We start from the raw sequence: 288,358 nt of genomic DNA, 5'->3' as shown, positions 1-288,358 counted from the left end.
ATTTTATGCTGCTGCTTCTCTGCTGACAACACAATACTCCCCGCCTCCTGTTACATTAGGGGATTCGGCTTCGTGGCATCCACTGGTCAGTTTCGCTTTATGTAATGGTGTCCGAATACTTTAGATCTGATGACTGTATACAGCGCCAGAGGATTTTGACTAGAATTACACACCAGAGGTTAGGTCCCTAGGTAAGAGGCATTCACTTACCGGCGTGACATAGTTCCTTGTAGTCAGTAAATCAGGAGAAACTGTTATGTATAGAGCCATTATCCAATGTAACTAGGAGGAGGACTGCGAAATCGGCGGCCAGCGGAAGCTGCTCGCGTGCGAAACGCTATGCAGATGGGAAGCCCGCCCTATCGGCTCTCCATCACATTTGTCCCGTTTCTGTCAGTTGGTGCAACTGCTATCAGACTCAGAAATCGAAGGAAGGCAGCTACTGTCTGGCTGTCTGGGAGCAGAAGGGCGACCTGAGGCGCGGGCCGGTGCCTTTCCACACTTCCGGTCGGAACAATGGCAGCCAGCGTTACAGAACAATGCGTGTCGCCCCACTCCGCCTCATCGCTCTAGCGTCCTGTCAGTCTCTGCCTCTACGATTTATTATGACGTCGCTACGAGAGAGAGCCTCAGCAGTCGAGAAAGTCCATAACAAACTGTGATACAAAGGAAAATTTGTGAAGAAAACGTTTCTGTAAACTAGTTTCACCGGCCGGAGTGGCCGAGCGGTTCTAGGCGCTTCAGTCCGGAAACGCGCTGCTGCTACGTTCGCAGGTTCGAATCATGCCTCGGGCATGGATGTGTGTGATGTCCTTAGGTTAGTTACGTGTAAGTAGTTCTAAGTTCTAGGGGACTGATGACCTCAGATGTTAAGTCCCATAGTGCTCAGAGCCATTTGAACCATTTTAAACTAGTCTCCTCGTGTCAGATATAAGGTAATAGACCCGGTGCGCCACGTAACTTTGGCGTCTGCAACAACTATCTTAATTTTCATGTACTAAAAAAAGATTCAGGCAAAGATTTGTTGATCCAGAATCCTTATTTGCTTATGCTACACTAAATCACTTGAACAACGTATTCCTGCAAAACACTATCCTCACTAGCGTTTTTTTTTTTTTTTTTTTTTTGCAGGAAATGTGGTTTTACTTCACTAGAACAGCAGATCCATATGAGACTAATTCAGTTCTCCCATTTGTTAATCTGGCAAGAAATCACACATTTAAAATACAGGGCTAGTCATAAGTACCTCTGGGGTTCCAGAAGGCGTAGATAAAAATGGCATGTCAGTGAACAGAACATCTCTAAAAGTTTCAATGCGTAATCTGTCCGCCCCCGGTAGCTGACAGCAATTCTAATGGCCCGGGTTCAATTCCTGGCTGGGTCGAAGATTTTGTCCGCTCAGGGACTGGGTGTAGTGTTGTCCTAATCATCATCATTTCATCCCCATCGACGCGCAAGTCGCCGAAGTGGCGTCAAGTCGAAAGGACTTGCATCCGGCGAACTGTCTACCCTAATCACACGAATGCGTAATCTGCCGTAGCGTAGTTGCAGTGCGCACCAATAGGGGTAGGCATGTCAGAACATATGGACATACGATCCACTTCGTATATTGCATCGAAATACACTCCTGGAAATTGAAATAAGAACACCGTGAATTCATTGTCCCAGGAAGGGGAAACTTTATTGACACATTCCTGGGGTCAGATACATCACATGATCACACTGACAGAACCACAGGCACATAGACACAGGCAACAGAGCACGCACAATGTCGGCACTAGTACAGTGTATATCCACCTTTCGCAGGCTGCTATTCTCCCATGGAGACGATCGTAGAGATGCTGGATGTAGTCCTGTGGAACGGCTTGCCATGCCATTTCCACCTGGCGCCTCAGTTGGACCAGCGTTCGTGCTGGACGTGCAGACCGCGTGAGACGACGCTTCATCCAGTCCCAAATATGCTCAATGGGGGACAGATCCGGAGATCTTGCTGGCCAGGGTAGTTGACTTACACCTTCTAGAGCACGTTGGGTGGCACGGGATACATGCGGACGTGCATTGTCCTGTTGGAACAGCAAGTTCCCTTGCCGGTCTAGGAATGGTAGAACGATGGGTTCGATGACGGTTTGGATGTACCGTGCACTATTCAGTGTCCCCTCGACGATCACCAGTGGTGTACGGCCAGTGTAGGAGATCGCTCCCCACACCATGATGCCGGGTGTTGGCCCTGTGTGCCTCGGTCGTATGCAGTCCTGATTGTGGCGCTCACCTGCACGGCGCCAAACACGCATACGACCATCATTGGCACCAAGGCAGAAGCGACTCTCATCGCTGAAGACGACACGTCTCCATTCGTCCCTCCATTCACGCCTGCCGCGACACCACTGGAGGCGGGCTGCACGATGTTGGGGCGTGAGCGGAAGACGGCCTAACGGTGTGCGGGACCGTAGCCCAGCTTCATGGAGACGGTTGCGAATGGTCCTCGCCGATACCCCAGGAGCAACAGTGTCCCTAATTTGCTGGGAAGTGGCGGTGCGGTCCCCTATGGCACTGCGTAGGATCCTACGGTCTTGGCGTGCATCCGTGCGTCGCTGCGGTCCGGTCCCAGGTCGACGGGCACGTGCACCTTCCGCCGACCACTGGCGACAACATCGATGTACTGTGGAGACCTCACGCCCCACGTGTTGAGCAATTCGGCGGTACGTCCACCCGCCCTCCCGCATGCCCACTATACGCCCTCGCTCAAAGTCCGGCAACTGCACATACGGTTCACGTCCACGCTGTCGCGGCATGCTACCAGTGTTAAAGACTGCGATGGAGCTCCGTATGCCACGGCAAACTGGCTGACACTGACGGCGGCGGTGCACAAATGCTGCGCAGCTAGCGCCATTCGACGGCCAACACCGCGGTTCCTGGTGTGTCCGCTGTGCCGTGCGTGTGATCATTGCTTGTACAGCCCTCTCGCAGTGTCCGGAGCAAGTATGGTGGGTCTGACACACCGGTGTCAATGTGTTCTTTTTTCCATTTCCAGGAGTGTAGTTCGCGCCTACAGGTAGGCAATCCAATGAACAGATTTGCAAAGCGGGCTGCCGCCGCGCCTTTGCATTCAGCCGCAGCCGCCGCTTCAATTAATTACTCGCATGTATTGACGTTTCCTGTGTCACAAACGGACTCCTTACTGTAATACGAGTTAAAAGCTTAGAGAGATGGTCTACCCACTGCTCTCTGTATATTTTTCTGTGTCTTTTGGTTTTCACGCAGTTATTTTCTGAAATCCTGGGGGTAAATATGAGTGATCCTGTATATTGCATATAGTGATTGCTGTGCTGCTGTTGTGGGTGTCTGAATGTTGCCCCGCCCGAAAATGGAGGCCACTCTGTAAAGAAAGCATTGCCACTGATGTAACCGCAAAAATTTCCGTTTTCATTGTGTATTTGCTAGGTAATTCCTTTCAGATTTACAAATAAGTTGTATGAAAAAAAAAGAGTGTGAAATCTTATGGGACTTAACTGCTAAGGTCAGCAGTCCCTAAATTATCCAAAGGACAAACACACACACCCATGCCCGAGGGAGGACTCGAACCTCCGCCGGGACCAGCCGCACAGTCCATGAGTTGTATGACAGAATTTGTCTCCTACATATCGGCTATTCTGGTGCAAAAAATATCATGTCCCATTTTTAAAAAATGCTAAGACGATTGTATTCATTTAGAATACACCATTAAAAAAAATGGTTCAAATGGCTCTGAGCACTATGGGACTTAACATCTGTGGTCATCAGTCCCCTAGAACTTAGAACTACTTAAACCTAACTAACCTAAGGACAACACACACATCCATGCCCGAGGCAGGATTCGAACCTGTGACCGTAGCAGTCGCGCGGTTGCGGACTGCGCGCCTAGAACCGCTAGACCACCGCGGCCGGCTATACACCATTCAAGTGATTTTCAGTAGTGTGCGTAAACTGAGGTTTTTGAATCAAATAACCTTTACCATAAAAATTTAGTTGTCACATCAAAATACTGCAGATGCCAGAGTTAGGAGATACATCATCTTTGTTGTAAGTCAGGACGTTTATGACACACTCCGAAGGAATACTACAGTTCGTTCATAGCTTTCTTCCTATGAGTAATTTTGATTTTATGGATCTCTTAAGCGTATCATACAGAGTAGTTTCATGTCATAGTGTTTCTTTACATTGTGTTGCCCTCTCTAGATATCATGAGCTAACTTTATTGTGAAGATATTTGCCACTTTTGAACAAGTTCAGTATGACCCTCAGCTGTTCGAAGCTCAGTTGCCGAAAATGTGTTAAAACTTGTAATGATCGTAATCAGGACTAAAGTCTGAAGTCTCTCAATGAATAAGCGTCTGACTTTCGACACATTTTATTTACTGCCGCTGCCATATTTGTACTACGATTCAGTAAAGGTATAAGTGTTTGGCGCCATGTGACTGATGCCGCAGTGAGTTGAAATTTACACTTGTGGCAATCTGCGCATAAAACCTAGTGATTTCAGGATTTATATTGAAGGTGTTGAATGCTATTAGTACCACTGAGTCATGCGAAGAAGTCTTACGCATCTGCCACGTACATTATCTAGTTATTTAAACTCAAAAATGCTTTTACTTTATGGAGGGGTCTCTCGCTCTGAATTTGAATCTCGCTGTGAGTGAGATAAAGGAAACTTAATTTAGTACGAGTTTTCATATTTGTCTACTTGTAATCTGTTAATAAAACATAATAAATGACTTAAGCAATGTGACCTAGTAGGATCGAGAGTAATCGAATATATATGAAGTGTTTAACTATAAAAATACATACTGAAGCAAAAGTAGCTGGTCTCTATATGGAAATATGACTGATAAGCGACATGAGTCCATCAACAACTGTTCAAAGATTTAACACGACTAAAAATTTCAGCCTTATTTTGACCACAATAGATGATGATGAAATGGTAACGCTTACTTAAAAAAGCCACGTAATTATGCAACTAAAACTTCCAATGCTTCATCTACTGCAAACAGAATAATGACGGCTGTCAGCGACGATGTCAATATTTGGAGGTTTTACTTACGTAATGACAGTGTCACACGTGCAAAATACTGTTATTAAAACAAAGTCACGAGAACTATAACAAATACTTTAATCATAGACACAGCACTGCTGCCTCCGTAATATCAGCTATGCTTCGAACTCGCAAAAAAAAACTTGATAATCATTGCACAAACAACATTGTCTATGACCATGAAACGAGACTGAACTTGCACCAAGAAAGTATAAACACAAAAGTAAACTTGGAACAAAACTGTACAATATATTTTCTAAGGCCAGTAAAGAGGTTACTAAAATAAAGGACGGTTTATAAGTACCTGTTACATAATACATTCTCTACAGAGAAGGATTACTTTCATAATACAGAGTAGGTGTTTGATAGAAAGTAATACAAGTAAATAACAGCAAAATAACTTTGTCATTTCACAACGTACTTCCGCACTGTTTGTTCATCTGGGAACCCTTACAGCAAACCTCTTCAATGTGAATACCAGCATCTCCCTTCTGAGCTGAACGTCTCATTCATTACTGAGGAGACGCTGACTCAATTTTTCAGATAAGCTTATGGGAACAAGTAACACACAAAATGGAAGCAATAAACCTACGTGTTCATGATATTATCTGACAGTCTGTATATAGCGTGTCTGTAATGAGTGGTATTGCGGAATGGACGAACAGCGTAGCACTGTCTTTTATGTTATAAAATGACACATTTGCAAGAATGTTTAAGCAAAACATTGTTGTAAACTAGATATAAACAGAATGATGCTGCGTTGTCTTTAACAGACTGAACTTTTATTCTGGAGGTTAAAGCCTCTAATCTCTAACTGACCATCGCGGTTGAAGTTCTCCTTGGTTTCCAACAATTGCTTCAGAAAATGTCGTGATGGTTCCTACCATAGCACCGTTGTACAATCCTCGTCGAGCTAGACCTCTAAGTATGTAAATACCTTTATTTGTGAATAATGGTTTTGTTGTAAAACTGTCATAATGGTAGGCATTAACGGATAAATAAAACTACACCACTATTTCATTTCCACGTTCTGCTAAAAAAATGGTTCAAATGGCTCTAAGCACTATGGGACTTAACATCTGAGGTCAACCGAGCGAGGTGGCGCAGTGGCAGCACACTGGACTCGCACTCGGGAGGACGACGGTTCAATCCCGCGTCCGGCCATCCTCATTTAGGTTTTCCGTGACTTCCCTAAATTGCTCCAGGCAAATGCTGGGATGGTTCCTTTGAAAGGGCACGGCCAACTTCCTTCCCTAAGCCGATGAGACCGATGACCTCGACGTTTGGTCTCTTCCCCCAAACAATCCAATCCAAACCATCTGAGGTCATCAGTCCCCTAGACTTAGAACTACTTAAGCCTAACTAACCTAAGGACATCACACACATCCATGCCCGAGGTAGGATTCGAACCTGCGACCGTAGCCGCCGCGTGATTCCGGAGTGGAGCGCCTAGAACCGCTCGGCCACAGCGGCCGGCTCCACGTTCTGCGAAGAGGCTTGGTTCTCAAGATACTGCTCTCATATGTGGAAAGAGTGGAGTAAAAATCAAAATGAAGCCACATTCATAAGGATTTTCTTGGATTTCCTTTATCTATTCGGGCCAGTGATACGACGATAACTGCAAAAATACTACAGGTAATCTTCTTCGTCATCCTTGCCCATCTTACTGGACAATCTCTAGGGACATCAGTGCCTACAAGACGTTAAATTTCCATCCTTTTTTCTTCCTTTCTTTCTTCTCCCCTCCTTAGAACAGCTCACGCTCACGAAGGTTCCATAAATTTTGCACCAGTGTGGGATTACCCATCACTAGTACTATGTGGGCCATAAAGGTGGTAGGAAAATAAAGTGCTTCTGTTCATAAGATGATATACTAAAGTTACGAAGCCCCCGTGAATCCGTTGATAACGGTAGCGATAGTGTCGAGAATGATTGACATCGGTTTGAAAGTTCAATGTTAGTTGCCAGTGCTAATAAGAACAACAACAAAAAATTGGCACTTCCAGGGAACATCAAGCTAATATGACCCTAGTTGGGGATGGGACAGAGTCCGTAAGTTATTTAGGTACGCTGTCTACCTCAAACCATACTTTGGTCACTGGATCCCGTAGAGCTAGTAAACTGCCGGTATGTTGAATGCTACGTATCACTCGCTATTCCAAATAGTTCAGATATTTTCTGTGGGAATAAAGTCGGATGATTTAGCGGGCCAGTCGAGGTACAAGAAGAGTGCGTGAGTATTCGTCAATCCAGGAGCGCATGCGTGCGATTCTGTGAATCCATCTGTTGTCATTTGGAGTGTGGGAGAACCCACACCACACTCGTTATGACGCAATAGAAGAAAGCGTTCACATATTCACTGCGAACGTTAAGCTATAAAACCTGATTCATCAAAATTCCTGGCAGATTAAAACTGTGTGCTGGACCGTCACTCTAACCTCAGACTTCTGCATTTCGTGGCCAAGTGCTGTATCGACTGAGCTTTCAAAGCACATCTGACGACCCGCCCCCACAGTCTGACTTCCGCCAGTAGCTCATCACCAATTTTACAAACTTCACAGAAGCTTTCCCTGCCTAATTTGCGGAACTAGGACATCTGCAACAAAGGATATCGCAGAGAAGTGGCTTAAAAGGTGGCCGCGCCTACTTGTCACTACCGATTTCGTTCGAATTTGTAATATATACAGGGCTCGGCCAGTAATGAAAGTGACAAAAGTGGAAACTCCAGATGGCCAAGAGTTTAGAAAAATAGCATTTTTGGTGCGGGTCGAGCAAGGCAAGGGCCATTTGTTTTAGCATAGTTTCTAGATAGCGACTGGCGCAGCGGAAAGAATGAACAACGGTAATACGAAGGTCGTGGGATCGAGTCCCTAACCGGAAGCTTCTTTTATTTTCAATTTTTACGTTACATACGCCAAAAATTAACCTAGATAATGCTCAATATGCTGTGTTTGATTGATAAAACCCGGTGTATGGGTGAACAAACTTCTTCTGTTAACTGAATCGTGGGGAGGACTAACAGATCCACAACTGTACGACGTGATTTTTCAAGATGAAGAAGGATTGCTGTATTAAAGTTATTCCCCCTCCCCCCCCCCCCGCAAAAAAATGTACTCAAATTTGATCAAAAGATTCAAAACTGCTCTTATCTCGTACAGGAAGGAAAATAAATCACATCCCGAGAAGGCTGCATCAAAATACGTTCCATGTACATCATCTGGTATCCTCGCAAACATCTGGTGGAATGGTGTGTTACGTGTGGCTTGCTGCGAAACTGTGAGTATCTTTTATGAATATAAACCACGTTTGTTTTTCTGAAGAAGCTTTGAAACAATCATTTAACTATAAAAATGCAGTCTCTACAGCGTGTGCAAGATGCTGAGAAAATTACTGCATCCCCTATTTCTACCGCGAATATTACCCACGCACGTGTAAATAATCAACTGTAAGATAATAAAACCATTAAATTTCATGTACGAAATTCTCGTGTACGCCTTACAATCCTTTCCTGGAAATTTGTTTGCAACTCCAAATTTTTCTTTTTCTTTACATTTCTTGCCTTTTATGGAATATTAATAAATACAGTATACGGAGTACTATTTAGTTTATTTGCAGCGTAAGTAACGTGGAAACTGAAAATAAAAGAATTTCCACCTCGGTACTCGAAACCACGACCTTCACATTATCGTGCTGTACTCTTTCCGCTGCACCAAAGACTAACTGCAAAGTAACACCAATGGTTCGTGCTTTGGTCTACTCCCGCCAGAAATACTATTTTTGTGCAAACTCTTGCCTGTCTGGAGCTCCCACTTCTCTCTCTCTCATTTTTGGTCAACATTTGGATATTTGGATATACAATCTTCACGCCTGACAGGGATATTAGCAGAAGTCAGTCTGGTCGCGGCCCTAGCTGGCCAACCGAGAGAGGTGGCGCAGTGGTAGGACACTGGGCTCGCATTCGGGTGGACGACGGTTCAATCCCGCGTCCGGCCATCCTGATTTAGGTTTTCCGTGATTTCCCTAGACCACTCCAGGCAAATACCGGGATGGTTCTTTTGAAAGGGCACGGCCGACTTCCTTCCCCATCGTTCCCTAATCCGAGCTTGTGCTCCGTCTCTAATGATCTCGTTGTCGACGGGACGTTAAACACCAATATCCTCGTCCTCCTCCTCCTCCTAGCTGGCCACCCAGGTCTCCTGATGTGTCAGAGTGCGATTACTTTGTGTGGGGAGCCCTAAAGTCTAAGGCATATCGCGACAAGCCTCACAGTCCTCGAGAACTACAGCAGAACATTTCGGATGAGACTGCCGCAATTCCAGCAGGCCATCTTCAATCCGCCTTCAGCAACTTGCTGACCAGGGTTCAAAAGTGCCAAGAGATGAATGGCGGTCACTTTTCACATCTGCTATAAGAAAGTTAGTACTGTATTGCCTTTCCTCTGCTTTGTTTCTTTGGAACTCTGTTCTCCAGGCCACTTTTATTTGCCCACTCTGTACAGTACACTCGGGGATGCAAGGAGGGAGCATCCGTCGACCTACAGGTATCATAATATAGTGAGTAGCTTTTTCAGATTATAATTGTTAATATACTGATAAATTTCTTTGTCGCTCGTCGTACAGGGTGCGACGAGAAGGTCACCCGTATTTCTAATGGTAGCTACAAACAAGTAAAGGAAGGTACAGGGAAAATTATTTTGTTTGTGAACTGCAAATACTGTGCCATTTTACATCAGTTGGTTTTAAAATTATGTTCGGTAAATGGCATCTAGAGTCATTTGCGGTGCAATGACAGCCACTTCCTGGGCGATTGCCTCCTAGCGTGCTTGCAGGGCTGTGAAGAGGAAAGACGTACAGGAGACAACTCTTTCAAAATTTCTAGAGAATGCCGAGAGGCCACGCATTGTCGAAAACAGACTTATCCCTCGTTATGGTCCCCAACACCCTGGTTTAACTTAAGTCTCAATCATGTGACAGTAACAATTTGAATTAACCGTTGCCGTTACGTCATCTTTTTCGAAAAAACACGGCACGCATACACCTAATTCAGCAATGGCGCACCAAACTGGCGCACGATATCTGTGAAATGGTCGTTGTGGTTGTTGGTGAAGTTCCTGAGGGTTTTCTGCTGCTCAGTACCGAAAATTTTGCTTATTTGCAGTATTTGACAAGTGGAAGTGGGCCTCATCAGAAGAAATTGCCGCGCGGGATTAGCCGAGCGGTGTAGGGCGCTGCAGTCATGGACTGTACCGCTGGTCCCGGCGGAGGTTCGAGTCCTCCCTCTGGCATGGGTGTGTGTGTTTGTCCTTAGGATAATCTAGGTTAAGTAGTGTGTAAGCTTAGGGACTGATGACCTTGGCAGTTAAGTCCCATAAGATTTCACACACACATTTAGAAGAAATCAAAACAGCGCATTGGAGGAGGAGGGGGGGGGGGGGGTGACGTTATGCGTTATGAAGAATTTCCTCAAACACAGCTCTCCGAGCTTCAAAATCTCTCTTACTTCATTCTTGGGTAACCATCATTTTGTAGGGGTGTATGTGAAGATAGTCCCATCAGCCAACCCCAAGGCAGCCGTGTGTTTGCTGTGATTAGCCTGAACCTTATGACTATCGATATAAACCCGTCCAGGCGATAGCAGCGTCACCTGGCGAGGACTGACTTATAATGAGACACACGCACGGTGCATGTAATATCAGTGAGCATGCTATCCGTGTGAAGAAAGGGGAAGGCGCGCAAGCTATCTGAGTTTGACGAGGGCAGATTGTGATAGCCCGGAGGTTCGGCACGAGCATTTCGGAAACTGCACGGCTTGTCGTGTGTTCGAGGAGTGTTGTGGTGAGTGTCTTCAGCTCGTGGCGAAATCAAGGTGAAACCACGTCCAGAAGTAGTGGGGTTGGCCGGCCACCCCTCATTACAAATGTTGTACGTCGTAGGTTGGGCAGACTGGCAAAACAGGACAGACGGTGAACTGTGGCGAGACTAACACCAAACTTTAGTGTTGAGCAGAGTACAAATGTGTCTCAACACACAGTGCACCGAACACTCCTAACGATGGCCTCCACAGTCGACGACATATGTATGTGCCAGTGTTAACAAAACAGTATCGGCAACTATTAATTGAAATGGACACGTGACCAACGTGATTGGACGTCGGCGCAGTGGCAGAGCGTTTCACGGTCTGATGAATCCTGGCATCTTCATCATACCGATGGGAGGGCGCAAATCTGTCGTCTTCCAAGAGAACAACTCATTGACACCTGTACTGCTGGACGGACACGAGCTGGTGGCGGCTCCATTATGCTCTGGGGAATGTCCCATGTTAACACCACGATATAGGCAACTATTAATCGAAACGGACAGTTGACCATCAGGATTGGACGTTGGCGCAGTGGCAGAGCATTGCACGGTCTGATGAATCCCGACACCTTCGTTATCATGCCGATGGGAGGGCGAGGTACCAGGACGACCAAGTAATATCGTACACTTGTTGCAGACCACGTACACCCCGTCATGACGATCATGTTTCCCGAGGAAGTGGCATTTTTCAACAAGATAATGCACCATATCACAAGGCCAGGACTATGGTGGATTAGTTCGAGGACCACAGTGGCGAGTTCAAATTGCTGTGCTGGTCCCCCAACTCTCCAGATATGAACCCAATCCAACACATCTGGGATTTGACTGAACGTGGCGTCAGAGCTCATCGCCCCCCCCCCCCCCCCCTCCCATCCCGGAATTTACGGGGACTACGTGACTTCTGTGCGCAGGTGTGGTGTTGACTCCCGACAGCGGGCAACCAAGGCCTCATCGCTTCCATGGCACGACGAGACGCCGCTGTTATCCGTGCTAAAGGTGGACATACCGGCTATTAGATAGGTGGTCATAATGTTCTCGCTGATCAGTGCTAATGCTGAACGCTTTGGAGATTTCTGTAACGACGCTGTCGCACGAGCCAGAATTTGCCGCATCGTTATAGTCCGAGTTCGTCCAGTAGATTTTCTTTTCAGTGCAGACACTATGTTCTAGAGCTCAAGCCCAAGTTTGAATAGTTTTTCTATCAGGAACAGAATCATGTCGGCCAGTTTCGAACTGATTGCGAAATGCTCGCTGAACAGTAATCACAGAACTCCCATTACGAATACACTCCTCCACAACCAACGCACAATGTTCACCTAGCCAAATCATTGAAAATGGTACGAACACCGCTGTCGATCGGTGCCTCCTCCACTCCAGTGAACCCATCACAAATCATACAGCAGCCTCTCCAAACGCGGGAGGTCTTTCTGCCGGATCATGTAGAAAGTGAGTAGTATCGACCAGCCTCAGACTGCTGTAAGCCATATTCGGCACTGGAGCCTGCCCGCCTGAATGTCAATAACAGTCACATGCCTCACAGATTGCAGAGCGCTGACAAAGCGACCAGTGATTAAAATACTGTTTGGTGAGCATATCCAGATACCGAGTGATTTGTGGTACCGCTCGTAACACTAGCTGTGCCCTCGAGAATTGTTATTGCCTTGGACGGGCAGTGTTAGTTGTTAGTGGTGACACCGCTAAGTGGAGCTAGCGAGAGACTAGTGGTGGTTAGCAGTGGTGGCAGTACCTGAGTCTGCGGCTGTGGGCTGGGGCTTTCGCCACTGCGACCGCACAATGTACGCCACATGTTGAAACGCGGGCCTACCAGCTAAAGAGCCAGCGGCGGCGGAGGCGGCGGCGGCAGCGACCGCAGGGCGGAGTCGCTGTGGGCGTGCCCCCGGAAGCACGCTTCCCCTCGCCTCTCCGCCCCCACGGTGCTGCTCCGTTTCGAAACCAGATCACTGGCTACGCCTGTCTTCATAGCGGCAGGCTGCTCTTCGTCAAATAGTGAATGCCAAAGGCCAAATCTGCTGATACAAAATGATGGCTTCCATTCATTCCAGAAGCGCATCAGAACCTCTCTGCTCCTCTGTTTCACCCAAAACGCGAAAGAAAGATTCTCCTCACGCGAGAAGCGAAATTTACACTATTCCGTCAGCCTTGACTGGAGTAGAATTAGTTATCAAATTTTTGGGAAGTAAGTCATTCTCCCACTAATCGTTATACAAGTTCACAGGCTAATGTGGCTCATTATGGGAACCAGTTGACTGATTTTAAGTTAAGTAAGGAGGGTTGCAGGTCATAGGTGCACAGACAGAATTAATACTAACTGAAATTTTGTCAACTACTTTGCTGCAAAGTAGTAGGTTGAATCTAGATATGGCGCAGGAAGATGAAGGTAATCAGGTGGGGAATTAGCGGTCCCATGTGCTAAGATGGAACACTGGGGTAAACAGTTTGCTTGATTACGTCAGCCTCTGTTAGGCATGATGAAAGGTAGTTTCCCATATATTCAATTCCAGAAACAATGCTATTCTTGAACTGTGTGGTATCACTGAATGAGCAGAAGTAAATGTTCAGATTTGGAGACACATAAATTCAGCAAATCTTTTAGCGGCCTACGCTTTCGCCAGAGGTCGTTGTTTTCGAATTATTAAGGAAATGCGTTCGAAAGTGACCTTAAAACGCACCCCCACTCCGATATTCAGCCCCAACCGTTCAGGATTTCTAGTATGTTGTTCATGGCACTCCTTCCCACCACTGTGTAAAAATTTGTCACTTCACGATTTATGTCCTACATTCAACCTTTTTTTGTGTTCATTGGCTGGCTTTATTACGCCACCAGCTTAGTCGAACACTTACAAATTGTAAAATTTTAAATTTTCACAACATAAAATACACAATTACATCGTTGTATTCGTCAGGCCGTCTCACTATGAAGGTACTGTGCTTGTAAAGAGTAACGTTTGGATCGAATTATCCACGTAATTGGTTTTAGCCTAAATTCGTTTCTCTTTCATTACACTCACAGGCAGGTTTACATTAATAATGATAAAAAAAACCATCCGACTATGGTGGGGGCGTAATAGCCCCATCAAGAGAGACCAAAAAAGGTCGAATATCGGGAATAGTTCCTATAGTCGGAAATTTTTGTACAGTGGTAGAAGGGAGTGGCACGTACTAAAAGTCCTGACTGGTGACGAATGAAGTGTGGCGGTGGAGATGTGTTTGCAGGTCACTTTTGCAGGTTTTTCTTGGATAACTAGAATTCCATAGCCTCTGGCGAAAATGTATTCCAGTACAAAATTTAACTACATTAAATTTCCTGCAAAAGGATCCTGTTCGTCTTTTTTGTAGGTTCAATAATTGACGTGTGGGTCGCATAAGCGACATCGGTAGGGGCAGCTCAGTCACGATGTATACAGAGAAAGGGGCTGTAACGAACAGTAGAACGGTCGCGTATAATATTTGGTCAACAGACCCAAACTTTCGGAACTATAGAAGAAATGGCCTCCAAAATCGAATGCATTATGTTCATAAAGATGGGAAGGGGGGGTGTTGGACATGAACTGGGAAGGCTAGTGATCATAAAGGAAACGGATGGTAGTCTCAGGAGCTGAGGCCAAATGGTTGTTTCCTTTGCGGTGAGCCAGGGCATTTTAGGTGACATTTTCCACAGAAAAATGGAGATGGATGTACGTCTAGATGACAGTTTCTCGAGGGTGTGGCATGAGGTGTTAGTTCACTCACTGCCTTAGGCGGTGCTGAGAATGGAGGCAACAGAAGAGTGCCAGGCCCATTGTCCCACTTAAGCTGACACGTTTTATTTCGTGTCTTGGAGACAGGGAAGGATGTTATTTATTGATGTGTTCGTTACAGCGATCAGACGGAACATTGTGACCACCGACCTAATATCGATATAAGCGTCCCCAGGTGATAGCAGCGTCACCTGGCGCGGAATGACTGCTAGTCAGACAAGCACGGAGCATGTAGTATCAGTGAGAGTGCTGTTCGTATGTAGAACGGGGAAGGCGCGCGATCTACCTGAGTTTGACCGAGGACAGGTTGTGATGGCCCAGAGGCTAGGCACGGACATGTTGAAAACTGCGCGACTTGTCGGGTGTTCGAGGAGTGCTGTAGTGAGTGTCTTCAACACGTGGCGAAACCGAGGTGAAACCACGTCCAGACACCGTGGGGTTGGGCGGCCACCCCTCATTACAGACGTCGAATGTCGTAGGCTTGGCAGGTTAATAAAAGAGAACAGGCGGTGAACTGTGATGGAACTAATATCAGACTTTAATGCCTCGCAGAGTACAAGTGTGTCTGAACACACAGTGAACCGAACACTCCTAATGAGAGGCCTCCACAGCCGACGACCCACGCATGTGCCAATGTTAACAGCACGACATCGGCAACTACAACTGAAATGAGCACGTGACCATCGGCACTGGACTTGCGCGCAGTGGCAGAGTGTTGCATGGTCTGATAAATGCTGGTCGGAGACAAGCTGGTGGTGGCTCCATTATCCTCTGGAGAACATTCTCGTGGGTATCCATCGGTCCATCGGCCAAGGAAGATCGCACACTGGTTGCAGACCACATATATTCCTTCATGACGATCATGTTTCTCGACAGCAGTGGTATTTTTTAGCAAGATAAACGGCCATGTCACAGATCCATGAGTGTGATTAAGTGGTTTGAGGAATACAGTGCCGTGTTCCAATTGATGTGATGGCTTCCAAACTCGCTGTATCTGAACCCGATCGAACACATCTGAGATGTTATTGAACGTGGCGTCAGGGATTATCGCCTCTAATCACAGAATTTACGGGACTTGCCACCTAATGTCTTGTATTGCTGAATCAGTACCTGGGTTTGATCAGTCCAGGAAGATCTGGTCAACTCTGAACCGACTAAGAACTGGGCGTGGAAGATGTGCTGACTCACTCTTCAAATGGGGACTGCTGTCTTCGCCAGCATGACTGCGGCGCTCCTAAGCAGACCATCCAAAACATCAGAGAAGAATGCAGTGCTAGAGCGTTCAATGGGGACTTTGAAGAATTCCTCGTGGCGTCCCAGAAATCCATTAAATATATACAGAACTAGATGTTTGTCCGTGAATATATGTAATGTTATGTAAAGTAGAATAACGTGATCCAATACTGAAATATACTTAAATGCCATACGCTAAATAAATAAATAAACGGGATTTACAAAACTTCTGCGTGCAGATGTGGTGCCAACTCCGTCTAGCGACCTACCAAGGCCTCTTTGCTTCCGTGACACGGCACATCACCGCTGTTATCGGTGGCAAAAGTGGACATACCAGCAATTAGGTAGGTAGGCATAATTTTCAGACTGATCAGTGTATGTGTGTATTGTATTTTAATTGTAGTGGCAATACTTTGGTTTTCACTCTCTCCTGTGCCATAGGGGATGGCAATCAGTTTGCAGGGCAGAGTTTGTGTCGTGTATCGCAAATTCGGGGCACAGTTGATTTCATTCCCACCTATGGTTGAGTCGGCTTGTATTGAACCCTGACATGTGGCAATGGTGGCACTACAAAGCACAAACGGTTGGAGGCGAAAACAATATAAAATGGTCGAAGATGATCGAAATTCTGAGAAAAATAGAGGTAAGCTGTAGGGAGAGACGAGTAATATACAAGAAGTACAAGAGTCAAGAGGGAATAATAAGAATGGACAACCAAGAACGAAGTGCTCTGATTAAAAAAGGTTTAAGACAAGGATGTAGTCTTTCGCCCCTACTGTTCAATCTGTACATCGAAAAAGCAGTGATGGAAATAAAAGAAAGTTTCAGGAGTGGAATTAAAATCATATGATTCGCAGGTGACATTGCTGTCCTGAGTGAAAGTGAAGAAGAATTACACGATCTGCTGAATGAAATGAACAATATAATGAGTACAGAATATGGACTGAGAGTAAATCGAAGGAAGACCGAAGTAATGAGGAGAAATGAGAAGAACGAGAAACTTAACATCAGGATCGATGGTCACGAAGTAGATGAAGGAATTCTACTACCTAGGCAGCAAATTACCTGTGACGCACGGAGTAAGGGGGATATCAGACTAGCACTGGCGAAAAGGGCATTCCTTGCCAAAAGAAGTCTACTAGTATCAAACATAGACCTTAATTTGAGGAAGAAATTTCCGAGAATGTACGTTTGGAGCACAGCATGGTATGGTAGTAAAACATGGACTTGGGAAAACCGGAACAAAAGGGAATCAAAATATTTGAGATGTGATGCTACGCACAGATGTTGAAAGTTAGGCGGACTGATAAGGTAAGGAATGAGGAGGCTCTGCACAGAATCGGAGTGGAAAGGAATATGTGGAAAACACTGACAATGAGGAGGGACAGGATATCTGTTAAGACAGCAGCGAATGGCTTTCACATTACTATAGGGGGCTGTAAAGGGTAAAAACTGTAGAGGAAGACAGAGATTGGAATACATTCAGCAAATAATTGAGGACGTAGGCTGCAAGTGCTACAGGAGAGGAATTCGTGGCGGGCCGCATCAAACCAGATAAAAAAAAGTAATGTTTCCACATGGATGGAACATTGCACCCACTTGTGCAGGAAGCAAATCGTGCACAGACTAGGGCCCTCAGCCACATGCTGTTCACATGACGCTGTTTTGATCTGAACATCTGCCTCAAGTTTAATATTTAACACATCATTTACTGTAACGATCGTATTTTTAATTCGACAGGTAGTATCCACAAAGTAAGTGCCCTTCACATGAATAAGAAACATACATCTGAAGAACCACCGAGCGTGTGCTATCCACGGATGATCTTTTTCATGCTATTGCTTCAATCCACCACCGCAATGAGAACACACGGTTTCATCACCATTACAGATACTAATGTAGGCTCCTGAGTGCTGGATTTAGGCCACATTGTTCCTGGCACGGTTTCAACTGAACTGTCTTGATGGGTTGATTCTGGATGGTTACATGATCATTATCAAATCAAATGGTTCAAATAGCTCTAAGCACTATGGGACTTAACACCTAAGTTCATCAGTCCCCTAGACTTAGACCTACTTAAACCTAACTAACCTAGGGACATCACACACATCCATACCCGAGACAGGATTCAAACCTGTGACCGTAGCAGCAGCGCCGTTCCGGACTGAAGCGCCTAGAACCGATCGGCCACAGCGGCCGGCCACGACCATTATCGATCTGCAGCTGCTGTTCTCTGGAATCACAATGCACACTACCGCGCCATAAGCAGCTCCAGTGGAATTGCAGTACTGACGACTCTACTCAGCCCTGCCATGCCCCTGGTGCAACTGGAGAGACAGTTGCCTGTTGAGGCCTACTGGTGCAGCCACAGAACAGGCAGGTCTCCCACTTAGCAGAAATGTTGTGCTGTGTCTGATGAAGACTCGAAGGTCAGGATGCGAGTTCACGTTCCGGACCCTGGGTGCACATCAATTTACGTATTGGACAACTGATATTTTACCGTATACAGAGAGGTTCCCAAAAGGCCCTGGATTCAAGTAGCAATCGACCATTGCCACTTTGATCGTCGTATTGACGATGTCCCAACATTATTTCGCCTAGTCTTCAGAAGCCAGTAAGGGAGGATGTGGAAAATAGGAAGTGAATAAATAAATACAAATTTCTGTTTACGAAAAAATTAGTCGTGGACTACATGATGATATTTTGCAAAAGCAACCAGTCTAGTATATACGCTCACGCCACAGCTGACCACGCCCGTTTTCGCGCCCTCAGCTCTCACTCTAAGCATAGTACATAGAACGCCTAACGCCCGATGCCTGACGCCCGACGTCAGATGCCTGACGTCGGACGTCTGACGTTTGACGCCAGCTGCCTGTCACCTGACGCCTACTGCCAAATACAATAGTTAAACATTAGAACCGTAAGGTGCAGATAAATGTTTGTTGGCCGATAGATGTTATATAATAGTTTGTAAGACTTGAGATATGGATGCAGGCATCAAACTGTAACATATTTGTTATATCGCGATACTCAAGAAGTCTGTGGTTTTTTTAGCAAGGATCTGCTATAGACAAGGCACGTATGTTTTCAATATTTATCCATTTTTCCGTATTCCATGTTCAAATATTCAAGTATACACATGATTTTATTGCTTACATAAGCACCATTGTTAGAACGTGTTGTACCTGTATGCCAGGATGAGATGTTGCCTTCCTAACTTCTACTAATAGAATGCAACCGTTTCACTTCCAGCCATTTATGTTCAGAATACTATACCGAACAAGTAGCAGCTTTGTGTAGACGACTATCGCCCTGGATTATTTGCGGTGCAATGCACCGCAAATATTGCGGAAGTGAAAAGTGCTATTGATGTGGTGCGGAACATACACCTTTTTAAATGGAACAATGCCTGTTGACATAAACAAAATAAACATTCGGTAAATTAGAATGTCAATGGTGTTTGTAGCGAGATTCTAGTGCGAGTTGTTTGCGAGATATCGTATTTTGAAAATTTCCGCAATATTTGCGGTACAAGTTTTAGGTGATTCACCTTGCATATACAAAACCTTGTCTGTGCTCCAAATTTATGTAGGTACAAATAAGAAAGAACAGTTTTCCTGTTTAATAGAAAGAAAATAGCAGCCCACTGATGACACTGAAACTTCAGTAAAACGTGTCAGGGAAATAAAAGAAGAGATATAATTGTGTTTTGCTCAAGGCGGACCCCCTCCAAAAACAAATCTATTTGCAAGAAAACACGAACAGTGGAGCTTCAACTTCATATTAGTGATACTTGTTGTCTAATAATTATGTAATAGCATATTTGTGTATTTATCATTATTTACCCTGAAGTCCTACATAATAATTTTTTCAGCAAATTTTGCTGACGAAATCTTTCTCGGTCATCGGTTGAGTAACAGCTTCGCCATTCAGAGAAATTTCGGTAACTTATTCAAAATTGCGGCAACCGTTAAACTTCTTCTCCACCTCTTGGGAGCGCAGAGATACAAGGACAACTGAATTTCGACGGTTGGAAGTGAGGCAGAATGGGGAAACCTCTGTCTGCAGAAGACGTAGTAGTCTTTGACCTACGTTCCTCCCTGTGGTTAGCAATGGACCTATTTTGTGGGATCGGAAGCCCATTAAGGCAGTCACCGACCTCTATCTCTCAGTCGTTATCATACATCCGGATCGTTTCACGATAGGCGCATACGTGCTTTACTCCAAACATTGCCGCCCTCCTGGTGTTCCAGTATTCGTGCTCATCACTCCGATGTCATCCGCGCTCAGGTGTCAACGATTTTACTCTGCATGAGTGACTACGGCATGATCGAATACCGTCAGCGCCAGCCATGTGATAAGAAATCACCACAACCACTCTCTTTGTCGCCCTGAAGTCGATCTCAGCGCTTCAGTACTACCTCTCTGGCAGGGTATAAACAATTCATGGGCACTCTCTCTGGCCGAGTACTAGCGTTCCGTACGTTTGCTTGTAACGCCGGAAATGCATATCCTCCTATTTCCATCTATTGTACTATTATTTTTTTCCTTGTTTTGCTACCGCAAGATATGACATTTCTGTCTCTTTATATATTGTAATTGCTTTACTGTTTGGATATATATATATTTATGCACTTATGTCGATCTATAATTGGTTTGTTTCGTAAATATTATTTGTATTTTTACGCTGGGTCTTGCCTAGGGAAATCTGCTATCGAACGATTACGTCGATAGGTCGTGTGAAGAATCAAAGTGTGTAGGATCTTTGGTAGTGTCAACTCTGCCGCGTGGAGCGCGGACAGTGAGAGTCTGGCTGGGGAGTAGCGAGTGGAGCAGGTGTGTTGTGTGACGCTCCCGCGAGTTGCCGCGCTTTCGGGGTTTGGCAGCATGTAATTGCGCTCGACTTGCGATGATAGTTTCTGACATGGTGTCGCGGACGGGAAACATTAACTAGCGCACATCAAGAGCCCGTTTCGTCTGGTGACCGTGTCGAGAAGAAGGCGCGCCAACATCCAGCTTCTGCAACAGCGACGGCCGACAATGAGTGACTGTCGCCACCTCCTCGACCGACGGCTTCAAACCTTCAATCAACCGACAAGGAAGACTGGACGCACGTAAAGTTTTAGAGCTGTATGGCAGACCTCAGCTTTTAATCTTGTTCCATTTTCGTAACTATAATTACAGCAACTTAGCATGAACGTTTGTTGCTCATTGTCCCAATTGCATCACCAAGCAGAGTCCCTTCCTTTTCCGAAATGAACCCGAGTGTCGTTGAAATTCAAACGCCAGCATTAAAGTAATATAGCTAACTCGTTTTCACTGCTTTAATTTCAAAGTTCAATTATGGCATTAATAGCTGGCTACAATATTCAGATTACACAAGCACGAATTAAGAGTGCGAGCTTTGTTACCGTATTTTAGCTTACCTGTGACTGCAGCTCAGCTTGGTACGTACTAAATTTTACTATTGTTGATTGTTCAGAATCATTTAATTCAAGTTCAAAGTTAAATCTCTTCTTTCTAAATTGCGTAGATTCAAGTAGCTTTTGAAATGATTGTTGAGGTAGTCCAAGACTAACCGTATTTTACTGAATTTCGATGTGCTTCAGAAAGAAAGCTCACTATTAACTTCAGTCACTAAATTAACTTTCGATTTTCCGGTTTTAGTAATTCTTTTGCTAAATTAAGTCAGAGTGTAACGAAATTTATTACTTCTGACAAACTTTCAGTTTTCACACTACACGTGTCAACCTTCAGTTGCCACGCTTCTAGTGCTAATTATATGTGTAATAACCTTTCTTTTTCAGTTACTATAGTAATTGTCCTTAGGACTGGCGACCGTAATTTCCCCCAAATCTCAAATACCTAATTACCGATAGTTAATTGTTAACGTAACGGCTGCACATTTACTTTCCTTATTAACTTTACCCCTTTTCAAAATTAATTTCCACCAGTTTCATTAGCACATTTCCTTTCATTTAGATGTAACCCTTTCCTCCCTCTTTACCGACAGGTTAACTTCGGTGACGATTGCTTTTCCAAAACTCCCATTAGGTACACGCGGTTTCATTTTTCACTGTCATTAAGGTCGGTAAGTGAGGGGGAGGTTACACGTGGCGACCTGGTGACAGGACAATCTTCAATTTTGCGGTTGTTCTGGACACGAAGTTTGCATTGTGCAAATATCGTAACAAAGTACTGGTTACGTACAGGCCGTTACGTCAGCGAGAATAAGTAGTGGGAGTAATCCTAATTATATTTGAGATTTGTCATTTATATTGAAAATTATTAAAATGAGTGAAGGCAACAATTACCAAAATTTGGTAGACTTGGATACGGAACAATCGGTCGAACAGTGGGAAACGCGCACGGCGGTTCCCATTGTTCAGGGGCAGGCGGCTAGCATGAAAGACGCGACCGCCGAAACGCAACAAAGAGCAGAAATGGAATTCCAAACTTTAGAAAATGTTTCGGAATCGGAAGCGAAAATCAAATCTGTACCCCTTGATGATGAATACGGGGGAACATATATAGAGGAACCAGCTACGGAAGTAAAACCGGTAGTCTCCGGGAATTTAACTGATTTATTGAATGTTTTGATTAATGAAATCAAGAGTCAATCGGTAGAAATTATAGCTCTGTCTGCCAAGCAAGAAGCTCAGTCTGAAAAAATTGAACGAAAGCTAGACAATCAGAACAAAGCTATTAATGTTGTTAACAACAATGTTGGAGTTGTTAATACAAAAGTTGATAAAATCAAAGAAGATATTGTTGTAATTAATACCGAAATCGGTAATCTTAAACAGGAAATGATAGGCGTTCAGGCGGAAATTGCGAGCATAAATACTCGTTTTGATTCCGAAATTAGCAGAATCGAGAAAAGTGTAGGAGAATCAGTTGCTCCGATCATCGAGAATAAGGTGACGGAACAAATTCAATTAGTGAAAAAAGAGGATCAAAAGAAGGTGGAAACTTTAAAGGCTTTAGTATCCGAAGTAGATACCAAAGTGACGAAGCAGGCTAATACCTGCGAAGAGAAAAAGAGGGAAGTGGAAACGCTTGCGACAACCACTTGCCAAGTAATTATGAGAGTGTCGGAATTAGAAAAGAAACTTGATGAAAAACAGAGCTATGTGCCAATCTGTGCACATAGTTCGGAATTGTTGACGAAAGAGGAGCGGTTCGACCCCTTGAAAAAAGGCGGTATACACGCGACGGATTTCATTAAGAATTGTGAAAGAGTTTTACCCAGATCATGGACTAATGAGAGAAAAATTAATGCGGTTATTGATGTGCTGGCTGGTGATGCCAAGCGTTGGGGCTTAAACCTCAACATTACGAACCTGACTTTTGACGAGTTTAAAAATTTGTTTCTGGCTGAATACTGGTCAGAGCAAAAACAGCAAAGTGTCTGGCGCGAATTTGTCGTATCGAGGCCTTTCGATGCGAATTCGCGCGGTTCGATGAGGGAGTTTTGTGAAGGCTGGATCCGCAAGTTGGAATATTTGCGTGATCGCCGCACGGAATCCGAAATAGTCTGGGAACTCTACAAAAAGCTTCCAGATGATACAAAACGCTATGTAGGAAGCAATTACAGGACAATCAATGATTTCCTGGAAAGAGTTGAGGACGAGGACAATTGGCGCAATAATCGCGACAGTGGTGGAGGCCGTGGTAACAACAACAGGAATCACAACAACGATAACCATGGGAATAATGCATACCGCAGCAATGACAATAATGGTTCGGACCGTAATAACAATCGGTACAATGCAAATAATAACAGGAATAACGGAAACCAGTATCATACTAGCGTGATACGGGCTTCGCGCAATAGTAATACCGTCAGAGGGTGTGATCAGCCGCCTCAGCAGTATCCGGGGAGCGTATCTGCTGGGACGAGACAGGGAAACCATTAGCCGCGCCGGTGAGGGGCCGACCGGGCGTGGAGAAATTTTGGCGGCCCAATAACAGGAGAAAACCCAGGTGTCGTCGTTATGAAAATTCCGTATGGAATAATCAACGGCGGGAGAGTGTGCCAGTGTTGGGAGAAAGGAGTGCGCCCACAAGTAGTAGATCAGCTGTAGACACGGCAGTAGGAAGTACATTCACTGTCAGTGAGAACAATTTAAGTAGTGTTCCGGAAATCGATTATAAAGTGGCAGCTGTAATACCCACAGCGGAACTGGAGATTGAGTTTAAGAATGATTCGCAAGTGTTGAAAGAAGATCAGATATCGGATAAAACGTCCGTCATCGAGCGAGGAGATGCAGAGAGGGATGAGGTCTGGTTAAGGCAGTTCGGTCGCTTATACGACGAACTAAGAGATTATAGGGGCCTGTACGGGAGAAGTGTTTATCGGGAGCGCGGGCAGGATTTGCCGCGTCTCGTCCCGCAGGAAGATAGTGATTGTGGAGTGATAGAAAGTTCTGGCCCTAACCGGCAGACTTTACTAGAAATAGTTGATGTTAATGGGGAGCACGAGCAAGATGCGTCGTGTTTCGTCCCGCAGGAGTTAGATGTTGAAGTAGTAATGGAAAGTTCTGGCCCTAACCGGCAGACTTTACCGAAAGTTATAGTGATAGAAGTAGCCGACCCATCCGACGCAAACCTCCAGTTTAAACGTTGCGAGAGTATTAAGGAGAAAGATTACGAAAATTTTAGTGATAGCCGGACACGATTGGTAGAAAAGCACATAGATTACAGCGTGTATGAGGTTAGAGCTGACATTATACAGTCAGACGATAGCAGTGCGGGTTGCGCAGATCCAGAGGAAGTAATTTCAGATGCTACTGGGCACATTTCTCCAGGTAGATTGGCAGATGAGATCAATCTGACTAAAGAGGAATCAACGAAGGTGACAATTAGTGAATTGATAGCAATTCAACACTCACTAGTTGACGAGTTACAGGAAAAGGTTTCGGTATTGGAGGCGAAGCTACAGACTAAGCCTCAGGACAGACGTGTTGAAATTAAAACTGTATGTGAACAGAGGCTGAAAAAGCCGCCAGATAAACCGGATTTAGGATCAAAGCCGGATGGTTTTTTCTGGAATGACCTGGATATAGACGAGGATTTACTGTGGGAAAATAAAGAAACCGTCGAGGACAAGTGTAGACAGATAGTAGTGTCTGTTAATATGCACGACCTACAACTTAACGTGTTGATTGACACCGGTGCAGAATTGAGTGCTGTATCTGGGAAAATATTTGAGTTACTGAAAGACAGACCTGGCATCGTAGTTATGCCAGTAACAGGAGTGAAAATTATCGGTGCTACTGGGAAGGCTAGTAAACCGGTCACAAAACAGATTTTTGTCAACTTCGAGATATGTGGGGCACGATTTGAACAAGAGTTTGTCGTCGTGCCAGACTTAACTACGGAAGTAATTATCGGGTTAGATTGGCTATTAAAGTACCGTGCAGTGATTAACTGCGAAAGCAAAACTTTGACATGTGTGTCACTAGATAAAACAATGGTAGTTGGTTTTGACGAGGCAGGAGACGGTGTGCATAGGCAATACCAGCCTATACACATTGTTAACTGGCCGAATGACATTGACGTAGGAAAGGGTTTGAACTGCCGTAACATGAGGAATTTCGGCATTGACAAAAGTGTAGAAAGTGAATTGGAAGAGATAATCAAATTCCCTCCACGAATTAACATTAGTATTGGTGTGAAAAAAGATCTTTTGCGAGAAGTAATGAAGCTTAAAGCCGATGCTCGCATACGTCGTCATGACGCTAAAGCGCGTTTTGCTAAGTTTGCAATCGGAGACTTAGTACTTGTAAAAGCTCATGAGAAATCGAGCGAGTTAGAAGATTTAAGGATGTGCCATGTTGCGATGCTTTTGCCTGACCTAGAGATCATTAAAGAACTTGTAATTAACAAGTAATTAATTTTGATTAGACGTTTAACCAACTGAAAAATCCAAGCTGCTAGTTTAAGTTTTCAGCTGAGTCACAGTAGATTAAGGAATGTAAATATGCTTTTGTAAATAGCTGTAATATTTCATAAATATGTGATTTACTAGTCACTGCCGATGTACTTAGACGCTGTTTTAAGTTTCGGGCTAGTACATGCGTGTGATGATGGACAGTGTTGAGTTATCCACTGTGATAGTGTTTATGGACTCCTTGAGATTACTCGGGAGTGAGTTTTTCCGAAAGAATTCAATGAAACGGACGTTCTGGAAACGCCGTCACACAGGGCGAGTGAGATCAAGCGTGCCGCACACGCGGGCGCAACAATACTGGCGAGGCGAGCCGCTGTCGGCTCTTGTGCCGCTGTTGGCTCTTGGGCCGCTGTCGGCATTCTTTGTACTTGCGAGTACGGAAGGCGGAATTGTTTTTCTTCCTGGACAGCTGAAAGAATTCTACTGTCAATATTTATGTTTTTTTCGATCTGATGTGTGTTATTTTCTTGTTTAGCGTTTAATGGACTCCCATGACGAGAATATTAATTATGAAAGGGTTATGTAAAAATGTGTATTCTATGTAATTAATTATTAATTTGCGTATTTTGATCTTCCTGTTTTTATGACCATGTACTCTGATTAATTTTGTAAATAGTATTCCATTTCTTGATACTGTTAGGAATTTTGACAATTTTAGAATAGCTAAACCATTTTCTATGTTTTCTATGAATTTTAATATGTTGTAAACCTGTTTTATTTTGTGCAAGATGACAGAGTGGAATAAGATTAGGAGTGTCTCCACTCAATTATTATGGTCTAAAAATTGATTTATGCTTAGTTAGACGAATGCTAAATTTTGTTGATGTTTTGAGCATATGCATTTCCGCTGTTTCTTTTTTGGGACATTTTCTGAGTCTGTTTACGTTACACGAACATCCTCAGACAATGTGGGGCACGTGTAACGCCGGAAATGCATATCCTCCTATTTCCATCTATTGTACTATTATTTTTTTCCTTGTTTTGCTACCGCAAGATATGACATTTCTGTCTCTTTATATATTGCAATTGCTTTACTGTTTGGATATATATATATTTATGCACTTATGTCGATCTATAATTGGTTTGTTTCGTAAATATTATTTGTATTTTTACGCTGGGTCTTGCCTAGGGAAATCTGCTATCGAACGATTACGTCGATAGGTCGTGTGAAGAATCAAAGTGTGTAGGATCTTTGGTAGTGTCAACTCTGCCGCGTGGAGCGCGGACAGTGAGAGTCTGGCTGGGGAGTAGCGAGTGGAGCAGGTGTGTTGTGTGACGCTCCCGCGAGTTGCCGCGCTTTCGGGGTTTGGCAGCATGTAATTGCGCTCGACTTGCGATGATAGTTTCTGACATGGTGTCGCGGACGGGAAACATTAACTAGCGCACATCAAGAGCCCGTTTCGTCTGGTGACCGTGTCGAGAAGAAGGCGCGCCAACATCCAGCTTCTGCAACAGCGACGGCCGACAATGAGTGACTGTCGCCACCTCCTCGACCGACGGCTTCAAACCTTCAATCAACCGACAAGGAAGACTGGACGCACGTAAAGTTTTAGAGCTGTATGGCAGACCTCAGCTTTTAATCTTGTTCCATTTTCGTAACTATAATTACAGCAACTTAGCATGAACGTTTGTTGCTCATTGTCCCAATTGCATCACCAAGCAGAGTCCCTTCCTTTTCCGAAATGAACCCGAGTGTCGTTGAAATTCAAACGCCAGCATTAAAGTAATATAGCTAACTCGTTTTCACTGCTTTAATTTCAAAGTTCAATTATGGCATTAATAGCTGGCTACAATATTCAGGTTACACAAGCACGAATTAAGAGTGCGAGCTTTGTTACCGTATTTTAGCTTACCTGTGACTGCAGCTCAGCTTGGTACGTACTAAATTTTACTATTGTTAATTGTTCAGAATCATTTAATTCAAGTTCAAAGTTAAATCTCTTCTTTCTAAATTGCGTAGATTCAAATAGCTTTTGAAATGATTGTTGAGGTAGTCCAAGACTAACCGTATTTTACTGAATTTCGATGTGCTTCAGAAAGAAAGCTCACTATTAACTTCAGTCACTAAATTAACTTTCGATTTTCCGGTTTTAGTAATTCTTTTGCTAAATTAAGTCAGAGTGTAACGAAATTTATTACTTCTGACAAACTTTCAGTTTTCACACTACACGTGTCAACCTTCAGTTGCCACGCTTCTAGTGCTAATTATATGTGTAATAACCTTTCTTTTTCAGTTACTATAGTAATTGTCCTTAGGACTGGCGACCGTAATTTCCCCCAAATCTCAAATACCTAATTACCGATAGTTAATTGTTAACGTAACGGGTGCACATTTACTTTCCTTATTAACTTTACCCCTTTTCAAAATTAATTTCCACCAGTTTCATTAGCACATTTCCTTTCATTTAGATGTAACCCTTTCCTCCCTCTTTACCGACAGGTTAACTTCGGTGACGATTGCTTTTCCAAAACTCCCATTAGGTACACGCGGTTTCATTTTTCACTGTCATTAAGGTCGGTAAGTGAGGGGGAGGTTACATGCTTTAGACCTCCTCTGTGTGTTTTTATGTAGATATTATCACTCTCTGGTTCACCTCCCTATTGATGCACCTTGTAGATGTTATCTATCCCTGGTTCACAAGGCTGCTCTCGGTTCATGTTTGTAACTCCATTCTCACAATAAATCCCGTCATTGTTCTTTTCCTCTATCCAACACCTTCAGCGTCCACCCTGCAAGTACGTAAGGATCCGATGCTATACACGGTCTGTACCTAGAAAGTTGTCAGGTTAAATCCCAGTGGCGTGAAAATGTTACCTGTCCGGCATGTCAGGGCAAGCTCTGTAGAAACTGTCGATAGGGATAACCGCTAATAACAGAATATTACTACATGGACTCCTCCAGTGCTTTGATATATTTCATATTTAAGATATAAAAACTTTTCTTCGGCTCATTGAGCGATCATCAGACAGCAGATGAGTAGCGCCCACAAGTACATAAGAAACCAAACCTCGATACAGTAGAAATTAAGAACACTACTGAACATGAATGAAAACACTCATAGGCTATTTCTCAGTTCTAATACCCACATTTTACGCAGTGTAAAGTTCTGCTGAGACTTTTTATCTTAAATGATTGAACATTGATGTTTGAATTTGCTGAGATTTTTTGGTTCAGAAATTATACCACTTCTATGTTGTTATCTTTAGTCGCAATTCCTGCAGTTACTTATTGCAAAAAATATTTTATACTCCAAGCTATCATTATGCTGAGAACTTTATTCTTAAAAATTTGATTTCTACTGTATAGGCTTACCTTGAAAAGCAGCCCTGTTGCTGCCTACATGAGATAAATAATATATAATCCACGTTTTTGTTGTTGGGACAAAGTATAGGGAAAAAAAACCTTGGGTCACACCTATGTACACGCGCAACCCTCCATAGCAGAGTATTACTTACACCTATTTATAGTAATTGTTATGAATTCAAACTCTGTTCGAGGAAACGACAGATTTATACTTGTGTTTTCTTAACTTGTCAATAATACCTCCAACAGTGAAGTGCTGGTTTTAAGTGCTTTGGTGTATGTTATTTTTACCATGTTATTTTGTGTTCACTTAACGCTGTGTCCGTTTTATTTGCTTCTACGGCACCACGTGGTTCATATTTGTGTTTGTTGTTCCTTACTTGATGGCAGTCTACCTGTGTGGATCTCATTATAGCATGAAGTCAATCATTAATTGTATTTCACTATAACTGGTACTTAACTTGTATTTCCAGTGTAAAGATAGTTATATCCTTATTATCATATTATTATATTTTTGTGACTTTCAGTGCCATATTTTATAAAAAAAGTAGTTTGCATACAGGTAGACTTGCTATATCATCGTTTTAGAGTATGTACCAACCCCTTGCGTCCATAATATTATTACCTACATTATGACATTGCGATTATCCCACATGTCTCCCAGTGTAAAGATCTGCTGTGACTTTTTGTCTTAAATGGTTGTACTTTATGTTTCTTTTTTTTTAATGTCTGAGACTTTTTGCACAAAAGTGAAGGTACTTCTACGTTGGATCTTTAGTTGCACTCCTGCAGAAATAATTTGCACTATAAGCTGCCAATTTGCTGAGACTTTTATTCTTAGAAATATTTTTCATCCTGAATAATCTAACCTTAAAAAGCAGTCCTGTTACCGTCTGTATAACATAAATAATATTGACTGCACAAATTTATTGTGGTCGGTCACATACTCCTATTTATGTGCAATTACTATGTCATACATATCTATACATTTTTCTATCTTGTAGTACAAGTTGGTTCACACCACGTACACATAGTGCTCCGTAGCAGACAGAGTATGACCTGAAACTATACACATCAAGTTTTATGAGGTAAAACTCTGTCCAACTAAAGGACAGTTCTATACTTGTCAAGTCTGAGATGCACTTTTTTTTTAGTCTCATAAGACTCACCACGTAATATTTGCATTCTACGCTATTATACATAGCTGTTATGAATAATTATACCTCAAGGCTTTAATAATCTACAAGGAAGATTCGTAAACATTTTGTAGTTTGATGGCATCTACAGAACCTATACATTGCAAGTTCTACTTTGCCATTGTACAGGGTACATGTTGTCAATCCCTACCCCCTCGCCTGCTGTGGTGGCCGAGCGATGTGTGTGATGTCCTTAGGTTAGTTAAGTTTAAGTAGTTCTAAGTTTTAGGGGACTGATGACCTTAGAAGTTAAGTCCAATAGTGCTCAGAGCCATTTGAACCAATTTTTTTGAACCTACCCCCTGCCCTCCCCTTCGCCATACTGCAATGCCTTATCACCTCTAAGATTGGACTCTGTGTGGATTTTGGTGGGTGCTGCTGTTTGGGGCCCACGAACCATGTGCGACTGCAGCAGGAAAAGGGGAAAGGGATACTGGTACATAAAGTACCCTCCGCCACACACCGAAAGTTCACTTGACAAGTATACATGGTGAAAATTATTTAAACCGCCGAACTAAGGGAGGTTGCACGGGACACCAAAACAAACATTTTTCTCTAATGTCATAATTACCCGTTCGCAATTTTTAAATCCGATAGAGGTGTCCCGAAAGACCTTACAGTTTAAGTTAGTCCGACAGGAATCGTCGACCCTTCAAGGCCTTTTTGGAGGGACCGAAGCACTCATACAATTGCGCACAACATGGGTACGAACCAGACGAATGTAAGAAACGTCCTTCATGAGGAGCTGTTGATCCATTTCACTTTCAGCGTGTGCATAAAATTCAGAGCACAGTTTTCGCAGTAGTACCTGAAACAGTGTCAGAAGCATCCTACATTTTTGTCCTCTTTGTTGCTTACAGGTGAAGCAACATTCGGGTACAATGCGGTCTTCAACATCTACAATTCGCATGCTTTGAGTGAAGTTAATCCACATGCCACGTTTACTTGCGCTCATTTATTGCAGTTCTACCTGAATGTGTTGGCAGGTGCTGTTTGTGACTGCTTAATTAGGCCACATCTCCTACCCGGGCCATTAAATAACATCCATTATTACATCTTTCTTCCCAGACCATTGCCAGTTTTGCTGGATGTCGTGCCATTCGCTACAAGACAGCGCGTGTGGTTGCAGCATGTCGGGGCACCGGCACATTTCGGTCATCTTTACAGAACCCCTGTTGAATCAGAAGAGGATGTGGTTGCCCGGATAGTGGCAGCAGCAGTAAGCTCAAATGGCTCTAAGCACTATGGGACTTAAGCAGCAATAAGAATTTAGGACATTTCTGCAGTCTTTCACCTGTGTAAGACAGAACATGACGCAACGGTGTAACCTCCGTTTACAAGTCAATGGAGGAATTCTTGAACCTCTACTACAACTAAAGTAATTGTATTCTGTTAATTTTATTGCCTCTTGGTAATGCAGAATTAAAACTTTTTGTCTTATTGTTTCTTCTCACAGCAAAACACATTAGAAAAAGGGTTTCCTTTGTGCCACAAACCTCTCAGAATTTGATTGATTAATTAATTGTCATCCAGAAAAAACTGCCTCTAAAAATGGTTCATATGTCTCTAAGCACTATGGGACTTAACATCTGAGGTCATCAGTCCCCTAGACTTAGAACTACTTAAACCTAACTAACCTAAGGACATCACAAACATCCATGCCCGGGGCAGGATTCGAACCTGCGACCACAGCAGCAGTGCGGTACCGGGCTGAAGCTCCTAGAACCGCTCGGTCACATCCGCCGGCAAAATTGCCTCTATCGATTTAAGAAATCCTCACAGTAAAATAAGGATTAGAGAAAAATATCTGTTTCGGTGTGCCGAGAGACGTAACAGTTTAAGTTAGTCCGACAGGAATCGTCGACCCTTGAAGGCCTTTTTCAAGGGACCGAAGCCGTCATAATCGCATAGAGACAGACGAAGACTATTGGGCGGGTGCTCGAACGTCTCCCGCTTGAGTTGGCGTAACTTCTGCATTACAACATTTGCGATATGGGGACGTGCGTTGTCATGAAGAACGACAGCCCTTGTCTTGTGCCATTCCACAACGGTGGTCTTTGACAGACATGTTGCACTGTGCACATTCTTCATTACCCGTTAGATATCTAGCGATGTTTGTCCTTCGGCAGCCAAGAAAATAATAGCAGCACGTTGGTCCTATTTCGACGCATTTGGTCATAACGTTGCCACAGTTCACGTTTCCGCAGTTACCGCACGGACGTCGGAAAGAATGGAACCACACTAAACCCTCGCCTACATGTCGGTGCTTATACACCCGTATCGGAGTACGCTCTACGTTGCATATGCGCTACAGCAACGCCCTCAAACGGAAATTTTCTTATCGCCCCTTATGTGTTAAGCAACGTAGATTCCAAACACGAACCTTGTGGTTCTCTGGCGCTTGTAGCTTCGACACCAGAACAGCATCACTTACCAATACACTTAAAGTTCGTCCTTTAACATACGAACTAACTGCATACTGAAGGAATTTTACTTTTATTACTTGTACAGTCAACTTAACCCTCATGCACCATGGACCTTGCCGCTGGTGGGGAAGCCTGCGTGCCTCAGCGATCAGATAGGCGTACCGTAGGTGCAACCACAACGGAGGGGTATCTGTTGAGAGGCCAGACAAACGTGTGGTTCCTGAAGAGTGCCGGTAGCCTTTTCAGTAGTTGTGTGGCAGATCAGACATTTTAGCATCAACCAAAACGGACTTACTGGGATGGTACTGCGAACGGTTGAAAGCAATGGGAAACTAAAGCCGTAATTTTTCCCGTTGGGTAATCTATTCCGGAGGTAAGATAGTCCCCCTTAAGAATTTCCGGACGAGGACTACTCAGGAGGATGTCATCAAGAGAAACGAAACTGGCGTTCTACGGATCGGAAAGTGGAATGTTAGATCCCTTAATCGGGCAGGTAGGTTAGAAAACTTACAAAAGGAAATGGATAGGTTAAACAGATAAAAAACAGATAAAAAGGCCAAGTGGAAATCCTTTGATAGCACAGGAGATATGGAATTTAACTGATGAAGGGAGAAAATATAAAAGTGCAGTTAATGAAGCAAGCGAAAATGAATATAAACATCTAAAAAATGAGAGTGACAGGAAGTACAAAATGGCTAAGCAGGCACGGCTAGAGGACAAACGTAAGGTAGATATTGCCTACAAGAAAATTAAAGAGACCTTTGGAGAAAAGAGAAGCAGCTTCATGAATATCAAGAGCTCAGAAGGAAACCCAGTCCTAAACAAAGAAGGAAGAGCTGAGATCTGAAGAAGTATATAGAGGTTTCATACAAGGGAGATGTACTTAAGGGCAATATTATAGAAAAGGAAGAGGAAGTAGGTGAAGATGAAATGGGAGATATGATACTGTGTGAAGAATTTGACAGAGCACTTAAAGGCCTAAATTGAAACAAGGCCCCAGGGTTGGATAACATTCCATCAGACCTGCTGATAGCCTTGGGACAGCCAGCCATGATAAAACTATTCCATTTTGTGTGCAAGATGTATGAGACAGGCGAAATATTGTCATACTTCAAGATGCGTTTAATAATTCCAATTGCAAAGAAATCAGGTGCTGACAGTTATGAATATTATCGAACTAGCAGTTTACTAAGTCATAGTTGCAAAATACTAATACGAATTCCTTACAGACGAATGGAAAAACTGGTAGAAGCAGACATCGAGGAAGATCAGTTTGGATTCCCAAGAAATGTGAGGCAATACAGACCCTACGACTAATCTTAGAAGATAGGTAACAAAAAGGCAAAATAACATTTATAGACTCAGAGAAAATTTTTGACAATGTTTACTGGAACATCCTCTTTGAAATTCTTAAGGTGTCAGGGATAAAATACAGGGAGTGAAAGGCTATTTACAACTTGCAGAGAAACCAGACCGTAGTTATAAGAGTCGAGGGATATGAAAGGGAAGCAGTGGTTGAGAAAGGAGTGAGACAGGAGTGTAGCCTCTCCTCAGTATTATTCAATCTGTACATTGAACAAGAAGTAAAGGAAATCAAAGCAAAATTTTGGGTAGGAATTAAAATTCAGGGAGAAGAAATAAAACTGTGGTGCTTGCCGATGGCATGGTAATCCTGTCAGAGACAGCAAAGTACTTGGCAGAGCAGGTGAACGGAAGACAGAGTGTCTTAAAATGTGGATATAAGATGAACAGCATCAAACCGAAACAAGGATAATGGCACATAGTCGAGTTAAATCAGGTGATGATGAAGGGATCAGATTAGAAAACGAGACACGTAATTGTTATTTCGGCACCAAAATAACTGAATGGCTGAAATAGAGAGGATATAAAATGTAAACTGGCAATGGCAAGAAAAGCGCATCTGAAGAAAATAAAATTTTTAACATGGATATAGATTTAAGAGTAAGGCAGAGTCTTCTGAAAGTATTTGGATGGAGTGTAGCCATGTGTGGAAGTGAAACAAGGACGACTAACAGGTTAGACAAGAAGATAATAGAAGATTTTGAAATGTGGTGCTTTAGTAGACTGCTGAAGATTAGATGGGTAGATCACGTAACTAATGAGGAAGTACTGAACAGAATTAGGGAGAAAAGAAATTTATAGCACGACCTGACTAGACGAAGGGATCTGCTGATAGGAGACATTCTGTGACATCAAGGAAGTGCTAATTTAGTTCTAGAGGGAAGAGCAGGGGGTTAATCGTAGAGGGAGACCAAGAGATGAATACAGTCATCAGATTCAGAAGGCTGTAGGTTGCAGTAGTTATTAGGAACTGAAGAGGCTTGCACAGAGAAGAGTAGCATGGTGTGCTACATCAAACCAGTCTTCGGACAACGGTAAACGGCTGTGGCACATTCCGTCCAGATACACTACTGGCCATTAAAATTGGTACACCAAGAAGAAATGCAGATGATAAACGGGTATTCATTGGTCAAATATACTATACTAGTACGGACATGTGATTACATTTTAACGCAGTTTGGGTGCATAGATCCTGAGAAATCATTACCCAGAACAACCACCTCTGGCCGTAATAACGGCCTTGATACGCCTGGGCATTGAGTCAAACAGAGCTTGGATGGCGTATACAGGTACAGCTGCCCATGCAATTTCAACACGATACCACAGTTCAACAAGAGTAGTGACTGGCGTATTGTGATGAGCCAGATGCTCGGCCACCATTGACCAGACGTTTTCAGTTGGTGAGAGATCTGGAGAATGTGCTGGCCAGGGCAGCAGTCGAACATTTTCTGTATCCAGAAGGGCACGTACAGGACCTGCAACACGCGGTCGTGCATCATCCTGCTGAAATGTAGGGTTTCGCAGGGATCGAATGAAAGGTAGAACCACAGGTCGTAACACATCTGGAATGTAACGAACAATCTTCAAAGTGCTGTCAATGCGAACTAGAGGTGACTGAGACGTGTAACCAATGGCACCCCATACCACCACGCCGGGTGATACACCAGTATGGCGATGACGAATTCACGCTTCCAATGTGCGTTCACCGAGATATCGCCAAACACGGATGCGACCATCATGATGATGTAAACAGAACCTGAATTCATCCGAAAAAATGACGTTTTGCCATTCGTGCAACCAGGATCGTCGTTGAGTACAACATCGCAGGCGCTCCTGCCTGTGATGCAGTGTCAAGGGTAACTGCAGCCATGGTCTCCGAGCTGATAGTCCATGCTGCTGCTAACGTCGTCGAACTGTTCGTGCAGACGGTTGTTGTCTTGTAAACGTCCCCATCTGTTGACTCAGGGATTGATACGTGGCTGTACGATCCGTTACAGCCATGTGGATAAGATGCCTGTCATCCCGACTGCTAGTGAGACGAGGCCATTGGGATCCAGCACGGCGTTCCGTATTACCCTCCTGGACCCACCGATTACATATTCTGCTAACAGTCATTGGATCTCGACCAACGCGAGCGGCAATGTCGCAATGCGATAAACCGATAGGCTAGAATCCGACCTCTATCAAAGTCGGAAACGTGATGGTACGCATTTCTCCTCCTTACACGAGGCATCACAACAACGTTTCACCAGGCAACGCCGGTCAACTGCTGTTTGAGTATGAGAAATCGGTTGGAAACTTTCCTAATGTCAGCACGTTGTAGGTGTCGCCACCGGCGCCAACCTTGTGTGAATGCTTTGAAAAGCTAATCATTTGCGTGTCACAGCATCTTCTTGCTTTCGGTTAAATTTCGCGTTTGTAGCATGTCATCTTTGTGGTGTAGCAATTTTAATGGCCAGTAGTGTATATGACTGCTGTGGATTTACCACCATGGCACCCTATGACTGCTTCTAATAGCCGAAACAACTGCAGTGGAGCTGAAAGTTTTGTAGGAATTTCGAACTGGGTATTTGGTAGAAATTTTGCTGAAGAATTTTACCTTCAGGTAGCAGTAAATATCGTAAATTTCACTGCTAAATTAAATCTGACGACGTACGAATTCACTCTGACGGTGGTCACGGGTGCCACCGAGACAGATTTCGTGCTCTACGTAAAAGCTAGCCAGCAGCGACTTGAGGGCTCCATCAGACGAGTGGCAGTGCCGTATTGCGGCCCACCTTCGACATATCGGAGCGTACGGAAGCGGCGACACCACACGCGGAAGGGAGCGCAGTACGGGGCAGAGGAGCGGGCTGCTGGCGTTTTGTTCGCGGGAGGTGGCGCGTGAAGATGCCCTGCGCGCCGCCCAAGGTGACCCGGCCACGTGCGAAGCCGCGCCGTCGATTTGCGCAACGTGTGGCCTCTGCTCTGCCTGTGCCTCTGCCGCCGCCGATGGCGTCGTGTCGCGTCGCGTCGCCCCACACCGCACAGTGCCGGGCTGATCGCCGTCCGGGCGACACGTACTGCAGTTGCTCAGGCCGCCACACGCGAACCCGACCGCCATCAAGGTAGGCCCACCGGCGGACTCTTAGAGAACAGAAAACGGTGCGAGCACGAATCTAATGTGGAGGGTTGCATACATCACAGGCGCTAAACTTGTTTCTGAGGTTGCATACCTTAGAATCAAGGCGCCGCTGTTACGAAAGTGCTATACTGTCTTTCTTCCTTCCCGCTGTAGTTCCAAGAATATGACGTGTCTGAGGATGATAGTGCTGCAGTTGATTCTCACTGATAAACTCTTTCTCTCTTACTGAAGCGTGCAAGAGTTTAAGGCTAGTCGCGACATAGTACGGTAGTTGAGTGCACGATCTTGCTGTTGTAAAGTAGCACTGACAGAATAAAATGACCGATAATCTGGATCAGATGGCCTCTAACAAAGCTCTGTTTTGGACTTGGAGGGTGTAAGACGAAAATTAAGTGATGCAAATACGCTTCATTAGAGGAGGTGTGATGCATTGTAAGTTTGATGCTACAGTGCACACTTCAGATGACGAACAAACCTATTTCGTTTAGTGTAAACAAAGAGGTTGAGTTCTTGTTTATTGCACCACCACCATGAGAGAACATAATTTTATGTGCTCCGTCGAACGAAAAATGGGCACAGAGCAACGACAATGTTAGGTCCCTGGGACCAAAAAGTGCGTTACATATGTATTCCTTCGATTATGGGCTAATAGCGAGTTGTGTAACTTTTTCGAAGTTTTCTGTAAATTTATTGTAATAATTTATCACCATTAAAACAGTACTCTTCATTCTCGTGTCCTGATTTCTTGTGCTATTAAACATTGAAATAAATTTACAGTAACGATACTTCCTGGCAGATTAAACCTACTTGTCAAACCGAGATTCGAAATCGGTACCTTTGCCTTGGTAGAGTACTTGCCTGAGAAAGGCAAAGGTCTCCTGTTCAAGTCTCGGTTCGGCACTGAAGTATATCGACTCCACGAATGTCTTTCTTCAGGGCTCCAAAAATATGGAAATCGCACGGAGATAGATATGAAGGATGTGTGAGGGCTTCCCAGCGAAATTTCTGCAGTATAGTCGAAACAGCATTCGCAACATGGGGGCGAGCATTATCTTGCAACAGAATGATGCCATGCGTCAGTCAGCTGTTTTTCTGTTTTTTGACTTTCTGGAACATGGCGCCACAATTACGTGGACGCTTTACAAAAATTGAAGCACGCCAACGAGCCCACAACGTTCAGGATTGTTGATGGATGGCATCAGTCTGTTATAGGATAACGCCCGTCCAGATGTTGCCAAAATTGTTTCTGCTACGGTCCAGAAGTTTCGCTGGGAAGGCCTCACACGTCCTCCATGCACGCCCGATCTCTCCCCACGTGATTTCTATGACTTTGGTGGTGCGCGACTTGCTTCTCACGATGAGGTGTACCCCTGGGTATTGCTTAAGCAATAGCAAACAGTTTTCCATAAATGTATTAACTATGGTAATTACTTTTGAAGTAATGAAGAGTTTACTTTCATTTACTACAGCCGTCTCGGATTAGCCGTGCGGTCTAAGACGGTGCAGTCATGGTCTGCGCGGGTGGTCCCAGCGGAGGTTCGAGTCCTCCCTCGGGCATGGGTGTGTGTGTTTGTCCTTAGGGTAATTTAGGTTAAGTAGTATGTAAGCTTAGGGACTGATGACCTTAGCAGCTAAGACCCATAAGATTTCACACACATTTGAACAGCCGTCTCGTTTCCATTTGCTGCCCCTTATATTTTGTTTGTAACTCTTGTTTCCTTTACTTTTTGAGAGTATTTACCGAACTTATCAAACGCGCCTTTGTATATATGTACAAACATATACAAATACATCTATATACATGTATATATAAACAGAACACTACTCAATGCTAACCGATCGGTCTTTGTACTGGTACAGAAAAAAGCGCCATGCCCAATGGTTGCGCATGTAGCGGCAATGCAGCGAGTCCTCGGTTCTCCTTGCAAACTCGTGTACTCTCTCTCTCCTTTCTACGCTAGTTTAGGTCGCTTGTACCCGACAATAGACTCAAGTGACGAGTTTTCAGTGACGTTAGTCGCCGAGCGTACGGAGACGGCGAATTAGGTGATAACACCATAGGGCTCGCTGGCGAGTTTAAATCGAGAAGACACATCTCATTTCTGATCTCTACGGCAGATTCGCCTTCACTCACGCTCCATGCTGAAACCGGTCACGAATTATCTATCTGCTCGTCACTAAAAAGTCACATATTAATAGACATAGCTTCTAGTTGTATATAACATGCAAACCATTCAGCAATTACCTGTTCATCTTCGTGTCACTTCACGTATATCCACACTCTACAGTTTCTAAGACGCAGTATTCGAGCTCTGTCCTCATCTCCAGTGCAAGACCCGTAAATATCCGTAATTTTATACTAGGTTAACTTCAGGTGAAGCAGCGTAGTGCCCTGTATATTGATGATACAGCGACTCCGTGTTCCCATACCTTCGATTCCAGATGCCACGAAGCGAGATGGCGCAGACGGACTCGCATTCAGGAGATTGTCTGTTCAGATCCCCTCCGGCAATGTAGATTTAGACTTTCCATGCTTTCCTTAAACTGCTTAATCCCAATGTCAGGATGTTCCCTCCGAAAATGACACGGCCGATTTCCTTCCCAGTCCTTCACAAATCCGTGCTCGTTCCCGAACACTGATGATCTCGTCATCGATGGGGCGTTAAACCCCAATGTTTCTTCCTTTCTAGCTGCTATCACAGAAAAATTGCAGACCAGTTAGTCATGCCGTTTATTCAGCACACTCTCAGTACTACACTCCTCCCACACAACTCCTGACCACTTCTTTCTTCGAAGCAAATACTTCTTCCGAAGCCTAAGAGGTAGTGACCTAATCTCTGACTGAACACGTATGCAGGATTCAGATAAAAACCTGTTAATGAGATCGTATCTTGGTAATCGAAGTCAAACCACAGTCGGATATGAGCCATTTGGAGCTACGGCCGCAAAACGTCAGCTAATCAGCGATAAGTGCATGGAAGCCAACACTCGTTTTCCGCGGCCAGGATAAGTGGCTCAAGTGGCTCTGAGCACTATTGGATTTAACATCTGAGGTCGTCAGTCCCCCAGAGTTAGAACTACTCAAACCTAACTAATCTAAGGACATCACGCGCATCCATGCCCGAGGCAGGATTCGAACCTGCGACCGTAGCAGGAGCGCGGTTCCGGATTGAAGCGCCTAGAACCGCTCGGCCACAGCCGCCGGCGTGGCCAGAATATTTTGAGAGGTTGAGCCTTCGAAGTTGTCAGTTTTGTACCAGCGCTGCAGGAAGAAATTTTGAGAATTCTCTGTAACAATAGTGTCTGAGATAATTAAAGTGTTTAATACTTAACTTCTGTTTTCTTTTTCGTCGTTGTCCAAGCTTACACCTACTGTTCTGCATGCTGGAATAAAAGATCATTCGTGATCTCTGTACTACATTTGCAGACATTAAAACAAGCGTCCTTCGAGTCGCTTCATTAAAAACATTACACCTTACAATCTCGCATATGGATTACCTCACTGTAGCTTTGCTTCTGTAGTGCAGACCATTATTTTAACATATACGGTACTATTAGCGTAACTGGTTCAGCAGTCGCACTTTAGTCAGCAAACACCATAGGAAAGCAGCGTCTGAAGAAACTACTAACGGATGGGAAGATAAAATTTGCTTCAGTTCATAAGTACAACTTGAACATTTAACTTAAGCTAATTTAAGTATTAACTGCGCTCTGCAGCGTGACAGGCATTAGTTGGCGTTAATTTTCGAGCTCGTCGGTGATTTGTTGTCGTTTAACGGTCCAAGCTTCGCAATGGTGCATTTCCGATCTGCGATTATCTGGTTGTTGGTTGATTTGGAGGAAGGGACCAAACAGCAACGTCATCGGTCTCATCGGATTAGGGAGGGATGCGGGAGGAAGTCGGCCGTGCCCTTTCAAAGGAAACATCCCGGCGTTTGCCTGAAGCGATTTAGGGAAGTCACGGAAGACCTAAATCGTCATGGCCGGACGCGGATTTGAATTTTCATCCTCCGGGATGCGAGTCCAGTATGCTAACCACTGCGCCACCTCGCTCAGTGGATCATCTGGAAAGTTCGTTCCATCTCACTTCTCGAGCACCCGCTTAATTTATTGAGCTTTTTGTGTACCTAGTATAATGTGATAAACTGACTACATAATGAAGGAAGTAATTTTAAGAAAAATATACTGACAAAGATATATTTAATATGTATTGATTTAAAAAAAGGCTGAGATACTCTTTTACGTAGAAAATTTCGAAGACCGAGCTACTCATCCTCCTCAGATGCTCTGAACGACGTGTTTGCTATCTCCACACACAGTATGGTTAGCATTTAGGAAGTGCCGGACAAGGAACCAAGATGTTTAATCGAGACAGCTTGCCAAGAATACACGCAAAATGGTTTAGTCGCCACGAAATACACAGAGTGTAAACGATAACTGTATACAAAGTACTACAATGGTGTAACTGAAGGCGAGACGAACGTTTTGACGTCTATAAAGCCGATAAATAGCCTCAAATTGGATTAAGAAGCCATTTAAGCTAGAGCGCATGTACGCCGCTCGAGATTTTGGCTAAACCCGTTCTTGAGTTTTAAAAAACCTCTTGCTCGTGCACTTAAAAAAGGTAAAGTTGACCGTTACGTAAATTTTACCACAATACGGGGTTAACTCAATTATTATCCGCAAAGTAGCTATAAAATTTTATTGTAATCAAATAGGAAACTTACAAGAACATCATTTTTCGCCATAGTCTCCCTGCGTTTCAACGCACTTGGTCTATCGTTGTACAAGCTTCCTGATGCCTTCATAAAAGAAGGTTCTCGGTTGAGCTGCGAGCCAGGAATGCACCGCTTCTTTCACTGCTTCGTCCGAGGCAAATCCACGGTACCTTAATGCCAGTTTGAGTGGACCAAACACGTGATAGTCAGAAGGGGCAAGCTCGGGACTACATGGAGGATGATCCAGTACTTCAAATTTGAGTTTCTGGAGCGTTTCAGCAGTGTGGGCAGCAGTATGCGGACGGGCATTGTCGCGCAACAACACAACACCTTTTGACAGCAATCCTCGACGTTTGCTTCGAATTGCAGATTTTAGCCTGGCAGTAAGCATCTCACTGTAACGTACACTGTTTATTGTCGTGCTCCTTTCACCATAATGTTCCAGTACTCGACCTTGTGCGTCCCAAAAAACCGTAAGCATCAGTTTTCCTGCGGACGGTTCGGTCTTGAACTTTTTCTTGCACTGCGAATTTGGATGCTTCCATTCCATACTCTGCCGTTTACTCTCCCGCTCGTAATGATGGATCCATGTATCGTCACCAGTAATGATCCTGTCTAAGAAGTTGTCCCCTTCGTTACCATAGCGAGCCAAATGTTTTTTGCAGATGTCCAAGCGCGATGCTCTTCTTTGGTGCAAATAGACAGCGGAGCAGCCATGATTAACAGCACGGCAGCGGTAATGAAACTAACCCAGCAGCTTGAAAATTGCAAAGATATAACAACAAATAAACAAAGCATGCGTCATCAACGTAACACGACAGTACTACCAAAATAAACAAAACCGTAACTAAATTGCGAATAATAATTGACTTACCCTCGTATACTGTGAATTTTAACAGCATAAAAATAACAATTAGGTTGTTTTGTTTCTGTGGCCTCGGTACTACGAAACTACTTAGATTGAATTGTAAACGTAATTAGTTTTTGCATAAAGTTTACAAAAGATTTTTTCTTTCATTCCTCACGGAAAAGCTTAAATTAATAATGTTAAGAAACAGCCGATGAGCCGTTCGTAACCGAAATAAATATAACGAAACTTTTCCTGGCTCACTGCGGATTTTTGCTGTGATAATTTCGCAACTCTTAGAATACCGTGATACTTAACAGCATAAAAAATTATATTTTGTACATACGCATTAGACTGAAGTTTGAGGAAAGCTCTCCTCAGCCTAACAGCTTTCCGACACTTACCTGAGTGAATGTACGGTAATTTAACATTAATACAAGCAATACTTATTGTGCCTAGTCTAAACGTACTTCTAAACTCACCAAACTATCATTGGATGGATGCTTTATGTACCAGCAGCGTAACTCTCTTTACGTATTCCACTCGCAATTGGGGCTCAGGAAAATGACTGTAGGCAGATCTCTGTACGAGTTCTGATTGCTCTGATTTTACTATCATAATCATTTCGAGAGATTTGTGTTGAAGTAATGTGTAGCTTGAAATTTATAGAGCATACGCTCCCGGACTGTTAACACAGATCACTGCTTCATAATTCTTTGCTTCCTTATTGTGTAATTTGAAAAAGTAAGCGAAGTCATATTTAATTATGACAAGTAACAGTGTAATATATGATTTAACAATGGCTGAGTAGCGCATCTGTTTAAAAACTGCTCATTTCAAATTTATTTCTCTGTGTATGTCATTGTATCCCATCAGTCCAAGAAGTTTCGAGACTAGATTGATAAAAATAGAAAAAAATGGTTCAAATGGCTCTGAGCACTATGGGACTTAACATCTATGGCCATCAGTCCCCTAGAACTTAGAACTACTTAAACTTAACTAACCTAAGGACACCACACAACACCCAGTCATCAGGAGGCAGAGAAAATCTCTGACCCCGCCGGGAATCGAACCCGGGAACCCGGGCGCGAGAAGCGAGAACGCTACCGCACGACCACGAGCTGCGAACCTTAATGTTGTGTTGCTCAATTCGCGTATCACAGTGTATTAGATGTCAGTAGTTAGTTACATGCTCCACAGATCATTTGAACGACTCTTTTATCGAAATGATGTTGAAAGTGTCAGCTTTCAGGACACGTGTACATAATTAGTGTTAACATCAGTAAACACATGTTTCAGTCCTACTCATGAAAATACAATTAAAAACATTTTTTATATTGTCAAAGTGTTGACCTCTCCTGTAAATACCCGCACTTTATCGTTTTTGTGGACGGTTCATACTGATAACACCAAGTCTCGTCATCTGGAACGATTTTTTCCAGAAATGAACTGTCCGCGATTTGCGTTTCAATCAAGTCGTGGCAGGAATCCAGGCGTTGTCGTTTTTGTTCGGGAGTCGAGTGCACAGGGCAAACTTTGCACACACTCTTGTCTTTTTCAAATCATTCTGGATATTTTTTTTTTTAGCAACTGATTTAGAGATGTTGCTCCATTGCGATTTGTGACACAACACTACGGCCGAATACGCCACTTTACACTGCCTACTCATAATTGACTGGTTGAATGCAGATCTGTTATTTACAAGTGTTAGTCCAAGCTACCACCGTAGTTACCGCTCCGACGTCGCTTATACGCCAGGAGTAAAATCATTCTCGTAACAGTTTGGGAGGACTCTGTATACAGCTCAGCTGTATCAGCGTAGGGTGTGCCCACAGTGAAAAGATGATTCGGCTGCCCTGGTAACAGCAGTTGCATCACCGACAGTGAACTCTGAGTACAATTGCTCATCTATTCACGGAACTCGACACCCGGAAGCGAACGAATAGACTCGCCCTGTTGAATGCCTATGACGCCACTGCGTTCGCTAGCAACGTTCCCACCAGCCGCGCAACGCCTTCTCTGAATACTTCACGAGAGTATGATTTTTTAATTATTTCACTGAGTATGAATCACTATACTTTAATCCTTATCGACTGAATATCAAACAAATACAAACAATTACGCCATAATTACTCTTGGCTCCCTTTAGTTGCATTTCCTCCTGTTTAAATGTAATTGACAAAGATTTCATGTGGTTTTCCCCTTGTACTATATTCCATCAGCTGGTGCTGTAGGTTTTACTGAAAGATTATGATGACCCTTTATTTTTCGCACCTACGCAGCTTAAGGAAGTACTAGACATACATGGAAAACTCTTCCTCCTAATGAAATTTTCTGTATGTGAGCAGCTACAATTGCGTGCCCGATTAGAGTCTAGACTACCCTTCTGAGATATGTGGTATACCAGTTAGACCTCTCTGACTGAATCAGTGCTTCGTACTGTTTATAGCTCCAGAATTATGTATCAGTTAAACTCTGTTACATCGATGTTGTTGAAGATGCTAGCTCCACCGTATTGTGAGACATTCTATGTGGAATTTAAAATGAGCGAAGAACATTCACAGGTAAGTTTAAGCGTTGAGGCAGTCAACGAACGGTTTCCATGACGATCAACTAACAGCAGACTGCTCTCGAAAACTAGGTGTCCAGCTTCGAGTTCTGGTACGGCGAATACCTACTAGCCACAAGCAGACTGTTCATTTCTTTATCCTTTTTGATACAACTTCTCCTTCTGAGTATTTACCCAGCAGTGTTGGATCAGCGTTTCTGCGTTGTACCTCCATTTTTGTACGTTCCATTTCATCGAAATACAGGAAATAAGATAGAGTTACAAGTACCGTCAATGTCAAGGCCATTACAGATGGAGCCAAAACTCTATTTGGATAGTGATGGGGAAAATCCATTCCGGAAAACTTATGTTCGGGGAAGTCAACCTTAAATCTGAATGACCGGTCAGTGAGTTGAATCCCACTCCTTCTAAACCCGACCCTGTGTCTTAACCAGTGAGCCGTGTCACCTGATTTCACCGCGTTTGTAAGTTGAACTTCCAAGAGTTTCGTGCCTTTCTCCGCGCTCACTAGAAAGTGTTACTGCGGTCGACTTCGACGTCGCTTACCGGAGTAGGTGGGATTAAATACCCGCTTCATGGTTCCTTATCAGCTGCGTCCTAAACTCGATACCAGCTCTCCTCGCTCATTATTTCCTACATTATGGCGATTCGGCTGTGTTTCTTATTGTTTCGTTGGTGACACGGTCTTCGTGACGTATACTAGGCCTGCGTTATCCGTATGCGTCTCCACAGTATGTGAAGTCCGAAGTTACCTGTAACATTTATCATCTTCCTTTTTCCCATGTTTTCCGCACCCGGAACTTGCGAGCAATTTTGCTACCACATTATGTGCCCACTAGTCGATATCTTTGGTGCAAGCAGTCATTTATCAGTTGTGATGGATATTCTTTACGGCGTTCTTTTGGGAGTGGTGCGGCTCTAAATCGACGCGGGGCCAGTCGAACAGGGAACAAAGGTTCCCTTCTACTCTGTTTTGTGGTGTCTTCGGTGTAAGATGGAGAGTTATGGCTGGTCTGATGTATTTGTAGAGTGAGCGATAGGCAGCCGGTTGCAACTTCGGTTTCCATGTAAAACTTAACAGAGAGAATTGCGTCCTGCATTCTCTGTTCGTGAGCGACGAGTAGTAAGGTAACATTGTAATGCACAGCTTGGCGTGCCATATTGCTACGAAGTATTCACATCTGTACTGGGCCACTGTTGATACTATTACGCATGATATGTACTGTGTGGTGTCCATCTCGATTAATGTGGGCCAGAATTCATTTTCGTTATTGTATGCATTAGAATTGTAAGCGAACTACACTCACGCTCGTAAATTAAGGATAATTACAGAACGTGGTACGACACAACGTGGCACTACACAAAACTGGCGCTAATAGCATAGGCACACACGACACAGATCTGTAAGTCCACGGTATCGGTGACAAGTTGAGAAAACCGTCCAGAACGCCACTGTTTACTGCACATGTACCCTGACATCAGTATGGGATATGATCACCATGCACACGCACGCAGGCCGCATAACGGGTTGGCATACTCTGGATCCGGTGGTCGAGCAGCTGCTGGGGTATAGCCTCCCATTTTTGCACCAGTGCCTGTCGGAGTTCTTCAAGTGTCCTAGGGGTTTGAAGACTTGCAGTGATACGTCGACCGAGAGCATTCCAGACGTGCTCGATGGGGTTTAGGTCTGGAGAACAGGCAGGCCACTCCATTCGCCTGATATCTTCTGTTTCAAGGTACTCCTCCACGATGGCAGCTCGGTGGGGCGATGCGTTATCATCCATCAGGAGGAAGGTGGGACCAACTGCACTCCTGAAAAGGCGGACATACTGGTGCATCATGACGTCCCGATACACCTGACCTGTTACAGTTCCTCTGTCAAAGACATGCAGGGGTGTACGTGCACTAATCACAATCCTACTCCACACCATCAAACCACGACCTCCATACAGGTCCTTTTCAAGGACGTTAAGAGATTCGTATCTGGTTCCTGGTTCATGCCAGATGAAAACCCGGCGAGAATCACTATACCTGGACTCGTCCGTGAACATAACCTGGGACCACTGTTCCAATGACCATGTACTTTGTTCTTGACACCAGGCTTTACGGGCTCTCCTGTGACCAGGGGTCAGTGGAATGCACCTTGCAGGTCTCCGGGCGAATAAACCGTGTCTGTTCAGTCGTCTGTAGACTGTGTGTCTGGAAACAGCTGTTCTAGTGGCTGCAGTAAGCTCCCGAGCAAGGCTACCTGGAGTACTCCGTGGCCGTCTGCGGGCATTGATGGTGAGATATCGGTCTTCTTGTGGTGTTGTACACTGTGAACGTCCCGTACTGTAGCGCCTGGACACGTTTTCTTTCTGCTGGAATCGTTACCATAATCTTGAGATCACACTTTGTGGCACACCGGAGGGCCCGTGCTGTGTTTGACCAGCCTCCAGTCGCCCTAGTATTCTACCCTTCACAACGTCATCAATATGTGTTCTTTGAACTATTTCAAGACGCTGTCACCATTAGCACGTCTGGAAACGTCTGCACACGTACTCGCTGCACCAACACACCTCTGTGTATGTGGACTGCTGCCAGCGCCACCGTGCGACGACCGCAGGTCAGATGTACCGCATGGTCATACCCCGAGGTGATTTAAACCCGCAAACCGCCCACCAGAGCGTTGTATCACCATGTATCAGCTTTATCCTTAATTTATGAGCATGAGTGTATATAAATCCGTTTTTCATTCTTCTGACGAAACCCAGCATTTAATTAGTTTCATGAGTACTTTGTGGTTGGTTGGTTGTTTTTGGGGAAGGAGACCAGACAGCGAGGTCATCGGTCTCATCGGATTAGGGAAGGACGGGGAAGGAAGTCGGCCATGCCCTTTGAAAGGAACCATCCCGGCATTTGCCTGGAGCGATTTAGGGAAATCACGGAAAACCTAAATCTGGATGGCCGGACGCGGGATTGAGCCGTCGTCCTCCCGAATGCGAGTCCAGTGTCTAACCACTGCGCCACCTCGCTCGGTAGTACTTTGTGAATTAAGTCTTTGTCGTCCAGTGGTATAGATACCATGCGTTTCATGTAACTTCAACCACGTTCTTCCATGTAAAATGAGATACGTTTTGAATTGAAATGATCAATAACTGGTAAGCAAACGTTCTGGAAGCATTCATCCTCCTCACTGCTGCGTACGAGCTGTACCCACAACAGACTGGCAACCCTTCTAACAGAAATTGTATACCAGTGGTCTAACCTCCAACGGATTTCATCAACAGACGACAGAGGTCGGATCACGCACGCTGCCTCGGCCAGCAGGTGGCAGCGCGAGCATCGCCACAGATCGCTGTACCTGCTTGCGTCCACTGTCCACGTGATCGCACTTTGCTCCTCTAGTATCTCTACACTGCCTGGGTATTTAGAGCAGCGCAAAGACGATCCGAGGCACCTTCCGTCGAGCTCTGGCCCACGTGCCAACTGCACCCGTAGTTACGTAGTCAAAGTCTCGATCGGAACCTCTGCTACATACGACGCCTTGTCGCGCCATCCACTGCTGTCCGAGGGAGCAGCCAGTGTGTACCTTCACCATCACCAGAACTTCGCATCCACATTGTAGAGGACCAGGAACTCGATATCAGCCGTCGACTTTCATAACATTATTTTCTTCTACTTCGCAGTAAGTATTAACCTCGACTGTTCAGTCATTACAGCCTTCAAAGTTCCGACTTGTGTAAACTCAGTGCTAATCCCAAACTTTTACAAACTGTTGTAGTGATAAGCTTCTCCAGCTTAGTATTTTGGTTTATGTACTATTCAATAAATCCGTTCTACACTGTTCATAAGGACTGCAATTTCATTGCGTCTCAACTGGCGAAAAACTTAGCAAGTGGTGATGTGGAATTTCTCTGTGAACCAACATTTTCACACGTGTTTTATGCCCTCGGTAGAGAGTGCCAGTGTGCGTGTGACTCCTACGTCACGAATACCTTGATCGTGAATTTTTGCTCCACCATGCCTAACCCTTCGGATGTTACTACCCAAGTGTCATTGCTACCCCGAAACATGCAACAGGCCTTGCACACGGTGGTGGACAAGATGCTACTACCATCACCACATCCAACCCCGAGCCGTCCAACCGGCTGTCTCGCATCGATCCACTGGTGAAATTATTCAGAGGAGCGCCGTTCCAGATGTTTGACCAGTAGATAGAGACCTTGGCGAACGACGTAGCCACGATAGGGCAACGTTTCCTGGCCCATGGTATCGCAGGTGGCATGCAGCAGCGCGCATTCTTCTTGGCCTTTAAAGGCTCGGAAATTTATCATTTACTGCAGCAACTTCACAAGGAAATGGAGCCCCAGGCCCTAGCTAAAGGACCGCTTAAAGGCTTGAATACTAGAAAATTTCGACTCTCAAGTGCACGTTGCGAGTTTTCTGGCACCTTTAACTAACCAGAACGTATCGGCTAAGGAAGTTAACCCCGAGATCTGGTCTTCCTAGAAAGGCGGTTGAGCAGATGTCTGGTAACCAACTCTCGGAAAACACGCACTACTCCTAGTACCTCGGAAAAAGGGTAGTCTCAAAGGTTAATGACGAAGCCCCGAAAAATGACGAACAAAAATGTGATATCACAGTAGCAACCTGGAAAGCACAGCAATTTCCAAAAAAGAGATAGAACTATAAAATATACTAAAAGACATGAATATTGACGCTCAAAATGAGAGGCAATAAATATGTAGGCGATTACATTATGCTTTATAGTGCAGCGGAACAAAACGAAAAGCAAGCAAAGGTGTGGCGTTACTCCTGCAAAAATTGCACATACATAAGCGAAAGATCTCTCACAGTCAGACTGAAACTCAGAAGAGGCAACGCCAGCTTTAATAACATTTATGCACCAGAAGAAGGGAGAAAATGGTGAGTCTAGAACCTTCTAAGGAGAACTGCAGAAGACTCTGAATAAATACAGTGCTACTGATCAGATTATCATAATGGATGATCTCAATGACAGAAGAGGAAGTATCGCAGTAACGAATGTTACAGGGCCGTTCGGAGAACCGATATGTAAAGAAATGGTAAAATAGTTAGAGATTTTGCCGTTTACAATATTCCAAAAATAACAATCTGACTTTTTAAGAAAACAGATATAATTAAACATACTTGGGCCAGTAGAGGTCTTACATCAATGATTGACTACATTTTAGTAAATGATAAGCTAGCGGGTCAAATAAGGGATGCAAGAATTTATAGAGGACAAGATATGCGATCAGATTATTTTATAGTAATCTCCAGAATAGATCATTTTGCGAAATGAAAGAAAATGACAAAACAAATACGCAACCAAAAAGATCAAAGCATTTTTATTTAAAAATTCTTGAAGAAGAAACCATCAACCATCTTTACCAAATCAGATTAAATAAAGTGCTAGCAAACTTGCAAACTAGAGATAATATAGGCGAAAAATCGCAAAATCTAAAGAATGTGATATGTAAAGCAAGCAGAAGAAACTTTCGGTAAAAAAAAAAAGGTAAGGAATATAAATGGCCTAAAAATTTGGAATGGAAATATAAGAACAGCTGTCAAGGAACACAGGATACAAACATAAAATATTTAAGCAACCACACAGCTGAAAAAATGCAACTGTGTAAGGAGAGAAAAAGTATTGGAAAATGTGTAGTACGAAAAGCACATCAATAAAATTGGAATAGATTTATTTCTAATGCCGAGAATGACATCCACGAGTGTCAGCAAATGGCCTATAAGGTTCTAAAAGCTTTAAACAAAACAGAAAAACAGAAGACGCAAATAAACAGTACTAAAGAAGAACAATGGGTAAATTATTACAAAGGATTCTGTTATGACGTTACAGAACAATAAACTGAAATTGAAACAATAGATGACAAGGGATTGCATGAAATACAGTCTCACAGGATAACATCTGCCTTAGCATCACTTAAGGACAGAAAAGTGACAGGAAGAAATGGTATTAATGCTTAATTGCTAAATTATGGATTAATGACGCTACATCTACGACGGCTGCATCTCTTAAACGAATGTTGGAAGAGCAAGAGTATCCCAAAAACTGGAAGTTTGCTAGAGTGGTACCAGTTTATAAAAAAGTACACAAAAGCCCATGCAGCAGCTGCAGAGGAATGAGTTTACTTGACTCGGTATACAAGATACATACTACGATTTTAAACACAGGACTTAAAAACATAAAGGAAGTAGCACCGCATGAGACACAAAAGGGTTTTAGGAAAGAACGCTCTATGATACACGCAGTCTTTATTTTACAATACGTAATACAAAAACGCAGAGAATATAATAAATGAAAACACATTGCTTTTACCGATTTTAAGAAAAGATTTTGACAGTCTCAGTAGACGGATAATTTGGAAGATAATGACGAATCGCGAATTTCTGAAACATGTAATAAATGTGATAAGAAGTTTGTATAAGAACACGTCTATCACTCTAGATCTCAAAAGGAAAATGACTAATGATATACCAACTGACAAAGGAATACAACAAGGCTGCTATATCTCACCAACTTTGTTTAAGATTTACATACATGAAATAATGCTTATACGGAAAGCAGAATTTCTGGAAAATATATACCTAGGTAGGAGGACCTTCACGAAAGGAATTTATTTGCATGAGATGGAGATCTACATCTACATCTACACTCCTGGAAATTGAAATAAGAACACCGTGAATTCATTGTCCCAGGAAGGGGAAACTTTATTGACACATTCCTGGGGTCAGATACATCACATGATCACACTGACAGAACCACTGGCACATAGACACAGGCAACAGAGCATGCACAATGTCGGCACTAGTACAGTGTATATCCACCTTTCGCAGCAATGCAGGCTGCTATTCTCCCATGGTGACGATCGTAGAGATGCTGGATGTAGTCCTGTGGAACGGCTTGCCATGCCATTTCCACCTGGCGCCTCAGTTGGACCAGCGTTCGTGCTGGACGTGCAGACCGCGTGAGACGACGCTTCATCCAGTCCCAAACATGCTCAATGGGGGACAGATCCGGAGATGTTGCTGGCCAGGGTAGTTGACTTACACCTTCTAGAGCACGTTGGGTGGCACGGGATACATGCGGACGTGCATTGTCCTGTTGGAACAGCAAGTTCCCTTGCCGGTCTAGGAATGGTAGAACGATGGGTTCGATGACGGTTTGGATGTACCGTGCACTATTCAGTGTCCCTTCGACGATCACCAGTGGTGTACGGCCAGTGTAGGAGATCGCTCCCCACACCATGATGCCGGGTGTTGGCCCTGTGTGCCTCGGTCGTATGCAGTCCTGATTGTGGCGCTCACCTGCACGGCGCCAAACACGTATACGACCATCATTGGCACCAAGGCAGAAGCGACTCTCATCGCTGAAGACGACACGTCTCCATTCGTCCCTCCATTCACGCCTGCCGCGACACCACTGGAGGCGGGCTGCACGATGTTGGGGCGTGAGCGGAAGACGGCCTAACGGTGTGCGGGACCGTAGCCCAGCTTCATGGAGACGGTTGCGAATGGTCCTCGCCGATACCCCAGGAGCAACAGTGTCCCTAATTTGCTGGGAAGTGGCGGTGCGGTCCCCTACGGCACTGCGTAGGATCCTACGGTCTTGGCGTGCATCCGTGCGTCGCTGCGGTCCGGTCCCAGGTCGACGGGCACGTGCACCTTCCGCCGACCACTGGCGACAACAACGATGTACTGTGGAGACCTCACGCCCCACGTGTTGAGAAATTCGGCGGTACGTCCACCCGCCCTCCCGCATGCCCACTATACGCCCTCGCTCAAAGTCCGGCAACTGCACATACGGTTCACGTCCACGCTGTCGCGGCATGCTACCAGTGTTAAAGACTGCGATGGAGCTCCGTATGCCACGGCAAACTGGCTGACACTGACGGCGGCGGTGCACAAATGCTGCGCAGCTAGCGCCATTCGACGGCCAACACCGCGGTTCCTGGTGTGTCCGCTGTGCCGTGCGTGTGATCATTGCTTGTACAGCCCTCTCGCAGTGTCCGGAGCAAGTATGGTGGATCTGACATACCGGTGTCAATGTGTTCTTTTTTCCATTTCCAGGAGTGTACATCTACATGGATACTCTGCAAATCAGATTTAAGTGCCTGGCAGAGGGTTCATCGACCCACCTTCACAATTCTCTATTATTCCAATCTCGTATAGCGCGCGGAAAGAATGGACAACTGTATCTTTCCGTACGAGCTTTGATTTCCCTTATTTTATCGTGGCGATCGTTCCTCTCTATGTAGGTCGGTGTCAACAAAATATTTTCGCATTCGGAGGAGAAAGTTGATGATTGTAATTTCGTGAGAATATTCCGTCGCAACGATAAACGCCTTTCTTTTAATCAATCAGCAGAAAAACTAATACAATGGCCTTCATGCAGAAAGAACACATTAGAACCAAAATAGTGATAGATCAGAAGATTTTAGAGCAGCTAAACCACTTCAGTTACCTAGGATGTGATATCATATGGCTGCAGCAAAGACATAGAAATTAGACTTGGTAAATTCATTAGGGTATGTGAAACATTTGGCAGAAACATCAAAAACAAATGCAGGGAAGATACTCAAATTAAATTCTACAAAACAGTTGCAGTCCCCAAACTGTTCTACGGAAGTGAGACCTGGGCGATTAGTAAAAAGCAAGAAAGCCGTATTCAGTCTCAAGAAATAAAATTCCGGAAACGATTTAACTGTTGCACAATAGAAGGCATACCAAGGGATCAAGATATATTAGAGAAGGACTAAAAACGTTTTGTCTAAATGGTAAAATTCTAGGTTATAGAAGAAAATGGAACGAGCACCTAGAAGAATAGGTAGCGAGAGACTGCCCTTAGAGACTAAAAATTATAAGTGCCAAGGACGAAGAGATAGAGAAAGATCCTGACAACGGAGGCTACCGTAAAAGAGAAGAAGAAGAAGAAGAAGAAGTGCACGTTGCTGTCGCTAGAACCGCTGCAAACTATCTATCCTACGAGAACGCCGTCTCCCCAACAGCAGTTTTGATGACATCGTTATTCCGTCAAAGATGACTCGGGCGTTATTTTTTCCACAAATGGCCTTCAGTAGTTTCTGGTAGTGGACACCCATTTACTGGGACAGGCCACGATGACAGTACGACTACACAAAGTCTCCAGTTGTCTCAAGCGTCTCTACTAGGTGCGCCCTCGGTTTCTGAATGAGACAGCCCCCCTTCTGGGACTTTGCACACACTATACAACAACCACAACAGCCTCAGGGTTCACATCCTCCGACCTCTGGCAAGAACAACCTGTCGTCAATCCAGACACCGTCTACGATGGACATCGACCTCAGTCCCTCAGGGTCACCAGTTCCACTGGCGGCCAACAAAGAGGCCCCAGGTTCCTTGGACATTTAGATGTGTCACCCCCACTCACCCTTCGTGGGAAGGGGAGGGAGGGGGAGGATAGGGCTGCTGTTTACAGGCTGCTACAGCTGGCAACCCCACTAACAGCAATGCTGTACCAGCGGTATAACCTCAAAGGGGCTACATCAGATGACAACTTCAATCATGCACACTGTCTTGATCGGAACCTTTGCTACGTACGACGCCATGTCGCGCCAGCCATTTCCGTCCGAGGGAGCCGTCAGACTGCCTCCACCACCACCAGGGCTTGGCCTCTGCATTGGAGACAACCAAGAAATTGCTATCGGCCTTCGACATTCACATTATTTTGCTCTCCTTCCTAATCAATATTAACTTTGTTAAGTCATTACAGCCTCCAGTCTTAGTTCCGACTAGTGTAAATTCAGTGTTAATCCAGAATTTTCACAAACTATTGCAGTGCTTAACTTTTCTCCAACGAAGATATATTCTGGTTTGTGTACTTTTCAACAAAACTGTTCTACATTGTTTACCTGGGTTGTGTTCTCATTGCGCCTCAAAAGGCCCAAGACTTATCACTCACCAGTATCAGATTGAAAGCATTTATATTATTCTTTTCCATGAACTATGTGGTCTTGGATTATAAATTTTCTGCAAGATTATCTGTCAAAAGAAATTTGTTTTGCACAGACTGTACTCATTCACTCAGCATAATATTACTAGCGCATTTTCGTACGGTTCCTTGGAGCTCTGGAAGCTAAATCTTCGTCGAGATTGTAAGAGCAACAAATATTACAGCAAGCTCCGCTCAGCGTCTTTTGTTATTCAATATTTTCATTCTTTTTGCAGAAAAGTGTTCAAATTACAATTGTGAGCCAAGCATGTTCGGAGCACGTGCTCCGTCTTTGGGGTGAAGCATTTGAAACTTTTCATAATCAAGTGATGGACTCATTGACAGGAAATCGGATAATTTCAGTGTGTTTTAACATTTTAAGCCCATTAATTAAGCAGTGCAAAAAGTATATGATACCTGTTTAACTTAATTTGAAAAGAAGTCAGATCGCATTTCAATAATACTTTCATGGGTCAGTGTTCGTAGACGCAGAGTGGCATTTTAATTAGGGAAATTTTCTTATGCAGACTCGAGTTTAAACAACACACAGATCGCTTACAAAGTCTTTTCGTGGAGTGTTATTGACTTACACGACTCCAACTCTTGCAATGAAATCAGTGTTTTATGTGTATCTGAGTCCAAATACGATTTTATTGTCTCGCACTAATAGGTGATTTGCGACCCTTCTATCAACACCAATTTGGGAACGTGTGAGGTGATCCCGAGTAACCATTGACAACGATTATTAGTACCCCAACAAATACTGTGCCACTGATACGAATACCTTCGTACAGGATATCGAGTCATCTTCGCGACTGGATCAAAAACTTCGTGACAAGCAGGCTGCAGAAGAGTCATCTACAGACAGTGAAGTAAATCTAGTGCGCCTCACGGGACTGTGAATTTTTCGTTGCTGTTCATATTAAACAGTAATGATTCGGCGGAAAGTGTTAGTTAACAATCTCAGGCTGCTCTCAGGTACTGCAGATGTCAAAGAGAAAATTCTATGTGGTAAGTTCCAGTTAAGTCACCCTGCAGGTATAGATGCTGCGGAAGTCAGAGCTGTGCCTAGAATGCATCTTGAGAACAGAATGTCAACGGAAAGGGTGCGTATAGCAAATTATTAATGGTAGAAATGCTGTTGCTATATTTATTGTCAACCACGCGAATGGAGCAAGAAGCTTTGATAGTGCAAGGAGCATAAAACTTGGACCGGAAAAACAATAAAGCCGTGTACTGTCATCCAGGGGTTAATATTACTGTGTTCTGTACTGTTTCACGTGTTTACTTACGAATAACACCAAACGATGCGGCTAATCCAGACTATCTTCTTCCAACTGAAATAAAATGTAACTTTTGTTTTTGATAGTGTGCAGTAAAATGCAGGTACTGATCCTAGCATGGAATTTAATCTTCCGCGATAATAGTTCCACACATGCAATGCTAAAAATATGCTAGATTGGTTTCTTGAACACGTTAATGAAGAAACAAAAATACTTCCGTACCATACACCCATTCTGAATTTGCAATTTTGTCATATGATAACATGATGGAGACTGTGGCTGTTGTTTGAAGACGAATGTTGATGGTGTTAGGACAGCAACCAGCCACAAATTTACTTTCAGTTCCTTTATTCAATGGGCACCGTTACCGGTTTCGAATCGTTGTGATTCATCCTCAGACGGCTTTCACGCTTTCTTTATGACATGTTGTGTGTTTTTTACAGATTAATTTTCGTGAAACGTCGGTTTGGAGTGTTTGTTTCCATAACATTCGTCCAACAGATGTAAATGCATTCCCACTGCATTCTTATTGTTGCACATGCAAATTGTTCTCACTAAACACTTTAAATTTGTCACTGAGAAGATTTCTACCACGCACCACATGTTTTGATATATACAAAGAGCTTACAAATTGTAATCTGTTTACGCATATACATCACATCTACCGATTTCGTCCTATTCGGGTCATTCTTTCGTGGTGCGTCTTTTTTTCGTTCTTAGAGTGTGCTTGGTGATTTTGAATTCCACTGATAAAATTCTTCAGGTTGTTCAATTTCCTGAGATCTTGATCTGAGAGGACCGTGGTCTCCATAGGTTGATTAGAGTGATTTTTTTTTTCGTTGATTTTTACCCCCTCTCCCCATATATGTAAGTATTTCTGTTATATTGATGACGATATGCAAATGTCGACGATATACGCTGTGTGTTTTGTTTGCAAGCAAACTTTTTGCACTCGTTCACGTACTTACTGTTGACAACAGTAATGTCCATTCAAGGTTATCATCATTTATGGCGTGAATTTATATCACGAAACGGCAAAAATAGGTTGTGCATAAGAATGATATAATTATTGAATAGCAAGGAAGAAAGGAAGATTGGAGAAGATTTGGTAATGAAATCGGCAGAATCATTTTTGAAGAGACTATTGTAGCATCTGCTTTCACTGTTTAGGGAATCTGGTTTATGGGCTGGGATCTGAAACACTGCCATACCGAATGCAATACCAGTGCGTTAATCACAGAGACACCTCGCTAATACAATGCCGTAAAAAAATTAGTGTGGTATCGATAGCTACGATGCCACGGCGTAGGTGCAAGTTCGTAGGTTGGCACTACGACACCAACACAGACGACAGCGCCCTCTAGCCGGCGCTGTGCAGCTCTACGAGCGCCGCTCCAGATTCTACCCATTTGATGCCGAGCAGACGACCAAGCAACATTGTTTGTATTTCATAGTGGGCGAGCCACTACAGGTTTGACTGTGTAAATTTTGTTAGCGTTGATACCTGTACGGCTTCGCACCTACGTGCTCATCTTCAGTGCAAAGTTACGTATGTCATTGACTAATATTCGCTATTAAATGTTATGTTAAGTTAAACGCAGTACCGAAGCATTTCACCTTTTCCTGCTCCTACCCATTTCCTACATTCGGCCTACCCTCCAGTTTTCCGGAGCAGATCCAGGCACCGCCATCCAGGAGGGATACAAAAATTAGTATACCTGGAAAGACGACTTCGATTTTGGTCAGATGACGGCATACGCCATATTCGGGATAGTAGACTTACTGATAATGGTTTCAACGTCATCTGCCAACGGATAGTGTAGTGGCATTGCTATCAAAGCGCCATCTGTGTCTACCCTTTAATAGAGAATACTCACAGCCACAAGGGACTGTGTGGTGCAAACGTGTGAAGCTTGCAGGCAATCATGTCACGGAGACGCACTCGTGCTACATTCAGCCAACTGGGCGAGTCTGAAAGGAGTCAACCTGAGGGCTTCCAAGTAGCGGGATGGTCCTTTCGGAGAACTGTCCAACAATGTAAACGTGCTGCATCAACTGTGCAACGATGCTGGTATCAGTGGTCACGTGAACACTTTCATAACCGTAGACGAGGTTCTGGACGTCCATGCAGCACAGACGCCCGCCAGAATCGTCATCTTGTAAGGGCAGCAGTGGAAGATTGTACAGTGACCACACCACAGATAAAAAGACTGTTGAGTCCCGACGCGTCAACACGAAGTGTTGCAAACCGGTTATTAGCAGTGGAACTACGGACACACCTCTAGCCCGCCTTCCAGTAACGCCACAGCAACGACGTGCACACCGCGGTCCTCAACGATGAAAGCAGATCCTGCCAGCACGTAACTGACGATCAACGTTGACCTGGTTAGCGCTATCTCGTAGAGTGCATTCGACCAAGACACACTGGCCACATCGCAGATCTTGTGGTTTGGTGTGTGACAAGCCATAAATCTCGTACTATCCAGTGCTCGGCACGTGCAGAATGATGTTAGACCCGTTCTTCTGCAGCTCCTGCAAGAGGTTCAAATGGCTCTGAGCACTACGGGACTTAACTTCTGAGGTCATCAGTCTCCTAGAACTGAGAACTACTTAAACCTAACTAACCTAAGGACATCACACACATCCATGCCCGAGGCAGGATTCGAATCTGCGACCGTAGCGGTCGCGCGGTTCCAGAGTGTAGCGCCTAGAACCGCTCGGCCTCTCCGGCCGGCCTTGCAACAGGAAGGTGAAGTATTGTTCCAACAGGATAATGCTCCTCCACATATTACCCGTGACACTCAACCTCCTCTGTAAGACGGCAGAAACTTTCCTAGCCAGCACTATCTCCGGACTTGTTCCCAGTCGAACACGTGTGAGATATAATGGGACGAGAAACGACTCGTGCGACCCTTCAACCACAACTCTTACAGAACTACGTGGACAGGTTGAGCAAGTGTGACACGACGTATCCTAGGACAGTATTCGCCATCTGTACGATCGACTGAATGCCAGAGATAGCACCTGCATTGCCGCCCATGGAGTCTACTCTATGTACTAGTATAGGGATTTCAGCATGGTACCTCAGAACTGTTTGTGCTATTGATCTGTAAGTGTAATCATTTCGTATACTCTACATGCACCGTTGCAACAATAAATTGCTAGTGAATTGGAAACCTCTAAATGGGTGTACTAATTTTTTTCTGGTGGCGTATTTGATAATGAAAACCACCTGTAAGCGTCACACAGCACGCAAAGGCTGTGTAATCTTCCCTGACCCATTAGCCCTTTAAATGCTAGCGACATGTATATCTGTCGCTAACTTAAGCACGCTCTGAGCTAACGACGTATATAGGGTTTCAAGAGCGATTGCATGAAAACAACAAGACATTCAGAACATTCATGTCAGCGGATGAAACATCCCTTCAAGTTTCTAACTGACATTACAAGTACTCAGTAGGGCACAGTTTGTAATGCCGTGAACGTCAATACGTGCTTCAGTTCAGTGAAGTCGATGACATGAATTGCCCCAGAAAGGGGCGACAGCAGTGCACTTCGTACGTCTGTTTATTGGATTACCTATCTGCAGGCGCGCAAAACAACATGGGACTGACGATACAGGGGTTGGGAAAAAATATGGAAAAACCGCGAGAAACGCGTGCTTGAATATAAATGCAGACTATAGCCAAGGCTACAGGTAGAGTGTTGTATTTCACCACGAAGGCACCAGTGCAATGTGCTCAATACGTTGCAAGTGTAGTGGTGTAAACTGCCTGGGCGTTTACGAGTTGGTGCAAATGTCCGGAATAAATTCTTGGACAAATGCCCCAAATTCATCAATGCCCGGGCATTTGTGCATTTTAAAGCTTAACTGATAAGTGGCGCTTATACAAAACTTCACGCTGATATTTTGTTTTGAACAGCCTACTTGTCTAGTGGTTGGATAATCAAAGGGAGTCAGGGGAGAATAATTAGGGGAAATAAATTGGACTGTAAACACAACTTTTTATGTATATAATGGGGTCAATTTTATTTTCACGGCACTGCAGTCATATGGAAGCAGATAAAGAAAGGAGCAGAACAGGAAACTGTGATCTGACTCAAATGTCGCTGCATCTGACACTAAAGCTGTTTTTTTTACTGAAAACAGTTAAACACGTAAGAACACATTTATCATCAAGAAACATATGCCAGATGTTTAATACACTCTGTAGTAATTTTGTTATTAATAATCATTCTTCAGTAATATTCAGAGATTTGGCACGGACTATAAAGTGTGTTACATTACAAAGCGATGACGTAAGGGCAATGTTTACCTACGTCAAGTTGGAATTCTAGTTTTATGAAATCTGCTCTCTTCTTTCTTTTCCTTCTTAGTATAAAGACAATGAATGAATTACGTAGGTATAAGTGTAAACATTTACTAATTTTCGATATTAGGTGTATCATCCCATCCCTTATTTTAACTGATAAATTATACAATGAAGAGCCATAGAAACTGGTGCACCTGCCTAATATCGTGCAGGGCCTCCGTGAGCACGCAGAAGTGTTGCAACACGACGTGGCATGGATTCAATTAATGTCTGAAGTAGTGCTGGAAGGAATTCACACCGTGAATCCTGCAGGGCGGTCCACAAATCCGAAAGATTAAGAGGGGAGGATATCTCTTCTGAACAGTACGTTGTAAGGCATCCCAGATATGCTCAATAGCGTTCATGTCTTGGTATTTTGGCGGACAGTGGAAATGTTCCTGGAGCCATTCTGGACGTGTGAGGTGTCTCATTGTCCTGCTGTAATTGCCCAAGTCCGTCGGAATGCACACTGGACATGAATGGACGCAGGTGATCAGACAGGATGCTTACATAGGTGTCACCTTCAGAGTCGTATCTAAACGTATCAGGGGTCCCATATCACTCCAAGTGCACATGCCTCACTCCATTACAGAGCCTGCAACAGCTTGAACAGTCCTCTGCTGGCATGCAGGGTCCATGGATTTGTGAGGTTGCCTCCATACCCGTACACGTCCATCCGCTCGATAGAATTTTAAAGGAGACTCGTCCGACCAGGCAACATGTTTACAGTCATCAACAGCCTAATGTTGGTGTTGACGGGCCCACGTGAGGCGTAAAGCTTTGTGTCGCGCAGTTTTCAAGGGTAAACGAGCACCGCCGTCTCCAAAAGCCCATATCAATGATGTTTCGTTGACTAGTTCGCATCCTGATACTTGTTGATGGCCCAGCATTGAAATTTGCAGCAATTTGCGGAAGGGTTGCACTTCTGTCACGTTGAACGATTCTCTTCAGTCGTCGTTGGTCCCGTTCTTGCAGGATCTTTTTCCAGCTGCAGCGATGTCGGAGATTTCATGTTTTACCGGATTCCTGATATTCACGGTACATTCGTGAAATGGTCGTACGGAAAAATCCCCACTCCATCGCTACCTCCGAGACGCTGTGTCCCATCACTCTTGAGCCGACTATAACACCACTTTCAAACTCACTTAACCGATCTAACGACTGCGCCAGACATTTGTCTTACATGCGCATTGCTGACCGCAGCGCCGTATTCTGCCTGTTTACATATCTCGGTATTTGAATACGCCTGTCTATAGCTGTTTCTTTTGCGCTTCACTGTACATTCTAGCATTAAAAGACCTGAAAAGTACTTTTTTTATAAATGTCCAGATTTTGGGCATTTAAGACTGCTTTGGGAGAATTACTGGGCAAATTCCCCATTTGATAAGTGTCAGTAATTGTTGGTGCTGTTGGTGCTTGTATGGTGGATGCTTATTTCCGAAAGTAGACGAAGTGTTTGGAGTCTCAAGAGGCATCATATCGAAGATTTATACTGCATACAGGGAAAGCGGGTGAACATCATCCGATAAGTCACAACGCGGACGAAAGTGTGTGTCAAGTGGTCGTGACAACCGTCATTGAAGAGGACTGTGAGGAAAGTAAGAGAACATCAGCTGTAAAAGTCACTGCCGAAGTGAATGTCGCACTCGCGACCCGTGTCAGTACCAAACTAACGAGAAGGGAGCCCCATAAGCAGGAACCTGCAAGGCGAGCTGGAATCACAAAGCTACTCATCAGCGATGGAAAATCCCATAACACGAGAAAATGGTGACGGAAACTTGGACTGTGGAGCTATAGAACACAGTCATTTGGTCGGATGAGTCTTGGTGCACACTGTTTACAACTTCTGGCCGAGTTTACTTCCTAAGAGTGAAACAGGGCGAGCTTTCGGTGATGAACTGGAAGCCATATAGTGGTATTCCATGGGCCTCATTGGTTCTTTGAGAGGTCGTATAACTTCCGAGAGTCATGTGACCGTTTTGGTTGGTCAGGTTCGTCCCGTGGTACAATATTTGTTCCCCAATGGTTATGCTGTGTTGTAAGACGACAGAGCCCCCTCTTCACACATCTATCATCGCCCAGGACTGGTTAAGTGAGCAAGAGGATGAGTTGTCGCATCTCCACTAAAGGTGTCACCAGTTTTCAATATTATTAAGCCCTTGTGATGTACTTTGAAGAAAAGGGTTCATGACCGCTATGGACTTTCGTCATCGTTACCTGAACTTGGCCCTGTTTTGTAGGAAGAATGGTATGCGTTTCTTTTCGAAAACCATACAGGACCTGTATTTACCCATTCCGAGACGACTGGAAGTTGTATTGAATGCCAGCGGCTTTCTTACACCGTATTAGACATGGAAATGTGTTGTGTTTTTGATGTTTCCATACTTTTGTCCACCCCTTTAATGCCTACACGTTCTGAGACGACCCGCCAGTGCAACTACGTACTGGCGCGTACTGCAGATCGAAACTTGGAGTAATGCTCTGTCCACTGGCATGTGTCATTTTTAGTCGGCCGTTGTGGCCGAGCGTTTCTAGGCGCGTCAGTCTGGAACCGCGCTGCTGCTACGGTCGCAGGTTCGAATCCTGCCTCGGCCATGGATGTGTGTGCTGTCCTTAGGTTAGTTAGGTTTAAGTACTTCTAAGTCTAGGAGACTGATGACCTCAGATGTTAACTCCCATAGTGCTCAGAGCCATTTGAACCATTCGTGTCATTCTTCTGTATGTCTTACAGTTTTCGTCCAGTCATCCTCTGAAACCTTGGAGGTACTTATGAATGACAATTTATATGTTACAAGAGTCAATAGCTCCAGAAGAGCAATTGTCTAATACATATGTATCGATGTTTTAAGGTAACATAAACACACAAAATGACCCACAGCGCTTCACTGAGATATTAATCATACTAATAATAACATTAACAGTTTATTAGTTACATGTTTCATACATCATTTGACCGATTCTTTTATTGAAATGCTTTGGAACGATTCAGTTTCCAGGGTATGTATACATGATTAGTGTGAACATTAATGAATTCGAAGGGGATGTCCAATCCCTTGACCAACGCGCTCCCCTGACCTTGCTCCTCTTCACTTTTTCCGTTGTGTAGTCAGCGGCAGTAAGAATAGTACCTGAGCTTCTTCTGCGCATCTTTAAAGTGTTTGATACGACTGTGCAATCTTACAGAGATGGCAGCAGACCGTATTATTCGTTTCGGACCTCTTGATAAGTATGGAAGTGTGATTACGCATGTCAATCACATCGCGATTACGGGCAGCACGGGGTTCACGCCTGAGCCTCAGGACGTGCGCTAGCAGCGCATGTCGGGTGTTTCAAGCGTCAACTTCGCGTCTCAATATCTCGGGATATAATGGGAATATTGCGATGCAATCAACGCCATTGTGTATGTGCTTTGTCATGCTATGGATTGCAGAAGAAAAAATGTAGGAGGTCCATTTAAAAAAACATATGTTTGTGTTAAAAGACACATATGCTTTCGTTTTAGAATGTTTCCAAATATGTACATTCATGGGCCCCAGCCATACATTGATACCGGTGAAAGTCGATTTCCAATAGCTGTTATTGTTCCAGAGATATTTTGGGTGGACAAGATAGCTGGGACACCCTGTATAATGAAGTAGATGGTTGTCATATTGAATATTTACTCTACAGTAGTGTAGCTTAAATTATTAAATTGCACTCTACTGTTAATAAAAGTTTTTCAAACTACAGCATTCTGGTGTCTCATTTAGTCTACTAAATGCGTAGAATGGGCATAGTTCTGTTTAAACTTAACACACATTTCTGACCATAAGTTTCTTACATCCAAACTGTATTCGGAACAGATTCTACAGACAGTAGTTACATATACTTCTGAATGCATCAGAAAAATTACATCATTGCACGGCAAATAATTCAAGAGGTATAAAGTAATCAACACTGAAATTCTTGAAAATTTGCCACATCATTTATGACGTTCAAATTTATTACTTGTTTGCCACTAACTCTATTCGCAACACGCTTTGCGGATAGTATGCATATACGTCTCTCAATGTACCTACAAAAATATGTCATTGTACGACACACAGTTCCGGAGATATGATATCAAATACTGAGATGCGTGAAAAGTTGCCACATGATGCATAAAATTTAAATACCTCACTTCTTTAGAACTAACACTTTTCAAAACGAATTTCACAGACAGTAGCCACCAGTAGATATACCTGCAGAATTATATCATTGTACGACCCATAGTTCAGGAGGTATGACATCATAAATGTAGAGCTGCGAGAAAATGAAACTGCAGCGCGGAATTCACTAGAGAGACATGTCAAATCTGTGTACCAATATACATGAAATAAGTTAAATACATGTGAAATATGTGCGTGAGCCGGCAAAGCCATGGGTGGAAAGCTCATCCTAAACCCCTGGAATGATTTCAACCAAATTTGGTACACATATTAGTTACAATCTGGAAACAAATACTGCGGTGTAACAAGCACCAAACTCCTGTTGGGGTGGGGTGATAACGTTGAGAGAGAAGGGCGATGAGGAGATGGACAGAGATAGGCACAGCTAGGAGGAGGAGGAGGAGGTAGAGATAGGGGAGGGAGAAATAGATGAGAGAGAAGGAGATGGACAGAGAAAGGAAACAGGAGAAGATGGACAAAGTCAGGGTTAGGAATAGATAGAGAGGTGGGAGAGAGGAGATGAACAGAGAAACAGAAGAGGAGGAGATGGACAGAGAGAGGAGAAGGTAGCAGATGGACACAGAAAGGAATGTGGAAGAGATGAACGGGGAGACTGGGAGAAGGAGATGTACAGAGGGGGAAGTAGCAGATGGACAATGGGGAGGAGCAGATTGACAGAGAGAGAGAGAGAGGAGAGGAGCAGATGGACAGAGAGGTGGGAGAAGGTTATGGACAGAGAGTGTGGGTGGAGGAGGTGGACAGAGAGAGGGGAGTGGGAAATGGGCAGAGAGAGGGGTATGGAGGAGATGGACAAAGAAAGGAAAGAGGAGGAAATGCACAGAGATTGGGGGGGGGGAGGAAGAGATTAGGCACAGAGATATGGAAGAGATGAACAGACAGAAGGGGTGGGGGGATAGAAAATGGACAGAGAAGGGGGAGAGGAGAAGATGGACAGAAAGGGGGGGAGGAGGAAAGGGCACAGATATGAAAGTGGAGTAGATGAATAGGGAGAGGAAATGGACAGAGATAGGGGGAGGAAGAGATTAGGCACAAAGATACGGGAGGAGGAAATGAACAGACAGAAGGGGTTATAGGAAATAGACAGAGAAGGGGGAGAGGAGAAGATGGACAGAAAGAGGGGAGGAAAGGGCACAGATATGAAAGTGGAGGAGATGAGTAGGGAGAGGAAATGGACAGAGAGGCGTGGGAAAATGGACGAAGAGAGGTGGAGGAGGTGATTGACAGAGAGGGTGGAGGAGATTGACAGAGACAGAGGAGGGGATGGTATTAAAGGAGTGAGAAAAGAGATGGACAAAAGGGGAGGAGCAAATTGACATAGAGGGGGGGGGGGGGAGGGAGAGGAGTAGATGGACTAACAGGAGAATAGGATAAATACATACCAGCGCAACGGCAGGTAGTCGGCTAGTTGCTTTATAAGTAACTGTTTAACCGCGGGTAACACCGTGGGCGCACCTAGTTCCGCGATCTTCTTTTGTCTTGCGTTCTGAGTGTCCTATTCACAGTTCGAGTCGCTAACCTCTACGCTACCCCTTCCAGTCCGTCACGTCGTCGAAGCTGAGGTAGAAGTAATGTCGTCGACCGCAGAAGGACTTGTCCCGTTGTCCTCCCTCCACAAGGCGTCACATACGCAGAGACCCGGAGAAAGAGCTCGAATATTCCAGCAGTGCGCTACTGGTTGCGCTGCGCAGTAGCCTCGCGTGTCTCGGCGTGGCCGGGGCGGATGCGCGGATGGTCCAGCAAAACAACAGCAGGCAAGAGAGCAGGCAGAGCGCGAAAGGCGGTCAGTTACATAAGGACGGTGCGGCGCCGTGGCGCGTGACGGTCGGCCCGCGCGCGGCGAGGCCCACAGACCCAGTCAGTCGGCTCCTGGCCAGCCATGCCGCTGCAGACGCGCTGGCCCGAGGGCGCCGAAGAGGAGGAGGAGGGGCCGGCGCCGCTGGAGCACAAGGGGCTGTGCGTGGCCGCCGGCGCGCGCCCGCGCAGCCTCTACCTGCCGGGGGACGGCTCGCTCGAGGATATATTAGCCTCCGGGCAGTGCGCGCGCCAGTCGCTCGACGACTACACCGGCGTCCGGGCCGTGATGGAGGAACTGTACAGCTACCCCAGGAACCACCACCCATACCACCGCGCAGAGGCGACGACCGGCAGCGTGAGCAGCGACAGCGACTCGCCACCCGGCGTCGAGGACTCCGATCACCGGAAACTCGGCACCGTGGACGGCTTCTCCACCTGCTTCGCCGTCGGCAGTCTGTCAGACCCGACAGTGCGCGAGGTCTACCGCGCTGCTGCTCACCCCGGAAGAATCGCAGATGTGTCCGAATACACTCGACCAGCTACTGCCGACTACCGAGAGGCCTACGGCTACAACCTGTACGAGTCGCTGCAGTTTATAGACAAGGACCAGTCGTGGAAAGAAGCTCACGCGTACCCGGCTATAGCCGACGGCCGACGTGGGCCTCACTGCTACCTGGACGCGGCCGTGCAGACTTCCGACGAAGAGGGTTCCGTGCCGTCGGATGACTCGCGCAACCGATCGGACCAATCTTCTTCGAACGGGTCGAACCAGTCACTGGAGTTCCCGGAAAACGATCACTCCGGCGACGGTGCTCCTCACACGCTACGTCCGTGGTTTCACGACAACCCGATGATGAGCATAATACACGAGGAAGAGGGCGAGTCCAACGAAAATCTCAGTTCAGATTCGAGTCACAGGTCGCACAGTTCTGTCGAAGTACCGGTGGGCGATAAGCGGGAGACGGTGAAGCAAGAGTCCGCTGCGCTGTACGAAGAAGTGAAAAGTCCTCGAGTTTACGAGAACAACGTGCAATCTGAAACTCCAAACGACGAGAAGAAGTACCCACTACCGCTGGATAGGCTCACATCAACAGGAGATGAGGAAGCTGTCTCCAAAGGCCGATACTTCTGCCTGGTGTCCACGCCACCTCCACAGGAACCAGGTAAGGAGTGTCACTCATGTTCCATCAAGAAATTACGCGCTGTACTTCGAAACATTTTTGAGTGTGTTTTGCCGAGAGCCCAGTAAATGGCGAACTGAAAAACCAAAAGAGTTACGGAATTTCATAGTTTTGTTATCTTCGACGATCATTACAGACATGGCAGTGTTAGTTCTATTTGAAGTATTGACTATTTTCTCTGCATTGTTGTGCTATCCTAAACTAGCGACTTTTTAAAAAAAGAGACAATTACGACGGCGTGATGGAAAGCAATCCTTGTCTCGGTATTTTTAAAGGTCAAACTCTTAAAGCTTTTTGAATAAAACAATCGTTATTAACACTCTACATCTTTATTCTTCACGTCTACACATTCGTTTCACAACATAGTCACCATGGCAACGAACGTATTTCTCCTAACGCGAGAGCAGCTTGTTGATTTCTTTGACGGAGCGACAACCTGCTCGCACCGCTTCACCACTATCAAAGTGAACTCCACGAAGATGTTCTTTAAGTTTTGGGAACAAATGAAAATCAGATGGGGAAAAGTCGGCACTTTACGGAGGATGATCGATGACAGTGAATCAAAGGTGTCGGCTCGTTGCAGATGTTGCAGCGCTCGTGTGTGGTCTGGCATTATCATGCTGAGAACAGGATGGTCCATGCATGGACGAACGTTTTCTGTGGTTAGAAACTCAATTGCAGCACGCTGTTTCTCAAGCGCCGACATAGTTATGCTACACACCATCATGTTACACGCTACGATTCGGAGCCATGTAGCGGTAGAGGACTGCTGTAGAAGATTAATAACGCTTGTTTTATTTAAAGAGTTTTTATGTAAAAGATTCGATGGCGTTACTTTTCAGCGTACCCTCGTGCGTTGTCACACAAAAGACGGGCTAATACGTTCAGCTACATATATTGACACTGGTTACGACGCCATGCTATAGTCTCTTTTTCTTTGTTACGATCATCTTAAGTTTCGTGCGTCCTCGGTTTCGAAAAAGAAGGAACGTGACTATGGTTTTATTCAAATGATCAAGCGTTCAGTTATTAAAAAGTTAAACCATGTTTCTCCTATATCAGAAATTCATATTTTCAGATTTCGTCGATACAACTAACAGTGGTGTTTTACCTTGTGTGATGCATATTAGTCTGTACACACATCTTCAGTACCGTACAAATATCATATTAGTCTGCGAGCTTTCTTTGTTGTTGGTTTATCTAAAGCAGTTAGTTTTCCTTTTTTAGATTCTTTAGATTTTGTTTCGTTTCGATTTTGTTAAGCTTTTCTCACCTGTTGGTTATATATAGCTGGCAATGTCATCTGTTTACTCATACTTTCCCCGTCACCACTATAATTCTACGTGACTCTTTTGCCATTCCTTCCTTGCAAGGAAGAAAAGATAGGTTACCTCCTCAGAGTTATCTAGGCGGCTACACGAAAGCGACGGAGGAGGAATCACCCTCACTAAATTTTCAACGGCGTAAGGAAATTATGCGCAACCTAAACGACAGTGGTCGAACAGTATTTGAAACAAATTTCAACGGAATACGAATTTACTGTTTCAACCGTTATTATTTGTGCTGTCAAGTAGCACCAAACATTTTGCGGGTTGTTAGCAGACATAGTTCAAGCACAAGATCAATCAAAAGAAGAGGCCGGTGGGTTGAAAGAATTATCAAACCAGCAATAAACCTACGAAAGTATAAGAGATTTTATTTGTCAGTCCGGGATCGCTAGTTTCGTATTCATAATATTCTTGTTGGATGTGTTACTTAGTAGAAAGATTAGGCTTCTAGATGGACTTTTAGAAGTCGGAAAGAGATGGGTAATCCCAAAGCGGTAAATACAAACAGTTTTTGACATAGTGGTCGCGGTTCTCCTTCCGACATAAAATGTGTAACTTTTGTAGAAAGTACAAAAAGAGAGACAAGTTGATGAGAGAGAAACACTCCTTGGTAAAAAAAAAAAGACTACCAAGTGTTCCCAAGTTTTTGACGAAATACATAGCAATGAAAATTCTGACAAACAGATTATTTTACGAAAGAAACAGTTTGGATTTCTAAGCAAACAACAAAATGGTAAAATTCTTAGGTCTGGAAAATTTTAGTCCAATGACACGGGACTTTTATGGTAACAAGGAACAACTGTTGATAGTTGAATCGACAGAAATTGGACAACTAAAATAATGGAAAGCAAAATGCGGATAGAAATCGAACTGTAGGCCATCACAATCCCTTAGACTGCGTGCTGTCTCACTAACCATGCCCTGGATTTCGTATCGCAGAGGCACATTAGTAAACACTGTATCATCTTGCGGTGAAATTTCACTCTCATTGCCGCAGTATTTCATTTATAGAACGACAACATATTTTTCCCTACCGAATCGAAGTCGCTTACCTGACTTTCGAATATTTTAGCAAACTTTTATCTCTAATGCGCTGTAAGTTAAATGAATGAAACAAAAACTTCCAGTCTGTCAATTCCGTTTCTAGTAATAACAGTGAGTTGCATTTCCTTGTGTGGAAATATTTCATTAAGGGTTGATGTTACTTCTTGCTTCATTACAGAGGATATTGGAGCTCAGATGATAGCATTTCTCCGTGGCTAGATCTACGAGTTCACTTTGGAATATTCTTATCACTCAGATGGACCGTTGTCCTTTTCAAATTTGCTACTTCTAAGGTTACACGTCATTCTAAATCTGGCATTATATTGTGTCTGCTGTTCTATTATGGATGTACAAGAGTATTTCTCTGTTTTGTGCGTAGACACAGTTTCATAATATACTAACTTACTACTTCTAAGGCAGTGACTAAGCATTTCTAAAAGCCCGAAATATCATTTTTATCATCTATCACGCAAGCAAGATAGTGTGAAGTTTTTTTCTGTTTATACTTCAAGATAACTTTCTCTGCGAGGTTACACTATTCACCTAAGGTAACAAAAGACCAGCGTACTGAAACATTGCTGTCATAAGCCAATGTATCTGCGTGACGTCAAGAGAGAAGTTAATATCCTTCGTAGGCACACTTTTGTCTCGTGTTCGACATTCTCTGACCTAGGACGAACATTTCCTGTGCGCAAAGCTCTGAAATGATTCTTCGTAGCATATTAAATGCTGCAGAAGCCGATGCATGCGTCGGTTCTGCATCAAAGAATTTGAGTAGCCTCCCTCGTTCATCAGGACTTCACGAACTTAGCCGACACTCTGACACTCTGTGCCCTTCTTACAACTTGAGTGCAAGTAGCACTGAGATATTATGGGTGAAATGTACCGCACCTTCATAAGTTTGAATCACACACTTATCCGAAGAATGGAGTACTCATTTCCGGGGGCGCAATGATTAGTGCGCAGAACTTCTATTTTACAGAACACCTGTTCAATTCTCCGTCTAATCATGTAGAATTGGGGTTACCGTGCTTGTCCTAGATCGCTGAAGGCAACTTCCGGAATGGTTCCTTTGAAATGGATGTCCTTCCTCATCTTTATTCTATCACAACTAATGCTCCGTTTCTAACGGTCACGTTGTCTGCATGGTGTTAAACTCTAATCTTCGATAGTTTCCTACTAGCAGCAAAACTCTTGTTTGTGGAGAAATCTTGACGATTATTAACCATGGTTGCTCACATTTTTAAACATTACCCCTTTCCAGAGCAGTCTTGGCTTGATTAAAAATAGGACCCACGCTGGAATTGTGCTGAAACTGTCGCAAAGAGGCGTTCCACCCACATTCGAATTGGACGAGAGCCACGCACCCGGTGGTGATTTGTGGGAAGCACACGTGGATCTACTGTATTTAGGTGAAACACACAGGTGTTTGCGTATTGCAGAATACCATTTACATTTGTGAGCAAGATTTACTACCACAATGATTAAAATGCCCAAAACCAAAACGATAAACGACTGTTGCTTACTCAAGTAAGTTACTTAGGGACTTCAGAAAGTAAGTTACACCTGCTCTCCCAGGCTAAGACCCTTTTGCAAAGAGAATGTCGTAAGGCCAGAAGAGAATAGGCCTACATGTTCTGTGTTTCGTGCAGACACAGTTGTGCTGCGTTATGAATAATGAATAACAAATGGTTTACAGTACGGGAGTGAAATGGCATGGCAAATGGAAGCGTACTCCAAAGATGAAGTACGCGGGACAGTACGATTTTTCCGAGCAAAATGTCTGAATTGCGCACAGATTCACTTTGTAGTGGTGCGTGGACCAAATACAGTGTCGGCCTAACCCGTAGTGAATGGTCATTTGAGCAAGGTAGCATAGAAGTGAGCGATGCTAATCGGGAGGGAAGGCCATTGTCACCGACCGCAGACGGCAATGTCCAGAAAACCAGCAAGCTGAAAGAAAATCGTGGGGGGGGGGGGGGGGGCGTTTAAGAGATTTTCAGATGCTGAGAACGTTCACATAGCGGTTGTCGAATGGGACTGTAACCAATGAGTGGATTTCTATCGTCGAGGTACATGGTTCCGACCGCAGATTACAGAGACTTGGCGACTATGATGAAAAAAGTGTGATGTATCTGCGTCACTTCGTAGTGTAATGCAGTGTTCAAAAAAAGTTGGTTGGCTTGCCATAATACAGTAATGTGTAACTTACCTTATGAAGTCCGCTCATATATGTTGAGCAACAGTAATTTTCAAAGAATTTTCTTATTAAAAAGAAGTGAAATAAAAATGTTTCAAATGGAGGGTAATATCAAATACTTGGCCAGTATTTAATAGTCGGTTAAAAAATAATAAATAAACTACATTTGGTAAAAAAAGATTTAATGAGGCTTAGACAATACACTACTCATAGTACCATATAATTTTGGTGTTTAGTAAGCCAACCCTGTCTCTTTCATCTGCAAATAGCAAAAATATAGTCTTCCTTCATTGTGCCAGTAAAATCGGAATGGGCCTACAGAGAGCAAGCCAAACAGAGCACACAGATATCTCGCCGTTCGAAAAATTCTCCGTCGCAGAAGAGATATTCGGCATAGTTGTCTCACAGTGCAATAGACGATACGATGTGCAAACATCAGAATGGAATGACTCATCATCACCTCTTCAGTCATCCCCCGAAATAAATTGTAATTTCTTCGTTTGTTAAGAGGTTTCTGATTTCTTCCGTTTTAGATTGTAGCCGTTAGAATCCTTGTTGCCTTCGGGTTACTTAGCCCTTAGCCCGATTTCTAATTTGACTCTTCATGGACAACAGATCGGCATAGATGACGTCCCACCTGGACAGCTTCTTTTTCAGTGACAGTTATTGAAAGTGGGATCAAAGTTTTCAGTGGATAAGGAGCGGGCGCATAAGAACAATTAGAAGAAAGAAGAACAGTTGCCTCAGATCTCTTAGATGTTCCATGTAACCCAACATGCTAACTTGGAAAAATGTAATTTCTGTTGATAAAGAGAAAGTTCCTAGCTAAAAAGTGGCCTCTGCATAATAAAATAATACTCTCTGAATGCGCATTGCACTTAATTATGGGATATAGGTTCCACCTTGTATGCAAAACATTGTTTCTTCTTGTTACCCAAACATATTTCAGTACCTCTGTGCCATCCTCAGTGGGTTTTGTTTATTGGACAACTGTAAAAATGAACAGATTTTAGGTTGTAACTGATCCAACAGAATGATGACTAAGGACAGTTTTTGTTCGTTTTTATTCTTACCTTGAATTACATTATATGGTTTTGCAGGACTATCTGTATGAGTCCTGCACTAACAGCTTATCATCTACAAATCAAAAGATGTAAATGTGAATTTTATCAGTGAGTTAACCTAAGCCTTGATATTTTAAAAAACGTGATTTCGGTGTGGCAACATGTTTTATGTACTTGTCTGTTATTACTCAAATTTTTTGTGGCTGATCCTTCTTCTTTCTCGTTCCGAGGGCACTGCACACTCATATTACACGTACTTTACGTATTTTCAGTTTTGCAATCGTTTTTCCACTTCGCAAAACACTGTGTACACGATGTTGTTGTGTGTCCTAGCCCTGCCAGCGTTCATTTGTACCAATCTTTTATAAAAGATCAGTAATTAAGAATTTGTATTTGTAGTTTAAACAGGAATTATTTGTGTGATATGTAATTATAAATAAGAAGTCAGTGTGTTTCATGAAAAGGGCAATTGCACATGTGTTAATTATGATATATTTGATGAATTTTACAGTAGGTGTAACGGATATAAGCGAAGATATTTTTATGTATGGTACCTTAATATGTACAAATATCAGTGTGTCGGTATTCCTCTGCATCGAACAGTCTTCTCAGAAACACATCATAAACTTTATGACATGATGTTTTCTGCATGGCGATAACTGCACCACTAAGTAGACCATGCCTATCAGTATGGAGTAATGGTTTTACTTCCAAGTGTCCACACTTCAGCATCTGACTTGCTGCCTAGGGAAAAATAAGCGTTAATGTCATGCTCTTGCCACATGTGTTTGGAGATATTAAATAAACTAAAAAGTATGACTTTCAATATCTATAATTACTAGTTTGCAAATGACATAGATACTGATGTATGTTGTGTAGTGCACTGTCCTCATTCACCAATAAAAATATCGGCACTTACACCTGTCACACCCTGTACTTAAATGACATGGGTTTTCGAACTGAAGGAAAAGTCAATCCAGCGACTACCAGTCTCGAGCGCTACTGATTTTTTTTTGTTTTTTGTGTATTATGTATCATGAAAATACTAGTATAACATCGACCTTTGTTCAAAAATTTGCATTTGCCAGGAATAGAACCCAGACCCTCTACATGGCAGCCGATCACTTTACCACCTTTCTTTCTCTCTCTCTCTCTTTCATTTTGTTCGTTGTTGATCGTTGTGTTTGGTCGTTGCAGACGTCACATGACATGCGTTCGAGTTCGTTTGTTGATCGTTTCACTCAGTTTTTTTATTACAGAGGCCAACCAGGTCTCTAGCCGAACACGCTGAGCTACCGTGCCGACGTACCGCCCAGTCACGCTACCTGTCGAAATATCAAACTTACCATTGGGCGTTTAAGTCGCCCTAAAAACTTCAAAGTCGATTTTCTCGAGGATTTTTGAGAGGTTCGTCGAACTACTTTGTGATATTGATATTTGAGTTCTGATCTTCACATACCGTAAATACACTGTGTAACGGATATGAGTGCAGATATTTCTACTGGTGACTGAAGACTGTGCACTGAACAATATTACATCAGCATTTACGTCATCTGAGACTAATAATTATAACTTTACAAGTCGTATGTTTTTAGGTTGGTTAGTAGCTTCAAGTAAATATGGCAACGACAACCCATCAACGCTTATTCTCCCCTGGTCATCAGGTCAGGTGTTGAAGTGTGCACACGTTGACGCAAATCGATTAGTCTATACTGACAGATGTAGTCCATTTTGTGGTGCAGTTACGACTGTGCAGAAAACATCGGGTAGCAAACTGAGACTTGTATGGGGAAGACTGTTCTACTCAGATGAGTATGCATATTAAGGTACGACGTATAAAAATATATACACTTATACCCGTTACAACCTGTATAAAAATATTACAAAAATCCGATTTGGACTCCTTGTGAGTGCCAATCTCGATGCCCACTTTGATCTTTGATGTTATTTTGTTTTTCAGAGCTCGTACTGATCTTCTCTGAAACGCACATTCTCTTAGCGGGCTGCTTGTGAGTGCCAATCTCGATGCCCACTTTGTCTTTTGATGTTCTTTTTTTTTCAGAGCTCGAACTGATCTCTGAAACGCACATTCTCTTAGCGTTTACTAGCTATAGCGGCTGTGGTGGCCAGCGACGTTTTAGAGCGCCGGTTCAAACTGTTTCAAACTGAAACCTAAATTCCAATTTATTAGATTTTTCGAAAATTTATTTCGATATACTCCGTAACTACGCTGTCCAAGAAACTTAGCATTTGCACCATAGCGGTGTCCCCCTATTTTTTTGTGGATTGTAGCGTCTACAAATGTCCGATTCACATGCTAGCTCGCTTGTAAAAAGTTCGTTTTGACGTGCGCCCGCGCAGAGGCGTCACGTCTCATGTTGTACTTCGTCCCTAAAACCGGCATTCTGTTGTCTGTAAAAGCGGTAGATAATTTTCTAAAACCAGCAATCTGGTGTCTGTACAAGCTGTAGATAATTAACTTTCTGTTATTTGTATTTTACCCTTGCTACCTTCAGAATTTCACCGTATTTTCCAGTCAAAATTGTCAAACACTTTCTCTACATCTATAAATGCAATAAACGTAAGGTTACCTTTCTTCAGTCTACTAAGTTATGTCGAAGGGTCAGTATGACATGGCGTGTTCCTACATTTCTCCGGGTTCTCCGGAACGCAAACGGATTTTTCTGCAAATAATTCATATCAGTATTTTGCAGTAATGACTTATTAAACTAACGGTTCGGTAATACTCACACCTGACAGCACCTGTCTTGTTTATAGGACTTACTACATTCTTCTTGAAATTCGGGGGTATTTGGTCCGTCTGATGTATCTTGCGTAAAAGCTGGAATAGTTTTACCATGGCTGGCTCTATCAAGGGTCTCAATAATTCTGAGGTAATATCGTCTACTTCAAAGAACTTGTTTCCACTCAGATCTTTTGGAGCTCTGCAGTATCGTATCTCCCGTCTCATCTTCATTTACTTCCCTTCTCCTTGTCTAATATTATCTTCAATTTGTATCCCTTATACAGACTATCTATACAGACTACCTAAGTATACGGACCACCACACATCTATTCATTCTTTCGTTAATACTGTTTTGCCATTTGAGATCTTAATATACGCAGATGCTTCTCTTTCCTCCAAAAGTCTCACTGATTTCCCTGAACTTTGCGTCTGTCTTTTCCCTAATCATGCACGTTTCTACATCCTTGCATTTCTCTTTTCGTCAGTCCTTGGTTTGTCACGTTGCAGTTCCTGTAATTCTGATTTTTAGGCTCTGTATCCCTTTTTGCCTGCTTCATTTGCTGGGATTTTATATTGTCTCGTTTCATCTATTAGACTCAATATCTCTTGCTTTATCCAAGGAATTCTCCTTATCTTTTGGCTATTTCAGCTTCTGCTGCCTTCACTATCGCATCTTTCAAGGCTTCCCATTCATCTTATATTGTGTTCCTTACCCCTGTTTCAGTCAATCGGTGCCTAATACTCCGTTAGAAATTCCAACAACCTCAACGTATTCGGGTCCAGTCTTCTTAATTTTCTAATTTTCTGCAGTTTCTTCAGTTTTAGTCTGTAGCTCATAGCCAATAAGTAATAGCCAGAGTCCACGTCTGACCCTGGAAATGTTTTGAAGTTTAAATTCTGGTTCTGAAATCTTTGTCTTACTATTATGTAAAATATTTAAAATCTTCCTCTGCCTCCAAGTCTCTTTCACGTATACCACATTCTTTCATGAGACTTAAACCAGAAATGATTAAATTGTGCTCGTTGCAAAATTCGACCAGGCGACTTCACTTCTCATTCCTTTCTGCCAGTCGGTGTCTTCCCACTATTTTTCCTTCTCATCATTTTCTTCTTACTGGGTTCCAGAGGGTGCCCTCGTCATGAAACCATACAATGGTGCTGCATGTCCCCGGAAAAAATAACGTCTGTAGCTTTCCCTTTTTTTCACTCGTTTGCAAGGCCATGTTGGCTAATATAAGTTACAAGGCCAGAATAATCAATCATCCAGACATGTGCCCCTGTAGTAACTGGGAAGGATGTGACCCCTCCTCGACAGTCTACTCCGACTTCTAGAATGTTATTCTTTGTTGGTTGTTCTATCTTTTTCTCGTTGTCACTTCTTGGCTGTCCTTTGCCACACATTCGACCGGGGTATTACTTCAGAATATTTTGCTGATGGTGAAATCGTTATGGCACGTTTTTAAACAGTTGGCCACCTGTCCTTGGATATACATTACAGGCGTTGAATGCAAAGGTTTCTATTGATTTCTCCTCATTCCGTTGATCACTGCTTATTCTGCCGCCTTTTAGGGGTAGTTTCCTACCCCAAGGACATGGGGGTGTCCCGCACCTTCGTCTGCTCCTCCACCTTTTTTGAAAAGGCCGTTAACAGAGCGAAGGTGACACATTACACCAAAAGTCTGCTGCTGCCATTGCCGATGACTTTATTCACAAATTAAGCAATGGCTGATATCGAACCCAGGACCCAAACAGTTTTTATTACGAGTGAAAGACGCTACCCTTAGACCCTAGAGAAGATATTGGCTGCAAATGAGAGAATCCATTGAGATAAGCGACTTTGACAAAGGGTAGATTATTATTACGCAGAGCCTGTGAGCGAGTGTTTCGAAAACGATGAAGCTGGTCGAATGTTCACGTCGCTACGAGAATAGGGAGAATGACAGTGAAACTACCATTAGGCGTCCACGATTCTTTACAGAATGTGGTGTCCGGAGGCTTGCCTGCTTTGTAAAGTGGAATGTTGATTTGCTGCATCTCTGCCGAGACAGCGCAATGCTGGTACACGCCCAAGTGTTTCGGAGCCCACCGTTCATCGTACATTGTTGAGCGTGGAGCTCTGCAGTAGACTACCCCTATGTGTTCGCAAATTGAACCAACGACATCGTCGATTACGACTGCAGTGGGCTCGGGACCAATAGGATTCGACCGTCGATCAATGGAAACATGTCGGCTCTTCGGGTGAACCATATTTTTGTTACACTAGATCGATGGTCGCCCCATAAACGCCATCATTGAGATGAACGGCGGCTCGAAACGTGCAGCGCAGCGCGCCACGGACGAAAGCCGATGGGAGCAGTATTATGCTGCGGGAGACATTCTCCTGCGCTTGCATGTCTTCCCCGACGGTGATGTCATCTTTCAGCAGTATAACTGCTCCTGTCTTGGAGCCAGAAGCGTGTTACAGTGGTTTGAGAAGCATTACAGTGAACTCATGTTGGTGTCCCGGCGACCAAATTCGAATGATGTAAATCCCATGGAACCCATCTGGGTCGTTATCAGGCGCCACCGCAGCGCACTCACAACAGCGGTCGGTTATTTAAGCGACTTACATAACCTGTGTGTAGCTATCTAATGCCACATACCTCCAGAAACCTACCGACAAACTGTCGGATCCCTGATACGCGGAACAGTGATGTATTTCTTTCCAAAGACGGTCAAACATGCTATTAAGCAGGCTCGTCAGTGTATGTATATAGACAATGACAATAATTTCGTTTGGCTCAATGACCTGATGCACTTCAGCGACTTGCGAGTCGCTAACTTATCCCAGTTAACCAACCGGGGAACGGGGGCCTACAGTTTAACGTGGAATCCGAAACAGGTATTGTATCTGGAGACTCATCACATCGTTGAGAGGTGAAAGCTAGATTGAAACGAAGATTGAAAAACCCATGGCCCGACTGAGATTCAATCCCACGCTCTATCGGATGCCAGGCACACGCTTTACCCCTGGACCATTAGGCCCGAAATATATATACACAGTTCACCTGTAACAGGGATGCGCAGACAGCGGCCAACCCCTTTAGCCTTCGTTCTCGTAAAGTGCAAAAATTAACCCAAACGTCACAGCGATTGTAAAGTAAGTGAAGTGTCATGTCTCAAATTAATTGTATAAATAATGTTTCCGTAAAATACATTTTTGTAACTGCATTTGTTAAATAAACTGAATATTTGTGAAACAAATAATGTGAACTATTTCTTTCTTTCTTCCTTTCTTGGTTTCTTGCGGCCGTTACATAGCCACAGTGAGGGGGTTGCGGCCTTCAGCACTAGAAAGTCTGTACACCCTGACCTATAGGTTCTGATGAGTGAGTTTGCAAGTACCAAAATATGTGACTTACATGGCCGTAAATTTTGATTGCATTGGCTTAGAAGCTGAAATTATTTACGCCGCCAAGGAACAATCGACCTCGGAGTTTGACATAAATTTCAAGTTCACACCTCTACCCCTTCCTGGAAAAAGTGTTCTTAACAGTCGGACAAAATGACAAACAGACATCCGGACAACAAAGTGTTCCTAGACGGTTCAGTCACCTAAGTGTGACCACCGCGTATGTTCGACGTCAACGTGCAGTTACCACTCACAGACGGGAGGTGACAACGCTATGGTTTTAGGGCTTTAGGGCGGCAGGTGACAGCGTTAGCAGTTCAGGGTATACAGGGTATAACAAAAACGTGCAGCGAAAATTACAGGAAACATTCCTCACACGTAAACGAAGAAATTATGTTATGTGAACATGGGTTTGGGAACGCTTTGTTTCCACGTTACATCTCATTTTCTACTACTCCTTAAACATAGGAAATTATCATAACATGTAAGCTTTCACGGCCGGCGTCTTCATTAATTAAAACTTCCGGGCTGAACTGCCGTGGGCCATATATAAATCTTCTTCTCCTTCCTGACGACTCACCTCAGAGAATGTTGCCCGCAGTAGGCAACGAAACGTCAGGAAGGAGAAGGAGTTTTATATATGGACCACGGCAATTCAGCCCGGAAGTTTTAATTAATGATAGGAAATTATGCTCGTAAATTTTCACAATCGGCATTTATAGGAAGACGTCAATAGTAACGCAACTGTTGAAGCAAGTCATCAACAAAAATTATCAGTCAATGCTTGGGCCGGCATTGTTGGTGACTGTCTGGTAGGGTCTCACTTATTTACTTCCAGACTCAACGGACAAAGTTATCATAATTTCGTAGAGAATGTTCTACCTGGGCTGTTAGCAGCTGTGCCTTTAGCTGTGCGACAAAACATGTACTTCATGCGCGATGGAGCATCTCCTCATTTTAGTGCTAATATCCGTCGGCTTCTAAATATAAGACTCGGTGAAAGATAGATAGGTAGTCATGGACCAATTGCCTCTCCTCCACGCTCTCCTTAGCTAAACCCACTGGACTTTTACTTCTGGGGGCATTTGGAAGCTCTTGTGTATGGAATCTCAGTACAAGACTCCAGGAAGTTTCAAGTCTCAGTACAAGATGTTAGATGTTCAGAGTCTCCGTGACCGTATCATGGATGGCTGCGAAACCATACGCAATACTCCAGGCATATATCCGCACGTCCTGGATTGACGATGACGGCAGGGTGATGCATGTGCCAATGCCCCCGGAGGGCGTATTCAACATCTCCTGTGAAAAAGAGGTGCGTGTGGTAGGCTGATGCGTTTTTATTTTTATTTATTTATTTATTGTTCCGTGGGACCAAATTAAGGAGAAGTCTCCATGGTCATCGAACGAGTCAATACATGAAATTATAACACGATAGTAGAAACAGATAAAATGAAGTACAAGAAACGTATTCAGGCGACAATTCGTAAGTTTAAATAAAGAAAATCAACAATGTAATACTGGAATTTGCTTAATTTTTCAGATCTTCCAGGAGCTCATCGACAGAATAGAAGGAGTGAGCCATGAGGAAACTCTTCAGTTTAGACTTAAAAGCGTTTGGGCAACTGCTAAGATTTTTGGGCTCTTGTGGTAGCTTATTGAAAATGGATGCTGCAGAATAGTGCACTCCTTTCTGCACAAGAGTCAAGGAAGTGCATTCCACATGCAGATTTGATTTCTGCCTAGTAATAACTGAGTGAAAGCTACTAACTCTTGGTAATAAGCTAATATTGGTAACAACAAACGACATTAAAGAACATATATTCTGTGAGGGCAATGTCAGAATTCCCAGACTATTGAATAGGGGTCGACAAGCGGTTCTCGAACTTACACTACATATTGCTCGAACAGCCTGTTTTTGAGCCAAAAATACCCTTTTAGAATAAAAATAATAATACCATATGACATAAGCGTATGAAAATATGCGAAGTAGACTACTTTTCGTGTTGAACTGTCACTTATTTCAGATACTGTTCTAATGGTAAATAAAGCAGCATTTAGTTTCTGAAAAAGATCCTGAACATGGGCTTTTCCACAACAGCTTACTATCTGTCCGAACGCCTAGGAACTTGAACTGTTCCGTCTCGCTTATAATATGCCCATTCTGTCTGATCAAAATATCAGTTCTTGTTGAATTGTGAGTTAGAAACTGTAAAAACTGAGTCTTACTGTGATTTAGCATCAAATTACTTTCCACAAGCCACGAACGTATTTCATGAACTACCTTATTTGATAATTTTTCAATATTACACACAAGATCCTTCACTACCAAGCTTGTGTCATCACCAAACAGAAATATTTTTGAATCACCTGTAATACTAGAAGGCATATCATTTATATAAATAAGAAACAGCAGTGACCCCAGCACCGACCCTTGGGGAACGCCCCACTTAACAGTGCCCCATTGGGACTGAACATCACTACCACTCTCAATATTGCGTGGAATTACCTTCTGCTTTCTGTTGTTAAAGTAAGAGGCGAACCAATTGTAAGCTACTCCCCTTACTCCATAATGGTCCAGCTTCTGCAGTAATGTCTTGTGGTCAACACAGTCAAAAGCCTTCGTTAAATCAAAGAAAACACCTAGCGTTCGCAACCTTTTATTTAATCCCTCCAAAACCTCACAGAGAAAAGATAATATAGCATTTTCAGTTGTTAAACCATTTCTTAAACCAAACTGTACATTTGACAGCAAATTATGTGAATTTAATTGCTCCAGTAACCTTGTATATACAACCTTCTCGATAACTTTAGCAAACACCGTTCTGTTCGTGTGTGTTCCCCAAAATTACGGAATTGGAGCAAATGAATTGTCACATGGAATCAAAGCGTTTCCAGACCCATATTCGTATAACATAAGTTGTTCGTCTGCGTTTGAGGAACGTGTCGTGCAGTTTGTGCCTTATATTTCTGTTCCACCTTGTATAAACCGTGTCGGGGGACGCGGAAAACAGCGCAGGCTTTGACTTAATACAGAAGCGGAGCGATTTATCTGAGGTCTAAAAGGGCATGCTCATTGACTTTCCGGCGAAGGGTAGAGGCACTTCCGAAACGTGTTTGTAAACTGTTCGTGTGCCGACGTTTTTAAAGTACACTGTGTATGGCAAAATGGCGCTATCCAAAACCGGCACCTTGGCAACTGTGGTGCACCAAGGGGAACAGATAACGGATGAACGACGGCTGCGAATGTTGTAGGGGCGAATAACGTGCAACTGTTGAGCAATTGACGGCCCACATGGATCAACAGGCTACCGACAGTGTCTCCTCAACGTCCGTTCAGCGAACGTTGCTGCGTATGGGCCTCCACAATAGGAGCCTAGTTCATGCATCCATACTGAGTGCTGTTCGTCGCCGACGAAGGCTGGAATTAGCACAGCAATACAACTGTACGTCCATTGAAGGCAACAAATGGCCTTTCCGTATGAATCACACTTCAGAAGATGACCGTTGGTGTGTACGTTGTGGTATACGAGCTTACGGAGTATCGGAGCAGACCTGTGATTGGGTTCAAGACTTTCTTGCAGGTAGAGCTCAACACGTCGCTCTTAACGGAACTAAATCGGCAGATATAAAGGTAATATCCAGAGTACCACGGGGAAGTGTGATAGGACCGTTGCTGTTTGTAATATACAATGTATTTCAAAATGAATATAAGGGTTTTAAGGCTTTGTAGAACATGTTACAAGAAATGGTTCAAATGGCTCTGAGCACTATGGGACTTAACTTCTGAGGTCATCAGTCCCCTAGAACTTAGAACTACTTAAACCTAACTAACCTAAGGACACACATCCATGCCCGAGCAGAATTCGAACCTGCGACCGTAGCGGTCGCGCAGTTCCGGACTGTAGCGCCTAGAACCGCTCGGCCACCCCAGCAGGCAGAACATGTTACATTCACCTTAAAATTAAAAATCATATATCAAATAAAAGAGAAACACAAACAGTTTTTCTTACAATTATTCAGTGTGAACACCGCTCACACATCGAGTCGATAGACGAGTTGTTCCGAAACCTTGAGCAATTGTCAGGAGTAACTGTTGCAATAACGCTGTTTCTTAAGTCCGATAGATCAGCTGGTATCGGAGGCACATACACATGATCGCGTCAGATCGTGTGTCAGCGTGGAGGTCATCCATAAAATGCTGTGTCAACCGGTCCCTTGCGCCCAATCCACCGGTCGGGTAGAACGTCGTTTAACCAGTTGCGTACTGAGTTACGTCAGTGAGGCGGCGTACCATCCTGCTCCCAAATAAAGATGTGTTGTTCAGCTAATTCCCATTGAGGCACGGGCCATAGCTGTAGCATGCCAAGATAAGAAACATCAGTTGCAGTTGATTCACCGAAAAAGAAAGGACCATAAACTTTCCGCGGGGATATTTCTTGGGGCTAAGCGTGAAAGACTCGCACTCTTTCAACACGTTTTTCAGTCACTCTTTGTCATTCTATACTCTTCCCATTGCACACAGGTAAATAAACAAAACTGTTTGAGTTGATCTTTCATTTGGTGTATTATTGAAAATTGTAAGTTGAAAGTAATAAATGCTACAACGCCTTAAAACCGGTATGTTCATTTTGAAACACCCAGTATATAAATGATGTAGTAGAAAGCGTCGGATGCTCTTTAAGACGATTCGCAGATGATGTAGTTGTCTATACCAAAGTAGCAACGTCAGATGGTAGGAAGAATATGCAGCACGATCTCCAGAGAACCTATGAATGATGCAGACTCTGGCAGTTGACCCTGAACGTAAATAAATGTAACATATTGCTCATACATTGGAAAATAAATCCAATACTGTACAGCTACAGTATTCATGACAAACAGCTGGAGACAGCGTTTGCCGTAAAATATCTAGGTATAACTATCTAGAGCGAACTTACGTGGAATGACCATATAAAACAGATTGTGGGAAAAGCAGACACCAGACTCAGATTCATCGGAAGAATCTTAAGGAAATTTAACTCAACCACGAAACAAGTAGCTTATAAGGCGCTTGTTCACCCGATTCTTGAGTGTTGTTCGTCTATCTGGGATTCTTATCAGGTAGGACTGATAGAGGAGATAGAGAAGATCCAACGAAGAGCGGCGCGTTTCGTCACGGGATCGTTTAGCTGGCGAGAGAGCGTTACGGAGTTGCTAAACAAACTTCACTGGCAGACGTTAAAAGAGAGGCGTTGAACATCACGGACAGATTTACTATTGAAATTTCGGGACAGCACTTCTCCGGAGGAATCGGACAACATATTGCTTCCCCCTCACATACATCTCGAGTATTGACCACGAGGAGAAAATTCGAGAAATTAGACCCAATACAGAAGCTTACCGACAATCATTCTTCTCGTACACTATTCGCGAGTGGAACAGAGTTGGAAGCATCAGGTATCGAAAGTACCCTCCGCCACACACCATTAGGTGGCTTGCGGAGTATGATGTACACTCATGCTCATAAATGAAGGATAATGCTGATACATGGAGAAATGACGCTCTGGTGGGCAGTTTGCTGGTTTAAATCACCCCGACATATGACCATGCGGTGCATTTGACCTGCGGTCGTCGCACGGTGGCGCTGGCAGCAGTCCACATAAACAGAGGTGTGTTGGTGCATGTCAGAGTACGGTGCAGCGAGTAAGTGTGCAGACGTTTTCAGACGCGCTAATGATGACTGTGTGTTGAAAATGTCTCAAACAACACATATTGATGACGTTAGTGGGGTAGAATACTAGGGCGACTGGAGGCTGGTCAAACACAGCAGGTCGTAGCACGGGCCCTCCGTGTGCTACAAAGTGTAATCTCAAGATTATGGCAACCATTCCAGCAGACAGGAAACGTGTCCAGGAGCTACAATGCGGGACGTCCACAGTGTACAACACATCAAAAAGAGCGATATCCCACCATCAGGTCCGCAGACGGCCACGGAGTGCTGCAGGTAGCCTTGCTCGGGACCTTACTGCAGCCACTGGAACAGTTTTCTGCAGACACACAGCCTACAGAAGAATGAACAGACATGGTTTATTCGCACGGAGACCTGTAAGGTGCATTGCACTGACCCCTGGTCACAGGAGATCCCGTAAAGCCTGGTGTCAAGAACACAGTACATGGTCACTGGAACAGTGGTCCCAGATTATGTTCACGGACGAGTCCAGGTATAGTCTGAACAGTGATTCTCGCCGGGTTTTCATCTGGCGTGAACCAGGAACCAGATACCAATCCCTTAATGTTCTTGGAAGGGACCTGTATGGAGGTCGTGGTTTGATGGTGTGGGATGGGATTATGATTAGTGCACGTACACCTCTGCGTGTCTTTGACAGAGGAACTTTAACAGGTCAGGTGTTTCAGGACGTCATTTTGCACCAGTATGTCCGCCTTTTCAGGGGTACAGTGGGTCTCACCTTCATCCTGATGGATGATAACACACGGCCCCATCGAGCTGCCATCGCGGAGGAATACCTTGAAACAGAAGATATCAGGCGAATGGACTGACCTGCCTGTTCTCCAGACCTAAACCTCATCGAGCACGTCTCGGTCGACTTGTCGCTGCACGTCTTCAAACCCCTACGACACTTCAGGAGCTCCGACAGGCACTGAAGCAAGAATGAGAGGCTATACCCCAGCAGCTGCTCGACCACCTGATCCAGAATATGCCAACCCGTTGTGCGGCCTGTGTACGTGTGCATGGTGAACATATTCCATATTGATGTCGGGGTACATGCGCAGGAAACAGTGGCGTTTTGAAGCACATGTGCTTCGGGACGGTTTTCTCAACTTATCACCAATACCGTGGACTTACAGATCTGTGTCGTGTGTGTTCCCTATGTGCCTATGCTATTAGCGCCAGTTTTGTGTAGTGCCACGTCGTGTGGCACCACATTCTGCAATTATCCTTAATTTATGAGCATGAGTGTAGATTATGTAGATGTAGATGAAACGTCTGATAGCAAACACCCTGCAAGAATCGTCTACATCTACATCTACATCCATACTCCGCAAGCCACCTGACGGTGTGTGGCGGAGGGTACCCTGAGTACCTCTATCGGTTCTCCCTTCTATTCCAGTCTCGTATTGTTCGTGGAAAGAAGGATTGTCGGTATGCTTCTGTGTGGGCTCTAATCTCTCTGATTTTATCCTCATGGTCTCTTCGCGAGATATACGTAGGAGGGAGTAATATGTTCTCGAAACTTTAACAAAAGCCCGTACCGAGCTACTGAGCGTCTCTCCTGCAGAGTCTTCCACTGGACTTTATGTATCATCTCCGTAACGCTTTCGCGATTACTAAATGATCCTGTAACGAAGCGCGCTGCTCTCCGTTGGATCTTCTCTATCTCTTCTATCAACCCTATCTGGTACGGATCCCACACTGCTGAGCAGTATTCAAGCAGTGGGCGAACAAGCGTACTGTAACTTACTTGCTTTGTTCTCGGATTGCATTTCCTTAGGATTCTTCCAATGAATCTCAGTCTGGCATCTGCTTTACCGACGATCAACTTTATATGATCATTCCATTTTAAATCACTCCTAATGCGTACTCCCAGATAATTTATGGAATTAACTGCTTCCAGTTGCTGACCTGCTATTTTGCAGCTAAATGATAAGGGATCTATCTTTCTATGTATTCGCAGCACATTACACTTGTCTACATTGAGATTCAATTGCCATTCCCTGCACCATGCGTCAATTCGCTGCAGATCCTCCTGCATTTCAGTACAATTTTCCTTTGTTAAAACCTCTCGATACACCACAGCATCACCTGCAAAAAGCCTTAGTGAACTTCCGATGTCATCCACAAGGTCATTTATGTATATTGTGAATAGCAACGGTCCTATGACACTCCCCTGCGGCACACCTGAAATCACTCTTACTTCGGAGGACTTCTCTCCATTGAGAATGACATGGTGCGTTCTGTTATCTAGGAACTCTTCAATCCAATCACACAATTGGTCTGATAGTCCATATGCTCTTACTTTGTTCATTAAACGACTGTGGGGAACCGTATCGAACGCCTTGCGGAAGTCAAGAAATACGGCATCTACCTGGGAACCCGTGTCTATGGCCCTCTGAGTCTCGTGGACGAATAGCGGGAGCTGGGTTTCACACCGCCGTCTTTTTCGAAACCCATGCTGATTCCTACAGAGTAGATTTCTAGTCTCCAGAAAAGTCATTATACTCGAACATAATAGGTGTTCCAAAATTCTACAACTGATCGACGTTAGAGTTATAGGTCTATAGTTCTGCACATCTGTTCTACGTCCCTTCTTGAAAACGGGGATGACCTGTGCCCTTTTCCAATCCTTTGGAACGCTACGCTCTTCTAGAGACCTACGGTACACCGCTGTGTAAAATTGAACTGGTATCCCATTAGGTCCAGCGGCCTTTCCTCTTTTGAGCGATTTTAATTGTTTCTCTATCCCTCTGTCGTCTATTTCGATATCTACCATTTTGTCATCCGTGTGACAATCTAGAGAAGGAAGTACAGTGCAGTCTTCCTCTGTGAAACAGCTTTGGAAAAAGGATTTTCTGCCAAGTCAGTACATAGAACTTTACTTTCGAATTCATTGAAAGCCTCTCGCATAGCCCTCCTCACACTACATTTCGCTTCGCGTGATTTTTGTATGTCTGCAAGGCTTTGGCTATGTTTATGTTTGCTGTGAAGTTCCTTTTGCCTCCGCAGCAGTTTCCCTGAGTGATCTCATCATTCTGAAAAGCACAGTGGATCAACACAAGTATGCATCTATCCTTGTAGACCACATCGCCTCCTACATTCAGTTCGTTTTTACTCGGCACGATGGCATCCACCAGCAGGACAATGCAAACTCACAGTGTACCTGCTTGTTTCGAAGAGCACCAGGATGAGTTTACCGTATTCCTTCGGCGACCAAACTCCCCGGGTTTAAACCCATTCGACAAACTGTTGGACCATCTTGATCGGGCTGAGCGCGCCATGTATCCTCAACCGAGAAACCTCGCACACCTGGCCGCGGCACTGGGGTCGCCATGGCCCCACATCCCTCTCAGTACCTTCCTGCACGTCTGGGGCAGCGGTCTGCGCTGCAGAAGGTGGTTACTCAGGCTTTTGCTAAGTGTCCACATTAATATGACTGGACGGTGTGCAAGAGTTCCGTTTGTACCGACTGGGGCAAGAAACCATGAAAACAGCCCTCGTATCTTGGCGTAGACAGAGGCAGCTCCCGGCTGGAGAACAAAGGTGTCCCGTTTGCAGCCATCCAGCGTAGTGGTTGCTGAGAAGGAGCGGAGGCGCCCCAGAGCGGAGCAAAGTGTTGCAACCGGCATTGAGTGCCGCGCCGCGCCGCGCACCGACCGCACTTCCTGCCCGCGTCCTGTCCTGACACTCTCACCTAGCAGAGCTAACGCTTCCCGTCGGCGCATGTTATTCTGGCACGGCTGGAGGAAAAATGTGGTTCCCGACACAGGCAGTACGAGAGCTACCGCGTGTGCGTCTCGAAACGTAGCATAGTGCAAACTTACGACAGTGGAAAATGAGATACACTACTGGCAATTAAAATTACTACACCAAGAAGTTATGCAGATGATAAATGTGTATTCATTGGACAAATATATTATACTAGAACTGACATGTGATTACATTTTCACCCAATTTGGGTGCATAGATCCTAAGAAATCAGTACCCAGAACAACCACCTCTGACCCTAATAACGGCCTTGATACGCCTGCGCATTCAGTAAAACAGAGCTTGGATGGCGTGTACAGGTACAGCTGCCCATGCAGCTTCAACACGATACCACAGTTCATCAAGAGCAGTGACCGGCATATTGTGACGAGCCAGTTGCTCGGCCACTATTGACCAGCCGTTTTCAATTGATGAGAGATCTGGAGAATGTGCTGGCCAGGGCAGCAGTCGAACATTTTCTGTATCCAGAAAGGCCCGTACAAGACCTGCAACATGCGGTCGTGCATTATCCTGCCGAAATGTAGGATTTCGCAGGGATTGAATGAAGAGTAGAGCCACGGGTCGTAACACATCTGAAATGTAACGTCCACTGTTCAAAGTGCCGTCAATGCGAACAAGAGGTGACCGAAATGTGCAACCAATGGCACACCATACCATCACGCCGGGTGATACGCCAATATGGCGATGACGAATACACGCTTCCAATGTGCGTTGACCGCGATGTCGCCAAACACGGATGCGACCATCATGATGCTGTAAACAGAACCTGGATTCATCCGAAAAAATGACGTTTTGCCATTCGTGCACCTAAGTTCGTCGTTGAGTACACCATCGCAGGGGCTGTGATGCAGCGTCAAGGGTAACCACAGCCATGGTCTCCGAGCTGATAGTCCATGCTGCTGGAAACGTCGTCTATCTGTTCGTGCAGATGTTGTTGTCTTGCAAACGTCCCCATCTGCTGACTCAGGGTTCGAGACGTGGCTGCACGATCCGTTACAGCCATGCAGATAAGATGCCTGTCATATCGACTGCTAGTGATACGAGGCCGTTGGGATCCAGCGTATTACCCTCCAGAACCCACCGATTCCATATTCTGCTAACGGTCACTGGATATCGACCAACGCGAGCAGCCATGTAGCGATATGATTAACCGCAATTGCGATAGGTTACAATCCGATCTTTATCAAAGTCGGAAATGTGATGGTACGCATTTCTCCTCCTTACACGAGGCATTACAACAACGTTTCACCAGGCAACGCCGGTCAACTGCTGTTTGTGTATGCGAAATCGGTTGGAAACTTTCCTCATGTTGTAGGTGTCGCCACCGGCGCCAAGCTTGTGTGAATGCTCTGAAAAGCTAATCATTTGCATATCACGGCATCTTCTTCCTGTCGGTTAAATTTCGCATCTGTGGCACGTCATCTTCGTGGTGTAGCAATTTTAATGTCCAGTAGTGTATAAACACAGTATACCAATGTTCCCACACAAATGAAGTTTTATTCGCTACTTGACCTTGTGGAATTACTTATTCGTCCGCAGGAAGCCATGGGAATATTACCTCTTGCACCTTTAGTTCGTCTTTAATTTCCTACAAATTCTACTAGTTTCTACAACTTTTCCGATGATTACAAAGTTCTGGTCGTTCTGTCCCGAAGACCATACATAACATAGACTGCTTATGACGTCATTTTACTGAAACCAACATCTAAGTCGCCTGACACGGGGCACGAAGCCGAGCATGTCATTACGCTTTTATAGTGCACAATTTATGCCATTTTTGTTACAGTTCAAATGTTATGCTTTTTACTAGATGCAGAAGTAAATACCTTCACGTATGCTCAGATTAGTCTTGTTTTGCATCCTACAGATTCGGTAATGTGACGAAAATCTCAGTTGTGTAAGTGAATTACTTTACTTTAAAATACTTGCAGAGGTATTTCCATAAGTTGAAAGTCAGGATGGATGTTGGTCCTTGGATGTAAAACTTGGTGAACGACTAAGATTTTGACGCGAAATATCGTTAACATCTAGCTCACTAACCAGAATAATCAACATTTTGTTATATGTTAAGCTTCCTATCTTGATATTAGCCTCGGTGTCTGTAATGAATTAAGCAAAATTCAGAAAATATAGATGCTAATTTTGTGTAATTACCTAACATTATGCTCATAAACGAACTCCTTTCTTACAAAACCTTACTAGAGCATTTCCCATATATTCTTGTGGGACCGTTAGAAAACTAATGCTGCGTTCGAAATCGTTGTTTTGTTTTCTACTTCTGTGGAAGCGGTGAACTACAGGAATACACAGTGAAAAAAAAGCAAATATTCACAAAAGAACAGTCGTTCTGTTGCTTGTTGCTTGTTAAAAGAATTGTCAATACGTTTCAACTTGACCACATGTAAAACCAACAACCACTGCTTATTATCAGGAATTTCAGAGAAGCTGCGTTAAATGCATACTAGTAGTACTACAGTTTGGTGAATTGTCAAAATTAGTGCTTGATTTCAGCTATAAATGAGAGACACTGCAACTGTCAGTGCTTAATGACAGGAACTCGGCTTTCTACCCCGAATCACGTGACTTAGATGTTCGTTTGAAGCGTTTACATGGCAGAGATAGGGACATGCGCGGTCTATGTTATATAGTGTAAAGAAAAATTGGGTCACGAAATTTTAACCCTTTATAGCTGATGACAGTAGGAACCAAAATTACTAATGTTGCGTAGGTCGACAACACACCATTTTTAAACTACGGAAACTTGGCGCCACGCGCTCCAATTGGCCGTGGGATTGCCCTGTTGCCGTTCGTCAGTTGACGGACAGCGCTATGGTTGTCGCTTCACACATACAAACGTCCCTCTCCCCGTCACTGCCCCAATGTCATACGCTCACGTGTCGAAGAGGCCTTGCTGTTTGTCTCGACCCCATGTCAGAGGCATTCACATGTAAGCTCCGCTTCGGAGCGCTCACACTTTACCTGTGATTTAGTCATACAGTAAGCATGGCGGCACAGTATTCGTTTGAAGAACAACGAGATATAGTTTTTGTTTATGGACTATCCGACGGTAATGCGTATGAAGCTCGACGGTTGAATGAGGAACTGTACCCAGCAAGATGCCACCCACGCCCGCAACGTTTACTGCAATTCACTGTCGACTTGGCGAAACGGGGTCGTTAGGGGTATATCATGGCGACGCTGGAAAACCTCGAACACGACGGGATAGTGCATTTGAAAAGACTGTTCTCGAGCACTCCGAGGAAGCACCTACGATAAGTACTCAAGCGGTTGGACACGACATGGGGCTAACTCAGCGGTTAGTCGTGGAGGTGTTGAGGAATGACGGCCAACACTCATTTAGTTTTCAGCCTGTCCAAGACCTAAATCCTGTGGTGGACTATGAACACAGGCTATGGTTTTGCCGGTGGTTTCTGCGACGTGTTGCTCGAGATCCTGACTTCCCCGCCATTGTCTTGTTTACCGACGAGTGCACCTTCTATCGGGAAGGCCTTCACAACACTCGAAACGTACATTACTGGGCAAGGGGAAATCCTCACGTCACGTACGTCCACCGGACACCAGGAACGATTTTCGCTCAACATTTGGACAGGCATTGTGGGTGACCATCTGACTGGACCGTTCTGTCTACCTCCTCGACTTACCGGGGCAAATTACCTTCACTTTTTGCAAGAGACTTTACCCGGCCTGCTGGAAGATCTTCCCCTGAGCATACGGCTACACATGTGGTTGCAGGATGATGGGGAGCGCATAGCAGTCGTACTGTGCGCGGATATTTAAATGAACTCTTCGACGGCCGCGTAATTGGCAGAGGTGCTCGTAGGACATGGCCCCCGCGATCACCAGACCTCACGCTACCAGACTTTTTCCTGTGGAGATTCTTCAAGATTCTAGTTCACCCACCCGGACGCGAATCACCTAGAAACGAAGAGGAATTAATGGATCACATTCAGCATGCCGCCAATCACATCACGGCAATGCCAGGAATCTTTGAAAGAGTCCGACAAAACACCATTCGACGTTACCAAACGTATGTCGCGTCAGAGGTCGCCAGTTCGAGCACCTGCTTTAAGTAAACAATGTCCTAGCTACAAAAAAAGGCCCTTTTCAGGGCCGACACAATTTGTAAAAGACTTTCTGTGCGCGAACTAACAGCTGTTGACCGGTTTGTTCTCGGTACGTCTTATCAAGAAACTACAATGGATGTGTCGGGACCCTGTCCCCAGACCCCCAGAGTGGAAGGCTGGCGCGCTACCACCGAGCGTGCTGGCCGCCTTGGATACATTGCGATATCCGGCAGGCAAAGCATCCGCGGCCATTCGTTGTCCAGAGCATCTGGCAACAGGGCAATCCCGCGACCAATCGGAATGCGTGGCGCCAAGTATCCATAGTTTAAAAGTTGTGCGTTGTCGACCTACACAACATTCGTAATTTTGGTTCCTACTACCAAGAGCTATCCAGGGTTAAAATTTCGTGACACAATTTTTCTCCACCCTGTATATGGCCTATGTTCTCTCCGATTAACAGTGAACATAAATGTGATCTTGACCGATACCAATGATTCTAGTGATTCTAGGAACTAGGGTTTCATCATGTGTATTTCTTCCTTTCGATACTTTTTGTTTATTTTAATTTTTTATTTTTTTATGACAACGCAGGTTACCACTTCTTCTGTACATGCTCTCAGTCATAACTGGAAAATTATAATATTTTATTTATTCCGAAGACGATTTTTCTCCCTCTTCAGAAGCATCTTTGAACGTACCGATTGCCTTATTAGCTACGGTTGTCTACTTCGAGCTCTCTGACTTTCTATCTTTGCATTGAGGGTCTGCAAGGAGTTAACACAGTAATTACCGCAAATGTGACGTCATTTTGACGCCACGCGGCAATATCGACAACCGCATGATCGGTTATCGACCCTCGTTAGCATTCGATACGGGCCTCTTACAAGATTTCATGCGCGCATCCTGGAGATTATTCAAAATTTGTCATTCTTGGAATAATTTGTTGTAACTATTGCAGTGATAAAATGTCACGTAGTGATTTATCGACGATTAAGGCCTTCATATAAGAGAGCTCTCTTAGGACTGAGTCATTATCGTCAATAATTTACAAATTAACAATAAACATACATGTTTTATAATTTGCAGTATGCCGCTTCAATGTAATGGAGCATTGAAAATTTATCACAAACGCAAAACCGTTATCATTAAATGTCACTTAATAATACATCAACGATACAAGCCTTCAAGATAGCATACGATAACCAAGACCAGAGTCAAACATCGCATGGTTAATGAAGTCCTGGTTTCTGGAGTCGAAAGTTGTTCGTTCGCATCCCGTTACACGCAATTATTTTCTTTCATATTAACGTCGTTAACATGTTCTGTTACTTTCTTATGAATGTAATAAGAGCATATGCTGCAATGTTAGCGGTTATTTACATTCAATCTGATCTGAGAACGAAGTATGAAATAAATATTTACCGATTTAGGAGTGCGTAGTTAGGCAGGAACCTAAGAGGACAGCTTAAATTTGTGCGACTGAAAAGAGCAACAATAAAATTCATATTCTTCTTTCTGACAAATACTTGAGTCTTTACTTCCAAATATGTGCCACCTTTCGATTGTGTGGCTAGGCAGGAACCTAAGAGGACAGTTTAAATTGCTGCAGGTGAAATGAGGAACATTAACGTTCATATTCTTCTTCTCGCAAACATTTCTCTGTTTATGTAGGAATGTGTGATGTTTTCGAGGCTATGGTTAGACAGGAACCTAAGGGTACAGCTTTAAACATTGCGAATAAAACGAGCTGCAATAAAATTTGTATTTTTTCTTCACGCAGATATTCGTATCTTTATTTCCGAATATTTAGCGACTTCCGAGTGTATGGTTAGGCAGCAACCTAAGAGGGCAGCTTAAATTGCTCCGAGTGAATCGAGGAGCAATAATATTCATATTATTTCTTATCACAAAATCGATAGCCGATCATGCCATAATCGATACTGCACGTGACGTCAAAATGACGTCAGATTTGCGGGAATTGTTGCGAAACGACCATTACCCTCTGCAAGATCCACCCAAAGATTCTCTTTACCCACATAGATCAGCTAGGACTAATCAATCAGACTGCCGTAAGCTGAACTCGAATCGAGTGGTTTGTAACATCAGGACCGCTGAGAGAGGAAACCGTGGACTCTTGCTGCACATAACTCCAGCTACCACCAGCAATGAGCCTTCTTTGTGGGGACCCTATGGGCTATTGCAAAGAAAAGAGGCATGCAACACGGGAGAATCGGAGAGCATAAACTAAATAACCAAAGGCAAGGAGATCTTCACTCAAGCTGATGGATATGGAAATGCCGTTTGGCTAGAGCCTCCCGTCGGGTAGACCGTTCGCCTGGTGGAAGCCTTTCGAGTTGACGCCACTTCGGCGATTTGCGTGTCGATGGGGATGAAATGATGATGATAAGGACAAAACTACACCCAGTCCCTGAGCGGAGAAAATCTCCGACCCAGCCAGGAACCGAACCCGGGCTGTTAGGTATGACATTCCGTCGCGCTGACCACTCAGCTACCAGGGGCGGACAGTTAAGCTAATGTTACGTTCAAAGATGCTACTGGACGAGAAGAATTGTTGGTAGAACAAAATACTATTATAATTTTAATTTCTCGCGTGACCATGAGGGTGTATGGACAAAATGAACAACTTTAACACCTCATTTTCACTCCTGTTCCCAATCCTAGCGAGGAAACTTAGTTTTAACTCTCACCAGTTACTGTAGCGACCTGACAACTATGGATTAGACACGCCGGTCTCTCTCGATTATCTATACTAATCTAGTTCATATCCATTCTCTAATGAAATGTTTCGTGACTGTCACCAATTACTCTCAGTATCCCGAAAACTAAGAGATGCTTATGTCAGTCCTTTTCGAAAGCATTTTGACATACTATGCTTCCTTTTCCACTCCCTACTACCAATCCCGAGAATATCAGGGCTATTCAATCTCTACAGTAATTTATCCTCAAATAGTGAGATCTATGTGCATCAAGTTTATATATTCCTAAATTATTAGAGGTTACCACTTCTCTCTCGCACCTCCGGTCCAAGGAATACTGACAGCATATTACGAAACCTGCTTAGTATTTTTTCGCGGTTAGTAAATCACAACGTAACACTTGCCTTTCCACTTGAAGTAAGGGGACTTCAGACAGTGCCGCACTAGATGTCACGTGACCGGCGGAACACGTCCCTATAAAATATTCACCGTGCCCTGTACTGGTACGTTGGTAGACAAGCATTTGACATAAAGACCATCATTAAGTCTTTGAGAAAGTTCGGTGGACACCTTAAGCGTTCAACGAAGCGTCCAGAATCCCAAACATACGACGCTGTATGGTCTACCGGATGTCTTATCTTATTTGCCAAGTACTTCGCTACGCTTATATCAAATTTGCTCTCATCACTAAACAAAACTTCGTACCGTCCATTGCGTCTGTCTCTATACGATCACAGGTGGTTTGCACGCTGATGTGTGAGTAAGCTCACCATGCGACACAGTTGCTCGAAGCAAAGCTTCCAATAATTGTTTCCTCATGGCCACAGCTCACACTAAGGTTACGGTACCGCCATAATCTGAGCTTTGGTCTCCTTGCGATCACCAAATGCTGCTCCTCTATGCGGCGGTCCGGCTCCGAGTTGTATGCTGCCTGCATACGAAAACAGGAAGACCAGCATGTGAACCTGACTTCCACTGGCGACAACAACACTGAGATACCTCATGTCGGATGATCTTGGCATTCTTTCAGAACGATCGTACAATCTTGACAAAACCAAACGAATTGTGCTCTTCGATGTCATCTTGACGTGCGTACAACGATTCTAAAGCAGTCCATCTCCGCTCAATTCGTCTGTTTAACTTCCCCACCCACCTCCACTTCGATTTCATTATTATTATTATTATTATTATTATTATTATTATTATTACAAACTCAGTTATTATTATACACTCACTTATTACACTAAAGAGACAAAAAACTGGTACACCTGCATAATATCGAGTAGGGCTCCCGCGAGCATGCAGAAGTGCCGCAACACGACGTGCCATGGACTCGACTAATGTCTGAAGTAATTCTGAAGGAAATTGACATCATGAATTCTGCAGGGCTGTCCGTAAATCCATAAGAAAACAAGGGGGTGGAGATCTATCCTGAACAGCACGTTGCAATGCATTCCAGACGTGCTCGATAATGTTCATGACTCGTGAGTTGGGTGACTAGCTGAAGAGTTTAAAATCAGAAGAGTGTTTCCAGGAGCCACGATATGTCAATTTCGGACGTATGGGGTGTCGCATTGTCCTGCTGGAATTGCCCAAGTGCGTCGGAATGCACAATGAACATGATTGGATGCAGGTGATCAGATAGGATGCTTACATATGTGTCACCCGTCAGAGTCGTATCTAGTATCAGGGATCTCATATCACTCCAAATGAAGACGCCATATACCATTACAGAGCCTCCACCCACTTGAACAGCCCCCTGCTGACATGCCAGGTCCATGGATTCATGAGGTTGTCTCCATACCCGTACACGTCCATCCACTCGATACAATTTGAAACGAGATTCATCCAACTAGGCAACCTGTTTCCAGTCATCAACAGTCCAACGTCGGTGTTGACGGTTCCAGGCGAATCGTAAAGCTTTGCGTCTTGCAGTCATCAAGGGTACACGAGTGGATCTTCGGCTCCGAAAGCCCATATCGAAGATGTTTCGTTGAAGGGTTCGCGCTGACACTTGTTGACGGCCCAAAATTGAAATCTGCAGCAGTTTGCGGTAGGGCTGTACTTCTCTCACTTTGAACGATTCTCTTCAATTTTCGTTATTCCGGTTCTTGCAGGATGTTTCTCCGAACGCATCGATGTCGGAGATTTGAAGTTTTACCGGATTTCTGACATTCACGGTACATTCGTGCAATGGTCGTACGGGAAAGTTCCCACTTCATCGCTACCTCGGAGATCATGAGTCCCGTCGCTCGTGTGTCGACTATAACACCACGTTCAAACTCACTTGATATTGATAACCCGCCATCGTAACAAGCAGTTTTATATGTGCAACTATAGAAGAATGTAAAACAATAAATGGCCAGAAAAAAATAAGTGGGATGAGAAGTGTATCAAAATCTTCCAAATAGAAGAAAATATTGGAGTAAAATGAGTCAAGGCATCGAGGTAATAAGGACTAGGGACTGGCAGAAGCAGCGAATGGGAAAAGTTGTAGAGCAAGACTTTGTTCAAATATATCAAATTTTCAAAGACGCATAACATGTTTTTGTTGTTGTGCTCTTCTTTGCGAAGAATGGTTTAATGCAGCTCTTCAAACTATTCTATCCTAGTCAGATTTCTTCATCTTTGCATAACTATTGCAGTCCACATTCACTTGAGCCTGCTCACTGCAGTCACGCCTTTGTAACTCTATACAGTTTTACATCCCCACCCTTTCCTCTATTACCACATTGACTATTCCTTGATATCTCAGGATGTGGCCCGTCAACTAATTCCTTCTTTTAGTCGTGTCGTAAATATCTTTTCTTCCCAGTTCGATTCGATTACGCACCACTTGATTTGTTATTCGATCTATCCATCTGATCTTCAGCATTCTTCCGTAGGACCACATTTCAATAGCTTCTATTCTCTTCTTGTCCGAACTATTTACCGTTGCTTCAGGCAAATGCCAGAATAGTTCCTTTGAAAGAGCACGGTCCACTACCTTCCCCATCCTTCCTGAACCCGATGGGACCGATGACCTCGTTTTTTTGGTCCCGTCCCCCAAATCTACTAACCAACCAACTATTTATCGTCAACATTTCACTTTCATCCAAAGACATACTTCATATATATACCTTCGCAAAAGACTTCGTAACACTTAAATTTATACCAAGCGTGAAAAATTTATCTTTTTCAGAAACTGAGGAGGAGGAGATTAGCGTTTAACGTCCCGTCGACAACGAGGTCATTAGAGACGGAGCACAAGCTCGGATTAGGGGAGAATGGGGAAGGAAATCGGCTGTGCCCTTTCACAGGAACCATCCCAGCATTTGCCTGAAGCGATTTAAGGAAATCAGGGAAAACCTAAATCAAGATGGTCGGATGCGTGTTTGAACCGTCGTCCTCCGAATGCGTGTCCAGTGTGCTAACCACTGCGCCACCTAACTCGGTTGCAGAAATGGTGTTCTTACTATTGTCAATCTGCTTTTTATATCCTCTCTGTTTGATACATTGTTAGTTATTTTGCTCCCCAGATAACGAAATTCGTCTCCTACTTTTAGTGTCTCATTTCCTAATCTAATTCCCTCAGCACCGCTCGATTTAATTCAACCACGCTCCATTGCCCTTCTTTCACTTTCTTTGATGTCCCTCTTATAAAGTTTTTCAATACACCGTCCATACAGTTCAACTACTATTCCATGTTCTTTGACGTCTTCGGTAAATTTATAATATTCTCCCTGAACATTGGTTCGCTTTAATACTTGCCCAAAGTGGATGACGAGTAACATGCGAGATAGGCTACGGTCCTGTCTCACTACCTTATTAAGTGCTACCTCCCATTATGTCCGCAGGTTCCAGCAACTGCGATCTGGTTCCTGTACAAGTTTTAAATAGCCTTTATCTCCCTTACTCTTATCCCTAAGGCCTTCACAATTTCAAAAAGTGTAATCCAATGAACATTATCAAAAGCTTTTACCAAAATTTATAAATGCTGTAAATTTACGTTGCCTCTCTTCAATCTGTCTTCAGATTTACGGCAAGTGTTTCTACTAGTCTCCGGTATCCAAACTGATCTCCCCAAAGTTCAGCCTCTATCAGTCTTTCCGTTCTTCTGAAAATAAGAGATGTTTTGTGTATGCGGTGCTAGACAGTTTTGATAAAGGTTAAAAATTGCGACGTAGAATACACAGCTGTACTTCATTATTTTTATTGAAGACTATAGATTTCAGGCATGAATCTGACCATCTAGGGATCACAAAAAGTTATTCAGCTATGCACTGCACAACTGAAATGCCCAATGAAACTCTTAAAATATTCCATTCTTAATATAGCAGCCCATGTGTAACAGTTATGTCATGTAAACATTAAACAAGCTTGTGCAGCACTATTTTGTTCAAGAGATCCTTATTTGGTTCAAGGTGCGTGAAAAAGAGCTGGCACAAGCATGTTCAGTGTTTACGTGTCATGGTACACGGATGCAGCTACATTAAGAGTGGAATATTTTTATTGTACAATGCTTAGCTACATACGTTTTTGCTGCATACCTTTTTGTGACCCAAGGACGGTCAGATTCGTGACCTAAATCGATGGTCTTTAATAGAAGTAAAAAAGTGCAGCTGTGTATAATACGGTGCAATTTTTAACCTTCAGAAAATAATTCGCGTTAGACAGTCAGTTATTCACAGACGTCTTAATCGCATTTGGTGGGTTTATGACAGTTAATCGGTATGGACTCTAAAGAGTCGGGAAAGTAGCACGTCGTCATCTAGCGCTCACCGTCCTCGCTTAACATCAACTGATTAGTGACGAAAATGAGCGCAAGACGAGAACATGTTACTTTCGTAATAAGATACTGTTTCTGAGGATGACTTATTAGAATCAAAACCAGTCAACTGCCATAAAACTACCAAACACGGTCATTAAAAGGGTGTATTTCAAATAGATCACGTACTCTAGTTTTATGATGTCAAATTTCTTCGGATTCGTGTTAAAGTTTTGCAACCATGACCTACTAAATTGGTGTGTAAAAGGTATACAAGACTCATGAATAACGAAAAGCACCTCAGCTGTATTATTAATGAGTAATAAGTAATGAATATTAACACTCTGTTAAAGTTGTTTCTATTAATCGTTAACATTAGTGACAGCTGAAGTGCTCAACGTGGTAGAGGTATAAGAGGGCTATTGTTCTCTCTCTCTCTCTCTCTCTCTCTCTCTCTCTCTCTCTCTTTTTCCAAGCTCCGATCGGTCGCAAATTTAAGACCACAGTGACAATCCCGTGAAGCTTTGCACAGTAGCGTTGCGCAGTATCTCTACTATGCCCATCTATCGCATCACGTCTCACTTTTCAACTCTGAGCGCACAGTGAGCTTGTAAAGATTCCTAGAAAATAGTGTCTCCCGACGAAGTGTGAAGTCCTGCTGAAGGATTTCGCCTAATTGCCTGCACCCCACATAACGTAACTGCCATGCGTTTCTTTCTTCATGACATTTCTCGGCTGCATAGTGCAGGGGCAACAAAGACGCTCCTGCACCGTTTTCGGTGGCAGCTGTTTCATCACCCACCATACGGCTCATGCTTGGCGCTCTCTGACTTTCATTTCTTTGTTCACATGAACCACAGGCTGTGAGGACAGCATTTTTACGCAGACAACAAGCTGCAGACCAGCGTAGGGAATTGGCGAAAATCACAGGTGGCTGTCTTCTGTTGAAAAGATGTTGAAAAGTGGGTACCACGCTACAACAGATGCCTAAGACGGAGCGGCGACTATGTAGGAAAGTAGCTGGAAGGTGTAGCTAAATGTTATAAATAAAACATTTTTGATTTTAGCTGTGGTTTCCATTTCGCTACCGGTCGAAGGTTGAAAATGAAAATAAAAAGCCCTCGTATAATGATAAAAGCCTATCACTAAACGAACAAAAGATGGAAAAACGCATCAAATTTCCCGGAAGATTTGTGGCTATGTGTAAGATGGAGTGAGATAATTGCAGCCAACAAACGACAGTGGATTCTAAAAATAAGTTCCTAGGTCAGACATACATTAATCATTACCAAGGAGTGCTATTAGGTGCGTAATGGCCCACCTAGACTCCGATAAGCAGCACCAGATACGAGAAATGAACACAGACCTCTATGTGGGAGTGGTGACGAGGGGCCACCAGTCGTAACCGCTGCATCGCATGTCGCGAGCGCGCCGCGCGACCTTTGCGCCTGCAGCCGCGTGGGTCGATTGCCCCGCATCGCACGCTACAACTCCTACCTGCTGGTTCGACCTCGGTACTGCGCGAGGCACGCCAGCTCGCAGATACACACAGACAGCCAGATAAGACCTGGCGCTGCCCATGCTTGTATCTGACCCATCGCTAACAACGTGGTGTAGGTTCCAAAAACACGTAATACAACGAAAGTTCGTTAGCTTCACGTCTGTATGGTTCTTATAGGCGTCGGATGAATTTAGAAACGCGCGACCATTGCTCAGTTCTTCTTGGCAGGAGAGAAATGCAGCCTGCAGTGCTTTACATTTACGTATAGAGTCCGAAAAGAATTTATCAACTTGCCGATTAAATAAAAGGATGAAAGCTCACCGGAAAAAAAAATTTATTCAGCCCATGAATGAGCACACTGGTTGCTTTGGAGATCTGTAGCTGGTGTTGTCCTGGTACCAGGTGATCTTCCACTGGCAATAAAAGTCATAGCAATGAAGCAGTGGTGTGAGAGGGCCAGTCGGCTGTATGGCACCAATGCAGTAAGATGAAGCAACATGGCGAGGTGACAACATGCCAGAAACATATATCGTATTCGGATGTGCCCATGACCACAGCGTAAATAAAGTCGCTCGGCTTGTTGACATATCAACGTGTACATTCTAACGTGACTACAAGAAATGGTGTACCACTCGCAACCACGCCATATGGAGTAAGAACGATGAGTCCTGTCCTGACAGGATAGAGGGAAGACAGGGGGTTTGAGATCAGTCTTCAATTTCCGAACGGTGAGGAACAAATGCTGGAAGATAAACTCCCAGTGAAGGCAGGCTGATGACTTGGATCAGCGCCAAACACTTTCAGAGGCATCTACGAGAGGCGCGGATTCTGGGACTCGACAGCATATTTTCAATAGGAGACTCATGGAATTCAGGGGTCTGATTAACACTACTTATTTGCGATGAAACTAACTTCTACGCTGAAAGCTAATTCTAAACATTAGAAAAAGCAAAGGAGCCGACTGGTTGCCACAGCAAAGTCAGTGTCTGAAGCCAGGGGGGTTGTTGCTAACAGAAGTAGCGAACAGTAGCAGCACGTTCAGTACGAACTTGAGAGCATCACTCCAAGTGAGAAAAACAGACATGTCGGAGCTTACGGAGCGACACGGAGTCGGCGCCCCAGAGATCTGTCTGAGAACTCTCTCTTAACACAAAAACGTGGGTTTTTAAAGAACCGTGGAGGTGCACTATTTCTCCCTACCTGTAGTCGACCCACCAATCCACCGGCACTTAACAACCTTCGGCCAATCTGGTGAGTCACTCGGCACCTCAACGTTTCCTCTGGCCGACCAAATTTGAATTCCTCCCCTTCTCCTACTCGGTAGGTAGAGATTCTTCTGGATTTCGCATTAACAAATTTCAACTTTGCTATCATCAGCGTTCAGCTGGAAACCTATTATGGCCAGCAACAGAAGTATTTTACGTCACTCGGCCCCGTCCTCCGTCCCTTTGTGAGTGGAGCCTACCGTAGAGCACTCTAACTTGTGTAAACCCAGTGATGTTGCTGTTTTTAGGAGCAAGTATCATGCTTGCTGCCTCTGCTAAGATGTGATTTCCCTAAATCATTCCAGGAAAATGCCGGGACGGTTCCTCTGAAAGGGCACGGCCGACTTCCTTCCCTAATCCGATGAGACCGATGACCACGCTGTCTGGTCTCCTTCCCCAAAACAACCAACCAACCTCTGCTAAGATGTCCCTTTTCTTGGCCGTCTTCTACTGTGATGCCTTACAGCAGCGTTTAGGCGGTGGATGGAGTTACCAGTTAATTCTCTGAAATGAAACTTCTCTCCTGGGGCAGCTGCCTAGAGCGTCTGCAATTTCTAGGGCTCTAATGTTACCATTTAGCTCCGATAACCTAAAAGCTAAAACTTTTGCAGGTCTCTGCATTGTGTCACTGATTTCCTATCGTGAAGCGCCCTTGATGGCTCCCAACAGCCTTAAGCATAACAACTTCAAGAAATTAAGTCGTCAACATTTGACAGGTGGTCGTAAAAAGAACCTACGCGACTGTGACTGGAAACGAGTGTCATGCATTGTCTACGACAGTCGGTGTCAATGAATGTAGGTCCCTCTTAACCAGTCTCCGAGTGAACATTACGAATGAAACTGCTTGCAATGGATATCTCGCAACAGGCCCTATCTCACAGCGGTACAGAAAACTGCTCGTCTGCAAACTACACAGAAATTGGCCAGTAGTTGACTGCACGTTTATAGTGCAATCCGATGAGTCTCGATTTTTGCTTCTTTTCAAATCATACAAGCCGCTGAGTGCACCCATTGAGGAGTTCAACCCTCTGAGCACACGTGGTTTTTGCCTCAAACCACCATCTTATTATTTCTACTTTGAAGTAGAAGTGTTTTTTCCATGAAACCATCGCTACTGTTGTGAGACAGACACATCTAGAGGTAAACTGTGGTACTTCTACGAATGTAGTGCATTGTATCAGTCACTTAGCAGCGTTCAAAGCAACAATCGGCGCGGAGATGGTGCTACATGACTGTAGAATGAGGGTTTCTTTTTTTATAGTGAACAGTTTGAGGAGATCATTGGTAGTGAAAGTAAGTACATCTAAAGTTATTATAATGCAAATCTGAATTTATACTACTGCTTTTATGAGAAGTTTCGAAATGGAACTACTTGGGCAGTATGTAAAACGGGTTGTCAAAAAGTTTCCGTTTCAGGGTGTTGCTGTAGCGTATATGCAACGTTGCATAACTCCGATGCTGGTATATAAGCACCGACATGTAGGCAAGAGATTAGTTTGGCACTTATGTCTTTCCGATAGGTATGCAGTAAATGTGAAAATGTGAATTATGGCAACGTTATTACCAAATGCGTCCAAACAAAACTAACGTGCAATCATCCTTTCCTTTGGTGCCGAAGACAAACACTGGTAGACATCCATTGCAGCATTAAGAAGGTGTATCGAGCAACATGTTATCATTGCTGAGAATAGTGCGTCAAGGTCCGTGATAGCGTACGTCCCCGTATTGCAAATGTCGTAACGCAAAAGTTAACGCCAACTCAACTGGGAGACTCTCTAGCACCCTTCCTATAGACCTGATAGCTTCCCATACGACTATCACGCCTCTGGTCTCTTCAAAAAGGGCCTTGATGGGTCGGTGATTCCTGTCATACGAGAATGTGCAGCAGGTAGTTACGGACTTATTCGCGAAACAGAACACAGTGTTTTATCAAACGGTTTATCTTCAGCGGGGTTCGGCGGTGGAATGACTTTCTCAACGCTCACGGCGATTTTGTCTGACTGGCATACCGAGTCTGGGCTGAAGGGCCTTCGAACAGAAATTTTTTATCGTCCGTTACATTTTTTATATAAATTATTAAATTTTAGAACCACTTTTGTTTGTTGTTTAGGGTTATAATTTACTTTAGGCATTATGAGTTCATGGTAGTTCTGCAATGTAGGATTTAGTCTAGGAAAAATGGAAAATATATCATATGAAATCATGGCTAGTTGAAAACTGTGTGTCCCAGTACTTCCAAAGTAAAACCACCTCCACAAAGCCCACTCGGTAGCTGCTGGGTCAGTGCGGCAGTTCACTAACTGGAGGGGTTGAAGTTCGATTCAAAGTCGGGCAAACATTTTCTCTGCTTGGGGAGTGGGTGTTGTGTTGTCTTCATCATCAGTGACATGCAAGTCGCCTATATTGCTTCGAATAAAAAGACTTGCATCCATCAGCGAGGCCAGCACACGACAGAGAGAGAAAGAGAGAGAGAGAGAGAGAGAGAGAGAGAGAGAGAGCGACTCCCTTCCTATAACAACTGATTGTTTACTTTCTATAACCTTCGTCTTGTAATAGTTGCTTACTATGACAATAAAGGTTAATTTTGTGAAAAATTTTTAAATTATATTCCAAATTGAAAACACCTCCTTAAAACAATTGTTTACTTTTTGGCGAATTCTTCTTGTATTCGTTGTTTACTGTGATGTAAAGCTTAATCTTGTGAAAAATCTTAAAATTGTATTTTTTTCGTATTGTTGGCTCTCAACGGGTTAACCAGCAAAGTATAAGGCGAATACTTCAGGGTGTTTCAGTACCACGACCCAGTACCAGTCGTTCAGCCGGCCGGGGTGGCCGAGCGGTTTTAGGCGCTACTGTCTGCAACCGCGCGACCGCTACTGTCGCGGGTTCGAATCCTGCCTCGGGCATGGACGTGTGTGATGTCCTTAGGTTAGTTAGGTTTAAGTAGTTCTAAGTTCTAGGGGACTAATTACCTCAGAAGTTAAGTTCCACAGTGCTCAGAGCCATTTGAACCATTTTGAACCCACTCGTTCAGTTTACCGTGGAGGTGAATCATGGTGTTTATTTTTACACTCTCGTTGACCATCTGTTGCCCTTTCTACTGCGTCGTCACGATGGGAATACTGTCACAGCTGCCGCCTATCAAGGTGACAACAGCGGTGTTCAAGGGGATGCACACTTGCGTCCTTAACTTGACGAACGAATAGGCACCTTACACGCTTGTACCGAAACGTCTCAGGCTGTTTGTAACAGCTAAGCAGCATAGCAGTCAACATCCACGCAGTAAGTTAGCTCTCCTGGATATAATCATCAATAAGTGTGTTCACCTGGATGTGGTATACCTGAATGAAGTTATGGACTCTCTTCCTTGCTGAGTTGAAGCCATTATCAAGGCTGCAGGGGGTGTTGCACCATATTAGCGTGATATCTGCTGGGACGATTAATTTTGTTCAGTGTGCTTGTAATATGTGTGAAAGAACACGCTGTGGTCGATCTGATGCACCAATTGAAAACTGTGACTTTTTTTTCTTTTTTCTCTCAGCCTTTATATGTGCAACTCTTGCAGGACGTGCAACATGTAATATTTCTTTCATATTTTCTCGAGGAGTTTTCGTCAACTGCGGCGGTGTTGAGATCTACTTACAGTTTCACTGAAATGGTAGGGAGCTAGGATCTGGGATTGGTAAAGTGCTAAGCATAAAGAAAATAATCTTTAAACATTTTTATTTATTTACCACAGAAGCCAAATTTTAAATTACAAAGACAACCAACGTTTATTCGCCAATGAGACGAACCATAAGCTCAGAGGAATGCTCCACATCAGTGAGCAAAACTTTAAACAACAGTTTCTATAACAGAACACAATTCCTTTTAAATCAAAACCAGGCGAATTCTTTAAACTCTATAAGCACTATAAAATAGTCCCAGAGGCATTTACTGAATTAAACAATAGTTTCACAATATGAAAGAAAGATCAATGGCCACGAGATAATCGAGTATGTGACGTCTAAAGTTCGAAAGAGTTCAAAGACAAATCATCATGTGTTACCAATTAAGTATAGAACAAAAAAATGCAAGGCAATAAAGGTGTTGAAGCATATGAATTAGGCCCAACACGGTAATCGTCTCGAACTCGGCCAACGCCCCAGGCAGTCACCCGTTTGTTTCAGGTTCTACACCGAAAAAGCCACCAAATTTACATCACGTGAATGGGAAATAGCCAGCGGGCCCCAAACATAACAGAAGAAATGAGAGGAGACAACTGAGCCTCTTTTACCTGCAAATACTTGTGGTTAAAAAAAAGCAGAATTTCCAGAACATCATAAAAACACCAGAGACGTGGTTTTTTGAACCTTAATTGGCAATGAAAAATATTAAGAAAAACTTAAACCCGAAAACTGTACACGCCCGCAGTGCACGCATACATCAAAGATCTTGCAAACAGAACACGATAAAATGCAAGCTCACTTGCAATCTAACACCGGTACGCCCTTATTTCCGGGATGCCAAAAAAAGAAAAAAAAAAAAAAAAAAAAAAAAAAAAAAAAAAAAAAAAAAAAAAAGAAAAAAATGGCTCTGAGCACTATGGGACTCAACTGCTGAGGTCATAAGTCCCCTAGAACTTAGAACTACTTAAACCTAACTAACCTAAGGACAACACACACATCCATGCCCGAGGCAGGATTCGAACCTACGACCGTAGCGGTCGCGCGGTTCCAGACTGTAGCGCCAGAACCGCTCGGCCACCAGCGGCCGGCTACCGGGATGCAGATCCGTATTAAGAGCTCCTACGAAACGAGGGTAAACTGTGAAAGCCAAGTCAACTTACGGCAAGAACATAAAACGAAATTCGGTAGCAAAGCACAGGGGTTTTCACGAACTGCGAGAGAACATTTAACTGCATAGTGCTCTTCTTGCATCGGGTCCAGAAGAACAAAGCAACAAGAAACAGGACTGATCGAACTCCAGCGTATGGCTCGGCGCCGCACGGACGGAATGGAGCACCGACTCTCCAGTAGACGTAAAAAAATGGTTCAAATGGCTCTGAGCACTATGGGACTTAACATCTGTGGTCATCAGTCCCCTAGAACTTAGAACTACTTAAACCTAACTAACCTAAGGACATCACACACACACCCATGCCCGAGGCAGGATTCGAACCTGCGACCGTAGCGATCGCGCGGTTGCAGACTGTAGCGCCTAGAGCCGCTTGGCCACCCCGACCGGCAGTAGACGTACGCAAGCAGTCCAAAGAAAACGTGCATGAAGCATACCCAGTGAGTGGATGTCCGCGACTAACAAGCCCGGGCCGTGGTCCGGCCAGATCCTTCCATATTACTCAACCCCCAGCAGACAGACTAATGATAGAGTTGCGCGCGCGCTTAAATGCCACTCAAGGCGACGCAAAGGCGCCATTTCAGGAGCCACCAGAGAAATTGTAGCCAAGCAACGAACTCCCAAAGAGGTTCTGCATGCGTAGGTGCCGATTACGCTCGCCCAGTTGCTTTAAATGACATTAAATCGGGCACCAGCTGATAACATAGATTGCCAAACTCGACTTCCTTGGATGTACTTATCTTCTTGTCCAGGACTGCAGGTCCGTGGCTTTATAAGTACTTTTGTGGCTTTATATGTATATTTGAGGTGGTCTTTTAACTTTATGAATGACAAAGATAAACTTGGAATAATCTCGGTTTATTATTGTTCTGAACATAAACAATGCAATAGACGCACTGAAATATCTTTTTTCCCGAGTCATTGTTGCCATAAGAAAATGCTGTGCGGTGCAACCTTGGAAACATAGGCACGTATGTCACCTGCTAAAGCGTCTGCCAAGACCCTCACGACAATAACCGTCTCATCGAGTAAAACAGAAGTAATATCCGGCGTTCCCCAAGGAAGTATTATAGGCTCTCTATTGTTCCTGATCTATATTAACGACATAGGAGACAATCTGAGTAGCCGTCTTAGATTGTTTACAAATGATTCTGTCATTTACCATCTTGTAAAATCATCAGATGATCAAAACGACTTGCAAAATGATTTATATAAGATATCTGCATGGTGCGAAAAGTGGTAATTGACCGTGAATAAGGAAAAGCGTGAAGTTATTCACATGAGTATTAAAAGAAATCAGCTAAATTTCGATTATGCGGTAAGTCACACAGTTCTGAAGGCTGTAAATTCAACTAAATACTTAGGAATTACAATTACAAATAACCTAAATTGGAACGATGTCATAGATAATTTTGTGGGTAGAGCAAACCAAAGACTGCGATTCATTGGCAGATCGCTTAGAAGGTGCAACAGGTCTACTAAAGAGGCTGCTTACACCACGCTTGTCCGCCCTATTCTGGAGTACTGCTGTGCGGTGTGGGATCCGCATCAGGTGGGACTGACGGATGACATCGAACAAGTACAAAGAAGGGCAGCTCCTTTCGTATGATGGCGAAATAGGGGAGACAGTGTCACAGACATGCTACGCGAATTGGAGTGGCAATCATTAAAACAAAGGCGTTTTTCATTGCGACAGGATCTTCTTCTGAAATTTCAATCGCCAGTTTTCTCCTCCGATTGCGAAAACATTCTATTGGCACCCACCTACATAGGGAGAAATGATCATCACGATAAAATAAGAGAAATCAGGGCTCGCGCAGAAAAATTTAAGTACTCGTTTTACCCGCGTGGCGTTCGAGAGTGGAACGGTAGAGATACAGCTTGAAAGTGGTTCATTGAACCCTCTGCCAGGCACTTTATTGTGAATAGCAGGGTAATCACGTAGATGTAGATGTAGAGACCACATAAGTGCTTCTGCCAAAAAGTGCCCAATTTTAGTCGAGGTTGTAGTTTTTATTCTAGTTGATACTGACGTAATTCCCATGGCGGCAGATACGCCCTACGTCAGAAGTACGACTTGGGTAGTGATTCAAATGAAGCATTGTATAAACTTAAGTTATATTGAGAGCTAACTACACAGATTGTTCAGCGTATCCAGGTCACATTGGGAGTCCCTTACAAATTGTTGGTTCTGATAATATGCAAATTGAGTTTATAAATAGCTCATTGAGCTGTTTTGAAACGCATGAAAATGGCTAAAAACGTACAAAGCAAAAATCACTACAAAAATTACTAATTAAAAATCAAAATCTTATCTTGATGTGCGTTAAACGGTTCCGTTTGATCAGAGAATTACAAAGCTGTAATCGAATTTCATGTAGGCAAGTTACTGCCATGTCTTCGTCGATTTTTTAATTCAGTAAAAATGATTAAAACATCGTGTTTTAAGTGACACTAGATGTCGGAATTGAGGTATTTTGACCTCCCCGCGCCACGGTACCGTACCACGTCGCTAGAGGAGCGAAAACAATTTCGCACTGATCATTGATAAAGCGGAATATCATGCAGTAATTCTAATCCAAATGACTTCTTTAGTCATGCTTTTGTTTTCTCTCCACGAGCCATCAAAAACCTAAAGAGGTCGGACATAGCCATTAGACACTCGTGTTGTCTGCTAAGTCTGAAAAGGACCAGTCCACAGGAACATTGCCGGCCGGAGTGGCCGAACGGTTCTAGGCGCTACAGTCTGGAACCAAGCGACCGCTACGGTCGCAGGTTCGAATCCTGCCTCGGGCATGGATGTGTGTGATGTCCTTAGGTTAGTTAGGTTTAAGTAGTTCTAAGTTCTAGGGAACTGATGACCTCAGAAGTTAAGTCCCATAGTGCTCAGAGTCACAGGAACAATGGACTGTGACGTCTTTCAGAGGAATACTGCCAGCATCTCGTTTGACGCTTCAACTCCCAGACAGTTACAGTCTTGACAGCAAGCGGAGGAAAGACTAATCTCATCGACAAAATGGCCTGTGCACTGCAATGGATCCTCAAAGGGTTCGGAATACATGTAGACTAACAAGCCCTGTAAGCACAGGGAAACAATTAGCGGCTATGTCTTTAAGACACACATTTTATAGTGATGTTTCTGTGTTAGAAAATCTTTAGCCTCCGCCGGAACGTTATCTGAGTGGAAAGCAGCTAAAGGAGGTGTACATATCTGCGTTAACGACACTCATCAAAGCTCACTTGTCCCAACTTGCAAGCAGCCTCTGCAATAGCAGACGTAGCAGATAGGGTAAATATGCACACCTTTCCCATAATGGCACTATAGATAAAACTGTTTCTCCATCCTCTTCTGAAGGAATTTTAATGGTAACGAGCTATTAATTTCCTTTACGTCTGCGCCACGGGTCGATCTGTCGAGGGCCTTGTAAAGCTCTAGGTTGAATTTTTCATTCTGCAGCGGAGTGTGCGCTGGTATGAAAGCTCCTAGTAGATTAAAACTATGTGACGAACCGAGAATCGAACTAGGGACCTTTGCCTATCTTTGGAAGGTATGAGATGAAGTACTGGCAGAAGTAAAGCTGTCAAGACGGTCTTCGTCGTGCTGGGATAGGATGGAATGTTATTAAAAGTGAAACAGGGGAACCAAGAGCACAGGAAGACTGTATTACCGTCAAACTGAATGAAAAGTTTGTTACCAATGAGACCGAGGTTGAAAATAATTTCAATAATCATTTTTGAAGGTGGAGGAAATAGGATCAAGCTGTTCATTACAAGAGGCAAAGCTATTTATGGAAGAGGCAACGCGATTTGATAAAGTTGAAAATCTACCCACCTCTCCTTCTGAAGTTAGGAAAATAATAAACTCAGTCAAAAGTAAAAGCTCGCGTAGAACTGATGGAATCTACATCTACAGCTACATAGATGCTCCGCAAGCCATTGACGATGTTTGGCGGTTTGGGTCTCCTTTACCACTACTTGCCATTTCCCCTCCTGTTCCACTCGCAAATGGAGCGAGGGAAAAAACGACTGTCTGTACGTCCTTGTGAGCCCTAATTTCTCGTATCTTATTTTCGTAGTCCTTACGCGCGATGTATGTTGCCGGCAGTAGAATCTTTCGACAGTCAGCTTCAAATGCCGGCTCTCTAAATTTCCTCAATGGTATTTCTTGAAAAGAACGCCGACTTCCCTCCAGTTCCCGAAGCATCTCCGCAACATTTACTGTTGTTCGAACATACCGGTAGCAAATCTAACAGTCTGTCTTTCAATTGCTTCAATGGAAACTCCAACAAAGTTCTAAAAATTTGTTCCCAACGAATAAATAGGGTTATCAGCTACATATGTAATATCTCACCGAAACAGGACATTTTTCCCGATAGAGTGAAATATACTATTGTTAAACCATTGTATAAAAAGGGAGATAGTCGAATGCCAACAGCTGCCACCTACTTCTGACAGCTTTATCCAAAATTCATGAAAAAGTAATATATTCAAGAGTAGCTTCATATATTTGTAAAAATAAAGTACTAACAAAATGCTGATTTGGTTTTCAGAAAGGCTTTTCAACATAAAATGCTATCTAGATAAGCTTAAGTATGGTTGTATGAGCGAGACAGTGCACAAATGGCTTAATTCATATTTAACTAGGAGATTACAGAAGGTTGAAATAAACAGTTTACATAATGCGAAAAAATTCAGCAGATTCCTCAGACTAGGGAGGTATCAAGAAAGAGTTCCCACAAGGTTTATGTTAGGTCTAAATATATATTAATGACTTGCCACTCTACAGTATATTCACAATTTGCTGGTGGCACAAATGCAGTAATTATACCCAACAAGCAAGAATTAGCTGAGGAAATTGTAATTAATGCTTTTCAGAATATTATTAAATGGTTCTCTGCAAATGGACTCTCATTAAATTTCGACAAAACACAGTATATACAGCTTGTGCAGTAATAGGCACAACACCATTAATAAATATAGAGTTTGAACAGAAGTCTGTAGCTAAGGCAAAGTATTACAGATTTTTAGGCATGTGCATAGATGAGAGATTGAATTGGAAGGAACACATTGATAATCTGCTGAAAAGTTAGAGTTCAGCTATTTATGCTATAATGGTTATTGCAAATTTCGACAGTAAACATAGAATTAAATTACCTTACTATGCCTGTTTTCATTCACTGCTTTCGTATGGCATCATAGTTCGAGGTAATTCCTCTTTAAGGAAAAAAGTACCCATTGGACAAAAGTGTGCAATCAGAATAATAGCTGGAACCCAACGGACATTTATTTATGGAACTAGGGATATTCACAGTAGCTTCGAAATGCATACATTCACTTATGAAATTTGTTATTAATAACCTCAAAAGTCTGACAGAGAGCCAATCAGCATTTAAAAACAATTTAAAAGAATTTCTGAATAACAGCTCCTCCTACTCAATAGATGACGTTTTAGATACAAGTTAGTAATCTTATAACTTTAAAAAGGTAGGATACCAGTGTCAGGTGTGTCGTGCATTTCGTTATGGATAATATTAGTGTCCTATTTTCCAGCTGAGCTATATAGGTCAGCTGAAGTGCAGGATACTAATGCTACACATGTCGTTTTCTACACGCTAGGTAATATATATGTCAATTGAAAAAAAGGATGCCAATTTTAGTGGTGTTGTTTTCTCTGCAATAGGAAATATCCGTGTCAACTGAAGTACAGGAGACCAATGTAAGAATTGCAGTTTTTTCGCGACAGGTAATCACAGATCTACAGAAAAACAGATACCTGTATTAGGTATGTTGTTTTCTTTTATGTAAGTAAAACTAGTATCCTGCTTTTCAGTTCACCTACACTCCTGGAAATGGAAAAAAGAACACATTGACACCGGTGTGTCAGACCCACCATACTTGCTCCGGACACTGCGAGAGGGCTGTACAAGCAATGATCACACGCACGGCACAGCGGACACACCAGGAACCGCGGTGTTGGCCGTCGAATGGCGCTAGCTGCGCAGCATTTGTGCACCGCCGCCGTCAGTGTCAGCCAGTTTGCCGTGGCATACGGAGCTCCATCGCAGTCTTTAACACTGGTAGCATGCCGTGACAGCGTGGACGTGAACCGTATGTGCAGTTGACGGACTTTGGGCGAGGGCGCATAGTGGGCATGCGGGAGGCCGGGTGGACGTACCGCCGAATTGCTCAACACGTGGGGCGTGAGGTCTCCACAGTACTTCGATGTTGTCGCCAGTGGTCGGCGGAAGGTGCACGTGCCCGTCGACCTGGGACCGGACCGCAGCGACGCACGGATGCACGCCAAGACCGTAGGATCCTACGCAGTGCCGTAGGGGACCGCACCGCCACTTCCCAGCAAATTAGGGACACTGTTGCTCCTGGGGTATCGGCGAGGACCATTCGCAACCGTCTCCATGATGCTGGGCTACGGTCCCGCACACCATTAGGCCGTCTTCCGCTCACGCCCCAACATCGTGCAGCCCGCCTCCAGTGGTGTCGCGACAGGCGTGAATGGAGGGACGAATGGAGACGTGTCGTCTTCAGCGATGAGAGTCGCTTCTGCCTTGGTGCCAATGATGGTCGTATGCGTGTTTGGCGCCGTGCAGGTGAGCGCCACAATCAGGACTGCATACGACCGAGGCACAAAGGGCCAACACCCGGCATCATGGTGTGGGGAGCGATCTCCTACACTGGCCGTACACCACTGGTGATCGTCGAGGGGACACTGAATAGTGCACGGTACATCCAAACCGTCATCGAACCCATCGTTCTACCATTCCTAGACCGGCAAGGGAACTTGCTGTTCCAACAGGACAATGCACGTCCACATGTATCCCGTGCCACCCAACGTGCTCTAGAAGGTGTAAGTCAAATACCCTGGCCAGATCTCTGGATCTGTCCCCCATTGAGCATGTTTGGGGCTGGATGAAGCGTCGTCTCACGCGGTCTGCACGTCCAGCACGAACGCTGGTCCAACTGAGGCGCCAGGTGGAAATGGCATGGCAAGCCGTTCCACAGGACTACACCCAGCATCTCTACGATCGTCTCCATGGGAGAATAGCAGCCTGCATTGCTGCGAAAGGCTGATATACACTGTACTAGTGCCGACATTGTGCATGCTCTGTTGCCTGTGTCTATGTGCCTGTGGTTCTGTCAGTATGATCATGTGATGTATCTGACCCCAGGAATGTGTCAATAAAGTTTCCCCTTCCTGGGACAATGAATTCACGGTGTTCTTATTTCAATTTGCAGGAGTGTATATAGCTCTCAATTGAAGACATAAAGACTCAAAATGAGTCCGTGACCGTGTTGTGGCACTTTATTTCAAAGGTCCATCTTGATCTCACAAACTTTTACACTTCACTATTACCGGTTTCAATTACTGCCTGTATAGGTCAACTGTGTACAGGATACTAATGTTAAATTAGGCGTATGTTATTCATTTCACTGTTGGTAATATAGTATCCCATTCAGTTGATTTATGTAGGTCATCTGAAGAAGACGATACCGATGTTAGGTATGCTGTTCTTTTCACCGTTGGTGATGCCAATGTTTGGTCGGTTGCTTTTTCCCTCGTGGGTAACACTGGCATTCTCTTCCTCATTTTCATGTACTGCATTATGTTTTCTTGGTACTTTCATTAGGTTTTTTTTTGTGTTCACGTTTGTGGTTCTGTTTTTAGGTTGAGCCCCCCCTGAAACCTCCTCATTCCCAGGTCTGTCTAATTAATTTCGTTTATTTTTTGGAGTTCAATAAATCGAGTTTCCTTATTTTTCCTTTGCATAAGTTCCCTTTACAATTACACTGGCCAACTTTATGAGTCAATTCTTACTAATTTTGGGTAGAGAAAAACAAATATGACAATGAAAAATTTTTCTTGCTTTAGTTTCTGTGAGACACACTAGGTGTAAATATTTCATATTAATGGATTAAGTGGAAAAGAAACATATTAATTACATATGCTAACAACATTGAAAGTATATTTGAATTTTTCTAAATGATGGTTTACGTTTCAAGAGCTCTAAATTGCTGGAAGAATACCTTGCTGAGGGTTGGGTCTGAAGAGAATTATGTGATGGCTGCATGAGAACGTCATATTTTAGCTTGCCTCTTGCAACGGAGTTGTGAAGCATTCCTAAACAAAGACCAACAGCAATCCGAAAGCATTGCTTAATTCCAATGGCCCTGATGTCTTTCTTACATAACAGAAATGTCCTGATGGAATTTTTTTCCATTTTCATCAGTGACAGCTCCACAACTAGGAGGGAAAAAGTCCAGGTGGGTAGTGGGGAAAATGAATTTCAAGGGACATGTTGCAGGAGCACTGCCACCAACTGAGTGTAGTTATCATCTCTTTTGTTGCCTAAACATTCATGAACAACTCCCTGGAAGGCTTCCCAAGCGTCCTTTCTCTTTACCTCCAAAACTTGGTCAGATGCAAGATCCTTTACAAGTTCTCAAATTGTGGTCCGATAAAACACCTTCCTTAACTTTTGCATCACTTAATTTCGGAAATTTCTCTCTTATGTACTTAATGGCCCGTCATTCTTGGTTCATACCTTCGACAAAATTTTTCATCAAACCCAGGTTGATATGCAGGGGTGGAAGAAGAATGTCTTTTGGGTCCACGAGAGGCTTGGCAATGACATTTTTCTCGCTAGGTTTAAGATTTCTTGCAGGTTTGTCTGCTTTAATATAATGAGATTTCCTATCCCTACTGTCCCACATACATAAGATGCAGCAATGTTTTGTGTACTCCAGTTCCATTCCTAAGAGTATGGCAATGACTTTTAAATCACCACAGATTTTCTGTTTGTATGCATCATATTTGATTGAGTCCGAGAGGGTTGTCGTATCTGCATTGTCTCATTCATGTGAAAAGCATGACCAACAGGAGTAGAAGGAAAACCATTGCCATTGTGAAGCAACACAGCTTTCAAACGATTTATCATTCAGTTGGATCATGGTTCAGAAACAAAGATTTCATCAAGCCATTATGCCGCAGCAAACAACAAGATTGTTTTCCTTCTCTAAAAAGGGAAGCAATTCCATGTGAAGTTTTCTGTACTGTGAGACTGTGACATCACTTTCGAGGAGATTCCATTGCCTTAGTCGAGGCCCAAAAATTTCTGCCTTCTTTGGAAAGTCAAGGTCTCTAATGAGACCACTCAATTCCGCTCGACTCAGTGTATGCAGTTTATCATCTTTTCCCTAAAAATCAGAATCACGGGTTGCGGAAGGCTTGTTTGGTTTTTCTTCTGCTTCTTTTTCTTGTTGCACTCTGTCCTCATTTTCTACTTCAAACACAAAATTTTTGGGTGGTGTAGGAACTGGTAAACTATCTGAATTCAGAATGGGTCGATTAGCAGATCGAAGACTCAAGCTAAAATAGCTGAAATAGCAGTCATCTGTATGGTTTGTAGGCTCCCGTCAAACCACAGGCACAGCAAAAGCCATAGGTCGTTTGTTATTTTTCAGACATTCTCGCAGTGTAACTGGAAATGTGTTGCAACATACACTGAAGAGCCAAAGAAACAGGTGCACCAGCTTAATATTGTGTAGTTCCGCTGCGAGCACACAGAAGTGATGCAACACAACATGGCATGGACTCGACTAATGTCTGAAGTAGTGCTACACCATGAATCCTGCAGAGCTATCCATAAATCCATATGAGTACGATGGGGTGGAGATCTCTCCTGAACAGTGTGTTGCAAGGCATTCCAGGTATTGTGGGGACCTTGAAACAATGCAAGGGTTTCATCCTCGCTGTAGCCTGAGTGGTACACAACCCCACAACAAGCTACAGCAGTCCACTCACCCCTCCGCCGCCCCACACTGAACCCAGAGTTATTTTGCAGTTTGGCCCACATGTAGCTCCCTCCCCCTCTCCTCCCCCCCCCCCTCCCAAAAAAAGTCTCACATGTAACCCCAATGTTTGCATGATAGGGTAATTATGGTGTACACATATGTGGAGAAAGTAGGCAATCGATATGTAGGCATGGCTTTAAACATGCTCAGAGCTATGAAGGCTCACTTTCTATATAAGTCCCACAGGTGCCAGTAATTATCAAAAATCCTTCTTCTTTCCTCTTCGGTAAGTTTTTCCCTATGGTTCAGTCTACATTTGTCAGGGCAAGCCTCTTTTAATTCACTGTCCCTTACTTCTTTCTTAGTTCTGTGGGAAATGTATAGCTTACCAGTATTTGTAAGCTTCTTGGTAGAATGACTTAACCAATTGTTCACATTTTTTGTTTTCTTTTTCTCCCTACTTTCATTGCAGTTGATGTTTCAGTGCTGTTACCATTCCTGTGCCTGAGATCATTATCAGATTCTGATGAATTTTCATTAGTGCTCCTGTTCTTGTAGTTGGTGCCAGTGTCAGTATCATCTGAATTAAATACTAATTCATAATGTTCCTCATTTGCCAAGTGTTTATGTGGGTTGCTTGCCTTGTTTACTTCTACCTTATTTACTCCCACATCCATTGGCCCAACTAAAAATGAAATAAACAATGTTAAAACTATTGTCACTTTGTGTAAAATTCAAATAGTTGTTAACAAAATTGATATGAGGAAAAAATTATCTTCTGGCATATCATAATTACATAATTTTATCCTTAACTGTTTAGATAAATTACACTTACCTGCCAGATTGTTCTCACAAACATTTTTCCAGGCTTCGTTGATATTTGCATTGTCATCTGGTACATTTGCACTGGAGACTTTGCAAAGGATTAATATTAATGGGGTTCTCGCTTGGGAAGACTACATGCTTTCACTATCAAAATATAAAAAAAAGAAAAATAGTAAATGATTTAAGGTCAAATTAATTGGTTATATATAGGTACAACTCGAAAATGATCCTAACAAAACTTTCATTTAATCATTGGTAGAGGCGCATTTCAAAATAACATTTTATTAATGATAAAATATGATATAAGAAATGATAGAACTTACCATGAACATCAGTGCAACTTGAAATGTCTTGTTTTCAAAGAAACAAATATAATGCAGACTCGTTCTTAAAATAATTGCCATATTCTAATGGCACATGTGCCATCTAGTGGCAAACCACGAACAACAGAAATATGATGGCTGACGTGATAAATCTTTGGTATGGAAGTACTTTTTTCCTCTTTTTTATTTTTTTATTTTTACAGAAAACACACAAACGAGTTTTTTTAAGTTGTGCCACTATCAAAGCAAAGCAGTGAAATGTTGTCTAGCTTTCTGGGACATACTTACTTCATTTTTGTATTTGAATTATACAAAAACAAACTGAAATGGCTGCTATGTTTTTTTTTACTTGTAAATTAGTTTATTTTATTTCAATGTCTGACATGGGATGTAGTCAATAGGAATTCTGAGTTGCTTCTCAGCTATTTATTTTATTTATTTATTTTATTTATCCATCTGTTGACAATAAATATTGTATGGATGTTGTCAAGCCATTTCAAAGAAATGGACACAAACAATATGTACGTAAAAAAATACAAAACAAAATAATACAATGAGGTTAATAATAATACAATGTAAGTAATATAGCCTATGTACATCCCTGCTTGTTATTTTAAATGCATAGTCTGTTTTTCATAAGGCTTTAGTTTTGTCCTCCCTAAACGGCAAGTCCTTATATACACCACACTGCTTAAGTATATATTTACATCACACAACAGCTGTCCTTTAAGTATGTAATGTAATGAATGATTAGGTAATGAATGATTAAGTAGGGCCTACATATTGAGTATTTTCCATTTTGCCTTTATAAATATCATCAGAAAATATTTATTGAGCTACATAGTCATTTACACAATAAAAACATTGTTCTACTAGAAATTTTTTAAATTCTGTTTTAAATTTGTCATCATCTTCTAACTTCCTGATGTTGACTGGCAGTACGTTGTACAGTTTCGCACCGATATGGCTCACATGCCTTTGTGTATTCGTTCTTTTTGTTCGCTGAGTATGGAGTGCTGCGCTATTACGGGTATTGTAGTTATGAAAGTCGGCATTTGTCTGAAAATCTGCAATGTGGGTCCTGACATACAATACACATTTGTATATGTATAATGATGGTATAGTAAGTATTCTAAGCTTTTTGGTATGGGTTTGCAGTGTGTCTGTGGATGACTGTGAGTTATTATTCGGATGGCCCTCTTCTGCAACAAAACAATTTGTTTTAGGCGCCCTGTTGTGGAACCCCAAAATATTATTCCGTAGGTAGCAAGAGATTGAAAATAGCCGAAATATGCCATTCTGGCACCCTCTGAGGTACAAACATTTGCAACTATTCTGAGAGCAAAATAGGCTGAATTAAGTTTCTGTGCAAGTTTTATTACGTGGTGATTAAAATTTAAGTTTTCATCCACATGAATCCCCAGCAATTTTGTGGATGTCACTCTGTCTAAGGCTTTGTCACCCCACACCAGATCAAGATTTACATTTTGACATCTTTTCCCAAACTGCATATAATTTGTTTTATTTACATTCAATGTCAACCTGTTTGCATTGAGCCAAGAGTGGATGTGATTTAGTACTTTATCAGCAGTTGTTGGTAGCAACTGCTTTGGTGCACTTATTACCACACTAGTATCATCTGCAAATATTATTGCTTTGGCTGCATCATCTGAGGTGTGAAAATCATTTATATAGACAAGAAACAATATGGGCCCTAAGATACTGCCTTGTGGTACTCCTATTTCTACATTTTTTGCCTCTGATACTGAATTTATTTTGTGGTTGGAGTAAGTTGATGTCAGTCCTACAACCTGTGTTCTGTTTTTTAGGTATGATTCAAACCATTTTTTTCCTATCCCATGTATACCCAACGATTCCAATTTTTCTAAGAGAATGTCCTGGTTCACCGTGTCAAAAGCTTTGGAGAGGTCTAAATTTACTCCTACTACACTATAATCTTTTTCCAGATTTTTGATTATTTGTTCAGTGTAGCACATTACTGCTGTTTCGGTATTTTTACGTGCTTGGAAGCTTAAATAAAGCTGAAGATGGCTCACGTACAGAAGTTGTTGGTTGTGACAAAAAATAACTATCATCATGTACACTCCTGGAAATTGAAATAAGAACACCGTGAATTCATTGTCCCAGGAAGGGGAAACTTTGTTGACACATTCCTGGGGTCAGATACATCACATGATCACACTGACAAAACCACAGGCACATAGACACAGGCAACAGAGCATGCACAATGTCGGCACTAGTACAGTGTATATCCACCTTTCGCAGCAATGCAGGCTGCTTTTCTCCCATGGAGACGATCGTAGAGATGCTGGATGTAGTCCTGTGGAATGGCTTGCCGTGCCATTTCCACCTGGCACCTCAGTTGGACCAGCGTTCGTGCTGGATGTGCAGACCGCGTGAGACGACGCTTCATCCAGTCCCAAACATGCTCAATGGGGGACAGATCCGGAGATCTTGCTGGCCAGGGTAGTTGACTTACACCTTCTAGAGCACGTTGGGTGGCACGGGATACATGCGGACGTGCATTGTCCTGTTGGAACAGCAAGTTCCCTTGCCGGTCTAGGAATGGTAGAACGATGGGTTCGATGACGGTTTGGATGTACCGTGCACTATTCAGTGTCCCCTCGATGATCACCAGTGGTGTACGGCCAGTGTAGGAGATCGCTCCCCACACCATGATGCCGGGTGTTGGCCCTGTGTGCCTCGGTCGTATGCGGTCCTGATTGTGGCGCTCACCTGCACGGCGCCAAACACGCATACGACCATCATTGGCACCAAGGCAGAAGCGACTCTCATCGCTAAAGACGACACGTCTCCATTCGTCCCTCCATTCACGCCTGTCGCGACACCACTGGAGGCGGGCTGCACGATGTTGGGGCGTGAGCGGAAGACGGCCTAACGGTGTGCGGGACCGTAGCCCAGCTTCATGGAGACGGTTGCGAATGGTCCTCGCCAATACCCCAGGAGCAACAGTGTCCCTAATTTCCTGGGAAGTGGCGGTGCGGTCCCCTACGGCACTGCGTAGGATCCTACGGTCTTGGCGTGCATCCGTCCATCGCTGCGGTCTGGTCCCAGGTCGACGGGCACGTGCACCTTCCGCCGACCACTGGCGACAACATCGATGTACTGTGGAGACCTCACGCCCCACGTGTTGAGCAATTCGGCGGTACGTCCACCCGGCCTCCCGCATGCCCACTATACGCCCTCGCTCAAAGTCCATCAACTGCACATACGGTTCACGTCCACGCTGTCACGGCATGCTACCAGTGTTAAAGACTGCGATGGAGGTCCGTATGCCACGGCAAACCGGCTGACACTGACGGCGGCGGTGCACAAATGCTGCGCAGCTAGCGCCATTCGACGGCCAACACCGCGGTTCCTGGTGTGTCCGCTGTGCCGTGCGTGTGATCATTTCTTGTACAGCCCTCTCGCAGTGTCCGGAGCAAGTATGGTGGGTCTGACACACCGGTGTCAATGTGTTCTTTTTTCCATTTCCAGGAGTGTATTAGGCTCTTGCCACTCTTTGGTCTACACTTAAACAAGCAGTCTCTGACAGCCAGTTCAAAATGAAATTTTATTAAATTCTGATTATTTTTTTCCTAACTATACCTTTTGGCTGCTCTTCATGTACTTCTACATGTATAATTATTATGTAAATGTGGTGATTAGTGCAGTATAACAGCTATGTGATGACTAAAAGTGCCTTATCAGTGGCACTGTTTGATAAGAAGATCTCCATTGTGTGAAACAGTGAGTCACTTGCTACAGGAATGTTGAAGCGAAACAATTGCAAAATCTGTTAAATATGTCACTGACTGAAAAATAAGTCCTGTAGAAATGTACATAGAAAATATTCCAACTGAAATGAAACTGAACAGTGTTCAAACAATAAATTTGGAGGAAAAAGACAGGATTCTCTTGGAATTAAAGTAACAAACAATTAACAGAAAAGGTGGCACAGAACCAAAAGAAAGTTATGACAGACGTGTGAAGGTGGGGGAGGTGGCTGCAGTGGAGGGAGGGGAGGGGTTAACATAAGTAAAATACTCAAATGGTGATCATCAGAGCTTAAATCAAGAGCTTCCCATAATTTCACAGTAGGGTGTGTGAGTCAATGTGGAAAAGTTTCTGTGAAGTGGATTGGGGGAAGGCTGGAGAGGGATAGGTTGGTTATTTAGTTTCATGATCCAAAGATCATTTGCCCCCCCCATGAACCATGGACCTTGCCGTTGGTGGGGAGGCTTGCGTGCCTCAGCGATACAGATAGCCGTACCGTAGGTGCAACCACAACGGAGGGGTATCTGTTGAGAGGCCAGACAAACGTGTGGTTCCTGAAGAGGGGCAGCAGCCTTTTCAGTAGTTGCAAGGGCAACAGTCTGGATGATTGACTGATCTGGCCTTGTAACAATAACCAAAACGGCCTTGCTGTGCTGGTACTGCGAACGGCTGAAAGCAAGGGGAAACTACAGCCGTAATTTTTCCCGAGGGCATGCAGCTTTACTGTATGATTACATGATGATGGCGTCCTCTTGGGTAAAATATTCCGGAGGTAAAATAGTCCCCCATTCAGATCTCCGGGTGGGGACTACTCAAGAGGATGTCGTTATCAGGAGAAAGAAAACTGGTGTTCTACGGATCGGAGCGTGGAATGTCAGATCCCTTAATCGGGCAGGTAGGTTAGAAAATTTAAAAAGGGAAATGGATAGGTTGAAGTTAGATATAGTGGGAATTAGTGAAGTTCGGTGGCAGGAGGAACAAGACTTCTGGTCAGGTGACTACAGGGTTATAAACACAAAATCAAATAGGGCTAACGCAGGAGTAGGTTTAATAATGAATAGGAAAATAGGAATGCGGGTAAGCTACTACAAACAGCATAGTGAACGCATTATTGTGGCCAAGATAGATACGAAGCCCACGCCTACTACAGTAGTACAAGTTTATATGCCAACTAGCTCTGCAGATGACGAAGAAATTGAAGAAATGTATGATGAAATAAAAGAAATTATTCAGATTGTGAAGGGAGACGAAAATTTAATAGTCATGGGTGACTGGAATTTGAGTGTAGGAAAAGGGAGAGAAGGAAACGTAGTAGGTGAATATGGATTGGGGGACAGAAATGAAAGAGGAAGCCGCCTGGTCGAATTTTGCACAGAGCACAACATAATCACAACTAACACTTGGTTTAAGAATCATGAAAGAAGGTTGTATACATGGAAGAACCCTGGAGATACTAAAAGGTATCAGATAGATTATATAATGGTAAGACAGAGATTTAGGAACCAGGTTTTAAATTGTAAGACATTTCCAGGGGCAGATGTGGACTCTGACCACAATCTATTGGTTATGACCTGTAGATTAAAACTGAAGAAACTGCAAAAAGGTGGGAATTTAAGGAGATGGGACCTGGATAAACTAAAAGAACCAGAGGTTGTACAGAGATTCAGGGAGAGCATAAGGGAGCAATTGACAGGAATGGGGGAAATAAATACAGTAGAAGAAGAATGGGTAGCTTTGAGGGATGAAGTAGTGAAGGCAGCAGAGGATCAAGTAGGTAAAAAGACGAGGGCTAGTAGAAATCCTTGGGTAACAGAAGAAATATTGAATTTAATTGATGAAAGGAGAAAATATAAAAATGCAGTAAGTGAAACAGGCAAAAAGGAATACAAACGTCTCAAAAATGAGATCAACAGGAAGTGCAAAATGGCTAAGCAGGGATGGCTAGAGAACAAATGTAAGGATGTAGAGGCCTATCTCACTAGGGGTAAGATAGATACCGCCTACAGGAAAATTAAAGAGGCCTTTGGAGATAAGAGAACGACTTGTATGAATATCAAGAGCTCAGATGGAAACCCAGTTCTAAGCAAAGAAGGGAAAGCAGAAAGGTGGAAGGAGTATATAGAGGGTCTATACAAGGGCGATGTACTTGAGGACAATATTATGGAAATGGAAGAGGATGTAGATGAAGATGAAATGGGAGATATGATACTGCGTGAAGAGTTTGACAGAGCACTGAAAGACCTGAGTCGAAACAAGGCCCCCGGAGTAGACAATATTCCATTGGAACTACTGACGGCCGTGGGAGAGCCAGTCCTGACAAAACTCTACCATCTGGTGAGCAAGATGTATGAAACAGGTGAAATACCCTCAGACTTCAAGAAGAATATAATAATTCCAATCCCAAAGAAAGCAGGTGTTGACAGATGTGAAAATTACCGAACTATCAGCTTAATAAGTCACAGCTGCAAAATACTAACACGAATTCTTTACAGACGAATGGAAAAACTAGTAGAAGCCAACCTCGGGGAAGATCAGTTTGGATTCCGTAGAAACACTGGAACACGTGAGGCAATACTGACCTTACGACTTATCTTAGAAGAAAGATTAAGGAAAGGCAAACCTACGTTTCTAGCATTTGTAGACTTAGAGAAAGCTTTTGACAATGTTGACTGGAATACTCTCTTTCAAATTCTAAAGGTGGCAGGGGTAAAATACAGGGAGCGAAAGGCTATTTACAATTTGTACAGAAACCAGATGGCAGTTATAAGAGTCGAGGGACATGAAAGGGAAGCAGTGGTTGGGAAGGGAGTAAGACAGGGTTGTAGCCTCTCCCCAATGTTGTTCAATCTGTATATTGAGCAAGCAGTAAAGGAAACAAAAGAAAAATTCGGAGTAGGTATTAAAATTCATGGAGAAGAAATAAAAACTTTGAGGTTCGCCGATGACATTGTAATTCTGTCAGAGACAGCAAAGGACTTGGAAGAGCATTTGAATGGAATGGACAGTGTCTTGAAAGGAGGATATAAGATGAACATCAACAAAAGCAAAACAAGGATAATGGAATGTAGTCTAATTAAGTCGGGTGATGCTGAGGGAATTAGATTAGGAAATGAGGCACTTAAAGTAGTAAAAGAGTTTTGCTATTTGGGGAGCAAAATAACTGATGATGGTCGAAGTAGAGAGGATATAAAATGTAGGCTGGAAATGGCAAGGAAAGCGTTTCTGAAGAAGAGAAATTTGTTAACATTGAGTATAGATTTAAGTGTCAGGAAGTCATTTCTGAAAGTATTTGTATGGAGTGTAGCCATGTATGGAAGTGAAACATGGACGATAAATAGTTTGGACAAGAAGAGAATAGAAGCTTTCGAAATGTGGTGCTACAGAAGAATGCTGAAGTATTTGTATGGAGTGTAGCCATGTATGGAAGTGAAACATGGACGATAAATAGTTTGGACAAGAAGAGAATAGAAGCTTTCGAAATGTGGTGCTACAGAAGAATGCTGAAGATTAGATGGGTAGATCACATAACTAATGAGGAAGTGTTGAATAGGATTGGGGAGAAGAGAAGTTTGTGGCACAACTTGACCAGAAGAAGGGATCGGTTGGTAGGACATATTCTGAGGCATGAAGGGATCACCAATTTAGTATTGGAGGGCAGTGTGGAGGGTAAAAATCGTAGAGGGAGACCAAGAGATGAATACACTAAGCAGATTCAGAAGGATGTAGGTTGCAGTAGGTACTGGGAGATGAAAAAGCTTGCACAGGATAGAGTAGCATAGAGAGCTGCATCAAACCAGTCTCAGGACTGAAGACCACAACAACACAACAGATCATTTGCATGATAAATGATGTGTTACAAATCATTTTATATTCACATTGTAAATTAATTTGTAAATATGGCTCTAAAAGCACAACAAAGAACAAAACAGGTAAGAAGAGAGAAGGCAATAGAAACATAAAGGGTATCCCAGAAATGATGGTCAGTATTTATGGATATACTCATTTGAAGCAAAAATCTTCATCTAGACATATGCTCTGTTCTGAATGGTTTCCCAGGTAGAACACATTTAATGTCACTTTTGCGCATTTTTCTTGAGTAACTTAAAAACTGCCTCTACTGAAAATGTCATATTACAAAATTAACCTACATTAAATTTTCTGTGAGAAGGGTCTTATTCATTTTTTCTAGTATTTATAGTTTGGATGAATAGAGTGAGAGAATATTGAAAATCAAACAATGGAAAATCCAGAATCTAATAATTGTGATATTATGTAAAGGACAGTTGCTACTCACCATATAGTGGAGATGCTGAGTTGCAGATAGGCACAACAAAAAGATTGACAAACAAAGCTTTTGACTAAACAGGCCTTCATCAAAATTAGACAACATACACTCACACTGACATAAATGCAACTCCCACACTCATGGCAGCAGTTGCTGGCTGCAAAGGCTAGACTCAGCCATTCCAATGAATGCCTTTTTGGCCGAAAGCTTACTTGTTTGACCACCTTTTTGTTATACCTACCTGTGACTCAGCATCTCCACTGTATAGTGAGTAGCAACTATCCATATCATAATATTGTCAGAAAGTTGAAAATCTTGTGTGAGATGCAAGCAATGTAGCTTAGGTAGTTTTTGTAGGCCAGTTTGATGTAGTTTTCTGACTTAATATAACACAAATCTCCTGTATCCACGTCTCCACCTACATCAAATTGTTTGTCTCAACTTCCACTACACTAATGTGGTGTCTTGTAAAGAATGACAGTGTATTGAATAATAGAGAAAATAAATGACAATGTACATTAAATGTGTTCCATCTCTGAAACCATTGAGAATAGGGCATATGTACATGAAGATTTTCCCTTCAAATGATGATTCCTGTCATACTTCTGAATACTGACTATTCATTCTGTGACAACCTCTCGAAAAAAACAACCACTAATCATAGTGACTAAACTCATTCTTATCTGTCTGAACTATTATGCATTTTTATTTATTTATTCATCCTTTAATCACTGTTCAGAGCAATACTGGGTACATCAGCATACATTTGCAATTACAGTTACAGGATAAATTACAATTTTAGCACATATATTATTATTTTACTATAGGTATACACATATATGTATAGTAATTAATGAAAACATTGGCAAAACAAAACTTTTTATGCTAATTTAATCTACTAGATGCAGGTGTCCAAATTTAATTTCTGCTGTGATGAAACACAAGAAAATTTTCATGTTTACTTTTCATACTTACAGCACAGTTCTCAGGATATTGCTTTATTACTGCAAATTCTTTCTAATTCTTTTGGAGTAGTATCTGTGTATTATGGTTTATTTTTCATTTTTCTAGCAGTTACTCCATTGCAATCTCAAAATTCATTTACCATTTTTATGTGAGCTTTAACATTCTTCATGACAAATCTTCCAGAAAGATCAAACTTTTAAAGTGTTTAGCTGGAATTGAAAAGTTGTTAGAATTCATATTTACCTCCTCAGAAGAAAAATCACTCTTACAGGGTGTGATAAACAGTTAGATACTCTGTAATAATATTCAATAAATTATGTAGGAAAACAGAACATAATTTGCTCATGGGCTTATGAAAATCACTAATATTTAAGAGAAATCGCTGAAAGTGAAGACATAACTTTGTTTCAGCCTGTGGTCCAGAAGACAGCTGTGCAGATGAAGTTTGCACATGTACAGATGAGTCTTTGGATTCAGGTGTTCAAGAAGACCTAACTCCTGTGAGGTAAGAACAATACTTTTAAATTATTTATATGGTGCAAAATGTAACTATTGTTTGGAAAAATTACAGGTTTTCATCATTAGAAGGTTAATTCCATTTACTGCAATCATGTGGAAGCATTTTAAAATCCATGTGTATTTTCAGCAAATTGCTAAATTCTGACCCAAAATTACTAAATTACTTTTACTCAAATAGTTGATAACAACAATTTGTAGAATAGGCCATAACTAATGATAAATCTGGGTATCAGAAAAGAGTAGTTACAGCAAGTAATGATTGACAGGGCAGACCAGGACTCACTTTTAAAGTGAAGTGCTGTGTGTCAAACAGGTAAAATAATATCACAGCTGCTAAGCTTCTCTTTCTGCTGCATGCTACAGCTGCAAAGGTGAGGCTCATACTTCTGATTCCATCACTGACACAAGTGATTACATAAGCAGTATGAGTTACTGGAAGACAGCAGAAGATTGTATAAAACAAGGGAGGAGGTGTATCAGGACAAGGAGATGAGACTTCCGTGACAGCTCACAGATAAAAATGAAGACACATGAGTATTTTCTGACTGAATTTTTCCATTTTGATTTCCAATAGTTGTGTACCTCACACTTTCAGCTGTCACCAGTTCCTCAGTTCACATCCCCAAGCATTTAAATTTGTGATATACTAACTAACTAACCTGATAGTTTCAAACTTTGTAAGCCTCACTTGTATCTATCATCATTTGCTGCTATCCATTTTATTGCTGTTTTTTCTTTATAATTGGGACAATAATGATCATAATAATAACAATTACTAACAGTAATATTGTACACAAGGAATTACTGGTTACTATTTCCTCAATTCCCCCTTTTCTCCATGTTTCTTACTCCTAAATCACATCATTTATTTTCTTTTTTTTCTTCACGGGACACAGTTGCAATGTGATTGTGCTTCTAGAAGACTCAGGTGGCTTCTTGTTCCTTTTAACTCTTTCTGGGCAGATGCGCTATCTTGGCCCTAAATCCAATGCCATATACTTTCCTAAAATCTTTCCTCATTGTTTATGATGTAGGATTATTAGAAAAATTCACATGCCATGTATAAATCTCTCCTTTGATAATAAACTAATTATTCTGATTCCAAAAATCCAGAATTACTGTTAATTATATCCTGCAACTTATATGTGAAGACTGATGATTTCTCTGCATGTCTTACACTCTGTATACGTTATGCAAGCTTCTACCCCTCTTTTCCCATTGTTCACAATTCCTCTCATCTACATCTCCTCATTCTAGATCACTGGCAAAAACCAGTAATGCAGTGTTATTATAAGTGTGAGTACTGTAAACTTCCTCTTCTGAAGAGGCATGAAAGATTGGAGGAATGACGATTACCCTTATTTTTTATGCACCTATTGACCAAACACTACTTTGCCTTGAAAGTATTTGGTGATCTGGCTTTCCAATTATTATTTGCATTGTATTGAGAAGTTTCCATTTTTGGAGCAGTTATGAAAAACATTCAGTCTAATTTGTATATGTATTGTGTACTTATTGCAATATTTGAGTCTATGGCAGTAACAAACCTATTATTATTGTTATTTTTATCATATTTGTACCCTTCATGTATTGACAGTGAAAATCAAATAAGTTACTCTTAAGGACATGGTGTTTTTAATGACTTGATTAAGTATTTTATCCCCCAAAATAATTTGACTGATAACTGGATAATCTTTCTTTGAAATGACTCTGTTTTCTAAATCTTTGAACACTATTTTCACAATTGTCTTGATAGTTATATAAATAAAAAACACCAAAATGCTCCTTGATTTCAGTGATACATACAACAGGAAGTTGTTGCTGTACTCACTATTTAGCACACCTATAGAAAACAATGGGAAACTTGTTCCATTTGATCTTTTTTTTTTAATTGAGTTAATTCAGATAATACAAATACAAGAAAGATTAACTCAGAGGATTGACAGAAATATGAGCAGCCATGAACCAGAAACAACTGCTGGCCTTGGGATTTTTTAAAAGAGAACACTTACTGTGAAACTTGAAGTGAAATAATTTGCTGATAGCCAAAGGCTGCTGTGAGGACCATAGTGATTCACCAGGTATAATCCTATTGTGTGTGTAAAACACTAATTTTCATAATCAGAAATGGCACCTTGTTAAGATATTCTAGGATGTTATGCTGTGATTAAATTATTTTCTTACAGGAGTATACAGTTTTGTCCTCATCTGCAGAGGACATTTTCAGTGGCAGTTGTAGCATCTGTGAATGTGAGACAAACATCCTAACTCACTATCAACTTAGTTTTCTTCATGCTCCCATGCATTAACATGATGAAACATGTTTTCAAAACTGTAGAGCAATTGCTGTTGTTGGTTGCTGTCATCCACTATTGCTATTGTTCCCCATCTGAATATTGGTACACATCTACACTCCCTGACAAGAAAAGTGAAGCATTCAGAAGACATGGTCGAATGTCAATGTAACTTTGTACACATACACACCAGAGTGCACTAGTGTTGCTCATGTTTTGCGTTGTTACTAGACCTGGTAGGGTATATAAGGGAAATGAATACTGTCAGATACTGAGTGATCACTGTGAAGGATGGGAAGAGGCTGTTTTCTACTGTGAAACAGTGTTATCAGCTTCTGACAGCATTTCAAAGGGGCCTCATTGGTGTGTGCAGTTGGCTACATGGTCAAATTATGCAGTATCCAGATTTGCAGGGCATTCAGATGTGACAGTGGCCTGATGTTGGACTGTGTAGGAACATGAAGTCAGACACACTTGTCAATGTTCCGGTCGATCATGAATGAGCAACACAGGAGAGGACTGCCATATTGTACACCAAGCACCTATTAAGCTCTTTCCATTGGCACCTGCCATCCAAGAATGAGTAGTGGACTCCCTGGAACATTTTGTGTCATCCCACATCACTGGTCAGAGACTAGCAGTAGCCAGACTAAGGAATTATTTGCCCAGGCATAGGCTACTACAGTAAAAATGGCTGCATTTGGAGTTATACCATATCTGGGGAGAATGTTTTGCTGAAGAATGGCATTGCATTTTGTTCAACAATAAATCACAGTTCTGTACTGCCCTGTATGACCCAGAGAGAGATCTCATTTTACCAAGGTTTTGCAGGAGCACAATGTTGTTGCTCCTGGCATCATAGTGTGGGGAGCCATTTAGTATGACTTCAGGTTACAGGTGATAGAAATTGAGGGAACTCTGACAGCACAACAATATGTCACAGACATCCTGCTCCCCTATGTATTACAACTCATACAGCAATATCTTGGTACCATTTATGAACAGGACAATGTTTATTCCCATGTCACGTGTCTCTATGGACTGTCTGTGTGATGTTGAGGTACTCCTGTGGCCAGCAAGATCCCCAAATCTGTCCCCAACAAGACGTTTCCAAACAGATTGAACATCAACCCCATCCCAGTGCCAGTATCCTGGAAATCAAGAGGTAGTTGCAACAGCTGTAGACTAACTTGCTTCAGGAGAGGATAACAAGGCTTTATGACATCCTTATTAACCAAATCAATGCTTGCATCCAAGCTAGAGAGGATGCAACATTATACTGATAAATTCTTTGCTAAATTCTTTGCAAATTTAATTCAATTTTGTTAGCACTTAAGTAGTGTCACACACCCTCTGAACCTGTGAAGCTTAATTTCGTTTCTTCCTCCTCTTATGTATCTTTGCCCTTTTTTTACAGGCAGTGTATTTCAACACTGGACTCCTGATACCATTCAGTTGTTTTACACCCACTTCCATTCATGGTAGCCAGGACTTGAGTTTTATCTAATCAAATGTGATGGTCTCCAGGCTGCAAAGCATGTTTCATAATACCTAATCTATCTCTTTTTCCCCTTCTGCAGTCTTCTGTACATTCTCTGGGCATTTTTGAGTGTTCTTTATGTCATTTTGCCGATCTCCCAATTCAGATGATACAGTTGCTGAAAGGTTCAAAGAAAACTTGAGTTTGATTTCAAACACATACCTGACTCATACAATTATAGTTGGTGGTAACTTTAATTTACCCTCGATATGTTGGCAAAAATACATGTTTAATTCCAGAGGTAGGCATAAAACATCATCCAAAATTGTGCTAAATGCATTCACTGAAAATCATTTCGAGCAGTTAGTTCATGAGCCCACACGAATAATGAAAACACACTTGACTTCTTAGCAAAAAATAATCCTGAGTTAATAATGAGCATCGAAATGTATACAGGGATTTGTGAACATGGGATTGTCATAGTGAGATTGGATATTGTAACCCCCAAATCATCCAAAAATAAATGAAAAATTTACCTATTCAAAAAAGCAGATAAAAATTCACTTGACGCCTTCCTAAGAGACAATCTCCACTCCTTCCAAACTAATAATGCAAGTGTAGACCAGATGTGGCTTGAATTCAAAGAAATAGTATTGGCATCAATTGAGAGGTTTATACCAAATAAATTATCAAACAATGGAGCCGATCCTCCTTGGTACACAAAACGGGTCAGAGCACTGTTGCAAAAACAATGAAACCAACAAACCAGACTTAAACAGAAGCAAAATCCCCAAGATTGGCAATCTTTAACAGAAGCTCGAAATTTAGCATGGACTTCATTGTGAGATGCTTAAAACAGTTTCCACAACAAAACTTTGTCTCGAAACCTGGCAGAAAATCCAAAGAGATTCTGGTAGTATGTGAAGTATGTTATGGCAAGACACAATCAATGCCTTCTCTGCACAACAGCAATGGAGATACTATCAAAGACAGTGTTGCCAAAGCAGAATTACTAATCATAGCCTTCTGAAATGCCTTCACAAAAGAAGATGAAGTAAATATTCCTGAATTCGAATCAAGAACAGCTGCCAACATGAGTACCATAGAAGTAAATATCCTCAGAGTAGCAAAGCAACTTAAATCACTTTGTAAAAGCAAGTCTTCTGGTCCAGACTGTATACCAATGAGGTTCCTTTCAGAGTATGCTGATGCATTAGCTCCATACTTAACAATCACATATAATAATTCATTCAATGAAAGATCTGTACCCAAAGACTGGAAAGTTGCACAGATCTCACCAACATTCAAGAAAGGTAGTAGGTGTAATCCACATAATTATAGGCCCATATCACTAATGTCAATATGCAGCAGGATTTTGTAACATATATTGTGTTTGAACATTATGAATTACCTCAAAGAAAATTGTCTATTGACACACAGTCAAAATGGGTTTAGAAAACATCATTCTTGTGAAACACAACTGGCTCTTATTCACCTGAAGTTTTGCATGCTATTGTCAAGGGATTTCAGATCGAGTACATACTTCTGGATTTCCGGAATGCTTGACACTGTACCACACAAGCAGCTTGTAGTGAAATTGCATGCTTATGGAATACTGTGTCAGTTATGTGACTGGATTTGTAATTTCCTATCAGAGAGGTCACAGGTCATAGTAATTGATGGAAAGTCATCGAGTAAAACAGAAGTGATTTCTGGCATTCCCCAAGGTAGTGTTATAGGCCTTTTTCTGTTCCTTATCTATATAAATGATTTGAGAGACAATCTGAGCAGCCGTCTTAGGTTGTTTGCAGATGATGCTGTCATTTATTGGCTAATAAAGTCATTAGAAGATCAAAACAAATTGCAAAATGATTTAGAAAAGGTATCTGACTGGTGCAAAAAATTGGCAGTTGACCCTAAATAACAAAAAGTGTGACGTCATCCACATGAGTGCTGAAAGGAAATGTTATTTACAAATGGTTACATGATAAATCAGTCAAATCTAAAGGCTGTAAATTCAACTAAACGCATAGGAATTACAATTAGAAAAACTTAAATTGGAAGTAACACATAGAAAATGTTGTGGGGAAGGCTAACCAAAGACTAAGTTTTATTGGCAGGACACTTAGAAAATGTAACAGATCTACTAAGGAGACTGCCTACACTACACTTGTCCGGCCTCTTTTAGAAGACTGCTGGGTGGTGTGGGATCCTTACCAGATAGGACTAACAGAGTACATCGAAAAGTTCAAAGAAGGGCAGCACATTTTGTATTGTCACGAAATATGGGAGAGAGTGTCACTGAAATGATACAGGATTTGGTCTGGACATCATTAAAAGAAAGGCATTTTTCTTTGTGACAGGATCTCCTCACGAAATTCCAATCACCATCTTTCTCCTCTGAACGCAAAAATATTTTCTTGACACCAACCTACACAGGGAGAAATGAGCACCATTATAAAATAAGCGAAATCAGAGCTCACACGGAAAGATATAGGTGTTTGTTCTTTCTGCACACTATACGAGACTGGAATAATAGAGAATTGTGAAGGTGGTTTGATGAACCCTCTGCCAGGCACTTAAATGTGATTTGCAGAGTATCCAAGTAGATGTAGCTGTAGATGTAGATGTGGAAACAGCAGCAAAAAAAAAAACGGAAATTTGGCGCTCTCCTATACAATCAAAATCATCTATTTCAAATCATTTTTCACTTTCATAACTTTAATTATTTGTATTTGGTTCTATATATAACAGCTTAGAAACTACAATGAAATACATTGGAATCACCATTTTCATGTTTTTTAATAGGAAAGGGTTTATAAATGTTATTTACAAATGTTCGTAATGTTTTTTTTTTTCTTTCAAAAATATCAGTGTCAGTGTGCAACTACACTGCCAGACAAAAAGAGTGAAACATCTGGAAGGAAAGGGGAAACAAAATGAAACTTCATGGGTTGGGAAGAAATGTGGTGTTATTTCAGTAATTGCAAACTTGAGTCAAATTTACAAGGAACTTGACAGTATGAGCCCACTTATAAGTATGGAGTTTCACACCACTGGCCTGGATACCTGTACTGATTTTGTTGGAAAGAGTCTCATAAAACCATTGTATCCATCTCTGAAGGAAGCTGGTCCACAACTGTTGTAATTGGTCCTTGATATCAAAGATACTGTCAGTGAGACAGGCATGATGTCAGAGCTGGTGCTGCACGTGTTTTGTTGGGGACAGATCTGGTGATCTTTGTGTTACAGAAGTACCTCAACATCATGCAGATAGTTCATAGAGACACATGCCATTTGTGGTCAAGCATTGTCATGTTGAAAAATGGCACCATAATACTGTTATGTGAGAGGCAACACATGAGGATGCAGGATGTCTGTAATGTACCAGTGTGCCATCAGCCCATTACAGTCCCCTCAATCACTGCCAGCCATTAGCTGAAGTCATACTGATTGGCTCCCCACACCTAGATGTGAGATGTAATAATGCTGTGCCTCTCCAAAACATTGGAAGAATGGTCTCTCTGCCCTCGTCACCCCATTCTCATCAATGATGGGCATCTAGGGTAGTGCAGAATTGTGATTCATCACTGAACACAATTGAGTGCCATTCAGTATAGTCAATGTTTCCCATTCAAGGCACCACTGTAAATGCAGCCATTTGTGTTGTGGTGTTAATGGCAGCCTATGCATGGGATGGTAATTCATTAGTCTAGCTGCTACTAGTCTCTGACCAATCTGGTGGGTTGACACAGAATGTTCTTGGATGGCAGATGCAGACGTGAAGGGGTATGGTGTGCTTCATGCACAGTGTGGTGATCCTCCCTTATGACAGTCAGATTCAGTCAACCAGAACCTTGACAATGAGTATGCCTGACCTCATGTTCTCAGGCAATCCAACATCAGGTCACTGTCACACCTAAGTGCACCACAAATCTGGGTATTGCATGATTTAATCACTCGTAATGTGACCCGTTTCAAACTATATCAGTTGCAGATAACACTATCTCGCATGAGCATGTGGCATCTCCATGTCCTTCAAAATGATCACTCAATATCTGACGCTGTCCGCCCCCTTTGTATGCCATACCCTGCCTGGTAACAACACTAAATACAAACAAAAGTACTGCACACTGGTGGCTATTCTACCTGTCACAGAGAATTGAAACTGTAATCTTTTACATACCTGCTGCTGGTGTGCAGTTAGTTAGCTTCATGTTCCATGGATCGTTTTGCATGATAAATCATAATGATGTGGAATGAATCATAAATGTATGAAGTTACATTGACATCCTACCACGTCTTTTGGGTGCTTCACTTTCTGTGTCTGGCTGTGTATTAATGTGAAATGCATATTAACAGCAGCTATTAAATATAACTTATGAATTAACAGCTTTTCTTCTTCAAACTAGCAGTATTTTTAACTAATTGACAATGTGGGTTGTAAACAATGGTAAGAGACAAGTTGGTTGTTTTGAGGAGTTGTGCAGTAAAGTTTCAATAAAATCTCCTGAAAAAGTTACATCAAGTACATCCATTGTGATTTTTTTATTCAGGTAAGTTTTTGTTTCTAATTATTCCTAGAGCAATGACATATTTTAAAATCATAAATTCTGTTCAAAATTTTACTCTCAAAAATACATCAAAAGGATAGCTCATATTATTTTACTTGCAAACTGAGTGCACTTAACTTGGGTTAGCACTGGCTTACCACTGTTTACTTGCTTGGAAAGTTAATGAAATATTACCATAAAGACTCTATCATTTTAATATTTGCTTTGCTAATTTTTGTGATAGTAAAGCATGGCAGTCTCAAAAATTAATCTATGATATACCACAATATAAAATTAATTTTACTGTCACCTTTCTATAATATATAAATGTTAAGGCAATAACATATTTGCCATTACACTGTCACATAATTTGATGTAAATCTTGGTAAGGAACACAGTTTAACAATGTTTACTTACTCAAATAATTATTCACATATATTTGATTAGCAACAATTTTTGAAACACATTTATGTTTCATGATCTTTATCCGAGTCATAGTTATCTAAATCATCCTTGGATATGTTCACTAATATTCCCTGAAAAGTATTTACCTAGCATAACAGTGCACATGTTATTAATATTGAAACCATGTTTTTGGCAGTTACCACTGTTTACATGCACACATAATGACAGAGTTGCTATTGGTGAGAATATACCAGAATAGACCTGCCATTTTTCAGTTTATTGTTGAACTATCATCTAATATGAATAAAGCACACCACATATCACATTTTACATGTGATAACTTCATTTCTCATTGACTGCCCCTTCATATTGTTTACACAGGAGGTCTTCAGTTTTGGTATTTTAATCTTAGCATGGGTAAGCTCAATCAGTATAGAGCTGTGTAAAGACAGTCTACCATTAGCGCAGTGAGTAGATCTTGTTTCTATCAGTTTCTTCTCATTTTATAAGGTATATCTTGAATTGTTCTACATTCCTGCAGGTTTTCATCCTGGATGTGATCTATGAAACATGGTGAATGAATGAATAAATCTCATTATTTAATGAATTTTCATTATGTTATTAGGAAAAGCCCACATATGGTGCTCTCATCTGGCTCCTTCAGACAGGAAGATGGACCTGAGGCTTTCAACCATGTTGAAGAGATGCTTATATCAGAAGGATGCTGCATGAGATTAGATTCTTGCCATGTACAAGTTATTATTGCTGTTGACTTGGGCACTGCATACAGTGGATATGCATTTAGCTTCAGGTCAGATCCCACCAAACGAATCCACATCATGCGACGTCCACAAGGTAAGTCTGATTTACAGCTGTCCATTATCATGAAAAATGATATATACAGAACCTGTATTGTCAGAGTGTTATACATCATGTAGAATGTTCAGAATATTGTATGTTACTGTGGCAAAGTGAAGTGTTATGGAATGTCATTATTTAATTTTTCTAGTTTCTTTCATAGCTCCCTTTCCTGTTTGTATTATTATTGTCACATGTTCTCATTTATGGCATTTTATTAAAGATTTTCCAAAAATATAAAATTTTATCTAAATAAATGGAACTTACTGACATGAATATAAGCCGCACCTAAATAGGTACTAAATATAAGCTGTACCCTTGACTTTGTTGAGGGGAGGGGGATGGGAGGGAGGGGGGACTGAGTGGATAAATTGTTCATGATAAACATTTAAAAAACTGTTCACAGTATGGTCTCTCTTAATCCATGTTTTATGTTATAATGCAGATAAATAATACAGAAGTGTCAGCCTTCTGATCACAGTCTTCGTGTATATCACTGTTAACTTAGCCACCACTAATGTTTTCATCACTATCAGTGTTTTAGTCACTCTCTTCCCAAAGTGTGTTTTCCTTGATACCAGCCAGAGCACTGTACACACAAACTTCTGGATGACTTTGGTGATAGAATATGGTGATACTGTAGCTGCGAAGAAAGAATCTGCATGACACCTAAGGTTGGCTGATACTTTTTTAGTCGTGCCATATGGAGTGAATGCATCATCATCCCTTCAAAACCCCAATCAGAAAACTGTTTTTGGATACCATTCTTAAATCAATAGCTGCAGTTTTGAAGTACTATCTCCAGATCAGTCTCCAGTACAGGAACTTCATTCTTACTTCAGGTCTGAGACAGCACTTGAAGGTGTCCAATACTTGCATAGATCTCTTACTGAACAACAATATAGGGAAAGATAGATTGCAACTTACCATAAACAAGATATGTCAAACAGCAGACAAGCACAATTAAAAGACATTCATATACAGATTTCGGCCACAACCTTCATCAGTAAAGACACACTCACATGCACACACACACACACACACACACACACACACACACACACACACACACACACACACACACACACACACACACACACACATCAGCAAGTACAACTCATGTTCACACAACTTCCAACTCCAGCATCTCAGGCCAGAATGCAACATCACATGGGATGCAAGCAGCTGTCTGGAGGGGGAGGGGAAGGGCAAATGGAGTAGTGTACAGATGGGGAGAGAGATGAATGCTGTCTGATGGAGCGTGCAGGGACTGACTGCTGACAGATGTAGTGTTAAGAGGTTGTGGGGCAGGGATGTGATGAAAAAAGGAACGAAAAAGAAGAGAAGCAGGGAAAGACAGGCAGATGCATTGGCAGAGGGCTGCAAATAAATAGGGTTGAAGACAAGAATGGAGAGGAGATGATAGGACAGAGGGGGTGGAAACTGCTGGAGGTTATTGGGACAGTATGTTACTGTAGGTTGAGGCCGGGATAATTATGGGACTGGAGAATGTGTTGTAAGGATAACTCCCATCTGCCCATTTCAGAAAAGCTGGTGGTGAAGGGATGGATCCAGATGGCTTGGCAGCAAAGCAGCCATTTGCATGTTGTGCCACAGGATGATCTACTTTGCTCTTGGCCACAGTTTGGGGATGGCTATTCATCCTGGTGGACAGCTGGTTGGTAGTCATAGCAATATAAAAAACTGTGCAATGATCTCAGCAGAGTTGGTAAATGACATGATTGCTTTTACAGGTGGCCCGGCTCCTAATGGGGTAGGATTAACCTGTGACAGGACTTGAATAGGAAGGGCTGTATGGGAGGATTGGGCAGGTTTTGTACCTGGGTCTCCCAGAGGGCTCTGACCCTTGTGGCAAGGGGTTGGGATTGGTAATGGCATAGGGATGCACTAGGATGTTGTTGAGGTTGATTGGATGATGGAACACCACTTAGGGAGGGGTGGGAAGTATCTCAGGTAGAATGTCTCTCATTTCAGGAAATGATGATAGGTAATCAAAGCTCTAGTGAAGGATGTTGTTCCAGTCTGTGGTGGTACTGGGTGACAAAGGGGATGCTCCTTTGTGGCTGGTTCCCGGGGGTTTGTGAGAGGATTGGGGTTGAGGGGAAATGGCATGGGAGATCTATTTGCTGACTAGGTCAGGGGGATAGTGCCTGTCTGTGAAGCCCTAGGTGAGACCCACAGAACACTGAGCAAGGGAGGTTTTTTCACTGCAAATATGCCATCCCCAGATAGCCAGGCTATATGGGAAGGATTTTTTGGTGGTTGGTGAGTTTAATGTGGACAGAGGCATTTTGGATGGAGCCGTCAGAGATGAGGAGGTCATCCCATCTCTCATCAGAAAGGAGTTCATCTCATCCAGGAATGTGTCACACTGGGTTGAGAAGGACAATGTGAAGCAGATGGGAGAGGTGTCGAAGTTGTGAAGGAATGAAAATAGGGTCTTTTGGCCCTGGGTCCAGATCTTGAAGATATCACCAGTGAACCTGAACCAGACTAGGGCTTGGTGTTTTGGGAGGCTAGGAAGGTCTCCTCTAGATGGCCCATAAAAAGGTTGGCATAGGAAGGTACCATGTGAGTGTCAATGGCTGTGCCGTGGATTTGTTTATATACATTCCCTTCAAATAAGAAGTAGTTGTGGCTTAGGATAAAGTTTGTAACGTGTATGAGGAATGAAGTAATGGGTTTGGAGTCTGAAGGACATTGGATAGGTAGTGTTCAATAGTGGTAAGACCATGGGCATGAAGGATGTTGGTATCTAGTGAGGTGGCAGGGACAGTGACAAGTAGGGATCCAGAAAGATAGTTGAGAGTCAGTAAAGGAAGTGATTGGTGTCTTTGACATGGGAGGCTAGATTACAGGGAGTTGGGTGGAGGTGTTGGGCAATTAGTGCAGCAATTCTTTCAGTGGGGACACAATAATCAACTACAATGGATCATCCATGATTGTTGGGTTTGTGGATTTTGGGGAGCATGAAGAAGGTGGGTGTGCAGAGTGTCATAGGTGTGAGGAGGGAAATGGATTCAGTGGAAATGTCCTTCACTCCCAGGTTCAGGCAGTGTTGCCTTCGGTCACACAGCTTGAGGCTGTTGCCAATGGGCATCACTGTGGGGGGTCCGGACGGGAGTTTGTCAGGGACGACCAGCTCGTCACACACATCCCCCGATCGGACTTGGGCTCTGGCTGCCCGGGATATTGCTCACATTGAGGCTGACCCCTCACCCATGGTAGAGTGGGAGGTCATCACGAGGTGTGGCAGGGGGCGAAAGACATTCTAGAGGGCTGAATGGAAGGCCTCTCCAGTTTGTCTGATGAACCGGTTTCAGGTTCTGTCTCTGACTGATACTGATCTTCAGCCGGACATGGCTGCTTGTCCTGTTCCAGAGGTTGCCCCTCAGTCTGCAAGATCCGTTTGGTCACAGAGGGTGGGCTTACTGGTAGTTGGGAGCTCCAACGCCAGGCGCATAATGGGGCCCCTTAGGGATATGGCTGCAAGGGAGGGGAAGAAAACCAATGTGCACTCTGAGTGCATACCAGAGGGTGGTCATTCCAAATGAGGAAAGGGTCCTTCCGGATCCTATGAAGGGTACAGGGTGCACCCATCTGCAGGTGGTCACTCATGTTGGCACCAATGATGTATGTCACTATGGATCGGAGGAAATCCTCTCTGGCTTCTGGTGGCTATCTGATTTGGTGAAGACTGCAGTCTCGTTAGTGGGATGAAAGCAGAGCTCACCTTTGGTACAGAGCCGAGTAGAGGGTCTGAAACAGAGGCTGAGATGGTTCTGCGATCGTGTGGGCTGCAGATTCCTCGACTTGCACCATAAGGTATGGGGTTTTGGGTTCCACTGGATAGGTCAGGAGTCCACTACACCCAACAGGTGGGTACACAGGTAGCAGGAGTTGTGTGGCATGGACTGGGCGATTTTTTAGGTTAGATAGCCTCGGGCAAGTACAGAAAGGGCAACAGTCTCAAAGGGTGCGGGGCAAAGTCCAAGCAGCAGTCAGTATTGTAATTGTAAACTGTCGAAGCTGCATTGGTAAAGTACCGGAACTTCAAGTGCTGATAGAAAGCACTGAAGCTGAAATTGTTATAGGTATGGAAAGCTGGCTGCAGCCGGAGATAAATTATGCCAAAATTTTTACAAAGGCACAGACAGTGTTTAGAAAGGCTAGATTGCATGCAACCGGTGGTGGCATGTTTGTTGCTGTTAGTAGTAGTTTATCCTGTAGTGAAATAGAATTGGATAGTTCCTGTAAATTATTATGGGTGGAGGCTATACTCAACAACTGAGCTAGGTTAATAAATGGCTCCTTTTGCCTACCTCCTGACTCAGCAGCATTAGTGGCAGAACAACTGAGAGAAAATCTGGAACACATTTCACATAAATTTCCTCAGCATGTTATAGTCTTAGGTGGAGATTTCAATTTACCAGATATAGACTGGGACACTCAGATGTTTAGGATGGGTGGTAGGGACAGAGCATCGAGTGACATTATAGTGAGTGCACTATCCGAAAATTACCTCGAGCAATTAAACAGAGAACTGACTTGTGGAGATAACATCTTGGACCTACTGATAACAAACAGACCCAAACTTTTTGACTCTGTAAGTGCAGAACAGGGAATCAGTGATCATAAGGCCTTTGCAGCATCCCTGAATATGGAAGTAAATAGTATTATTAAAAAAAGGGAGGAAGGTTTATCTGTTTAGCAAGAGTAATAGGAGGCAGATTTCAGACTACCTAACAAATCAAAACAAAAATTTCTGTTCCAACATTGAAAATGTTGAGTGTTTATGGAAAAAGTTCAAGGCAGTCATAAAATGTATTTTAGGCAGGTACGTGCCAAGTAAAACTGTGAGGGATGGGAAAAACCCACCGTGGTTCAACAACAAAGATAGGAAACTAGTGAAAAAGCAAAGAGAGCTTCACTGCAAGTTTAAATGCAGCCAAAACCTCTCAGACAAACAGAAGCTAAATGATGTCAAAGTTAGCATAAGGAGGGCTATGCGTGAAGCGTTCAGTGAATTCGAAAGTAAAATTCTATGTACCGACTTGACAGAAAATCCTAGGAAGTTCTGGTCTTACGTTAAATCAGGAAGTGGATCGAAACAGCATATCCAGACACTCTGGGATGGTGATGGCATTGAAACAGAGGATGACACACGTAAAGCTGAAATACTAAATACCTTTATCCAAAGCTGTTTCACAGAGGAAGACTGCACTGCAGTTCCTTCTCTAAATCACCGCATGAACGAAAAAATGGCTGACATCGAAATAAGTGTCCAAGGAACTGAAATCACTCAACAGAGGAAAGTCCACTGGACCTGACAAGATACCAATTCGATTGTACACAGAGTACATGAAAGAACTTGCCCCCCTTCTAATAGCCATGTACCACAAGTCTCTAGAGAAACGGAAGGTTCCGAATGACTGGAAAAGAGCCCAGATAGTCCCAGTTTTCAAGAAGAGTCATTGAGCAGATGCACAAAACTATAGGCCTATATCTCTGACATCGATCTGTTGTACAATTTTAGAACATGTTTTTTGCTCGCGTATCATGTCATTTCTGGAATCCCAGAATCTACTCTGTAGGAATCAACATGGATTCTGGAAACAGCAATCGTGTGAGACCCAACTCGCTTTATTTGTTCATGAGACCCAGAAAATATTAGATACAGGCTCCCAGGTAGATGCCATTTTCCTTGACTTCCGGAAGGCATTCGATACAGTTCTGCACTGTCGCCTGATAAACAAAGTAAGAGCCTATGGAATATCAGACCAGCTGTGTGGCTGGCTTGAAGAGTTTTTAGCAAACAGAACACAGCATGTTGTTCTCAACGGAGAGACGTCTATAGATGTTAAAGTAACCTCTGGCGTGCCACAGGGGAGTGTTATGGGACCATTGCTTTTCACAATGTATATAAATGACCTAGTAGATAGTGTCGGAAGTTCCATGCAGCTTTTCGCAGATGATGCTGTAGTATATAGAGAAGTTGCACCATTAGAAAATTGCAGCAAAATACAGGAAGATCTGCAGTGGATAGGCACTTGGTGCAGGGAGTGGCAACTGACCATTAACATAGACAAATGTAATGTATTGCAAATACACAGAAAGAAGGATCCTTTATTGTATGATTATATGATAGTGGAACAAACACTGGTAGCAGTTACTTCTGTAAAATATCTGGGAGTATGCATGTGGAATGATTTGAAGTGGAATGATCATATAAAATTAATTGTTGGTAAGGTGGGTGCCAGATTGTGATTCATTGGGAGAGTTCTTAGAAAATGTAGTCCATCAACAAAGGAGGTGGCTTACAAAACACTCGTTCCACCTATACTGAGTATTGCTCATCAGTGTGGGATCCATACCAGATCGGGTTGACAGAGTAGATAGAGAAGATCCAAAGAAGAGTGGCGTGTTTCATCACAGGGTTATTTGGTAAGCGAGATAGCATTACAGAGATGTTTAGGAAACTCAAGTGGCAGACTCTGCTAGAGAGGCGCTCTGCATCTCGTTGTAGCTTGCTGTCCAGGATTTGAGAGGGTGTGTTTCTGGATGAGGTATCGAATATATTGCTTCCCCCTACTTATACCTCCCGAGGAGATCAAAAATGTAAAATTAGAGAGATTTGAGTGTGCATGGAGGCTTTCCGGCAGTTGTTCTTCCCGTGAACCATATGTGACTGGAACAGGAAAGGGAGGTAATGACAGTGGCACATAGTGCCCTCTGCCACACACCATTGGGTGGCTTGTGGAGTGAAAATGTAGATGTAGATGTAGAAACTTGCTATAAGAGTCTACCACAATCAGCCAACGAATGTTCCAAAAAGGACCACAGAGTCTATGTGCCGATGCTGTCTTGGTGATTTTGACTTAAGCCAAGCAGAGAATTTTTGTGGCGGAGTGGACTGATTTTCCACATATGCATGACACTTTGTTGCCATCTGTTCTCTTTGGGTGTTCATACGCTGCCAAGGACAGTGTTTATGTGCTAACTGTTCTGTAAGAACAATCCCCCAGGGTCCTTGGTGAAGTAACTGTAACACTTCTTTTTGCAAAGCTTTGGGGATCAATTCAATACATGGGACTGTCCACTGTCATTTTGAACAAGAATCACACATTGCTGTATAGTGAGGCTATGCTGATGTGCGAAGTATTCTTTATGCTGCACAGTGAGCAAAGCCAAGATGTGAGACTGTATTTTAGGAAAATCTTCAAATTTGAATCAGCTTCCATGGTCTGTGGAATTTTCCTATAGTTTAGAGGAAAGGATTAAAGCAATTCAGAATCGTGACCATCAATGTGACAACAAGATACAGAAGAAGCATCACAGTCTGTATCAGAGCCAATTGGAAGATGTGAAAATCAGTCCGCATTACGATGTTGAGCTGTCAGACCGTACACAATATCATACTGGTATTGAGACAACAAAAAAGCCCATATGCAATTTTTGTGTGATTCATACAGGAGCCAGCTTCATCAGATGAAACAAAGACTGCAATGGTTTGTGATGCATTACTAAGTTGAATCTTTTGCCATACAAATAGTGGTGGACTTTGGTGACACCATACACAATAGCCAATGCCTCTTTCTCTATTAGATCTTATAATTAAATTTTCCCTGAGATAAGATCCTTTCTCTATCTGTGAATTGTTACACCCTGCTTTGGACAACACTTCTGATGTGAAAACAATAGGCCTGCTTTATCACCAAATCTGTGTGAAAGCATTGCACCGATTCCATAAGAGTAAGCGTCAACTTGCAACACAACTGGTTTGTCAGGATCACAGTCAACCAAGTATCAATCACTGAGCAATGCATCTTCGAGTTTTTGAAAAGCTTCTTGGCACTCATCTCTCCAAACAAAGGGGATGTTCTTGTGATGCAAGCAATGCAATGGAGCTGTGATTTGTGTAGCATTCAGTATGAGCTAAATATAATAGTTCATTTTCCCTAAGGCTGACTGCAATTCTGTGGCACTGCGAGGAACTGAGAGGTCACATACAGCTAATAAATGTGACTGCACAGGATGTACACCTTGACTGTTTAGTTGAAAAAAATCACACTTGTCCAGTCTACACTTCAGTCCTGCATCAGGTAACACACAAAACGAAGCTCATAAATTTGCAATGTGTTCCTCAGGTGTACGACCTGCTATGACAGTATCATCCAAATAGTTTTAACAGTTTGGTACTTGAGCAGTCAGCTGTTCCAAATACCACTGAAAAATGGTGGGTGTGGAAGCACTGCCAAAAGGCAAATGCAAATATTTAAATAAGCCCCAATGAGTGTTCACAACACACATGGTTTGAGATTCTTAAGATACTTCAAATGGTTCTGAGCACTATGGGACTTAACATCTGAGGTCATCAGTCTCCTAGAACTTAGAACTACTTAAACCTAACTAACCTAAGGACATCACACACATCCATGCCCGAGGCAGGATTTGAACCTGCGACCGTAGCGGTCGCGCGGTTCCAGACTGAAGCACCTAGAACAGCGGCCAGCTTGAGATTCTTCATCTAGTGGTATTTGAAGATATGCACTGTGCAAATCAATTTTTTGAAAAGTAGCAACCAGCAGCTAATCTGCCCATGAGATCCTTTGGGCACGGCAATGGATAAGTATCAGTAACAGTTAACGGATTGACTGTAGACTTAAAGTCAACACAGAGGTGAATGCGACCTGAAGGTATGGTGAGCCACTGGACTTGCCCACTGACTGGCTTTTATGGGTACAATAGCTCTGCTGTCTTGCAATTTTTTTTAAGTTCATACCTTCAGAAAAGAGTTCAGGGAATTTTTTCACACTGTCTTTGGCATTGAATGCGGTTACTGACAGCACATTGTCCTGAATTTGAAGCCCAAACAAATCAAATGAATCAAGGCCAAATATATACTCACAATTGTGTAGGCAAAGTACATTTTCTGAGAATGAGAATGTCTTGTTCATTATAAGCCGTCAGCTGCATGCTGGTTTTAGACAGGCATGGCGAGCCTAATAGCTTGCATGTGTTATGTATGATTCAGCAATGTAAAGACGCACCCATGTCCAAATGAAACTTCACATGCTCTCCACTAAGATGCAATTGAACAAAAGATTTGTTGGGCTGGTGTAACACCAAACAAACTGTTTGCTTTTTAGTTTTGCTAATTTCTGCAGCAGGCTTTGAATATATTGCATTGATTTCATGGGCCTTGTGACTAGATTTTTGTGAGTGGGTGGAATTCTTATGTTTGTTCCATATCAAACATGCATATTGTACATGACCTTTCTTCCCACAAGTGTAACACTGTGCTTGGCTTAATGGGAAATCTTGGCATTTGCGCCATGAATAGCACTGTGAGCATGACTTAATTCTTTTCACTGATGTAGCTGCCTGTTTAGAGAACTGTTTACATGACTTGATGCATGCGTGCTGTTGCTGCCTACTGGGCTGGTTGTGAGCAAGATATGACTCAACCTGACAAATTGGTGGTTGCTCAAATTTATTGGCCGCTATGGCACCTGAATCTTAGAAGTATAGAATTTGCACTATGTGATGAAATGATGGATCTGACTGTTTCAAAATCTGTTCTTTAAGGTTGACATCAGTTAAACTGTACACAATCACATCATACAACATAACATCTGAATATAAATCACCACAAACACATTTGAATTTGCATTTCCTCATCATACCACACAAATCTGTTACCTGCTTGTAATAAGTTTGTTCTGACCATTTCTTGAAATGAAAGAATTGGTACCTAGCTGCCACCACATTCACTTGTTGGTCATAATAGCTACTTATAGAACCTTCAACCTGACCACAGGAAAATTCACTCAAAGTGTCATTAGGAAACAATTTCTGAATGAGGCGAAAGATTGCGCTTCCTACCATTGACAAAAAGTAATGTAGCTTCACAGTACCTAATACTTTGTGAGCAATGATGTGGGCCTCATACAGTTGCAACCATGCAAGCTGTTCCTCTTCTTTCTTGTTAAACTGGTGAAAAGGCATTATGGCACTCGGAACTACAGTTTTGGCATGTTGGTCAGTTAAGCGCATGGTGTTGGTCACTTGGTTGGTGAGTAACTGCTGTACCATGTTTAGAAGGGTTGCAATATGCTACATATGAAACTGAAACATCTGTGTTAGCTGCATTGCATCTATCACTTACAGCTGATTTTCCTGAACAGGGGGTGGGAGAGGTGGATTACTCATTTTGAAAGAGGCAAATGTAATAAACAGACAATGCAAGCAAGAAAAATAAGCACACAAGCAAAGAAAATTTCTGTAGTGCCCACCTGAAAGTTCTGAAGTGAAAAAACACTATTAGAGACACTGTTAAACATGCAAACACACCCCTGCAAAGAAAAGACAAGGTAGAATTAAGGCACCAGCAAAACACAAATGCCCACGACAAAACAAAATGGAGGCAATCTGTGGCAGCTGTTGACTCAGTGTTTGAACATTAACAGGTTGTCATTTGGACATCTTTGTCACCATTTTGTTCATTCACCTTGTTGCCATCTTGCTACGTCTACGAATCCTGTGTACTCGGTTTGCAAGACAAACAATCAAATAACTTGTATTAATGAGTTTTATTACAGCAAGCCAATTACAATACTTAACTTTGATATATGTGTCACAAGAAAAGGCAACATACAAAAAATCTGACTTTTTCAGAATAGACAAACACAAGTCTGTGCTACATAGAGAATACTAATGAAGCAGCTATGATGCATTGACTAATGAAGTGGTTAACATTGAAGCTGCTATCAGTGTGGGCTGCCACCAGTCTGGCGTCGTGCTTATATCCTCTTCACCTAAGGGCTGCTGCTGTCGCATTGTCATCCTGGAGGGAGGTCGGTCAGTGTGCAATTGGCTGACCTCTTCTCACAGCCTCCTCTTCTCTGTTGTTCCTGATTGGTGTGCCGGCACAGACTCTACGCCATAACATGATCCAGCAGTAGACATTAGATTTGTCTGCACCATACTTTTTGCCAGGCTCTCTATTAGATGTACTTTTTGTGTAATAAATAACTATGAGTTTCAAATTTGCATCATAACTGCATCAAATTCTGAAGTTTGGTGACAGTTTTCTTTCAGTGTTACCACTCATTGGTCAAGACTAAATTTGACTCTTTACTTAGAGAAAACGGTGTCTTTCCTGTTGTGCAAAATAACAGAACTGTAAGCACAATATTAGTCACAATCTAAATGATTCAATATAATGGAAGGAAACATTCCACGTGGGAAAAATTATATGTAAAAACAATCTAAATGAAATCTCAACAAGACAATTACATTGTTAGCCTATATACAACTATTAATTTCCAAACATTAACAATATTTTTGCTTCATTTTGAGCTAAAGGGACGATCACTATGGTAGACGTTCCTGTGGTATGGAACAGTACTGGAATTTGTAGGGTCTCATAGATGCTGCACCTTATTTTTGTGATTGAATTTTAGGGATAAGTGATTTGTATTTGGGCCAGTAGGCCTACAGCAGTTATAAATTGGAAGATAGATGCAGAAAGTCAATTTCTGGTCATCTTTAGAGATAATGCATTACAATTCTCATTTTGTAGGTGGTGATGCAGGAATTAGTAACCATAAGATACCAACAACACTTCTCCTTACTCCTAAAGAAGAATTTCATTCATTTGGTTTCATGGCAAGAGACTTCTTTCATGACCTAGATGCACAGGAAGCAAAAAGATGGTTATATTTTGATAAATTCAAGATGGTCCTTCACAACAATCAGGTAACATATTTGCAAAAACAGAAGCTCTACATACATTAATTAAATCATATTGTCAGATTTAGACTATGTGAGATCTTAAAATATACCAAAATTTTTAGTGTCAAAATGTTGAGAAATTTGATCAGTTCATTGCAGTAACATGATGTGGACAAATAATGAAAGTTGTGCCTTGGTGAAAAGTGATTTACAAAAGAAAGCCTGAAACAATTCATTACGATAAATGGAGAATTTTTTAAACTGTGAAGTAGAATAATGTAGGAACAGCCAGATTTAGATTTAAATTAAATGAAGAAAACCAAATGTTTGTCAACAATTCAATTCCCATTTGCTTTACATGCATTGTTGGGACGTTTATGTGTGGATGAATGAATAATTTACTTTTAGAGTTATCTCAATCACTTAATGGTTATGTTGAGCAATTGATCCATTGTGAAATATGTCTACTACCAGTAATCTCGTATTGATATGTACATTTGTTTTAATTTCTGGCCATAATAGAGGTAAAGAAAGGACGGTCTTTCATGTTAAATTATAATTCTTATAAACAGTATCAAAAGGAAAATTAACTTAAAAAAAGCAATAAAACCATGAAAGAGAATTGCTGGTCAGTATCAACCTTAGGTAAGAAAGATATTTAGTACTGCTGATATATGAGGGGCATTCAAATGACACCCAGTCACTAATGTAAAGTAATGGTAATGATTTTATTAACTACAAAATGAGATTATACACAATACGCATACTCAAAGATAGTCACCAAAACTGTTGGCACATTTATTCCATTGTGACATTAGCCAGTAGATTCCATCCTTGAATAAGCTAATAGGTTACTGTTGGATCCATGCCTGGACCCAGTCACACACCTTGTTGTTCACTGAGAATTGATGTCTGTGAATAGCTTGTTTTAGAGGTCCAAACACATGAAAGTCACGTGGTGAAAGCTCAGGACTGTACGGTGGATGTTCTAGCATTTCCCTCCAAAACTGCTGCAGTGCCACCTTCACTGCGTTGGCCATGTGTGGGCAGGCATTATCATGCAGGAGGATAATGCCATTGGACAACACTCGAATGACTCAGGCTGTACTCACCACACGCAGCCTTCATCCAGCAATACATTTCAAGGCCTCTGACTTCCTCTGCCACCAACAATTGAATCACTCCTCATTGTTTCTGCTTACTCTCCTGCAGTTCAGTAGTGGACAATAATTTGTGTGACCACCTTCTGTTTGGCATGAAACCACACTGGCGCTATGCAACATCAAATGGTGCACACGCATCACTCTCTCTACCAATAAATGGCACCACGATACCCACCATTATGTGGTGCCATCTTACATGTAAGACAAAGGTAGATGCACTGACCAGGTTTCATTTGAATGAACCTCATACACATATAACAGTGCACAACACTGTCCTAGCTTTTAGAACTATTAGTTCCTCCCTTAGGACAGAGAAAAAGATAGGTTTTGAAATGTGGTGCTAGAGACAAATTCTGAAGTTTTGATGGGTACATTGGCTAATTAATGAAGAGGTATTGAGTCAAACCAGGAAGGAACAAAATTTCTGGTACAGCGTGGCTAATTTCTAGGATACATCCCCCTGAGGCATAAATGAATAAATTTAGTAATGGGCGGAAATGTGAAGGGCAAAAATTATAGGAGGCCTAGGCCTGAGTAAAGCAAACAGGTTTAAGCGGGTGGAGGGTACAGCAGTTACAGAGAGATAAAGAAACTAGCTCAGGTTAGACTAGCATGGGGCAGCTGCATCAACCCAGTCTTTTAACTGAAGATAACAACAACAACAACAGCATTAACAACTGAATACTAACACAAAGCACAGATTATGACACATATTTGTTCCACCTTGTTCTGTACCATTAACCCCAGTGAACTACTGCCATTTTGACTGTGTGTTTGATATATTTTGGTGTCACAGTTATTTTCCAATTTATGGCATAAGTGACTAGAATATTCCTTATAGTACATTTTACTTAGTGATACGAAATAACTGTTTGATACTGCAAATTTCTTTCTACAGAAAATAGATCGCTCCACTATGGTGAAAGCTGCTAATGGAAGGTATGTATCCGCTCTGACTGTCTTATCACATGCCTTGCGTTATCTTGGAGGTGAGGCCCTGAGGGAGGTTGAACGACAGCAGCCAGGCATTGAAATGTCGCAACAGTCAGTTCGCTGGGTTCTCACAGTTCCTGCACTTTGGCAACCACCCGCAAGGCAGCTCCTCAGGGAAGCTGCTGGTCTGGTATGTCATTTCTGTGAATTGCACTTGTTGCTACAAGTTATTTAAGCAAAATTTTCAAGAAAATATATATAATCCTGACAGATGACAAATATTCCCAGCCACCAATATACATTGATAGCATGTGGACTGTAACCATATAAGCAACAACATGGTTAACTGCTAATACCCAAGAAATAAACAGACTAAAAATACAGAAATTCTGAAGTGAAGGAGATTAATTTGCTATGAGATGTTGTAAGGGTAAAATACCACCATATTTGTGCCATTTGTTTATTTAAATTAGATAGCCAACTGACTCAAGGAAGTTGTAAATCTCTATTAAAAGATGCTATACTCTAATATTCTATGAGCTGTAATGAACCAACAATGAATTATTGAGTACTCTTCCATCATGACAAACTGTACATGAATATCATCTGCATTAATAGAGATGTATAGTCATCACATTAAACACTAGCTGTCAACAATTTCTTTGCTGATCTGCAACAGCCACTGCATCACTGATAGATTAGTAATACAGAAATTGCTAAATCAGCACTCTACACTCAATCAGATAATGATACTTGTTTAAAGTTGAAATCAGTACATGTAGGAAAGGGTCCAGAGCATACAGGATAAGGTGGTGCAGGCTCATCCTATGTGGTGTTGGGTCCTACATTTGACAAATTCTGCCTATGCAGATTGTACTAGTGAGAATAGGTACTCCATGTGTAAAAGTGGTATCGGTGATACCACTGTGCTCCCACATCCTGGATCAGAGTGCAATTTTATGTTAAACTCATCCAGATGGGTTTAGAGTTGCACAAGTTTTCAGAACAACTTCAAATAAAAATGTTTAATAACAGCACAAAACTCAACTCATTTGTCCCCATCTTACATCTACATAATCTGCATCTACATCTTTACTCTGCATGCCATATTGTGGTGAGCACAACTGTTACCCTCCCCCACTCACACCTCCCCCCCCCCCCCCACCCCCCCACCCCCACCCGCCCTCTATTACTGCTTAATTCTTCTGCTCCACTCGTGAACAATGTGCAACAAGAACAACTTCTGGTAAGGCTCTACACAACCTCAGATATCTCTAATTTTATGTTTATGGTCTTTTCACAAGATATATGTAGGAGTACAGTAGTGTGCATCTGTCTGTCATCACTTATTCAAAGTGAAATGACCTGTGCATTTTCCAATTTCTTCGGATGCTTCATTCATCCAGTGACCGATGATAGACTGCTGTGAGATGAAGAGTGAGTTCTTTCACATACTCTATGTAAAACTATGTAGATATCCCATCAGGTCCAGCTTTCTTTCATGTGGTGAAAAATTTTAGCTGATTTTCTATCCTGATATTTAGTTGTGTGTTAGTGCAGTAAGTGAAAGGGGGAACCATAACACTTCTTCCTCAGTGAAACATTTTCGGAAAATGGAATTCAGTGTTTAGCTCTATCTCTGTCATCTTCTGTTTTGGTGTCAGTTTCATCACTGAGTGACTGAATAGATGGGGTGGGCCCATTTACTATTTTAATGTAACACTTACATTTCTTAAGATTTTGTGTTGGTTAGAAAGATAGAAATTCGTTTTTGAATATTTTGGCTCACATTATTCTCATTTTGGTTCTGTTCAGCTTTTGTTTGTCAACAAGCCTTTGGTTCCAGTGAAGTTCTCTTTGCTTTTGAAGCAACTTTATAACATAGTTGTTAAACCATGGCAAGTGTTTCCACCCCTTACAACTTTGTTCAGTGTGTAGCTGCCAAAATTGTGATGTTAAACACTTTTGCATTTTTTTCATTTACACTAAAAACATTTTTAGTCTGAGAGGTGAATGACATTCAATGCTCAGATAATTTAAATACTGTTTGTTGTTGCACTTATTAACCGGAAATATTTTCCTTCCTTTATTAACTTTCCCACTTACACTCTTAGTCAGGGATGCTATAGCAGCACTATGATAACCAGTTTTCCACTGTAGGTTACCTGAACCAAAAGTCAGTCCCATTTGTAACCAGGGGATCCAAGCCATTACCCTTATGAGTCAGCTCTCTGATTAATTGGGCAAGGTAATTTTTGGATAAGGCATTTAGAACATTATCACATAAGCCCCTTATTATTCCACACACCTTAATCAATTGAGTCTGTCAGTCTACAACTGGAAAGTTGAAATCCCCTCCTAACACTATAACATGATCAGGAAATTTATCTGTGATGTTTTCCAAATTTGCCCTGTAGTGCTCCACTACAGCAGATGCTGAGATACCCATTTACTATGTTTCATTCATCTTTAAAAGTGTACCTTCATCCAAATTATTTTGCAATTGGATTTTGTACTAACTTACTAGAAATTATTGTATATTTTCAATTTATAAATACCCCTCTACTATTGGCAACCAGCCTATATTTGCAATATACACTCCAGTCAGAATTTAAATTCTCATTGCTCTTCATTTCTGGTTATAGCCAGCTTTATGTCCCTAGTACTAAGTGGACATTATAAATGTTCATAAGTGAAACTAGTTCTGGGACCTTTCCATTGATGTTCTTGCAGCTAATACTGTAGCAACATTTTCTTTATCTGATCTGCAATTATAACTGCTGCTACATGGAATTAGTGGGGACAATATTGTTCCCTCTCCAAATCCAATACATAATTTATTAGACCTATGGAAGAGTTAAAAACCCATACCTGCACATCATACATTAAGAAGCCCTACAGTTCTCCACTTGATAGTGGAGGTCAAGAAAACAACATCCGAGATCATCACAACATTGTCTGCACCTCTTGATTAAGCCCTCCAATCAGCTCCAAATCAGAGGACGCTGTTTGGTTTTGGGAATGACGCGGTGAAACACCCAGCTTCCACCCCATGTGTGAGACTTGCTGGTTTCATGAGTTCTGCCAGTTGCCTGTAGGAGGTGAGGATGGCCTGTGAACACAGGTGGCAAGCATCATTTATGCAGGCATGATCTGCAGTTTACAGCCACCCGCAGCAGGTGCACTTAGTAGCCCACTCCACATCTCAGAAACATGAAAGAAAGAAACTAAACACGACTTTCAGATTAGGCACTAACATTTGCAAAATACACAAACTCTTATGCAAAACTCACAGTGAAGTCTTCAGATGATGGCAAACCAACAAGTGTACATCAAATTGATTCTGTCAATCAAATTTAATCAAGCTCTCCTTTCATTTTTGTCATCCACACTGTAATCACCATAGCATTTAGCTAATGAGTCATTTTAATTATTAATGACAAAGTAAAAACAATTAATATGTACTATGTTGTTAAAAGTTAAATTATTTTACTTGCAGGCAAATATCTATGACAAAGAACATCCAGAGAGTCTTATCATTGCACTAGAACCAGAAGCAGCATCTATATATTGCAGGACACAGAAACTGCATCATGTTGAAATATCCTCAGATCTGCCTCTTTTTGAAGAACTTGAGGATTCAGGTTGGATTCATTATTTAATGGCTTAGTAAATGTAATATAATATAAATAATTTTCAACAGCATCCCTTATTGAGAATGGTGATGGGCGAAGCACGTTTAAAAAAAGTACTCTATATTATGTTAGCTTATATCAAAACTAGAAAAAAGGTTGTGTGAACATGGTTTGTGGCATAACTGTGTTGAGATTGGGATTATTTTGTATATGGAGAGTATTCAGTACTCAGTGGTATGGGCTGTGGTATGCTGTTGAGGTTCAGTGGTCATTTTGCATTGGTTGTGTTCCTCAATGTACTTAGTCCACTAACTGTTGTCACTTCAGTTACAGCTGTCTCTTTTATCATCCATCTTATGCATGCTGTATCAATGTTGTGCTAGTAAGTAACATAAAAAGATTACTCATTCATGCAATGTGAACTGCGTAAACACTGAAATGGAGCCCTATTATTCCACTCATATTCTACTAAGGCTTAGTTAATGGTATTAATCAAAAGGCAGTTGTCATGTACACTGATGATATATATGTAATTGTAAGCATGAATACACTGAAATATCTAGAAAAGGATGCTTTTGAGTGCATCAAAGGATGGAAATGTACTTCAATGAAAATAAAACAAGTTATACTAAATTTCAAACAAGAAAACAACACTGAAAAATTATTATTAATATTAAGAACAAAGGCTCATTTATCCAAACATATTGTACCATATACCAATATGGTACACAGTAGTTCACATGGACATTCAATGAAATTTAAAATTACAAATTACAAAAGATGCATAAGGAAATGTACCATAGAAGTCTGTCAAAATAAAATTGAAGAACTCAAAGTATTAGTGGCACTTACATTGTACATAAGCCTCTTTCTTACTATAAAATGTACAGCTCTGTTAAACAAAGACTTTCATTCAGCAAAAGTTACAATTGTAGTAAAAGCCTTAAAGGATCTGAAAGGACCTGATAAAGATAAGACGGATATGTTATAACAAACTCCCATCCAGCACAAACAGTTTAAAATGCTAACAATTTTGAAAAGTACATTTTAAAATCTGTCCCATATCTACATAATGGCATTGTGAGAATGTATATTTACATTAAATTCATGGGCTAAAAGTAAATTTAAAGGTGTAGGGAGGGGGGAGGTGAATTAAGCACTTCCAAGTCATGTCTGCTCTTAAAAGACAGGTGTCTGGAAGGAAAATTAGCTGAAACTTCTCACATACAAATCCTGCATGAAATGGACATACTTGCACTCATATAAGAAGTTGTAATAGCTGAAACCAGTATCATTCAAAAAATGAGAAAATCTGTATCCTTTCTTCAAGGAGTTTTGTTTAGTACCATCAACTGAAAGTGAATTTGATCATAACTAGTTTTTAAATGTAACAGTGCTTAACTTATTATTTTAAGGCACCCGTTACATGGTGGTGGATTGTGGAGGGGGTACTGTGGACATCACTGTACATGAACTGTCTTCAAGTCGAGGGACTTTGCGTGAGCTGCACAGAGCTACTGGTGGTCCATGGGGATCCATAGGTAAGCAAGATCATTTCCATAAACAGAAAGATGTTGTTTATCTTAGCTTCCATAATGACAGGTGTATTATTTATGAAATGAAATGAATGTCTACGGGGATGAAATCACCAGTGATGGAACAAGATAACATGATGTCAGTGCAAAGCATTCAGATGTATTTGATGTTCAACCTGCAGTGTAAGGGATATGTACTGTCAGTTCTCATTACATTACATGATTTCAAGTTATTTCTTGTGTAAAATAAAACAAAGTGACAGACCTATCACTAATGAATTAAAACTACTGTCCATGCTTGTGAGTTATATGAGCTACAAAGTTTCTTGTAATACAATATTTTATTCCATAAAATTGTTTCCATAAGTTTATTTATTCGTATTATTAACATGACCCACAAATTTTAATTCAGTTCAGTTCCTTTTCAGGAACAGAATTTTGTTTGCTTACTATTTTAGTTGTGAAAGCTGTAGAGCTACCCAACTCTTTAGACTGCAGAATGATGTTAAAATAATTATTTCAGTAAAAACTTTTAATATAACATGTTTTTAAGATGAACTAAAGAATGTAAAATAATTTCTCCTGGGAACATACAGATTCCTAATCCCATACAGATACTACCAGAAATATTTGCTTGTGAATGTCTAACAACTATGACTATACTTGTAAAATTTAAAATGAAAAATTTAGGGTGCATCTAATAGATAATTACTTCATGAATAGTTCACCTAAGTCAATAAAAGTTTTATTATACTTTAAATGATATTTTCATGTAGAATAAGGTGTAATTAGATGAATGCCAAACACTAACTTCACTTAACGAAGGTTTATTCAGCATGTGCACATACAAGAGTGCGGAGCAAACAGCCTCCGGCCAGAACAAATACAGTATATATACAGCTACAGAACACTCCAGTACAACATTCTTGACATTTGAGGGTACTTCTAGAATGTACTTGAAGTGAATATAGAAATTAAAATGGTACAGTCCAGGTGAGTTTTGAACACACAACCCTCCTTTTCTCAGTTTAATGTCATAACCACTACACCACAGTACTACTCAGCTTCTTCTGTGACAATATTAGCTGCTGTGTGATTTTTCTTAATGACAGCTACACTCTACAATCCTTACTATCATCTAATACATGCACTCCACATTTTCATTTTAAATTTTACAGGTGTTGTCATAACTTTTAGAAGTTTACTGTCACAAATTTTCAGGACTATTTGTATGGTGTTAGGAATCTGTGTTGGATTAGGAGAAATTACTTTATACTCTTTAGCCTGTTTTAAAAATGTGTTATATTAAAAAGTTGTTTATTTAAATAATTATATTCTGTTTTTTAGTCTTGTGTGTGTGAAATTTTTCAATCTATTTTCACATTTTGATGAGTTACAACAGACATGTGGTAAATTTCGGGTTTGTTTCAGTTTCTCTTTATCTAAGTAAACCAATATATTGCTTCCTCCTATGTATATCTCATGAAAGACCATGAAGGTAAAATATTAGAGAGAATCAAGCTCACACAGAGGCTTATCAGCAATTGTTCTTACTAAAAAACTTCCACAACTGGAACAAGAAAAAGGAAAAATAGCAGCGGTACACAATGTACCCTGCACCACATATCATACAAGAAAGTGAATTAGTATTGCTTTGCCATCAAGTTCAGAGCTGTGTTGAAAGTTTCAAGTGACTAGTTTACTGAGAAGTTAGTTTAAAACCAATTGCAAAATTTGTACTGAACAGACAAGCAGAAAAAACAAAGGGTACATTAACATAATTTGGACAAAATATTTATGCTTTTGTTATAAGATGAGCTAATGCTTGAGACCAGAAATGGCTAAATGAAGTACTGTGTACTTCAAATTGCTTCAGGTTACTGATTTCTTACATTTTTTTATGTATTGTCCTTGTCATTATATCTTTACTCAATTTTTTGGCCAGAAGTGATACATAGTCTGCAGTTGAACAAAAATGTCTCATTTTAGCATAATTACTACACCTTAGAAAATATTTGTGTCTATTTTGCATAAATAAAAGTGGAAACTTCAGCATAACATGCCCATAAATTTAAGTAACAAAAATGACCCTTTTTCTGCAATGCTGTAACGAATCTTTCACAGAATGACCTACACAGCACTAGTGATGTTAGCAATGAATTAACCTGTTCCCTTGCCAAATTTGAAGAAGCTATGCATTAATTACACATATTGCTTAGAGAGTTTGAAAGTTAATTTAAGTGGTAGAAAGATTGTTTGCTTTAACACAGACTTGGGTAGACAAAGTATAAATATTGTTAAGGATTGTTACTGATTTATTACAAAGGTGACACACATCAGATAGGTCTATTGATTTGATTTGACTTAATCAGAGAGACAAAACAACAGCGGTCTTAGCCCCCTGTTGCCCACACCAAAACTACATCTATTGTGCATTTCTCTAACTGACTCTCTAATAAAGCCAATCAGTCCTCTTGAAGAGTAGCAGGACACCCTTTACTAGAGCTTTGTTAGACATAATTTGTTCATGAATTAATGGCCCAAATTTTTGGGTTTTTTGGCGTCCAGTACTTCACTTTGGAAGAACAACAATGAAATTAAATAATCATGTGGCATTGTTGGCCAGGAGGTCCCATCCGAGGAAGTTCAGCCGCTGGGATGCAAGTCTTATTTCAGATGATGCCACAGTGGGCGACTTGCACATAATGGTGAAAGGAAGATGAGAACAACACAACTCCCAATCCATGAGCCAAGAAAATCTACACCTGGGCCTGCTGAATCATAGGCAAACATGGTACCACTCAGCTAAGCAGGTGGACTTCACCACACAGTTTGTACTTATGGGCTTCTTTCTCTATATCCATCAAGTGCAAATGCTTCCTGAAAGCCCCATGGCCAGCCATTAAACTTTCTATGAATTTAATCTGCCTCTTGTTCAAGCCTGGGAATTGCATAACTTTTCTTAAAACCTGATCATCAGCTTGCCATGTATGTGTTTTTGATCTTAGTCCCATATTCTATGTGCTACTTCCTGATGCAGCTATATAGTTTAGATTTTACCACTGCTTTCAAGACAGGTTCAGGTCCAACAAATGGAGTTATCAATCCTGCCCTGACAAGTCTATTAGCTTGTTCATTACCATTAATTCCTGAATGACCAAGGACCCTCTGCAGGTTTACCCTGTTGCTTTCCCATAGCCTCACAAGGGAATCATGGCATTCTGCAATGATTTTTGATCCAGATGCATGGGTTGATCATTGCAGTAGCTGAGTAGATTCTAATCCGTGCATTCTCTGATAGTGAATATCTCCACCTGGGATGCCATGGCCCACTTCCCTAAAGAGACTGCACTGTGTAGTCTCGACTGTACCCTATATATCCTGCATCAGCACCTCCTTCTATTTTTGACCTGCCAGTAAACCAGACTGTGTCAGCCAAACAATAACATGGTCATTCTTCAACTGCTTCCTACCACCAATTGTTACACTGAATGGTTTTTTGAAGCAGGTGGAAGCTGTTGTGTGGTCAGTTGGCATTTTTCAGGCCATTTCTATATTTACCACATTCATTATATTAGTGTGGGATTTCCAGTGTGATCACCATTCCAGTGATGGGTGTGCTTCTAATTCTGCCTGAATGAATCTTGCATACAATAAGTTACATAGAACCAGCAGTTTTCCAGCACTGAATTAATAAGTTCTTTTGCCAAATTTGAAAAAGCTATGCACTAATTACAAATATTATTTGGTGAATTTAGAGTGTTTCCATTAATTTTGTCATGTGCAGACAAAGTATAAATACTGCCAAGTTTGTTGTTGATTATTACAGAGTGACAGATAACAGGTAGTTCTAAGTAATAAATTTTAATTTAGATGTCCGGGCAAATTCTCTTCCTCCAAAACTCTGCAGCTTTAACGGCCTTGTCATAGCACAAAAATAGATCTTCTGCTATGCAGACAAACTCCAAATGTGGGCACATGAGTAAATGTTCAGTCATCGCAATTCTCCACATTCGCACTAGTCATCTTCAGAGTAGGTCCACTGAACCCTGTGTACTTTGCATTTTGCAACTCCCTCTTAATCTGTTCAGTGCTCTCCATGTACTATACTCTAGTTGTTGCCCTTGTGTGATTTCCTCTTTGGGATGCAAGTCTGTATTTTGCAGAGTGTCCTACCATAGAGACAGATGGTGGGTCTCAACTTGGCCAACTAGTGGTACTCTCCAAAGAATAGAGCTCTTCCTTGGCTTAAGATGAGTTGGAACACTTTGTTGGTTACACGTTAAGTGCCATGAGTTGATTTGCAGCTTTTTCTTCTTGTTTCACTGTTGGGAAATGAATGATCATTACATACAATAAAGGACTTAAAAGCCAATGAGGAGTTAAAAAATTAAAAAAGTACATTGTGGATGTATGATGCAAAGTTGTGGAATGAGTCAAAATATTCATTTTTGAATGACATAGAAAATGAAATGAAACATGAAAGAACCTTATTGTAAGATTTTAAGGGCCACTACAGATGCTGTGGCTGATTTAGAAGAAGAAGAAGGAGAAGGAAGAGGAGAAGGAGGAAAAACAGGTTGAAAAAAAAGTACAAAACCAGAGCAACAAAGAAAGGGAAAAATTAGTAACAATAACTTAACTACATAGATATCATCTGCTGTCTAACTAATCAAAACATGAAGCTGTAGCAAACAAAGAAAGGAGACCCATCTTTTTCTCTTAAAAAAAATCCGAACAACAAAATCTTATCAAGTTAAGCATTACAGCACAGAAGCATTGTAACAAATAAGTATGCAGAATCACAGTTTTGAGAGGGAGGGGGGGGGGGGGGGTCTTGGTGCTTGGTTCCTACTTGAGCTAGTAACATGGGGTATAAAGTTTTTGGCTTACCCCAGGCCAGTGGCAAAATGGCTCTAAGCACTATGCAACTTAACATCTGAGGTCATCAGTCCCCTAGACTTAGAACTACTTAAACCTAACTAACCTAAGGACATCACACACATCCATGCCAGAGGCAGGATTCGAACCTGCGACTGTAGCAGCCCCGTGGTTCCGGACTGAAGTGCCTAGAATCGCTCGGCCACAGTGGCCGGCACCAGTGGCCTTTTGTATAGCCATTTGAACATCTGTCTTACTGTGGCTATGTTACGCTATATTAAGAAAGGTTTGAATGATGAACCACATCTAGCACTCAGGTAAATTGTAGAATCTGATTAATTTCTTTTGCAAAAGATTTTAATTTGGCTGACATTAATGCTCACCTAATGGGACCATTTGTATGTGCTGTTAAATAACTACAGATTGTAGCAAGACTGATGATTCAAAATTGCTCTACCAGTGTATTGGACCTTGGTCTAGGGTAAGTTTTAACCATTTAAAAGAAACTTACTTTATTTGGATTTTACACACAAGAAACATTTTTCTGGAAGGTTTTTGAAGCATGCCACTTCTGTGTTTTAAACTTGTGCAAACTGATTCAAATACATATAATTAATAGTTGCCCTGTTGTTTTGTGAAAGCTTTTTCCATTGTCATGATATAAGCAACATGGTTTGAAAGACAATAAAAAAAACCTATACAGGATCAATTATTGCCAAAGTCAACAAAAATCTTCACTGTTTGCCAAGGTGTGGCTGTCTAATGTTAAAATTATGCTAGAATGAAAGTTGGGAACCAGAATGAAAAATGCTCCTCTCATAACACAAAAAAGACAAGTATGTCCTGAGCAGAGTTTGGGATGTAGAAGAAGGGAACTAGCTTTTTGACTTATCTGGCAGCTTCAAAGACATTTAAATCAAAACATCTTGACATATTTGCATTTTTTTATAAGTTAACCTTACTTTCCCAGTGCAGTGAGCTCTCTTAGCTGCAAGTTGTTGGCACACTTGCATCTTGCGGTTTATAGGCTTAACATCTGAGGTCATCAGTCCCCTAGACTTAGAACTACTTAAACCTAACTAACCTAAGGACATCACACACATCCATGCCTAATCCGGTGTCCAAAATCCAGGAGATTTGCCAGCTGTAGTAAACTATACATAATATCTTATGGCTGAGGAGCATACAAGCATACATGTAATAACTAAGAAAGTTTTTCTGAGGGGGGGGGGGGGGTTGAAATTTTTGGAAGTGGATTTGATACTGGGAGGATGCTAAAACAATTTTTTTATTTCTGGGTGTTGGCGTGAGAAGGGGGGCGGAGGTGTTGATTTTTTTCCCTGAAAATAACATTTCTCACCAAAGCCCATGTCCTTTTACGTGTATGGTGGAGACTGTAAGAACAGATACACACAAATTTATATGCTTCTAGAGAGTGGGATGCATCTATGGAGTTGCATCTGTACTGGGAAGTATCCCAGAGTGGGGATGCATGCATCCTAAGCTTTAATGACATTGTCTCACACTGCATGATGTGAGAAATGCCATGTTGCATGACATGATGGCATATATCGTGTCATAGGACATGACATCAACATGATATATCATGTTGCTTTATTTGACACAATAGATTATATTACATAACGTAGGTACTAACACTAACAAGTAAAACAGCACAAATATGTCAACATGTTTTGATATAAATTGTTTGTAACCGCCAGACAAGCTGAAAAGGTAGTTTCCTTCTTTTAGATCCCAAACTCTGCCCAGAACATATTTGCCATTTTTGTGCTATGATAGGAGCATTTTTCATTCTGGTAAAAGTTTATTTCATTTTTAAACAATATCTTGTTAATTTGCAGACCTATAATTTTGTTTGGCTATAAAGAAAAGATTTCCATACCACAGTATTTTACATATTTTTATTCTGTCATGAAATTCTGTATGTAATGTTTGACATCAGGATTTCTTTTTATTTTATAATCATGGCACATCTTATTAACTTCATGGTTCAAAGGATTGTCAGCCACATAGAATCCTGACAAATTAAGCATGTTGGAAATGGTAGTAACTAATGAAATTTCTTTTTTAGAAAAGATATGAATTTCATGAAACAATAATATGTAAGTGCAGTGAACGAAGCACAGGAGGAGCCAATGCATTGTGTGCAAAGAGAGACAGATAGTACATTACAAGATTTTTGTCTTATATATTTAAATTTGCCCATAACTTAATTCAATAATACATAACAGTAGTAACACCCAAAGTACTTGGAGTTTGTTACACTGACACAACAAGTAGCTGAAACTGTCCTATAGACAAATGTAACTGAGGAAAACATTTTTGAATGTTGGAACATATGATGTTCCTGATGAGCTCTCTGTCTATAAGGATGCTTAAGAATATGGTGCAGTAGACCCCTCATATCAGCTGACTGCCATGTAAAGTAGTAATCTGCTGTGACATTGTGCAATTAAAATCAACTGCATTTAATAAGTATTGATAATTTTTACTGACAACTTACTTTAAATCAGGTCAGGAGCTCTGACATCAAATTGTAGGCATAAGCCTCCAGTTTGGTGAAAGTAGAATAAGAAGAAAAACAGAAATATGAAGTAAAGAAGAAATCAAATAAAATAAGACTAAAATATCAAAATGTAAGTAACATGAATTCATATTAACAGAATCTTCTGTTGGTTCTTGGTAGAACAACATTATAATAATAAATGAAAAGCACCAGTTTGCTTTTGTTCTACAATATTGCTTTATTTGACACAATACATTATATTACATAACATAGGTACTAACACTAACAAGTAAAACAGCACAAACATGTCAAGATCTTTTGATATAAATTGTTTGTAACTGCCAGATAAGTTGAAAATGTATAAGATGTGTTGGTTTCAAAATACAGTTGTGCACAAATTAATCAGACAAGATGATTAAACTTCAACTGTGTGCATTTATTACTATATGTATGCTACAGTTAGTAGCTTACTGATTATTAATAACTAATGTGACCTCCTTTTGTTTTAATGAGCTTCTAAATATGCAGAACAAAAGCAAACTGGTGCTTTTCATTTATTATTAACATGAATTCATGTTGAAGGGTTGTTTGAGTGGCTATGTAGATATGCAAATGTTGACTAATGGAAAGAGTATGTATAGGAGTAGGACCATTGTAGATCTGAAAACGGAGGGCATTTTAAAGAAATATTATTTGTTCCATTAACCAGGGTGGATATAGTACGGCTATTTTTGCTTATCATATATAATATCAAGTGTGTAGAGTTGTTGTTCAATACTAGAAATATTGCCTGATTGAGAAATTAACGAAAAATTATGGTTGGTTGAAAATACTAAAAAATTGCTCAAAGTAATGTAGACAGCCTAATGGATAAGATGTGTTGGTTTCCAAATATAGTTGTGCACAAATTAATTAGACAAGATGATTAAACTTCAACTGTGTGCATTTATTACTATATGTATGCTACAGTTAGTAGCTTACTGATTATTAATAACTAATGTGACCTCCTTTTGTTTTAATGAGCTTCTAAATATGTTGTGGCATAGATTTGACTTCTTTTGTTGAACAGTCCATTTTATCAAGATGCCTTTCTGCAATACTCCACAAATTCTTGATAGAATTTAAGTCTGGTGAATTACCGGGCTACTGAAGCACACTAATGTTGTTTTCTTCTGTTAATGCCTTGACTGCTTTAGAAGAGTGACATGAGGCCACATCATATTGAAATATTCCTCCACCACCTGCAAAAGTGCGTAGAAATGGCACACTCATGTACTTAAGGATTTACATGTATTTGGTGGAACTCATCATACCATCAACTGGAATTAGTGCTTCAGGGCACTTGCAGTTAAGAAATCCCAAAACATTTTTTTTTTTTTTTTTTTTTTTTTTTTTTTTTTTTTTTTTTTTTTTTTTTTTTTGGAAGCGTATTTTACAGTCTGTTCAAGATGTTCAGCTCTCACTGCACCATGGGTGCTTCACTTGATAGTTCTTGTCTATACCCTTGAGCAACAAAGCATGACTCATCACTGAAAATTACACATTTCCAGTCATTAGAGTTCGAAGACATATATTTTGGCCATGTCAACCATTTTTTCTTCATGGCAGCTGTTAACAACTGTTTCTTTATTAACTTCTGTGCCTTCTGCCCACATTCAAGAAGATTACAACATACCATTGATGAGTCAGTTTCAACATCAGTAGCCAATAAATCTGTCTGAAGGTCTCTAGGAGTCTTGTGAGGATTAATTCTATTGTTTATACGTAGAGTTTTGCCAATTCTAGGGGTGGCTTTTCATTTTTATCTATATCTCCCTTTTCTCTTTGGAGACAATGGAATAATATCAGTATATGCCCTAATAAGTCTTGAAACCCTCGATTTTTCCACATCAACAACAGAAGCAATGTCTCTTATAGTCATAGATGTGTGTTCATGAAGAACAACTATTTTTGCCTAGTTCTTAGGTGGAATGTCCATTTTAATACAAATACAAAGTTTTCCTGTCAAGAATACAGAAATAATACTCACCGTTGCTACACATACGAGCACTCAACTGAGCTGGAGGAGACCTATAATTGTTGTTCACAGTCAAGGCAACAGCAGTCCAGCAAGAGTCCAACAATTGGGCACATAAAAATGGTTAGAGCTAACCAACTTCAATTACTTGTAAAATATGAACTTGTCCTAGTTAATTTGCACACTATTGTATTCTAGGCCCACCCAGTTAGCCGTGTGGTCTAACACATGGCTTTCCGGATTGGGAAGGAGCATCTGGTTCCCGGCACAAATCCGCCCGGCGGACTTGTCTCGAGGTCTGGTGAGCCGGCCAGTCTGTGGATGGTTTTTAGGTGGTTTTCCATCTGCCTTGGTGAATGTGGGCTGGTTCCCCTTGTTTCGCCTTAGTTACACTATGTCAGTGATTGCTGTGCAAAAAGTTCTCCACTTACATGTAAATCACCATTATCCTACCATGCAAACATAGTGGTTACACTCGTCTGGTGTGAGATGTTTTCTGCGGGGATCCACCAGGGGCTGAACCACACAATAACCCTGAAAGAGTGGTTTGGTGTGGGGCAGTGGAGGGGTGAAGTGGACTGCGGTAATCATCGTGGTGTTGTGGACCACTGCGGCTGCGGCGGGGACGGAGCCTCTCCGTCGTTTCTAGGCCCACGGTTAACACACAATACACTCACTACAATGGTATTCTATAACAACTTTCAGTAAAGCTCTCCAGAAGTTAGTGGATTAGTTTAATAAGTGGCAAGAACAACTGTCTAAGAGTGCTGTGCATAAAATACAGGAGGAGCACAATGCGTTGTATGCAAAGACAGCCAGAGCCAGTTCACTCTCTGCCTCCCATCATGATTCATCTGCTCTTTTCTGACTGTTGCCAAAGTTCAGCCATTCTTCACGTGGTATCTCAATTTTTGTGTCTGACTCCCTCTCTTGAAAAACTGATATTGCCAGAACACCACCACACTCTCCTGTTTGTGAACATTTGGCATGTTGATAACAAAATACAGGGTGATTCTAAACTCACTGTACATTTCGTACTTAAACAAATTTCATTAACCAATTTGTAATGGCACTGCAACTTATGTTACAATAGGAGATAATTTCAGTACATTTCAATGTGACCACCTTGCATGTCTGGCCCATCCCCCAGCTCTCCACTGCAGACCGAAAAACCTGCCCAAGCATATCTGGTGTAATCTCAGCAACTGCAGCTCGAATCCACTGTGTTAAGTGTTCAGTGCTGTAGATCTTCACCGGGTATACCTTTGACTAGATAAACCTCCATGCAAAAAAGTTTAGGGGTGTCAAGTCAGGAGAGCAGGGTGCCCACATCCGTGGAGAGGCACGACCAATCCATCTGCCAGGAAATGCTTGTTTCAGATAATCCTGAACAATGAGGGCAAAATGGGGTGGTGCACCATCCTGTTGAAAAACAACAGCATCCATAATCCCATCAGATATCAACTGGGGCTCCAAAACTGTTCTAACATATATAGGTATGTGGTTCCAGTAATGGTTTGTTGTGCGAAGAAGAAGGGCCAGTACACTGTTGACCTCGTTAGCCCTAACCACACATTCACTTTTGCTGTGTCCCATTGCCACTCCTGCAGCACACTTGGTTGTTCATCTGCCCAGATCTTGTAGTTGTGTCTGTTCACATGTCCACAGGTATGAAATGTAGCTTCATCACTGAACAAGACATTTTGCATCAAATTATCATTTTCCACAGCTTGTAGCATATCATAACAAATAGCTTGTCTGGCTGTGTAGTCCTCTGCTTCAAGCTTATGTATGACTGGATATGGTATGCATGTTTATGCAGCTTGTAACTAAGAACTCTCCATACAGTGGTTTGAGGAATACCAAGCTTCCTACTAAGTCTCCTGGTAGATGCAGAAGGGCTACGTGTGAGCGCATCCTGCACAGTTTGCACGGTGTCTGGCATTATGGCTAGCCTCCCTGGATGTTCTTCACCTGCAACACTACCAGTAAGCTGGAATTTATTGACTCGGTCTTGATAGCAAGACTGGTGGGGCTTGTTTTCTGGAATCAACGGGCAAAGTCTGTCCGCACCTGTTCATACGTCATTCCATGATTCCACGAAGATGAGCATAAACAACAGTGATTCGTTTCTATTTGGTTAGCATTCTATCATAGAACCTGCAAGAAACAAATATTCTGTTACTATATCACTGAAATGTACAGTGACTTACTATTTCACTGAAATGTATAGTGACTTACTATACCACTGAAATGTATAATGACTTTAGAATCACCCTGTAGTAAGTACCAAACTAACATTGATTTGAAAATCGTTAGTAAATGTTCAACTCACATAACAGTATCAATGAAGCAAGTTAAAAGAAATTCATTAAAGAGATGATGGAGAAACAAAAGAAACGTGTTGAAATTTAAAAAAATTAGAATTAATTCAAAGATTTGAGAATGAGGAAACTACTGCAAAACTAAGTGCTGATTATGGTATTGGAATGCAGACTATTTAGGCACATTAAAAAGAATAAGCAGAAAATACAGGATTTTGTCTGGAACTGTGATCATAGTTATGGACCATCTGCATGAAAAAGCATGAAGAGAACAATATACTGAAAAGGGTAGTTGCTACTCACCTTATAGCAGAGATGTTGAGTAGTGGAAAGGCAAAACAGAAAAACTGTCAGAAAGTTAGCTTTCAGCAAATGAGGCTTTTGTCAAAAATAGATCTCACACACACACACACACACACACACACACACACACACACACACACACACACACGCGCAAATGCAACTTACACACGTATGACCACAGTCTCTGGCAGCTGGAGCCAGACTGCGAGCAGCAGGGCATTATGGGAGAGGCAATTGGGTGGGGGTAAGGAGGAGGCTGGGGCAAGGAGAGGGAGGGATAGCTGTGTAGGAGTGGGGGTCAGTAAAGTGCTGCTGGGAGTAGCCTTCTGTTCCACCAGTGCACCCAATCTTTTTACTTCTTTTCTGCTAACCTCACCTTTCACCCCCGCTCTCTGCCTTCCAACTGCACCTAGCTGCCCCACTCTCCATCTCATTCCTAGCAGAAAAGGAGAGAAGTAAAAAGATTGGGTGCATTTGTGGAATAGAAGGCTGTGTAGTGCTGGAATGGGGACAGGGAAGTGGGTGAAGGGCAAGAACAATGACTAACGAAGGTAGAGACCAGTAGGGTTACAGGAACATACGATATATTGCAGGGTGAGTTCCCACCTGCACAATTTAGAAAAGCTGGTGTTGGTAGGAAGGATACAGATGTCATTTTGGGGAGTCAACAGTAAAAATATTCAAATAGTTTTCAAATTACAAAAAAGAGCAATTCGTATAATAACCAAGAGTGGCAGTAGGGCTCACTGCCTTGAACATTTCCAAAAGCTGGAAATCCTAACTGTCCCCTGTGAATACATTTTTCAAAGTGTTATGTATGTAAAAAAAATATTGACTGCTATATGAAAAATTCATTAGTACACAGCTATGAAACTAGAAACCAATTCAATCTGCATCTAGAGAGGAAAAATAAAGTTAAAACTCAGCAGAGCTTGTTGTACAATGCTGTTAAATTATATAATAAATTACCCCAAAAAATAAGAGATATTGACACAATCGGACAGTTCAAAACAAAACTAAAATTTTTTTTATTAAATAAAAGTTATTACGCAGTAATGGAGTATCTGAATTAAAACATGTAGTGTGTGACATTACAGCCTTTATCACTGCGATTTTTAATATGTAAAAGTTTTTTTTTTTTCTGTATTTGCGTCAGTATGTGCGAACTTCTAACATATACCAATGAATGTTGTAACCAGATATCTTTGCCGCGCTCCTGAAAAGCGCAGAATATCACGATAGCTATAAACTGTTATACGCTGCTATCGATCAGTAAAAAAAAAAAAACCGATGCACCTATGTTTCAAAATAACAATTGCCAGTTTTTACTTCTGCAGGGAGCCACACCGCTGTCTAGCTGTTCTGTGAATGTGTTGCGAGTCGGACGCAAAAGTATTGTGCTCCATACTGATATAATCATTGTATTGTAGATTTAAGAGTTTAAGTGATTAAAAATATATGTAGCCACAAACAAGCGAGAATGTGTATCGTGAAAATTCGCTCCATCGCCACAATGGGTGGCCATGTTAATGTAAGTTTCCGTTTCATAATATAATACTTGAAGCCTTGAAGTTTATTTAATTTCAAAGAAAATCTCTCAACCTTATTTTCATTAATTATACTTGTGATAATCTTTTCTGTTTAAAAGATTTATGCAGCTTATGATCCAGCGTGTGTTCTGTCGGAACAGGAGGCTGTCGTGACGACATAGTTATAGTATTTATTCCAAGTTCTTTCAGTTCCGTTTATATGTTCGTACAAATCCAATTAGTTGGTCCCTTAGGTTTCTTTCATGTAACTTCCGTCTGTTTTCTCCGCGCGATCTTCCTCCGAAAAAAAAAAAAAAAAGTTTCTGTTCATTTTTTTTAGTAATTTTCAATATCGCGAAGGAGAAAAGACAGCCGCCTCCTGCTCCGAATGGAACACCACGCATTTTCTAACGTCGGAGAGTACCGCACGAATTTTCTGCTAAAAGGTAATAGAATTTCTTAAAGCTGGGTCAATTAAACATGTTGCTGCTGTTCTCCGACAAATCTGGTGTGATTAATAGTAATTTATTCTGTCATGACAAAAAGAACCAATTTTATTTTTACCAAAGCAACGAAGCTTTCAATTAAATTACTAGAAAAAAAAATCATACCAGAAGTGTAATTAAAGTAGCCTGCATTGTAATACATGAGGAAATAATTATGATATGTAATCAAAAATTGTACAGTACTATAAGAAAATTACAAATTACACAAGGATATAAAACTAATTTAAGATACCTCAAAAATGTGTGTAAATACTAATTTTATGTGTATAATTGTAGGTATATTGTATTGTATATGATTTTGCTGACGAAATCCACACAATGTAAATTGTTACATGGATTAATAAAGAAATCAATCAATCAATCAATCACAGGCCATGAAGCAGTCATTAAAATGAAGGATGTCATGTTAGGCAGTGTGCTCAGAAGCAGGGTGGTCCTGTTGTTTCTTGGCCACAATTTGTCGGCTGCCATTCATGTGGACAGACAACTTGTTGGTTGTCATGCCCACATAGAATGCAGCATAGTGGTTGCAGCTTAGCTTGTAAATTACATGACTGGTTTGAGAGGTAGCCCTGGCTTTGATAGGATCGGTGATGTTTGTGACAGGACTGGAGTAGGTGGTGACGGGAGGTTGTATGGGACAGATCTTCCATCTAGGTCTATTACAGAAATATGAGGCATGAGGCAAGGGGAGCAGGGGTTGTATAGAGATGGAAGAGGATATTGTGTACATTTGGTGGGTGGCAGAATACCACTGTGGGAGGAGTGGGAAGGATAGTGGGTAAACCATTTCTCATTTCAGGGCATTCTCTGGTGGAGAATGTAATTCAGTTGCTCCAGTCCTTGAGGGGAATGCTCCTCTGTAGCCAGTCAGTGGGGCTTTGGAAGATGTTGGGTGACTGGAAAGATAAGGGATGGGAGATCTGCTTTTGTACAAGGTTGAGATAGTAATTACGATCTGTGATGGCCTCAGTGAGACTCTCAGTATATTTCGAGAGGGACCTCTTCTCACTAGAGGTGTGATGGTCATGGGTGGCTAGTCTGTATAGAAGGGACTTCTTGTTATGGGACAGGTGGCAGATGTCGAAGTGGAGGTATTTCTGGTGTTTGGTAGGTTTGATATGGACAGAGGTACTGATGTAGCCATCTTATCTTTGAGGTGCAGGTCAACATTGAGGAAGGTAGCTTGATGGGTTGAATAGGACCAGGTGAAGCAAATGGATGAGAATGTGTTGAGGTTATGAGGGAATGTGAATAGGTGTCATCAAAGAATGTGAACCAGGTGAGGAGTTTGGGATTCTGGGTGTTTAGGAAGGATTCCTCTAGATGGTTCATGAATAGGATGGCAAGTGATGGTGCCATGTCGGTGTCCATAGCCAACATAGATTTGTTTGTTGGTAATGCCTTCAAAGGAGAGGTAGTTTTTGGTGAGGATGTAGTGGCTAGGAAGGAGGTGGTTGGTTTGGAATCCATCAGGCATTGGGACAGGAAGTGTTCAATAGTGGTAAGACCATGAGCATTGGGGATGTTAGTGTAAAAGTAGGTGCCATAAATAGTGACGAGCAAGGCACCTTGTGGTAAACGAACTGAAACTGTGGATAGTAGGTGGAAGAAATGGTTGGTATCTTTTATATAGGAGGGTAAGTTGTGGGTGATAGGCTGAAGGTGTTGGTCTACAAGAGCAGAAATTTTCTCAGTGGGGGCACAGTAACTGGCCACAATGGAGTATCCTGGGTGGTTGGGTTTATGGACTTCAGAAAGCATGTAGAAGGTAGGAGTGTGGGGAATGATAGGGTTGAGGAGAGAGAGATGGATGCCGGGGAGAGATTTTGTGCTAGGCTTAAGGATTTGAGGAGAGACTGGAGAAATAGAAATACAAGTTTATTGTCTCGTAACAAATAATTTCAAGCCATTGACTTAAAGTACAGGAGATCTGCCAAAATGCAAAAACTGGTTTACAATTTTCCTTATAATACCAGTAATATAATATACAGTACTGAATAATTAATTAATTAAGCAATTAATAATTTTTCTTCAAAAGTAACAAAGTTTTAAGATTAACAGTCCTAAGAATTTGCTCTCTCCTGCTCAAATTTTCAGATCATCATTTATGAATTATTCTACTGAATAGTAACATTTCTGCACTAGTTTCTCATATAAGTATTTTTTTCAGTGTTTCTAAATTTATGCTGAGCAATTCTCTTCCTTCCACTTTTTTATAAATTTTCATACCCATATAATGTGGGGTTTGAGAGTAAAGTTTTAAACAGTTGGTGGGCGGCATAAAATTATTTTGATTTCTGGTGTTGTAAACATCCTGAAAATGATTTGCTGCAAATATATCAGGGTTACCGTGCACAAAGATAATCAGCTCGTATATGTATAGTGAGGGAACACTTAATATACTTAGATTTTTTAGGAGTGGGCAACATGATTTTCTTCGCCCTACATTGTGCGTATTTCTAATGACAGTTTTCTCAAGTTTTAGTATTCGACGCATATGGTTTGAGTTACCCCAAAACGCAATTCCATACCTTATTACTGACTGCTGGATTTCTGGAATGGGGTCACTGTGGCAGGATTTGTAGGTGGATGAATCTGACAGCTGGTGGAGTCTATCTGCCAGGTAATCCTTGAGGTTCAAAACAAAACTGGTGGAGCCTTTGGCAGCAGGTAGGATTATAAGAACAGGATCAGTTTTTAGGCGGTGAATTGTGGATCTTTTTGTGAGTGTAAGGTTAGTTTGCATGTTAAGGGATTTGGGGAGTGATCATGAGGGAAGGTTCAATGTTAAGAAACTCTGCAGAGTTAACAATGGGTGATTTGAGGGCAGCAGGGGTGGATCATGGCTGGATGGAGGAGTGAACTGAGGCAGACAGGGTTCAACATTGGTCTTGCATTGAGTCTGATTGGTAGGGTCAGTGGCAAAAAAGAGTTTCCACTGTAGTGACCAGGAAAAGGAGAGACAGTCTTTAACAATCCCTGCATGACTGAATTTGGGGGGGGTGGGGCAAAAGGTGAGGCCTTTGGAAAGGACTAATACTTCTGCAAGGCTAAGGCTTTTGGAAGAAATGTTCAAGACTGTGCTTTGGGTCTGTTTACGTTCTGGATTATATGTGGTGGTGAGAGGGAGTTTTAGAGGATGGGGTAGATGTAGTATGTCTGCGAGACAGGGTTTGTCAGCTATGAGGGGATGTGAGGGAGATTTGGAGATGGCTGTAGGGGTGGTGGGCAGTAGTAGTCCAAGATTAGACTAGGAAGTGACCAGGTTGGAGAACTATTTGAGGTGGCATTCTGCATGTTACTTTAGTTCCTGGAGGACAAGAGTTTCAATGTGTGTTATGGGATTCAGAAATTTGGGATTGCAAAGCAGGAAATATCACAGATGTAGAGTAAGTATTGCAAGGAGGTTTCGGCCTGATTGATATGGTTTTGTGGAAGGAATGGTGGCAGCCGGAAATGGGTAATTTGATGTTAAGGCAATTTGGGGGGATTCCATGAGCTAAACAACAATGAAGGAACAATACATCGTACTGGGTTCTGGCTAGGGATAAGGAACCTTTTCTGTATTGATGGAGATGGAAGAAGCAAGAATCCATGGTGGTGGAAAAACCCATAAAAATACATAAATAACGTAAAATTACATCCAAATAAATTCACAAAAATATCTTCAAACATGTGGGAAAAATTACAAAAGAAGAAATCAATGAAATAAGAGGAAACAAGATGAAATCAGAGGGAGTAGGCTGATAGTGAAAGGTGAAAACCAACTGAAATTGATGTGAAGTCACAATGAGATAAATAGAAAAACAAAAATATTTATAATGTGGGTTGTAAACCTATGGGTGGATATGTGTCAAAAGGAGGATGGCAGAAGTGACTAGATTAGGTGAAATGGAATAGAGAGGGGAAAGAGAGGGAGTGGGAGTGGGCGGGTGTTGGTAGGATGAGATACAAGTTTGTGTGGCACCGGAAAGATGCGGGAAATAACATTTGAAAATATGCGAGGGTAACACAGGGAGAGTGATCAATGTGAAGGTATAGATTTAATGATATTGGAAGGTGCAATGTGGGACATAAGATGCTGCACCAACAATCAGTGTGGTCTTGTAGCCATCTGTTGTGTGCAGCTGAGATGGTTGATACAATGTGACTCAGTAGAGTGTACAATGTGGTTTGTAAGGCAACAAGAGAAACACAGGAAAGAAGAGAAAGAAGGATGGACACTGAGTATAGTAATGCATTATAAAATAGTAACAAAGGAAAACAGCACTGGGTTTGGATGAAAGCATGAAGAGAGCTGCATTTGATGAATTAGATGGCGCACTTTTGCACCAAAAGCTTGAAAATGTTTCTGAAGATATTTTTCATATGCATCCCAATCTTCTAAAGAATCATCACACAGAGGAAATGGTGGGAGTTGTGTCAATGGCAGTGGAACCTCCCGCATCTAACAATGCTGCCAAATTATTTAGTGCCATGGAGAGATCCTGATGCTGGTTGGCGAGAGCTCATTGTTGTTCAATAAGAGATTGAAGACCTGCTTCCACTGACATGTTGGCTGTATATCAAATCAAACAAACAAAACACATGGAGTAGAACACTGCATTTGTCACCAAGTATGTTGTAACATTGAACAGACACAATATCAGAAGTAACCAACCAAGTTTTATTCTCCTTCCACATGAAAAGATCCACAATAACACTGAATGAAGTATAGAACAGTACAACATCTCATAATCATACAACACATCAATTGACAGTCTTGTAGGTGAGCATACAATAAGCAAGTAAGTGTAAGTGAGATTGACAGCCCTGCATGCCAGCCTTATATTGGGCTGTTGTGCATAAGGCACAGCACTTGCTGTGCCATCTGTCCAGGTTTAAGGCAACCTCCCTAGGTCAATCTGGAGGCACTTGCATTGCACACTATTTGATTATGAGTGTTCAGACAACAGGGTTGCAACACTGAGCTGAATGGTGTGATTTATATGCAGAATTTTTGGGGACTTCTACTTACTTCATCCATTTTATTGAGTCTTCTCAATTTATCTGGTACAGCTATATAATACCTGTTAAAGATGTTTGTTATTTCTAGAAGATCAACATCACTAATGAAACAGGGTTTTGCTTGAATGACATTCTCTGCTTCAGACAAGATAGCATTTTGATTTTGTTCCAGTTAAATATGACATTGATGCAAACGTTCTCATTGACAGAAGCTCAACTTACCTTCAAGAAGTAAGAGAGGCAGAAGGTGAAATAAGATAGAGAGTCTATGTGGGATCCACCAGAATTTCTTCAGCAATCTAAAGAAAATGTAAAACTCAGTAGCTAATCATATATGCCTGACATTGTCAAGCAGTAGGTAACTTAAACTATTAGTTTGCTTCTTCGGGATTATGTGTCAAGCATTTTAATATAGTGCTGCTTAGTTAACTCAATGGTGGATTTTTGACGCAGTGGACATAATTCAATTATCGTAAATGTAGATCAGTATGACAGATAAAATCTGCATGCTGGATCAGTTTTCAAAACTGGTTCTTTGCCTTTATGTGCAGAAATTTGATGAAAAACTTTATTCTCTGAAACTAATTTAGCTTAAACAGACACAAAGGTAATATTTCATCAGAACTGAACATCCTCAAAAATAATTACTTGTCAAAATACTCACTTATTTTTCTTCTCTAAATATGGACAATCTACAATGAACTGTTGCCATGCTACACAACACTGTATTTGAAGAAATCTGTTCTACTGTTAGCAAGTTAAATGTAAGCATTAGTTAGTTACATGTTCTATCAAATTTCATTCTGCGTCTGTTGATCACAGGTGTAACTAACAGAAAACATTTACTAATAACTATCATAGCTGATATTCTTTCCAAGTGTTGTGTCAGTTTCTGTGTACACGTCATAAAATAAATTCTCTTCCAGGAATTGATCATGCATTTGAAGCTTTGTTGGATGAAGTATTTGGTGAGGAGTTTATGGAACAGTTCAAACTGAAAAGGCCAGCAGCTTTTGTGGAACTGATGGTCAGTTTTGAGGCACGAAAGCGTGTGGCGAGCCCTTACAGAGAAACTCCATTTAACATATTCCCACCTTTCTCCTTTATTGATTATTACAGGAAGTACAAAGGAAAAGAGGTATGTTCAGATTTTCAATAATAATCAGTTAAATGTTGTGCTACATAAAGAGCACAGTACCTTCTATAACAAGTGTATCTTGTGCTTGGATCATAGAACTATACTTTATCTCTACACAGATTAACTTCTTAGACAGTTATCTTTGATAGGAAAGGAAAAGAAGGAGATGCCTAACCATAAGCAAAAATTAAGATTGCTCTTACAAGAATACTATGAAGTCCATTGCACCACACAGAATACAGAAAGCATAAGCTATGCATAAAAATAAAACAAAACATCCAAGGATAAAGAGAAATGACATCAGTCTTAGTGAACAGGTAACAATAATGTAAATGAAATTCACTGTCCCAATAAGTGAAAAAATTAAGCTTCACTGTTCTGGCTACAAACAGGCCAACTACAACTGATTGACCACCTTGTCATCCTTTGCCATTCCTGTCATTTGGATGTGGTATGGAGGCTTTGCAGACATTGGAGCCACTACTTCATCTTCAAGTACCTCCTCAGTTGACATCATGAGGCTGAGTGGAATCTGTTCCAGTCCTCTTATGAGGAAAAATTTCTGGCAGTGCTGAGAACTCAGGTCCTCCACAGGAGAATCAGATGCACTGACCACCCAGCTGTGGAGGCAGACAATGCCATGTCAATAGGAACATAGTAACTGAAGACAGAGAAAAATCACTTGCTTTGAAATTATATTCACTTAACTCTTTACGATGATGTCAGAAAGCATGGGGACTAAAACTAGTACATTAAACATTGATACATTTCTCTTAGTTCTATAGATGTTATATGGGGCATGAAGGGCTATTTTCCTCAGTAACATTACAGACAATATTTTACTAACAACTTTATCTTGGTTGTTGAAAATATTATTTGTTGTTCAAAAGTAGGATAATCTTTTATTGCTTTCTGTTCATTGCATGGTATGGTTCAGGTGACAGATAAGTGTACTCGATATTGAACCCATATTTTCTGCTTACCCGAGCACGCTTTGGCAGTGAAAAATGATTTTTAATGGATTTTTCCCATTCGTTCTGAAACTAAGAATTGGCGTTATTACAGTTTTTATGTGTAGCATTATGTAATTGTTATTCCTCACTTTCTAGTTAATATTTTGTGCCAGAATTAATGTACAGTTTTGCATCTGAGACACTGCAAAGGATGCTCTTCCATCTGTAAAGAGAATCACAACAAAAAATTTCCAGAATGAATCACTCTGCAGGAGTGTGAGTGCCGATATGAAACTTTCTGGCAGGTTAAAACTGTGTGCCAGACTGAGACTCAAACTCAGGGCCTTTGCCTTTCATGAGCAAGTGCTCTACCTACTGAGCAACCCAAGCTTGACTTACAACCCATCCTCACAGCTTTAATTCTGCCAGTACCAGTGAGGAGCTGTGAGGACAGTTGGTGAGTTGTGTTTGGGTAGCTCAGATGGTAGAGCACTTGCCCGCAAACGGCAAAGATCCCAAGTTTGAGTCTCGGTCCGGCACACAGTTTTAATCTGCCAGAAAGTTTCATATCAGCACACACTCCATTGCACAGTGAAAATTCATTCTGGAAACATCCCCCAGGCTGTGGCTAAGCTGTGTGTCTGCAGTATCCTTTCATCCAGGAGTGCCAGTTCTGCGAGGTCTGCAGGAGAGCTTCTGTGAAGTTTGGAAGATGGAGATGAGGTACTGGTGGAATTAAAGCTGTTACGTGGGGTCATGAGTCATGCTTGAGTAGCTCAGATAGAAGAGCACTTGCATGTGAAAGGCAAAGGTCCCAAGTTCAAGTCTCAGTCCAGCACACAGTTTTAATCTGCCAGAAAGTTTCAACAAAAAATTTGTTTGCAACATCTTTCACCAGTGAAACAGTATTATGTTTCTGTTAGTTCTACTTTTTTGACTCTCTCTGTATGAATGATGTTGCCTCCTTTCTCCTATAGCTATAACATGTGTGTAGAACACAGAACTGAGAAAGAAAATTACAAAGCAAGAGAATGTGGTAACATTTTATGTATCTTCCCAGCCTTAATTAGCTTTATTATATTACTTACTGTTTCTTGAGGCAGTTCTTTAATTAGGCAGTTTGTTTGTATTGTATCTAATTAGAGTGTAACATTCACATTAAATCTATCTATAATGTTAAGTACCGGTAACTTAAAGTAATGCATCACAGTGTGTATCCACAAGTTAGACAGCGTTCAGTGTGTGTGTGTGTGTGTGTGTGTGTGTGTGTGTGTGTGTGTGTGTGTGTGTGTGTGTGTGTGTGTGTGTGTGTATAAGACCTGTAACCCATGCAACAATGTTTAGCTAGTTCAAAGACTTAAGAGAAGGCTGAATTGTCTGTGTTAATCAAGGTGGGCCTAGTATTTTTCCTTCTAATGTGACTGAAGTCAACTTCAAGACAGCTGCTGTGATTGTCTGCAAGGGTCAACAGATAACATTATGTAACCTCCGTGAAGTGTAGAGAACTTCATATGGCAGAGTCTTCATGATTATGCTTGGTCATCTCCATATGACTTGTGTTTGTGCCTGTAATGTGTTGTATCTGTTGACTCCGAAACAAAAGACTGTATGAATGGAGACAAGCCATGAGGTGTTGCCTCTTTTTGCTGATACAGGGTTGCATTTCTCAGATTGATTATTGCCAGTGATGAGTCATGGCTGCATTATTATGATCCTGAAGGAAAATGAGTCAGTACAGTGTGGAAATCACAAGGTTCTCCAACACCAAAAAAGGGGAAAGTTGTTACACCTGCAGGGAAACTGATGGTGATCACATTTTTTGACTATCATGGAATGATTTACCAGCATGCAGTTCTCCCTCACACTACTGTTACAGCAGCATATTGCATGTCAGTGTTGGCTTAACTGAGGAAGCACATTGCAAGGAAGTGACCAGAACTGTCTTTTACTGGTTGGCGACTTCACCATGACAATGCATAGCCTCACGTCGCACATCAAGTCATGCATCACCTGGCTCAGTTCAACTTTACCTGAGTACCATATCATCTGCCTTATAGCCCTGATCTTGCACCCTGTGCTTTTTTTTTTATTCCCGTTATTGAAGGCAAATGTAACAAATAAGAGGCAAATGACAGTTGCAGCAGAAGTACCCTACACTGCAAATTGCTGGGTAGATACGAAGGAAGGATATTTTTTTGTGTCTCTTTGCTGATAGAAGGGATGCATTTCTCTCTGAAGCAATGCTCAAGAAAACTGAGACAATTCTCAAGGACCTGACAGAGAATGTGTTCAAGGACTAGCAGAGGCACTATAAAAGGTGTATTTACGTAGGGGTGGAGTGATTTGAAAAAGATCATGTAAACATTGAAATGAGTAATAACATCTGTGAAAAAATCAGCCTGTCTTTGTTGATGAGTCCTCATATAGTACCTTTTTTTCTCAAAGGTTATTTTATTATTCAGATCAATCAATTAGACTATTTAATTCCCATCCATGCACACATACTCATTATCTGCCCAATGATATGTTGTGGAGGACACTTCTGACACCACTGTCATTTGCCACTTACTTGTTACATTAGCAAATGGGTGTGAACTGGTAAACCTTCTTATTAGTTTTAATTCCCATCAAGGTTATTCGGCCAAGGTACATGTGGAATGAAGCAATATGTTTTACCTGGCTCTTCTTGGAATACACACTATGTGATCAAAAGTATCTGGACACTTAGATGAAAATGACTGCAAGTTCATGGCGCCCTCCATCGGTAATGCTGAAATTCAATACAGTGTTGGCCCACCCTTAGCCTTGATGACAGCTTCCAATCTTGCAGGGATATGTTCAATCAGGTGGTGGAAGGTATCTTGGGGACTGGCACCTTATTCTTCATGGAGTGCTGCACTAAGGAGAGGTATCGGTGTTTGTCAGTGAGGCCTGGCATGAAGTTGGCATTCCAAAACATCCCAAAGGTGTTTTATAGGATTCAGGTCAGGACTCTGTGCAGGCCAGGGATGTTAATGTCTTGCAACCACTCTGCCACAGGCTGTGCGTTATGAACAGGTGCTCGATTGTGTTGAAAGATACAGTCAGCATCCCTGAACTGCTCTTCAACAGTGGGAAGCAAGAAGGTGCTTAAAACATCAATGTAGGCCTTTGTTGTAATAGTGCCAGGTGAAACAACAAGGGGTGCACGCCCCTTCATAAAAAATCACAAATACAACATAACACCACCACCTCCTGTTTTTACTGTTGGCACTACACACGCCGGCAGATGACGTTCACCAGGCATTCACCATACCCGCACCCTGCCATCAGATCACCACATTGTGTTCTGTGATTTGTCATTCCACACAACATTTTTCCACTGTTCATTCATCCAATGTTAACACTCCTTACACAAGTGAGGCGTCATTTGGCATTTACTGGCGTGATGTGTGGCTTATGAGTAGCCACTCGACCACGAAATCCAAATTTTCTCACCTCCCACCTAACTGACATAGTACTTGCAGTGGATCCTGATGCAGTTTGGAATTCCTGTCTGATGGTCTGGATAGACATTTGCCTATTACACATTATGACGCTCTTCAACTGTCGGCGGCATCTGTTAGTCAACAGACGAGGTCGGCCTGTACGCTTTTGTGCTGTACGTGTCCCTTCAAATTTCCACTTCACTATCATATTGCAAACAGTGGACCTAGGGATGTTTAGGAGTGTGGAAATTTTGCATACAGACATATGACACAAGTGACCCCCAATCACCTGACCACATTTGCAGTCCATGAGTTCCATGGAGCACCCCATTCTGCCCTCTCACAATGTCTAATGACTACTGAGGTTGCTGATATGGAGTACCTGGCAGTAGGTGGCAGCACAATGCACCTAATATGAAAAACATATGTTTTCGGGGGATTCCAGATACTTTTGATCACATAGTGTATCTGCTCTTAGAGTTCTTACAGTAAACCCCTTGTAATGTTATGTGAGCCTCACTGCCCCTTTTTTTAAATTAATTTGTGTCTGATTTTATTCTGAGAAGCTCAGTAATGTATGTAAATACCGTAAATATAAATTTGATTAAAAAAGTACTTGAAGTGAAGTGAAGTGCAGCTGGACAGCAACAAACTCTTTAGCGAGCAATCCCCACAATGATAGTAGTTGTGAACCTTTGAGTATGGACTCTAAAAAAAAGACAATTGATTTATTTTTTTTTAAAAAAAGAGAACTGTTAATTTGTATCTTGTGAAAGAGGATGTGTTGCTAGGCTGTCGCTCAGAACGTACTGTTACATTTAATGAAAATTGATATTTTAGTGATAAAACCAAGTAAAATATGTGTAAGAGTTGCCAAACATTTATGTACACAAATTTTCTGGAAGTGAAGAATAGAAATATCTTGTTTTTGGAAAAGGAGGTGGACGTCATTGTCATTGCCGTCTAGCAATCGACAGAATTGTAAGGGTATAAAGTTCACTAAAACACAGGAAAAGAAATACATTCTCTATAGTTTCCATTCAATGAGTAACAACCTCTCATAATTTCTTAAATTATAGTAATTGGATTATGTTCTTGTACAATAGTATGGTGCTGAACTCCTCAGACCAATTTTGATGTAGCAGGATGTGTAGTTTGAAGGAAATCTGTGTGCTAAGCAATCTCCTTTTCTCACAAAAAGCAGATTGCTGTTTGATCTTATTTACTTACAACAGTGGTTCCCTGGTATGAAAAGCTAGGAAAACTTGGGTTCAAAGCTATCTGCAATATGGCCAAGTAACTAACAGAGTCAGATTTTAAACCTTAAAGAACAATAAATTCCTCCATATTGTAATACGTCACCAACTGGTGCAGAAGCTGATCATTCAAGGAGGTAGCAACCAAAATTCAGGTACCAGTTATGACTTAAAGTAAAAATCTCAAACAAAAATCAATCTCTCTCTCTCTCCCTCTCTCACTCTCTCTCTCTCTCTCTTCTTAGGTTATTAATACATATTCGATTTGCATTTCTGAGCAGTTGTCATAGACCAAAAAAAATTTATATGTTGAAACTCCCTAGGAAAGTGGGGCCTGTGTTTAAATTGATTTGCTGTAACACTCAGTGAAATGATGTCAGATGTCTCAAAATCATTAGAAACAAGGAAAAATAATATGGCCTGATGTGATTGATGAAATTTAAAATTTGACCAAACATTTATTGATAACAGTGAATGTTTGAGGTGATTGTTACACTGAAAAATATTGAGGGACATGAGCAATCTGGTCCTGTGGGATTGTAGATGCCATATCTCTTCAACATGAAACATGTCAGCAAATTTTGTCACAGGACTAAACTCAGAGAATTGTGACAAAGTTTCTGCCACAGTGATGAGGTGCATAAGTAAAATAGATGTACATATCCAGCAACTTAAGCAATAGTTTTAAGGGATACCACAATTTTTTTAAACTGTTGACAGATGGGATTATGACTATGACTCTCAAACTAAGCATCCATTTTCACAAAAGAGCCCTTCTTCATGCTATCCAAAATAAAGCTTTTCAAACGAAGAGCATAGTTAAGACCATATGGATTTGCTTTTTTGAAAGTAAGGAGATGTTCATAATGATCTCTATTGACAGGTCAAACAATAAGTAAAGAACTTAATGGTGACGTTCTATGACATATCATGAGTATTATGAGGCAAAGAACAAAAAGAGTGCCACATAAATAATCAGATACTCCATTACAATGGATATGTGTTTTCAGAGTCATCATATGAAAACTCTTGGCCAAAAATAAGTAGTTCTCATAAACAGTACCCACCAAACTAACTTTTCTCATAGATGAAATTTGTGTTGAAGGGGCAGCGATTTGATATAGTTGTGAACATTCAGGGACCAAATTCATGAAGTCAGACAGTTATTGCTATGGAACCTGTCCAGGGCCTCCAGGATGCGTTTCAAAACTCAGCAAACTCCCAGGAATCTACTCTCTGAATATACAACCAAATAAAATATGTATTTCAGAATAATTTTCACTGTATCTTGCTTGCAGTTATTGCTGAGAACTTCTATCATGTTCATAATTTGTAACTACCACACTTTTTTTACGATCTCAGTGTCGTACCTGCATGTTTATGAATAATATTGTGTAATAAAAGTTAATACACTGACTTTTTACAGATTGATCATGCAATCAAGAAGTGTGGAAGAAAAGACATAAGCTGGTCATCACAAGGAATGCTAAGAATAAATGCTAGCCTCATGAGAGAGCTGTTTCAGCCAACTGTCTCTAATATTCTCAAGGTAGTCCATGCTCAACATCTTGTCTGTTTACATGGTCTAGAAAGTCAAAATAAAGTTTATGTATTATGTCTGTTTGAGCACCTCATAAATATTGGAATCCATATGTTAAATGTAGGGGATTATGAACTAGCAACCTATTTTTGGAGGGAAAACATGCAGAAAGGAGGAGTTGTCATGAATTTCAACAGTATTATCAAGGTCAAAAATGTTGAAACCAATAGTTTCCACTCAGATCAATAACTGGTAGCCTGTGCTTATGAACTGCCATTACTGGAAAGTTGTTAATAATTATTACAATATACAGATATCTGCCGGGAGTTTTTCAATTTATTTTGAAAAAGTTACATAATTATACCAATTAGCAGGATAAAGAAAGTAGATAATAGTCTTTGGGGACATTAATATTAATTTTATGAAAGATTCAGAGAAAATAAATGATTTAGAAATTACTTAACACTTTTAACACCTGCTTTATTAATTTTCTTCACACGAATCTCCTAGGAAAACTGGACATTAATAGACAACATATTTGTAGGTGAACATTTAATCAGTGACATAAATGTTTATCCAGTAGTGAATTGCCTATATGACCATAAAGCACAGCTATTATTAATAATTATAACTTGCCTGATTACAACAATGTGGTATGGAAAAGATTAAGATTAATTAATGAGCAAGCAACAAAAATTTCCAAGTCAACTTTATAGGATACTGAATAGATGGATGTGTATAAAGTAATAGGTGTCAGTTCCAAATTTAATATATTTTTTGATGGTATTAATAGCAATTTTTAACAGCTACTTTCCCAAGAAAACAATGAAGTATGGCACAAAAAAGAAATCTAAAAAGTCTTGGATTTTCTAAAAGGTCTTGGATTAAAAAAGGAATTAAATATCATGTGCAAGGAAAGGAAATTACAGAAAATCATTTAGGCAAACAAAGAAGTAGAATTGATTTCATATTATAGGAAAGACTGTTCTGTTTTAAAGCACAAAAATAAAACTGTATAACGAATGAATTTTTCACTCTGCAGTGATGTTAGCTTTATATGAAACCTCCTAGCAGATTAAAACTGTGCCAGACTAGGATGTGAACCCAGGACCTTTGTCTTTCATGGGCAAGTGTTCTACTGACTAAGCTACCCAAGCATGAATCACAACCCATCCTTCTTCCGTTCTTCCAGGAGTGCTAGTCTCACGAGTTTTGCTGGTGAACTTCTGTGAAGTTTGGAAGGTATGAGATGAGGCATAGGCGGAAATAAGGCTGTGAGGACTGGTTGCGAGTCATTCTTAGATAGGTCAGTTGATAGAACACTTGCCCCTGAAAGGCAAAGATCCTGGGTTTGAGTACTGATCTAGCACACAGTTTTAAGGTGCCAGGAAGTTTCAGATCTGTGTAATATCTGAAATTAATAACCCAGACAAAACAATAAATAATATAAAGAAAAGCAGATTCCTGCTCATCATAAAGGTGACATGATGAGCAGCAGACAGGCACAACAAAAAGACACTTACAAATTAGCTTTCAGCCAAAACTTCCTTCAGAAAAAGAAACACACACAGTCACATAAGCAAGCACTCCCCTTGCACACATGATTGCCATCTCTGGCAACTTGTACTGGAATGCATTCCAGTTCGAGCTGCCAGAGATGGCAGTCATGTGAGTGAGGTGTGCTTGCTTGTGTATATGAACATTTTTGTGTGTTTCCTTTTCTGGAGATGACTTTGGCTGTTAGCTAAATCGTAAGTGTCTTTTCGTTGTGCCTATCTGCAACTCAACATGTCATCATTATCTTCCAGACAAAAAGTTAAATTTATATAGACTACATCATAAGGGATACCAGGAGATCATTCAAGGAATGAGAGGACTTTGTTTTTAAGAAAACAGTCAAACAATAAATTATAGTCAAGAAGGAAAACAGCCAAATAATAAATTATAGCCATGAGGTAGACAAAATGTTAACAGCCAGTTCCTGGAAGTAGTTCAGAAGATAGCTGTGGACAGTACAAGGATAAAGCAACAGACTACATGTAAGAAGCTACACTCCTGGAAATGGAAAAAAGAACACATTGACACCGGTGTGTCAGACCCACCATACTTGCTCCGGACACTGCGAGAGGGCTGTACAAGCAATGATCACACGCACGGCACAGCGGACACACCAGGAACCGCGGTGTTGGCCGTCGAATGGCGCTAGCTGCGCAGCATTTGTGCACCGCCGCCGTCAGTGTCAGCCAGTTTGCCGTGGCATACGGAGCTCCATCGCAGTCTTTAACACTGGTAGCATGCCGCGACAGCGTGGACGTGAACCGTATGTGCAGTTGACGGACTTTGAGCGAGGGCGTATAGTGGGCATGCGGGAGGCTGGGTGGACGTACTGCCGAATTGCTCAACACGTGGGGCGTGAGGTCTCCACAGTACATCGATGTTGTCGCCAGTGGTCGGCGGAAGGTGCACATGCCCGTCGACCTGGGACCGGACCGCAGCGACGCACGGATGCATGCCAAGACCGTAGGATCCTACGCAGTGCCGTAGGGGACCGCACCGCCACTTCCCAGCAAATTAGGGACACTGTTGCTCCTAGGGGTATCGGCGAGGACCATTCGCAACCGTCTCCATGAAGTTGGGCTACGGTCCCGCACACCGTTAGGCCGTCTTCCGCTCACGCCCCAACATCGTGCAGCCCGCCTCCAGTGGTGTCGCGACAGGCGTGAATGGAGGGACGAATGGAGACGTCTCGTCTTCAGCGATGAGAGTCGCTTCTGCCTTGGTGCCAATGATGGTCGTATGCGTGTTTGGCGCCGTGCAGGTGAGCGCCACAATCAGGACTGCATACGACCGAGGCACACAGGGCCAACACCCGGCATCATGGTGTGGGGAGCGATCTCCTACACTGGCCGTACACCACTGGTGATCGTCGAGGGGACACTGAATAGTGCACGGTACATCCAAACCGTCATCGAACCCATCGTTCTACCATTCCTAGACCGGCAAGGGAACTTGCTGTTCCAACAGGACAATGCACGTCCGCATGTATCCCGTGCCACCCAACGTGCTCTAGAAGGTGTAAGTCAACTACCCTGGCCAGCAAGATCTCCGGATCTGTCCCCCATTGAGCATGTTTGGGACTGGATGAAGCGTCGTTTCACGCGGTCTGCACGTCCAGCACGAACGCTAGTCCAACTGAGGCGCCAGGTGGAAATGGCATGGCAAGCCGTTCCATAGGACTACATCCAGCATCTCTACGATCGTCTCCATGGGAGAATAGCAGCCTGCATTGCTGCGAAAGGTGGATATACACTGTACTAGCGCCGACATTGTGCATGCTCTGTTGCCTGTGTCTATGTGCCTGTGGTTCTGTCAGTGTGATCATGTGATGTATCTGACCCCAGGAATGTGTCAATAATGTTTCCCCTTCCTGGGACAATGAATTCACGGTGTTCTTATTTCAATTTCCAGGAGTGTATATGGCACTGGAATTGTTTCTTACATGTAGTCTTACATGTGGTCTGTTGCTTTATACTTGTACTGTCCACAAATCAAGAATGCAATTAACTTCCTCAAAAGCAAAAACTCTGACAAAGTTGAGAATGTCTCAGGTGAATTACTAAAATGAATGTTCTTCACATAAGTGTAATGTATTCAGCCACAAATGCAAATTATCACTACCATGTGGTATATTTTCAGACAACCTGAAATGTACTGTTTTTAGGTCCCTCTACAACAAAGATAGTAAGACAGATAATAATAACTTCTGTGCCTCAAACAAAAATGTATTTGTGGAATTTAACAGAATTTTTATTTGTATTTCATAATTTGAAAATAAATCTAAATTCATTTAAATTATTGACTGCAAACAAAAGTTTCAATTTATTGTCTCAGACAGATATTCATTGACACTGTAGATGCATTTATTTTTTTACTTAAAGCTTGAATTTACTTTTTTTTCCAGTTCCTTAATTTGGGATGGAAGTGCTTGCAAAAGCTTTATTCCTAAGTGGTTCACATGATTCTGACATCTGATTTTTGCTACATGGGAAGTGTGTACATCTTTAGAATGCCTTGTATTGTGATTATGGTAGCTAGAGTTGGTTTGAAGAATACAGTGATTTTTATTGATCATTTTCAGGCATTTTAAAATTATATAGATGGTATTGTTAGTATCTTTAGTTGTTTAAGTAAGGGTCTACAGTGTGTTTGTGGTGTGCTACATTGGGTCTGCTGTTGTTCTTGAAAATGTGGATAGTATTTTCTTGAAAATTAATAATTGGTTCTCTGCAAATGTACTGTCACTTAGTTTAGATACAATACAGTACATGCAGGTTTGTACTGCATACAGCCAGACCAAAACAATTAGATTAATGCATTAGGATAAATCAATAAATGAAACAGAATATTAAAATTCTTGGATGTTTATATTAATAATAACCTGAACTGGAAGTCCATATTACACATGTTAAACTCTGAAAACAATCAATTTTTGACAGTATATGGTAATTGGATAGATAAAAAATCTACTCACCAAGCAGTGGCAGAACATGCATATAAAATAAGGTTAAAATTATGCAAGCTTTCAGAGCCAATGGCTCCTTCTTATAACAGAAGGGTTGAAGGGGAAGGAAGAGTGGTGAAGGAAAAGGACTGGAGAGGTCTAGGAAAAGGGGTAGATTTTGAAGAAGTCACCCAGAACTGCATGTCAGGGGAGACTTACCAGATGGGATGGGAAGGAAACACTTTTCCTAGACCTCTCCAATCCTTTTCCTTCACCCCTCTTCCTTCCTCTTCAACCATTCTGCCAGAAGAAAGAGCCACTAGCTTTGAAAGCATGCATAACTATAACCTTATTTTACATATGTGTTCTGCTGCTGCTTGGTGAGTAGATTTTTTTATCCACCAAATTACATGTTAAACTCTGCTACTTTTCATGTTACACATAATATCAGATTTTGGAGATGAAAATGTCATCAAAAGGGACATACTATTCCCAATTTCATTCAGTAACATCTTATGACAATATATTTTGGAGTTTGGTCACTGAGAACAAAAATGTCTGTTGCACAAATGCGTCTAATAAGGATAATATGTGATATCCACTTTATGACCTCTTGTAGACAATCCAGTAAACAACTGGATATACAGACTGTCACTCTTGAATGACATAGCAAAATCTATATGAAATGTTCTCTAGAACACACAAATGCAAAGCTTCATGAATTGTCAATAGTTTAGGGAGGTCAGTTATGGTTCTGATTGATATGTTGCCCATTACATAGTCACACCATATGTGGTGTGGTCTACATATGAATCTTCACATTATGATGTCATACAGCTAATGTCCACAAGCATTCAGTGTAACCAGGATGCTCTCCATACAATTATTGTTATTTTAAGTCTATTCACTTTGCCTTTTTTAAAGTCTATGTATCTGAAAGACAGAGCTGCCAAATAACCATAGGCACAGTTGCAGCAATCAAAGGAGAAACAAAAAGTGTTAGCTTGATCAGTACAAGTAGTAACAGCCAAAATACATTTGGAATTTTTCATTAAAACATGAGAAAACTGTTGAATAAGAAAAATGAGCTTCCTGTATCAAGAGAGGACAGTGAATGATCAAAATGTATTTCTACAGATGTTCTATCCATAACAGAACATCATTTGGAAGTCACAGAAATTGAACAGAAGAACCTATTTGGCCACAGGTTGGCAGCACATTGCTGTAGGCATTATATGAGGGAAAGAGGAGTGGCTATTTACAAAAATAATTTTTCACACTATAGATGTTAATGATTACTGCCATCACCAGCTCCTGGAGTACTGAACTTCAGTATTAGGCTCAAGCACTATACTTCAGTAATAGACTCAGAAACATAAAAGCTAACTGTTCAGACAGTATATAGGGTCCCAAAAGAAAATTTTTAACCTTCATTAAACAATTAGATGGGGTGCTCATAAAATTCAGTTTGATAATCTGTGTACCAAAACACTGTATCCAGCGTATTTAGCTCACTTCAACCGATATAAAAAGTTTTCTTTGTAATGTTGAAAATGAGCTACATCTCAAAAAGCTGGTTTGCATTCCAAATGAATATAAAATGTTTTATGTGGGACAGGCTATTGGAACAGTTGAGAAGAGCTGCTTGAAACATCAAGGACACACCACTGAATCAGCCAAGCAAATCAGCTGTCAATGAGCACTGACTCAAATATAATCATGAAATGAAATGTAATAAGACCAGTATCACGGCGCAGATGCCAGGTTTCTGGGACAGTGTACTTAAGGAATCTATGGAAATAAAGATGACAGAAAAATTACCATCACATCAATCTGAACTGGAAAACACTGAGAGAATCCACATTTTGTTGAATATCGGTGCAAGTTCTGAAAAACAAAATAGTATCAAAGGGCATATTAGGTTCTGGGAATCCAACTCAGCCATTAATAGTGGCTTGGGACCAACAATGGTTCACATACTGGTTGGAATCCAAACAGTGAGTACATATAACAAAAAAACTCGCTACACCTGTAGAAGGTGGGTGGTTGGGTCATTGAAATATTGTGAATAAAATGGAAACAACTTTGTAGAACACCCAGAAGCACACTATTAATCATTTGAGCTGAGAAAACTTGAGAGCTCACAACAAATAGCTAATGCGTAACGTTGAAAACTGAACATATTATAGAAGACTCTTCTCATGTGGGGATTCTTACTTAAACATCAGTACATAAACTCCCTAATATTATTTTTGGTTAACAGAAAGAGTGAGTTTAGGAGGAACACAGCAATTTACAACCCCAATACCAGAAGTAGAAGTAATTCCCACATAGAAGTACGCATCTGTCTGTAGGATTCAGAATAAAGATTCTTGTGAAAAAACCCAAAACAAGTTATTGATGGATATCAGGAAGGAAATAGAAAATCCCCAAAAATATTCAAAAACATCCTAAAAGAATACATTGCTGACTCCTACAGTTTATCAGAATATGTGAACTCATCAATGTAAATTCTGCATAATTCTACATTTGCATTATAGATCCTGACTTTTCCAGTACACAGACACCTGACAGAAGTCTGTGTAAAGATGCACAGTTAGTTAGTTTGAAGTATTAGATAAAAACAGCAACTGAGTAGTCCAGGAGAAGATGCAGTGGCCTATCTCAAAGTGGTTTTTTTTTTTTTTTTTTTTTTTTTTTTTTTTTTTTTTTTTTTTTTTTTTTTTACCATAGCTACTCTATGTAAAGGAATTTAGAAGTAATTACCACAGTTATCACTTAGAGTAGATTAGCACTAGTCATAATTTCTTGTTAGTGCAGTAACATTGGCAGCACTACAAGTGTTTCACTGCACAACCCACATCTCATCTATATCATGATGAAAATTAAAGGGAAACAAATAAATACGAAGGGAAAGTTATGATCTGTATGTAACTGAGGTGCAATTTTTACAGCAAGGGTTGTCAGTTCATCATTTCTGGTACAGGAACAGTGACATGTTACGTTCATGGGTGGGAGCCTTCACAATGATTTAAACAAGTTTGAAAATTTAATGTAAACACTAAAACTTTGGCCCTAGCAGAGGCCCTGGGGAATAATGAATAAAATTAAAAGAGACACAGTGATGGGGCCCCATCATGCATGAAGGAAGAACCAAGAGTGTGTGAGAATTCAATGGAATGGTCCACGTGAGCACTTGGAACTCACATAAAGCAATACCATGTACAGGGTGTTTACATGTGTCACTGCTTGTGGAATTAATGACTGTCTCTCTGCCCTAAGTAATACAGAAGGCCAACTGTGCAGTGGTCCCTGGGGTCCTTCTTGAAGGCATTGGTCTACAAATGAAAGCCCTGGTTCACAAACAGAAGCACTGGTTCACAAACAAGAAGTCTTGTTAACCAAAAAATGGAGAAGCATTCCTGCATATGCTACATCGAGCATTCACTACAAGCACATGCTGAAGGATGCCTGGCTCACACATGGACAGGAATTACAGGAAGAAGCCCAAGACGACAAATTGCGGTAGTGGGGAATAAACATTCCTATTGGAAGGTATCCCCTAAGGCCTTGGTGCTGTGGAGAGCATCTAGTTGTGACTGCAAGGGGGGAGACATCTGCTAGGGCAGACGGTGAGAGGAGGCTATCAGGGTAACAACAGCGAATGCAGCTCCAGAGTGTAAAACACTAGTGCAGATGCCATGGCAGTGAGTGTTCTTGACAGTGGTGTGGGCAGGCAGTGGGTGAGGTCTACAGCGCCTGACAGCTGCCATGTTGACAGGAGCACATAAAGGTATGGTATCCAGTGGGGGAAAACAGCTGGCCACTGCCAACAGCCAGGGTGGAACACCGGTGGTGATGGCATACAACAGTGGTGTGCTGTGCATGGCGGTGGGCAGCAGTCTGGAACATACAACAGTCTACGGACAGAAAGGTGCACTGGACTGCGCAGCCAATGGCACGCCTGATGAGGTGCGATGTGGGTGCACCCGCAGCTTGAGAAAGGAGGTGCTGTGTGGCACAGTGTTGTGTGTGGAGGAGGCATCAGACAGCACTAGGAGCTGAGATGCAGTGCAGTCTCACTGAGCGGGGGTGGGTGTTGGTACTCGGGCAGACAGGACATATATGGCTATGCACTGTGTGGCCACCACATGTTGTGTAGCACACATCAGAGTGCGCAGCCACTGGTGAGTGCTTCTGCTGCTGTTGTTGCTGCTGTCTGCCAGACACCCTAGTAAGGTGCTGCTGTGAAGTCATGGTATGGTGTTAACTCTGGCCTGCTGGAGGTTGTGTTAGCAATTGCAGTTGTGACTATGGTCTGCAAGAGGAATGGTGACTGTGACTTCAGTGGATTACAGTGGTGAGGTTATGGGCTCAGTGTTGGTCACTGCAGGCTCAGTGTTAGACTCTGTGTGCTGAGAAGCTTGAGCAGGAGGTAAAGCAAAGGGTAGTGTGCTGGCTGTGAGTGGGTCCCAGGTGCCAACCAGTATGTTAGGAGTACTGCTGAGGGCAAAATCAGGGGCGGCACCAGTGGTTTCAGGGATAGGGGCTGCATCAGCAGCATCAACAGTGTATGGCCATTGTTGAGGCTGTTTGTGTAAGCTGGCTTTAACTTGTCAATGGATACAAATGAAAGGGCACTGTGGAGATGCACTGAAAATGTTTTGCCATTTTGCTGCAAAATGAGGTCGTCACCTCATTTTACAACAAAATGTATTGTGGGTGTAGCTGTGGCTGGCAGGTACTGATGTGTAATATCACGTGAGTGCATGATGCAAGCTCATGGTGCACAAAAGTCTTATACTCGCTATAGTGCTGTGGAGGCATCAGTTGCAGGAGTATAATACTGGCTTGAAGCTGCTGGATGTAAGCTGGGCACAGGTAACTGGGGGAAGAGGCTGTGGCTTAATAAAATTGGATGGGAGGACTAGGGGCTACCTGTGTACCATATCAGCAGCACATACCTCCAAGTCAGCCTTGGGAGCCACCTGAAAACCTAACAGGACCAGGAGCAGGGAGGTGGACCATTCCCTGATGTAGCAGATAAGAGTGAATTGTAATATACACTGGAGACATTCTACCATTCCATTGACTGCAGGGTGGTAGCTAGTAGTAAAATGGACAATAGTGCTACAAGTCTCAGACACAGTTCTGAATAAACTGGAAGTGAATTGGTACACACAATATGATGTTATGTAGCAGGAGCCACTGAAACCCAAAATCCACGCTTTGATGAATGCCACAGCAACCAGTTTGGCTGAATGTCTGGGATTGGGACAGCTTCTGGCCAGTGCTTAAAAGGATCTGTTATCATGTGACAATAGCAGCAGCTGGCATGAACATGAGAGAACCGGTACCCATCAGGGGGAAATGGGGCAGTGGACATGTTAACATGACAGCCTACTTTACCATACTGACATGGGACACAGGTGCAACAGTTCTGTTGGATGCCAGGCCAGAAGGAAGATTACTGGAAAAGAGCAGAGGACATCCTGGGGCAGTCAAAAGCTGGTTTTGCAGAAGGCAGGGGGAAGGTAGGTGCTGATGAAGTCTTTAGACCCATCTTTATGTGTGGGGTCAGAAATGATTTTGCACCAAATGTGCAGGTCTCTGCCAGAGTCAGTATTTGGGTCCTGAAGTAATTGAGTTAGTACGGTATCAGTGAACAGGGCATATTTGAGGCCTTCACAATTTAATGGAGTGTTGAGGGCACAGGAGTATTTGAGGCAGTCAGCACTCCACCCTGGCATGGAGGAGGCACTTGCAATGTTTCACTACTTCCCAGTTACTTTTAATTTGGACTATTGCAAATATAACATGGCAAAAAGTCAGTGCCAGTTAACATCCATCTTAATTATAACTGAATAGAACTGAGTGTTAAAACTGGCCATCACAAAATTTTCTACCAATATTTTAAATTTTCTTCCTCATACTTAACCTAGTTAAAAATTGCACATACCATGCACACAGAATATGTACATTCATGCCCACATAAGACAGTCATTAAGTGATAATAATATAAAGTATAATAAACATCAAAAAGTGTTACATTCAGTCCATTGATTATGGCACTCTACTCACTCAATACAATGAAATGGTCCATCTGGCACACACAAGTCCTCAGTTGTCTCCCCTGCATAAGTAGTATTGTGTTGGTAGCTTCTTCACCAATGAATTTCAGCCCAGTACCCTGTCAATTGTTCCAAGAATGTGAACCACAACCAATGACTTTGTCATTAGTATCTGATGCACACATCAATCCACTGGCACAGATATATAGAAACCTCTTTTGCCCTAGCCAGACATTTCTTAAACAGTGTTACTAGTACAGGGAATACTATAAACTAAAGACTTAACAAATTGGATCTCTTTAACCACACAGGTAGAGTGTAAATTCCCTTCAAATGAACAAATAAGTAAGTCTTCCCAATGAAGCTACATTTACCCATGAAATCCTCCTACAAAATAATTCATACATAACTTCAACCTCACCCAGTTTAGCAAAGGTAGCAAAATAAATGTGAGATTGCTAGTTATTTTCCTACCTGTAGAAGAAATTGGCACTTCTATATTTCTGAAACTAATAAATATATACAATGAATTTTGTTGTTTGCTGAGCAGGAAACTCAAAACTTTTTTTTTCACATCTTTTCATAGATGTTCAATACGACCCCCCCCCCCCCCCCCCCTGAGATGCATGACATATGTTGATGCAGCATTCAAATTGTTCCTATGCTGCAGCGAGTATGTCTTGATTTACAGCTTCTACATCTGCTGTTATGTATGTCTCAGTTCATTCATTGTTGTTGGTTACAGAGGCACATAAACAGAACCTTTTATAGACCCCCCCCCCCCCCCCCCACAAGAAATAAACACATACAGTCAGGTCCAGTGACCTTAGAGGCCAGTAATGTAAGGCTGAATCATTTGGTCCAGTGCAAGCGATCCCTCGTTCAGTAATCCTTTGATTTAAAAATTTCTGCACTGCCAGTGTGGCAGTGCCCCATCCTGTTGGCAAATGAAGTCATTTGAATCAGTCTCCATGTATGGGAAAAGAAAGTTCTCAAGGATATCTAGATAGGTGATAGACAAAACTGTCATTGTTACAAATATCCTCTACTATTGGTTCTTGTATAATAACTTCCTATCCTTAGTCTGTGTCATCCAAACAACAATTTCCATTTTTCACATCCATACTGACCAATCTTGGAGCAACAACACACTGGTATGCTGCACTGCCAACACATCACCCCGCATGTCAAAACAGCTGTGTGCATACCATGAGAAGCCAATGAAGACATGTTCTTGTGCAGGTGTGACTCTGCTTCTGCATGGTACACTGGCACCACTGACTCCATGTATGCGAGTAGACTAAGACTGCCTGGATTCAAAGATGATGGAGTTGTGCCATGTTTTTCATGTTTAAATACCTTAGTTTATTAACCCAAACTGCTTCGATCCTGGTCGTGGGGCCAATTTTGAACTAGCCAGTTAGTACCAAAGCTAGTTTACTCCCCTTCAGATATAATTTCACCATTCCACATTCACTCCACACTTGATGATGATATTGAAGATGTTTAATTTAAACTCAAAATATTTATTGATCACAATTCTTTAACACAGAGTTAGCACCAAATTATACAGCAACTTTGAGAAACATTACTTTCCAATTGTCCTTGCCATCTATGTACTTCAGCTCCATTCCTTCCTTGTAAGAACCTCCTGAAGACTATGATAACAATATGGAAGTGTACTCACAGTGATTTTACAAAAAGCATCATAGTTAATATATGCAAAGATTATTATTTGGGAGAGGGGGGGTGGATGAGGGGGGGGGCACTTACAATGATTTAAGAGGCCGTATTTTTAAGGAAGCAGTGAAGAAAATTAGTTATATCTAGGATTCTGCAAAGATGCTTATATGCCATGAGATGTGGAATTTCAGAGATAGTGCAGACTTGCTTGGGCAGTGGTTCTGAGCCAGAACCATAAATGGTGCTCCCTAAGAATTCAGCTTTGGTTACCCTGAGAATGCATTGTTCTAGGTTGAGAATTACCCTTCCTTTTTCCAATTAGGTGGAAATTTCCCTGAAGTGCTCACGGTGTTTGGCCATGCCTCGAGAGAAAATAAGAATATTGTCCAAGCACCAGGGAGGACATTGACTAAGAAATGTTGTCAGCCCTGTACAGCATTATAAAGGGCAAAGATCATGAAGAGGTTTTCAAAGAGGCCAAAAGATGTGATGATAGCCGTTTTATCAATGTAGTATTGTGCTATCATTGTGTGTCTGAAAGCTTTTGTGCAGTCTTTCTTAGTAATGACAGCAGAGGCAGAAATTTTGTCACTCTAGCTATGCAAGAGTGGGTTCAGACAATGGTCTGGAACAATTCTTGCATTGAGCCTCTGATAATCACGACAACTATGCTAAATCCTATCCTTCTTAGGTGCTAAATGAAGTGTGGAGGACCAGCACCAGTGAAGGGCTTGGTTTCTGTCTGTGTAAACCTGTTCTTGTCCAGCAGTAGAGCATGGGTGTGGCAGTGAATTGATGGGCCTGAAGTGGTTGAAGTTTATTGCATCATATCATAGTGCGCCTTGCAGTGGATGCTAGGAGGGGGACAAGAGGGGGTGAGGAGCAAGCATTGGGAAAAGAAATTGGTGAAAGTGCTGGATTAAAGCCCATCGCTGACTGCATTTTGGTGTCAAGAGCATGGCGGCCAACAGTTGGTGGCATCACTGCCAAAGCGCTTGTGATACCAGCACATGTACTTGGCATCAGGTGGTTTCTCCAGCCTCTTGGGTGGTTTGGTGGGGAGTTATTAATGTGCCTGCATGGGCGTGCATGTTGGTAGTTGTCCTTGGGCTGTATAGAGCTGGGGCAAATGTGCTAGGTCTAACTGCGTGCCCTTGGACACAGGCTATGGGGGCTCCACTACAAGCTGCAGCACTTCAGGGAAGCTGGGTGTCTTATTGCCACAGTGCGAGAGAGGGTCAGAGTCGAGTGTGGGGGATAAGGCATCCAGACAGCAGTTGTGGCCAGTAACATAGAGAGTTAAACACCTGATCAGGTAGAATGATGACAGTGTCAATATCCCTACAGACTGCGGCAGGAAAGTGAGAATTCCACTTCTGGAATAAAAGCATGTCCAGTAAGACATGGGTTAGGGCTAGGGGATAAGGGTGTTGCAGGAGCTGGGTAGGGCTCATCTCAGAACACTTCTACGAAGAAAGTAGCACCTGGGAGCACTGCATTTCTGATGATACCAATCGCATGATTAGATGGTGGTGGTGGTTAGTGTTTAACGTCCCGTCGACAATGAGGTCGTTAGAGATGGAGCACAAGCTCGGGTTAGGGAAGGATTGGGAAGGAAATCAGCCATGCCCTTGCAAAGGAACCATCCCGGCATTTGCCTGAAACGATTTAGGGAAATCACGGAAAACCTAAATCAGGATGGCTGGAGACAGGATTGAACCGTCGTCCTCCCGAATGCGAGTCGAGTGTGCTAATCACTGCGCCACCTCGCTCGGTGCACGATTAGGCATTCTTTTAATTTACAGTTGTTGTTGAACTGCAGAAGGTTGGTGATGATGTCGAGAGCCTCAGTCATGACAGCATGCTTGAGCACAGCAACAATAAGGGTGAACTTTGTTGTGTTGCTCATAATTCTGGACCCAGCAAAGATTGCCTCTGAGGAGGGAAATCATGGGCACGGGTCACAGGTGTCAAATGTACAGATGTGGGTGGAGGGTCTGTTCGACTGATGGTTTGGTGGTGGGACCAGTACCTGAGGCACACCAGCGTTCAAGAGTTGTACAAACTGGGTGAGGGACTGATTTAAACTGTCTGCCTGTGCCAGTGGTTTTAACAGGACAGGTGCAGGGGCCTGACTGGATAAAACAGTCTCTGCCATGAACAACATTTAAGGGGTGTGCTAGGTGGGACTGCTTCCCGACATAGACTGCATCTCAGGCATGAGTGCAGGATGAATTCAGCCCAGGGGGTGGGGGGAAGATGTACACTTTACACACAAGAGAGTGCAGGTGTGGTGTGAAAACAGTGACCAAACACCAACATGGAACTTGTGAAGTGACAAGGAAGTGCATGTGTGGTAGCCTGACAGGGAAGGTGTGCTGCATGGAGCATGTAGGGAACAGGGGTGATAGAAGAAGATCCTTGAAGTCAGGGTCACCAGTGTGGTAATGCTGGCAGTGCCATAAGTGTTTTGCTGCACAACACAACATATCACAGCTACTGAGCAATGAAAATTAAGGGGGTCAAAAGGCGAAGGCAGGAAACAACATGGAACACGTTTTCCAGTGAAGCAACAAAAAGGTTTGTGGATGATTTTATTTAGATAGACAAACTACTACGTATTGTTTAAAAAAAAGATAAAGGGAAAGATATGATCTGTACACAAACAATTGAGGTGTGATTTGCACAGCAGTTCATCAGTTCCTGTACAGAAACATACATAAAAGAAGTTCGTAGGTGGGAGCCTTCACTCAGATTTACACAAGTTCAAAAATACTAAAATTTCGTCCCAGCAGAGGCCATGGTAAATGGTGAATAAAAATAAAAGAGGCTCAGTGGTGAGACAATGTAGCACATGAAGGAAGATCCAAACCTTTGTGAAAATTGAACAGAATGATACATGAGGACACTCAGTGCTGACACAAAGCAGTACAATGTACAGAGTGTAAAACATTTCTGAGTCTCATACTGTGTTTTAATAAAACATTGGTTTGTCCAGTATAGGTCTTTACATTATGGCATGGTACAATACTCTGAAAACTTTTATGTTAACTGACTCTGGCCACAGAAGCCTACACAACTATATACACAAGGTGTTTACAATTGTCATTGCATGTGGAATTATGGCCAGCTATCTGTCCTAAGCAATGCACAAGGCCAACTCGCCAGATTAGTTGTGAAATAACCATCAAACAACAACCCTTGTGTCCTCATTGAAGGCTCTGGTCCACAAACGAAATCTCTGAAGCAAAAGCACTAGTTCACAAACAAAAGATGGAGCATTCATTAATATGCTGCATTGACCATTTACTACTTGCACTTAAGGATGCCTGCCTTCCATGCTGACAGGAATTTTGGATAGAAGCCCCAGTAGGCAGATTGCAATAGTGGGGGGGGGGGGGGGGGGGGGGAGATATTCCTGTCAGTAGGTGTCCACTATGGAGAGGGTGCTTTGGAGAGTATCTAGGTGTGATTGCAGGGGGAGAGTCATCTGCTGGAGCAGACTGTGGGATGCGTGTATTTTTAGAATTTAGGGAGGTGCCACAGTAGTAACCAGCAGTGGTCGCATCAGCCTGATAGTGTATAACTTGACGCAGTGTATGGATTGATGAGCAGAGCTTAACAGGATATCTCATACCTCTTTACTTTGTTATCAAAAATCAATCACAGTTTATGTATACTATCATTCACTCCACCTTAGTGTGGCACAGAAATCTTTGCCCACCTATGTACACAGTGATGTACAGTTTTAATAGATAATTAAATTAACTTTGAATGCAAACTGAAATCACACTTGCTTGACAATCCTTCTGATACGCAGAAGGATTTCTGAATGTGTAATAATATACTCTGCATGTGTGTGTGTGTGTGTGTGTGTGTGTGTGTGTGTGTGTGTGTGTGTGTCTGTGTCAGAGAGAGAGAGAGAGAGAGAGAGAACATTGAAGTATTAATCAAAAAGAAAAAATGTGGTTTAAGACAATATTGTAAATGGTCAGCACATTTCCACATATTTATAATTATCAAACTTACTTGTTCTACATCATTGCCTGAGATTGTAATTAGCATCTGTGACAGGCACAAGTGACAAAACTGCAAATAACATGGTATTTGTTATCAGCTAGATATTAGTGGTTAATTGTCAGTTTCTTTTTACTTACAGTACATTCAAGATGTATTTGACAAGTCAACTGTGAGTGAAATAAAATATTTATTTCTTGTTGGAGGATTTGCTGAATCACCAATTTTGCAGAACGAAGTGCAACAGTCTTTTGGAAGCAAAGTTCATATCATCATACCTCAGGTATGTAAACATGAGAAGTAAAAACAATGGAATGAGTAGAGGTAGCCAGTCATGATAGAAAGGGAGCATTCACTGAGAGATAGATGTACAAACAAGATCTTATAAGCACTTCATACCAGTAAAAAAAAAAGTAATTCATTTGAACTATCATTGGCAACACTCAGTTGGTTCACAGCTTCTAATATTTGAAATTTTAAGGTGCATCAAAGCAGCATACTTATGTTGTCTTCATTTCATCATTTATTCTTCTTATTATTTTAATTGTGCCACTGCTTTTCTCAAAGTGTTTTAGCTGATCTGTTTTGTCACTACAATTAATTATTGTAGACGTGGCTTCAACATTTTCTTCGTGAAGTTTTGAGGGAATTTAGGGACTAGAAGGAGCAAGCCCTGCATTTTACAAACCCTGTCAAAACTAAAGTCACTGTACCTCTGATATTTTGTGCTTTATACTGTACACTGAGGTGGCAAAAGTCATGGGATAGCAATATGCATGTATACAGATGCCGGTAAGTGTCATGTATACAAGGTATAAATGGGCAGTGCATTGGCAGAGCTGCCATTTTTACTCAGATGATACATGTGAAAAGGTTTCCAGTATGATTATGACTGCACAATGGAAATTAACAGACTCTGAATGTGTAGAGGTAGTTGGAGCTAGATGCATGGGGCGTTCAGTTTCGGGGATCATTAGGGAATTCAGCATTCCACACCCACGGTGTCAAGAGTGTGCTGAGAATACCAAATTTCAAGGCATTACCTCTCTCTGCGGACAACACAGTGGTCAACAGCCTTCACTTAATGACCGAGAGCAGCAACCTTGGCGTAGAGTTGTCAGTGCTAACAGACCAGCAACACAAAGTGAAATAATTGCAGAAATCAGTGTGGGACATATGAAAAACTTATCCATTAGGAAGTACAGTGAAACTTGGCATTAATGGACTATTGGACTATGGCATCACCTGGGGCACCTCTTCTTGGCTTGTGACCATATTAGTTGGACCCTAGACAACTGGAAAACCATGGTGTGGTCAGATGAGTGCCAGTTTCAGTTTGTAAGAGCTGATGACGTGTTCCAGTGTGACGTAGACCCCACAACATCAGGGACCCAACTTGTCAACAAAACACTGTGCAAGCTGGTGGTGGCGCCATAGTGGTGTGTGATGTCTTTAGAAGGACTGGATTGGGTCCTCTGGTCCAACTAAACTGATCATTGACTGGAAATTCAGCTACTTGGAGACCATTTACAGCCCTTCATGGACTTCGTGTTCCCAAACAACAATGGAAAGCTTATAGATGACAATGTGCCAAGCCACCAGGCCACAACTGTTCATGATTGGTTTGAAGAACAGTCTGGACAACTTGAGTGAATGATTTGGCCATCCAGATTGCTGAACATGAATCCCATCGAACATTTGTGGGCCATAATTGAGAGGTCAGTTCATGCACAAAATCCTGCACTGGCAACATTTTCACAATTTTGGATGGCTGTAGATGCAATATGGCTCAGTATTTCTTCATGGGACTTCCAACAACTTGTTGTGTCCATGTCATGTCGAGTTGCAGCAAGATGCCATGGAGGAGGAGGTCCATCAAGATACTAGGAGGTATCCTATGGCTTTTGTCACATCTGTGTATATCTGCAAAGTACATCACACAAACTGAATGAGTCAAAGTATAATAACTGGAGACACAATCGCTAATGTACTCCACACATTTTTCTTTTCCTTTGTTAACTCATCCAGAAGTAGGCTCATTGTCAAACTGGATGCATGAAGATGGAAGATGCTGAGTAGGAGGTTATTAAGAGAAAGGTGAATAAAACTAAGTTTCAGTGAGTTGGCTTGTGGGAAGTTAGAAAGTTTAAATTATTGGGCAAATAGAAACTGAAGAGGTAGGTAGGTTATCTAACATTACTTGCAATATAAAATTATGAGACAGAACTGCTTCCCAGTACTTCTTGAGGCAAAATATTGAGATCAGCCAATAGACACATATAAAAGTACACAAAACTATACTAGCTTTCAGAAGTATTAGTTCCTTCTTTGATAAAGAAAGAATGGTCAGTTGGCAAAGGTTAAGAAGGCAGAGCAGGTCACTCAGATCCTGGGATGAGAGGGACCCTCTTGTTTTGAGGAAGAGGACACCCATCACCTGCACAACAGATGGATCCCTCATATCCCTGTGTTTATGTAAACTAGGAAGTGTATCACGAGATCACTGGCTGCTGGCGTAATGTGGAGGAATACACGCAGACAAATCTACAGCAAAAATGTATATTAAAATTAGGAAACTGAATAAACATTTCCTTGTCACAGGCTTTGGGTGCTGTTCAAGAGGTACTATGTTTTTATTTTTGTTTATTGTGAAGCTTTTTTGTTTCTGTATGAAAATATTTCTGTTGGCTTTCTGCTTGGTGCACATGTGTGAATCAGCATCCTAAGTTGTGTTGAAAGCAAGACCAATAACGGTACTGAAAAGAAAGAAGAAAAGAATGTACAGTTCAGTGTAAAACTGAATATTGGACATTTGATATTTAGTGCTAATTCATTTAAAAATAGTGTACCTTCAGTTTATGTAAATTGTGCTTCTTAGTGTATCATGTAGTAGGACATATTGTATTGTATATTTATTGGTCCTGTGAATCATACACTGTACAGTGGTACATAATGATATAGAACAAGTCAAATAATTTGCAATAAAGTTTAATAGAAAAAAGCTGTTGTATGGTTTTCAGTATATAGCAATATAACTCTAACATATGGGAATAACATTTCACAAATAAATTTTACATGCACACATTTCATACTTTTGGCCTTGATTATACAGACACACACATATATGTAATAGACCACATATAATACACAGATAAATCTAATGTACACATTTCTTATTTTGGCCGTAACTGTATAAACTATTTAAATTTTCACATATTTACATTTTAGATAAAAATTCATCAACACTATAGTAACAATTCTGTAGCAAGTAGTCACTCACTGCAGTTTTGAATTTATGCATGCCAGTTATTGCCTTAATTTCTTTAGGTAGTTTGTTATACAGTTTTTTTCCTGCTTGCAAGGGTCCTTTTTGTTTTAGTGTTGTATGTGAAAACTGCATATGTAAATCTTGATTATTTCTTGTGTTGTAGGAATGGATATTTTGGTTTTTTGGAGCAATCTTGTTATTTTCATCTACAATTTTCCTTATAAACATGATTGTTTCTAGGATATATAGGCATGGTAATGGAATAATATGAAGCTTTTTAAATGAGGGTTTGCATGAAGATCGAGGTGCTAAGCCTTCCATGGGTCTTATAATTCTTTTTTGTGCAATAAAACAGCTTTTGCCGGGTGCTGAATTTCCCCAGCAAATTAAAACATATCTTAGTAATGATTCTGCTTTGGCATAGTACACATTTTTTATGGCTTGCATAGATGTGCATCCAGCAAGAATTTTTATACTATAACAAATGGTATTTAATTTACTACATAGGTGTTGTGTGTGTTTCTGCCATCTTAGGTCATCTTGGATCCAAACTCCCAAAAATTTGGTGCTATTTACAATTTTAAGTCTTTTGCATAACAGTTCTATGGTTGCAGTTAAAGGCTGTTTATTCTGCACTGTGTGTAGATGCATAGTGTTTGTTTTATGTGCGTTTATTATTAAGTTGTTCATTGCAAACCATTTTGATACATGTGTAGTGCTCTTTTTTATTTCATTTTGGAGCTCTTCTTGGGTCTTTCCCTTGATAAGTATATTTGTACCATCGGCATATTTAATGTACTTATAGTTAGGGTTGGATGGTTCCAGGTCATTTACAAACAGCAAGAACAGGATTGGTCCTAGCACGGAACCCTGCGGCACACCGTATTTAACACACTGTTTTTCTGATTGATAGGAAGTTAATTTTTTTCCTTCTTTGTACAAGACTTCAACTATTTGGTGTCTGTTTTGTAGACATGACTTTACCCATTCCTAGGCTGGGCCTCTGACACCAACATTTTCTAGCTTTCTACACAAAAGACTATGGTTAATGATGTCAAATGCTTTTGAAAGATCTAGGAATATTGCTGCTATGTGTTCTTTTTTATCTAATGCATTTAAAGTTTCATTTAAGAAATCGATAATAGCTGTCTTAGTGGATTTACATTTTCGGAAACCATGCTGTGTAGCTGGGAAAAGTTTATTTTTTTCAATGGAATCTACGAGTCTTTTATAAAAGATTTTTACAATTATTTTAGAAAAAACAGATAGTAGAGAGACTGGCCTATAATTTGTTATATCTGTTTTTCACCCTTTTTGAACAATGGCTTCACTTTAGCTATTTTTAGCCTTTCAGGGAAGATTCCCTGAGAAAGTGAACTATTGCATACATCTACCATGGGCTTAACCACTAAGGGTGCACATTTTTTAATGATGTGGTCTGGAAAATAGCTCCCCTATTGTTTTTAGCATTTCCTGTTCATCTGTTGGGTGTAGGAAGAGAGACTTGTTACTAGGGATAGTTTTAATCTGATTTGCAGTGGCAGCATTTTGAAAGTTTTGCTTCACCAGAATCTCAGCTGCCTCAGAGAAATATGAGTTAAAATTATTTGCTATCTGCTGGGGATCAGATATTACAGAAGTGTTTTCATTCAGTTTGATATTAAGGTATTCTCTCCGTTTTACTCCTGTTTCATGCCTTACAATCTCCCATATGGCTTTCATTTTATTTTGTGCATTTGCTATGAAGGAACTATTTGCCATTTTTTTGCTTCTTTTATGACTTTAGTTAAAATCTTTTTGTAATTCTTAATATAGGAATCACACTCTGAGGATGTGGTGTGCTGTCTAGATATTTCATGAAGTACCGTAGTCTCTTTTTCTTCACAGATATTTGTATCCCTGTTGTTCCCATTTTATTTTCAGATCCTTTTTTGTGACTGTCTTTTTATGGAGTGGAAAACAAAGTTCAAAATAATAGCTGAAACTATTAAAGAATTTATTGAACTTACCAAGTTTCTTTACACAGATAGTTAAGGAAATGTTGTATATTCTGGTCATTATAGTTCCTAGATGTAGTAGTTAGGCATTCAGTTGAACTAAGCGGTTTTCCTAATCTTATACTAATTTCTTGGGCTGTGTGGTCCCCAAAGCCTGTATTGTGGGTTTGTATTGTATGTTTCAAGGACACATTTGTAAATATTTGATCATGGATTGTAGCTGAGGTTTTTGTGATGTGTGTTAGCGTTTCTGTAGCAGCCTTTAAATTGAAAGCTGCTTAGAGGTTCAGTAAACCAGTTTTTTGATTAGACTCACTTGCAAAGTCAATGTTGAAATCCCCACATATAATTAGTTTTCTATTTTTTTGTGTTGTATTGTGTAAGATATTTTCAAGGTTCTTTAACATAATGTTAATATTGCCAGTTGGCGCCCTGTATAAACAAATTATAGCAATTTTTTCGTCTGTGATTTCAATTCCATTTACCTCAATATCTTTCTCTATGGATAGTTTTCTACATATGGCATACATTTAAAATTTATGCTATTTTTAACATAAATGCAACTACCACCATGTTTATACAATTTACGACAAAAATAACTACCCAATACAAAATTTGGAATGCATAGCATATGAAGTTTCTCTTTGTCAAGCCAGTGTTCAGTAAAACATAATACAGAGGTGTTTTTCATGTCACTTTCCAACAAAATTTGAAATTCGTTTACTTTGTTGGATTGTACATTTTGATGAAATACCGTCAAGTTTGGAGTTAAACACGAGTTCTGAAACTTACTAGCCTTAGTACTTATATTTATATTGGAATTTCTGCCTGGATGATATTTTTTATTTTCAATTTTCACTTTTGAATTTTCACCCCCTCCACACAGTATCAGTTTCCCTTGTTCTTGATGATTTTACAGATGTCTGTAACCATTTTACTGAAATTCATTGAGCGTAGTCTGTTTAAATGTGCACCATCCTTTCCCAAGTATTTGTTACTTAAAAATTTGTTGGGGTCAACGAATATTGTCCCGAATTCGTCGCACTGTTCCCTGACTGCACTGTTTATGTTGCTTATATAAGAACTGCTTACTGACCTTCTGTGCAGAATTCCACTTATAACCAATCTTGAGTTTATGTACAGTGCTTTGGCTGAAAGAATGATGTTTCTCGTCTCACTTACAATTTCTCCCTGACTGGTGCTTCGTATTGAATTCGTCCCAGAATGAATAAAAACACCTTCGTAATTGGTCTTTGGATCGTTTCCCTTTTTAGTTGTAACTGTTTTGCACTTAAGAGATTTTTAAAATGTTTGTTGAGCTGATGAGGTCAGATACCAGGGCGAACATCTATTTCACAGTTTGGTGAAACTACATTTTTTAATATAGAATCGCCAATAACAAAGAACTCCTTTTCGTTACTCTGCTTTTGTAGGGCAATTTCACGTTTCACCCTTTTATTATATGTCACTGTTTTCCAGCTGTATTTACTTACAGATTTTCCGCAGTTTAAAAACCCTGCGTCTTTTTCGATTGTATTTTGCCCATGATAATTTTCACTGTTCCTTTCTACACTAGGCACAGGATTCGTAGATTGCACACTACAATTTTCACAGTTTTTTTTCCGTGTTTGGTACTTCATTCCCACAAATACAGGGTGCCAAATCACTTTGTAACTTCGCGTTTACTTCCTTAGGAGACACAATTTCACTTCTAAGCAATTTAATATCACCTTGCAGCAGTCTGATTATTTCGTCCTTTGATTTGATCGTATTTTCTAGGTAGGTTGTTTCACTTTGTAAACATACTGGGCACGTCCACGGAGAATCGTCGTTTATGAGTTTTAGGCTTACTTTTGCTCACTTTTCGTGCAGCCAGAAATTGCACTTTACGCATTAGATACCTTTCATTACACGATTGTTGCACTGTTTACACAGAGAACTGATAGTTTTTTCCTTTTTGTGGCAGAGCGATGTGTCGTTACACTGTGTACTGGGCGCCATCTTGTACTGTGTACCGAGCGCCATCTTGTTAATGTCTGTACTCTGTAAGATATATATTGTTCCATATGTTGATTCCATTGCTTATCAATCTACATTTATAGTCATTTTATTATTACAAGAGCTATTTCTTCTGTGTGTGCGTTGAACTAGCAAACAATCTACACATTTTTCTTAGTGCTCTTTACACATGATAATATCATTATAAAACATGATCCATGGATAAAAATCAACAAACATTCTGCTTGATGAAAGACTGAATTATCACATACTAACTTCAGTGTCTCATGCCTGAATGCTGTTTAACAGAATAATACCCTGAGGAATAGAAAGAAAAATGGATGTGGCATTGGATTGTAATCATTTCAGCTTCATTAAGTGGATCCTCCTGACATTTTTTAACTTGGAGGAAGCTTTTGTTTATTCAAACTGAGATATAACAAAAGCACAAAGGAAAATGATACCAGTGTTAGGGTTCAAACATCATTCCTCTCTGTTGTTCATGGAGTAAATATTCAGATCTAGAAACTAGTGTTTAAATAAATACATCTGAACTGTAGTTTGTGCCATGCCTGTTGCTGTTCCTTGGTAAGCATAAATCTTTTCCCTCCACATTTTATCAACACATAGTGTTATTCAGGAATGGAAAAATTAATGCATGGAGTGGCTACCGATATCTAGTAATTCAGTTCTTCAGATACATATGACTTGGTTGTCACAGCGTGTTTGTCACCCAGTGCTGCTCCTTTGAATTCCTTGAAAAATTAAATAAAGATTTATGGGAAATGTACTGCAGAATAATATAAGTAAAAACAGATCTTTATAATTAGCTATAAACAACTGAAAGTACAAATGAGGTACGCTGTTTTAATTATATGCACTATGCACCCACTATCCTAATTGTTGACGTACATGGTCTCAACCAGATCCAGACATTGTAGACTGCTAGCCCACGGCAGCCCACTACAATCTCAGTCAGTCCTTCATGGCACCAGGCTAGCCCAGACCAGGCTATCCATTGCTCATTAACTGCACTCATTAGCCGGGACCAGACACAGGCCGCATTGCTCACTCCATGAACTACATCTGCAGTGCCCATCTAACCTACACCTTGAAACTTCAAAATGTTCCATGCAGTCTTCCCTAGTGTGTAGGATAAACTAAAGCTGCAAGGGCTGTTTTGCCACAGCATAAATAGTCACTTGTACATTTACATTTCCATGCAAGAGATTTTACAAAATACAGTGGAGCATTGCCATAACAACATCCAAAGGACATTGAAAATTAGGTTGATATAAATGAGTGTAGTTGTAAATGAGATTTGTATTTTCAGTCTATTGTGATAGCAAATGGAAAAGAACAAATTTATTTAGCCTTATTTTCTTTTACGTACAGTATTCACTCTTAAGCTTACATGAACACAGTACATGCAACAGTTTGTCAAATATTCACCAAACGTCTTTATTTAGGAGTAAAGTAATCAGTCATTTTACTCTGCCCAATACATACTTTCAAAATTACATTCTATGTTCATTATTTCATTTTCAGTTTCACTGCTTCCTCCCCTCACTTCATAGAATATGTTTACAATTCTAGTGGCTTCTAAAGTGTCCCTCCCAGTAGGGACAGGCACTTCATTTCTTTCTTCTTCCTCTTCTTCTTCATCTCCCTCACCCATTTCAAGGTCACTGTGGACCTGATTCTTCACTTCATTTGCAATTTTGTCTTCAGTTTGCACTTTGATTGTAACAATGTCATCATACTGTTACATATGTTTAATAGTTGCACTGACTGAGAATATCACAGCTGATTTCTGGCAGCAATGCAGATAGCAGCAGACATCAGAGTCATTGAACATGTCTTCAGTTTTGGTGCCATTTATTCCTTCAGTTGTGATTCCTCCCATGACAGAAACAGTTCTTGATGGTTTGGGTTGTGATCCAGCTCCAGACTGTGGTAATGCATCTGATTGGATACATCAGTGTGATAGAATAATTCTGCTTTCTCGCTATGCATTGTATCATTTTCAATAATATGAGCTCATGATAGGGCATTTAAGACTCCTAATTACTCCTTGGTCTATGGGCTACAATAAGCTTGTCGTATTTGCAGCAAGAAAAACAAGCTTAATATTCTCCAAACCAGAGAATACAGGATGTGCTGGACAGTTGTCAACAAGAACCAGTATCTTCCTCTTCTGAATTGTGAGCTCCCGATCCCAGTACCTTATTTTGGCTTCAAAAAGCTCAAAGGTCATCCAGGACTTTTTACTAACCTTGTAGTGTACTGGCAGATTTTTTACATGCTTAAAACACCTAGAATTTTTTAATTTATCTATCACAAAACAATTGTTTCTTTGCAGTTCCATATGTGTTAGCACGAACCAGAATTGTTATTCTTTCATTAGACAACTTACCACCAAAACATTTTTCATTCTTGAATTTCAGAGTTGTGTTAGGTGTCAATTTAAAGAAAATGCCAGTCTCATCTGCATTAAAGATGTTGCAGTCTACACGTCCTTCATGAATTGTAGGCCACATGGTAGTGAGCCATCGTTGGATTGTTTCAGTATTCACACTGTTGGTTTTACCACTCATTTTGCCAAAAGTAATGTGCTGACATTGCTTGAATCTGTCAATCCAGCATTCGATGCACACAAAATTCCTCATCTTTTAATTTACTGGCAAATTCCTCTGCTTTCACCATAGGGAGAGGTCCACTAATGCTATTTAAACCACTTAAGCAGCACTTCATCCACATTCCTCTGTTGAGCTTTTTGTAACCACTTAATTTTGGGTCCATTTTCTTCAAATGCAGTAACAATTTTATCCTTTTTCTTCCAAATCTTTGGGCTGTGGAATTTACAAGGCCAAATTGATGACACACGTCACCTTTTTTAACTCCATTCTTGATTTCATGAATCACTTTCACTTTTTTTCCACCATTAAAACTTATCTTTTATGGGCTGTGCTGTTTTAAAATGTGTGCATTTCATAACAAATTGCTATGGTAACTGACATCACGTGCACTGGTGATGAGTTCTATAATTGTCACCACTACTGTAGTATGAATGCGCTAGGGTAACAATGAGATAAGGAATCTATAGTACGCCAATTGTTGATAGAAGGGAGGAGAGAATAATACACCAGGTTGCCATATTACAACAACAGATTTCATTCTACAGTATACTAATTCTTGGTAAATCTTGTTGCTAACTGAGGCTGAAAATTATGTTATATGTGATGTACATGCATATACATTTGTTGTATTAAGCAGGGAAGAGAAGTATGTTCGTTATGAGGAATGTGCCATAACATAGAAATAGCCAAGTTGTCATTGTAACTGATGTTGTTATAAGAAAGTTCAACTATATAATTGAAAAATACTTGCATTGCAAACGTTGCTATCACAGAATATCTCATCAAGCGATTAGTCTCAACAAACAAGAATCAGGAAGCTTATGTTTCTTGTAAGTTCTGTGCATCAGCCTGAAAATAAATAATAATAATAAAATAAAAATAAAAAGTTATGTATGCATTCTCTAATATGATAGAAATCTACACAGTTATACAGTAAACAATTTTGTTGAGAATCTGACCAAATAATTATATATAATTAGAATGTCATTCACATTTTGAACACTTGATTTAGTTGTTTTCTATGAAAAGAACTGCTTGACTGAATTTAGGTTTTGTCAAGGCATTACATCCACATCTACAAGATTACTCTACAATTCACACTTAAGTGTTTAGCAGAGGATTCATAAAACTACTTTCACACTATTTTCTTACATTCTGCTCTCAAATAGCATGTGGGGAAAATGAACCCTAAATCCTTCTGCGCATCTCTTACTTCATTACAGTGATCATTTCACACTGTGTAAGTGGGAGACAATGAAATATTTTGGCATTCAATGAAGAAAGTTGACATAAGAAATGTTATGAAAACCTGATTGTGGTGGCCTTGAAGCTTTCCCTGATGCTAACATCCTGGCTTGGAAGACTTGGAATATAGCAGAGAGTACACAATTACTTGCTAAAATTCCTTATGGGACACTTCTTCCAGATAAGCCGCTTACTGTGTCTACAAGAAGAAAGAAGAACCTCAATGCAGATGACTATCTTTTTATCTGGGCTAAAGTTGGCCTCAGCAATGCCTTTGCAATGAGCCTATCATCATCGCTGGTGACACAGTGCTCCAGTGTATAAAACACTGAGAGCAATAGACATTGATTTGAGTGGACAGTTTAATAAACAGCAGCTTATGGGTGGCCCTAATGTTTTTCATGGACTACGAATGGAGTTCACCCGTGATATACAAGCTGTTTTTGAAGGCAGTACGTGGCTGACCATGGCCGTTGTTTGGGGCAGTGGCTATGGTGGCCTTGAAGCTTTCCCTGATGCCAACATTTTGGCTTGGAAGACTTGGAGTATAGCAGAGAGTACAGGATTACTTGCTAAAGTTCCCTATGGGACCCTTGTTCCAGATAAGCCATTTACTTTGTCTACAAGAAGAAAGAAGAAGCTCAATGCAGACGAATATCTTTTTACTTGGGCCAAAGTTGGCAATGGTAATTGATGCAGGCCATGTGGTTAAAACTCAATGTGAGATCCCCACAATGCACAAGGAATTATTAAGACAGAGCTGTCCATTTGTCCATCTTGTTGCTTCATGACCATGAAGTACACGGTGCCCCATGGGCTGGGAAGATAATTATCAGTTTCATCTGCTCAGTCAGCCATCATTCTCTGGCAGTTACATGATTGGACATTTTGCTCAATCACTGAGGAGTGTACACTCCCTGGGAACAGTGTTGAGCACATATATTGTGCAATGTCTCATTGTGCAGACATGTTTTCTGTAAATTACTTTCTGCAAGTCCTACGTCCTGGACACAGCGTGTGGATGTGGCAAAGAAACTGGCCCACCCAGAGTACCACTAACCTGTAAGCAGCTGCCATACAGATACCCTCTTGGAGAGCGGGACTTGGGAGCTATAAGAAAGTACCAGCAACCAGCTTGCAGCTAGCACACTTGATGTGCCTATGACTGTGAGTTGCTTGTGGTGTATGAGGTAAAATACTTCCGCCCATCAGTAGAAGCCCTTTCCTTCATTATTTATACCAACCAGAAGCCCATCATTCATGCATTACACATGAACAACACCAAACATTTGCCGCATCAGCCCCTCCAGTTGGAATATGTCTCATAGTTCTCCACAGACATTCGCCATGTTTCTGGGATGGACAGTACCATCTCAAACTGTTTGTCCTGAGTTTGGTGCGGTTGTCTCTGCTTCTGTGAACTTTGGGGATGTTGACCAGGAACTGCAGAGTGACCATCAACTGGACAGCCTCTACAACGATGCCTCCACCAGTTTACGACTGAACTAGTGCCCATTCCGAGCTTCTCCCATAGGATTTGGCGTGTCATATCTCTAAATAACACAAGCAGGATGCATGAAACCTACACTACTGGGGAAGCTGTGTAAAGTAGCCAGATTCTCAAATCATGAATCCAAAAGAACTGCGTATGAACACACAGAAAAATTTAATCATGCTTTTGATTAGTTGCACCCCATACATGGTGCTTGATATGGACTTTGGAGACTTAAATTCCACAAGAGGGTCTTTAGTACTGGCATGGAACATCTTCTACAGTATCCCAGCTGCTCCATGACGTGTACACTTGATGACGTACAACTTGACAGGAAGGAAGCACTGGATGTGGCCTGATATTGCACTGGAAAATTTTAATAAATCAGTTAAGAAGGCTAGGAGAGTGTTTCTGTTAGAAAGAGCAGATAAGCAGTTGTTAGCATTTTACTTAGACAGTGAAGTGACATCACTTGGTTCCAGTAAGATCAATATAGAGGAATTATGGACAAAGTTAAAGCAGATTGTAAATCATGGTCTGGAGAATTATTTGCTTAGTAAGTGGATTAAGAAAAGACCAACCATGGTTTAACAAAATGATTTGGAAAACACTGAGGCAACAGAGGCTGTTGTACTCTCAGTTCAAAAGAGAATATGCAGATCACAACAAGCATAGGTTAATAGAGATTTGTGAATCTGAGAAAAGATCTGTGTGTGAAACATACAATTACTACCGCCATCAAACCTTAGCAAAAGATATGGCAGAGAACCCAAGAAAATTCTGATCCTATGTAAAATTGCTAAGTGGGTCTAAGGCTTCCATCCTGTCACTTGATGAACAGTGTAGTGCGTCAGTTGAAGACACCAAGGGAGAAGGATACAAACATGTCATCATTTGAACATCAGACTCCTGTATGAGTGACATATTAGTAAGTATCCCTGGGGTAGAGAAACAGCTGCAGGAGCTGAAATCAAATAAGTCACCAAGTCCAGATGGAATCCCAATTCAGTTTTTCAAAGAGCACTCAACAACATTGGCCCTTTCTTAGCTTGCATTTATGGTGGCTCTCTCATCCTTCACAAAGTCCCAAGCAACTGGAAAAAAGTGCAGGTGACCCCTGTGTATAAAATGGCCAAAGAATGGATCTGCAGAATTACAGAACAGTATCCCTAACATCAGTTTGCTGCAGAATCCTTGAACATATACTCAGTTGAAATATAATAAATTTTCTTCAGACTGACAAGCTTATGTTCATGAATCAGCATGGTTTTAGAAAGCATCACTCATGTGAAGCTTTGCTTGCCCCTTTCTCACATGATATAACGTGAAGGGCAACAGGCAGGTTCCATATTTCTAAATTTTTGGAAAGCATTTGACATGGTGCTCCATTGCAGGCTGTTAAAGAAGGTACAAGCATATGGAATAGGCTCAAAGATATGTGAGGGGATCAAAGACTTATTAAGTTATGGAATCCAGCATGGTTTTGTTGCTGGCGAGTGTTCGTCAGGAACAAGGATATCATTAGGAGTGCCCAAGGGAAGTTGATAGGACCATTGTTATTCTCTATATACATAAGTGATTTGGTGGACAGGGTGGGCGCATTCTGTGGTTATTTGCTGATGATGCTGTGGTGTATGGTAAGATGTCAAAATTGAGTGATTTCAGAAGGATACAAGATGACTTAGACAAAATTTCTAGTTGGTATGATGAATGGCAGCTGTCTAAATGTAGAAAAATGTACGTTAATGTGGATGAGGAGAAAAAACAAACCTGTAATGTTCAGATACAGTATTAATAGTGTCCCTCTTGACACAGTCATGTCTGAGTACTGCTTGAGTGTTGGAATCCATACCAGGTTGGATTAAAGGAAGGCACTGAAGCAGCTCAGATGTGGGCTGCTAGATTGGTTTTCAGTATGTTTGAACAGCATGAAAGCGTTACGGAAATGTTTGGGGAACTCAAATGGGAATTACTGGAGGGAAGGTGATGAACTTTTTGAAAAGCGCTATTGAGAACATTTAGAGAACTGACATATGAAGCTAACTGCAGAACAATTCTGATGCCTCCAACATACATTATGCATAAGGACCACGAAGATAACATATGTGAAATTAGGGCTCATATGGAGGCATATAAAGAGTCATTTTTCCCTTGTTCTATTTGCAGGTGGAACAGGGAAGGAAATGACTATTAATGGTAAGGGGTACCTTCCACTAAGCACCGTAAGGTGGACTGCAGAGTATTGATGCAGATGTAGAATGGAAATTTTCTGCTCACAAAAAAGTGAAGTAAGTTTTGCTAAGGTGTCTAATTGTCATTACAATCATTTACATTTTGTGTGGGCTCCTGAACTTATTTCTCAAAATAAAGTAGCAGCAGTAATGGCTAAAATCTTTCATGCCTACCAATAATTTCCAGCAGAAAAGCTGTCTGGCTTGCTTGCCTTTTGGTGCAGTCTCACCTTATCTTCAAAACACATACTGACATTCTCAAGTGTGGCATTCTCAGAAGCTCAGTCACCAAATATGGTCTTCTTTGATTACAGGCTTTTATTCTTTGGTGTAGTTTCATTTTGTACATCTAAAACCAGGTAACTATATTTATAAGAAGTGAAATGACTGGTACAAGAATTAAAACATCAAAGCTTGAGATTTTATTCTAATCTGACATGGAAAGTTAACCGAGAACATTTTATCCAAAAATATGTCTCCCTCCTGACCTCATTCCTCTGAGTACTTTTTCCATTCACTATCTAAAAGTTCACATGTTGACACATTAAGATAGACTCAGTAGCTTCCCATTATTTTATTTGAGATGGAAGCATGTTCACAGCATTCATACAGTACCACCCTGTGACTCTAGTGGCTCTCACTAGATTACATCCACATCAAAATAGTTCAAATTAAACAATGCTAATTAAAAGAACACAATGATGGGTAGTTCTTTTCATGCAGTGATTCTGTATCCACAACTGTAATGATACTTGTCCTTCTGTTCATTTACCAGATTCTTAATCTGACATGGATAAAAAGCTCTGTGGATGTACTATTTTCTCTGTGACTCAGAAAAAACCATTTCCACCCCTGGGTTGATCATTAGAGTGCTCTTCTACCATGCTGGACCAAACCGCAATTGCATCTGAGGAACTGCAAAAAAGTGTGTGATAACAGTTATTTTGTAAGAAAACAAAACAAAACAAAACAATTAATTATGATGATGAATAACTTTAATTTCAAGCTAGCAAAACTACAAGCCAGTGTACACATAAGGTGATGTGTGGTGTTAGCTTTATAGGCTAACAAGTCAATCAGTTATTTCAGCCAATGCCAGCCTGGTAAAGTGAAGCCAGGTGGGCCAACCAGGGTAGAGTAGGACCTGGCAAATTGAACCAGACTAAGTCTACTCATGCTACATGAACCAGTGTGGCTGAGGCAGGCTAATATGGGCTGGTCCCAACAGGTTTACCAGCAATTCATATAACATATTTGTAATACCATTCCATGAAGAGCACTGCATGTACATTCTGAGTGTCCTGTGAGAATCATAGGCACTGGTGCCATTTACCAATACATCATTAGATCTTGACAATACCAAAGGAAAAGCTTCTGTTTGCAATTATAGCATCAGTTACTTTAAACAATATATTTTCAGAACACCTTGAAGAAACTGCTGTACAGTGGCAGAATTCATCATTTTTATAACAGTTGTGCTGGCAGCATACATCAAGAAAGATGAAACAATGTAGTAACTTGCAATAAATGTAACGTGCATCAAGTATAATGCCGCAAGTGATTTCATTACACAATGTGATCTTATTACCATCACCAGAGTTTATTCTATCACTTAATGCACTATTTTGTGCCATAAGTGATGTTCCATTTATGCTGAAGTCAACTAATTAGATAAAAATAGAATAAGAAATGATGATCTACTTTCTACTTTTATTCAATAAAAATGAGTGTTTTGAAACTAGATTATTGATGTATGAAGTTTGTTAGTTATAAGTGTTGATTAAACTGAGAAATTAGTTGCTTGATTATTAATTGCTATGTTATTTTATTTAAGGAAATGGGACTTTCGATTTTGAAAGGAGCTGTTTTGTTTGGGATGAATCCAGAAGTAATTACAGTCAGATATTCAAAGCAGACATATGCAATAGGTGTGCTGAAGCCATTTATACCAGGAGTACATCGGAAAGGTAAATATTTCCTAGTGGTGATATGTTTACATAATTTGGGGCTAAAAACTACTCTAACCAGAAATATAGCTACAGAATCTGTGCCTACAGTAATGATTTCTGCATTTTTGTCTCATTTGTGATCTCACACACACACACACACACACACACACACACACACATGAAGCTTTCTTTCCAGTAATTTTTTTATATAGTTTTTCGATAATATAAAAACTAAACCGGTGTTACTTAATCTTGCGTGCAAAATGTGATTCACCTAAAACTATCACAGTGAACATTTCCTGAATGACGTGAGTAACTGATAAGCAATTTTCACAGAATAAAAGTAAAAACAAACAGTATCATGAAGTTAGCATATGCAGTGACTCCGGAAGTAATGGAAAATATATTATTTTAGTTGCAGAATGTGCTCATTTCTTAAATAGAACAATGACTATTTTTGCTATGAAGCTGAGTGCATAGTGATTTGAACTACAATTATGTTTGCTACATGGCTCTAGTGTCATTAATTCAAAAGAAATTGTCATTATGCCCTATAGGTGTTGGCCAACAGTTAGAACCACTCATAGCATGGTGTAGTAGAAGTAGAAGTAGAAGTTTATTGTCTCATAACATACAATTCAAGTCATTAACCATGAACCATGGACCTTGCCGTTGGTGGGGAGGCTTGCGTGCCTCAGCGATACAGATAGCCATACCGTAGGTGCAACCACAACGGAGGGGTATCTGTTGAGAGGCCAGACAAACGTGTGGTTCCTGAAGAGGGGCAGCAGACTTTTCAGTAGATGCAAGGGCAACAGTCTGGATGATTGACTGATCTGGCCTTGTAACAATAACCAATACGGCCTTGCTGTGCTGTTACTGCGAACGGCTGAAAGCAAGGGGAAACTACAGCTGTAATTTTTCCCGAGGGCATGCAGCTTTACTGTATGATTACATGATGATGGCGTCCTCTTGGGTAAAATATTCCGGAGGTAAAATAGTCCCCCATTCGGATATCCGGGCGGGGACTACTCAAGAGGATGTCGTTATCAGGAGAAAGAAAACTGGCGTTCTACGGATCGGAGCGTGGAATGTCAGATCCCTTAATCGGGCAGGTAGGTTAGAAAATTTAAAAAGGGAAATGGATAGGTTGAAGTTAGATATAGTGGGAATTAGTGAAGTTCGGTGGCAGGAGGAACAAGACTTCTGGTCAGGTGACTACAGGGTTATAAACACAAAATCAAATAGGGGTAATGCAGGAGTAGGTTTAATAATGAATAGGAAAATAGGAATGCGGGTAAGCTACTACAAACAGCATAGTGAACGCATTATTGTGGCCAAGATAGATACGAAGCCCACACCTACTACAGTAGTACAAGTTTATATGCCAACTAGCTCTGCAGATGACGAAGAAATTGAAGAAATGTATGATGAAATAAAAGAAATTATTCAGATTGTAAAGGGAGACGAAAATTTAATAGTCATGGGTGACTGGAATTCGAGTGTAGGAAAAGGGAGAGAAGGAAACATAGTAGGTGAATATGGATTGGGGGACAGAAATGAAAGAGGAAGCCGCCTTGTAGAATTTTGCACAGAGCACAACATAATCATAACTAACACTTGGTTTAAGAATCATGAAAGAAGGTTGTATACATGGAAGAACCCTGGAGATACTAAAAGGTATCAGATAGATTATATAATGGTAAGACAGAGATTTAGGAACCAGGTTTTAAATTGTAAGACATTTCCAGGGGCAGATGTGGACTCTGACCACAATCTATTGGTTATGACCTGTAGATTAAAACTGAAGAAACTGCAAAAAGGTTGGAATTTAAGCAGATGGGACCTGGATAAACTAAAAGAATCAGAGGTTGTACAGAGATTCAGGGAGAGCATAAGGGAGCAATTGACAGGAATGGGGGAAATATATACAGTAGAAGAAGAATGGGTAGCCTTGAGGGATGAAGCAGTGAAGGCAGCAGAGGATCAAGTAGGTAAAAAGACGAGGGCTAGTAGAAATCCTTGGGTAACAGAAGAAATACTGAATTTAATTGATGAAAGGAGAAAATATAAAAATGCAGTAAGTGAAACAGGCAAAAAGGAATAGAAACGTCTCAAAAATGAGATCGACAGGAAGTGCAAAATGGCTAAGCAGGGATGGCTAGAGGACAAATGTAAGAGAGAGGCCTATCTCACTAGGGGTAAGATAGATACCGCCTACAGGAAAATTAAAGATACATTTGGAGATAAGAGAACGACTTGTATGAATATCAAGAGCTCAGATGGAAACCCAGTTCTAAGCAAAGAAGGGAAAGCAGAAAGGTGGAAGGAGTATATAGAGGGTCTATACAAGGGCGATGTACTTGAGGACAATATTATAGAAATGGAAGAGGATGTAGATGAAGATGAAATGGGAGATATGATACTGCGTGAAGAGTTTGACAGAGCACTGAAAGACCTGAGTCGAAACAAGGCCCCCGGAGTAGACAATATTCCATTGGAACTACTGACGGCCATGGGAGAGCCAGTCCTGACAAAACTCTACCATCTGGTGAGCAAGATGTATGAAACAGGCGAAATACCCTCAGACTTCAAGAAGAATATAATAATTCCAATCCCAAAGAAAGCAGGTGTTGACAGATGTGAAAATTACCGAACTATCAGCTTAATAAGTCACAGCTGCAAAATACTAACACGAATTCTTTACAGACGAATGGAAAAACTAGTAGAAGCCAACCTCGGGGAAGATCAGTTTGGATTCCGTAGAAACACTGGAACACGTGAGGCAATACTGACCTTACGACTTATCTTAGAAGAAAGATTAAGGAAAGGCAAACCTACGTTTCTAGCATTTGTAGACTTAGAGAAAGCTTTTGACAATGTTGACTAGAATACAGGGAGCGAAAGGCTATTTACAATTTGTACAGAAACCAGATGGCAGTTATAAGAGTCGAGGGACATGAAAGGGAAGCAGTGGTTGGGAAGGGAGTAAGACAGGGTTGTAGCCTCTCACCGATGTTGTTCAATCTGTATATTGAGCAAGCAGTAAAGGAAACAAAAGAAAAATTTGGAGTAGGTATTAAAATTCATGGAGAAGAAGATAAAACTTTGAGGTTCGCCGATAACATTGTAATTCTGTCAGAGACAGCAAAGGACTTGGAAGAGCAGTTGAATGGAATGGACAGTGTCTTGAAAGGAGGATATAAGATGAACATCAACAAAAGCAAAACAAGGATAATGGAATGTAGTCTAATTAAGTCGGGTGATGCTGAGGGAATTAGATTAGGAAATGAGGCACTTTAAGTAGAAAAGGTGTTTTGCTATTTGGGGAGCAAAATAACTGATGATGGTCGAAGTAGATAGGATATAAAATGTAGGCTGGCAATGGCAAGGAAAGCGTTCCTGAAGAAGAGAAATTTGTTAACATCCAGTGTCAGGAAGTCATTTCTGAAAGTATTTGTATGGAGTGTAGCCATGTATGGAAGTGAAACATGGACGATAAATAGTTTGGACAAGAAGAGAATAGAAGCTTTCGAAATGTGGTGCTACAGAAGAATGCTGAAGATTAGATGGGTAGATCACATAACTAATGAGGAAGTATTGAATAGGATTGGGGAGAAGAGAAGTTTGTGGCACAACTTGACCAGAAGAAGGGATCGGCTGGTAGGACATGTTCTGAGGCATCAAGGGATCACCAATTTAGTATTGGAGGGCAGCGTGGAGGGTAAAAATCGTAGAGGGAGACCAAGAGATGAATACACAAAGCAGATTCAGAAGGATGTAGGTTGCAGTAGGTACTGGGAGATGAAAGAGCTTGCACAGGATAGAGTAGCATGGAGAGCTGCATCAAACCAGTCTCAGGACTGAAGACCACAACAACAACAACAACTTAAAGTACAGGAGACTCATCAAAACACAAAAACTGGTTTACAATATTAAACAATCTCTAGTAGCTTAGACAATTGAAATTTTGATTATTTAGGTGTGTATTCCTTGGGCCATATCCATGATATCTTACGATGAAGCTGAATGTGTTGGTTGGATTACAAATATAATACACTTTCTCAGCAAAATGATTGCTGCATCCTGACACATTAGAGGTCATTCTATTTCGTACAAAAAGGAACATGTTCATTCACTCACTCGCTCACTCACTCACTCATTGATTCACACACATACCATTTTCCATAAATCCCTTCATGAAGGAGAGCCTTCAGGGATGTAATGAGACAAGCTATGGATTAATAGACAAAAAACAGCCACTGTGGTCTGTTTCTGTAAAGCAAGTTTTATATTGTAACAGCTTGACCAGTACTTAGATCAAATCTCAGGAGTTCTACAGCTGGTCTTAAACAAATGTTCTCTCACACTGGAAAGGCCAAAGAGGATTTTTCAACTGGCTGGTTCATTCATTTGATGTGCAAGCAATAAATATTTATCTATGAGGAAATTTGCTTGATGTCATTTGTAAGGAGATCTAAATAATATGAAATGTTAGATTAGAGTAGCCTAATCTTAAATCAAACACAGTACCCAACAGTGTGCATAGCTGGAGGGATGTGTTGCAACTGATGGCCATCAGTTTGGACTTTCTTGGTAAAAGGACTCTTATGGCTGTGGCAGGCATAGGCAATAAGATTGTCAAAATTTAAAAAAATGATCTAAAGGATATCTTAGTAGTATACAGTTCAGAGTACTGCATTAATCCAAAAACAGTTCAGCTCAAAAAAATAATGAATTTCATTCTGTGTACTTGCCACTGGAAAAAAAGTAGCAATCTGGCTGGTGTAGTGATTTACAAAAGGGGAATGACCTGGTTGATAGATTCATTCATTCATTCACATATTATGTTATGTAAATCCCATCATGGAGGAAACCATTCATGTATGGGGAATGAGTCACAGTATACATTAACAGGCTACTTCTACAAAGTACAGGCTACTATAGCCGAGACAATTAAGTAAATCCCCGACAGTTCATAGCACTGTTGCCAGCTTTTAACAGCAAAGCACTAATGACTGCAGGTGAAAACAGTAGCCATCTAAAGAACTGCAACAACACTGAGGCATTGCCATAAAAGTTTTTACAAAATCACTCTACATTATCTGTTGAGGTAGGCCTGTCAAGTTGCTGCATCCAGCCCATTGCAGCTATCAGGACTCAACTCACTCTGACTCAACTATAACAACAAATTATGACTAGCATTAATCTAGTCACACTGATAATTATGGTAACTGCTTATATATTACTTTACGTATGCATATATTATATATATGTATGCTTTAAGAAAAATATCACTGCTCCTCTTCCTGTACTACTTAGCTGCTATCTTTATCTAATACTTCAAATAAAGCATTTATGTAACTTTACACAGACCACTATCAGCTGCCTATATTCTGGGGGAGGGGAGTGGGTGTGATATGTCTAATACAAATATTTGAGCTAAGCAGAACTTACAGAGTGGGGAAGGTTGTTTTTGAAAATTTTTGGGTTTTTCAATTTCCTGCCTGTTATCCTCTGGCAACCTGTTGTAGACTTGTGGATCAAAGTATAAAACTCCATTCTGAGACCTAGAGATGGATGCATTCTCTATATGGGAATTATTTCTATGTCTAGTATTGTGGTTGTGAACTGCAGAGTTGATTCCTAAATTCACTTTCATTATTAACACTTAGGAGACAAGCATCATACTCCTACATTGCATGGATTATATTCCAAAAAGGTAAGTGATGTGGCCTATGTGAGCCATTTCTCAGCTTTGTGTGTTACAACATTTGTCTAAGATCTGTCATCTGTATAAAGATACTCTGTGGGGGGAGGCAGGTGGGAGGGTGAACACACAGTTGTCCCTGATTTTGGCGAGGAAGGAATACAGACAACGTTGTGTGTTACTTGCTTTGCAGCTATCACATTCTCCGTATCACCATGCACAATGCCTCTCAAGGTCACATGAAGTGCAAAGGGCCTTGGTTGTTACCTGATACTTGTTTTGTATTTATTTTCGAGATGACTTTGTGATTCAGTAATGAAAAATATCTAATTCTCCAAAAGCTAAAAACAATGGACATTCATTTTGCAGAAGAGGCCTTTTGCTTTTGTGAAATTGAAAGGCATCACAAATGTATTTCTTTTGATGACAAAACACAGAATGACTGCGTCCTACATCACTCTCAGTACTATGTCAGGAATTATGAAAACACTGAAACATTACAGTATTTTGAATTATGATAAAAACAAGGCTGGTGTGAACTACAGTAACAAGCTAATGGGCTACTACCATTTTGAGAGGAAGAAAATAGCATGACTGAAGAAACTTTTTTCATATTTTTTGATGATAGTTGTAAATTCATATGTTTTACATAAAAAAAGTTGAGAGCCACTAGTAAACATCCTCTTTAATTTATTACCGAATTGGCAGAGATAAGAAGACCTACTTCAGTTAATGTCCACTCAAAACAGTTCACCTGTGAACATACTCACTGGAAGATATTTTGGTAAATTAGTTCTGGCTACCGAAATGTTCAAATGAGCATAGAGCAGATGCAAAGTTTGCATAGAATGAAACAATGCCACATCTGGGAAAGTGGCAAGAAAAGATATCAGGTACTATTGTGAAAAATGTCATGTAGGTCTTCCAAAATGCTTTGAAAATACTAAGGCAATTGTAACTAAGTAATTTTCAATAACAAAACTATGTTTTCATAGAGTTTTAATTTTAGCACCAACAATTTCTGATCCTATCTCCTTTTATTAAATGAAAGACAAAAAAATTGTAGTTATAATTAAAACAACAAAATTTCATTTCAATACAAAAAATGTCACCAGTGTAAGTGTTTCTTTCCAGTATTTCATAGAAAAAAAGGGCTATTCTTCCAAATGTTATAAACTTACTTAAATTCAGTGCAGTAGAAGTGGCTGCATAAAATTCAGAAAAACTGTGAAAAAGTGCAGTATCAGCCAGTTGATTGAGAACCTAGCTGCCCAGTCCTCGAAGTGTTAACCATGAACAATATTTGGCAAAATATATATTGACATGTAAGTGAAAAATCCCTATATTCCCGAAGAGGCTTCTTCAAGATGTTTGGTTATTAACTCTACATAATAATCTTATTCTGTGTTTCTGTAGAATAAATATATTTTTCTCCTTAGCTGAAATCCCTCAAAACTTTATGCCATAGAACAGAACTGAGTAAAAATATGTGAAGTGTGCTAACAATCCTGTCTGAGGGTCAACACAGAGAAGTTTATGAGTGTAAAGCAGAAAAAATTGAGCTCATGGGTTGAATTATCAACATGCTGGTGTCACTTCAATTTATTCCCCATCTGGGTGCCCTGTGGCTTCACACTTGGAGGCTCTACTTTTGGTACCTGGAAGATATATTTATTTGATTGAAATTGTATAGCATGAGATTTGCAAGATTAAGGATTAAACTCCTGGTTGTGAATCGGATGTAAGTGTGTTCTGTTATTGTCCTGAGTGTGTCTGACATGTATGTATTTGGGCCCTTTATCAGTATATTGTGTCTTCAGCAAACAGTAAAGTTTCTTGATAGTCCTTTAACGTTCCAGTAAATCATTTATATAGACCAAGAACAGGAGTGAACCAAATTTCGAAGTTCAACTTAATTGTTGCTTCTGTTTACTGTGTACTAAGCCTTTCTTGAATAATTTTAATAACTGCTAAACAATATATATCTGCTGAAATTTAACATTAGAAGCTCCAGGTTGGACTATCAACAATATTAGGAAAAGGATAGATTGCTATTCACTGTAAAGATGATATGTTGAGTTAGTTGCAGACGGGCTGGAATGCATTCTGTTCTGAGCTGCCAGACATATTGCTCATGTGTGTGTGTGAGGTGTGCTTGTTTGTACGAATGTTCTTGTAGTTTCCATACAGCAGAGATGATGAGTCACAGATAGGCACAACAAAAAGAGTGTCACAAAATGAACTTTCATCCACCAAAGCCTTGTTGAAAATAGACAACAGACACACATACACACACACTCACGCAAACATTCCATCATGGATTTTCCATTGTTGTTTGTGTATTTTGTCTGAAGAAGGCTTTGGCCAAATGCTAGATGTGTAACAGTCTTTGTGTTGTGTCTGTCTGTAATTCAGTGTGCCTTTTTTATGGAGTATATAAGTCTATCCCTTCCCTAATATTGGTAAATCAATTGAAACCTATTTTGAAACTTTATGGAGACTTTAAAATTTACTTTGTTTTAAATATAGAGATGTCATTCTAAACTTTTCATCAATATGCAGCATAAAAGCAGAAGCAGATGTTTCTATCTTAGTAACATGCATTACTGTAATATCTTTAGAAAATTCCAAGTTATGAAGGCTTCATTCAACACATCACTAAAGATTTTAATGTGGTATTCATTACCAACTAGTTCAAGTTCTAAGCACAAATGTAAAAGGAAGTATTGGGAATGGAATTTATTTAAGAAATTTAACCAAATGCTGTAGTCATAATAACATAATTTATGTCAATAACATGCTAAACAAAAGAAAAATTGCCAAACTTTTTCAAGCATTAAAAATCGAACAAAAAATTCAACACTTTTATTGATAACCCTCCACTTTCAAATTGTGTTTCCACTGAAAAGTGTTAACATAAGGAGCAATTTGTTTTTTATTTGATTTTCATTGAACCCCAAAATGTGTTGTTACACTTGAATATGGCACAAGCCACCATCACAATTTGTATAGATATTATACACTCCTGGAAATGGAAAAAAGAACACATCGACACCGGTGTGTCAGACCCACCATACTTGCTCTGGACACTGCGAGAGGGCTGTACAAGCAATGATCACACACACGGCACAGCGGACACACCAGGAACCACGGTGTTGGCCGTCGAATGGCACTAGCTGCGCAGCATTTGTGCACCGCCGCCGTCAGTGTCAGCCAGTTTGCCGTGGCATACAGAGCTCCATCGCAGTCTTTAACACTGGTAGCATGCCGTGACAGCGTGGACGTGAACCGTATGTGCAGTTGACGGACTTTGAGCGAGGGCGTATAGTGGGCATGCGGGAGGCCGGGTGGACGTACCGCCGAATTGCTCGACACGTGGGGCGTGAGGTCTCCACAGTACATCGATGTTGTCGCCAGTGGTCGGCGGAAGGTGCACATGCCCGTCGACCTGGGACCGGACCGCAGCGACACACGGATGCACGCCAAGACCGTAGGATCCTACGCAGTGCCGTAGGGGACCGCACCGCCACTTCCCAGCAAATTAGGGACATTGTTGCTCCTGGGGTATCGGCGAGGACCATTCGCAACCGTCTCCATGAAGCTGGGCTACGGTCCCGCACACCGTTAGGCCGTCTTCCGCTCACGCCCCAACATCGTGCAGCCCGCCTCCAGTGGTGTCGCGACAGGCGTGAATGGAGGGACGAATGGAGACGTGTCGTCTTCAGCGATGAGAGTCGCTTCTGCCTTGGTGCCAATGATGGTCGTATGCGGGTTTGGCGCCGTGCAGGTGAGCGCCACAATCAGGACTGCATACGACTGAGGCACACAGGGCCAACACCCGGCATCATGGTGTGGGGAGCGATCTCCTACACTGGCCGTACACCACTGGTGATCGTCGAGGGGACACTGAATAGTGCACGGTACATCCAAACCGTCATCGAACCCATCGTTCTACCATTCCTAGACCGGCAAGGGAACTTGCTGTTACAACAGGACAATGCACGTCCGCATGTATTCCGTGCCACCCAATGTGCTCTAGAAGGTGTAAGTCAACTACCCTGGCCAGCAAGATCTCCGGATCCATCCCCCATTGAGCATGTTTGGGACTGGATGAAGCGTCGTCTCACGCGGTCTGCACGTCCAGCACGAACGCTGGTCCAACTGAGGCGCCAGGTGGAAATGGCATGGCAAGCCGTTCCACAGGACTACATCCAGCATCTCTACGATCATCTCCATGGGAGAATAGCAGCCTGCATTGCTGCGAAAGGTGGATATACACTGTACTAGTGCCGACATTGTGCATGCTCTGTTGCCTGTGTCTATGTGCCTGTGGTTCTGTCAGTGTGATCATGTGATGTATCTGACCCCAGGAATGTGTCAATAAAGTTTCCCCTTCCTGGGACAATGAATTCACGGTGTTCTTATTTCAATTTCCAGGAGTGTAGTTAACCCATAACAGGAGAAAACATCTGTAGAATGAAATAAATTGGTTGAACACTTACAGTATTCAATAAAAAGATTAACTTGATGTTTTAGACTCATGATAAGAAAACATTTAACTCAGTTATTTTAGATTCATCTTGTTCTTGTGGTCTTCAGTCCAGAGACTGGTTTGATGCAGCTCTCCATGCCACCCTATTCGGTTCAAGCTTCATCTCGAAGTACCTACTGCAACCTACATCCTTCTGAATCTGCTTAGTGCATTCATCTCTTGGTCTCCCCCTATGATTTTTACCCTCCATGTTGCCCTCCAATACTAAACTGGTGATCCATTGATGCCTCAGAACATGTCCTACCAACTGATACCTTCTAGTCAAGTTATGCCACAAATTCTTCTTCTCTCCAATTCTATTCAGTATCTCCTCATTAGTTATGTGATCTATCCATCTAATCTTCAGCATTCTTCCATAGCACCACATTTTAAAAACCTCTATACTCTTCTTGTCTAAACTATTTATTGTCCATGTTTCACTTCCATACATGGCTACACTCCATACAAATACTATCCGAAAAGACTTCCTGACACTTAAATCTATACTTGATGCTAACAAATTTCTCTTCATCAAAAACGCTTTACTTGCTATTGCCAGTCTGCATTTTATAACCTCTCTACTTTGACCATAATCAGTGATTTTGCTCCCCGAGTAGAAAAACTTATCTACTAATTTAAGTGTCTCATTTCCTAATCTAATTCCTTCAGCATCACCTGATTTAATTTGACTACATTCTCTTATCCTTGTTTTGCTTTTGTTGATGTTCATTTTATATCCTCCTTTCAAAACACGGTCCATTCCTTTCAACTGCTCTTCCAGGTCATTTGCTGTCTCTGACAGAATTGCAATGTCATCGGCGAACCTCAGAGTTTTTATTTCTTCTCCATGGATTTTAATTCCTGCTCCAATGTTTTTACATTTCCTTTACTGCTTGCTCACTATACAGATTGAATAACATCGGGGATAAGCTACAACCCTTCTTCACTCCCTTCCCAACCACTGCTCCTCTTTCATGCCCTTCAACTCTTATAACTGCCATCTGGTTTCTGTATAAATTGTAAATAGCCTTTTGTTCACTGTATTTGATCCCTGCTACCTTCAGAATTTGAAGGTGAATATTCCAGTCAACATTGTCAAAAGCTTTCTCTAAGTCTACAAATGCTAGAAATTGAGGTTTGCCTTTCCTTAATCTATCTTCTAAGATAAGTCATAGGGTCAGTATTGTCTCATTTGTTCCAACATTTCTGCAGAATCCAAATTGATCTTCCCCAAGGTCGGCTTCTACCAGTTTTTCCATTTGTCTGTAAAGAATTGTTAGTATTTTGCAGACATGACTTATTAAACTGATATTCTGGTAATTTTCACACCTGTCAACACCTGCTTTTTTTGGGATTGGAATTATTATATTCTTCTTGAAGTCTGAGGGTATTTCGTCTGTCTCATACATGTTGCTCTCCAGATTGAAGTGTTTTGTCATGGCTGGCTCTCCCAAGGCTATCAGTAGTTCTAATGGAATGTTGTCTACTCCCGGGGCCATGTTTTGACTCAGATCTTTCAGTGCTCCATCAAACTCATCATGCAGTATCATATCTTACATTTCATCTTTATCTACATCTTCTTTCATTTCCATAATATTGCTCTTCAGTACATCACCCTTGTATATAACCTCTATGTTCTCCTTCCACCTTTCTGCTTTCCCTTCTTTGCTTATAACTGGTTTTTCATCTGAGCTCTTGATATTCATACAAGTGGTTCTCTTTTCTCCAAAGGTCTCCTTAATTTTCCTGTAGGCAGTATCTATCTTACTCCTAGTGATATATGCTTCTACATCCTTGCATTTGACCCCAAGCCACTCCTAATTAGCAATTTTGCACTTCCTACCGATCTCATTTTTGAGACATTTGTATTACTTTTTGCCTGCTTCATATACTGCATTTTTATATTTTCTCCTTTCATCAATTAAATTCAGTATCTCTCCTGTTACCCAAGGATATCTACTAGCCCTTGTCTTCTTACGTACTTGATTCTCTGCTGCCTTCACTATTTCATCTCTCAAAGCTACCCATTCTTCTTCTACTGTATTTCTTTCCCCCATTATTGTCAATTGTTCCCTAATTCTCTCTCTGAAACTCTCTACAACCTCCAGTTCATTCAGTTTATCCAGGTCCCATCTCCTTAAATTCTTACCATTTTGCAGTTTCTTCAGTTTTAGTGTATAGTTCATAACCAGTGAATTGTGGTCAGAGTCCACATCTGCCCCTGGAAAATTCAGAATTAAGAAGTCCACCATATTACTGCTTTGTCAAAAGCCTCTGACATGGTGTATCATTTGAGCTTCTTCTTTCAAAGCTTTAACTGTATATAGTATTCAAGGCCTGTCTAACAGCTGGACTGATTTCTTTCACAGTAATTGTAAACAAGCAGCCAGTATCACACACACTAACAAAAAACTTAAAACTATTACACATCAGGCTATAATTTAATTTAATATGTCTTCTTGACACAAGCATCACTAAAGGGGCCATGTCTCTTCCTTCTATACATCAGTGATATAAAGTGAAACGTGAATGTTTATAAAACTATCATGTTTGCTGGTGACATCACAATTTTGCTAAGTGAAAAATCAAGTAAACTGAATTAATAGGTAAACAGTGCCACTACTGTATCAATGATGAACCAGTTGATATCAGCAGAGAGACTAAATTCTTAGGCATATGGCTGAAAATCAATAAAATGAAATGAGAATAGAATATTTGAATGTAAAATTAAGCAAAATCTGCCACCACTCTGGACACTTAAATTATGCTGTAGTGAGTCAACAGTGTCAGAGCAGATATGGCAATAAGTGCCTGAACTACTAATGTGTGTGTTTAGCTACATCAGCCATGATAGCACTCAAATTATTCAAACTCTTATAACTCCGAACAATAAACATTTATTTATAGATACTCATTAAAGATACATATGACATTGAGATTTATACATTGCAATAAATTAATGCTAGGCATGATGTGTGTCTGTTTTAACAAAGAAGTTCTCATTGCCTACCCCCCACTGTCTACCATCAATAACTGAAACAAGTACTGATGCTAAACAAACAGTGACTCTGGTTGCTGGCATGTTAACTCACTGTTGGCTACGAACTGCAGTGGACAACAATTTTGTTCACTACGCCACCCCTCTAGGGAGAAGTGGATTGTCATCCATGTACCTTGCTGGAAGATGAACTTGACAAAGAGAATGCATCTTCACTCAGATTGTACATCTGTTTTTGGTGACAGAACTTGTGCTTGAGGCTGAGGATGGTTTGGAGGCTCAAGTGTAGTTAGCATTTCTGGAAATAAGCACACTACTTTTACTGTCTATTGAAAGAGTAGTAGTTTTATCATTTTGTACTATATCCAGTGTTCGATCTCCTTCACTGATAACCAGATGTGGGCTCATATATGAAGTTTGTGAAGATGGTTTGAACTGTCTGTATGCAACATAACCTTGCATGTTGCGATGCACAAAGGTAGGTACTGTTCCATATCAGGAGGCTTCATGTGAATGGACGTGTGCCATGTGGTTCCTTAGGTGATAAATCAAATCTGATGGATCATGATCCGGTAGTTGTGCAGATCTCATATCAATGAATTCACCGGGCAGGGTTTCACCATATATAAGCCCCACTGCCAATTGATCTAAGTCCATTTTGTAAGTAGTGCAAAGTATGAGAAAGACCATAGGCAATACTGTTGTTCAGCTGATGGAATGACACATTTATGCAGCCTTTAAAGAACAGTGCCATCATTCTTCCCTGTCATTGCTTGATGAGGGGTAACTGACTGTCTGGTAATGGAGAGCTTACAGAATTTGCTTAGTTTGGCATATCATGCAACCTGCTAATAAAAGTGTGTGATTGCATTCCGTACGCTTTAACCCATTGCATAAACAAGTGGTTACTTGAGGGATATTTTCCTGATGAGTTAAAACTGTCTAGGATCGTCCCAGTATACAAAAAGGGAGATAAAGACTCTCCATCTAGTTACAGACCTATTTCAATAGTACCCGCATTCTCCAAGGTAATAGAATGCATCATGTACCAACAATTATCATCTCACTCTGAGAATCTAGGAATAATTAATGCTACACAATACGGGTTTAGGAAGAATCTGTCGACCATTGATGCAATCAACATGGTAGTCAGTTACATCCTCAAAGTTTTTGAGAACAAAGGCTTTGATCAGGTCTCATTCTGTGACCTAAGCAAGGCCTTCGACTGTGTTGAGCACACGCCACTACCAGAGAAACTAGAATTCTACGGCATCAAAGGAAACAGTCTCAGACTATTAAAAGCTTATCTCAACAGCTGTAAACAGGTAGTTTGTGTTAGTCAGGAAATGTCAAACATAGAAAATGTTAATGTAGGTGTGCCTCAGGGATCTGTACTGGGGCCCTTCCTGCTTCTGATGATCAATGACCTCCCCTCGTTTATTAGATTCACCATTGTATTGTATGCAGATGATACGACTTTTTTTCATAGCAGTAACAATCTTAATGATCTTAAAACCTGTGCTGAAAATACACTCACTCATGCAGCATATTGTTTCAGAGCAAATGGTTTCCTGCTAAATGAAAATAAAACTCACTATCTGATGACCCTAGTTCTGTTAAATTCCTGGGAGTTTATTTAGACAAAACGTTATCCTGGGGCCAACATGTAAACTATATTAGTAGTAAGCTATCTAGAATAATTTATTTATTAAGACAACTCAGAAATTGTGTACCTGAAACATACATCAGATCATCTTATTTTGCATTTTTCCAAAGTATAATATCCTATGGCATTATTTTGTGGGGTAACTGTAGTCATATACATGACATCCTATTATTGCAGAAGAAAGCCATTAGGATAATTACAAATTCTTCACATAAGGCTCACTGCAAACCCTTATTTACTAAACAAAAAATTATGACAGTAATAAACCTCTATATATACAATGTCTTAATCTTTACGAAGAAGAACCTACAAGATGTGAAATGTAGAGAAAATGTACATTGTTATAACACAAGAAGCATCAAACACATATACACGCCTTACCACAGACTATCAAAATCAATAAATAGCTATGAAGTCACAGGGTACAAACTATTTAATAAGCTGCCACATGCTATACAGGATCTTCCTGAACATACATTCAAAGAAAGACTGCATGAATGGTTTATTGCCCACCCGTTCTATGATATCAATGAATTCTTCGACTGTAAAATGCAGTAATCCAACAGATGACCCACTCTACATTTATTGTAATATAAGCTAAAATATTTCAGTAGTCAATACCTTATCACACTGTATTATAAATTGTAACTTCATTTGACATTGTCAATTGCTGTAATGGCCTAAAGACAATAAAAATCTTTATTATTATTATTATTATCATTATTATTATTATTATTATTAGTTGGTTAAATAATACTGATCCAAATTGTCAGCTGTTGTCCGTATTAATACGTACTGGACAACCAAAGCTGGAAACGCAATTTGAAATGAAGGCACTTCTATAGCTTCTGGCCAATGGATAAAACAGTTGATGGCAGTCAGTAGATAACATTAACTGTTAGAAACAGGATGTGGACTCAAAACATCACTGATGACAATTCTTCTGCAAACAAAGCCAGACAAAAAGTTTTGACACCAGGTGTGTCAATGATCTAATGACAGGATGGCATGGGTTGTGAAGGCTGTTAAAGGATGTATGCAGAGTGCAGGTGGCAGAAACAAGGGAGATCTTCCAATGGAAAGAATCATAATCAGAATTTTTACTATCCCATAACATACAAAGTCAAGTCACAGATCTGATGTGCTGGGGACTCATCAACATTACGTTTACATTACACTTACAATTTGTATATACAGGAAATGTCAGATATAGTTTAACATCAGAGCTAGGAATTTCAGAAAGTTGTAATTGAAGGCTTGACAGTACATTGTGCAGCAGATTTGTGAGTTCATCAGATTATTGTGTATCTGTGAGCTGAACAAAATCAGTAAAATTTGTTATGCTATTAACTCGCAACAGACAGTTGTTGACCATGTTGTTTTGACTCAGAATGTGGCAGATATCAGTACTGGATTGAGCAAAATAAATTCCAAGTGCTTGTACTATCATGGTGAACATTTTGTCGTTTTTCTGTCTGAAGCCACAGATAAGCAGCTTGGGTGATTGGTACATATTGTAAATTCTCTGGCCTCCAACTGTGAAGAAGAAGGCAAATGGTTGTCAATCACCATTGACCTATTGCTGCATCACTGCACCAACAGCATCAACTATTAACATGAATGGTGTGTTAACTGGAGGGTGCACCAGGAGTGCAGCATTTGCTAGACTTTGCATCACTGCATTAAAAGCAGAGTTCATTTCATCTTTCAATTGAATAGGCGGATTCCCTTTAGTCTTGGCAGTAAGTGCTGAAGTTGGTGATTCTTGCAAGTCAGCTGAGTGGAGCAGATGTCAATGGTAAACATTCATCATCTCCAAGAAACGGCATTGCTCCTTGAAGGTTTCCTACCATGGAATCTTCACTTTCACTGGTAGCAGTCATCACCCTGCAGATGATCTGAGGTTTACTGGACACATAATTAGTAGTGGTTTACACCACAATGTGTTGCTCATCTCCTCCAGGCATTGCTAATTCTGTGGCTGAAAAGACAGATATATCATCCGAATATGCAAAGCAGAATGACAGTGCCTGCAGCAAAGAATCAGTGAACCTCTGCCATGACTGACTGGCACTGCCCAAAAAAAAAAGTCATTTAAAGACTTTCAATTAAGGCAAATGGAGTAATTATAGCAGTCTTTGGACTGCCTTTGTTTGCTACAGGAATTTGCGTAAAAGCCTTTGCACAGTCCAGAATGCTAAACACAGTTGCACTGCTGAGAGCAGAACTGTAGTCACTCAGTATTGGCTCTGGACATCTGTCCAGAACTGCTGTTGCATTCAGTGCATGGTAATCACCACACAGGTGCTACACACCACTCTTTTTGGGTACTGGGGTCATCAGTAGTTTTGATAAAATGGACAGTGTTCTGACTTATCCCACTAGGTTGGCACTGTGAATCACTGCACTTCATTGGAATCCAGCCTAGAAAATCGGGTGACACTGATGATCAGCCATTCATTTGCTGCATGAGGTAAAGATGGCATTGAACCAGGAAGTTGGCTGTAATTATAGGCTCTGTGGCATTCATAACAAATTCCAGACAAAGGCACAATGCAGCCCCAAGTCCAGCTCAATATGATCCATTCCGTAAGTGGCTATTGATCGACTGTTAGTGGCAGAACAAAGCTGGTTGGCAATTATACAGAAAAATCCCTCGAAAAATGCACAGGTCTGAGCCATATTCAAAACTGGTCTTCCACCCACTAGCATAGGGATGTAGAGACTGTCTGGCATTAGGATGCATGTATGTGTTTGTGTAGATTCAAGGTGAGGAGAATGTGGCACCTTATCCCCAAATTTTTAGTGATACCAACATATTGTAGTTGACTACTCTGCGTAAATTAGAACTGATGAGTTCATTCTTGGACAAATGCATGACTTCCTGCAGTAACAACCTCTAGTCTTGCAGTAACTACATCAACTCAGCAATTGAGTCATTTAACTAGCCAGAGCATCTGCTTTATCTGACAGCCAAACATAACCCACCCGCCTCAGTGCCAATCAAGAGGTACTGTTGCACTGTGCCATTAGTGTACTGACTGATGGCAAAATTATTGGGTCTTAAATCCTATCAGCCAGATCTGTGATGGCATCCAATGGAATTTCTGCCTGAGATGTTACCATGGCTTTAACCTGAGCTGGAAGATGGCTACCCCAGAGTTTACAAAGTAATGTGTCAGGTACAGTTCCTGCATTGACTTCACAGTATAGGTGCTAAAGGTACTGTGATAACTTCCTGTCTGGAACATCTTCTTGTGTTAACACTTGATGCATACAGTCCTCTTGTGATGCAGACACTCAGAAAATCAACTCCATCTGTAGCTTACTGCACAAATCCGGTGCTGTGCTTACATCTTCTGCTTTGGCCATATAGTGGTGGTTGAGCAGACTGACCACTAGAGAAAGCTTCATAGAATCTGTGGTTATTTCTGCATAATGAAAACTAACTTCCACCTGCACAAACCAGAGTGCCAGATTGTGAGTCTAGAATGACAGTAATTCATCAGCAAGTTGTAACACTGTCAAACCTTCAGTGCCAATGGAGTCTTCATTTTAATTTCTTAAAATTCTGTGGTTGGTCACAACAGTTTATACTTCTTTCTCTAGTTTCTGTAGGCTGAATATCTTGAAGTGCCTTTGGCAGTAACTATACAGACTACTTCTGTATATGCTCAGGTAATCAGCCATAACAGCACTCAAATTATTGATACTTGTATAATTCTGAACAGTAGACATTTACTTACAGATACATATTGAAAATAAGCAAGAGCTTGAGACTTATTAACTGCACTAAATTAACTATAGACATGATGTGCCTATTAGCAAATGCATTCTCACTTTCTACTCCCATGGAGTGTGAATAAACAAAACTACTGCTGGTGCTAATCAAAGAGTGCCTCTAGTGGCAAAAACTCATTGATGGCTATGAAACGATGGGTGACTGTTTTATGTGATACAACAGTAAAAAGTGCTTGTCATGCATAGTTTCATTGTTGTCCAAAACATGAGGTCTTATTTTAGGGAAATAGAGCAATCAGTACTTTCAGCCTGTAAAACAGGCCATTAGAATTATGAGAAGATGCAAACGTGAAGTTTCATATAAACCACTATTTAAAATCTCAATTATTTTTCCTTTATCATGTATCTACACTACAGAGACTCTTGCATTATTAAAAATAAATGTGTAGTTAAGGATAGAAGACTGTGAAAGCTATTAAGTTCATTATTGTAACATCAGACACAACAAAAATCTACATTTAACTTATATTAACACATCCCAGTGCCAGAAAGGCACTTCCATGTGGAACTTAAACTTTTTTTACAAACTTTCTGAAAATATAAAACTAATTACTGATGTAAAATCCTTTGAAAAATTTTAGCACTGTGTTTACAGCACTGCTTTCATTCTAATGATGAATATTTGAATGTATAAAGTATATTCAATAGTGGCAACTCTAATTGTATACCCCTGTAACTGCACTTGGATTAATTTGTAATGATATATTCATAACATTTGTAGGCAGTGGGCACGACCACTTCTGACACCAAATCTGTAGGCAGTGGGCGCAACCACTACTGACACCAAATCTGTAGGCGCCCCGGTGGTCCTGGTTGCCTACGGTGGACTGGATGGCCGAGCGGTGACCTCTCCAGTTGTCAGGATGCTAGTAAATGGCTGTAGAAGGGTCAGAAACGCCAAAGAAACACTACTCATTCATAACAACTTTATTCCTGCCGAGTACAATGTGGCTCGGTGATATCAACGACCTTCCCCGAGTCCTCGCTGACTCGTAGTGATGACACCAGAACTGGGCCGCGCTGTCTTGCTAGCGCAGCACCGTGTGCTGTGACGTGGCGGAGGAATGCCCTTACTTCAGTCGCGCGTGGCTGGCGGCGCCCGGCTGGGCGGCGGCTCAGCTGCGGACAGCAAGAGGCTCCGGGTTGGAGTCCCTGGCGCTGTCAGCACCAGAAGCGTTCTCGTAGTGTGGAGTGTACTCTATCCCACACCGTCTTCTTCCCTGCTCCTCCTGGTGACTCGTCCGTGGTGGACGGGTGGAATGGACTCCAATCCCCCAGCGTCGTCGACTCACCCGGTTGTGATGGCGGATGCACAGGGCCTAGGCCCCAAACGATCTCAACGACGGCTCACTGATGTGGTCAGCATTGGCAGCGAGCGAGTCTGCCGTGATGTCTGCTAATCCTGGGTTGATGATTGACAGTGGCAGCAGAGAGGACCAGAGCTAGTACTGCCCCCTCACGTCTGCTGCTGGATGGGCTGCCTTTACTGCAACATCTCCTTAATAAAGATTAACATGTTGATCACCGAGCTGAGCACTACGCAGCGACCCAGTACACATCTAACTGCAAGTCTAACTGTGAGTGCAAGTTCCTTGCTGCTATCAAAGCTGGCGTATTTAAAGGAAGCACGAGTGACGTCCTGACGTCATGCTCATTTGTAATGAACACATTCATTCCACTTATAGTGCTGACTTATCTGTCGTACTCGCCCCTTAGGTGTTCTTGCGACAGAGTTACGTGTTGTTGCGGCAGACTTACGCCAAGTTGTGAAATGCAATACAGCCGACGCTATACCTCTGTCTTGCACTCTACGAAAGTCTCCGTCTAACACATTGCATATTAGTGTTTCTGTGTGGTTTTCATTGATGCCATATCACGTCATTGCATCTTCCTTGGTTTTATCCCCAGTTGGTCACATCATTTCATTTCAGCAATTTTAATTCAAGTCATATATCCCCTGTGGGAAGGTAGCTACAATCCTCTGCCAGATCCGTTTCCCCATTGATGATACTCCCACATAGGAAATAAGTGATTGTATTATTTTCACCTTTAAGATGACAGTATAATTAGCAGCTGAAAGATCAGAAAATAAAATATTGCTGTCACGGATGCACACCCAAATGGTGAAATATTTGGATGTAGTATTTGTATACTGAAGGGTGACAAAAGTCATTGAATAGTGGTATAGATATATACAGATGGTGGTAGTGTCATGTACACAAGGTATAAAAGGGCAGTTCACTGGTGGAGCTGTCATTTGTACTCAGGTGATTCATGTGAAAAGATTTCTGATGTCATTATGGCCACATGACAGGAATTAACAGACTTTGAATGTGGAATGGTAGTTGGAACTAGACACTTAGGACATTCCATTTCGAAAAGCATTAGGGATTTTAGTATTTCAAGATCCTGTGTTAAGAGTGTGTCTCTCAACATGGACAATGCATGGCTGACAGCCTTCACTTAACGATGAGAGCAGTGGCGTTTGTTGCATAGAGTTGTCAGTGCTAACAGACAAGCAACACTGCATGACATAACACAGAAATCAATGTGGGATGCACAATGAACATATCCGTTAGGATAGTGTGGTGAAATGTGGCATTAATGGGCTATAGCAGCAGATGACTGATTGAGTTCCTTTGCTAACAGCACGACATCACCTACAGCACCTCTCCTGAGCTTGTGACAATATCAGCTGGATCGCAGAGACTGTAAAACCATGACCTTGTGAGATGAGCCCCAGTTTCAGTTGGTAAGAGCTGATGGTAGTGTTTGAGTGTGTTGCAGACCCTATGAAGCCACTGACGCAACATGGCACTGTGCGAGCTGGTGATGGCTCTACAATGGTGTGGGTTGTGTTTATGTGTAATGGAATTGGTCCTCTGATCCAGCTGAATTGATCATTGACTGGAAATGTTTATGGGCTACTTGGAGATCATTTTCAGCCATTCATGGACTTTATATCCCCATGGCAATGCACCCTGTCACCTGGCCACAATAATTCATGATTGGTTTGAAGAACATTGTTAACAATTTGAGTGAATGATTTGGCCCTCCAGATTACCAGACATGAATCCCACTGAATATTTATGGTACATAATTGAGAAGTCAGTCTGTGCACATAATCCTGCACTGACAACTCTGTTGCAATTATGGACAGCTACAGACACAGAATGGCTCAATATTTCTGCAGGGGACTTCCAACGACTTGTTGAGTCCATGACACATAGAGTTGCTGCACTACACCAGGTGAAAGGAGGTGTAGCACAATATAATGAGGTATCCCATGACTTTTATCACCTCAGTGTAAATTACAGCCCGTCAGTGACAATGAAAGCTTGAGGTTGGCTTATAGTTCTGCTCCAACAGCCAAACAGTTAAAGTGACTGCTTACAAAATGCATAAAATCCAGGTTTCAGATTCAATCTGGCCAAATTTTGACAAATCATGACATATTCTTACTGTATGAACTGTGTCTTCTCATGTACATCCAAGGAATTTGTATTTAGTTGTTGGGCTGCGACTGCTAAGACGTAATCATTGATATTGATATCCACTGATTTAATTATTTTCTCATTTGCTACTTGCCTTACCAGTTTTGTTTGTTTCTTGTCTCTTAACCCTCCAAGTTGTTTTTGCATTGTTCTGTGAGTGTTTTATTTTTGTATGTATTACACGTGTTTTATTGGTTTGATAATAGACTGAAGGATTTTACAATATTTATGGCAACAATATTGAATTTTGCTTATAACTTTCCCTCTGCATTAGGAAGAATTTTCTTGATAGCAAAGTAAACTTGAATACCACAGGGTATCAGTTCCTTGTCTCTGGTTACACTTTATCCTTTAGGGGAAAACACATCTGAAAATGTTGAACTAATATGTTTAAGAAACAGTTAAATTACTCATCAACACTGTCTACTTTGTAAATCTCTTTCCAATGTTCTCCCTATAAATGAGTTCTAAATACTCTTACCCAGCCAGTGGTTATGTTTCCTTTGCACTTATTTTGTATTGTAAGACTCAATCTGGTTGGTGTGATTTATTGTTAACCCTTTAACTGCTCTGGACATGTTAACCCACACGCCTTTGTACCTGTTCCTGTGTACTCTGAACGTGTTTACTTGCTTCACCAGACCTTCTACCTGGTACTCTGAATGTGTCTACACATAGACACATTCAGAGTACCAGGTAGAAGGACTGGTGGAGCATGTGAACACGTTCAGAGTTCACAGGGACAGGTACAAAGGCATGTGCGTTAACACGTCCAGAGCAGTTAAAGGGTTAAGAACTGACCATCATGGTCAGATGAATCATTTATTGTTACTGAGTCATGATAGGCACAATAAAAAGATTCACACAATTAAAGCTTTCAAATGTCTGCAGTCTAATCTGTGTGTGCGTGTGTATGTGTGTATACTGCTGACAAAGTCCTTAATGGCTGAAAGCTTTAATTGTGTGAATCTTTTTATTGTGCCTATCGCGACTCAGCATCTCCGCTATATGGTGAGTAGCAACTTTCCTTCTTTGGTATTGTTACATTCCATCCTTGATTTTCCATTGTTTGATTTATTATTGCTTTTACTTTTAAATCAGCAAAGCTCTCTGGGTATTAGGAGCAACTTATTCTACATCTATACTCTGCAATTCACCACTAGGTGCATGTCAGAGGGTACATTCCATTGTACCAGTTATTAGGCTTTCTTCCTGTTCCATTAATGTATGGAGCATGGGAAGAATGATTGTTTTGAATGCCTCTGTGTTTGCAGTAATTATTCTAATCTTATCCTCATGATCCCTTTGTGAACAAAATGATTGTATACATCCCTAGAGTAACCATTTAAAGCTGGTTCCTGTTGACTATGGCCTTCTAAACTTACTGTGAATTTTATTGAAAGAACTAATGCAAAGCTGGCCATCAACAACTTTAGATGCCCTTGAACAGGACAATCAGGCACAAAAGCAATGTTAAGGTCATTAGTAGCAAAGAGTTTCCAATCAGATCCCTGTAATCTTTTTAATTTTTTCTCTCTCCCTCCCCCCCCCCCCCCCCCCCCCCCCCCCCGTGTGTGTGTGTGTGTGTGTGTGTGTGTGTGTGTGTGTGTGTTTTCCCCCCTCCGTGGCATAAAAGCATAGTTCCAACATTCTTTGTATTATATTTTTATTGGTCCTCTAATCTATAAAAGCAGTATATAATTTTTGTTCTTTTGTTTTTGATCAGCCTGATTATTTATTTGTAATAATTTTTATTACATTAACTCTTTAAATGAGTGAAAACTATCTTTATTAAACATACTTTAAAATTTATGTAGTTTGTTTATGTTTTTGAGATCTTTTTGCATTTTATCATACAATTTGACTCATTGGTAAAACGTAATGGTTTGGGTCAAAACATTATACTTTCTGTCAAGGTACAAGCAACTTCTGTATTTGGTTTGGTGATAATGTATGGAGCTGTTCGTTGCATATTGATCCATGTTTTTCTTCATAAAAAGTGTAGTTTAATAAAATGTTTTCACCTGATATCAGAACACCCAATTTTTTTTAATGCAGTGGAGCCTTTTGTGACTTTCTCATCATTCTGATGGCCTGTTTCTGCAGTTTGAACTGCTAAGTAGTTTTGTGATTGTAATTTTATTAATCCTGTAGATCACACATTGTGTGCAGAGAAACACATGATGATATAGGACAAACACTGGTAGCAGTTACTTCTGTAAAATATCTGGGAGTATGCGTACGGAACGATTTGAAGTGGAATGATCATATAAAACTAATTGTTGGTAAGGCGGGTACCAGGTTGAGATTCATTGGGAGAGTGCTTAGAAAATGTAGTCCATCAACAAAGGAGGTGGCTTACAAAACACTCGTTCGACCTATACTTGAGTATTGCTCATCAGTGTGGGATCCGTACCAGGTCGGGTTGACGGAGGAGATAGAGAAGATCCAAAGAAGAGTGGCGCGTTTCGTCACTGGGTTATTTGGTAACCGTGATAGCGTTACGGAGATGCTTAATAAACTCAAGTGGCAGACTCTGCAAGAGAGGCGCTCTGCATCGCGGTGTAGCTTGCTCGCCAGGTTTCGAGAGGGTGCGTTTCTGGATGAGGTATCGAATATATTGCTTCCCCCTACTTACACTTCCCGAGGAGATCACGAATGTAAAATTAGAGAGATTAGAGCGCGCACGGAGGCTTTCAGACAGTCGTTCTTCCCGCGAACCATACGCGACTGGAACAGGAAAGGGAGGTAATGACAGTTGCACGTAAAGTGCCCTCCGCCACACACCGTTGGGTGGCTTGCGGAGTATCAATGTAGATGTAGATGTAGATGTAGAAGTCAAAAATGGAGATGAGATGATACATGGTTAAAATGATTAAGGCAGTGATCTTATAATGATACAAGTGTTCACATAATACATGTGTAATGCCAAGAAAGAGAAAAGTCTATAGGTGCATATTTTGTGAAAATTTCAGAATTACACACTATTTCTAAATAAGTTCACATTATTAAGGGAAATAAACATATAAGCAAATAACATGGAAATTCAAAAGTTCCATATCCATTACTGAAGTAAAACAGAAAAGGTGACACACTTCTGTGTTAAGGTGTTCAGGTTTACATGCAAAGTACAGAACATTGACAGAACAAATTTTTATGTTCCAGGATCATCTATACTATAACAACACTTTTGCAATAAATATTTATGGACAGCAGTTTTAAATTTTGAAGTGTCTTTTATTGTTTTAATGTTATTAGGCAGCTTATTGTACAGTCTGTTTCCTCTTTGCAGTGGTCCATTCTGTTTTAGTGTTGCGTATGCATGTTGAACATGTATATCCTGCTTTCTCCTCGTCTTATACAGATAGATACTCTGGTTAATCGATACAACACTGTTACTATTTTCTAAGATTTTCCTAACAATTATTATTACTTGTAAGATATATAGACATGCTAGTGAAAGGATGTGATGTTTCTTAAGTAATGGCTTGCATTAGCTTCTTGCGGCAGAATTTTCTATGATTCTTACAATTCTCTTTTGGCAAATAAAACAACTTTTGCTGGCAGGTGCATTTCCCCTAAAGATTGTGCCATATTGCAATAACAATTCCACCTGGGTGAAGTATACATTTTTTAGTGTCTCTTTTGATGTGCAACCAGAAAGAATTTTGATAGTGTAAAATATGGTATTAAATTTACTTGTAATGTATTTTGCATGTTGGATCCATCTTAGATCTTCTTGGATCCATATTCCAAGAAATTTTGTAGAGCTTACATTTTCAAGGGTTCTGGTAAACAACTGTATGTCTGGTGTTAGTGAGCATTTATTTTGCAGTGTGTGTAAGTACATTGTAACTGTTTTTTCTGTGTTCATTATTAAATTGTTTCCAGAAAACCAGTCTATAATGTGGGTGGTACACTTTTTAATCTCATGCAAAAATTCTTCTCTGGTCCTTCCTTTTACTATCACATTTGTGTCATCTGCGAATTTTATGTAGTTATGGTTTTGACTACTTGGTCCTAAGTCATTTTCAAAGAGTAGAAAAAGAATTGGTCCCAGAATGGAGCCTCGGGTACACTGTACTTAATGCTCTGCTTTTCTGAGCAGTAGGACTTTATCTTGTTCCCTTCTTGGATTGAAATCTCAACTACTTGCTATCTATTTTGGAGATATGATTTGATCCATTCATAGTCTGGGCCTCTAATACCTACAGATTCAAGGTTCTTAAGCAAGATCTTGTGATTAATGACATCAAATACTTTGGAGAGGTCTAGAAATATGGCTGAGATAAGTTCTTTGCTGTCCATTGCTTTTAAGGCTTCATTTAGGTATGCAAAAATAGCAGTCTCAGTAGATTTAGATTTTTGGAATCTGTGTTGTGTATTTGAGAAGTTATTATTTTTTTCTATGAAACTGATTAGTCTTTTGTAATAGAGTTTTTCAATTATTTTGGAAAAACCAGATAGTAGTGAAATAGGCCTGTAGTTTGATACTTCTGCTTTTATTCCTTTGTTGAAGAGAGGTTTTCCTTTTGCTGTCTTCAATTTTTCAGGGAACACCCCCTCTGATAGAGAACAGTTACGGATGTCAACAAGTTGCCAGCTCTGAGGGGAGCACATTTCTTCACGATGTAGTCAGGGATATTGTCAGTACCAACAGAGAATTTGGGCTTCAGTTCTTTGATTATAGAAAGTATTTCCTTTTCATTTGTGGGGTATAGAAAAATAGATTTATTATTTATAGCACATCTGGAGTGATTTCTGGGAGTACACTGTAAATTTTGATTTATAAGATATTCAGGTATCTGTGTAAAGTAGGAATTACATTTATTTGCAGTTTTTGTAGGTTCAGTTATAAGAGCTGACTTCTCCATTAGGCAGTTAATATTACCGAAATCTGTCTGTTCTGCTCCAGTTTCCTTCCTTACAATGTTCCATATGGTCTCATCTTATTTGTGGAAGTTTCTATGTATGTAATTTGCCATTATTTTTGCTTGTTTGACAACATTTTTGAAGATCTTTTTATAGATTTTGTAATAAGTATCAAATTCAGGTTACGTGAGCTGTTTGGACAATCTGTGTAGTAATCTTTTTTTGTTTAAGTATACTGGAATCCCAAAACTGATCCATTTATTTTTTGTTTTACTTGCATATTTTCCTCTGTGTTGGAGGGAAGCACAATTCAAAATAGTAGAAAAATTACTGATAAAGTTATTATATTTTCCATCTGTGTGTTTGGAGTTATAAATCTCTTCCCAGTTTTCTGTGATCAGGTAATGGAGAAGGTGATTTATATTTTTATTACTGTATTTTCTATTAGCGTGACGGACAGCCATCCTAAGGGGCCCGGGTTTGATTCCAGGCTGGGTCATGGATTTTCTCCACTCAGGGACTGGGTGTTGTGTTGTCTTCATCATCATTTCATCCCCATCTGGTGCGCAGATTGACCAGTGTGGTGTCAAATGTAATAAGACCGGCACCAAGGCAGCCAAACCTGCCCTGTATGGGGCCTCCTGGCCAATGATGCCAAATGCTCATTTCCATTTACTGGTGGTGGTTAGGCAGTGTTTAAATTGCAGCTCAGTTTCTGTACTCAGAGAGAGTTTTTGAGCTGTGTGATCCCCAAAGTCCGTGTTAAGTGTTTCTGTTTTATAGTTCATTTCTAAATTTACAAATATCTGATCAATCATGGTGGATGAAGTCTTTGTGATATGAGGTACTGTTTCTACAGTAGACTTCATGTTAAACGTTTGCAAGAGATTCAGTAATTCATTCTTTTCTTTGGTGTCCTTTGCAAAGTCAATATTAAAATCACCACATAGAATAACTCTTCTATTTCTTTGTGTTAGCATGTTAACTGAATATTCTAAACTTTTTAGGAAAGTATTTATGTCACCAGTTGGATCTCTGTATAAACAAATAATGGCTAGTTTAGTGTCCACTGTCTCAACTCCTGACAGCTCTACATCTTTTTCCTTCATTATTTCAACAGGAAATTTTATATTTACAAAGGTTATATTATTGCTTATGAATATACAACTGCCACCAAGCTTAAGAATTTTTCTACAGAAATAATCACCTAGCACAAAGTTAGGTAGGGACACAATATGTAACTTGTCCTCATCAAGCCAACATTCTGTTAGACACAATAATGAGTTAGTTTTTAATTTGTGTACTAAGAGGATTTGGATTTCACTTTATTTTATTAGTTAGTGACTGTACATTTTGATGAAAAAGAACCAAGTTCATATTTTTCTGTTTTACTTGTAAGTTTGGAAATAAGATGTTACTATGACTTACTTCTAAGTTGTCAGGCTGATTGTTCACATTTTATTTTTTTCCCGGCTTGAAACCATAAAAAACTGTCATTGAGTGACACAGATGTATTTTGCTTTTGCTTCCTCCTTAAGCTGTGCTGTACTGCTGCCCCAGTTGTTGCGGGCCCTGCTACTGCTACTGTTGTTGTTGTTGTTGCTGCTGCTGCTGTTGCTGCTTCTGATGCTGGTGTTTGCTCTTACACAACAAATCAAAATCACACATTTGTATTGTAGGGTTGTAGCTTCACTAACAGCAGATTTACAATTTGAGTCTGCAGGTAACACACATTTCTTGTCCACGAGAAGTATGACTCCTGTACCATCACATTGCACATTTGAGATTTTATTTACTACATCTAAAATTTTTGTTACTATAACTTTTCCCCATGTCTATTTAGATGAAAACCATGTGTTGTGTTGAACCTTTTCCCCAAATTGTTTATGTTCACAAATGTTACATTTTCAAACTGCCTGTAAATATTTTGCAGCTCTGTATTTGCACTTTCAATTTCTTTGTTTCCATAGGATCATTCTCTCAAGTCATAATGATGTGGCACTGAGAAACCAATTTGTGACAGTGTTTACCTAGTGCTGTAATTTGCCCTTATGTACCCATGTTATTAGAACTGTGGTGTCCTCTGCATGCTAACTGGTTATCAAAATTGCACATTTTCCTGATCAAACACTTCTTTTATCTCAGCTGCAGTGGCTCACACGTTTATTGGACCTGATATACCACAGTTTGATTTAGAGCCAACAAAATGAGACAAATTTCTAATTGCAAAGGAGCCTGAGCTGAGGTTTTGAACAATCCTTAAATGTATTGATCCAATTTACATTTTGTTTGTGTGAACACTTGTGAATTTTACACAGCAAGGCACATCATCTATAGTAAAACACAAACAATATTTATTTCTGGAACCTGTGAATCACTGTTATTTTTCTAGAACTGTTTGAGAAGATTGTTACATAAGGTACTTATTGCAAGCCACAAAAAATTATGTTAGGCTGACTGAGAAACAACAGTCTAAAGTAAATGAGAGCACATTCAATCAACTGAACACTAAAATCTATACTCATTGCTCCATAGTTCATTTTGAGGGATCAGTTCCTCATATTCATATGAACAACAATGTAAGAAATACTTTTTAATCCATTTGAACATTAGTAGCTGAGTCCTTCAAACATGCTGTGAAATACTAAACAGAACTTTATGATGATACAACCAGCTCGGAAAATGTATTTATTTGGAAACTGTTTTGGAATATTAAACTTAGTTTTCATTGCATTTATAAATCAGTTTGCAATGAAATAGCTTTGGATAAGTGCTTGGTGAAAACAATAGGAAGAAATAGAAATTTTCATAGATTAAAAAACACAGGTGTGAACCCAACTCACTGCCCATATATGGGAAGATCCTAAAATGCCCCACAAGTAATTTTTTGATGATATCTCTAAGGAAGTTTCTTACTGTCTCATTACAAATCCATGTACACTTTTATTTTGTTCAAAAATTGTTGTAGCACATTATTTTGTGCTTGGTCCCTACAGAATATGATCATTAATAACAATTTTGCAATATTTGTAATATGTCTGTTCTTTATTTAATAATAAATACAGCTGTGATTTTCATTTGCTTAAATGTAACTGCTTTTCCTTATAGAAAAACTCATTGAGAAGGATGGTGTCCGTTGGTGTGCTGATGTACTGGACAAGTTTGTTGAAGCAGAGCAGCCCCTCAATGTTGGAGAAGCAGTTGTTCGACGCTATACTCCTGCTAAATCTGACCAGTCTTCAGCAGTAATTAATATTTATTGTGTAGATTCAGAAGATGCAAAGGTAAATCATTTTGTTAGTACTATTTAATAGTAAAGATAAAAAGAATAATCTCTGCCTGCACATACTTCCAAGCCAATATAATTTATGCATTTCATAAATTAAAAGCAATATTATGAAAATGCAAAAATAATGACACATTGAGTTGCAAATAGGCACACTGAAAAGACTGTTAAACATTTAGCTTTTAGTCAAAGCCTTTTTCAGAAAAGAAAACGCATACATGTTCACACAAGCTAGCACACGACATGCGCACATGTTACTATCTCTCACCACTCAGGCCAAAATGCAGCAATGCCTTGAAGGAAAGCAGTAATCCGAAGTGGGGCAGAGAACAGAGAGGGACAGCAGTGTACAATAGGGGAGAGAGAAGAGTGGTGTCTGGTGGAGTGTGGAGGTATCAGATTGTGGCAGCACTTGTAAGGATGACTCCTATCCACAGAGTTTATTTAAAAGACTGTGGCAGAGGTGAGGATCCAAATGGGCCTGGTTATGAAGCAGCCATTGAAACTGAGCATGTTATATTCAGCTGTAGGTTCTTCCATAGCATGGTCCACTTTCCTCTTGGTCACAGCTTGGTGGTGACCCTTCATCCTCTAAACAACTAGTTGGTAGTCATAAGAGTTGTGCAATGATTCCAGGACTGGAAAAGGAAGTGCTGGGTGGTGGATTGCACAGGTCTTGCACCTGGATCTTCCACAGGGATATGATCCCTCTTGCAACAGGTTGAGATTGGGAATGGCATAAAAGTTGACTAGAATGTTGTGGAAGTTGGGCAATGGAACACCACTTTGGGGGGACTGGGAAGCATCTTTGGCTGAATGTCCTCCATTTCAGGGCATGATGATGGTACATCAAAGCCCTGACAAAGAATGTTGTTTCAGTCTGGGTGGTACTCAGTGATGAAGGGGCACTTCTTTGTACCTGGTTCTTGGGGGTGGTGGGCGGATTGGGTGTGTGGAGGTATATGCCATGAGAAGTGTGCTCCCTGTCATCGTTGGATATGCAGCTGCAGCAGCAAGTCATATACTCTTAGCTCACTCATTTGCTACATAGTTTAATTCTTGATTTCTTTGCGTGTTTTTGGTACTTGCATTGTCTAATTCATAAATTCTGGCATATTATAGTATTTGAGAGTTGTAGCATCGCGTTTTAGTACCTGAATAGTGTAAATTCGCGTAGTCATTTGTCTTCTGTTTTTGTTTTGAACGGCCAGTGTCGGTTGGTCACAGTCAGTGTGCTCCCTGCCGTCGTTGGATATGCAGCTGCAGCAGCAAGTCGTATACACCTAGCTCACTCATTTGCTACATAGTTTAATTCTTAATTTCTTTGCGTGTTTTTGGTACTTGCATTGTCTAATTCATAAATTTCTGGCGTATTATAGTATTTGAGAGTTGTAGCATCGCGTTTTAGTACCTGAATAGTGTGAAATCACGTAGTCTCCTTCCGCCGCCGAGTAGTGTGTCAGCAGTGCGCAAGTAGCAGCATTACTGCATTTACTAGGCAATCTTGTATTTTAATAACCGTTTAAATTTTGTGTCGATTTGTTTGCGCTCTCTGTAGATTAGTTCAGACGTTCTTTGCACAACAGTTTTTAGCATGGATAGGGACTGCAACTGCTGTGTTCGGATGCAGGCTGAGTTGGCATCCCTTCGCTCCCAGCTTCAGGCAGTGTTGGCTTCGGTGACACAGCTTGAGGCTGTTGCCAATGTGCATCACTATGGGGTTCCGGATGGGGGTTTGTCGGGGACGGCCAGCTCGTCCCACGCATCCCCCGATCGGACTACAACTGTGGTTGCCCGGGATACTGCCGCATTGAGGCTGATCCCTCACCTGTGGTAGAGTGGGAGGTCGTCTCAAGGTGTGGCAGGGGGCGAAAGACATTCCGGAGGGCTGAACGGAAGGCCTCTCCAGTTTGTCTGACGAACCGGTTTCAGGCTCTGTCTCAGGCTGATACTGATCTTCGGCCTGACATGGCTGCTTGTCCTGTTCCAGAGGTTGCCCCTTAGTCTGCAAGATCCGGGTGGCTGCAGAGGGTGGGCTTACTGGTAGTTGGGAGCTCCAACATCAGGCGCGTAATGGGGCCCCTTAGGGATATGGCAGCAAGAGAGGGGAAGAAAACCAATGTGCACTCCGTGTGCATACCGGGGGGAGTCATTCCAGATGTGGAAAGGGTCCTTCCAGATGCCATGTAGGGTACAGGGTGCACCCATCTGCAGGTGGTTGCTCATGTCGGCTAGGTTAATAATTGGCTCCTTTTACCGACCTCCCGACTCAGCAGCATTAGTGGCAGAACAACTGAGAGAAAATTTGGAATACATTTCACATAAATTTTCTCAGCATGTTATAGTCTTAGGTGGAGATTTCAATTTACCAGATATAGACTGGGACACTCAGATGTTTAGGACGGGTGGTAAGGACAGAGCATCGAGTGACATTATACTGAGTGCACTATCCGAAAATTACCTCGAGCAATTAAACAGAGAACCGACTCGTGGAGATAACATCTTGGACCTACTGATAACAAACAGACCCAAACTTTTCGACTCTGTATGTACAGAACAGGGAATCAGTGATCATAAGGCCGTTGCAGCATCCCTGAATATGGAAGTTAGTAGGAATATAAAAAAAGGGAGGAAGGTTTATCTGTTTAGCAAGAGTAATAGAAGGCAGATTTCAGACTACCTAACAGATCAAAACGAAAATTTCTGTTCCGACACTGACAATGTTGAGTGTTTATGGAGAAAGTTCAAGGCAATTGTAAAATGCGTTTTAGACAGGTACGTGCCGAGTAAAACTGTGAGGGACGGGAAAAACCCACCGTGGTACAACAACAAAGTTAGGAAACTACTACGAAAACAAAGAGAGCTTCACTCTAAGTTTAAACACAGCCAAAACCTCTCAGACAAACAGAAGCTAAACGATGTCAAAGTTAGTGTAAGGAGGGCTATGCGTGAAGCGTTCAGTGAATTCGAAAGTAAAATTCTATGTACCGACTTGATAGAAAATCCTAGGAAGTTCTGGTCTTACGTTAAATCAGTAAGTGGCTCGAAACAGCATATCCAGACACTCCGGGATGATGATGGCATTGAAACAGAGGATGACACGCATAAAGCTGAAATACTAAACACCTTTTTCCAAAGCTGTTTCACAGAGGAAGACCGCACTGCAGTTCCTTCTCTAAATCCTCGCACAAACGAAAAAATGGCTGACATCGAAATAAGTGTCCAAGGAATAGAAAAGCAACTGGAATCACTCAACAGAGGAAAGTCCACTGGACCTGACGGGGTACCAATTCGATTCTACACAGAGGACGCGAAAGAACTTGCCCCGCTTCTAACAGCCGTGTACCGCAAGTCTCTAGAGGAACGGAAGGTTCCAAATGATTGGAAAAGAGCACAGGTAGTCCCAGTCTTCAAGAAGGGTCGTCGAGCAGATGTGCAAAACTATAGACCTGTATCTCTGACGTCGATCTGTTGTAGAATTTTAGAACATGTTTTTTGCTCGAGTATCATGACGTTTTTGGAAACCCAGAATCTTCTCTGTAGGAATCAACATGGATTCCGGAAACAGCGATCATGTGAGACCCAACTCGCTTTATTTGTTCATGAGACCCAGAAAATATTAGATACAGGCTCCCAGGTAGATGCTATTTTTCTTGACTTCCGGAAGGCGTTCGATACAGTTCCGCACTGTCGCCTGATAAACAAAGTAAGAGCCTACGGAATATCAGACCAGCTGTGTGGCTGGATTGAAGAGTTTTTAGCAAACAGAACACAGCATGTTGTTATTAATGGAGAGACGTCTACAGACGTTAAAGTAACCTCTGGCGTGCCACAGGGGAGTGTTATGGGACCATTGCTTTTCACAATATATATAAATGACCTAGTAGATAATGTCGGTAGTCCCATGCGGCTTTTCGCGGATGGTGCTGTAGTATACAGAGAAGTTGCAGCATTAGAAAATTGTAGCGAAATGCAGGAAGATCTGCAGCGGATAGGCACTTGGTGCAGGGACTGGCAACTGACCCTTAACATAGACAAATGTAATGTATTGCGAATACATAGAAAGAAGGATCCTTTATTGTATGATTATATGATAGCGGAATAAACACTGGTAGCAGTTACTTCTGTAAAATATCTGGGAGTATGCATGCGGAATGATTTGAAGTGGAATGATCATATAAAATTAATTGTTGGTAAGGCGGGTACCAGGTTGAGATTCATTGGGAGAGTCCTTAGAAAATGTAGTCCATCAACAAAGGAGGTGGCTTACAAAACACTCGTTCGACCTATACTTGAGTATTGCTCATCAGTGTGGGATCCGTACCAGATCATGTTGACGGAGGAGATAGAGAAGATCCAAAGAAGAGCGGCACGTTTTGTCACAGGGTTATTTGGTAACCGTGATAGCGTTACAGAGATGTTTAACAAACTCAAGTGGCAGACTCTGCAAGAGAGGCGCTCTGCATCGCGGTGTAGCTTGCCCGCCAGGTTTCGAGAGGGTGCGTTTCTGGATGAGGCATCAAATATATTGCTTCCCCCTACTTATACCTCCCGAGGAGATCACGAATGTAAAATTAGAGAGATTAGAGCGTGCACGGAGGCTTTCAGACAGTCGTTCTTCCTGCGAACCACACGCGACTGGAACAGGAAAGGGAGGTAATGGCAGTGGCACGTAAAGTGCCCTTCGTCACACACCGTTGGGTGGCTTGCGGAGTATAAATGTAGATGTAGATGTAGATGTAGAACCTATCCGTGAATTGCCTTTGTGAGAATTATGAGACAGACTTCATGTCCACTACTTACCTTCAGGAGGCACAATGTGTAGTTTTGCTAATAAGACATAAAAAAGTCAAAGGATCATACTACCTAGTTCTTGGAACTGATAGTTCTTTCATTGGGGAGAAGAGAGGGATAGGATGGGGAAGGTTAAAAAGGAAAGGCAGGTCAGTTGGACCACAGAAAGAAGGAGGTCCACCTGCAGTGAGGACAAGAAGAAGTTGGAGATGTCAGAGAGAGGTTAGAGATGGTTCATTGGTAAGCACTGTGCCAACTGTAGTCCTGAGATAAGAACTGTGTTTATCTCTGGCAAAGTGCACATGTATATAGATTATAAAATAAGGGAAAGACAACCACTCACCAAAGCACAGAGGTTCCTAAACTTAGCCTCTGAGGGAACATTTTGAAACATGGTACTTTGATAAAACACCTTGTTTATTTTGAAGGTTAATGAAATTAATAACATTTTTTAAAAATGCTAAAAATGTTTTAATAAGTGATTACTTCAGTTTTAAATCATAAATAATAGCAGTGAGACCATGATGGCTCTGGTGATTATGGGTCCTTAAATTGCAAATATTCTTGATATCATGTACAATAGTAGAAAGTTGAACTCTAATACATCGTGCAGTGTCAGGCCAGTTCCTGAATTTTGTTTTTATTGCAGGAAAATAAGAAAATACTGCTTCACATAAATATTTAGTGATAAACAGAATAAAACAATGATAGATTGTTTTGATAAGCTTAGTTATTCTTCTGATAAATTCACCCAGAAATTACATTATGGCTGACCTTTGTGCTTTTGCTATAAATCAGAGTCACCTACTAAGTCAATTATTTTTGATAATCTCTTGTACTATGCCTGCTGGCATAGTTATTATGGAAAATGGATTTTGAACCAAGGAATTATCCTGATTAATCTTCAGAAAATATTGCAAAAGAATTTTTTCCAAGTCATGTAAATGCTCTACATGTATATTAAAATTTTCACATAAACTTTAACTTGCCCTTACAAGGAAAGAGTGTTATAATTGAAACTTCCTGGCAGATCAAAACTGTGTGCTGGACTGAGACTCAAACTCGGGACCTTTGCCTTTCGCGGGCAAGTGCTCCACCAACTGAGCTACCCAAGCATGACTCACACCCCGTCCTCACAGCTTACTTCTGCCAGTACCTCGTCTCCTACCTTCCAAACTTAACAGAAGCTCTCCTGCGAACCTTGCAGAACTAGCACTCCTGAAAGAAAGGATATTGCGGAGACATGGCTTAGCCACAGCCTGGGGGATGTTTCCAGAATGAGATTTTCACTCTGCAGTGGAATGTGCACTGATATGAAACTTCCTGGCAGATTAAAACTGTGTGCCGGACCGAGACTCGAACTCGGGACCTTCGCCTCTCGCGGGCCTTTCTTTCAGGAGTGCTAGTTCTGCAAGGTTCGCAGGAGAGCTTTTGTTAAGTTTGGAAGGTAAGAGACGAGGTACTGGCAGAAGTAAAGCTGCGAGGACAGGGCATGAGTCATGCTTGAGTTGCTCGGTCGGTGGAGCACTTGCCCGTGAAAGGCAAAGGTTCTGAGTTTGAGTCTCAGTCCGGCACACAGTTTTAATCTGCCAGGAAGTTTCATATCAGTGCACACTCCGCTGCAGAGTGAATATCTCATTCTAGTGTTATAATTCTTAACACAAGAGACAAAAGTGGATCTTTTGAGAGAAAATTGAAATTTTGGCTTTCTTCAGAAAATTTATTTCCTGATTTATGCGAAAATTTTAAAATACATCAAGAGCATTTACATGACTTGGAAAAAATTTGTTTGCAATATTTCCTGAAGATTAATCAGGATAATTCCTAGGTTCAAAATCCATTTTCCATAATAACTATGCCAGATATGTGAGTTTTATCAACCACAGAGGATTTATTAAAACTTCAATAAAATATTATACTTAGTTATTTTGCACATTAAAGAATGTAAATAACACAGTACAAAGTCCATAAGGTCCCACTAGTGCTTTTCCTTTGGATAGCCATCACGCTTCTGTATGTACTAAAAGTGTTTTGTGTTCACTTCCCATTTCATCGCACATAATTTTAAACAATCTGGCCTGCAGTGGTTGAGATTTTACATAATTTACAAGATGCTATCCAAAATTTTTGGGACTGGTGCTGCCATCTGTTGAAAACCTTACCTTTGGACTAATGGTCACCATCACCCTCGAAGTAGTTCCCATCCGCACATACACACTGGTCCCAGTGGTTCTGCCACTGGACAAACGTTTTCTGGAAGTCCTGTTCTTTGACGGTGTTTATCACCACCAGCAATGGTTCTTGAATCCCCCCTAGAGTGTCAAAACGATGGCGTTTCAATGAGTTTCAGTTTTGGGAATAGTGCGAAGTCGCAAGGTGCCATATCTGGTGAGTATCGTGGGTGGGGTACAACTGCCATGTTGTTTTTTACCAAAAAGATCCTGGTGAGCAAGGACGTATGACAGAGCGTGTTGTCGTGATGCAGCAGCCAGTTCTCTTGACACCAAAGTTCGGGCTGTCGTCGCCATAAATTTTCACAGAGTCATCGCAAAATGTCACAGTAGTACGTGGAATTCACTGTTTGGTTGAGTGGCATGAATTCTTTGTGTACAATTCCCTTGGTATCAAAGAAAATGATGGGCATGTTCTTCACTTTGCTCTTCACCTGTCTCACATTTTTTTGGTCTTGGAGAGCCCGGGCTCTTCCACTGTGACGATTGTTGCTTTGTCTCTGGGTCATAACCATAAATCCAGCTCTCGTCGACAGTGATAACCCATGACCAGAAGGTTGGAACATCAGATGTGGTCTGACGAAGGTCTGTGCCCACTTCAACATGCTGTGCCTTCCATCATAAATCACCACACACCAAACACAGAGTATTATGGAAATGACGGTGGACACGCAACATGTCCTCCCAGCTGAAGGTCACTCTACACACTGACTCATTAGATATGCAGTTCTCACCACCTGGCAGTGCAAAGATCTACTACTCCTACTTTCCAGATGGCAGCAGCAGTCCCAAAAATTTTGGATTCCACCTTGTACTTTCCAGATGGCAGCACCAGTCCCAAAAATTTTGGATTCCACCTTGTATCATTTCGACCACTTCATCCAAAACATAATTTAAATCAGTGGTCATTCTTTTGTTACTAGAGTTTGCTTATGCAAAGTACAACGGCTGCTGGCAGCTCTTGTAGCTACCTGCAGTATAAGTGATACAGCTCTCTTGGTTTTTTGGATCATGGTTGTAGCACCATCTGAGCAAATATCAGAACACTTCTTTTATTAATCATTAACATAGTTCAACATACCTTCTCTTGTTGTTTTTTCATATAAATATGCACTCATGAATAAATCTTCCACAATACTTTTATCAGATGTGTAGTGTACAAATACTAGTGGTAGAGCTAGTCCTGCAACTTCTGTGGATTCATCTGTTTGCTGTGCATACTCACTGCAAAGCCCAAGTTAATAAATCAACTCCTTCGCTATAGCAGCCAAAAGATTTTTGATGCATCATGAAACAGTATTGTTATATAAATGTACCACTTTTTTTTTGGTGTTTCTCTAATTAATAACCAATGGTAATATGTCTCCTACATTTGCCTTAATAAGGTTTTCTCCAATTGAAGAAGCTTCTTCATTAAGTGCAGTACTGTAACTTACATAGTAAGATGCTTTGGCCACATCTTCAGTTTTTGAAAAAGTAATTGTTTGATGTTTAGACTTTTCTGTTGAGTCACATTATGTTTTTAAAAAGTGAATATCTTTTTCCCTTGTGATCAGCACAATTTGTTTCTTAGTGCCCGTGAAGTTTGGCTGTGATCAAAGAACTGTTCACAAGTTTTGTTTGACACAAAACACACACAGCAACAAGAGCATCTGACTCGCCAGTACACATGAATCCAGATTTCAAATAGCTTTCATCAGATTTTTTTTTCACATCTTCTTTATTATTATATTTTGAAGGAATACCAGTTTGTGTATCCTTTTCTTCTTAAATAGTTGATGCATCAGTTTAATTACCACAACTTCCTTCCCTCAAAGTTTCCCTCTTTAACCATGAATCCAAGAATACTTTTTGTGAGGTACAAATTCTGTAAAAAGAAAAACAATTTTGTTGAAATGCCTTCTTTGCACTTTAAATTACATATTTACAAAAACAGGTAGTCCTCTAACTTGTCACTGCTAAGAGAAGGTTCATCCTTAAGGGAGTGCAGGAAATGGAGAAGGAAGATAGGGACTATGTGGTGCTCAGTTGTGCCAGGGGAACATTGCTATGTTTGTCTTTCAGTGGTGACCATTTAGACACATAGTTGCCTCATGAACTGTGGTATAAGTTACATATGAAAATAACAAATTTTGTGAAAGCTTATCACAAAGATGTTAATGTTTAAACACACCCATTACATTATTTATTCCTCAATTGACACATAAAACATGATTTCAGCATGATAGTGTCATCTGTTAAATCACTGAGGTTGGCAGCAGTTAGAAATTAAGTCGATGAATGCTGGAGTACTGGCTTGTACTGACATGTGCTATGTTAGAATTCAGAACATCACACTCCACCGATACCTTTCTCACCATGTAAGGCTAATCACTTACATGAGCAAGCCTGTGTGAAAACCCAGTTGCAAGACACATAATTTGATCACATATTGTTACGTGTGTTATTACTTTAAAAGTAAATCCATTTGTCAGCTGAATCTAAATGCTTAATTGAATTTGGGAAAGAAAATAGGAACCAGTCTATTATGCAGTTCAAGTTATAAATAAAGGTGATTAGAAAAAGCCTGGAAAGCTTGTAAAGTCATTGCACGGCAGGTTGTGCAGAGAAATAACTGTTAAGAGAAGCAGAAATGCACAGACATCTTTGGGTCCATGAGTTACAATTATTGGAATGCTTATTACCAGTTAAAATGTGCCTTTTTGGAAACAATAAATTAAATTTAAGGTAGGTGAGCAAAAGCCATGTTTGTTCAGTTTGAGGAAGGCAAATGAAGAACACATTTGGCAACACCGCCTCTGGCAGGCTGCTTCCTGAATTTGTGTGCACAATGATGTGATTGGCCAATTTCAATGCTAAATAACTTAAAAGCAATGCATTATATTGACTATTGTGTTATTTACTGAAGCACACTCAAAACAATAAGCTGTTTAGCAGGCTGCACAAGGAATTTTGTTTAAGTGTTTGGCGCTTTATTTCTTTCTGGTTTTCATTTAGCCAATATTCAATTTGTTTCCAAAATTAATGAGCTTAGACTTGGGGATTTTAATCTTAGCCCAAATTACTTTATTTAAAAAAAGCTGTTGAAAGTATCATTCCAAGTACAAGTGTATGTGGATTTAATTAAAGTTGCCAAACCTGATTTCAACGTATCGGTACATATTCCACCAACTTCTACAGTGAAGTCACAAGCAAACAGAAATTAATTAATACTGAAAATTGAAGATGTTCTGCTTTGCTTCTCTGCATTGGCTGACCAACCAACAGTTAATTTTCATTATTTGATAGCATTTATTCAGAGTGATATGGTAGTAGTTTGCCATATTTTAATTTTATATGTTGCCAGTTATACTGAGTGATGAAAATTCGCTGTTCCCAACCATAATCTCATACTGCTGTGACAGACACAATAAAAAATAGGAAGTGTCTCCTAATGGCATGTATGTATTAAAGCAAAAATATATATAGCAAACATACACGTCTCCTGCCCATCCTGTTCCATGTATAAAAGAAAAATAAAATAAGTAGCAAAAATTATTACTGCCTCTCCAATGTTAATTTATTTTGGTTCAGATGAGTTTATCAGCTCAGTCATTTCACATGTATCCCTCACAATCCTTTTTGTAAGGAATTTAAACTGGAAGAGATGCCTGATGTTATTGGAAATGATGCACACATGATGGCTATGAAGTTTTTCAAGGCAGTGTCCTAGCATAAAAGTTTCTCGGTTCACTTGTTGTGTAAAATTCAGATAAAATTCCAAGCTTTTGATGATGCCCACTGTTATCTTCATCAGGGACTAATACCGACTGTCTTGAACTGGCAAGTTTCCCTTGTTTATACCCACAGGATGACACCTTGAGGGGCTGCATTATGTCATGATTGTGCTTCCAAAGACGGTGCTCTTTAAATCCATAGATTTTGCTAGCACTCTCTACCTAGCATTGCTTGCAGCACTATCCATCATGTTGGGCAGTGAAATGTGAGAAGTATTCCCCTGTGTTTTTTCTTGTCACATGCACGCTTCTGTGCATTACTAAGTGCTTAGCAGGTGTCTCTATTTAAGTTTTCACAAAGTTTAATTTCAACTTCTTCTCTCATCACAGTTGAACTTAGACTTTGTGACAACAGCTTCAATAGAAACACCATCTGTGCACTTACAAACGCATGGAAGCTTGCACGTGACAAGCATAAAATACAGAGGAACACTTTTCAGAGTTCACCATCTGATGCGATCGATAGTGCTGTGAGCAATGTTAGACAGAGACCGCAAGCAAAATCTATGGAAGTAGTGGACACCACCCTTGAATGTGCTGTGGATATAAAAGAGGATACCTCACCATGATGCTCAGTTTGTCCCTGATGATGATGATGGAGTATGTCATCAAAAGCTTGGAATTTTATCTGAATTTGATGCAGCATATTCACATAAAAACTGTGGATGTGTATCAAGAAAGTATGATGATGGTCACTACTGTTGGTGATGTATATTACACCATAATTTAGCAGACATTGGCAGTTATACTGCCTTTAAATGTAGGAAGTTTAAAGTTCACACGTGATTACCAGGAAAAAAAAGAAGGTGTTTCTAGTGAAAACTACAGGGTTAACATTCAGTCAAACTGGGTGTACACTGTCTGGTGAAAAGAATTTAGAAATCCCTATGTAATGCAGAATTGACCACTAGATGTCATGAGTAGTGGAGCCAGCAGTATAAAAGGAGGCAAGGAATATCGTTTAGTCTCTAGAAAAGCAGCAGCTACAAAATGGGTCACCAGAAGAACTCAATGCCTTCAAACATGGACTAGTCGCTGGGTGTTCCTTGAGTAACAGATCAATCAGGGATATTTAGACTCTTCTGAAATTGCCCAAGTTGACTGTTGGTTATGTGATTGTGATATGGAAATGTGAAGCAACAACCACAGCTAAACCAAAACCAGGCAGACCTTATGTACTGGATGCGTTGTGGAGGGTGGTTGTAAAAAATCACATGAAATCAGTGGAAGGAATCACTCATGAGTTCCACAATGTTAACATAATCCAGCTGGCACATTGACTGTGTGTAGGAAGTTAAAAGGAATGATGTACTACGGTCAAGCAGCTACTCATAAGGTACACATTTCTGTAAACGATACTAAATGACCCATAGGTGGTGTAAAGAGCAATATCACCATACAATGGGCGAAATGAAGCAAGTGATTTGGAGTGATGAAGCACACTGTATGCAGGGGCAGTGCTATCAAAGGGTCTGGGCTTGGTGAATGACTAGAGAATGTCCCTGCCACCATGTGTAGCACCAAGAGTGAGGTACAAAGGAGGTCGTGTTATAGTGTGGGGGTGTCTTTCATAGTTAGGGTGTAATCCCCTGATTGCACTTAATAAAACATCAAATGTGGGATAATATGAAGATACTTTACAGCATTTTGTACCCAATACAGTACAAAAACAGTTTAGAGATGATGACTACATCAGCCTGACAATGCACCCTGTCATAAAGCAGCAGCTGTGAGGCAACAATTTATGGACAATAACATTTCTGAAATGGACTGGTCTGCCCATTGTCCTGACCTGTACCCAGTGGAACACCTTTGGGTTGATTTACAGCATTGACTTCATCCCCGACATCAGTTTCTGACATCCCTGCCTTCTCTGGTTTTGAATCATATGGAAGAATAGGCTGTCATTCCTCCACAGACAATCAGACACCTTATTAAAAGTGTGCTCAGCAGAGTTCAGGATTTCATAAAAATGAGTGATGGACAACCCCATATTAATTTCCAATAACAGGTGTCTGGATAATTTTTATCAGATAGTCATAACTTGAACTAATAATAACACACATTGCATGTGTGTGTGTGTATGTGTCTACCGTTGACAAAGGCCTTAATGGCTGAAAGCTTTAATTGTGAGAGTCTTTTCGTTGTGCCTATCTGCTACCAGCATTTCCACTATATGGTGAGTAGGAGACTCCCTTCCCATAATATTGTTACACTCCATTCTGGATTTTTCATTGGTTAATAACATATAAAATAGGATATAGTGCTACCCACCACATAGAGAAGGTATTGATTAACAGACAGACATATTGAAATGAGACAGTAGATATTACCAACTATCAGATTAAGTCCATCATCAGTTGTAGACAAAACACTCACACATTCACATGTGTGTAACTCATGCTCACACAAGGCTACTGTCATCTACAGGTGCCAGAGCTTTCTGACACTGTACCAAGCGGTAAACTATCCTGACCCAGCCACGTCCTGTACGTCCTACAAGCAACACCACAGCATCTTCCCCATACCTACCCAGCTGTTTCTCTACATTCCCACCCCACAGTTTTTCTGTACTCAAACTATCCACCGCAGCCAAGATTTCTGCTTGCTGCAGTTGCTGTTGGGTCTCAGCAAGTGGAGACGACAGTGGAGGTGTGTGTGTGTGCGTGTATATGTGTGTGTGTGTGTGTGTGTGTATGTGTGTGTGTGTGTGTGTGTGTGTGTGTGTGTGTGTGTGTGTGTGTGTGTGTCTGTGTCTGTGTGTGAGTGTGTGTGTTTGTCTACATCTGATGAAGGACTTAGTCCAATAATATTTAGCAATCTTCTCTCTGCATGGTGCCACTCAAGGCCACCTCTATGTAGTGAGTAGCAGTCTATCATACCTTATATTGCTCTTATTCCATCTAGGATTTCCTGTTGTTCAAACTAGTAATACATGGATATATGGTCAGGAGTGATCATGAATATTTAGTTACACAAGTAGTGAACTTTGGTTTACTGAGGAAAACTACAGTACACTTATTGAGATATGGCACTTAGGGAAAGGCTTTTTTTCCCATGTACACTTTATTTGGAACCAATTGCAAATGAGGTTGACAATAAGGAACTATTACCAAATTTGACTGTTAAGACACAATGTCTAATAAAAAAATTCTTAAGCAAGTTGCACTCACGGCTGAAGGCCTTATTGACCAGAAATTCAAATTATTTCTTAGCTGAAGGCCCCAATAGTAGTAACTCAAAAAATGATTTAATGGCTGAAGACCTGGATAGTAAATTCTTAAGAAGAGTTAACTTCTCCAAGAGATTCTAAAACATTTTTTTAAAAAACATGATTATCATAATTTCACTATTATGAGACAATAACTAATTGAAAATTATTTAGACAAATAGCATTTATGGCTGAAGGCATTATCAACCAGAAATTCAAATTATTTGTCAGCTGAAGGCCCTAATAGTAATAACTCAAAAAACAATTTAACAACTGAAGGCCTGGATAGCAAATTCTTAAAAACAGTTAAACTTCTCCAAGACATACTAAAATATTAGAAAAAAAACTGCAATCGTCATAATCTGATCAAACCAAGAGAGAAGTGGGACTCAGACAGTGCTCCAAGGATCAGCCTGGGAAAGTCGCTCAACTTCGTAACCGATGAGACAGGCAGCCAAGAGTTGTATTCACTTAACCGGACGGCAACTAAAACTAGTGACAGTTAAAACGCAGACCAACACTCTTGCAAATTCTACCTAACATCTACGTCTTCAGAATCTGGTGTTCACAACGTCCACAAGCAGAAGTAACCACTATGACCAAGGTAGTCCAAAAGAACAAAATGTCTGAACCACAATCAAGAAGGCTGTCAAACTACATGCTTTACTGGACAGCAGCAGCAAGGTGAGGAAAGGTACACTGCCGTGAAAATACGTTAACCCCAGGGCTGGTAACTGGGGCGTTAGCGGCCACTAGGAGAAAGATATCACTGGTTGAACTTCATCAATAAACACAAGGAATTCAATGATTAATAATAATAAGAGGAGGACGGCTAATTAATTTTGCCAACTCCAATCACTCCACTTGTTGCTCTTCATCTCAGCAACCCTGCGAGCAGCAACGTGCAAACAAATGGGATGATCTCAAAATAGTGAAGGTTTCACTGCTGGTAAAATGTTCGCTCAACTCAAACATCCTGGGTCCGGTGGACAATGAGGTTGTAGCCCTTGCAACTACAGCCCCTTGATCCGCTAGTGCCTGCATGTCCCGGCATGTCCTCGTGCTGCTGGACATCACTGCTGCTCTGTCCCACCTGAACTAATGACACACCTGATCTGGAAAACACTTGACATCCTTACAAAGGTAGTACCACAGTACTAGATATCGATAACCACTGCTGCTGCCATTCGCAGACAGATAATGCTAGCTGCCGGACTTCACTGCTGCTCTGTCCCAACCAAATTAATGACACACCCAACCTGGAAAACACTTGATGTCCTTAAAAAGATAGTACCACAGTACTAGATATCGATAACCACTGGTGTTGCCACTTGCAGACAGACAACGCTAACAAACATAGTGGCACTAGTAAACACAAGAAGAAATAGAGATGCGACTATCCCTATTACATGATGCCAACCTACCAACGGCACCAACGCGAGCCACAACACAGCTCATTTATGAAAAAGATTTCTGTCTGACATGTGCTGGAATATTGCTCTAGCATGAAATGTATATCAGTTTATAGCGGAGATACTGAGTCGTAGATAGGAACAACAAAAAGACTGTCACAAATATAGCTTTTGGCCAGTAAGACCTTTGTCAGAATTGGATGGCAAACACACATGTACACACTCATGCAAATGCAACTCACACACACATGCGTGAGTTGTCTTACTGAGACCACACTGTGGCATCAAGATATATGAGCAGTTTCTAAATTCAAAAGCTAGTTTTTCGTGCATCTTTATGTCTGTGGCACTATTTCTCCTAAACTATGTGCCATAGAATGATATAATTTGGCAGATACCTTCACTATTATTTATGGATAGTGTCTGCAAAATGCATTGAGAATACATTCAGTAGTAAATAAGTAACAGATTAAAACAACGTGGAAAAAGACAGATTGCTACTAACCGTGAAGAAGATACATTAAGTTGCCAACAAGCACAATTAAAAGACACAGTCTTCATCAGTGAAATAGAGACACACACCATCCGTATATACAAGCAAGCACACCTCATGCATACACGACAGCCAACCCTAGCATGTCAGGCCAGAATGCAACTATCACACGGGATACACGCAGCAATTTAAAGGGGGTGAAGAAGGGGAAGGGATAGTAGTGTATGGGTGGGGAGAGAGACGAAAACTGTCTGGTGGAGTGTGCTTGGAACAGGATCCTAACAGGCACAGCATCAGGAGGTTGTGGGACAGGAAGTTGGGAAAAAAAAGGATCAAAAACCAGAAGAGTGGGGAAAGCCAAGTGGATGCATTGGCAGAGGACGGAAAATAAACAGAGTGGAAGATGAGAATGGGGAGGAGATGATAGGACAGAGGGGGGTGGAAACTGTTGGGTGAAGGATGTGGGTAAGTATGTTACTGTAGGTTGAGGCCGGAATAATTATGGAAGTGGAGAATGTGTTGTAAAGATAACTCACCTATGCACAGATCAGAAAAACTGGTGGTGGAGGGAAGGATTCGGATGACTCAGGTAGTGAAGCAGCCATTAAAATCAAGTGTATTATGTTCAGCTGCATGTTGTGCCCCAGGTTGGTCTACTTTGCTCTCGGCCACAGTTTGGTTGTGGCCTTTCATCCTGTTGGACAGATGGTTGGTAGTCATACCAATATAAAAAGGTGTGCAATGATTGCAGCAGAGCTAGGAAATGACATGGCTGCTTTGACAATTGGCCTGACCCCTGATAAGGTAGGATATACCTGTGACAGGACTGGAATAGGAACTGCTGGGTGGGTGGATTGGGAAGGTTTTGCAGCTGGGTTGCAGCCCCATCTCACAAGGATCATATCCCTGTGGCAAGGTGCTCGGAATGAGAGTGGCATAATGATTGACTAGGATGTTGTAGAGATTGGGTGAGCGATGGAACATCACTTTAGGAGCGTAGGAAATGGAAATCTTGTGTAGGATGTCACTCGTTTCTGGGCATGATGATAGGTAATCTAATGTTTTTTTTTCATATTTGTGCATATTTTTACGTGGATTCATGTATTTTTGGGTATTTTTATGTATCAGTGCGAATTTTTATGTATGTGTTAAAATTTTGCGCATCTGTACCTGTCTTCACATATTTCTGTGCATTTTTACCCTTCTTTTCGCTTATCCAGCTCCTCTCACATCCATCAACACCTACTTTGCCCATTTCTGTGTCATTCACGTTTCCTTTACACAATTCCTGCCACAGTGGACCCTTGCTCCATCTTTCTCCACCAGGTCAGAAAAGTATCCACTCCCTGGCTAAAACCCAATCTTACTTCCTGTCTCTCAAATGCTGCCCTTACCATGGAATCCCCCCAAATGGTCTCACCCTCACATACCTGGTACTGCAACACCGCATCTGCATGGTACAAGCATCCCAGAACCACCTCTGTTCCCTCTGCAAGAGACTATTACTCTGCAATCTCTACTGCACACATTACATCTCTGAAATTGAATTCCTTGCTCTTCAGCACCTGGAAGAGCACTTGAGACACCACCTCCATAAGTTGTCTAATCTGCTGACATCCTATTGCCGCCTCAGGCCACCGCTATCTAATCGCTATCATACCCACAGTGTTCCTCCTCATCCACCCCTCCCAGCAGGTAAACCATGCATGGTTGACCTTTTCAGCTTGCCCATATCCCCAAAAAATCCCTACCTACTCTCCACCAAATCCAGAGCCAAAATATTCCCATAACACTGGTGTTAACCTTTCCACCACAACCCTATGTTGTTAATCTTCCCACCAAACCCCTCAGCTCCACAGAAGTGCCAGTCCCATCCAATAGCCTCACCTTCAGCCCCACACCCAAATTTAACCTTGCTGGATTTGTCAAAGACCTATTCTCCTTCTCCCAGTCCCTGCAATGGAAGCATTTCTTTGCCGCCAATCTATCTGCCAGAACTACCCTACATATGTTTTTGTTTGGGGTCTGCCTTTAGCAAAACACATTTTGTTTTCTATCCCAAACATGTTTCACTGCAGCCTGAGCATCGTCAATGGGCTTTTATTTTGTGGCTGTTAAACATAAAGAATGTTCTTTACTGTTTGTGCATATGTAAATATTAGTTTATGAAACTGTAATTACAAATTTTTTGAAGAACACACAAAGTTATCTGTTCATTTCTTTTTACCAAAAAGGTAAAAATCCTACCTTAATCACCATACCTGTAGACAAAGGTTCCACCATTGTTGTTATGAATCACAGTGACTACCTGGCAGATATCCTCCACTAATAATCTGCGTCCTCTACATAAAAATTCTGCCAGATTGATCCCAACCCAGAAGTCCAACACAATCTCCAATCCCTGCTTAAAGCCTTAGGCTCTTCTCAGAACATCTCCCTTAATCCATCTCCCTCCTCATCCCTGTGATACCCTACACACCCACGATGCCAAGGGCATCAATGGTGAGTCGCCAAAACCAACACATAAACAGCTATGAATGACAACAACAACCACAAACGGATATGGCAAATGATGACAACAACAACAACCATGAATGGATATGGCAGTAGACAAGTCCACGGAATAAACTGGGTTATGGGCCAAGACGTAGCGAGATTCAAGAACCAACAATAATGCGTATAGTATAGAACACAAGAGCACAGTCAGATTGGAACATGACTGACATGGAGCCCCTGCACTGCCAGGTTTATAGGGCCCCTAAGAGTGCTGTTAGGTTGATGTGGCAGGTGTGGCCCATGCACAGTGCTGTGGTGGTGACAGCAGTGCTCACAGGTTATATGGGCACCGCCTAGCAGCTGTTGTTTGTATCCACACCTTCTGGTGGGCTGTCCAAATTATTGGACCAAGACAGCATATCCCTTCCTCCCCCCTGAAATAGGTGCATAGGGCATGAAATGCTTGGGTCAATGCATTGGGAGGTGAACATGTGGTGTCCCACCAATGGAAGCCGCCAGCTGGGAGAAGAAACATGGGACATCAGGCACTGCACTGGGGAACCGCAGTATGGTGGATGACCATGGAGCAGATGGAGGTAGTGGTGATGTTTCAAACTACATACATGCACCTATCACCTATAGGAGCTGCCGACAGTGTGCTAGAGCACAAATAGTACTCTCGAGGAGGAGGGATGAGTGAGGACATGGTCGCCAACTGAGAAACTGAGAGTAATCCTCTGCTGGAGGAATAGGCTGGAGGCGGGGACGGAGTTGGTTCATGTTCCAACACTCCAAACCTCTTGGGGTATCAACCATCATAAGGTGCCGCCCATGATTGGCCACCACCATAACTGGCATCAATGAGGGTTTTACCCCATAGGAACATGCCCAAATGAGTGAACCAGGAGGGTATCGTCCAATGTGTTGGGTCTGGGGTTCCTTGGGTTGGGGTGCCAGGAGATGGAGAAGGGTATGAGGCTGTAGAAGTGAATTGGGGTGCATTATCAGTGACGATGGAGAGGAGGAGCCCTTCAATGGTGAGAATCTGTAAAAGTGCATTGAGCGTGAATGCAGTGGTGGGGGACGCCATGCTGGCCACGGAGAGATAGTTTGAATAAGTGTCCACAACAATAAGCCACATTGAGCTGAGGAAACGGACAGCAAAATCTAGATGGATGCAATCCCAAGGAGGATGGGGAGTAGGCCAGGAGGGAAAAGACTGGGGTGGAACAGCCTGATGTTGAGTACAGGCAGAACAGCGGTGCACTGAGCCTCCACATCCTTGTTCAGTCCTGGCCAGTAGACATGTTGCCAGGCAAGGGCTTTCACCTGAGATGTACCCCAGTACCCACGCTGGAGTGGTTCCAAGATGTGAGTGCATAAGGTAGTTGAGATGACAACACGGTGGGTACCTGTCCCCGCATCCAGCAGAAGCACATTGGAGATGACGGACACATAATGAGAGAGGCGAGCCCAGGCCCAGAGCTCGGGAGCAGCGAACTTGGAAATATAAGCTGGCCACCCTTGGAGGATATAGTGTGCAATGGCCAATGATACATTAGTGGCACATGTCTGTCACCAGGTGAGTAGCAGTAATGGGAAACCCATCCAAGGTGTGCTGTCGTTTCATGTCGATGTGAAAACGGGAGAGCTCTAGAAGGTCAAACACTGGCTCTGGCCCTGAGGGAAAACAGGAGAGGGCATCGACATTTGCGTGTTGTGCAGTAGGCTTGTACTTGATGCTGTAGTTGTAGGAGCTAAGGAAAAGAGCCCCATGCTGGATCCTCTAAGCCATCCACTCGGGAAGCCAAGAGAGTGGCCCAAAGAGTACTACGAGTGGTTTATGGTCTGTAATGAGTGCAAACTAAGACCAAAATAGGTACACATCGTATTTATTCACAGCAAAGATGATCACCAATGCTTCTTTCTTGATCTGGGAGTAATTGCACTGGGCAGGTGTCATTGTTTTGGATACATAGCTGATGGGTTGCTCCATACCATAATCACAATGGTGTGCCAACACTGCAGCCATGGCATAGAGAGAAGTGTCCACAACCAAAGCAAGGGGGCATGATGGGGATAAGGGGGAAAGGCAAGGTGCAGAACATAATGTGCATTTCAGCTGTGTGAACACCTGCTCACAGGCCTCCGACCACTGAAACGGAACACGCTTTCTTCTGCAATTGGTTGAGAGAATGCAAAATGTGTGGTGCTTACAGAAGAATCTTAGAATCATAATTCACTTTCCACCCAAAAAAAGTCCTGCAAAGTCCTAGAGGTTATGGGGATGTGGGAGAGAGTCAGTAGCAGAAATATTATGGTGAGTGGGCTAAATCCCGTCTTTGATGAGCAAGTGGCCCAGGTAGAGCACTTGTTCCTGGAAAAACTGGCATTTGTGCAAGTGGCACTTGAGCTCTGCATCACGCAACTTAGTAAATAGGGTACAGAGGTTACGCAGGTGGTCTTTGCGCATAGCACCAGTAGCAATTAAGTCATCCAGGTAATTGGTATAAGCTGGGATGGACATTGTTAACTGTTCCAGGTATCTATGGAAGATTGCTGGAGCAGGTCCCAAATGACAAACGCTTGTATTTGTATAAGCCAAAAGGCATATTAATGACAACAATGCATTGCGATTCCTCATCAAGTGGAATCTATAAGTAAGCACCAGCAAGTTCTATTGTAGAAAAACATTCACCTTCAACAGGTTTTGAGATGAGGTCTTGACGTGGTAGGGGATAGGTTCCATCAGAGATTGGGCATCGATCATCAACTTAAAATCTCCACAAAGCAGGAGGGAATATTAGGCTTCTAGACTGTGACCAGAGGCATGGCCCAAGCACTAGTTTTGACTGGTAATATGACCCCAGCATCTGCAGGCGATCAGGTTCGAGCTTGATGGCCGCCCATAAGGAGACTAGAAAAGGATGTGCATGACAGAACAGGCACACTGCATATACATCTACATCTACATTCTACATTTATACTCTGAAAGCCACCCAACGGTGTGTGGTGGAGGGCACTTTACATGCCACTGTCATTACCTCCCGTTTCTGTTCCAGTCGCGTACGGTCCGTGGGAAGAACGACTGTCTGAAAACCTCTGTGTGCCCTCGAATCTCTCCAATTTTACATTCGTGACCTCCTCAGGAAGTATAAGTAGGGGGCAGCAATATATTCGATACCTCATCCAGAAACGCACCCTCTCGAAACCTGGTGAGCAGGCTACACGGCGATGCAGAGCGCCTCTCTTGCAGAGTCTGCCACTTGAGTTTGCTAAACATCTCCATAACGCTATCACAGTTACCAAATAACCCTGTGACAAAACGTGCCGCTCTTCTTTGGATCTTCTCTATCTTCTCCGTCAACCCGATCTGTTAGGGATCCCACACTGATGAGCAATACTCAAGTATAGGTCGAACGAGTGTTTTGTAAGCCACCTCCTTTGTTGATGGACTACATTTTCTAAGGACTCTCCCAATGAATCTCAACCTGGTACCCACCTTACCAACAATTAATTTTATATGATCATTCCACTTCAAATCATTCCGCACGCATACTCCCAGATAATTTACAGAAGTAACTGCTACCAGTGTTTGTTCCACTATCATATAATCATACAATAAAGGATCCTTCTTTCTATGTATTCGCAATACATTACATTTGTCTATGTTAAGGGTCAGTTGCCACTCCCTGCACCAAGTGCCTATCTGCTGCAGATCTTCCTGCATTTCGCTACAATTTTCTAATGCTGCAACTTCTCTGTATACTACAGCATCATCCGCGAAAAGGTGCATGGATCTTCTGACACTACCTACTAGGTCATTTATAAATATTGTGAAAAGAAATGGTCCCATAACACTCCCCTGTGGCACGCCAGAGGTTACTTTAACGTCTGTAGACGTCTCTCCATTGAGAACAACATGCTGTGTTCTGTTTGCTAAAAACTCTTCAATCCAGCCACACAGCTGGTCTGATATTCTATAGGCTCTTACTTTGTTTATCAGGCGACAGTGTGGAACTGTATCGAATGCCTTCCGGAAGTCAAGGAAAATAGCATCTACCTGGGAGCCTGTATCTAATATTTTCTGGGTCTCATGAACAAATAAAGCGAGTTGGGCCTCACATGATCGCTGTTTTCGGAATCCATGTTGATTCCTACAGAGTAGATTCTGGGTTTCCAAAAACAACATGATACATGAGCAAAAAACATGTTCTAAAATTCTACAACAGATCGACGTCAGAGATATAGGTCTATAGTTTTGCGCATCTGCTCGACGACCCTTCTTGAAGACTGGGACTACCTGTGCTCTTTTCCAATCACTTGGAACCCTCCTTTCCTCTAGAGACTTGCGGTACACAGCTATTAGAAGGGGGCAAGTTCTTTCGCGTACTCTGTGTGGAATTGAATTGGTATCCCGTCAGGTCCAATGGATTTTCCTCTGTTGAGTGATTCCAGTTGCTTTTCTATTCCTTGGACACTTATTTCGATGTCAGCCATTTTTTCATTTGTGCGAGGATTTAGAGAAGGAACTGCAGTGCGGTATTCTTCTGTGAAACAGATTTGGAAAAAGGTGTTTAGTATTTCAGCTTTATGCGTGTCATCCTCTGTTTCAATGCCATCATCATCCCAGAGTGTCTGGATATGCTGTTTCGAGCCACTTACTGATTTAACGTAAGACCAGAACTTCCTAGGATTTTCTGTCAAGTTGGTACATAGAATTTTACTTACGAATTCACTGAATGCTTCACACATAGCCCTCCTTACACTAGCTTTGACATCGTTTAGCTTCTGTTTGTCTGAGAGGTTTTGGCTGCATTTACACTTGGAGTGAAGCTCTCTTTGCTTTCGCAGTAGTTTCCTAACTTTGTTGTTGTACCACGGTGGGTTTTTCCCATCCCTCACAGTTTTACTCGGCACGTACCTGTCTAAAACGCATTTTACGATTGCCTTGAACTTTCTCCATAAACACTAAACATTGTCAGTGTCGGAACAGAAATTTTCGTTTTGATCTGTTAGGTAGTCTGAAATCTGCCTTCTATTACTCTTGCTAAACAGATAAACCTTCCTCCCTTTTTTTATATTCCTATTAACTTCCATATTCAGGGATGCTGCAATGGCCTTATGATCACTGATTCCCTGCTCTGCACTTACAGAGTCGAAAAGTTCGGGTCTGTTTGTTATCAGTATTTCCAAGATGTTATCTCCACGAGTCGGTTCTCTGTTAAATTGCTCAAGGTAATTCTTGGATAGTGCATTTAGTATAATGTCACTCGATGCTCTGTCTCTACCACCCGTCCTGAACATCTGAGTGTCCCAGTCTATATCTGGTAAATTGAAATCTCCACCTAAGACTATAACATGCTGAGAAAATTTATGTGGACATACGGAAATATGTGCCTCAAAATCAATGACACAGCCCAAGCCTGGCTCAAAAATATGTGAAAGAGGCACAAAGGTCACCAATTTCCTGGAAGGGAACCCTGTCAGAGAAGACCTGAACTTTGTCCATGATGGAGAACCCAAACTGCGAGAAAGCATCCAGGCCAAAAATGTCGACTTGAAAACGAACGCCCTGACAAAAAATCATGAGATGAATAAATAACTTGGGGGAACAAAGATTGCCCTGGGGAACTATGGCCTGAAGCTCATTCACTGTCCCATGACACAAGTTAGGAGTAGGGTTACTCTGACCTTACAGCTGACGGTAGACAGTTCGGAGATGTTCATCCTTGCCGCAACGGGTGCAGTGTGCCCTTGATCAGGGCAGTCTGCCCATTGTTGCCTCACAAAGCAGTCAGGACAAGAAGGCAGATACCACTGGTTGTGCCGACGTGGCTAGGCTAGCTGCTCAGAGGTCATTTTCTGCCTGTGCAATCTCGAAAGAGTGCACGATTTTCAGTATGTCATCCTGGGGGGGGGGGGGGTTATTGAGCTTGAGGGCTGCAGAGGAACATCTGGATCAGGAGGCAATTGGACCACGACATTGCAACAACGGCTCAGACCTTGCAAATCCATCACCCACAATTGATAAGACTGGCCAGGTTGCTTGTGTTACTGGTGGAACTCAAGGCATGATGCAACCACATGGAACCATTGTGAATTATAGGTCAACAGCAATAGACACATTCCTCAAAAGTGAGGGCAACCAGGTTTGAAAGGGGAGCCAACCATCTCTGGGGAAGCCCATGAGAGGAAGATTGACCATTGGAGAGTCATCTGAAATCCAAAAAGTGGCAAAAGTGCTGTTACAGCCGCTGCAAATGCGTGTTGTGAACTTTGTACCTGCAATCGGTCAGATAGTAGCTAAATTTCCTGACACAAAAGGTCCGTTTGCTGCTGGAACTTCTGATGGAATTGCTGTTGCAATTGTTGCTCCAGGAGTGGCTGTTGCTGTTCCATGAGCTGTACAAGTTCCGCATCTATAATGCACTATTAACCTGTTACCTCATCACCAATTCTAGTAACTGTAATCAGATCGGGAGCTACAGGCCGACCAGCTTAGGGCATTGACGGTGAGCTGCCCAAACCCACAGAAAGACAGTGAAGGATGACAATAACAAGCATAAATGGATATGGCAAATGATGAAAACAACAACAACCATGAACAGATGTGGCAGTAGACAAGTCCATAGAGTAAACCAGATTGAGGGCTGAGACATATCAAGATTCAAGAATCAACAACAATGCATATGGTATAGAGGATAAGAGCACAGTCAGAACATGACTGACTTGGAGCCCATGCACTGGCGGCTTTATGGAGCCCCCTTGAGTGCCAATACGCTGGAATGGCAGGCGTGGCCCGCACACTGCACTGTGGTGGTGACAGCAGCACTCGCAGATTATAGGGGGTTCACCTAGTGGCTGTCATCTTCGTTCATGACTTGTGGCGAGCTGTCCAGATTGTTGGACTCAGACACCAGAGAGTGTCTCCTTCATTACCCAGTACCACCCTGGACTGGAACAATTGAACCAATCCTTTGCTAGGGCTTTGATTACCAGTCATCGTGACCTGAAATGAGGGACATCCTACCCAATATATTTCCCACCCCTCCTAAAACAGTGCTCTGTTACCCACCCAACCTCCACAACATCCTAGTCCACCCCTCCGTCATTCCCAATCCCAAACTCTAACCACAAGGATCATACCTCTGAGGAAGACACAAGTGCAAAACCAGCCCAATCCACCCACCCAGGACTTCCTGTACTGTCACAGGTTTATCCTACCCCCATCAGGGGCTGGGCCAACTGTCAAAGCAGCCATGTCATTTACTGGCTCTGCTGCAATCATTGCACAGTTTTCATATTGGTATGTCTACCAAACAGCTGTCCACCAGGATGAATGGCCACCACCAAACTGTGGCCAAGAACAAAGTAGACAACGCTGTGGTACAACATGCAGCTGAACATAACACATTTGATTTCAATGGCTGCTTTACTATCCAAGCCATCTGGATCCTTCCCTCAACCACCAGCTTCTCTGAACTGTGCATATGTGAGCCATCCTTATAGCACCTTCTCCTCTCCCATAATTATCCTGGCCACAACATACAGTGACATACTGTCCCCACATCCTCCATCTAACAGTTTTCACCCCCACTGTTCTCTCATCTCCTCTCCATTGTCATCTCTCAGCCTGTTTATTTGGCACTCTCTGCCAATGCATCTGCTCATCTTTCCCTGCTCCTATCCTCTTTTGCTCCTTGTTTCCTCCACTCCCTGCCCCACAACCTCTTGACAATGCTGCACCTATTGGGATTCTAGTCCCTGCACACACCACCAGACAGTGTTCATCTCTCTCCAAAGCTGTACACTACTATTTCTTCCCCTTCCCCACCCCCTCTGGCCCAAGATGCTGGAGTTGGCAGTCGTGTGTGCCTGAGGTGTGTTTGCTTATGTACATGGATGGCGTGTGTCTCTCTTTTACTGATGAAGGCTTTGGTTAAAAGCTTTATGTAAGTGTCATTTAATTGTTCCTGTCCGCAACTTAACGTGTCTTCTTTATGGAATGTAGCAATCTGTATTTTCGTACATTGATGATATTCCTACCTAGAGTGTCTATTGTTTAATACATTAAAACATCTGTGTAATTGTGGTGAAAAGGGTATGTGATGGAGCTGGATATTGTCTGTAATGATCTTGATTACGACGACGAGCTGTTTTTCCATTAGTGTGAGCTTTGCCATGCAGAAAGGTCATGTTGGTTTATTCTGAAAACATATATTCAACCATATTACTCTAAGCTCACAGACATCTAAATACATGTGAATGAGGCTCAAACCAGGTCAGAGAAATTGGATAGATGTCAGATGGCATTAGGTGATCTGGCATAAGCAGCCACCCACCATGACTACCCTGCTGCATGCCTATCTAGCAAACATGTTTTCAAATGGCTGCTGCACAGAAATGATACATTTCTGGACATGAATTCCAATTCAGAATATTCTCTGCACAGTCCCCACCACAAGTTGTAGAAGTTTGTAAGGGCAATTTTAGAGCTCCCTGTATAATCAACTGTACTATGTGTTCATTTGTATACATATTTAACATCCCTCTCTATGTTAGGTGTGATTAAAAACTGTACTTTTCTGAAAAAGCTTATTCACTAAGAGAGAAAAACTACTATCTTTATCTCTGGATCTGAAGCAGGTGTAATGCTTACCCATGTACCATCTCTGACTAATTCTCTCCAATGCCTCCCCATCCATCGTATTGATGATAAGATTTGGTACTGACACGTTAAATGTAATGGAGAGTCCAATGAGCACAGGATATGGACTAAGTAAACTGAAGATAGAATGTGGAGTTGCAGAAATTGCAGTAACCATAAAGGTAACATAAAACTTGAGGGGAAAGTGGTTGATGAAGTGGAGCAGTTGTGCTATCTTGGAAGCAAAATAATGCATAACTAGAGATACGAAGTAGGCTAGCACAGGAACTAAAAGAAGTCTACTTGTATCAAACATAGGCCTCAATTTGAGAAATACTCTTCTGAGGAAGTACATCTGGAGCACAACATTATATAGAAATGAATCATGGGCTGTGGAAAAATCAGAAGAAGATAATCAAAGTGTTTGCAGTGTTGCAGAACAATACTGAAAATTAAGTTGAATTAGAAGACATGAAATGAGAAGATACTCCACAAAATTGACAAGAAAGGAATATGTGCAAAACACTGACTGTACTCTGATTAAAATTACTTTGTTTTGAAGTTTCAGTGAGTCAAGTGGTACTGGCCACCTGCCTTTCCTGAGTCATACATGTTTGTTGTATTGCCTGTTTTGTAGGTATGAGCAGTGCCTTGTAGAGTGTGGCTGGCTACACAATGGCAACACTGCCCCCTGCTACTGCAATCTGTCTGTCACAAAGTAATTTTAATCAGCGTATGAAAGAAGGGACAGGGAGATAGGATGTGTGTTAAGGCACCAGAAAATAATTTTCATGTTACAACGGGGAGCAACAGAGAGCAAAACCTGTAGGTAAAGATAGAGATTGGAATACACCAAGTGAATAATTGAAGTCATTGTGTGTTATTTCTACTGTTAAATGAAGAGGTTGGCACAAGAGGGGAATTCTTGCCAGGCGACATCAAACCAGACCAATGACCTCTGTGCCCGTCCCTCCTTCCCAAAAAGGTAATTATGTTCCCCTGTTTTTGGAGGCAAGGGGGGGAGGGGGGGATTCCTCTGATTTTTGTAGCTGGTGTTCCAAAATACATGTTATTTCTGTTGACACAGTGTTACAGAGTGGATTACTTTGATGAGTGTAATCAAAACACCAGTGCTTCTACGGTTTATTGCTACAATAACTTATATGTGGATCATTTTCATTATGAGAGGTGCTGCCTTAAGCAGAAAAAAGCATATATGTAGATTGTTTCTCAGCCAATTTTATTGTAATGCAAGCATTTGCAGTGTATTGTAATTTTTTTTTTTCCCCCCCAGTATGTGACAGAGCCAGGTGTGAGACGATGTGGAACACTGAAACTTGATCTTTCACACACCGAGAGACCTGCAAGAGAAATTCAGATTTGCATGGTGTTTGGAGGAACTGAAGTAACCACTAGTGCAACAGATATTGCTTCAGGGAATCGTGTCGACATTCAGGTTGACTTTCTGTCAAGCAGCTGATAGCTTTTCTCACTCTATTATACAAGACTGTTTTTGAGTCAGCATTTTTGCTTGTAATTATTATGATTGCACTGTGTAAAGGTAGTCACATAATGTGGATGTACTTCCATGTAATCCTGTCATGAAAGTTTGCTTTTGATCTCATGTGACAATACCTTTAACAGCAAAAATGTACTAACTTCTGTTAGAATGTAAATAATTTAATTTTCATGCCTGAATCTTCAGTGTAGTTCTATTCAGGCATATCTTCATAGTACAAAGTAACAGAAGTGTATATAAAATAATTTGTTTTGTGTATATATATAAAAAAAATAAACATTGCTGCACATATTTATAAAATTTTTATTATTGCATTCAAATAATTTGAAGTCATTTATTGTTTCACAAGATTATTCAATAAAACTGTGAGTTCTCTATTATGCTGAAACTTATTAAAAAGTATCAGTGAATTACAAATGCTATAAAAGGAGAGAGTGAAAGGAAGACGAGAAAAAATGAAAAATTATGTAGAGGCAGAAAGGGAGTTTTCTCTAGTAGCAGACAGATAATAATTTGTATAACTAGCTAATCACCTCTTACCATTTAACACATATTTAACATGACAAAAGTGTAAGATTTGTTTTTGAGTTTAATTACTTGTGTTCCATGCTTTAAGAAGTCATACATTACTGACCACAATCTACTGGTTATGAATTGCAGATTGAAACTGAAGAAACTGCAAAAAGGTGGGAATTTAAGGAGGTGGGACCTGGATAAACTGAAAGAACCAGAGGTTGCAGAGAGTTTCAGGGAGAGCATAAGGGAAGAATTGACAGGAATGGGGGAAAGAAATACAGTAGAAGAAGAATGGGTAGCTCTGAGGGATGAAGTAGTGAAGGCAGCAGACGATCAAGTAGGTAAAAAGACAAGGGCTAATAGAAATCCTTGGGTAACAGAAGAAATATTGAATTTAATTGATGAAAGGAGAAAATATAAAAATGCAGTAAATGAAGCAGGCAAAAAGGAATACAAACGTCTCAAAAATGAGATTGACAGGAAGTGCAAAATGGCTAAGCAGGGATGGCTAGAGGACAAATGTAAGGATGTAGAGGCTTGTCTCACTAGGGGTAAGATAGATACCGCCTACAGGAAAATTAAAGAGACCTTTGGAGAGAAGAGAAACACTTGTATGAATATCAAGAACTCAGATGGCAACCCAGTTCTAAGCAAAGAAGGGAAGGCAGAAAGGTGGAAGGAGTATATAGAGGGTTTATACAAGGGCGATGTACTTGAGGACAATATTATGGAAATGGAAGAGGATGTAGATGAAGACGAAATGGGAGATAAGATACTGCATGAAGAGTTTGACAGAGCACTGAAAGACCTGAGTCAAAACAAGGCCCCGGGAGTAGACAACATTCCATTAGAACTACTGATGGCCTTGGGAGAGCCAGTCTCGACAAAACTCTACCATCTGGTGAGCAAGATGTATGAGACAGGTGAAATACCCTCAGACTTCAAGAAGAATACAATAATTCCAATCCCAAAGAAAGCAGGTGTTGACAGATGTGAAAATTACCGAACTATCAGTTTAATAAGTCATGGTTGCAAAATACTAACACGAATTCTTTACAGACGAATGGAAAAACTGGTAGAAGTGGACCTTGGGGAAGATCAGTTTGGATTCCATAGAAATGTTGGAACACGTGAGGCGATACTAACCTTACGACTTATCTTAGAAGAAAGATTAAGAAAAGGCAAACCTACGTTTCTAGCATTTGTAGACTTAGAGAAAGCTTTTGACAATGTTAACTGGAATACTCTCTTTCAAATTCTGAGGGTGGCAGGGTTAAAATACAGGGAGCGAAAGGCTATTTACAATTTGTACAGAAACCAGGTGGCAGTTATAAGAGTCGAGGGGCATGAAAGGGAAGCAGTGGTTGGGAAAGGAGTGAGACAGGGTTGTAGCCTCTCCCCGATGTTATTCAATCTGTATATTGAGCAAGCAGTAAAAGAAACAAAAGAAAAATTTGGAGTAGGTATTAAAATTCATGGAGAAGAAGATAAAACTTTGAGGTTCACCGATGACATTGTAATTCTGTCAGAGACAGCAAAGGACTTGGAAGAGCAGTTGAACGGAATGGACAGTGTCTTGAAAGGAGGATATAAGATGAACATCAACAAAAGCAAAACGAGGATAATGGAATGTAGTCAAATTAAATTGGGTGATGCTGAGGGAATTAAATTAGGAAATGAGACACTTAAAGTAGTAAAGGAGTTTTGCTATTTGGGGAGTAAAATAACTGATGATGGTCGAAGTAGAGAGGATATAAAATGTAGACTGGCAATAGCAAGGAAATCGTTTCTGAAGAAGAGAAATTTGTTAACGTCGAGTATAGATTTAAGTGTCAGGAAGTCGTTTCTGAAAGTATTTGTATGGAGTGTAGCCATGTATGGAAGTGAAACATGGACAATAACTAGTTTGGACAAGAAGAGAATAGAAGCTTTCGAAATGTGGTGCTACAGAAGAATGCTGAAGACAAGGTGGGTAGATCACATAACTAATGAGGAGGTATTGAATAGAATTGGGGAGAAGAGAAGTTTGTGGCACAACTTGACTAGAAGAAGGGATCGGTTGGTAGGACATGTTTTGAGGCATCAAGGGATCACAAATTTAGCATTGGAGGGCAGCGTGGAGGGTAAAAATCGCAGAGGGAGACCAAGAGATGAATACACTAAGCAGATTCAGAAGGATGTAGGTTGCAGTAGTTACTGGGAGATGAAGAAGCTTGCACAGGATAGAGTAGCATGGAGAGCTGCATCAAACCAGTCTCAGGACTGAAGACCACAACAACAACAACAACATTACTGTTTATATTGGTGCTTTCAAGTGGCTTCTACTCAATGCTATCTCTGTAGCCATTCTAGCTCTTCCATATCATTTTCCTAACACATTTCATTTTTGAATTAAGGAGCTTTGAGTACGGGTGCCAAACATTCTCTACCCATTCCACTTTTTATCGTTCATTCCGCAGTACAGTTTTCAATATTGGCATGATAATGTTTTCACCAACAGTTCAATTATTTCATTTGGATACTTAATTCAAAATTTGTACTTCCTATGACTATTATTGTCAAAATGTAACTGAGTGTAGTAAAATAATGTTATCCAAGTGATAATGATTACCGAGGTTTATGCTTAATTTAGAGGACATATGGTAGAACAGTCTATAAATTAAAGACATTGGGTATATGCATGTTACAATTATTAGTTATTGTAGTTGAGATAAGGGACATTGGGCCCAGCCAACTCTGAGAGTAAATGATTACATTGTATTTCCTTTTTGTCCGTAGCTCCAATTTTGCAACAAATTGATACCACCGCTTTACAGCCATTTCAGTTTGGAATCTTATGAAAGTATCCTGGACTTATGTCTCAAATTAGAGACTTATTTTTCACATTCATTAATAAATAAATCATACTCACTTCATCAGTCTGTAGTTAACAAGAAACCTGAAAAACTTTTCACTCATCAAGGGCTCTAAAGAAGCACAACTGAATGCAACAAATTTTGCCCATCAGTTGATTACACAGTGGAAACATTTACATTTCAAAGTGTCTCTCAGTACCATTTATGCCGCCCCCCCCTCCCCCCCCCCCCCCCCCCCACACACAGTGATACACAGTATCCATTTTATATTAATAAGATTACTGAAAAAGCAGCACGCATTTTGATGACACATTTTGACCATACACATTTCCGTGCACCTAATAACAAAATGTTGACCTCATTACAGACTAGTTACTGTCATAAAGTGAATACATTTTCTTTTTCCGCCAACCTGACACCAATTGTCTCCCAAGAAACATTTCTTTATGTTGTAGTATGTTTCTGTTGATTTAAGAATTGTAGCCCATAATAATTTGACAAAAAGAAATGTTGATGTCTATGATGTTCTGGTGATAGTTCTCACTGCCTGGACTCCAACCATCAATCAGTCATACTGTGAAAACCTAATAAACAGTTCAAATGTCAAATTTAGCTTCATATTGCGGCAGTTATAGATGCCCATTGAATAAGAGAGAAAAAACACTCAGTTTTTAAATAAAGTGTTTTATTTCAATTACAATTACTTATTACAAAATTTTGTTTCATGCTACATGATGAAGCAGGAAAGAAGATATACAAAGACAAATTCTGTTAGTGTTTTTTTAATGCAGGGCAGAGGTCTCGACTAGTGGTCACAAAACCTGGAAACAGAAAAATTTTTACCTTAAGAAAAAGCGTGTGTTTAAGCCTATACAAACCTGTGAAAGTACTTGTGTTTTCAATATTATTGTGTATATTAATACTGTTTTAGGTTGTGATATGACATCATAGAAACAGTTAGATGAGCTTTGGATATTCGATGAACTTTTCACTATCATCACACTTTTGAGGTTTTAGAATAATTCTGTCAACATCATAGCAGAGCACAGCTGGTAAAGTTTGCAGCCGTACAATGTGACAGTCGTCACTGGTCTGGATGATAACTTGATGTTATAGAAGTACAAAAGATGGGGCAGTGGCAGACAAAAAGTTAAAAAATTAAAAACTGCCTGGTGAAGAAAGTGGGAGAAACTAGCAAATTATAATAAACACAGTCTTAGAGTGTAATGAGTGTATTAAACCAGGACAACATTCTAAGAATTAGAAAACCAGTCTTGCTGCATGGAAGAAAGTAATGGGAAAGCGAATAAATGCCTAATTTTGTTCCTTGACATCAAGCCACCATCTTGACACCAGAGATATTTTGATCAAACTGCATAAAATTTATGATGTTCACTGGGAGAAAAGCATTGGTTTCTTTTGATACAAATTTCATAATATTTTGTGAATGAAAGTAATCAATTTCTGAAACTATACAGTGTAATTCAACAGGTAAGAAACCCACAGCGCAAGCAGTGGCAGGAGGACACACATGAAAAAGGTATCAAAATTTGTAAGCTTTTGGACTCAGAGGCTCCTTCTTCTGGCAGAACGGTTGAAGGCTGGTGAAATCTAGGAAATTGGGGGAGTTCCTAAAATCATGACATGAAATGAGGTCCACTCTGTCCAACATTTTGTGCATGAGACCTAGAAAAGCTTCTTGTCGACCTCCCTATCTCCACAATATCCTTGTCAGATCCTGTGCTCCTTCTACATTCATTTTCCTACCCTATGGCTCCTACCCCTGAGGATTGCTGCTGTAAGATGTGCCCTACGCATCCTCCTACCACCTTGTATACCAGTTCTGTAATTGGCAATATGTATTCCATCAAAGGGAGAGCCACCTGTGAAACAACACACCATGTACCAGCTGTTATGTTGGTGGCATGATTACCACCAAGTTATAATTAAGGATGAATGGGTACAGGCAGAGAGTGTGCATACTGGCAATATACGATATCCTGTTGCAGGGCATGCCCTACAGCATGACAGTCGTGACCTTGGTGTCTGTTGTACCAGACTTGCCATTTGGATTCTTCTGCCAGACACCAGTTTCTCAGAACTTTGGGTGGCATTACAACATGTCCTTGGTTCCCACCACCCACCTGGTCTTAATTTATGCTAATTTCTTCTGTCCCAGCATTTCATGTTAGTAACTATTCCTTTCTTCATGCCCTGTTAGTTTTATATATCTTTTATTTTATGACCTGTCTATTCCCCCCTCTTCTACCCTCCCCCCCCCCCCCCCTCAATCTCTTACCACATACAAGGCCTGTACCTTGCCACTCTTATTAACTTGCGCATGATGTTTAGTCAGTAATTTCTGTCTTCCATATTACCCTACCTTCCTCGTATAAGCTCTCAGTTTTTCAAATCTCATCTGGAGCATTCTTCAACAATCAGCCTCTCCTTCTTGTCCCGTCCAGCAAGTCTCCCATGATCTGGTTTTCTGGGTGAGTTTCCTGAACTCTCCCCATTTCCTAGACCTCATCAACCTTTTTCCTTCACCCTTCTTCCTTCCTCTTTAACCCTTTCTCCTTAACATGTGTTACTTTTATCATTGGTGTAGTGCCTATAGATGTGCAAAACACAATATGTTGTGTCATTTTAAATCTGAGTGTAATACTATTCACAGAAAGCTGTCAATGATAGTTTCAAGAATCTTTTTTACCAATTCTTCTGCTGCTGTATGTGTGCTGGAACTGATTACAATAGGCATATCATCTGCAAAAAGAACAAGATCTGCTTGTTGCATATTAGACAGACGATCATTTACATAGATGAGGTACAATAGTGGACCTAAGATTGAGCCTTGCGGAATCCTATATATGATTCCACCCCAGTTAGAGTAATATCCTGTTTTATGGGATTGATGGTACAGCAACCAATGGATAATGTCATATATCATCAAAAAAATGCAGAAAATTGTGCTTAGTAATTCAGCCATGTAGTCACGTGGTTGAATTACTAAGCACAACTTTCTGCATTTTTTTGGTGGGATATGGCATTATCCGTTGGTTGCTGTGCCATCAGTCCCATAAAACTTTTGTTTATCTTGGAGATAAACAGTCAGAGGCCTTAGATAAATAACTGAAAATACCAACCGGCTCTGTTTTGTTATTTAATGCTTGTAACATTTGGTGAGTGAACATGTAAATGGTGTCATCAGTAGAGCAACTCTTCTGAAATCTAAACTGTGATTTGCTGAGTATACTATTGTTGCTCAGGTGAGATACTATACAAGAATATGTCAGCTTCTCAAAAATTTTGGAAAATGATGTCAGTAAGGAAATGGGTTGGTAGTTATTGACATCTCTCCAATCACATATCTTAAAGAGGTTTTTAACAATGACAGCTTTTTGTTTCTCTGGAAAAATGCCTTGAATTAGTAATGCATTACATATTTCAGATAAGACAGAACTTGTGATATTTGGCACTCAATTGGAAATTCCATCAAATCCATTTGAGATTTTATTATTGAGAAAACATGTGATTTACTTAGTTTTTGAAAGAAGAAGTTGGCAACAGATTCATATTATTGAATTTTATGGTACTGATTTTTCAAAATACTACTGTGGTTTTCCTCTTACACTGTTTGTACCTGTCCTCTCTATATATTTCTGGAACAATTATGAAATATATACCATGTGTGACTCATTTAAAGTCCTTCCATTCAGTTCAGTAGAGATGTTATCCTGTTCAGTAACTGATTGTCCATCTCTTGTTTCACTACATACTGTTGTTGGAATTACTAATTTCTGACATAACCTTTTAGATATGTATTCTCCTTTCAGCACTTGCTGAGTAGCTTTTTTATCTATCCAATTTTTTGTGGGAAGTGCAGTGTGGTGTCCAAGATCATCTAGCCAAATTTGATGATATTTAAACTCAGCTGTCTTTGTTACATATGTCAATTGATGATGACGAACTTTGTACACAATTTATGGAGCCCAAGGAGCTTCATTAAGAATGAAAATATGCAAAATGTGTCACTGATTTGTCTCTCCCAAAAATCTGCCATCATTCCAAGTGCAAACGTGGCAGAACTAAATGGTTTTAGGAGTTCCAAAATGTTCTTTTTCCAGGTTAAAGCCTCATCATTATGGACACCTACATATTTTAAAGTTTCTGCTCTGTGTACTATGTCCTCACCATGTGTTACTATTATCACTGGTTATTGCCCCTAGGTGTCACTTATCGAACCCTATGGTTATGTAGTGCTCAGACAGGCACAGGATGTCTATTTTTTTATCGGTCTCTAAGTTTTCCATGCGGACATCAAGCTCTTCCACCTTGTTACTCAAGTCTCCAATATTCTAATTAAATAAGGTGACCTTACTTTTCTGTACATTCTTAAGCATTTTGTGGGCTTCTTCAGTTACTTTGATTTCTTTCAAAGCAGGGTGCCTGAATCCTGATTATAACCTAAAAAAGGTGCTTCTCTGACACCAGTAACCACAGGGATCTTGCTTTGTGTGAGGATGTCACTGCCCCCCCCCCCCGCTTCCCCTTCCCTGTGTTCCACACATTTTCAGCAAGAAACTCAGCCAGCTTTCTTGCCCTTTCCTGTTCTAGTGTAAGCTTTGTCTACATTAGAATATGTCTAGTCTAGTTATATCCCATCTCCCAATTGTAGCAACAGGCACTGCATTCATATGGGACTTCATTTTAATCAGCAGCAGCCTGCTCAACTCAGAGTTCACGTGGTTCACAGCATTGTTACCCAGGGCTGGTCATGGTGCTTTAGGACCTCCACAAAACTCATGTTAGTGTGTGTAGTTGTTACTCCTATTTCATCCAGGTCACCCCTAATGCTGCAATTACCATTCTCGTTCCTTGCTCCATCTACAACAGTAATCTGATCCTTTGTCAAAATCTTTGCACATATTCCAATTTCCCTCAGTTACCTGGGCTAAGGCTAGCACTGGGCTTCACAATATTTGTGACCTGGCACCATGTTCCTAATACATCCTGTACCAGCTGGGCTACACCCCTCCCATGGCCACTACCTAGCAGCAATACTCTTTCCTTCCTATTCTTTTTTGGTACTGACCTACATTTAGTTTCTTTCGTCTTTGCTAAAACTCTGCAACCCACTACTGTGACCTACAGCTGGATGAGGCTCTACCCTTCTACTATGAGGTAACAAGTCCAATTTATTTGATATTGTAAGCTCAAATTTAGATGAAGAATTTGAGGAGCTGTTCCCTTTTTACTTTTACACAGTTCCAATGATTTTTTTCCCCTTCAACATACCTAGTTCCAAATTCACATGTTTGAATTCAGCCTGGAGGACACAAATCTTCGCCTCCTCTTCAGTGATTCACTTGACTTTCTTGCAGAGCATACAGTTCCATGGGAGAGCCTCACTAAGTCCCCCAATCAGTTCCCCATAATCATCAACCAAGTGAAGCTCCAACCCACAATTGACATATACTACTCCCTCTCTGACTATCCTACAACATCATCCACACTTATCACACATTACCACAGAGGTTACACACTTAAAAGTAGAATTAAATCACTTAACACACTGTACACTACACAAATTTATGTTATTCATGAGCCTCAAAAATTAGATTACAGGTTTTCACTTCAGGCGTATGAGTTGAGAATAACACATCGTGATGATGAAAGTGTTGCTATAAGAGTGATGTTGAAAATGGAAGTTAGTAAAAAACAATGAAGGCCTAATAAAACTGCAGCTGAAGTAAATATCACAAAAAACCTCATTATAAAAGGAATGAAGATAGAAAATGCTCTGCACGCGGCAAATTTTGTTACTTATGAAAACAATGCAACACAGGATAGGTTTCTTTTAGATGTAAGAAAAAGGGCTTACGATCAAATGAGTGCATAGCATGGATGAAAGAAAAGACTGTGCTATGTTGCCAACTTGTGACACTTGAACAGAAAGTTCAAGAAATGGTCACCATATGCACATTTTAAAAACTCAGAAGAAACTTTGAATCTTGGGATGCACCAATTTTTCTGTAGCCATAAACAAACTGGACTGTGACGAGTCGCATTTTGACAGTAGTGCAACACATCATATAACAAATGGACATGATTGGTACACAACATGTTACCCAATTGTAACGTCAGTGAAGATGGACAGTACGAAAAATGATGTACAGCTGCGGCATTTGATAAAGGTCAGGACTGATGTGCCGCTATTCAATGGACAGAAATAAATAACGCAATATTTGGAAGATGATTGATTTTGTTCAGATGGATCTTGTAACTTATTTTCTGTTGAAAAAGCTGCACAAAAGAAAATAGTTCTAGTAACTGAAAATGATGGCAAATTGTGACTATTTTTAAAATCAAACAATGGAAAATCCAGGATGTAATGTAACAATATTGTGAAAAGGAAAGTTGCCAGTCACCATATAGCACAGATGCTGAGTAGCAGTGAGTCATGCGTGCATGAGTTGCATTTGCATGAGTGTCTGTATGTGTGTGTCTGTCATCTATTTTTGACTACAGTCTTACTGGCCAAAAGCTTTATTTGTGGCAGTCTTTTTGTTGTGCCTATCCTCAATTTAGCATCTCCCCCTGTATGGTGAGTGGCGACTTTCCTTCACAATATTGAGTATTTTTAAAAGTAATATTGCACTTTCTGTATCCTGTGATGAAAATGAACTTTAAAGTTACGCTTTGAAGAGTGTTCATCAAGAAAAATCTTGTACTGTTGCTGAGGCGGATGACATCTTACATAGCCAACATGGAAGCTGAATTATCAAAATAAATGCTATGTGCCCCAGTTTTTGGAATAGCGTGGTATAGGGACAACAACTGATGGTGTCTTTAGTGAGGAGTGCTTCTATGGTAAACATAATTGGCTAGTGTTTGGTGAAAGAGCGCAGAAAACTGCTACCTGGAGAATTAGTTTACATATATGTTTGAAAACCAATGGAAGAAATGATACATAGCTACACTGATACTTTGCTGTTTTTGAAGATGATTTATTTCAGCTTCATGATAAAATACCTTTTGTGACACAAAGTTAAAATTAAAGAAAAGTTGACACTGCTTATTACAAAGATAAAGACTCGGGCTGAAGTTACTGTGGAAGAATTATGTACAGATGATGTGAATGAGTTCCATAAAAAAGATGTAAATGTATATTTACATCTATTCTCTAAAAACCAGTGCAAAGTGCATGGCAGAGGACACTTTACATTGTGCCATTTAATACACCTTTTTCCCTTTCCATTCAAATATGGAGCATTGGGAAAACGATTGCATAAATGTTTCTGTGCATGCTGTAGTTAGTCTAATTTTGTCTTCAGGATATCTATGGGAGCAGTACATAGTGGATTGTAGTATATTTCTAGAATCATCACTTAAAGCTAGTTTTAGAAACTTTACAAGTTTCACTGAATGGTTTTCATTTATTTTCAAACATATACCAATTCCATTCATTCAACATCTTTGTGATACTCTCCATTGGGTCAAATAAACCTGTGAACATTTTTTCTGCCCTTCTTTATATCTGTTCAGTATCCCCATACACTTGCACAATATTTTAGAATGGGTTGCACAAGAGTTTTGTATGTAAACACCTTTGTAGACTGATTGAATTTCCTTGGTATTCTACCAAGAAGCCACAGTTTACCACCTGCTTTACTATCACTGAGACTATGTGATCATTCCATTTCATGTCCTTAGAAATTGTTACACCCAGGTATTTGTATA

The 288,358-nt window shown here is 41.3% G+C and overlaps 1 protein-coding gene across 1 annotated transcript; it reads left to right on the top strand.

Annotated features, from left to right (window-relative positions):
• The first annotated feature begins 67,125 nt into the window (after positions 1-67,125).
• Positions 67,126-277,361, top strand: LOC124777106 (heat shock 70 kDa protein 12A-like). The gene is made up of 13 exons (XM_047252393.1): positions 67,126-68,206; positions 129,045-129,138; positions 138,510-138,739; positions 150,348-150,523; positions 152,561-152,785; positions 156,095-156,239; positions 157,646-157,771; positions 177,789-178,000; positions 185,103-185,225; positions 201,631-201,771; positions 218,193-218,325; positions 248,488-248,663; positions 277,023-277,361. Exons 1-13 carry the CDS (start codon positions 67,126-67,128, stop codon positions 277,206-277,208), a joined length of 3,048 nt encoding a protein of 1,015 aa, XP_047108349.1. The 3' UTR covers positions 277,209-277,361.
• Positions 277,362-288,358: the final 10,997 nt, after the last annotated feature.

The sequence above is a fragment of the Schistocerca piceifrons genome, chromosome 1 (assembly GCF_021461385.2).
Source record: "Schistocerca piceifrons isolate TAMUIC-IGC-003096 chromosome 1, iqSchPice1.1, whole genome shotgun sequence".
Taxonomy (NCBI): Eukaryota; Metazoa; Arthropoda; class Insecta; order Orthoptera; family Acrididae; genus Schistocerca; species Schistocerca piceifrons.
This window is presented reverse-complemented; position numbering and strand designations above follow the sequence as displayed.

Coding starts and splice junctions, on each gene's coding strand:
- LOC124777106 (XM_047252393.1), top strand. CDS start 67,126: ATGCCGCTGCAGACGCGCTGGCCCGAGGGCGCCGAAGAGGAGGAGGAG. Junction 178,001..185,102: donor GGAAGTACAAAGGAAAAGAG/GTATGTTCAGAT, acceptor GACTTTTTACAG/ATTGATCATGCAATCAAGAA. Junction 218,326..248,487: donor ACCAGGAGTACATCGGAAAG/GTAAATATTTCC, acceptor TTTTCCTTATAG/AAAAACTCATTGAGAAGGAT.